We start from the raw sequence: 209,176 nt of genomic DNA on the forward strand, positions 1-209,176 counted from the left end.
CTCTCTAAAATCTAGTAAATATGATGCTAAACGACTAATATATGACAGAACTATCATCCCAGGATTCGCTGCACTCCCTCTATAACAAGGATACCCTTCCTCAGATAAGGACACCAAAACTGCACACAATACTCCAGGTGTGGCCTCACCAACGCCCTGTACAATTGCAGCAAAACATCCCTATCCCTATACTCAAGTCCTCTCGCTATGAAGGCCAACATACCATTTGCCTTCTTTACTGCCTGCTGTACCTGCGCGCCTACTTTCAGCGACTGACCCAAGAGGACTCCAAGGTCTCGTTGAGTATTGATGAAGCAGCTGAAGGTGGTTGGGCCTCGGACACGACCCTGAGGAACTCCTGCAGTGATCAGTGATGTCACTGAGATGGTTGGCCTCCATTGTTAGAATGTAACCAGTGACAACTTTGTATTGGATGTAATGTGACCAATGGGAACAAGGTGGAAGGGTCAGCTGACCCAGTAAACCATGGAACCCATTACAGGGTGATGTAATAGTCAGCTGGTTCACTATAAATAAGGAACTATGTAGAATTGTGGGGAGCTTGGAGTAGCCCAGTGGTTAGCACTGCTGCTTCACAGCTCCAGGGTCCCGGGTTCGATTCCTGGCTCGGGTCACTGTCTGTGTGGAGTTTGCACATTGTCTGCGTGGGTTTCCTCCGGGTGCTCCGGTTTCCTCCCACAGTCCAAAGATGTGCGGGTTAGGTTGATTGGCCAGGTTAAAAATTGCCCTTTAGAGTCCTGAGATGCGTAGGTTAAGAGGGATTAGCGGGTAAATATGTGGGGGGAGGGCCTGGGTGGGATTGTGGTCGGTGCAGACTCGATGGGCCGAATGGCCTCCTTCTGCACTGTAGAATTTCTATGATTCTAGGGTGAGGCCCCAAGTTTGGAGTAATGATATTTCTTTATTGAACCCTTTCTTTGATTTATAAGTTGGAGTAAGTTTTGTTGTTTCAGTCGCTGCATTTTGAAGAGTTCCTTCTGAAGAAACATCGACCAATCATAGCCGTCATCCTATGTGCCTGGTATGACTCCAACTAGCAGAGAGTCTTCCCAACCCTCCACCCATCCCGATTTTCAATAGCTCCTGATTTGCTTGGCTCCTCCTTGGTCAAATGTTGCATTGATGTTGAGGGCAATGGCTCTTACCTCACCTCTGGAATTCAGAACTTTCATCCATAGAATCCCTACAACGCAATGGAAGCCATTCGGCCCATCGAGTCTGCACCAACAAAAATCCCACCCAGGCCCTATCCCCGTAACCCCACACATTTACCCCTGCTAATCCCTCCAACCTATGCATCCCGGGCCACTAAGGGGCAATTTAGCACGGCCAATCCACCCAACCTGCACATCTTTAGACTGTGGAAGGAAACTGGAGCACCCAGAAGAAACCCACGCAGACACGGGGAGAATGTGCAAACTCCACCCAGACACTGTCCCAAGCCGGGAATTGAACCCGGTTCTCTGGTTGTATCACAGCTTGGTATGGCTCCGGCTCTACCCAAGACTGCAAGAAACTACAAAGGGTTGTGAATGTAGCCCAATCCATCACACAAACCAGCTCCCCCATCCACTGACTCTGTCTACACTTCCCGCTGCCTCGGAAAAGCAGCCAGCATAATTAAGGACCCCACGCACCCCGGACATTCTCTCTTCCACCTTTTTCCGTCGGGAAAAAGATACAAAAGTCTGAGGACACGTACCAACTGACAAAGGATAGAAATGGCAGGTTCAGGAACTGTGGATGACAAGGGAAATTGTAAGCTTAGTCAAAAGGAAAAAGGAAGCATATGATAGATCTATTCCTGTGCTGTACTTTTCTTTGTAAGAAGTCTCACAACAACAGGTTAAAGTCCAACAGGTTTATTTGGGATCATGAGCTTTTGGAGCGCTGCCTCTTCATCAGGTGAGTGGAAAGGTAGGTTTCACAGACACGGCATATATAGCCAGAGACACAATTGCAAGATAATGGTTGGAATGTGAGTCTTTTGAGCTAATCAACTCTTCACAGGTCCAGACAACACGTGTGGAGAGAGGGATAATCATGAGTTAAAGAGGTGTGAATTGTCTTAAGCCAGGACAGTTAGTAGAGTTTTGCAAGCCCAGGCCAAATGGTGGGGGTTATTTGTCGTGTGGCATGAACCCAAGATTCCGGTTGGAATGCAAGTCTAAAAGATTTGCATTCCAACCATTATCTTGCAATTGTGTCTTTGCCTATATATGCCGTGTTTGTGAACCTACCTCTCCACTCACCTGATGTAGGAGCAGCGCTCCGAAAGCTCGTGATTCCAAATAAACCTGTTGGACTTCAACCTGGTGCTGTGAGACTTCTGACTGTGCCCCACCCCAATCCAACGCTGGCATCTCCGCATCATATTTTTCTTTGTTCTTTCTTTGTATTTGGACGAACCAGTAGCTGAGTCAGAAATTAATGAAGAACCAGGAACTACAACTCTCAATAAAGACTACACAAGTCAAGAAAAAGGAGTTCAGAGAGACATGACTGATCTTCTAAGTCGAACAATAACAAGTTCAGGGGAGTTGTCAGGCCTCCGGGCAGATTGAATCTGTGATATCAGAGACTTGTGGGAGATCGGGGGGTAGTATGTAACTATGAATGTAAAAAATATAGACAAAGACTTGGGCAGTGGGAGTTTGCAAGTATCAGGGTTTTGTAATCATTGATTCCCTATAGTGCAGAAGGAGGCCATTTGGCCCATCGAGTCTGCACCGACCACAATTCCACCCAACCCCTATCCCCATAACCCCATGCACTTACCCGAGCTAGTCCCCCTGACATTAAGGGACAATTTACCATGGCCAATCCATCTAACTTGCACATCTTTGGACTGTGGGAGGAAACCGGAGCACCCGGAGGAAACCCACGCAGACATGGGGGAGAATGTGCAAACTCTACACAGACAGTGACCCAAGGCCAGGAGTTGAACCTGGGTCCCTGACGCTGTGAGGCAGCAGTGCTAACCACAGTGCCACTGTGCTGCCCCTAATGTGTGGGGCTGTGTAAACAGCACCTCCCAAAGTGATAACACAAGGAAAAGAGTGGGAGAATGTTGATGCTTCAGCAGCATAACACCTAGTAATGGGTTGACGTATATAGAACAAAGAACAAAGAACAGTACAGCACAGGAACAGGCCCTTCGGCCTTCCAAGCCCGTGCTGATCATGATGCCCTACTTAAACTAAAAAAAAATCTTCTGCCCTTACCCGGTCCGGATCCCTCTATTCCCTCCCTATTCATGTACACATCCAGATGTCTCTTAAATGTTGCTAATGTGCCTGCTTCCACCACCTCCTCTGGCAGTGCGTTCCAGGCACCCACCACTCTCTGCGTGAAAAACTTCTCCCGCACATCTCCCTTAAACTTTCCCCCTCTCACCTTGAACCTGTGCCCCCTTGTAATTAACACTTCCACCCTGGGGAAAAAGCCTCTGACTATCCACCCTGTCTGTGCCTCTCATCATTTTGTAGACCTCTATCAGGTCTCCCCTCAGCCTCTGTCTTTCCAGTGAAAACAATCCTCGTTTATTCAATCTCTCCTCGTAGCCAATGCCCTCGAGACCAGGCAACATCCTGGTGAACCTTCTTTGCATTCTCTCCAAAGCTTCCATGTCCTTCTGGTGGTGTGGTGACCAGAACTGCACGCAATACTCCAAGGTTTTATATAGCTGCAACATGATTTCCCAACTCCTGTACTCAATGCCCCGGCTGATGAAGGCAAGCATGCCATATGCCTTCTTAATCCCCTTGGCCACCTGTGTTGCCACTTTTAGGGAACTGTGGATTGAACGTCCAGATCCCTCTGTATGTCAATACAGTGCAATTGTAGAAAATAAACCAGTTGTTTTCTGAACATGCCAACATTTCGTTCCAAAGTTAGACGAAGCAACATACAACTCTTTGATATCCATTTTAATGAAACCAGTTAGGACAGAGAAGGGTGGTGAGCATTTAGATAGTTACATGGGTAAGATGGGTATAGAGGGATATGGGCCAAATGCGGGCAATTGGGATTAGCTTACATGTTTTTAAAAAAAAGGGCGGCATGGACAAGTTGGGCCGAAGGGCCTGTTTCCGTGCTGTAAACTTCTATGACTCTCTATAAATAACAGAGTATTACATGAATTAAATGCCCTCACCGTATTCCTTCACTTCAAATTCAGTTGTGTAGTTTATGTGACTGGCATCCTTGTAACTTGCAGCAATCTTCCAGACTCCAATACTGGAAAATACATCAGTCAGGTCATTCCATTTTAAATCTTTGTATTATGTATGTGAAATCCACCAATCATAAATCTACCAACTACCTAACCCGCACATCTTTGGAGTGTGGGAGGAAACCGGAGCACCCGGAGGAAACCCACGCAGACACGGGGAGAACGTGCAGACTCCACACAGACAGTGACCCAAGCCAGGAATCAAACCCGGGTCCCTGGTGCTGTGAGGCAGCAGTGCTAACCCACTGTGCCACCGTATGGGAGGGGTGATTCTCCCAAAAAAATTCTAATTGTCAACTTCAGGTAATTCACCCTGTTTTTTTCAGTGGGATTTCAGAGAAGAACCCCCGGACTCTGTGCACTGCAGAGCCCACCAGTGTAAATCACGTAAAAAAATCAGTGGATCGCTGGAGAGGCCGGCAGCACAGCGCTGAGCGGGACATTGCGCGCGTGATGATCTGTCAGTGCCGAGATCTGCACACGCGCAGTAGACCCCCACTGCCGCCTACTGATCGCAAGCTATCTTGATCGCTGGCCAGCCCGGCAACCCCCTCATCATTGGCCCTCCACCCCACCCATGGCCCAATCGCTGGCCCCGCAAACATGCCCAGGGCCCAACCTCGATCCCACCACCCCCGCAGCTATGATAACCCCCGCCCCAGCCCCCTCACCCCCCGCCACCCTCCGCCCCCTCTAGCCCAACTCTGGCCCTACAGTGCTGACACCGGCAGGCTCCACCCCACCCCACCCCTGCCCCACTGCCAGTCTCGACCCTACCCCAACGCAGTCCAGACCCCCGCCTTGCAATGCTGACCCCCCCCACCCCCCCCCCGCCCCAAGCTGGCTCCACCCAACCCTACCCTGATACCCAGCCTCGATCACTGGCCTCCTTCCCTCTGCTTGTTTCCAAAATGTAGAATGGCAGTGGGACCCAGCAACCCCCAGAGATCCCGTCCCCATTAGAGCCTGCCTCATTAGGCCCCACCCCTTGCACAGTACCATACCTGGTGGGCAGGGCCAAGTTGCCCCCCCCGGGCATTGGCAGCTTGCCCCATGGGCAATGCCAGGGAGTCCAGGGTGGCACTGCCAAGATGCCAATGCCCAGGGGGCACCCCCACCACGCGACCCTCTGTTGGGCCCTGGTTTGCCCTCCCCCCCCTTCACTCGGGGCCGGCCGCCAGCTCCCCGGTAGTGGGGAGCTGTAGCAAACCGCGCTGTAGTGTGACACTCCTGGAGTGGGGGAGAGGCTCGTGGGGGAGACATTTAATTGACATTGAAATGTCCTGTTGACTGCATAATGCAGCTCCGTGTCTACTTCCAGCTGGGAGCTGACGGAAATCCGACACTGGGAGACGCACTTGGGGCCAGAGCAGATCACGCTAATCCAGACCCGCTAAAAAATCAGAGTAGCGGAATGGGGGAATCGCTCCCAGGGTCGGGATAGGACATGGGTGGGTTAGTCTGTCAGAGAGTCGGTGCAGGCTTGATGGGCTGAATGGCCTCCTCTGCACTTCGGGATTCTATGATTCTGCAATGATTATAATTTCATCACACCTACAGTCTGATTAAAGTTAGCGAAGACACAAATTTAATTTCCCGGACTTTGTGTATCATCCAAGGCTTATTGTCAAGGTTCTAAATTACACACTGCCATATCGATGATGATGAAGGATTATATCTCTCCACTATGTTTTGTCCCTGATCTCTCCAATTGTACTGCATTGGTTACACTTACTTCACAATTTCAGGTATTTTAAAGCTTTTTCCCGTAATGCCAACATTGTTGATCGCAACTTCATCTCTGTGCGCGATAACACCTTGCGGATTCTGGAATAATTGAGAATGATTGTCAATAAATACTCTGAGTTCAATGAAACAATTGAAAGCTCCAGCAGCGGGGCTGAGTTTCAAAACATGTCACATGTTTGACTGAGCAAATTGATTTGGGCGGCACGGTGGCACAGTGGTTAGCACTGCTGCCTCACAGCGCCAGGGACCCGGGCTCGATTCCCAGTTTGGGTCACTGTCTGTGCAGAGTCTGCACGTTCTCCCCTGTGGCTGCATGGGGTTTCCTCCGGTTTCCTCTCTCAGTCTGAAGTACGTGTTGGCCATGCTAAATTCTCCCTCAGTGCAGATTTCCTTCCCCAAAGGACATTAGTCAACCAAATGGGCACAGCGGGTTAGCACTGCCACCAGGGACCCGGATTCGATCCCCGGCTTGGGTCACTGTCTGTGTGGAGTCTGCACGTTCTCTCCGTGTCTGCATGGGTTTCCTCCGGGTGCTCCGGTTTCCTCCCACAGTCCGAAAGATGTGCATTGGCCGTGCTAAATTCTCCCTCAGTGTAACCCGAACAGGCGCCGGAGTGTGGCGACTAGGGGATTTTTACAGTAACTTCATTGCAGTGTTAAGGTAAGCCTACTTGTGACTAAAAAATAAAAGTCAAAACTTTCAAGCTATTTTGTAGCAATTCATCAAAGCATTCTTTCCAACTTCACTTACAGCTCTGTTATAAACAAGAAGTGAAGAATGGGGAAAATCCTTGATTCTTGCGGTTGACCAAAACCAGAATTATGGACATCTCATTCTTTGTCCACAACTTTTAAAAAATTAATTTACGGGGTGTGGGCGTCGCTGGCAGGACCAGCATTTATCGCCTGTCCCAACCTGCCTTCCATTTCAGAGGGCAGTTGAGAGTCAACCACATTGCTGTGGCTCTGGAGTTACAAGTAGGCCAGGCCAGGTAAGGACAGCAGATTTCCTTCCCTAAAAGGATATTAGTGAACCAGATGGGCACAATGGTTAGCACTGCTGTCTCACAGCTCCAGGGACCCAGGTTCGATTCCCGGCTTGGGTCACTGTCTGTGTGGAGTTTGCACGTTCTCCCCGTGTCTGCGTGGGTTTCCTCCGGGTGTTCCGGTTTCCTCCCACAGTCCAAAGATGTACAGGTTAGGTGGAATGGCCATGCTAAATTGCCCCTTAGTTTCCAAAGATGTGCAGGTTAGGGGGATTGGCCATGCTAAATTGCCCCTTAATGTTCAAAGATGTGCTGGTTAGGTGCATTGGCCACGCAAAATTGCCCCTTAGTGTCCCGGGATGCATAGGTTAAGGGGATTAGGAGGGTAAATATGTGGGATTACAGGGATAGGGCCTGGGAGGGATTGTTGTTGGCACAGATTCGATGGGCCAAATGACCTCCTCCTGCACTGCAGGATTTCTAAAAAAAAGATGGGTTTTTCCGACAATTGACAATGGGTTTGGAAGTTGCTGTCTAAGGATTCTTGGTGAATTGCGGCAATGCATCTTGTAGATGGTACACACTGCTGCTACTGAGCGTCGGTGGTGGAGGGAGTGGATGTTTGTGGATGGGGTGCCAATCAAGCGGAGCTACTTTGTCCTGGATGGTGTTGAGCTTCTTGAGTGTTGTTGGAGCTGTACCCATCCAGGCAAGTGGGGAGTATTCCATCACACTCCTGACTTAGAAACATGGAATAATAAAAACCCGACAGCGCAGAAGGAGGTCATTCGGCCCGTCGAGTTTGCACCAACCACAATCCTACCCATAGCCCCACTTATTTACCCTCCAATCCCCTTGACACTGAGAGAGAGTTTAGCACGGCCAATCCACCTAACGTGCACATCTTTGGACTGTGGGAGGAAACCGGAGCACCCGGAGGAAACCCACGCAGACACGGGGAGAACGTGCAGACTCCGCATAGACAGTGACCCAAGCCGGGAATCAAACCCGTGTCCCAGGCGCTGTGGGGCTGCAGTGCTAACCACTGTGCCACCGTGCCGCTCCACTTGTGCCTTGTAGATGGTGAACAGTCTTTTGGGGAGTCAGGAGGTGAGTTATTCACCGCAGTATTCCTACCCTCTGACCTGCTCTTGTAGCCACTGTGTTTATGTGGTGAGTCCAGTTGAGTTTCTGGTCAATGGTAACCCCAAGGATGTTGACGGTGGGGGATTCAGTGATGGTAACACCATTGAGTGTCAAGGGGCGGTAGTTAGAGTGTCTCTTATTGGTGATGGTCATTGCCTGGCATTTGTGTGACCATGGCAAATTGTCCCCTAGTGTCCAAAGATGTGCGGGTTAGGTGGATTGGCCAGGCTAAATTGACACTTAGGGCCTGATTTTACCATTTTCATTCTAAGTGCTGAATCTGGGCGTAATTCAGATCCGACTTGGAAATCTGCTCTCTGGCGCCCCCCATACGCACTCAGCCTGAAAAAAAATTCGCAGGTCCCATTCGCGCTGTGGGCGGGGCTTAGCCCGCCCAAAACGATCGGATCTTTGAACGGCGCATGCGCAGTTAGAAAGAAATTTGAAAAAGCGCTCCCGTGTCAGATCGCTCCCGGGCCGCAGAAAGCGGAGAAAGCGGCCCGGGAGTGAAAAGCGGGAGCGAGGGTGCACACACACATCACTGTCCCCCTTATCCACCTACCCCACTACCCACACACATCACTGTCCCCCTTATCCACCTACCCCACTACCCACACACATCACTGTCCCCTTATCCACCCCCCCCCCACTACCCACACACATCACTGTCCCCCTTATCCACCCCCCACTACCCACACACATCACTGTCCCCCTTATCCACCCCCCCCCACTACCCACACACATCACTGTCCCCCTTATCCACCTACCCCACTACCCACACACATCACTGTCCCCCTTATCCACCTACCCCACTACCCACACACATCACTGTCCCCCTTATCCACCTACCCCACTACCCACACACATCACTGTCCCCCTTATCCACCCCCCACTACCCACACACATCACTGTCCCCCTTATCCACCCCCCCCTCACTACCCACAGAGATCACTGTCCCCCTTATCCACCCCCCCCACTACCCACAGAGATCACTGTCCCCCTTATCCACCCACCCCCCACCCACCCCTCCCCGCTACCCAGACCGATCGCGACCACCTGCCCCCCTTCCCCTCCACCGATCACCCGCAGAGTGGCAGCGGACCCTCCTGCCCCCCATCCCCCCACCAGAGATACATCTTACCCGCCTAGAGAATGGTCTGGCCTCACTCCCCCCACCCCACCCCAGAGGAACATCTGACCCGCCTCCTCCTCCCTCCCCACCCCCTCACCAGAGAATGATCTGACCTGCCTCCCTCTTCCCCCCCCCACCACTGATCTGAGTCAGAGAGCCGTTGGAAGCTTGAAACTCGCCTCTTCACCAGTTGGAGCGCCCGATTCAGACTTTTATTCAGCAGGTCCATTTCAGCCCGATTCCGGATTGGCAAACGTGGCGGTAAAGGGGGAAATGCTGATAAATTTGGACGGGCAGTTCATTAATTCAATTTAAATGCATGCAAATGCATTTAAATCACCGTTGCGTCCGTTTCAGGCGTGAATCGGATTGCGGCCATTCCCAGGTCTCAGTAAAGTGGCAATCTGCGCGGACATGGGCGCGGATCGCGTTAATGGGCTCACACCCGACTTTACGACGTTTTCACGCCCGAAAACGGGCGCGACGCAATGGTAAAATAGGGCCCCTAGTGTCCAAAGATATGCAGGTTAGGTGTATTTGCCATGTTAAATTGACTCTTAGTGGCCCAAGATATATAGGTCAGGGGAATTAGTGGGGTAAATATGTGGGGTTACAGCCTGGGTAATTTGCTCTGTGGGAGAGAAGGTGCAGACTCAATGGGCCAAATGGCCTCCTTCTGCACTGTAGGGATTCTATGATTCTATGAATGTTAAGCTCTGGAATTCCCCACAAGAACTCCACCCCTCTACTTCTCTCTCTCTCTCCCCTCCTTTAAGACGCATCTTAAAAACTATCTCAACACCTGCCCTAACATCACTTCAGTTGGACTTGGCTTTTATCTGATCGTGCTGCTGTGAAGTGCTTTGGGATGCTGGAGGTACTATACAAATGAAAGTTGTTGGTGTGACCCTGGTTGAAATCGGGTCATTCAAAACTGCCCAGGGATTAGAATGGACACCTGACTGGCCTCACTCCCCGCCCTAATAGCTCTAACCTGGGAACTGCCTTTACAAACTGAGCTCAACAAATCCACTACGTTAAGCATGTTGCAAGAGGATCTCACTTTGCTTGCAATATAAATTGTTTGTGAACTGTTTGTGAACAGAATTCCCACTCACCTGAAGAAGGGGCTTGCAGCTCCGAAAGCTTGTGTGGCTTTTGCTACCAAATAAACCTGTTGGACTTTAACCTGGTGTTGTTAAACTTCTTACTGTGTTTACCCCAGTCCAACGCCGGCATCTCCACATCATATAAATTGTGGACAGAGGAAGAACGGCTACAACAATGTTTTCACAACAATAATGGCAGTAGTGGCTTTAAAATGGTTATATGGCTGAGAGCTAAGCATGCTGGGAATTTTGGCCAATTTATAGCTTAAAACCAGATGTAGGTCTTAAAGAGGCTCTGGTCTGGGACCTGTGATCTGAAGCTTCCCAGATAAGGGAAGTTGTTTACACTAGCTAAGACAACATGGCTCTGATTTATATGGTTGCTATGTAATGGTACATGTCAAGTGAACTAAGTGTACTGGCGGCGTTCAAAAGTAATTTCATTGGATGTTCAAGCCATGTGATCAGTTTCTGGTTACACAATTGGCTGGATGACAGAGAATTTTCCAAAAGTGAGTGGAGAATTGTGGATAAGGAGACGTGTGCAAGTCCTTTGTTTGGCAGCGATAAGTCGAAGAGACCAACCATCGCAAGGAGAAGACTTGTGCCCTGAAGGATGCTTCAGAGAAGGAGAAGATAGATTCTACATTGAGGATATTCCTTGGCCAAGATTTCCCTAAACTCGGTAGTATCTACTTTCAGTTAAATAGTTAAAATTGATGTACAGTTAAAGTGCAGTTTAAGAGTTAAAGTTCAGTTGATAGTTGATGTTCAGTTAGAGTTAAAGTTTGGTAAAGAGTTAATGAGTTGCAACTGTTTATGTTTGAGTTGGGAGTAGAAGTGTTAAATAAAGACATAATTGAGTTACTGTCATTAAACTGGAATGCTTGGAAGATGTTTAACTTAAAGCTGTATAACAAAATGAATATAACTTACCAGAAAGTTAACAAGAATGGGTCTTGTGATAGGTTTCATTTCATTGTTGACAGATAGTAAACGGTAAAGAACTAAAGAAATTAGAAAACAATGATTAATTCAGTGATAAAACTTTTTTATTTATGTGTTCTGAAATACACATTAAAGAACAGATAAAATCACAGGATAAATAACCCTACTAAATGTATAAAAATATCAATGAGCGAAGTCTGGCTTGACATTGGCCAGAATTTAACCATCCCACCTGTCACGGGATGTTGCCTGGTATGGAGGGCATTAGCTATGAGGAGAGGTTGGAGAAACTTGGTTTGTTCTCACTGGAACGACGGAGGTTGAGGGGCGAACTGATAGAAGTCTACAAGATTATGAGAGGCATGGACAGACTGGATAGTCAGAAGCTTTTTCCCAGGGTGAAAGAGTCAATTACTAAGGGGCATAGATTTAAGGTGTGAGGGGCAAGGTTTAAAGGAGATGTACGAGGCAAGCTTTTTCCACAGAGGGTGGTGGGTGCCTGGAACTCGCTGCCGGGGGAGGTAGTGGGAGCAGATACGGTAGTGAGTTTTAAGGGGCATCTTGACAAATACATGAATAGGATGGGAATAGAGGGATATGGTCCCCGGAAGGGACGGGGGGTTTAGTTCAGTTAGGCAGCATGCTCGGTGCATGGAGGGCTGAAGGGCCTGTTCTTGTGCTTTAGCTTTCTTTGTTCTTTGGGAATTGGAGCGGGCGAGGGGCGGACAGTGGAAAGGTCTGTTGTCCTCAGGCGGGATTTTACGGTTTCGGGACAAGAGAGGCCATGAAATCCCGTCCATTGAGTCTGCACATTCTCCCTATGTCTGCGTGGGTTTCCTCCGGGTGTCTCCGGTTTCCTCCCACAGTCTGAAAGACGTGCTGGTTAGGGTGCATTGGCCGTGCTAAATTCTCCCTCAGTGTTACCCGAACAGGCACCGGAGTGTGGCGACTAGGGGAGTTCCACAGTAACTTCATTATAATGTGAATGTGAGCCTACTTGTGACACTAATAAAGAAACTTAAAACTTTAAAAGGTAGAAAGAAAACAAATTAAAAATATATTTTTTTAGAATTCATTTACAGGACATGGATGTTGCTGGTTGGTCATAGAAATCATAGAAACCCTACAGTGCAGAAGGAGGCCATTCGGCCCATCGAGTCTGCACCGACCACAATCCCACCCAGGCCCTACCCCCACATATTTACCCACTAATCCCGCTAACCTACGCATCTCAGAACTCTAAAGGGCAATTTTTAACCTGGCCAATCAACCTAACCTGCACATCTTTGGACTGTGGGAGGAAACCGGAGCACCCGGAGGAAACCCACGCAGACACGAGGAGAATGTGGAAACTCCACACAGAGAGTGACCCGAGCCGGGAATCGAACCCAGGACCCTGGAGCTGTGAAGCAGCAGTGCTAACCACTGTGCTACCGTGCCGCCCATGGTCAGCATTTATTGCCCATCCCTAGTAGGGCAGTTGAGAGTCAACCACATTGCTGTGTCTCTGGAGTCACGCGGAGGCCAGACCGGGTAAGGAAGGAAGATTTCTTTCCCGAAAGGACATTAGTGAACCAGATGAGTTTTTCTGACAATGGTTTCACGGTCATCAGTAGATTCTTAATTCCAGATTTTTTTTTATTGAATTCAAATTCCACCATCCATGGCGGGATTCGAGCCCAGGTCCCAAGAGCATTACCCTACATCTCTGGATTACCAGCCCAGCGACAATACCACTACACCACTGCCTCCCCCCAACGCAATGAATACACAAAGTATATGAGAAGGAAAAGAAACCTGCATTTCTGTAGCACCTTTTACAATCACAGGATGCCCAAAGCACTTTTACAAGTCAGTGAGGTACTTTTAAATGTAGTTACTGTTGTAATAAGAACATAAGAAATAGGAGCAGGAGTAGGCCATCTGGCCCCTCGAGCCTGCCCCGCCATTCAATAAGATCATGGCTGATCTGAAGCGAATCAGTTCCACTTACCCGCCTGATCCCCATATCCCTTAATTCCCTTATCGATCAGAAATCTATCCACCCGTGATTTAAACATATTCAACGAGGTAGCCTCCACCACTTCAATGGGAATTGAATAATATTGGAATGAGGCAGCCAATCTCGCTCTCCATGTCAGTAAAACAAAAGACTTTTTAAAAATTTGATTTATTATTGTCACATGTATTAGTATACAGTGAAAAGTATTGTTTCTTGCACGCGATACAGAGAAAGCATGCCGTTCATAGAGAAGGAAACGAGAGAGTGCAGAAAGCAGTGTTACAGTCATAGCTAGGGTGTAGAGAAAGATCAACTTAATGCGAGGTAAGTCCATTCAAAAGTCTGACACCAGCAGGGAAGAAGCTGTTCTTGAGTCGGTTGGTACGTGACCTCAGACTTTTGTATTTCTTTCCCGATGGAAGAAGGTGGAAGAGAGAATGTCCGGGGTGCGTGGGGTCCTTAATTATGCTGGCTGCTTTGCCGAGGCAGCGGGAAGTGTAGACAGAGTCAGTGGATGGGAGGTTGGTTTGCGTGATGGATTGGGCTACATTCATGACGTTTTATAGTATTTTGCAGTCTTGGGCAGAGCAGGAGCCATACCAAGCTGTGATACAACCAGAAAGAATGCTTTCTATGGTGCATCTGTAAAAGTTGGTGAGAGTCGTAGCTGACATGCCAAATTTCTTTAATCTTCTGAGAAAGTAGAGATAAAAAGTAGAGAAGGAGATAGCCATCGACTTCAGGAAGTGTAGTGGAGAACATGCCCCTGTCTACATCAATGGGGATGAAGTGGAAATGGTTGAAAGCTTCAGGTTTCTCGGTGTCCAGATCACCAACAACCTGTCCTGGTCCCCCTATGCTGACACTATAGTTAAGAAAGCCCAGCAACGCCTCTACTTTCTCACACACACACACAGACATGCACATACGGACATACACACAGACACACACATACACGCACACACAGACACACATGCACATATGCGCACACAGGGACACGCACATGGGCACACACGCGGACACACACATGGACACACAAGCACATGCACACATGGACACACACATGGACACACACACGGACACACACACACACACATGGGCACACACGCACACAAGGACACACACACGGTCACACACACACGTGGACATACACACAGACACACACACACACGCACACGCAGACACACATGCACATATGCGCACACTCTGACACGCACATGGGCACACACGCGGACACACACATGGACACACAAGCACATGCACACATGGACACACACATGGACACACACACGGACACACACACACATGGGCACACACGCACACAAGGACACACACACGGTCACACACACACGTGGACACACACACGGACACACACACATGTGGACACACACACGCGCACACGCGCACACTCTGACACGCACACACGCACACATGGACACACGCACACAGAAACACATGCACAACGCACACACACACGGACACACACACACACACATGGGCACGCACACACACATGGACACACCCATACTCTGACACACACACACGCACACATGGACACACACACGGACACACACATGGACACACACATGTGGACACACACACGGACACACACACACGCACACTCTGACTCACACACACGCACACATGGACACATACACACATGGACACACGGACACACACACACGCACAAGCGCACACACACACACAGACATGGGACACACACACACACACACTCACACTCACAAAAATGACCTTCTGATTCAGAAGGTCTGATGGAAAATACATTCCAGTGGCTCAGGAAGAATTGCGTTTCTAAGATTGAGTTGGGAGCATTGAGATGCTGTCGAGAATGTGAATGCATCGCAGATAAAAGAGAGATAGGAACAGCAGCAGCCAATCAAATCAAGCGGCTCAGGAATGGGGCGGGATTTTCCAGTTGCTCTCACCCTGAAACTGGAAAATCCGCCCGAGGTCAACGGATCTTTTCATGATCCACCTCTCTCCCGTTCCAATTCCCATGGCAGGAACGGGAAAATTCACCCCATCGAGTGGCTCACCTGTTATCTAACTGCATATACCTGCCTTTCCCCCACTCTTCCAGTAGCGTGTGGATCCTCCATTACTGGGTAGCCTAGAAGCTCAACTGAAAGAAATGCAGGCGAGGGGCGGACCATGAGAAGGTCTGTTCACCTTGGGCGGGGTTTTATGGTTTCGGGATGAACGAGGCCATGAAATCCCGCCCTGTGTATCAGATACTTACAGTCTGAAAAGGCAGCTATGTGCCTGAAGGTTTCCTTCCAGAATATAGGCAATCCAAGGATCTCTCGTATCTTCCTGCACTCGGCATTCTGGCAACAATTCAAAATACTGCAGCCATGTTATTAACTTTTGTATTTTAAGCCATATCCTTCAGTGCATTTGTCTATTAATGTTGATTAACATCTTATTTTGCCCCTCGAGTGTGTTGGTTATGTCACATGGGGAGTTAAGAACATAAGAACTAGGAGCAGGAGTAGGCCATCTGGCCCCTCGAGCCTGCTCCGCCATTCAATAAGATCATGGCTGATCTTTTCGTGGACTCAGCTCCACTTACCCGCCCGCTCACCATAACCCTTAATTCCTTTACAGTTCAAAAATGTATCTATCCTTGCCTTAAAAACATTCAATGAGTAGCCTCAACTGCTTCACTGGGCAGGGAATTCCACAGATTCACAACCCTTTGTGTGAAGAAGTTCCTCCTCAACTCAGTCCTAAATCTACTTCCCCTTATTTTGAGGCTATGCCCCCTAGTTTTAGTTTCACCCGCCAGTGGAAACAACTTCCCTGCTTCTATCTTATCTATTCCCTTCATAATCTTATATGTTTCTATAAGATCTCCCCTCATTCTTCTGAATTCCAATGGGTATGGCGCCACTCTACTCAGTCTCTCCTCATAAGCCAATCCTCTCAACTCTGGAACCAAACTAGTGAATCTCCTCTGCACCCCCTCCAGTGCCAGTTTATCCTTTCTCAAGCAAGGAGACCAAAACTGTACACAGTACTCCAGGTGTGGCCTCACCAGCACCTTATACAGCTGCAACAGTGGTTAAGGCAGATCAGGCATGATCAGATTAAATGGAGAAGCAAGCTTAAGGGGCAGAATGGCCAATTCTACTCCTTTTCTTGGGTTACACTTCTGGTTCACAGAATTCAACCAAATTTAAATTTAAAAACCAATCCAGTATCAATCATCATTTCCAGAAGACGCTTTTTGTGAAGAAATGTATTTAATGTAGACGTTATTATTCCTGAATTTGGAAGGGTTCCATTTCCATTCATGGGGATCCGAGTTGATTTGATTTGATTTATTATTGTCGCATGTATTAGCATACAGTGAAAACTATTGTTTCTTGCTATACAGACAAAGCATACCATTCATAGAGAAGGAAAGGAGAACATGCAGAATGTAGTGTTACAGTCATTGATAGGGTGAAGAGGAAGATTAGCTTAGGTAGGGTTCTGAAGACTGTGGAGGAACAGAGAGATCTTGGGGTCCATATCCACAGATCTCTAAAGGTTGACACTCAAGTGGATAGAGCTGTGAAGAAGGCCTATAGTGTGTTAGCTTTTATTAACAGGGGGTTGGAATTTAAGAGCCGTGGGGTTATGCTGCAACTGTACAGGACCTTGGTGAGACCACATTTGGAATATTGTGTGCAGTTCTGGTCACCTCACTATAAGAAGGATGTGGAAGCACTGGAAAGAGTGCAGAGGAGATTTACCAGGATGCTGCCTGGTTTGGAGGGTAGGTCTTATGAGGAAAGGTTGAGGGAGCTAGGGCTGTTCTCTCTGGAGCGGGAGAGGCTGAGGGGAGACTTAATAGAGGTTTATAAAATGATGAAGGGGATAGATAGAGTGAACGTTCAAAGACTATTTCCTCGGGTGGATGGAGCTATTACAAGGGGGCATAACTATAGGGTTCGTGGTGGGAGATACAGGAAGGATATCAGAGGTAGGTTCTTTACGCAGAGAGTGGTTGGGGTGTTGAATGGACTGCCTGCAGTGATAGTGGAGTGACACTTTAGGAACATTTAAGCCGTTATTGGATAGGCACATGGAGCACTCCAGGATGATAGGGAGTGGGATAGCTTGATCTTGGTTTCAGATAAAGCTCGGCACAACATCGTGGGCCGAAGGGCCTGTTCTGTGCTGTACTGTTCTATGTTCTATATGGTAGGTCCATTCAAAAGTCTGATGGCAGCAGGGAAGAAGCTGTTCTTGGGTGGAATTTTACTGGCACATCCGCCCGAGTTTTTTACAATCCCACTCGAGGCCAACTGAGAATGCCGGCCCTTGAGTCAGTTGGTATGTAATCTCAGAATTTTGTATCTTTTTCCCAATGGAAGAAAGTGGAAGAGAGATAATGTCCTAGTGGTATTAGCCTAGACTATTAATCCAGAAACTCAGCTAATGTTCTGGGGACCGGGGTTCGAAACCCGCCACAGCAGATGGTGAAATTTGAGTTCAGTAAAAAAAAAAAATCTGGAATTAAGAATCTACTGATGACCATGAAACCATTGTCGGAAAAGCTCATCTGGTTCACTCATGTCCTTTAGGGAAGGAAATCTGCCGTCCTTACCCGGTCTGGCCTACATGTGACTCCAGAGCCACAGCAATGTGGTTGACTCTTAACTGCTCTCCAAGGGCAAATAAATGGGCAATAAATGCTGGCCCAGCCAGTGACGTCCACATCCTATAAATGAATAAAAAGAAAATTCCCAACATTCCTCAACTTGACGAGTAATGGCTTCGTCACCCCATTTTTCATATCCCACACCTTCAGCAATGCTTGTTACTGGGAGGGACATGCAGCTATAGTTACCATCTTGAGTTGGGGTATAGATTGGTTTATCAGTCTGGATAAATATGTGTCCAATTTGATATGAAATAAGGATATTTCTCTTCAGGTGAAAAGCTGATGATGATGCTTCCAACACCACGTACTGGGGCAATGGAGTTTCTGTTGGAATTCTATCTCTGGGTATCTGGAAAGGAAACATACAGAGAAGTATACATTAAAATAAATTTAGCTTTGCAACTGATCCTATTGACGCAAAACTCTCAACTGTTGGAAATTCCTTAAATCTTTACCTGCTTATTTTAATTATAATAAAGTCTAATTTCAGCTCATTCTCTGGTCTCTCACTCTAGAATAGGCGTCACTCCCTCTCCGCTGTTCCGATGAAATTGTAGCTTCTATCCTTCTTCATTGGGTATCAGAGAATCATTGAAACCCTACACTGCAGAAGGAGGCCATTCAGCCCATCGAGCCTGCACTAACAACGATCCCACCCGGGCCCTATCCCCATGACCCCATGTATTTACCCTGGTAAACCCCCTGACACTAAGAGGCAATTTAGAATGGCAAATCCACTTAACCCGTACATCTTTGGACACTAAGAGGCAATTTATCATGGCAAATCCACCTAACCTGCACATCTTTGGACAGGAAGGGGCAATTTAACATGGCCAATCCACCTAACCTGCACATCTTGGGTCACTAAGGGGCAATTTAGCATGGCCAATCCACCTAACTGCACATCTTGTGTCACTAAGGGGCAATTTGGCATGGCCAATCCACCTAACCCGCTCATCTTTGGATACTAAGGGGCAATTTAGCATGGCCAATCCACCTAACCTGCACATCTTGGGTCACTGAGGGGCAATTTGGCATGGCCAATCCACCTAACCCGCTCATCTTTGGATACTAAGGGGCAATTTAGCATGGCCAATCCACCTAACCTGCACATCTTGGGTCACTAAGGGGCAATTTAGCATGGCCAATCCCCCTAACCTGCACATCTTGGGTCACTAAGGGGCAATTTGGCATGGCCAATCCACCTAACCCACTCATCTTTGAATACTAAGGGGCAATTTAGCATGGCCAATCCACCTAACCTGCACATCTTGGGTCACTAAGGGGCAATTTGGCATGGCCAATCCACCTAACCCGCTCATCTTTGGATACTATAGAGCAATTTAGCACGGCCAATCCACCTAACCCGCACATCTTTGGAGTGTGGGAGGAAACCAGAGCTCCCAAAGGAAACCCACTCAGACACTGGGGAGAGGGTGCAAACTCCACAATGGCAGTCACCTGAGGCCGGAATAGAACCCGGGTCCCTGGCACAGTAAATGGGATGAGGGTGGGAGAGAGGCAATGTTGAACTAAGCTTGGTGTGCTGAACCTGTGGGCAATGCGCTCTTCACCCCTGATCCACGGAGTTAAGGGCGTGACTCTCTGACCTAGATAGTGAAAAAGGTTGGAGATGAATGTGCTGTCACACTACTGGCTTGAAATTTGTAGAAAAGCTTTGATTGGTTAGGATTTGAGCCAGCGGTCTGCAGAGTACTCAATCTCTGTCCTGTCCAGTTAAGTTCGACACAATTGGGATCCCCATGGAATTGGTGGTGCCAATGAGAGTGGGGAAAGGTTACATCTCTTGCTGGGATGGTCAGTTACTGTCCAAACCTTGCGCAAAACAGGGATGGGTTGCTCGATCAGCAAAGGTGGTGTGAATAGAGCTGAACATTCTAGAATTGTTAGCAAATATCCTGTTCTTAATCATACAGGGCGAGATTCTCCAGCTGAACATTCTAGAATTGTTAGCAAATATCCTGTTCTTAACCATACAGGGCGAGATTCTCCAGCTGTGTCTTTCCCGCCCGCGGAGATGGTGTGTGGTTTGCGAATGGTGGGATTCTCCAGTCCCGCCGCTGTCAATGGAAATTCCCACTGACGTCACCCCACGCCGGCGGGAACCCGCGGGGGTGCACTGCCGGCGCGACCGGCTGAAAAGGGCCACATCCGGGCGCCATTCCGAGTGAGGCTGATGTTTTCTACAAGGAGGAATGATCCGATTGTGGAGTTGTGGAAAGGCTTCAGCCATTGAGCAGGGGGCAGAAACTGAAAAAAAAAATCAGGGTTCCTCCAAAAATAATGTAAATGCCAACCTATTCCGAAGCTTTTTGCAAGACTGGCAGTTGGATTTCAGAGGGCAGTTAGTCCTGCCATGCCCACGACAGAAAGCAGCTAGGGGGGGGGGTCCTCAGAACCATCAGTAATCAGCCTGATCTCCATGCTCACAGTGCTAAAATCTCACCTCGAGATCCACATTGGGGTCACGATCTCATGAGCTACAGTGCGGGCAGACCAGTCCTGGGCTCTTTCAGGCAGAGTGAAGAGTAAATTTAGATTTGAAAGACAGACAGACCAGGTAAAGGAAGCAGATTTAATAGAATCATCGTAGAATCCCAGAATGCCAACAGTGCAGAAGGAGGCCATTTGGCCCATCGAATCTGCACCGATCTCAATCCCAACCAGACCCAATCCTCATAGCCCCACGTATTTACCCTGCTAGTCCCCCTGACACTAAGTGGCAATTTAGCACGCCCAATCAACGTGACCCCGGCACATCTTTCGGACTGTGGGAGGAAACCAGAGCTCCCGGAGAAAACCCACGCAGACACGGGGAGAATGTGCAGACTCCCCACAGACAGTGACCCAAGCCGGGAATTGAACTCGGGTCCCTGGCGCTGTGAGGCAGCATTGCTAACCACTGTGCCACCGTGCCATCCCATTTCCTTCCCGAGAACATAGAATCTTAGAGTCATAGAGGTTAACAGCATGGAAACAGGCCCTTCGGCCCAGCTTGTCCATGCTGCCCTTTTTTAAAAAATCCCTAAGCTAGTTCCAATTGCCCACGTTTGGACCATATCCCCCTATACCCATCGTACCCATGTAACTGTCTAAACGCTTTTTAAAAGGCAAAATTGTACCCGCCTCTACTACTACCTCTGGCAGCTTGTTCCAGACACTCACCACGATCTGTGTGAAAAAATTGCCCCTCTGGACCCTTTTGTATCTCTCCCCTCTCACCTTAAACCGATGACCTCTAGTTTTAGACTCCCCTACCTTTGGGAAAAGATATTGACTATCTAGCTGATCTGTGCCCCTCATTATTTTATAGACCTCTATAAGATCACCCCTCAGCCTCCTACTCTCCAGAGAAAAAAGTCCCAGTCTATCCAGCCTCTCCTTATAACTCAAACCATCAAGTCCTGGTAGCATCCTAGTAAATCTTTTCTGCACTCTTTCTAGTTTAATAATATCCTTTCTATAATAGGGTGACCAGAATTGCACACAATATTCCAAGTGTGGCCTTACCAATGTGTTGTGCAACTTCAACAAGACGTCCCAACTCCTGTATTCAATGTTCTGACCGATGAAACCAAGCATGCCGAATGCCTTCCTCACCACTCTGTCCTCCTGTGACTCCACTTTCAAGCAGCTATGAACCTGTACCCCTAGATCTCTTTGTTCTGTAACTCTCCCCAACGCCCTACCATTAACTGAGTAAGTCCTGCCCTGGTTCAATCTACCAAAATCCATCACCTCGCATTTATCTAAATTAAACTCCATCTGCCATTCGTCAGCCCACTGGCCCAATTGATCAAGATCCCGTTACAATCCGAGATAACCTTCTTTACTGTCCACTATGCCACTAATCTTGGTGTCATCTGCAAACTTACTAACCATGCCTCCTATATTCTCATCCAAATCATTAATCTCAATGACAAATAACAGTGGACCCAGCACCGATCCCTGAGGCACACCGCTGGTCACAGGCCTCCAGTTTGAAAAACAACCCTCTACAACCACCCTCTGGCTTCTGTCATCAAGCCAATTTTGTATCCATTTAGATACCTCACCCTGGATCCCATGAGATTTAACCTTATGCAATAACCTACCATGCGGTACCTTGTCAAAGGCCTTGCTAAAGTCCATGTAGACAACATCAACTGCACTGCCCTTATTGACATTCTTGGTTACCCCTTCCAAAAACTCAGTCAAATTTGTGAGACATGATTTTCCACCCACAAAGCCATGCTGACTGTCCCTAATCAGTCCTTGCTTCTCTAAGTAGAATCCCTATAGTGCAAAAGGAGGCCATTCGGCCCATCAAGCCTGCACCGACAACAATCCCACCCAGGCCCTATCCCTGTAATACCATATATTTACCCTGCTAATCCCCCTGACACTAATGGGCAATTTATCGTGGCCAATCCACCAAACTTGCAAATCTTTGGACTGTGGGGGGAAATCCACACAGACACAGGGAGAATGTGCATTAACTGTGAAAATATCCTCGTCGCCACACTCCGGCGCCTGTTCGGGTAACACTGAGGGAGAATTTAGCACGGCCAAAACACCTAATCAGCACGCTTTTCGGAAATCATAGAAATCATAGAAACCCTACAGTACAGAAAGAGGCCATTCAGCCCATCGCGTCTGCACCGACCACAATCCCACCCAGGCCCTACCCCCATATCCCTACATATTTACCCACTAATCCCTCTAACCTACACATCTCAGGACACTAAGGGGCAATTTTTAGCATGGTCAATCAACCTAACCCGCACACCTTTGGACTGTGGGAGGAAACCGGAGCAACCGAAGGAAACCCACGCAGACACGGGGAGAACGTGCAGACTCCACACAGACAGTGACCCGAGCAGGGAATCGAACCTGGGTCCCTGGTGCTGTGAGGCAGCAGTGCTAACCACTGTGCCATCGTGCCGTCCAACATTAACAACTCAGTTCCCATAGTTTATAGGTGTCAGCTGATACGCCAGCCTCTGAATCAGGAGATCGTGGATTCAAGACCCACTTCAAGGACATGAGAACATAATCAGTTTGACGCTCATGTTTAACTGTTATCACAACAGCTGTTTGTGGGGCTGTCCTTCACTGTAAAATGCTTTGAGATATCCTGAGGTTGTGGAAGTTGCTATCTAAATGCAAATCTTTTTCTTGTGGACATTTATTATCAGTGCCAGGCCCAAAATAATTAGAGCTTGAAAGAAATTGGTGAAATAGCTTGTGCATCAAAAAATTCAAAGGCTGGAAAATTCCGGCTCTTCACATCGGCGGGGTATTCTGGTCCTGCCGCTGATCGTGCAGCCCCGCCGTGGGTTTTCCAGCAGCATAGAAATATAGAAGCACAGAAACTCGAAGCAAGAGGAGGCCATTTGGCCCTTCGAGCCTGCTCCGCCATTCATTTTGATCATGGTTGATCATCGAATTCAATATCCTGATCCCCCCCCATATCCCTTGATCCCTTTAGCCCCAAGAGCTACATCTACTTTCTTCTTGAAATCACACAATGTTTTGACCTCAACTACTTTCTGTGGGAGTGAATTCCACACATTCACAACCCTCTGGGTGAAGAAATTTCTCCTCACCTCAGTTCTAAAAGGTTTACCTCTTATCCTCAAACTCAATGGTGGACTCCCCCACCATTGGGAACATTCTTTCTGAATCTACCCTGTCTAACCCTGTTAGAATTTTATACGTTTCTATGAGATCCCCTCTCACTCTTCTAAACTCCGGTGAATATAATCCTAACCAACTTAGTCTCTCCTCATATGACAGACCTGCCATCCCAGGAATCAGCCTGGTAAACCTTCGCTGCACTCCCCCTATAGCAAGGACATCCTTCTGCAGATAAGGACACCAAAGCTGCACACAATACTCCAGGTGTGGCCTCACCAACACCCTTTACATGGGGTGAATTCAATGGGAAATCCCACTGGCAACGGCAGCACCAGAAAATCCCACCACAGCCATGTCACCCCCCCATGGCCAGGAAATATGTTGCAGGGCAGTCAGAGAATGCCGCCCCAACCATCTTGGGAAATAGGAACAGAAAATGCTGGAAGTATGCAGATCTGAGAAGCAGAACTAACATCTCAGGCCAAAGACTCTTCATACGGCGAAGAAAAATTTTAAAAATATAACATACCAAGGATGGAATCTTACTAAAAAATGGCAAAATGTCAGGACCTGACTGAAAACTGGTGTTTTTTTTAATTTATTAGTGTCACAGTAGGCTTACATTAACACTGCAATGAAGCTACTGCGAAAATCCCCCAGTCGCCACACTCCGGTGCCTGTTCGGGTACACTGAGGGAGAATTTAGCACGGCCAATGCGCCCTAACCAGCACGTCTTTCAGACTGTGGGAGGAAACCGGAGCACCCGGAGGAAACCCATGCAGACATGGGGGAGAATGTGTAGACAGTGACCCAAGCCGGGAATCGAACCCGGGTCCCTGGCGCTGTGAGGCAGCAGTGCTAACCACTGTGCCACCGTGCCCCCGGGAATCGAACCCTGGTCCCTGGCGCTGTGAGGCAGCAGTGCTAACCACTGTGCCACCGTGCCGCCCCACTATTGCTGCCAGACCTGCTGAGTTCCTCCAGCACTTTCTGTTCTTACTTCAGACGTCCAGCGTGCAGCAGGGGCTCCAGAAACCCCCGCTTTTTAAGGACAATTAAAACAAAGTAGATTAGTTTAAAATAGGGACCACAGTGTACCTTATATATATCAGAGGTATATCAATGTGCTTCACTCATATACTATACAAAGGTATTATCTGTATGAGCACATATATAATCATTATTGAACAAGTATTGTAGATTTAAAATGTATTTTTGTATTTTCTTGTGAGCTTTGGCCAACAAGCAGTTTACCCCTAGGCATAATGGGAAATGAACTTAATTAGACGGACCACATTCTTTTGGAACAATGAAGCACAGAGAATATACCCTATTATCAGGGGCAGGCCAGGCAGCTACAAGCAACCAAGGTTTCTGAAAATGAATGGAAGGATGCAGCTCTCGCTGCAATGAAATAGACGCATTCAGCCTCCACCGATAAAGAATTCAGAAAACAGACAAGAAAGAGACTCCCTTCTCAGTCCCAGGACTGCAGGTGTTAAGAGGGACCTTTGAACCTACCGGATTTGCGGAGGTAAGGTCACTAGGCAACAGTGGGGGGAACAATCTCTGGATTCAGTTGACCAATGAATTCCTAATTCTGATTTGATTTGATTAATTATTGTCGCATGTATTAGCATACAGTGAAAAGTATTGTTTCTTGCGCGCTATACAGACAAAGCATACCGTTCATAGAGAAGGAAAGGAGAGAGTGCAGAATGTAGTGTTACAGTCATAGCTAGGGTGTAGAGAAAGATCAGCTTAGTGCGAGGTAGGCCCGTTCAAAAGTCTGACAGCAGCAGGGAAGAAGCTGTTCTTGAGTCAGTTGGTACGTGACCTCAGACTTTTGCATCTTTTTCCCCGACATGATAAGGAATTACATTCTAATTTCTGCTGGAATTGGCCAAAGTAAATAAGGTGTATTAATGTAATTGGACCATCCAGCTTGGACGGGAAGGTCGAATCTTCAGAAACCTGGAGCTCATGTGATGTAAGTTCAGGGAGAAATTGGATTCCTCTGGCTCTCTCTCGCCCAGTACGCGTTGGTTAAATAAAGAATGTATGGAACTGCATATTGTCTTTCGCGAGTCTTTGTGTTAGCTGTGTTCGGCTGAATACAAGACTCCCTGGGTGGGGATACCCCAGGAAATCCCCTCACACAGCCTCTGCTGAATTTTGCTATTATTAAACGCGCTGTTATTTTGGCAGCAAGATCCAAGACAGTGTTTGCTAGGTAATTCCAAATGCAACCTGCTACCTTGGAGAGTGCCTGAACCATGGAGCAGACAACCGTAAGGGCTTAACTTTCAATTCACTTACCTTAATGGGCAGAGAAAGGTAGCCACGATCATGTGTTAAAGTTCCATTGCTTCTAAATACGTTGCTACTTTGAGGGAAGAATTGCAAGTGCATGTCAACTCTTAAGTTTGAGTCGATACCGTGGGCTTCCACCACTGCATTCTCCTCACTGTCAACCCGCAAAACATTTGGAGCAGTCAGTACGTATCTATCAGAATCAGTAAACAAATACCATTTCATCAAAAGAAATAAGTACAGTGCGCTGGTATCAATGTACCCGATTGGTTTTAGGATTGATTTAATCGGAACATGGAAACATAGGAATTAGAAACTGAAGAAGGCCATTCAGCCCTTCGAACCTGTTCCACCATTCAAACAGATCATAGCTGATCTCTCGTTGGTCTCAAATCCAATTCCCCACCTGTCCCCCACGTCCCCTAATCCCTCTTTTAAAATCAGAAATATATCTATCTCCCTCTTGAACCCATTCAATGATTCAGACTCCACCGCGCGATGGGGCAGCGAGTTCCACAAATTCACCACCCTCTGCGAGAAGTAGTTCCTCCTCATCTCAGTGTTAAATCTACCACCTCTCAACCTATACCTGTGACCTCTTATTCTAGATCTATGTTTTCTGCCAAAATGGATAACCTCACACTTATCCACAACAAATTTAGGCCCTTCCTTTTATCCATTCATGGGACATGGGCATTGCTGGTTGGCCAGTATTTATTGCCCATCCCTAGTTGCCCTAGAATTGAGTGGCTTGCTAGGAGGCCATTTTAGAGGGCAGTTGAGAGCCAACCACATTGTGGTGGCTCTGGAGTCACATGTAGGCCAGATCGGGTAAGGACGGCAGATTTCCTTCCCTAAAGGACATTAGTGAACCAGATGGGTTTCCTCCGGGTGCTCCGGTTTCCTCCCACTGTCCAAAGAGATAAAGTCAAGTTAAAGTTTATTTATTACTGTCACAAGTAGGCTTATGTTAACACTGCAATGAAGTTAATGTGAAAATCCCCTAGCCGCCACACCCTGTTTGGGTACACTGAGGGAGAATTTAGCATGGCCAATGCATCTACCCAGCATGTCTTTCAGCATGTGGGAGGAAACCGGAGCACCCGGAGGAAACCCACACAGACACGGGGAGAATGTGCAGACTCTGCGCAGACAGTGACTCAAGCCAGGAATCGAACCCGGGTCCCTGGCGCTGTGAAGCAGCAGTGCTAACCATTGTGCCATTGTGCTACCCTGCTACCGCATCGGGAACAGCGAATGCAATACATAGGGTTATGGGGATCGGGGTCTGGGTGGAATTGTGGTCGGTGCAGACTCGATGGGCCGAATGGCCTCCTTCTATGATTCTATCAGGGAGAAGGATGATTTCCATTGTGGACACTTGGTCACAACTATCAACTTGCTTTGTGTTTCATTACCATTGCTTGAAGTCAATCTGAAGTGTTGGGGAACATTCGGACATTTAGACTGGATCTCTAACACCTCACCAGCCATGAAATGGGAGCGGGCGAGGGTCCAGCAACGGAAATCTCTGTTGACCTCGGGCGGGAATTTTCGGTCTCGCCTGAGCAAGGCCGTAAAATCTCGCCCTGAGTCTATTGCATTCGATGGTCACGATGTGGTCTACTGTACCTCGGAGAGGTCCAAACGCAGACCAAGTGACCGCTTTGCTGAACATCTTCGGTCTGTCCGCAAACAGGACCCACAGACCTTCCTGTCGCTTCCCACTTCCACACACCACCCTGCTCTCCTGTCCACATGTCCATCCTTGGCCTTTTGCAATGTTCTAGCGAACCCCAATGTAAACTGGAGGGGCGGCATGGTGGCACAGTGGTAGCACTGCTGCCTCACAACGCCAGGGAACCAAGTTCAATTCCAACACCTCATCTTCCGATTGGGCGCTTTACAGCCTTCTGGACTGAACATTGAGTTCATCAGAGCATCAACAGTCTCCTCCACCTTCACCCCATTTCCTTTTCTTTAATTTCATGGCTTCTTCTCATCTCATTCATCCACTTTGATCACCCTTCTTTCTCACTTCCAATTTTTCACTTCTCCATCCCAGCTCTCCTTCTTGCCCCACTCACCCCCCCCCCCCCCCCCCCGCCTCCTTCTGGACAACTGCCTTACCCATCTGTACCTCTGTTCTGCCATTCACACATTCTGATCACTTAATGGACACTTTTAGCACCTTTCTCAGCCTCCTTCACCCTCATTTACATTCCCTTTGTCCTATTACAGTCCCCACCACCGCCACAACCCACCCCCCCGCCCCCCCCACCTTCCTCAGTATAAATCTTTTCTGATCTTTTTTTGGAAGCGTTGCCTCTATTCTCTCTCTCCGCAGATGCTGTCAGACCTGCTGAGATTTTCCAGCATTTTCTGTTTTTGATTCGGACAAAGATTGTTCTCCAAGTAGCACGGTGTCCCAATGGGTTTATTCCATTGCCGTCAGAACCAGGAAAGCGGAATTATATTTCATTCCCCATGTACAAGAGGATCCAGCGGGTTTCTCACTACTAAGAGGTAGGCGGCCATTTACCTGACCATGAAATTTGAGAGAGACTGTCTCTGCAATGTCACGAGGCAGTGGCGCTAAAGTTCAGATGTGGAGATGCCGGTGTTGGACTGGGGTGGGCACCGTAAGAAGTCTCACAACACTAGGTTAAAGTCCAACAGGTTTATTTGGTAGCATGAGCTTTCGGAGTGCTGCTCCTTCCTCAGGTGACTCATCTGATGAAGGGGCAGCACTCCGAAAGCTCGTGCTACCAAATAAACTTGTTAGACTTTAACCTGCTAAAGTTCAGAACATCCGATAATCGCAAGCTTCAGCTTGTAAAAGAAGGTGAAGGGCTGAATGTAAGGATAGGAGGCCACTGCAAATCCCTTTGATAATCCAGGGTCATTGATGCAGGTTCCTGGAGCTTGCCACCGCGGCACCAGGAATGCATGGAATATTGGCGAATTCTTCCAAGGAGCCCAATCCCATGTCATCACCCCATCCACACGTGGGCAGGGCAGGAGCAGCTTTCCAGAAGCAATGACAGGAGAGGCAAATCCCTGTTGAGGCAGCAATTTTATATTCCTGCCACCATCCCTCCTGGCTTCAAGCAGAATTACGGGGGAAGCGTTCCGGCCTCATTGGCAATCCTAAGAAATGAATGATCTCAAAATGACGGCAGTAGCTCTTTCTGTTTCTAAAATCTAGGGGGCAAATTTTCCTGTCCCACCGCCGCCCCCCCCCCCCCCCCCCCCCCCCCCCCGCCTCCCATGGGAATCGTAATGGGCGGGCCATGGAAAGGTCCGTTGACCTCGGGTGGGATTTTCCGGTTTGGGGACGAGGGCAGCTGGAAAATCCCACCCCTAGATCTGTGATGGAGAAAGACCTCAGTCAAATGTTAAACATGTCTGTTTATTAGCGTCACGAGTAGGCTTACATTAACGCTGCAATGAAGGAGGCCGTGTGGCCCATCGTGCCCGTCCTAGCCCTAGGAACGAGCTATCAAATTAGTGCCAGAAAGAAGTATCTGAGAAAGGGCTGGATTCTTCAAAAGTAACTGGAAAGTGAGCCAAATTATGTGATGCAGAAGAACCTGGAAAACATCGCTCTCCCCACTTCTTGTGAGATCACATTAGGAATCTGTCCGAGGTGAAACATTCGATGGTATCGAAAACAGCGCGCATTTAAACGGAACATAGAAACATTCCCTCATACTTACAGTGGATTACATTGGACAATTGCAGGAATGAAGACCAACAGAGCAAGTAACAGAAAGATCTTCCTCATGATGATGGACTGCTTCACTGCGACTAATCCTGCAAAACCATTTCATCAGCTCAATCCGACCTTTAAATATTTAACAATTGGGAAATCTGCACTGCTGTTTGCCCTTCAAGACGGGCAAATATTCATTTGTTTAATTAAGAGTTAATTTAAACCCAATAGTCTGGCGAAAATCCAGGAACAGCAGGCATTTCCCGACATTTGGTGGCTTTTTGCCCGTAATTCGAGGTTGGACCTTGGCAAACGATGAGAAGGGGTAGAATTATGAGGCCGCGTTAGCCATTAGAAGGAAAATAAAATGAGTCGAGGCTTGGAGACCGTGTCGAACGTCAAGAAAATATTTTATTCCACATGCATGAAGGAAAGCTGAACTCGGGCCTAAAATCACAGGTTGCCTCTCTGCCCATCGTAGATTCGTACAGGCTGTTATTGGGCGGCACGGTGGCACAGTGGTTAGCACTGCTGTCTCATAGCGCCAGGGACCCGGGTTCGATTCCCGGCTTGGGTCACTGTCTGTGTGGAGTTTGCACGTTCTCCCCGTGTCTGCGTGGGTTTCCTGCGGGTGCGCCGGTTTCCTCCCAAATTCAAAGACGTGCTGGTTAGAGTGCTTTGACCCGAACAGGCGCCGGAGTGTGGCGACTAGGGGAATTTCACTGTAACTTCATTGCAGTGTTAATGTAAGCCTACTTGTGACTAATAAATAAACTTTAAAACTTTATACTTTTTCGAGTCGCAAAGGTTTACATTATCATAGTAATTCCTCGAATTGGATAAAAGATGGTTCTTTTAACCTCATTATGCAGACTGCATTGTTCCGTACATCGCTGTTAATCATTACTCTGGACAATTCCGTTTTCCCGATGAGAATGTCAAAGAATTGCCCAACCGATCTAAAATTATCTGTTAATCGCTCCTCCCCTCTGTTAGGTAATCATGTTTTACAGAAGACTATAACCTCCCTAGACTGTATGGAGCCTGGCTGTCTTAATGTCGGTTCTCCCATTGTCCGTGATAAGTCAGAAAGATCTCCTGCGCATCAGAAGTTGATAGCATGTGTTATTAATTATCTGGTGGCAGAGCAGGCCTCCAGCTGTCTGCATTAACCCTTCCCTTCCCTCTGGTGAGGCCTGGCTCTCTGGGCTTGCTCTATGTAGCCCTGCATGTATTACGCTGGAATCAAACGAAATATGAACAGATGCACAAATTAAAATATAAATAAACATGATCCCTGATATTGGCCCTGCAACAGTGTAAACGGCAATGAGGGCCCAAAGTCCCCTGAGAGTCAGAAAATGAGATTCTTATCAGCGTTTTATAATCCAGGTCAGGAACTCCGTGGAGTTTTATGAAATCAGCCGAGACGATAGGTGGGATTTTTATGGCTAGGCTCATCCAATTGTACAATCTTGCCCGAGGTCAACGACCTTTCCATGCTCCGCCCCTCGCCCGCTCTGATTCCCGTGGCGGGGGTGGGGGAATGGCAAAATTCCAGCCCATAGGTTTTGCACTTTGAATTGGGTGAGGATAAGCATAAGGGGGGAATCTCCCATCCTGCTGCGCTGACAGTGGACATTTCAGTGGGGCCGGATTAGCACGATCCACGCTGGACATCTGGTCCGGAGCGTGTCTCCCAGTGCCGGAATTCCTGCACCATCAGCTCCACACCGGAAATAGGCGCAGAGTTGCATTAGTTATTCAGGAGGACATTATAATGTCATTTAAATATAATTAGCGGGCCCAGGACTGAAGTGTCCAGGTCCGCTCGCCTCTCCCCATGCCCTCCTCTCGCCAGGAGTGTTTCACTCCAGTGGGGTCTACTATAGCTCCCCACTAATGAGGAGCTGGTGGCCCGACCCCACTGGAGTGAAGGGGGGGTGCGGCAATTGAGGCCCCCGAGTGCCAGCCTGAGCCCCCTGACATTACCCAAGGGGCAAAGTGCCAATGCCCAGCGGGCACCTTGACAGGGCCTGATTTGGGGGTGGGGCCTGATGCGGGGGCAGGGCCTCTGTGGGTGATCGATGGTGGGGGGGGGGTCCCATTGCCACTCTGCACTGGGGTCATGAGCAGAGGGAGGGGTCAGTGATCGGGGCTGTCCATCGGGGCGGGGGGGTCAGTCTGCTGAGGGGGTCGGCACTGCAGGAGGGGGGGTCGGCACTGCTGGTGGGCGGGGGGGTTGATTGGGTGGGGGGGGGGATCGGAAGATCAGGGTGGTGGGTGGGGGAGGGTCGAGGTTCAGCCTGGGCATGTTTGGGGGGGACCAGTGGTTGGCCCGTGGGGGGAGAAGTGTGGAGGGCCGGTGGGTTCGCAGGGCTGGCCAGTGATCGGGAGGCTGGCAGACAGAGGGGAGTGGGGGGGGGGGGGCACTGCACATGCACCCATCTTGGCTCTGACAGGTCAGGCATGTGCAGTGGTCCACTCAGCGCTATGCTGCCAGAGGGGAGAGGCCCCGCTTACAGATTTCTAATGTGATTTGCGCTCGTGTACTCAGCGGTACACAGAGAGTGGGAGATTCTCCTCCCACTGAAAAAAAACACCATAAATTACTCCAGTTTTCACACAAATTCTACACTTCAAATTTTTTGGAAGAAAAGCCCCCAAGACGTTTCACTTCAGGTATGATTCAAATAACCCACTAGGGAGCTTTTGCAAAACAAAGTTTACGTAATAATACAGTTAACACATGGAAAGAAAATTAGCTGCAACTTTCACCAATTACAAATAAGAAACAAAATGGACCTTATCAACTAAATGCACCGTTACAGCCAATAAGCCCCACATAAACATACACTTAGAACAAAGAATAAAGAAAAGTCCAGCACAGGAACAGGCCCTTCGGCCCTCCAAGCCTGCGCTGATTATGATGCCTGCCTAAACTAAAACCGTACGCACTTACAGAGTCCGTATCCTTCCATTCCCATCCTATTCATGTATTCGTCAAGTTGCCCCTTAAATGCCGCAATCGTACCTGCTCCCACCACCTCCCTGGGCAGCGCGTTCCAGACATTCTCTGTGTTATTCCCTGTGTTAACACATTTTTCTGTGTTAAACCAGTCCCAGGCTTAACACAGAAAATACGGATGCTCACATGATGCTGGAACGTATTCCTTTGTTTGGAGAATTGAAATTCCGACTTCCCAGCCTTGTAACTTAGAAACTTAGAAAATAGGTGCAAGAGTAGGCTATTTGGCCCTTCGAGCCTGCACCACCATTCAATATGTATTTCAGTATCCCACTCCTGCTTTCTCTCTGTACACCTTGATCCCTTTAGTCGCAAGGGCCATGTCCAGCTCCCTCTTGAACATATCTAACAAATTGGCTCCAACAGCTTTCTGTGGCAGAGAATTCCACAGGTTCGCAACTCTCTGAGTGAAGAAGTTCTTCCTCATCTCAGTCCTAAGTGCCTTACCCCTTATTCTTAGACTGCGACCCCGAGTTCCGCACTTCCCCAACATTCTTCCCGCACCTAGTCTGTCCAGTCCCATCAGGACTTTATATGTTTCTATGAGATCCCCTCTCATTCTTCTAAATTCCAGTGAGTACAAGCCCAGTCGATCCAGTCTCTCTTCGTATGTCAGTCCTGCCATCCTAGGAATCAGTCTGGTGAACCTTTACTGGACTCCCTCAATAGCAAGAATGTCCTTCCTCAGACTAGGAGACCAAAACTGCACACAATACTCAAGGTGTGGCCTCACCAAGGCCCTGTGTAACTGCAGCAAGACATCCTTACTCCTATACTCAAATCCTCTTGCTATGAAGGCCGGCATGCCATTAGAAATCATAGAAACCCTACAGTGCAGAAGGAGGCCATTCGGCCCATCGAGTCTGCACCGACCACAATCCCACCCAGGGCCTACCCCCACATATTTTACCCGCTAATCCCTCTAACCTACGCATCCCAGGACTCTAAGGGGCAATTTTTTTAACCTGGCCAATCAACCTAACCCGCACATCTTTGGACTGTGGGAGGAAACCGGAGCACCCGGAGGAAACCCACGCAGGCACGAGGAGAATGTGCAAACTCCACACAGACAGTGACCCGAGCCGGGAATCGAACCCGGGACCCTGGAGCTGTGAAGCAGCAGTGCTAACCACTGTGCTACCGTGCCGCTTTCGTCATCATTTGCTCTACCTGCATGCCAACCTTCAGCGACTGTTCCACCATGACACCCAGGTCACATTACACTTCCCCTTTTCCTAAACTGCCGCCATTCAGATATTAATCTTCCTTCCTGTTTTTGCCACCAAAGTGGATAACTTCACACTTGTCCACATTATATTGCGTTTGCGAAGTATTTGCCCACTCAGTCAGCCTGTCCAAGTCACCCTGCAGCCTCTCAGCATCCTCCTCACAGCACACACTGCCACCCAACTCAGTGCCGTCTGCAAATTTCGAGATATTGCTTTCTGGCAGACCTCGAGGTAGAGATAATGCCACGACTGGAACTCTCACAAGCAAATCACCAGCATCAGAATTTTTACTTCAGGAAGGCAAGAGAAACTGCTTCCAACATAGCAGACTTTCTAATAACAGGGAGAGAGACACACACACACACACACAACGTTCAGCCAAGAGTCCACACACCTTCTAACTAACCAGCAACCAACAGCCAAAACTGAAAGTCAAACAACTCTTGTCACCTGACCTGTCAATCATTTTTCCCCCTAACAATACAAAAGGATTGTAAACTCATCAAACTCCAGGACATTGTATGAGGCCCAGATTAAAAGTTAGGCTAATTCTTGTTGCTTAACTGTGCTCTTAAACAAACTTTGTTTGACAAAAGTTTCCTCGTGGGTCACTTGAATGAGGGGGGGGATCTCATAGAGACTTACAAAATTCTAACAGGACTAGACAGGGTAGATGCAGGGAGGATGTTCCCGATGGTGGGGGAGTCCAGAACCAGGGGTCACAGTCTGAGGATTCGGGGGAGACCATTTAGGACGGAGATGAGGAGACATTTCTTCACCCAAAGAGTGGTGAGCTTGTAGAATTCACTACCACAGGAAGTAGTTGATGCCAAAACATTGAATGTATTCAAGAGGCGGCTGGATATAGCACTTGGGGATCAAAGGTTACAGGGAGAAAGCAGGATTAGGCTATGGAGTTGGAATTGCAGCCATGATCGCGATGAATGGCAGAGCAGGCTCGAAGGGCCGAATGGCCTCCTCCTGGTCCTATCTTCGATGTTATATTTCTATGAATCATATCTGGACTGAAGCATCTTATGTTCACCCTAATGCCAAAATCAAATGTAAAATTTAGGGTCGAGGCTAACTTCATAAAAGACCTTGGAGTTTCTGGTCTGGATCGGAACAATGTTTGCTACCGCAGTGACAATGGACTCAATTCTCTCATTTGCATTCTAAGTCCTCCCACAAGCAGGAAATGAGGAGGGTTTCTTGCTGGAGTTAGCGATGCCTGCCAGGAGTGATTCACTCACTTTTAGTATTAATAAAGATGCATAGCACAATGGACAATAGCCAGCCTGGCTTCACAGAGAGCAGAGGGTACCCTGAACTCAGCGCTGAGAGATAGGCCCCTCTTCCTCCACCATGGAAATGGTGATCCCACCCACTGATCAGGGGAACACCCCCAATCCCTCAACACAAAGGGGAATCCTTCCCCCCACCACAGGCCTGAGGATGACCCAATCCCACCCCCCCCAAAAAAAGAGATACTCTGAAATGGGTTCCCCTCAGGCCCTACCTCTAAGGCCCACCCTTCAGGCCTTGCCCACTGTCAGTGCCAACTTTGCACTGGGCCCTGGCACCCTGGCACTGACACCCTGACCTGGCACCTTGGACTCCAAGGGGGCGGGTGGGGGGGGGGGATCAAGGAGATAAGTATTTTGCCCATGTCATCTTCCATTGAGTAGGCAATGACCAAGTGGTATTATCACTATACTATTTATTCAGAAACTCAACTAATGTTCTGGGGACCCGGGTTCGAATCCCGCCATGACAAATGGTGGAATTTGAATTCAATTTTAAAAATCTGGAATTAAGAATCTACTGATGATCATGAAACCATTGTTGATTGTAATAAAAACCCATCTGGTTCACTAATGCCCTTTAGGGAAGGAAGTCTGCCGTCCTTACCTGGTCTGGCCTACATGTGACTCCACAGCCACAGCAATGTGGTTGACTCTCAACTGCCCTCCAAGGGCAACTAGGGATGGGCAACAAATGCTGGCCCAGCCAGCGACGCCCATGTCCCACGAATGAATAAAAAAAATGTTGCTAGCAAGCTCCAGAGGGTGGGTCCTCCAAGGGATCAGGGGATTGGGTGGGCTTGGGTTGGGGGGAGGTGTTGACCTCAGAACTCTCCCCCAGGGATGGGGTCTGATGGTAGGACTGCCCTTCGAGTCCTGGGAAAAGTGGAGATCACTCTGAGCACGATGATCTCAAGTAGCTTTCAGTTCAAAATCTTCACCCTTCTCTGTGTGCTGTTAAATCTTTGAAGTGGCCTGGTCACATTAATTTCCATGCCCCCTGGGCACCTCAAAGCCTTCAAAGTCACAGCGCCACTCCATTGTGCGGAAGTGATTACTCTTTATCTTTCAGAAGCCTCAGTTGTGAGAAGGATCTTTGAAGTCCTCTGACTGACAGGAGATGTCAGTTTCATGAGGGGACTCCCTTTTGTAGTAGGTCCAGCCTGGACACTTTGAACTGAATGACAGCGCCAGACAGTTCAAAGATAAAACTATTCTATTTATATAAAAATTCTATTTGCATATTTTATTTTTTTAATCTCTTATTAAGAGCACTTCAGTAAAATCTTTTTCTCTCCCATTTCTTGTTGGAATGCAGATCTATCAATGCTGCTTGATCTCACCCAAGGCTAACCTGGGTTGCAACTCGCCAAAGCATACATAGCGCGTGACAGATTTAACATTGTCTAATAGAAGCTGAGTTTACCCCTATTGTTGATACAATCGAGTAAGCCCCAAGAACTTCCTCATTCCATCAGACCTGTTCAGTCAAACCCATTCTTTAAATGCTACATTTTCTTTTAGGTCTCTGAGCCTTCCTGGAAAGCTCAGATGCCTTGAAAAGCTTTGTGTTCATTCAGTTTCATGTTCCAGTGCCTTTAACTAGCCTTTGATTGACAGGTTGGACCAATTACGCAGAAGGTAGGAGCTTTTTGTTTTCCTTTCATTTCACAGTTGAATGCATTTCAAGTGCTTGGTTTTGTCCCGAGGGAGTTTCGCTTCCTCTTTTTAAACCACAATGTTGCGGTCAGAAAAAGAGGAAGCAAAACCTCCTGCCTGGTGTGCAATTGGTCCAATCCATCAATCAGAACAAGAACGTTTATAAAATATCTCAGCAGACCTCCCTTGATGGTCCTTCAGTCAGGCACCTACGTCCTTTGAACATGGACCCTCTTTGGGAAGCTTTGTAAAGTTGAAGTAAAAGTTTATTTATTAGTGTCACAAGTAGGCGTACATTAACACTGCAATGAAGTTACTGTGAAAATCCCCTGGTCGCCACACTCCGACCCCTGTTTGGGTACACTGAAGGAGAATTTAGCATGGCCAATCCACCTAACCCACACAGCTTTGGACTGTGGGAGGAAACCGGAGCACCCAGAGGAAACCCACGCAGACACGGGGAGAACAAGCAGAATCTGCACAGACAGCGACCCAAGCCGGGAATTGAACCCGGGTCCCCGGCGCTGTGAGACAGCAGTGCTAACCACTGTGCCACCGTGCTGCCTGATAGGTCTGTGCACCTCCCCGCCAATTTCCGGCCGGAAATCCGGTGCTGGGAGACGCTATCGAGGGTGTAGAGAAAGATCAACTTAATGCAAGGTAGGTCATAGAGACATAGAAGTTTACAGCATGGAAACAGGCCCTTCGGCCCAACTTGTCCATGCTGCCCTTTTTTTTAAAAAACCCCTAGGCTAATCCCAATTGCCCGCATTTGGCCCATATCCTTCTATACCTATCGTACCCATGTAACTATCTAAATACTTTTTAAAAGATAAAATTGTACCTGCCTCTACTACTACCTCTGGCAGCTTGTTCCAGACACTCACCACCCTCTGTGTGAAAAGATTGCCTCTCTGGACACTTTTGTATCTCTCCCCTCTCACCTTAAACCCCTATGTCCTCTAGTTTTAGACTCCCCTACCTTTGGGAAAAGGTATTGACTATCTACCTTGTCAATGCCCCTCATTATTTTATAGACCTCTATAAGATCACCCCTCAGCCTCCTACGCTCCAGAGAAAAAAGTCCCAGTCTATCCAGCCTCTCCTTATAACTCAATCCATCAAGTCCCGGTAGCATCCTAGTAAATCTTTTCTGCACTCTTTCTAGTTTAATAATATCCATTCTATAATAGGGTGACCATTCAAAAGTCTGAACAGCTTCTTCCCTGCTGCCGTCAGACTTTTGAATGGACCTACCTTGCATTAAGTCGATCTTTCTCTACACCCTAGCTATGACTGTAACACTACATTCTGCACTCTCTCCTTTCCTTCTCTATGAACGGTATGCTTTGTCTGTATAGCGCGTAAGAAACAATGCTTTTCACTGCATACTAATACATGTGACAATAATAAATCAAATCAAATCATAATTAAGGACCCCACGCACCCCAGACATTCTCTCTTCCACCTTCTTCCATCGGGAAAAAGATACAGAAGTCTGAGGTCACGCACCAACCGACTCAAGAACAGCTTCTTCCCTGCTGCCGTCTGACTTTTGAATGGACCTACATCGCATTAAGTTGATCTTTCTCTACACCCTAGCTATGACTGTAACACCACATTCTGCACTCTCTTATTTCCTTCTCTATGAACGGTATGCTTTGTCTGTATAGCGCGTAAGAATCAATACTTTTCACTGTAGACTAATACATGTGACAATAATAAATCAAATCAAATTAAATCAAATCAAATCAAAGCTGCATCTAAGCTTGAATATTTTGTGTAAGCCTAACTTCACCCTGTCAGATGACCATATCTGTCAATTATCCCAATCAAACCCCACTCTGCAAAATCCCAGGGGAAAACATTCAAAACTACAGAACAGCTTTAGTTCAAATAGTTGGGGTGCGAACGCGTGCGCGAACCCTGCGAATTGGCTGATGCGAGAATCTCCCAACCCGCTGCGCTAATGTTTTAGCGCAGCGGGACGGGGGAAGCACGGCCCACGTCATAATACAGGATATTAGTTCAAAGATGAGGTGAAGGAAATACTGCACCTTTTGGTCAAAAACACATCTCCTGTAACCGTCGTTGAAATTCCCTGCCCATTCCTTTACGGCCATCAGATAAGAGTTATCTTTTAACTCAGTTTCACTGCAGGCAACATCGCTGTGTACTCTCCCTGAAAGATTTTGCTGAGTTAAAATAAATCAGTCATTTGTTATTTGGTCAGAAAAGCTTTATTTAATTTGGATTACACGATTCACATAATATTTGTTGCCATCGTCATTGAAGGAACAAGAAGCTAAGTGCTGCACCCGTTAATCATTAGGCTTTCGCACAATTTCTCCAGGTCCTGACAGAGTCGCCGGTAGCGACGGTCTTGACACTCAACCTCTTCCGGCCACTGCTCAATCCAGGTTCCACCTCCAATCAGATAGTTTATCCTGAAATGAGTTTTAAGTTTTATTTATCAGTGCCACAAGCGGGCTTACATTAACACTACGATGAAGTTACTGTGAAAATCCACCTAGTCGCCACACTCCTGTTCGGGCACACTGAGGGAGAATTTAGCACGGCCAATGCACCCTAACCAGCACGTCTTTCTTACTGTGGGAGGAAACCGGAGCACCCAGAGGAAACCCACACAGACCAAGACCGCAAGGAACTACAAAGGGTCGTGAATGAAGCCCAATCCATCACACAAACCAGCCTCCCATCCATTGGCTCTGTCTACACTTCCTGCTGCCTCAGCAAGGCAGCCAGCATAATTAAGGACCCCACGCATCCCGGACATTCTCTCTCCCACCTTCTTCCATCGGGAAAAAGATACAAAAGTCTGAGGTCACGTACCAACAGACTCAAGAAAAGCTTCTTCCCTGCTGCCATCGGACTTTTGAATGGACTTGCCTTGCATTAAGTTGATCTTTCTCTACACCCTAGTGTGGTGAGCCATCGTTGGTTCCCACTGGAAAGTACTGAGCCAGGGTCTGGCCAGTACTACAAGGATGTACATATGTTACTGTTGGGTTGTGCTACTTGTTGCTGTTGGGGTTGTTACACCTTTGTACTGTAGTGTTGTGGTACATCCCAGTCGGGCTCCGCCTCCTGGGAGAGGTATAAAAGTCCCTGCTCTGGCTGGGATCGTGTATATAATTATTGGCTGCTTCATTACAGTAAATAAAAGCCTTTATTTCCTGAGCATCTAGCCTCGTGTTTGATAACGCGCATCACCTAGCTATGACTGTAACACTACATTCTGCACTCTCTCGTTTCCTTCTCTATGAACGGTATGCTTTGTCTGTATGGCGCACAAGAAACAATATTTTTCACTATAATAATACATGTGACAATAATAAATCAAATCAAGAAAGACACGGGGAGAATGTGCAGACTCCACACAGACAGTGACCCAAGCCGATTGAACCCGGGTCCCTGGCGCTGTGAGACAGCAGTGTTAACCACTGTGCCACTGTGCTGCTAGTTTGAGGATAAGTCTTAGATCAGTCTTAGAAGTCTTAGAATCCCTACAGCACAGAAAGAGGCCATTCGGCCCATCGAGTCTGCACAATCCCACCCAGGCCCTACCCCCATATATTTACCCACTAATCCCTCTAACCTATGCATCCCAGGACACTAAGGGCAATGTTTTTAACATGGCCAATCAACCTAACCCACACATCTTTACGTGGACATAAGTGGTCTGAGGATAAGTGGACTGAGGTGAGGGGAAATTTATTCACCCAGAGGGTGGTGAATGTGTGGAATTCACTCCCACAGAATGTAGTTGAGGCCAAAATGTTGTGTGATTTCAAGAAGAAATTAGATGTCGCTCTTGGGGCTAAAGGGATTGAGGGATATGGGGGGGAAGGGGGGAATCAGGAGATTGAATTTGATGAATACCTTCTAAATTGAAAAGAACTTGCGATGGCGAGTGTCTATTGCTATGTGACAATTGGCTGACTATCTAAAGGATATCGAGGCACTGGAGAAGGTGCAAGGAAAAGATTTACGTGGATAATATCAGAGATTAAAAGTATCAGGAAAAGTTGCAGAGTTTGGAACATGTTTCTTTGGAAAAGAGTTGGGTGAGGAAGAGCAAACTGTGGAGATCTTTAAGACGATGGAAAAGTTGCACGGGGTGAATGGAGAGAAGTTGGGTCCAATCGTGGGCGAGTCCAAATCGAAGAACCATGAAGATATGATGTTCACAAATATATTCAATCGAGGATTCAGGAGAAATCTCTTCACCCAGAGAGCGTGAAATTGTAGAACAGGGAGGAGTCGAGGCAAAAAATGGCCGTGATTCCCCCGAATTGGGAATAAGTGCCCGTGCAAGCGGGAAAACAGAGGTGTTTTCCATGGGCATTGGCAGCATCTCTCAGGTGAGATTCACTCAACTGAAAGATGCCAATGAGGTGATTGCCAGCAACCCGCCAGCCAGCCCCGTCGTTCTGAGACCAGGCCGCCCTCAGAGAAAGGCCCCCCCTCCCCTCACAAAATGAAATGGTGCCACCCTCCCCCTCCCCCTCTGACCAGGGGAGCACCACCAACCCCTCATCAAAAAGGGGCATCCTCCTCCCTGCCCACACCATGCAGGCATGAGTGTAAGCCAACCGCAACCCTCCCCTCAAACTCCAGCCAATTCCCCTCCCCCCTCAGAACCACCCCCCCTCAGTTCGCCTCCCCCCTCCAGAATCGTCCACCCACTCAGCCCTCCCTCCCCCCACTCAGCCCTCCCCCCACCCCCAAAACCCACCCTTTTAGGCCATGCACTTTGGCAGTGCCCACAGTTCACTGTTCCCTGACACCCTGGCTTGGCATCCTGGGTCCCGAGGAGGGCGAGGGGTGGGAGGTCAAGGAGATAGGTTCAGCGGCCATTTTCCCCTCTGCTGTTGCCAGGAAGGGACCCTCAGGGGTACTGGGGGCGTTGGGTCGGCTCAGGCTGGGGGCTGTCAATCAGACTTGCACTCTGTCAACATTGCAGTCGGTATGTATGGGGTACTTGAAGTGCATTCAACTGTGAAGGGGAATGATAATAAACACAGGTGGCTGGAGGATGTTAGAAATCCACCGAGCTATCAATGGAAGTCTTCTTCAGATTAAAAGGATTTGATTGGAATGGAGAGGGTTTCAAAGAATTCAACTTGCTCGGAAGCCTCAGAAACTTCCCATCGCGATACTTGCCGGGAGCTCGCTGTCCTAGAGAATCCCCACAATAGTGATGCATTTAAGCAGAAGTTAGTAATACATGAAGGGGAAAGGAATAATACGTTCAGTTTATGGAGTAAGATGAAGAGAAGTGGGATGAAGTGGGATGAAGCTTCTCTGGAGTGTAAACATTGGAATAACCATTGATAGGTAGACCGCCTGTTCAGCTGCCGTACATTCAATGTAAATATTCTTGTTCACATTTCCAATAATCAAAATAGAAGAAACAATCGCACATTCATTATCGGACTAAGACATGCAATTATCTTTTTTTTATTAATTCGTGGGACATGGGCGTCGCTGGCTGGGCCAGCATTTATTGCCCATCCCTAGTTGCCCTTGAACTGAGTGGCTTGCTACGCCATTTTAGACGGCAGTTGAGAGTTAACCACATTGCTGTGGCTCTGGAGTCACATGTAGGCCCAGGCCGGGTAAGGATGGCAGATTTCCTTCCCTAAAGGGACATTAGTGAACAAAATGGTTTTTCCTGACAATCGACAATGGTTTCATGGTCGTCAGTCGATTCTTAATTCCAGATATTTTTTATTGAATTCAAATTCCACCATCGGCCAAGGTGGGATTCGAACCCAGGTCCCCAGAACATTAGCTGAGTTTGTGGATTAATAGTCGAGTGATAATACCACTAGGAAACCCACGCAGACACGGGGAGAACGTGCAAACTCCACACAGGCAGTGACCCAAGGCTGGAATCGAACCTGGGTCCCTGGCGCTGTGAGGCAGCAGTGCTAACCACTGTGCCACCGTGCCGCCCAATGCCAATTGTGGCAAAATGCAGAGAATGACACAAAAGAGAGAAATTATTTCTGAAATTACAGCTTACCTTTCACCGTCATTCCACAGATCTGATCCCTGACCCATTATTAGATAATGCTTCTGCAACTCCACTTCAAATGTTCCTTCGCAGTTGGCATGTGTTATGAGCTGTCTGACTTGATTAGCCGCAACGTCATCACTCCCTAAATACAGAAAGCACATTGTTGGATGGAAAATTATTGGCCTCCATTTAATGTTTCTGATATATTAGCATCACCTGGTTCAATGGCAATCCAGTTGTGGCGAATGATATTTCTAAATACTGAATAAAAACTACTTGTCATTGAGTAAGTGGAGAGTCAAAGAATCAAAGAATGTTTACAGAGCAGAAGGAGGCTATTCGGCCCGTTGTGTCGATGCCAGCTCTTCTCAAGAGCAATGCCGCTAGTCCAATGGCCTTGCCATTTTCCTGTAGCTGTAAACTCTTTTCTCGTCAGGTGATTGCCCAATTCTCTTTGGAAAGCCGTGATTAAATCAGCCTCCAGACTCTCAGACTGTGCATTCAAGGTTCTAACTGTTACGTAACTGTTATTGAGTACAGGAGTTGGGAAATCATGTAGCAGCTTTATAAAAACCTTGGTTAGGCCGCACGTGGAGTATTGCATGCAGTTCTAGTCGCCACACTACCAGGAGGGCGTGGAAGCTTTGAGGAGAGTGTAAAGAAGGTTCACCAGGATGTTGCCTGGTCTCGAGGGTGTCGGCTATGAGGAGAGGTTGAATAAACCAGGATTGTTTTCACTGGAAAGACGGAGGCTGAGGGGGAGACCTGATAGAGGTCTACAAAATGATGAGAGGCACAGACAGGGTGGAGAGTCAGAGGCTTTTCCCCAGGGTGGAAGTGTCAATTACAAGGGGGGGCACAGGTTCAAGGTGAGAGGGGGAAAGTTTAAGGGAGATGTGCGGGGGAAGTTTTTCATGCAGAGAGTGGTGGGTGCCTGGAACGCGCTGCCAGAGGAGGTGGTGGAAGCAGGCACATTGGCAACATTTAAGAGGCATCTGGATGGATCCATGAATAGGGAGGGAATAGAAGGACACGGACCGAGTAAGGGCAGAAGGGTTTTTTTTTAGTTTAGTTAGGGCATCATGATTGGCAGAAACCTGGAGGGCCGAATGGTGCCGTACTTTTCTCTGTTCTTCGTTCTTTGTATGTTGGGACATGCCCCTTTACGAGAATGGGTCATGTGACCCATGACTCAAGCCCTCACCTCAGATGGAGCTTGCCTTGGGCAAGTATGCTGACTGTGCTAGGAGATACGTGTGAAATAAACTGTTCCGTTAGTATCTCTCACGAACCTCGTGGTCTTTATTAATTTTCAATCTCAGGCCTCAGATATAATACCTGTACAATATAATGTCTGTGTGGAGTTTGCACATTCTCCTCGTGTCTGCGTGGGTTTCCTCCGGATGCTCCGGTTTCCTCCCACAGTCCAAAGATGTGCGGGTTAGGTTGATTGGCGATGCTAAAATTGCCCCTTAGTTTCCTGAGATGTGTAGGTTAGAGGTATTAGAGGGTAAAAATATATGGGGGTAGGGCCTGGGTGGGATTGTGGTCGGTGCGGACTCGATGGGCTGAATGGCCTCCTTCTGTACTGTAGGGTTTCTATGATTTCTATGAATACCAACCATTGCATAAGACAGTTCCTTCACATGCCACTTGTTAGAATGTAACCAGTGGCAAATTTGTATTGGATGTAATGTGACCAATGGGAACAAGATGTAAGGGTCAGCTGATCCAGTAAAACATGGAACCAATCACAGAGTGATGTAATAGTCAGCTGACTAACTGATGCACTATAGATAAGGAACTGTGTGGAATTGTGGGTAGCTTGGAGTGGCCCAGGGTGAGGCCCCAAGTTTGGAGTAATGGAGTTTCTTTATTGAACCCTTTCTTTGATTTATAAGTTGGAGTAAGTTTTGCTGTTGTTCCATTTGCTGCATTTTGAAGAGGTCCTTCTGAAGAAACACCACTGCTGGATCCTTTGTCATGCACCTAATATCAATGTTATCTGTATCTCGACTCCATGGCAACGGGAATAGTTTGTCTCTGTTTAGGCCCTCATGATTTGGACCACTGTCAAACCACTCCCCAACCTTCTCTTTTATCAGGGGAACAAGCCAGCTTCTCCAATCTATCCCCATGAAGACACTCATCTGGCGAAATATTCTTTCAAATCCTTTCTGCATCGTCTCCAAAAGCTTTCAATTAGTTTTTTTTGAGTATCATAGGCAGAACTGGAAGCAGTACTCTAGGTGAGGGCTAGAATACAAGAACAGGGATGTACTTCTGAGGTTGTAGCGGGGAGGGAATGAAAGATGAGTCATAGTCACAGAAACCGGGGGAAAGGCTGCTAATGGCAGTCCATAGAGAGAATAAAGGGTGTGAATGGCCAAACGGCAGAGAAGCTGTAAGCTGTGACAGATGGAGATGTTGGGGGAGGGTGGGGGGGCGGGGAATGGATGGGACAGAGGTAAAATTTAGAAAAGGGGGGAAAAAGGGGGAGAAAAGGTAAGGGAAGGGGGATGATGAGTGCGGCGGGGCGGGGAGAAAAATGAAGAAAGACACTAAAGAAATAAAAGGTAGAGAATAGTAAAAAAAAACTGACCTTTCTCTACACCCTAGCTATGACTGTAACACTACATTCTGCACTCTCTCCTTTCCTGCTCTATGATCGGTATGCTTTGTCTGTATAGCGCACAAGAAACAATACTTTTCACTGTATGTTAATACATGTGACAATAATAAATCAAATCAAATCAAATTAAGGACAGAAAATAAAGTCTGGCCTTTCTAACCAGTCTCACATGCCAGGGTCAAGAAGAAAATAAGTACAGGTGGGACATTAAGCTCATCTGAATTGTATATTTCAATTGTGTTCTGAATAACTATGGAGTCTCAAAGAACAAAGAACAATACAGCACAGGAACAGGCCCTTCGGCCCTCCAAGCCCGTGCCGCTCCCTGGTCCAAACTAGACCATTCTTTTGTATCCCTCCATTCCCACTCCGTTCATGTGGCTATCTAGATAAGTCTTAAGCGTTCCCAGTGTGTCCGCCTCCACCACCTTGCCCGGCAGCGCATTCCAGGCCCCCACCACCCTCTGTGTAAAATAGGTCCTTCTGATATCTGTGTTAAACCTCCCCCCCTTCACCTTGAACCTATGACCCCTCGTGAACGTCACCACCGACCTGGGAAAAAGCTTCCCACCGTTCACCCTATCTATGCCTTTCATAATTTTATACACCTCTATTAGGTCACCCCTCATCCTCCATCTTTCCAGTGAGAACAACCCCAGTTTACCCAATCTCTCCTCATAACTAAGCCCTTCCATACCAGGCAACATCCTGGTAAACCTCCTCTGCACTCTCTCTGAAGCCTCCACGTCCTTCTGGTAGTGTGGCGACCAGAACTGGGCGCAGTATTCCAAATGCGGCCGAACCAACGTTCTATACAACTGCAACATCAGACCCCAACTTTTATACTCTATGCCCCGTCCTATAAAGGCAAGCATGCCATGTGCCTTATTCACTACCTTCTCCACCTGTGATGTCATCTTCAAGGATCTGTGGACTTGCACACCCAGGTCCCTCTGCGTATCTACACCCTTTATGGTTCTGCCATTTATCGTATAGCTCCCCCCTACGTTAGTTCTACCAAAATGCATCACTTCGTCTCTGCTTCCACCATTCCAGGTATTAACCTCTATTCTGTCCGACATCAGTTCTGAGCTTTCCCTTTATCAGATAACCCCTGCCACACTCTGGACTCTATTTCCATTAGCCTGCTGAGCAGACGGCTTCCCCTTCTGCTCCCAATGATAGCCGATATTGTTAATGGCCCCCTCTCAAAATGTGCGGGTTAGGTGGATTGGCCATGTTAAATTGCGCCTTTGTGTCAGGGGGAACTAGCTAGGGTAAATACAATGGGGATAGAGGCTGGGTGGGATTGTGGTCGGTGCAGACTCGATAGACCAAATGGCCTCCTTCTGCACTGTAGGGATTCTATGATTCTCTCCCCTTGTGCTGTTCCCCATTTCTTTCCAACCAGCCTCACCTAACCAATCACACCGACCTCTGTATCCTTGCAAGCTACCATCCCAGCCCACTTTCCTATCCAAAGCACTCGAACGTATGGACACCTCCCAAACCCACGATCGTCTTTCCTGCCAAAGCAGTGAGGTGTCCCTGATCAATGTCACAAGTGACATCTGTGACAGTGATGTATAACCCCTCTTGGTCAACTGGATGAAAGTAGCACTTGGCCCTATCTTATTTATACAGTAAGAAGTCTCAGAACCACCAGGTGAAACCCCAACAGGTTTATTTGGAATCACGAGCTTTCGGAGCGTTGCTCCTTCATCAGGTGAGTGGAGAGGTAGGTTTCACAAACACGGCATATATAGACAAAGACACAATTGCAAGATAATGGCGAGGTCTTTTCAGGTAATCAAGTCTTTACGGGTACAGAGAGTGCGAGTGGAGGGAGGGATAATCACAGATTAAAGAGGTGTGAATTGTTTCAAGCCAGGACAGTTAGTAGGATTTTGCAAGGCTTATTTATATAGTCATGGCTCAAGAATCATCCACCAAATTTATATGAGTTAAAGGTGCTATATAAATGCAAGTTTATGTTTATCTAAGTGTCACAAGTAGGCTTACATTAACACTGCAATGATGTTACTGTGAAAATCCCCCAGTCGCCACATTCCGGCGCCTGTTCGGGTACACTGAGGGAGAATTTAGCACGGCCAACGCACCCTAACCAGCACGTCTTTCAGACTGTGGGAGGAAACCGGAGCACCCGGAGGAAACCCACGCAGACACGGGGAGAATGTGCAGACTCCGCACAGATAGTCACCCAAGCCAGGAATCGAACTGGGTCTCTGGCGCTGTGAGGCAGCAGTGCTAACCACTGTGCCACCGTGCTGTCCTAAGTTACTGGATGCCAACAGTTCCCATTCGATTTGCCATCTCAGCAGTTCTGATAGAGATGCAGGCTGCGGACTAAGTGATTGGATGGACCAAATGTCGATAATACTATCCAAGATTGATGTTTTCTCTAATACATAACATTAAAGTGCATTACGGGTGGAATTCTCCCAAAAAAAATTCTAAGTGCCGAATTCACGGGAAAACTGGAGTAGATCCCGCTGGTTTTATCAGCGGGATTTTCAAAATGAATTTCCCAAACTCTGAGCACGACAGTGTCTCAGAGAGATTCGCGCTGAAAATCCGGGGGGAGTGCCCATTCCTGCTGGACAGGCCGGCAGCATAGCACTGAGAGGGGCACCGTGTGTGCATCAATCTGTCAGTGCCAAGATCTGCACATGCACCATTGCCCTGTACTGCTGGCTTTCTGATCACTGGCCAGGCCCTCATATCACTGCCCCTCCGATCCCCCAACCCCTGATCGCTGGTCTCCTGCGTGTCTCTGGGCCAGCCCCCCCCACCCTGACCCTCCGGCCCGCATCGGTCTCCCCGATCTTCCCGTCCTGGCAGTCCCGGCCATCCCAACCCCTATCCCGCAGCCCCACCACTCTGATGGGCTGCCTCAATCAGCCCCTTCCCTCCCTCTGCCACAGATCCATCCTCATGCAGAGTAGCAGTAGGACCCCCCCCCCCCCCCCCACCCCACCACCAGCGATCTCCCCCATAGTCCCCGCCCCCAGTAGGCCCTGTCCCCTCGGCAATGCCCGATGCGCAGTGGGCAGCGACAAGGTGCCTCTTGGGCAGTGGCAGAGTGCCGGGCTGGCACTGCCAGGCTGGCAACTCCCAGAGGGCACCCCTCCCCCTTACCCCCGACCTCCTGGGACAGCCTCCACGACCACCACCCCTTCACTCCAGCGGGGTCGTGCCACCAGCTCCCCGTCAGTGGGAAGCTGTTGTAAACCCCACTGGAGTGAAACACTCCTGACTGAAGGTGGAGAGGGGGGGAGAGGCTAGTGGGTCAGGATACTCCAGCCCCCGGCCTGCTAATAAGATTGAAATCGCGATTTGAATATAATTAAATCAGCTCTGCACCGAACTCTGGTGCAGAACTGATGAAGCCAGAAATCTGGGGCCCAGTGACGCGCGGAGCAGTGTTGCCCAGTGGGGAACCCACTAAGCGGCCTCCACTGATGTCTCCTGGCCTGTTGCACTGCGAGAGCAGCACAGCGGGCTGGGAGAATCGCCCCCTATCTTTTTTTCTCTGGTGTTGTGCGTTCATTGTAGTCAGGTACAGGAACACGAAGATGGCTCACCTGTTCTTATGACAATCAGGATTTCCATGATGTAGTAAATGTAATTGTCTCTCTTCCCCTTTTGAGAAAATCTTACTTGGTAAACTGTAAGAGATAAAATGGATTTAAAAAAGAAATTAGTCAAGTATTAAAGTCTGTTTATTAGTGTCGCAAGTCGGCTTACATTAACACTGCAATGAAGTTACTGTGAAAATCCCCTAGTCGCCACACTCCGCCGCCTGTTCAGGTAAACTTTGCTGATTAATTTAATTCTTGCACTACAGAACATGGTGATACTTGTGACAGGATGAAAAATGTTCATGTTCTAAACAAAGCAAATAAGTTTTGGGGGCCACTACAGATTTTCTTTGTTGTTCACGCATTGTATCTTTTTAAACAATATTAAATCGAATTACATGACACGACACTCTATCATCATGGAAGCAAAATCAGCAATTCACCTAACCTGCACATCTTTGGACTGTGGGAGGAAACCGGAGCACCCCCACGCAGTCAGAGGGAGGATGTGCAAACTCCAGACAGATAGTGACCCAAATCGAGCCCGGGTCCCTGACGCTGTGAGGCAGCAGTGCTAACCACTGTGCCACCGTGCCGCCTGTTAGTGTCACAAGTTGGCTTACATTAACACTGCAATGAAGTTGCTGTGAAAATCCCCTGGTGGCCGCACTCCGGCGCCTGTTCGGGTACACCGAGGGAGAATTTAGCACGGCCAATTCACCTATTGTTGCTATCAGTGACGCATAAGTTGAAACTCTGCTCATAAATTTACAGCAAGATGACAATACTTAGCCCAGGGCTTCCCATACTACTGGCCGTGACTTTTGGGGTCACACGCATGGAGCTCTGACCGATTTGAGACGGCTGCACGGACCTTTAAGATATGTTTTTGCTGGTCCTGGGTATCCCAAAATGGCCGCCGTGTGAGATCAAATCAAAGCGACTAAATAGTCTGTGAATAGGTGAGTATTTGCTTTATGTTTTAGTACAAACCCTGGGTAGAATTGTACCACCTCTCTATGCCCATTTTCCGCCGGGTAAATGTCGTAGAATCGGGTGTCAAGCGGCTATCGCGAATGGTGCCCGTTTTCATGCCCGCAGCGATTTTACCATGCCCCGATTTCCGGCGCGGTTAGCCACTCACCGCAAATGGGCAAGAGGCTGATTGGTTTCTTTAAGTTTATTTAAATGTGGATTTCGATGTGTTTAGCGAGCCCGGCTACTCAATCGTCCGGGTTCACTTGCCTTTATGGCCTCACCGGGAGAGGTTCTCTCCGGCGAGGAAAATACCTGCTCCCCATGAATGGGGAACAGTCGTGTTGGCCACACCGGTGGGTCCAGAGGCCATTGAGGCCCCCCCGGGGAGGTTAAGGGCAATGGGGGGTGCCCCTTGGGCACTGCCACCCTGGCACCTGGGCAATGCCAGCCTGGCACCTGGGCAATGCCCACTGGGCAGTGCCAGGGGGCAGGGGCTGTGGGGGGGCAGTGCCAAGATGGTGTGGCCAATGGGTGGCTGAGCCAATGGTGGGCAGTGTCAGGGCAGAGGATCGATGGAGGGGGCTGAACAATGGGGGGGGTGGAGCAATGGAGGAGGGGGGCCTGCTGCCACTCTGTATGCGATCGGTAGGCGAGGGAGTGCGGGGGGGGGGGGGGGGGGTTGGTGGTGGTGGGGGTGGACCAGCTGCCATTCCAGATGCGATCTGTAGGGGAGGGAAAAGAGGCCACAATCGGTCTGGGCAGCGGGGTGGTGGCGAGGGTGTCATCTTGGACTGCGGGCCCCCACAATTGTGGGGAAGGGGATGATGTGAGTGACTTGAGGCTGCCTGCAGCAGCAGGGCCTGACAGCTCTCTCTCTCTCTGTCCATCAGACCTCTGCTACTGCTAATGCGCATGTGCAGCATCAGAGGTCTGCACATGCGTAATAGCTCCCTCTACAGGCTCCCTGGTGAGGTAAGCCCCGCCCACAGCCTCCCTGGCTAGAAATTGAATAGTCCATCTTTTTAGAGACAGGATGCATAAGACTGGGTGTGAAACTCACCCAAAAAATGGATCTCATTTTAAAACTGGCTGGACACTTAGAAAAAATCTCGGAAAATTCCACTCCCTGACAACAAGCCCTGTCACTCTGCTTAATAACTGAAGCCTCCCCAACATTCAAACACTGGGGGGAAAATCATTTGTGTTTTGAGGTGTCTTGAGGTGAAAGAGAAGGAACAAGAATAACATTTCTAGCTCACAAATAGCTTGGTCTTCTTGCTTGAGAAAGGATTTATTGGCACTGGAGGAGGTGCAAAGGAGATTCATTAGGTTGATCCCGGAGTTCAGCGGATTGGTTTGTGAGTAGACTGAGACCATAATCATTGAAATTTAGAAGAATGAGGAAGGATCTTGCATAACTGTATTCCTAAATAAACTGGCACTGGAGGGGATGCAGAGGAGATTCATTAGGTTGATTCTGGAGTTGAGAGGGTTGGCTTATGAGGAGAGACTGAGTAGACTGGGGCTATACTCATTGGAATTCAGAAGAATGAGGGGAAATCTTATGGAAACATATAAGGTTATGAAGGGAATAGCTAAGATAGAAGCAGAGAGGTTATTTCCACTGGCGGGTGAAACTAGAACTAGGGGGCATGGCCTCAAAATAAGGGGGAGCAGATTTAGGACCGAGTTGAGGAGGAACTTCTTCACACAAAGGGTTGTGAATCTGTGGAATTCCCTGTCCAGTGAAGCAGTTGAGGCTACCTCATTGAATGTTTTTAAGGCAAGGATAGATAGATTTTTGAACAGTAAAGGAATTAAGGGTTATGGTGAGCGGGCGGGTAAGTGGAGCTGAGTCCACGAAAAGATCAGCCATGATCTTATTGAATGGTGGAGCAGGCTCGAGGGGCCAGATGGCCTACTCCTGCTCCTAGTTCTTAGGTTCTTACAACAAGAATCAGTGGGATTAGGTGTGAACATTCCAAAATCCTAATTATAAACACGTTTCCAATGATCTGACATCTCATTAAATTTCATTGACACGAGTGATCTGTATCGATTAACGCCACTACCGATGATAAAATGGTGCGTCCACGCCCCTTCAGGGACCAATCGAACAGACTAATCAGAGTTGTACAACAGCGAAATGATGGATTTACCGTAATCCGTTCTAGCGTCACATGCTTTCTCCTCACGCTCATCAGCAAAGATATGTTTTTCAGGTGTTTTAACCAATATACAACTTTCTATAAATGCAAACAGAAAAAAATACTTAGTGAAATATCTGTGTTCCCCATTCACATTTTTCAGACAGTTCATTGGAATGAAAGTGAAAAGCTCTGAATGATGAACTTTCTTTCCTGTCGTTAACACTGAAATACTCCGAACTTTCACAGGAACATCGGAATTAGGGGCAGAAGTAGGCAAATTAACCCCTTCGAGTCTGCTCCACCATTCAATCAGATCATGGCTGATCTCTCCCTGGTCTCAAATCCACCTCCCCACCTGTTCCCCATAACCCCTTATCCCTTTTCTTATTAGAAATATGTCCATCTCCTCCTTGAACCCATTCAACGATTCAGACTCCCCCACGCTCTGGGGCGCCGAGTTCCACAGATTCACCACCCTCTGCGAGAAGTAGTTCCTCCTCGTCTCAGTTTTAAATTATCACGTCACAACCTATAACTGCGACCTCTTGCTTGAGATTGCCCCATAAGAGGAAACATTTGGGGCGGAATTTTACCAGCACGTCCGCCCGAGATTCGTACGATCCCTCCCAAGGCCAATGGAGAATGCCATTCTCCGAGCCGAGCCCGCCCCCGGAATCGGGGAGGGCGTGCCGGTAAAATTCTGGCCTTGGTCTACATTTACTTTATCAATCCCTTTTAGAATTTTATATCCCTCGATCAGATCCCCTCTCCTCCATCTAAACTCCAGCGAGTACAAGCCCAAACTGTTTAATCTCTCCTCATACGTCAACCCTTTCATCCCCGGAATCAATCTGATGAACCTCCTCTGAACTGCCTCCAATGCCGCAACATCCTTCCTCAAATAAGGAGACCAAAACTGGGCACAATACTCCAGATGTGGTCTCACCAACACCCTGTACAATTGCAACAACACTTCTCTACTTTTATACTGGCACGGTGGCACAGTGGTTAGCACTGCTAACTCAAGAGCCAGGCACCCGGGTTGGATCACTATCTCCACCAGGTCATTCTCTGGTGGAGGGGGGAGGGAGGAGAGGAGGGATGCCTGATCATTCTCTGGTGGAGGGGTGGAGGGGAGGAGGTGGGCCAGATCATTCTCTGGTGGAGCGGGGAGGGAGGGGAGGAGGGAGGCCCGACCATTCTCTGGTGGAGGGGGGAGGGAGGAGAGGAGGGAGGCCCGATCATTCTCTGGTGGAGGGGTGGAGGGGAGGAGGGAGGCCCGACCATTCTCTGGTGGAGGGGGGAGGGAGGAGAGGAGGGAGGCCCGATCATTCTCTGGTGGAGGGGTGGAGGGGAGGAGGGAGGCCCGATCATTCTCTGGTGGAGGGAGGAGGGGAGGAGGTGGGCCAGATCATTCTCTAGTTGGGTGGGGGGGAGGAGGAGGGCCAGATGTATCTCTGGTGGGGGCAGTGGTTGGGGGGGGGGGGGGGGAGAGGCAGGGGCGGGGGGAGGGAGGGTCCGCTGCCACTCTGCATGCGATTGGTGGGGGGGGGGAGAGGCAGGGGCGGGGGGAGGGAAGGTCCGCTGCCACTCTGCATGCGATTGGTGGGGGGGATGTGAGGCAGGGGGCTGCGATCGGTCTGGGTAGCGGGGCGGGGGGGGGGGGGTGGTTTGGGTAGATAAGGGGGACAGTTATGTTGTGGGGGTGAGGGCCATCATTCCCGGGCCATTTTATCCGCTTTTTGCGGCCCGAGAGTGGTGTGGCAGGGGAGCGTTTTTCAAATTTTTTTTTTACTGCGCGTGTGCAGTTGGAGGCTCCGATCGGAGCTGCAGCGTTTCCGGCGCGATAATCCCCACCCCCAGGCTTCTGCAGCGCGATTCAAAATGGCTGCTTTTTCCTCAGGCTGAGTGTGCCTGAGAACAGAGTCTAAAAGTCAGATCTGAATCACGCTCAGATTCAGCGCTTAGAATCAAAATGGTAAAATGGGGCCCCAAGTGTGAGCGTATAATCAGGCCACGAGTGAGAAATGGGAACCAGCCATGGTTTTAGCAAAAACAAGTCCAATTTCTTACACGGTTCAAACCCAAGATGAACTGGTTTGGCGGTGCCACGTTGCCCAATTGTTATCATCCTGAAATGATTTCTCTGAATCATCTCCAGAGAAATGCCAACTTCTTTAGTCCCCCCCGTGTTGTGAATGCGACTACGGACGACTATGTTGCATCTGAGTTGCCTGATGATTGTGTTTCTGCTGCTGTACCGTGTGAGGATGATGCAGAATTAGTCCCAAGAGAAGAAGTGTCTGCTGAAGTTCCAAATCATACTTCCAGAGTCAAGGATGGCCGAAGTCCGGAATGTTGCACACAGCCAAAGATGCAAATGACATCAAGCCTTGGAGGAGGTGCAATGCCTGCTCCAATCACCTTGGATCATGTCGATCAACACCAGACAGGAAGCTGCCAGCCTGTCTTGTCAGCTTGGATCTGGAATATCTCACTTGATCAACTTTCTCATTGACTGTGTGTAACGGTTAATCATAGAATCCCTACAGTGCAGAAAGAGGCCATTTGGCCCATCGAGTCTGCACTGACCACAATCCCACCCAGGCCCTATCCCCATGACTTATTTACCCTAGTTAGTCCCCCTGACACTAAGGGGTAATTTAACACGGCCAATCAACCTAACCTGCAAATCTTTGGACTGTGGGAGGAAACCGGAGCACCCGGAGGAAACCCACGCAGACATGGGGAGAACGTGCAAACTCCACACAGACAGTGACCGAGGCCGGAATTGAACCCGGGTCCCTGGCGCTGTAAGGCAGCAGTGCTAACCACTGTGCCACCGCGTCCTCCACTGTATTCAGCAGTCTTCAGGAGTGCATCGCTGTATCTTCAGGCTAGCGCATGAGAAAAGCAGCATTGCAGTACCATCCATATAGATTGGTTATTTTAAAGTTAAAGTTTAATTTGTTCGTCACAGGGAGGCTTACATTAACATTGCAATGAAGTTACTGTGAAAGTCCCCTCGTTGCCACACTCCGGCGCCTGTTCGGGTACACTGAGGGACAACTTAGCACGGCCAATGCACCCTCACCAGCACGTCTTACATACTGTGGGAGGAGACCAGAGCACCCGGAGGAAACCCATGCAGACATGGGGAGAATGTGCAGACTCTGCACAGATAGTGACCCAAGCCGGGAATCAAACCCAGGTCCCTAATGCTGTGAGGCAGCAGTGCTAACCCACTGTGCCATCACTCTGCCACCGTGCCGCCCCTCTTTATACAAAAGTATTAAAATTGTACGCACTCTCTGTGCTATTAAAATCAGTTTATGCTTGCTCTGGTAATAAGGCATCACAATATATAGCATATGTGCATTAGTTATAGAGTCATAGAGGTTTACAGCATGGAAATAGACCCTTCGGCCCAACTTGTCCATGCCGCCCTTTTTTTTAAACCCCTAAGCTAATCCCAATTGCCCGCATTTGGCCCATATCCCTCTATACCCATCTTACCCATGTAACTATCTAAATGCTTTTTAAAAGACAAAATTGTACCCGCCTCTACTACCACCTCTGGCAGCTTGTTCCAAACACTCACCACCCTCTGTGTGAAGAAATTGCCCCTCTGGACACTTTTGTATCTCTCCCCTCTCACCTTAAACCGATGCCCTCTAGTTTTAGACTCCCCTACCTTTGGGAAAAGATATTGACTATCTAGCTGATCTGTGCCTCTCATTATTTTATAGACCTCTATAAGATCACCCCTCAGCCTCCTGCGCTCCAGAGAAAAAAGTCCCAGTCTATCCAGCCTCTCCTTATAACTCAATCCATCAAGTCCCGGTGGCATCCGAGTAAATCTTTTCTGCACTCTTTCTAGTTTAATAATATCCTTTCTATAATAGGATGACCAGAATTGCACACAGTATTCCAAGTGTGGCCTTACCAATGTCTTGTACAACTTCAACAAGACATCCCAACTCCTGTATTCAATGTTCTGACCGATGAAACCAAGCATGCCGAATGCCTTCTTCACCACTCTGTCCACCTGTGACTCCACTTTCAAGGAGCTATGAACATGTACCCCTAGGTCTCTTTGTTCTGTAACTCTCCCCAACACCCTACCATTAACTGAGTTGATGCTAATATCAACTGAACTTCATTCCATGGTGATTGCATGATTGTAAATCACAGTGCGACTTGATATTGTGACTTCAATTATCTTCTAAACAAGTAGCAAAGTGCGTCAAATGAAAAAATACTGACCTACAAAACTATAATTGAATCTTACCTTCTGCACATCTGCAAACTTCACCTTGACAGATTTTACGCAGCATAGCACTGTTCTCATTGACATTGTAGAATTTAGTGCAATTGTTCTCTGCAAGTAGATAACAGTAATGAAATTAATATAATTCGGATTATTAAGATAAGCTATATAACCAATTTACAAACAGTTTACTAAAGCACTGAAATTTGATTTGCTAAAATATGCCTTACGTTTTCAATGCAAAACAATTGCAAATGAAGCATTGTGTAATATTAGCCCTGAAATTACTGTTTCCATTTTTCGTTGTGTAAAAATTGTACACAGCATAGTAGAGCAAACCCAGCGAGTGTGGGCTGCAACAGGAGAGGAATGAATGGAAAGGGTTAAGCAGAAAGCCTGGCTGTAGCATCCACACTCACTGCGGATGGACACAACACATTGCCACATCCCAGACAGCACTAACACGGTTGCACCCCAAGTGAGATCTTTCCAAGGCTCCTGTAAGTCAATCGATGCCGCTTATCGAGACTCCACAATGTCTAGAGGAGCCATTGTGCCTCTGGAAACTATTCAAGTATCAGGGAACACACCATCGAAATCGGCTTGACAAACACAACGCTTTGATATTGTAAACAGGTAGACAGGAGATGTCTGGAGAATGATGAAAGTTAAAGCACACAGGACAATGGATCAGCATAATGCGATCAAAACAGAACTGTAACAAATTCAAAGTAACAATTTGATGACCTGATGTAAACGTAACACTTTGTAACACAAAAAAGGGTATAAGAATGTATAAAAACCTTTGAGGAGCAGAGGAGCTCACATGCAAGCTGGAATTACAGCTTCGAGTTCTGCTCTCCCTCATGCATGTTGAATAAGAGCCGTTTTTTTGTTGAATTTTGATACAGTCTCAAAAGACTCTGTTCGTTAATTCCCTCCGACACACAGCGAGATATCAAATCCAAATAAGCTAAATGTGGCAGTGAATGCATTAAGATCACTGTTTTAAAAATCTTTAATTCCAGTCTTTCTTATAAATATCTTGAGGGAAATTCTCCCATATTGCCGGCCACGGGAATTGTAGCGGAGGGAGGGGGGGAGTGGACCATGTAAAGGCCCATTGACCTCAGGCGGGATTCTCCGGTTTTGGGGGGAGCCCGGCCAGAGAATCCCACCCCCTGTGTTCATCGCTCAATTTTTCTCTTGGCATAGTGGGTAGTACTTTCCAAAAATTTGGCCAAATGTCACATTTGGTGTGAAAGCCAGTGGGATTCCCACCAGCGCGATCCGAACGGCATTTCTTATGGACTTGGGGGGAAAAAAATTGCAAAACAAAATGCGACATTTAAATGGCCCCACAGCACTTGCTCCCAGTCAAACAAGAGGATCGCAGCAAGGAAGCCAACTCCACACTTCATAGACGGGGGTCCGAACCAGAAGTGGATGCCGCAGAGGGGAGAAAGGCGACGATCTACCCTCAGGCTGGCAGGAGACCCTGCAGCAAGATCCCACCAGCTTCCTCACACAAACTGGAACCCCTTTCCTCAAAACCCCTCCCTGCTCACGTCCTCTTTTGCAGACCACTTATTACCTTTGGCGAAACCACAAATGTCAATCAGGCTTGCAGTCTTTGTAAACATTGCGGTTAGGAACAATGGGGGGACTTGTGATACATTCAAGCATGAAGGGAAAGGTAAATAAACACAGTTGGCTGGATGCTGAGTAGAAATCCATCGAGTGTCAGTCAGACCTATTTCAAGGCACTGCGATATGAGGTTGAAAGAGATCAAAGGGTTTCAATGGAATAGAGAGGATTTCAAAGATTTCAGCTTTCTAGGAAGGCTCAGAGACTTCAAATAAAAGCTGTGTGAATACATTGGGGCTGAGTGAACAGCTGTGGAGTGGGGACCACCCCCACCACCACCCCTGCCTCCCAGTGAAATTGACATCTCCTCCCTGTCTGGTCTCCTCACACCGTGGGAGGGGCGGTGGTTATGGAAATGAAAATGACCTGGCCACTTCAAAATATTCACAGCCGAGAGGCAGCACTGCAGGTGTTGATCGCAGAGCTGCCTAAAGTCACCATGCCAGGGGCAACCTTCAGGTCTGCCAGGGCTAGAAGGGGCAGTCCAGCCATAAGACCCCTGTCCCAGGGCAGAGTGGAGAGGTCAACCCCTTGTCCCCAGCCTGAGCCCAGCCAACCCCAAGGGCGACCCTTCCTCCGCAGCCTGGCAGAGGGGCAAATGTCCACTCTACCTACCTCCTCCGGGTTCAGCGCACTAGGTCCATGCTGGTCATTACTAGTTCCAAATCCCAATGCCATATCCCACTTGAGAGGTGGGTGGATGGTGGGGGGGAGGGGGCTGGTGAATGGGCCATCAAGCTCGCTAATTGTATCACAATTTGTGATAATAATTGTGATGCTGTCAGCTTAAGCGGGAGCCCGTTCAGGACTGGCAGGAAGACGGATCTCATTGAAACTTACAGGATACTGTGAGACCTGGAGAGAGTGGACGTGGAGAGGATGCTTCCACTAGTAGGAAAAACTGGAACCAGAGGGCACCACCTCAGACTAAAGGGACGATCCTTTAAAACAGAGATGAGGAGGAATTTCTTCAGCCAGAGAGTGGTGAGTCTGTGGGATTCTTTGCCGCAGAAGGCTGTGGAGGCCAGGTCATTGAGTGTCTTTAAGACAGAGATAGATAGGTTCTTGATTAATAAGGGGGCCAGGGGTTATGGGGAAAAGGCAGGAGAATGGGGATAAGAAAAATATCAGCCATGATTGAATGGCAGAGCAGACTCGAAGGGCCGAGTGGCCTAATTCTGCTCCTATGTCTTATAGGATGGGTCAGGTAAATCACGAAGGCCCTCGCTGAGCAGGGAGGGGTTTTGAGGAAAGGAAGTCCCAGGGTGTGTGAGGAAGCTTGTGGGAGGTCGGGCGCTGGGACCCAGCTAAGTGGCAGCATGTGACATTCTGAGGGGTGATGGTGAGATGGAACAGAGAGAAGATACAGGCAGCATTTAGCCTGACAGGACGGTGTAGGTCACTGATACTCTTGTAGCATTGTACCCACCCCACCCCATCTTCTTGTATAGGACGCCGGCACTCGCTAGTGCCGCAACTGTCTCCCAGGCAGGGTACGTGATCCTGCTGGAGGGTCTCCTCGCCAGGCGGGAATCACAATTTTTGGCCAGCGCCTCATTCACCGGGGTCTTGAGATTCCCGTCGGCCATTTGTGGGCGGCACGGTAGCACAGTGGTTAGCACTGCTGCCTCACAGCACCAGGGACCCGGGTTCGATTCCCGGCTTGGGTCACTGTCGATGTGGAGTTTGCACATTCTCCCCGTATCTGCGTGGGTTTCCTCTGGTGCTCCAGTTTCCTTCCACAGTCTGAAAGAAGTGTGGGTTAGGTGCATTGGCTGTGCTAAATTGCCCCTTAGTGACCCGGGATGAGTAGGTTAGAGGGATTAGTGGGGTAAATATGTGGAGTTACAGGGATAGGGCCTGGGTGGGATTGTGGGATCGGCTGGATGCCGTGGAGAGAGGAGGGCTACAATAGACCCATGGGTTGGCAGGAGGCCTTCTAGCAAGGTGACGAATCGCGCCTGGGAGACGTTGGCAGCACTGGTCAATGCCAACAGGCTGACCAAGAAGGCAGTGGGTTCAATGTTGGAAGAAAATGAATGACCTACCACAATCTGCAAGGGTATAGAGTCACAGAGGATTCCAGCATGGAAACAGGCCCTTCGGCCCAACCTGTCCATGCCGCCCCTTTTTTAACCACCAAGCTAGTCCCAATTGCCCACATTTGGCCCATATCCCTCCATACCCGCATTACCAATGTAACTGTCTAAATGCTTTTTAAAAGACAAAATTGTACCCGCCTCCATTACCACCTCTGGCAGCTCGTTCCAGACACTCACGACCCTCTGTGTGAAAAAAATCGCCCCTCTGGACCCTTTTGTATCTCTCCCCTCTCACCTTAAACCTATGCCCTCTAGTTTTAGACTCCCCTACCTTTGGGAAAAGATGTTGACTATCTAGATCTATGCCCCTCATTATTTTGTAGATCTCAAAAAGATCACCCCTCAGCCTTCTACGCTCCAGAGAAAAAAGTCCCAGTCTATCCAGCCTCTCCTTATAACTCAAACCTTCAAGTTCCGGTAGCATCCCGGTCAATCTTTTCTGCACTCTTTCTAGTTTAATAATATCCTTCCCATAATAGGGTGACCAGAACTGTACACAGTATTCCAAGTGTGACCCTACCAATGTCTTGTACAACTTCAACAAGACGTCACAACACCCCTAATTCAATGTTCTGACCAATGATTCACATGGAAGTTATAGAGCCTTGGGAAGAATTTGCAAATCTTCTTACTGGCATCTGGGGGCCTTATGCCAAAATTGGGAGAGCTGTCTCACAGATTAGTCAAGCAACGGCCTGACGTAAGAGAGAAGACAGATGGCGGTATGCCCAAACTGTGGGTCCTGACTCCATTCGCAGGGGAGTGGGCCTGTGCCAAGAGCAAGGTTTTTGCTTTAATTTGATTTATTATTGTCACATGTATTAGTATACAATGAAAAGTGTTTCTTGCGCGCTATACAGACAAAGCATACCGTTCATAGAGAAGGAGACGAGAGGGCTCAGAATGTAGTGTTACAGTCATAGCTAGGGTGTAGAGAAAGATCAACTTAATGTGTGGTGGGTCCATTCAAAAGTCTGACGGCAGCAGGGTAGGAGCTGTTCTTGAGTCGGTTGATACGTGACCTCAGACTTTTGTGTCTTTCTCCTGACGGAAGAAGGTGGAAGAGAGAATGTCCGGGGTGCGCGGGGCCCTTAATTATGCTGGCTGCTTTGCCGAGGCAGCGGGAAGTGTAGACAGAGTCAATGGATGGGAGGCTGATTTGCGTGATGGATTGGGCTACATTCACAACATTTGGTAGTTCCCTGTGGTCTTGGGCAGAGCAGGAGCCATACCAAGCTGTGATACAACCAGAAAGAATGCTTTCTATGGTGCATCTGTAAATGTTGCTGAGAGTCGTGTGAGAGCCTTCACCCTGAATGGCCAGTCTCAAGTGAGTTCTGTCTTGTCCTCACCCTTGACCAAAGAACAAAGAACAAAGAACAGTACAGCACAGGAAACAGGCCCTTCGGCCCTCCAAGCCTGTGCCGCTCCTTGGTCCAACTAGACCAATCGTTTGTATCCCTCCATTCCCAGGCTGCTCATGTGACTATCCAGGTAAGTCTTAAACGATGTCAGCGTGCCTGCCTCCACCACCCTACTTGGCAGCGCATTCCAGGCCCCCACCACCCTCTGTGTAAAAAACGTCCCTCTGATGTCTGAGTTATACTTCGCCCCTCTCAGCTTGAGCCCGTGACCCCTCATGATCGTCACCTCCGACCTGGGAAAAAGCTTCCCACTGTTCACCCTATCTATACCCTTCATAATCTTGTATACCTCTATTAGATCTCCCCTCATTTTCCGTCTTTCCAAGGAGAACAACACCAGTCTACCCAATCTCTCCTCATAGCTAAGACCCTCCATACCAGGCAACATCCTGGTAAACCTTCTCTGCACTCTCTCCAATGCCTCCACGTCCTTCTGGTAGTGCGGCGACCAGAACTGGACGCAGTACTCCAAATGCGGCCTAACCAGCGTTCTATACAGCTGCATCATCAGACTCCAGCTTTTATACTCTATACCCCGTCCTATAAAGGCAAGCATACCATATGCCTTCTTCACCACCTTCTCCACCTGTGTTGCCACCTTCAAGGATTTGTGGACTTGCACACCTAGGTCCCTCTGTGTTTCTATACTCCTGATGACTCTGCCATTTATTGTATAACTCCTCCCTACATTATTTCTTCCAAAATGCATCACTTCGCATTTATCCGGATTAAATTCCATCTGCCACCTCTCCGCCCAATTTTCCAGCCTATCTATATCCTGCTGTATTGCCTGACAATGCTCTTCGCGATCTGCAATTCCAGCCATCTTCGTGTCATCCGCAAACTTGCTGATTACACCAGTTACACCTTCTTCCAAATCATTTATATATATCACAAATAGCAGAGGTCCCAGTACAGAGCCCTGCGGAACACCACTGGTCACAGACCTCCAGCCAGAAAAAGACCCTTCGACCACTACCCTCTGTCTCCTATGGCCAAGCCAGTTCTCCACCCATCTAGCCACTTCTCCTTGTATCCCATGAGCCTTAACCTTCTTAACCAACCTGCCATGTGGGACTTTGTCAAATGCCTTACTGAAATCCATATAGACGACATCCATGGCCCTTCCTTCATCAACCATTTTTGTCACTTCCTCAAAAAACTCCACCAAATTTGTAAGGCACGACCTCCCTCTTACAAAACCATGCTGTCTGTCACTAATGAGATTGTTCCGTTCTAAATGCACATACATCCTGTCTCTAAGAATCCTCTCCAACAACTTCCCTACCACGGACGTCAAGCTCACCGGCCTATAATTTCCTGGGTTATCCCTGCTACCCTTCTTAAACAACGGGACCACATTCGCTATCCTCCAATCCTCAGGGACCTCGCCCGTGTCCAAAGAAGCGACAAAGATTTCCGTCAGAGACCCAGCAATTTCACCTCTCGTCTCCCTGAGCAGTCGAGGATAGATGCCATCAGGCCCTGGGGCTTTGTCAGTTTTAATGTTCCCTAAAAAACCTAACACTTCCTCTCTTGTAATGGAGATTTTCTCTAACGGGTCAACACCTCCCTCCGAGACACCCCGGTTAACACGCCCCTCTCCTTCGTGAATACCGATGCAAAGTATTCATAAGAACATAAGAACATAAGAAATAGGAGCAGGAGTAGGCCATCTAGCCCCTCGAGCCTGCCCCGCCATTCAATAAGATCATGGCTGATCTGACGTGGATCAGTACCACTTACCCGCCTGATCCCCATAACCCTTAATTCCCCTACCGATCAGGAATCCATCCATCCATCCGCACTTTAAACATATTCAGCGAGGTAGCTTCCACCACCTCAGTGGGCAGAGAATTCCAGAGATTCACCACCCTCTGGGAGAAGAAGTTCCTCCTCAACTCTGTCTTAAACCGACCCCCCTTTATTTTGAGGCTGTGTCCTCTAGTTTTAACTTCCTTACTAAGTGGAAAGAATCTCTCCGCCTCCACCCTATCCAGCCCCCGCATTATCTTATAAGTCTCCATAAGATCCCCCCTCATCCTTCTAAACTCCAACGAGTACAAACCCAATCTCCTCAGCCTCTCCTCATAATCCAAACCCCTCATCTCCGGTATCAACCTGGTGAACCTTCTCTGCACTCCCTCCAATGCCAATATATCCTTCCTCATATAAGGGGACCAATACTGCACACAGTATTCCAGCTGCGGCCTCACCAATGCCCTGTACAGGTGCATCAAGACATCCCTGCTTTTATATTCTATCCCCCTCGCAATATAGGCCAACATCCCATTTGCCTTCTTGATCACCTGTTGTACCTGCAGACTGGGCTTTTGCGTCTCATGCACAAGGACCCCCAGGTCCCTTTGCACGGTAGCATGTTTTAATTTGCTTCCATTGAGATAGTAATCCCATTTGTTATTATTTCCTCCAAAGTGTATAACCTCGCATTTCTCAACGTTATACTCCATTTGCCATATCCTCGCCCACTCACTCAGCCTGTCCAAATCTCTCTGCAGATCTTCTCCGTCCTCCACACGATTCACTTTTCCACTTATCTTTGTGTCGTCTGCAAACTTCGTTACCCTACACTCCGTCTCCTCCTCCAGATCATCTATATAAATGGTAAACAGTTGCGGCCCGAGTACCGATCCCTGCGGCACGCCACTAGTTACCTTCCTCCAACCAGAAAAACACCCATTTATTCCGACTCTTTGCTTCCTGTCGGATAGCCAGTCCCCAATCCACTTTAACACACTACCCCCAACTCCGTGTGCCCTAATCTTCTTCAGCAGCCTTTTATGGGGCACCTTATCAAACGCCTTTTGGACATCCAAAAACACCGCATCCACCGGTTCTCCTCCATCAACCGCCCTAGTCACATCTTCATAAAAATCCAACATGTTCGTCAAGCACGACTTTCCCCTCATGAATCCATGCTGCGTCTGATTGATCGAACCATTTCTATCCAGATGCCCTGCTATCTCCTCTTTAATAATGGATTCCAGCATTTTCCCTACTACAGACGTTAAGCTGACCGGCCTATAGTTACCCGCCTTTTGTCTCCTTCCTTTTTTAAACAGCGGCGTAACATTAGCCGTTTTCCAATCAACCGGCACTACCCCAGAATGCAACGAGTTTTGATAAATAATCACTAACGCATCCACTATTACCTCTGACATTTCTTTCAATACCCTGGGATGCATTCCATCCGGACCCGGGGACTTGTCCACCTTCAGTCCCATTAGTCTACCCAGCACTGCCTCTCTGGTAACATTAATTGTATTAAGTATTTCTCCTGCTGCCAACCCTCTATCGTTAATATTTGGCAAACTATTTGTGTCCTCCACCGTGAAGACCGACACAAAAAACTTATTTAAAGACTCAGCCATATCCTCATTTCCCACTATTAACTCCCCCCTCTCGTCCTCCAAGGGTCCAACATTCACTCTAGCCACTCTATTCCTTTTTATATATTTATAAAAACTTTTACTATCATTTTTTATATTAATTGCTAGCCTAGCTTCATAGTCTATCCTTCCTTTCTTTATCGCTTTCTTAGTCTCTCTTTGTAGTTTCTTAAATTTTTCCCAATCACTTGTTTCTCCACTATTTTTGGCCACTCTGTACGCAGCTGTTTTTATTTTAATACTCTCCTTTATTTCCTTCGTTATCCACGGCTGGTTCTCCCTTTTCTTACAATCCTTGTTTTTTGCTGGAATATATTTTTGCTGAGAACTGAAAAGGATCTCCTTAAAAATCCTCCACTGTTCCTCAGCTATCCTACCTGCCAGCCTGCTCTCCCAGTCTACCTTAGCCAATTCATCCCTCATCCTATCATATTTCCCTCTGTTCAAACAGAGGACACTGGTTTGAGACCAAACTTTCTCCTCTTCCATCTGAATCAGAAATTCGACCATATTGTGGTCACTAGACCCAAGAGGGTCCTTCACAATAAGATCCTTAATTCTACCTACCTCGTTACACAATACCAGATCCAAAATAGCTCGTTCCCTCGTCGGTTCCGTAACATGCTGTTCAAGGAAACTATCCCGACAGCATTCTAAGAACTCTTCCTCCATTCCACCCTTACCGACTTGAGTCTGCCATTTAGGATCTTGAGTCATTTAGGATCTCCCCTATTCCCTTGGGTTCTAAGCATAATTCCCCTCCTTTGTCCCTGAGAGGTCCGATTTTCTCCCTGACAACTCTTTTGTTCCTACCGCATGAATAGAATGCCTTAGGATTCTCCTTAATCCTGCCTGCCAAGAACATCTCGTGACCTCTTTTTGCCCTTCTAACTCCCCGTTTGAGATCTTTCCTACTCTCTCTGTATTCCTCCAGAGCTCCATCTGTTTTCAGTTGCCTGGACTTAACGTACGCCTCCCTTTTCATTTTAATCAGATCCTCAATTTCCCTGGTTATCCACGGCTCTCGAATCCTACCTTTCCTATCTTTCCTTTTTACAGGCACATGCCTATCCTGCAGCCTTATCAATAGTTCCTTAAAAGACTCCCACATGCCAGACGCGGACTTACCCTCGAACATCCTCTCCCAATCAACATCCACCAATTCCTGCCTAATCCGGCTATAGTCAGCCTTCCCCCAATTTAGCACCCTGCCCGTAGGACAGCACTCATCCTTGTCCATTACTATCCTAAAGTTAACAGAGTTGTGGTCACTATTTGCCACATGTTCCCCTACCGAAACTTTGACGACCTGACCGGGCTCATTTCCCAGAACTCGGTCCAGTATAGCCCCCTCTCTAGTCGGGCTATCTACATACTGTTCCAAAGAACCTTCCAGTACGCATTTTACAAATTCCTCCCCATCCGGTCCCCCAGCTCTAAGCACTTTCCAGTCTGTGCCTGGGAAATTAAAGTCCCCCACTACAACAACCCTATGTTTTCTGCACCTATCCAGAATCTCCTGACATATCCTTTCCTCCACTTCCCGTGGGCTGTTGGGTGGTCTGTAGTACACCCCCAGCATAGTGACTGCACCCTTCCTGTTTCTGAGTTCCACCCACAGCGACTCAGTACATGACCCCTCTAAGTTGTCTACCCTCTGCACCACGGTAATATGCTCCTTAACTAATATCGCTACTCCCCTACCTTTTTTAGCCCCTCCTCTGTCTCGCCTAAAACACTTATACCCCGGAATATTCAGCTGCCAGTCCTGTCCTTCTTTTAACCAAGTTTCCGTCACCGCAACCACATCCAAATTCCGCACAAGCATTAAGGCCCTAAGTTCGTCTGTTTTACCCGTTACACTCCTCGCATTGAAGCAGATGCACTCCAGACCTCCAGGCCCAGTCAGGTCCTCCTCCTCCAGAGTGCTCCTCTTCTTAGCTAGCCTTGCCCTGGCCCCCAGCTCGACCCCAGCCTCAGTATTTACTGACCTCCTGTTTTGTTCCCCACCCCCCTGCCACACTAGTTTAAATCCTGCCGAAACACTCTAGCAAAACCCCCAGCCAGGATATTTGCTCCCTTCCAGTTAAGGTGTAACCCATCCTTTCTGTACAGTTGCCATCCTGACTTGAAGATTTCCCAGTTATCTATGAATTTAAAACCCTCCCTCTTGCACCAGTCCTTTAGCCACGCGTTCAACTGTAGAATCTCCCTGTTCCGAGCCTCACTTGCACTAGGCACCGGGAGCAGTCCAGAGATTGCCACCCTGGAGGTCTTACTTTTTAGCCGAGCACCCAACTCCCTGAATTTCTCTCGTATGACCCCCCTGCTCTTCCTACCTACATCATTCCCCCCAATGTGTACAATCACATCAGTTTGACTACCTTCCTTTTTAAATATGCTTCCTACCCTCTCGGAGACATCCAGTACCCCGGCACCAGGGAGGCAGACTACCATCCTGGATTCTCGTTCAGTCCCACAGAAGCGCCTGTCCGTGCCTCTAACCATTGCGTCCCCCACAACTATCGCTCTCCTTTCCCTTCCGGACCCCTGAGCCTGTCTCCGTGGAGGCGATCTGGTCCTCGTGGCTTACCCCTGGAGGGTCATCCCCCTCCACAGAATCCAAAACAAGATACCTATTTTGGAGGGGGACAACCACAGGGGATCCCTCCACAGACTGCTCACTCCCTTCCCTTCTCCCATCTGTTGCCCATCCCTTTCTTTTATGGGAGACTGCCACTGGGGTACTTTCTGGCACATCACCCTTCTGACTATTACCCCTCCTAACCGTGACCCACGTGTCTTCCTTCCGAGACCCTGGTGTCACTACCTGACTATAACTTTTATCTATGACTCTCTCATTTTCCCTAACTAAACTGAGTTCATCGAGCCTCAGCTCCAGCTCCCCTACACAATCCTTCAGGAGTTGCAGTTCCACACATCTGGCACAGATATGGACTTCCGGGAGGCAAGTTGTCTCCAGGAACTCCCACATCCCACACCGAATGCAGTATACTGGCCTCCCACTCATACCAGCCATGTCCTTTTTAGTTTTTGGGATAAAACAAAAAGGGGGTGTAACCGAAGAGAAACAAACAAACAACCTTCCTCGCCGACGCCCTGTGAGCCAAAGCCCTTATAGCTCTCACTCTGTCCCCTGCTCACTCCGCTGCCCGCTAACGACGCTGCCCGCTCAAAGGTGCGGCCTACTTTTAAACCCTCCAAAACCTTCCCAGGCTGCTGCTGGGCCTATTTCCTGTTTAGAAAAAAAACCTCCGATTTTTTTCACGAATTTAACTGAAAAATAATTAAATAAATTAGTGCACACACAAGCTCCCTTTCCCTCAGCCTGCTCCTGTGGAACCATGTCCATGTCCCTTGGCCAATTTGGATTAGCTTAGTGGTAAAAACTGAGTGGCATGGACAAGTTGGGCCGAAGGGCCTGTTTCCAAGCTGCAGACCTCTATCACCCTGTGACAATAGCTTTACAAGTACTCGCCTGCATCGTAATATTCATAAATCTTGACAGAAGCTGGTTGGATCAGTCCGACTTTGAAGAACTGGTATATTTTAAACGCAAAGCAAGTGTCTTTTTTGTTTGAAAGCTGTTGGTAAAATCAAAGAAAAAAATCAACATTTACTTATCGAACGAATTAGCTAAAAGGATTACTCTGCATATGTGAAATGAAGAAAATGGCGCAGCAATATGGGGAAGATAATTCACCTGAAGATACTCAACAATGGTTTCCTTTGGGCGGCTGATGCGCGTCAATAAGCACATGGAATCAAGGCTTCGGTATTGAAGGCTTTAATAAAGTAACAAGGGAACTACTAACACGAATACACCAGTTCAGACTGAAGGGGTCCTGCCGGAGCAGGGGGTCTTATACCCTGCCACCGGAGGCGGGACCCCACTGGAATGTGCCACGATAACTCTCATAACAGGTAAACACCCTAACCCAACAACATAGTACAACCCCCACAGTAATAACACCCTAGCCCAACAGTAACATGGTAACAAACCCCAGTGGTGAACCAACGATGGTTCACCACAGCGGCACGGTGGCACAGTGGTTAGCACTGCTGTCTCACAGCGCCAGGGACCTGGGTTCGATCCCCGGCTTGGGTCACTGTCTGTGTGGAGTTTGCACGTTCTCCCTGTGTCTGCCTGGGTTTCCTCCGGGTGCTCTGGTTTCCTCCCACAGTCCAAAGATGTGCGGGTTAGGCTGCTTGGCCGTGCTCAATTGCCCCTTAGAGTCAGGGGGGCTAACAGGGTAAAAGTGTGGGTTTACGGGATAGGGCCTGGGTGGGATTGTTGTCGGCGCAGACTCGATGGGCCAAATGGCCTCCTTCTGCACTGTACGGATTCTATTCTATTTTATTCAGTGATGCTGAAGAAAAACAGAACTTCACATAATGCAGGCATGATTGAAATGTGCAAATAAACACAACTTTAAAAAATGATTAACTCAGTCTTTGATTTTGATTTGATTTTTGTCACATGTGTTAGTATACAGTGAAAAGTACTGTTTCTTGCGCGGTATACAGACAAAGCATACCGTTCATAGAGAAGGAAAGGAGAGGCTGCGGACTGTAGTGTTACAGTCTGAGACAAGTTTCAATTTTCACAAAATACCTTGCAAATTGTGAAACCTCCTCATTAAAAATTAAATTCCAATTGGTTGACACATCAGGTGATAGAGCTTTCAATTCGCTTCCTTGCATTTGATTTTTGATTTGATTTATTATTGTCACATGTATTAACATAGTGAAAAGTATTGTTTCTTGCGCACTATACAGACAAAGCATACCGTTCATAGAGAAGGAAAGGAGGGAGTGCAGAATGTAGCGTTACAGTCATAGCTAGGGTGTAGAGAAAGATCAACTTAATGCGAGGTAGGTCCATTCAAAAGTCTGACAGCAGCAGGGAAGAAGCTGTTCTTGAGTCAGTTGGTACGTGACCTCAGACTTTTGTATCTTTATCCTGAAGGAAGAAGGTGGAAGAGAGAATGTCCGGGGTGCGTGGGGTCCTTAATTATGCTGGCTGCTTTGCCGAGGCAGCGGGAAGTGTAGACAGAATCAATGGATGGGAGGCTGGTTTGCGTGATGGATTGGGCTACATTCACGACCTTTTGTAGTTCCTTGCGGTCTTGGGCAGAGTAGGAGCAGGAGTCATTAAAAATTGAAATCCAATTAATTGAAAATCCAATTAGTTCTTGATATCCTAGCTATGATTGTATCACTACATTCTGTGCCCTCTCCTTTCCTTCTCTATGAACGGTATGCCTTGTCTGTATAGCGCGCAAGAAACAATCTTTTTCACTGTATGTTAACACATGTGACAATAATAAATCAAATCAAAAATCAAATCAAGAAGAAAGAAAAGAACTCCCCATGCAGCTAAAGGAAAACATGTTGCTGAGATGACTGAGAGTAAGTTTCCTCTCAGTAAAAAGGGGATGTTTCGGAGGGTTGGAAGAGAAGCTTTAGAAGTAGAAAAGAAGTTCAAAGGCGGACCTGCCAGTTTTGCACCAAAAGCACGGGAAAAGCAGAGAGAGAACCACCAGCTGATGACGGTGAAAAAAAAAGTTGACAGTCTTAAAGTGGCAATTCATTCAAAGTAGGAATGCATTTAATGCACCAACCACAAGAAGGAACAGAGGGCAAAAGATAATTGGATAAGACCCCAGATAGCGGGTAACTCTCAAAAGAAATGTCCATAAGCCACATTAGACCTCAGAGAAGGCAATGAAGACCTCAGGGTCTTCCCCCTGTCAGAGGGAACTAAAACACCCCAAACGGGGGGCAATGATGAATGATCCCAGAAGGAGGACAATAAAGGACAATAAGTGACCAAATAAAGGGCACCAAGAAAATTGCAGAATGGAAACAAGTCAACACTTTTGCTGGAGACAGACTTGACCAACAATGGAGCCAAACATATATGTCCAGTAAGAACATGATGGATTTCCTTTGGAAGAAACGCAGGAATAGAAACCAGGAACTATTGAACATAGAGAGGAATCAGCAAAAGGAATTAAATCTCGAGAGAAGGCATTAAAACAACACGATAAAGTGACTGACAGCAAACTTGAAAGAAAAGTTTCAAAAGTTGACAAAATTAAGTTATGCATTAGGAGAACTTAACGAGACAATGGAGAGTAGACTGAACTGCATGTAAAAGCAACTAGAGAATAAAAGCAAATCTAGTGAAGAATTGAATCAGGAGAATAAGAGCTTGAAGAAAGGAAGATTGGCAATGAGAAATTAACTGAAAGGATAAAACCGTGAAACTGACAGCAAGAATCAGCAATTCAGACAGAGAAAGAAGCTGACATGCCAGATCAAGATTGCTGAACTGGCCATGTGAATGGAAGGCAGGCAAAGTAACTTGCAGCACCATATTTGGAACAGTATGGAGTTCAAGTCTACCAATAAAAGTGGACACACAAGCCCCAAGCTCTCCTCAATGAGCCATCACCACTGCGACAATAAAAACGCAGATTAAGCAGATAATATAATGTGTGTCAGGATATGAAACTTCGGTAGTGGATCAAAGTTAGATCCTTGGAATTATTAGGCGGAATTTTACAGCAACACTTGTCCCGAGATCATTAAATCCCGCCTGAGGTCAAGAGGTCTTTTCATGGTTCGCCCCTTGCCTACTCTGATTCCCGTGGTGGGCAGGACGGGAAAATTCGCCCCATTATGAAGTGCTTCCAAAGGTCAGTCATGGAACAAATCAATTCCAGCCTCCCAGACTGCCTGGATCCACTACATTTTGCCTACTGCTGCAACAGGTCCACAGCAGACGCCATCTCCCTGGCCCTGCACTCAACCCTGAAACACCTAGATAACAAAGACACCGACGTCAGACTCCTATTTATCAACTACAGCTCAGCTTTCAACACCATTATTCCGACAAAACTCATTTCAAAATTCCATGCCCTGGGCCTCGGCTCCTCCCTCTGCGACTGGATCCTGAACTTCCTAACTCACAGACCACAATCAGTAAGGATAGGCAACAACACCTCCTCCACGATCATCCTCAACACCGGTGCCCCACAAGGCTGTATCCTCAGCCCCCGGCTGTACTCCTCATACACCGATGACTGTGCGGCCAAATTCCCTTCCAATTTGATTTTCAAGTTTGCTGGCGACTCCGTAGTGGGTCGGATCTCAAACAACGACAAGACAGAGTACAGGAATGCGATAGAGAATCTGGTGAACTGGTGCGGCAACAATAATCTCTCCCTCAATGTCAACAAAACAAAGGAGATAGTCATCGACTTCAGGAAGCATAAAGGAGAACATGCCCCTGTCTATATCAATGGGGACGAAGTAGAAAGGGTCGAGAGCTTCAAGTTTTTAGGTGTCCAGATCACCAACAACCTGTCCTGGTCCCCCCCATGCCGACACTATAGTTAAGAAAGCCCACCAACGCTTCTACTTTCTCGGAAGACGAAGGAAATTTGGCACGTCCACTACGACTCTCACCAAATTTTACAGATACACCATAGAAAGAATTCTTTCTGGTTGTATCACAGCTTGGTATGGCTCCTGCTCTGCCCAAGACCGCAAGGAACTATAAAAGATTGTGAATGCAGCCCAATCCATCACACAAACCAGCCTCCCACCCATTGACTCTTTCTACACTTGCCGCTGCCTTGACAAAGCAGCCAGCATAATTAAGGACCCCACCCACCCCGGACATTCTTTTTTCTGCCTTCTTCCACCGGGAAAAAGATACAAAAGTCTGAGGTCACGTCCCAACCGACTCAAGAACAGCTTCTTCCCTGCTGCCGTCAGCCTTTTGAATGGACCTACCTTGCATTAAGTTGATCTCTCTCTACACCCTAGCTATGACTGTAACACTACATTCTGCACTGTCTCCTTTCCTTCTCTATGAACGGTATGCTTTGTCTGTATAGCGTGCAAGAAACAATGCTTTTCACTGTTTGTTAATACATGTGACAATAATAAATCAAATCAAATCATTGTCTGAGTGACTGGACTTCTTTCATAACCAGTAGAGATGGAGGGAGGGATGGATCACTCAAATATATGCATCACTTGAGGGTAGCGAGATGCTCCAGCAGTCAGCGTTACTGAGCTATCTTATGTATGCTTAGCTCTGTTTGCCTCATTTAGGGAAATACTTCATTTTAAGATATTTCTGCCCATGAAACTCACTCTACTAAGCTCAAAAGAATTGACCGCTAAACTCGACAACATTTTAAAACCCAGAAGGCATGCTGGGTTAGCTAAAAACTGACCGCATTCCTGAAAAGTACATAGCAAGCAAAACAAGTTTTGATAACTGCGTGACCTGTGTTTGTGATGTGGGGATGCCGGCGTTGGACTGGGGTAAACACAGTAAGAGTTTTAACAACACCAGGTTAAAGTCCAACAGGTTTATTTGGTAGCAAATGCCATTAGCTTTCGGAGCGCTGCTCCTTCATCAGATGGAGTGGAAATCTGCTGCTCCTTCGTCAAACGGAGTGGAGATTTCCACTCCATCTGACGAAGGAGCAGCGCTCCGAAAGCTAATGGTATTTGCTACCAAATAAACCTGTTGGACTTTAACCTGGTGTTGTTAAAACTCATACTGACCTGTGTTTGCCAGGTAGAGACAGCTTGCGGAAAACATTTACAAGAACCAGATAAGGGTTGAGATATATTTTGGTTTCAGACTGTATGTTTATGCAATCTGCTGTTTAAGCTCAGTTCAGAGTGTGATCAGTACAGGGCTGGCAGAACGAGCTCTCTCAAGCATGAACCCAAGATCCCGGTTGAGGCCGTCCTCATGTGTGCGGACTTCACGACACACAACAACGCAGAGTCGCTGAGCAGAAACTGATAGCCAAGTTCCGCACACATGAGGACGGCCTCAACCGGGATCTTGGGTTCATGTCACACTATCTGTAACCCCCACGGCTTGCCTGGGCTTGCAAAATCTCACTAGCTGTCCTGGCTGGAGACAATACACATCTCTTTAACCTGTGCTTAACCCTCTCTCCACTCACATTGTCTGTACCTTGAAGACTTGATTACCTGTAAAGACTCGCATTCCAATCATTATCTTGTAAATTGAGTTTGTGTCGATCTATGCCCTGTTTGTGAACACAACTCCTCACTCACCTGAAGAAGGAGCGAGACTCCGAAAGCTCATGCTGCCAAATAAACCGATTCAATCTGTTATGGACATAACTGATGCCTCCATGGGAGCAAATAGTACTGAACTACCTGTGCCAGAAGAAGCACTTGTTATTGCAGTTCTTGTTAGTGTTGATCCTGTGGACGCACCTCAGACTATAGAATTATACCGCTCCACAAGGAACAGAGAAACCCCCTTCAAAGACTCAATTTATAATTGTCTAATTCATACATAATGTTTTGTTAGAATTTGGGTTGGGTACCTTGGTTATTCACGATTATTTAAAAGAGTTAAAGGGGGAGGGTTGTGGTGATTGTCCCTTTAAGGGCAGCACAGTTGAAGAGGGTCACCTGGCTTAAGGGACCGACTGTGACCAGGAGTGGGTGATCACACCCGAGGGGGCGGAGTCCGCTCTTAGGCAGAAGGTATCGAGAAGAAATGTAGAAGACATGTAAGAACCAAGGTGAGCCTCTCTAAGGCAACCATAAGGCTGTAGACCTCCGTACAAGTGTCTCCTCATTAATAAATACCTTTTGTGTTCCTGACTAAGTCTGAAGTGTGCATCATTGCAGAAAACTTGCGCATTGAACAGTTTACAAGAAATGAACAATATTTGCATGTTATTGTTGTGAACCTATGCTGTTCACCTTAATCCAAAATAAATGTCCGATTGGATAAGTTACAAGTTGGACTAATAAAGTGCCGAGCAAATGGTTAAGATTGGAGCCAACTCCGAGTCATCCCACCACACAGAGTCCAGGTGGGGAGGGAGTTAAAATTGACTGGGTGGTTTACCCACGAATACCCTGGCAGCAATACTAAGTTTACAATACTTCAAAAGTATTTATTAGTGTCACAAGTAGGCTTACATTAACACTGCAATGAAGCTACTGTGAAAATCCCCTAGTCGCCACACTCCGGTGCCTGTTCGGGTACACTGAGGGAGAATTTAGCATGGCCAATCCACTCTAACCAGCACGTCTTTCGGACTGTGGCTGGAAACCGGAGGAAGCCCACGCAGACACGGGGAGAACGTGCAGACTCCATACAGACAGTGACCCAAGCCGGGAATTGAATCCGGGTCCCTGGCGCTGCAAGGCAGCAGTGCCAACCACTGTGCCACCGTGCCGCCCAATCGACTGCAAAGCATTTAGGGACATCCAGACTGTTTCCCTCTTTCTGGGAATTGTCAAAAATGTAGGCAGATTCTTACCGAGTCAAAGTAAATGATCAGTAATCTCTGGAACGGCGATGCGATGTCCCATTCAAACCTTGATATAGATCCAACTGTTCCATTTCCCAACTGAAAATAAATCGGCCTAAGTATTAATAAGTTATGGTTTCCTAATATGCACATCAAGAGGACAATTGCACACAGGTTTCAGGTGTGTGCTTTAAAAAAAAGTAAAGTTTATTTATAAGTCACAAGTCGGCTTATATTCACACTGCAATGAGGCTATGCCCCGTAGTTCTAGTTTCACCCGCCAGTGGAAACAACCCCGAGTCGCCACACTCCAGCGCCTGTTCGGGTATGCTGAGGGAGAATTCAGCACGGCCAATGCACCCTAACCGGCACGTCTTTCAGACTGTGGGAGGAAACCGGAGCACCCGGAGGAAACCCACGCAGACACGGGTGGGAATGTGCAGACTCCGCACAGACTGTGACCCAAGTCGCGAATCGAACTCGGGTCCCTGGCGCTGTGAGGCAGCAGTGCTAACCACTGCGCCAGCCCCGTGATTAAAACATCGCAGTTAAAAACCTCAAAACTAATTGCTGGTACTTTCATGGAGTTAGTATCCTGATTGCATTATATTAGCTGAGGGGTGACTAAAAGGAACACTAAACTGAACTTAGAGAGTAAGAGGAATGAGATTAGTCATTTAAATTGGCTGGGGTTCTGAGGGCAACGTGGATCAGGGTTAACAAACGGTGAGCAGTTGTGCAATGAAAATGTTGGCGATACATGTGTTGGCATTGGTCATTCTCAAACCCAATCTCAGTTACTCGATCCTTACTTGAGAAAGGATATACTGACACTGGAAGGGGGTGCAGAGGAGATTCACTAGGTTGATTTCGGAGTTGAGTGGGTTGGCTTATGAGGAGAGACTGAGTAGACTGGGGCTATACTCATTGGAATTCAGAAGAATGAGGGGAGTTCTTCTAGAAACATATAAGATTATGAAGGGAATAGATAAGATAGAAGCAGGGAGGTTGTTTCCACTGGCGGGTGAAACTAGAACTAGGGGGCATGGCCTCAAAATAAGGGAGAGCAGATTTAGGACTGAGTTGAGGAGGAACTTCTTCACACAAAGGGTTGTGAATCTGTGGAATTCCCTGCCCAGTGAAGCAGTTGAGGCTACCTCATTGAATATTTTTAAGGCAAGGATAGATAAATTTTTGAACAGTAAAGGAATTAAGGGTTATGGTGAGCGGGCGGGTAAGTGGAGCTGAGTCCACAAAAAGATCAGCCATGATCTTATTGAATGGCGGAGCAGGCTCGAGGGGCCAGATGGCCTACTCCTGCTCCTAGTTCTTATGTTCTTATGTAAAACCTTCTATCTTTATTTGTGTCATTGATTCATCTAATCTGGGCGGCACGGTGGCACAGTGGTTAGCGCTGCTGCCTCACAGCGCCAGGGACCCGGGTTCGATTCCCGGCTTGGGTCACTGTCTGTGCGGAGTCTGCACATTCTCCCTGTGTCTGTGTGGCTTTCCTCTGGGTGCTCCGGTTTCCTCCCACAGTCCGAAAGGCGTGCTGGTTAGGTGGATTGGCCATGCTAAATTCTCCCTCAGTGTACCCAAACAGGCACCGGAGTGTGGCAACTGGGGGATTTTCACAGTAAAGTAAAAGTTAAAGTTTATTTATTAGCCACACATAAGGCTTACATTAACACTGCAATGAAGTTACCGTGAAAATCCCCTCGTCGCCACACTCCAGTGCCTGTTTGGGTACACTGAGGGAGAATTTAGCACGGCCAATGGACCCCAAACAGCACATCTTTCGGACTGTGGGTGGGAACTGGAGCACCCGGAGGAAACCTACGCAGATACGGGGAGAACGTGCAAACTCCACACAGACAGTGCCCCAAGCCGGGAATTGAACATGGGTCCCTGGCGCTGTGAGGCAGCAGTGCCAACCACTGTGCTACCGTGCCGCCCCACTGTAACTTACAGTATTAATGTCAGCCTACTTGTGACTAATAAATAAACCTTAAACTAATGTCCTGCATTCAAATGTACCATCATAAATTTTATTTCTGACTGATTTTCTCTCAATTGACATTGGTCACGAGACAAGTGTAAGCTTTTGTTTTAATGTAAAGATGCCTTACCGAATCCAGGTCTGGAAAAAATCCTGTCAAAATAGAAATTTCCATAATGACCATTGAAGAACTTGATTTGCCATAGTGTCTGTAAACAGCAAGTTACCACAGATTACTTACAAAGGTAACAACAATTGCAATCATCAAACCTTGTGAGCTTTCATTAAAAAAAATAGATTTTGGAACGCATCTGCATCCTGTACCTTTTTAAAAATTTACTCATTCAGATGTTGTGGACATCGCTGCCTCACAGCGCCAGGGACCCAGGTTCAATTCCCGGCTTGGGTCACTGTCTGTGTGGAGTTTGCACGTTCTCCCCCGTGTCTGCGTGGGTTTCCTCCGGGTGCTCTGGTTTCCTCCCACAGCCCGAAAGACGTGCCGGTTAGGTGGATTAGCCGTGCTAAATTCTCCCTCAGTGGTCACCATCCTGAATTGCCCTTAAACTGAATGGCTCGCTCGGTCTTTTCAGAGGGCAGTTGGGAGTCAAGCACATTGCTGTGGCTCTGGAGTCACATGTAGGCCAGACCGGGTAAGGGCGACAGATTTCCTTCCCTAAAGGACATCAGTGAACCTGCTGGGTTTTTACGACAATGGTTTCATGGTCATCAATAGACTTTTATTTGCAGAATTTTTATTGAATTCAAATTTCACCATCTGCCACGGTGGGATTCGAACCTGGGGGGTCCTCAGAGCATTACCCTGGATCTCTGGATGACTAGTCCAGCGACAATACCACTACCCCACCGCCTCCCCCTTAAATTCATTATTCATTCTTTTCGATAATATCTCCTTAATATCAATTCTTTGAAGTTGCATAATGCCGTAATCTTATACTTAAATCTCATTAAAACAAATTGTTGAAAAAAGTAATTTTGGATTTGGATATAAGAAAGACTAAGGGGTAGTGTTTTGACTTTGCAAGATGTGAAAACTGTACCGCTTTGAAGGATATCAGACAAGAAGCCGGAGGTTGTGGAGGAGTCAAGAGAGATAGGGGTGAGGCCAGTTGGAGGTGGGCATCGTACAGGATATATATGGAAGTTGTTTCCATGAGGAAGCACATAGGGGAACAAGAGCTAGTCTAAGCAACTTCATATTCAATGATATTATCATCACTGAACATCTACCATCAACATCCTGATGGTTATCATTGATCAGAAACTTAAATGGACCAGCCACATAAACATTGAGGCTTCCAGAGACTGTAAGTCCTGTGGCCAGTGAATCACCTCCTGATTTTCCAAATCCTGTTCACCATCCACAAGTCAAGAATGGGATGGAACATTCTCCACATGCTTGGACGATGCAGCTCCAACAATATAGAAACTTATAAAATTCTAACAGGGTTCGACAGGGTAGATTCAGAAAGAATGTTCCCGATGGTGGGGGAGTCCAGAACTAGGGGTCATAGTTTGAGGATAAGGGGTAAACCTTTTAGAACAGAGGTGAGGAGAAATTTCTTCACCCAGAGGGTGGTGAATGTGTGGAATTCACTCCCACAGAAAGTAGTTGAGGCCAAAACGTGTGATTTCAAGAAGAAATTAGATATAGCTCTTGAGGCTAAAGGGATCAAGGGATATGGGGGGAAGGGGGGATCAGGATATTGAATTTGATGATCAGCCATGATCAAAATGAATGGCGGAGCAGGCTCGAAGGGCCAAATGGCCTCCTCCTGATTCCAGTTTCTACGTTTCTATGCCTATGAATTATGTTCCCCCTCAGCAACCTATCAAACCAATTTCTTTGATATCAAGGGCAGCACAGTGGCACAGTGGTCAGCACTGCTGCCTAACAGCGCCAGGGACCCAGGTTCGATTCTGGCCTTGGGACACTGTCTGTGCAGAGGGTCTGCACATTCTCCCCCATGTCTGTGTGGGTTTCCTCTGGGTGCTCCGGTTTCCTCCCACAGCCCAAAGATGTGCAGGTTAGGTGGATTGACCATGCTAAATTGTCAGGGGGATTAGCAGGGTAAATATGTGGGGTTACAGGAATAGGGTGGGATTGTGGTCGGTGCAGGCTCGATGGGCCGAATGGCCTCCTTCTGCACTGTAGGGATTCTATGATAAGTAATAAATGTAATTCCAAATGAACTTCTTACCGTGTGCAGATGTTTATCATCAGAGATTTCAGAACATCTTGGGGTTGAAAATCTGCGAGATAAAAGACAAGAGTTGGTACTGCAATTGTGAACATTTCAATTCACAATTATATCTTCAAATGTTAATTAAAAAAATAAATCAATTGCATTCATATGGACTGAACGTTTCAGATGGCAGGGTTCCCCACTTTGGCACCAAAACTGTCAGAAGCAAATGCACCCCCCCCCCCCCCGCCCCCCCGTCCTCCCCGCCCGCTCCAATGGCAGCCAATGGCCATTGAACGATCCTTGGAGTAATTATTGGCTGGACGCAGGCCTCTGAGAGCTGCAAGTCAGCTGACTGGCTTGGCCGTTCTCCAGTCCCAGAGCAATCACTGGGAGCAGCGGCCATTGCTACGGCCGCAGTGAGTTCCAGGGGCGAATTTTCCCGTCACGGGAATCGGAGGGGGCGAGGGATAGAGCACGGAAAGGTCTGTTGATCCCGGGCGGTTTTGGGACGAGCGAAGCCATAAAATCCCCTTCCCCAGAGTCAAGATCAAAGCCAGATCCTAAGGTAACTCTAAGGACCTGTTTGAAAGCTCTGAACTGTTGGATGGCGGACTGGGGGCCTTATTTTATTCATTTGTGGGACATGGGCATCGCTGACTGGGCCAGTATTTATTGCCCATCCCTAGTTGCCCGAGGGCAATTGAGAGTCAACCACATTGCTGTGGCTCTGGAGTCACATGTCGGCCAGACCGGGTAAGGATGGCAGATTTCCTTCCCTAAAGGGACATGAGTGAACCAGATGGCTTTTTCCAACAATCGACAATGGTTTCATGGTCATCAGTAGATTCTTAATCCCAGATATTTTTTATTGAATTCAAATTCCACCACCTCCCGTGCCGGGATTCGAACCCGGGTCCCCAGAGCATTAGCTGAGTTTCTGGATTAATAGTCTAAGGATAATACCACGAGGCCATTGCCTCCCCCATGTGTAGAGTTCAAGACGGGATAGCTAGGGGAAGCAGAAACTGGGAGAGCAGGTAGGCTACTTTTATGCCTCACCCACCTTCTGTACAAGCACTGCCAGACTGAGGGCGGAGTGGGGGGGTGGGGGGGGGGGGGGGGGGGGGGGGGGGGGGGGGGGGGGGGGGGGGGGGGGGGGGGAGGGGGGGGGGGGGGGGGGGGGGGGGGGGAGGGGCTGCAAATGAATTTAATGATGTCCATGGAATTTTAGTCCCAACACCAACCCACCCCCCACCACCACCCCCCCCTCCCCAGTCATTTAAAAAAAATGATACAATGGTAGTGTAAGAGATTAGTTAAACACCTTTGCAAACACAATATATATTCATATGTTTAGACCAGGAACAGCTGTGCAAAACATATCAGCAGCAGAGATGTGTACCATGCTCTGCCCAAAACAAAAAGAGAAACTGAAACTGAATTGCATGACACGCTTCCATTCCAGTGACACTACTGTCACTTAAAGCCATAATCGCAACATCCTCCTTTCCTTTTGAAGATATTTGTCCCACTTCCAAGGCAGGATAAGGGTTGGCTTATGAGGAGAGACTGAGTAGACTGGAGCTATACTCATTGGAATTCAGAAGAATGAGGGGAGATCTTATAGAAACATATAAGATTATGAAGGGAATAGATAAGATAGAAGCAGGGAAGTTGTTTCCACTGGCGGGTGAAACTAGAACTAGGGGGCATGGTTAGCGCTGCTGCCTCACGGCACCAGGGACCGGGGGTTCAATTTTGGCCTCGGGTCACTGTCTGTGTGGTGTCTGCACCTTCTCCCCATGTCTGCGTGGATTGGCACTATATTTAAACCAGAGAAACAGAAAATCAAAATAGTAAATAAAAAATAAAGTTTATTTATTAGTCACAGGTATCTTACATTAACACTGCAATGAAGTTACGGTGAAAATCCCCTAGTCGCCACACTCCGGCACCTGTTCGGGTACACCGAGGGAGAATTTAGCGCTGCCAATGCACCCTAACCAGCACATCTTTCAGACTGTGGGAGGAAATCGGAGCACCCGAAGGAAACCCACACAGATACGGGGAGAACATGCAAACTCCACACAGACAGTGACCCAAGCAGGGAATCGAACCCAGGTCCCTGGCGCTGTGAGGCAGCAGTGCTAACCACTGTGCCACCATAGATGGGACATAATGTAGGAAAATGTGAAATTATGAACTCTGGTAGGAGGACTTAAAGCTGAATTTTGTTTAAAGGGAGAAAGACTGCAGAAAGCTGCGGCACAAAGGGATTTGGGGTCCTTGTGCATAAATCACAAAATGCGAGCATGCAAGTTCAAGAAGGCAAATGGAATGTTGGCCTTCATTTCAACATAGGAAATTTTAACTAAAACTAGACAAGGCACTAGTTGGACCACTCCCTCTGCGACTGGATCCTGAACTTCCTAACTCACAGACCACAATCAGTAAGGATAGGCAACAACACCTCCTCCATGATCATCCTCAACACCGGTGCCCCACAAGGCTGTGTTCTCAGCCCCCTACTATACTCCTTATACACCTATGACTGTGCGGCCAAATTCCCCTCCAATTCGATTTTCAAGTTTGCTGACGACACCACTGTAGTGGGTCGGATCTCAAACAATGACGAGACAGAGTACAGGAATGAGATAGAGAATCTGGTGAACTGGTGCGGCCACAATAATCTCTCCCTCAATGTCAACAAAACGAAGGAGATTGTCATCGACTTCAGGAAGCGTAAAGGAGAACATGCCCCTGTCTACATCAACGGGGACAAAGTAGAAAGGGTCGTGAGCTTCAAGTTTTTAGGTGTCCAGATCACCAACAACCTGTCCTTGCTCCCCCATGCCAACACTATACTTAAGAAATTCCACCAATGCCTCTACTTTCTCAGAAGGCTAAGGAAATTTGACATGTCAGTTACGACTCGCACCAACTTTTACAGATGCACCATAGAAAGCATTCTTTCTGGTAGTATCAGCTTGGTATGGCTCCTGCTCTGCCCAAGACTGCAAGGAACTACAAAAGATCATGAATGTAGCCCAATCCATCATGCAAACCAGCCTCCCATCCATTGACTCTGTCTACACTTCCCGCTGCCTCAGCAAAGCAGCCAGCATAATTAAGGACCTCACGCATCCCGGACATTCTCTCTTCCACCTTCTTCCGTCGGGAAAAAGATGCAAAAGCCTGAGGCCACGTACCAACCGAACGAAGAACAGCTTCTTCCCTGCTGCTGTCAGACTTTTGAATGGACCTACCTCACATTAAGTTGATCTTTCTCTACACCCTAGCTACGACTGTAACAGTACATTCTGCACTCTCTCCTTTCCTTCTCTATGAATGGTATGCTTTGTCTGTATAGCGCGCAAGAAACAATACTTTTCACTGTATGTTGTCCACGTGACAATAATAAATCAAATCAAATCAAACCTGGAATACTGTGAACAGTTTTGGTTTCCTTATCTAAGGAAAGATATGCTGATATTTAGGGCAGTCTAAAGAAGGTGCATTAGGTTCATAGAATCATAGAAACCCTACAGTGCAGAAGGAGGCCATTCGGCCCATCGTGTCTGCACCGACCACAATCCCACCCAGGCCCTACCCCCACATATTTACCCGCTAATCTACGCATTTTAGGATTCTAAGGGGCAATTTTTAACCTGGCCAATCAACCTAACCCGCACATCTTTGGACTGTGGGAGGAAACCGGAGCACCCGGAGGAAACCCACGCAGACACGAGGAGAACGTGCAAACTCCACACAGACAGTGACCCGAGTCGGGAAGCGAACCCGGGACCCTGGAGCTGTGAAGCAGCAGTGCTAACCACTGCGCTACCGAATGTTGGTCATAGGTACGGAAGGATTTTCTTATGAGGAGAGATTGAGTTTATACTCTGAGGCGCGTCTGATAAATAGACAAGACTGATGTTGCCAGGAACAGAAGGCTTTTATTCGCTAAAAAGGAACGATGTGGAACAGACAATAAACAGAACAATACTGGGTATGAGGATCTCCCGACTGAGGCCGGAGGGGGAGGGCTGCAGCCTTTATACCCTGAGGGCGGAGCCTCCAGTTAAAGGTGCAGCCGAATTAAAGGTGTCAGGGAGTGTCCCATATACGAACAGTCGTGGCAACAATATATACAGCTCAACCGTGCCGAAGGCACGACAGTGGTTTACCACATACTCATTGGAGTTTAGGAGAACGAGAGGCGACCTTATTGAGACATCGGATTCTCAGGGGGATTGGCAGGGGTTGGAGGCTGTTTCCCTCTGTTGGAGAGTCGAGGACCAGAGGACATCACAGAGTGAGGGGGTCGCCCTTTTAAGACAGAGGTGGGGAGGAATTTCTTCTCCCAGAGGGAAGTGAATCTGTGGGATTCTTTACCGCAGAGGGCTGTAGAGGCTGGGTCATTAAGTATGTTCAAGGCTGAGACAGACAGATTTTTAATCAGTCAGGGAAACGAGGGTTATGGGGATAAGGCAGGAAAGCGAAGTTGAGGATTATCACATCAGATCAGTCAAGATCTCATTGAATTACGGGGCAGACTCGATGGGTCGAATGGATTTTGATGATGATCCTTTAGTTTCATGGTGGCCGTTATTGACAGTAGTTTTCTGTTCCAGATTTATTTAAGTCATTGAATTGAAATGCCCAGTTGTCCAAATCATTGGGATGACACGGTGGCACAGTGGTTAGCACTGCTGCCTCACAGCGCCAGGGACCCATGTTCAATTCCGGTCTCGGGTGCCTGTCTATGCAGAGTTTGCACGTTCTCCCCGTGTCTGTGTGGGTTTCGTCCGGGTGCTCTGGTTTCCTCCCACACTGCGGGTGAGGTTGATTGGTCATGCTAAATTGACCCTAGTGTCAGGGCGATTAGCAGGATAAATGTGTGGGGTTACGGGAATAGGGCCTGGGGTGGGATTGTGATCGGTACAGACCCGATGAGCCAAATGGCCTTCTTCTGTACTGTAGGGATTCTATGATTAGTCTAGGCCTCTGAATTACTCATCAGATTGCTGAGTAGTTGCATCACATTTAGCAATGAGAAATAATGGTCTCCGGATGGTTTGTGATTGGCTTACCTTGAGACATCTCTTCCACAGTTACTCGTAAATCAAAGTTCTTGCATTCTTTGTCTTGCTCAGACAACAGAGCATAATAACCCGTTAGAACCTGGACAGTAAAAACAGAGGTAGTGGTTACCTATCAAAAGCAATACAGTGGCTGGTACTTTACCACCTCACTTGGCCGAGGCTCGTAAAATCCCTCCCGAGGGCCAATGGAGAATTCCGTTCGGCGAGCCACGTGCCAGTAAAATCCCAGCCAGTGAGTCCTCATAGTGTTCCTGAATGACTCAGCGAATTGCGGCTTCTCACATGAATCAACGTTTTTCCCAGGGTGGAAGAGTCAATTACTAGGGGGGGGGGCATAGGTTTAAGGTGCGAGGGAGGGGCAACGTTTAAGGGAGATGTACGAGGCAGGATTTCTTTTTACACAGAGGGTGGTGGGTGCCTGGAACTCGCTGCCGGGGGAGGTAGTAGAAGCAGATATGATAGTGAGTTTTAAGGGGCGTCTGGACATGAATAGGATGGGAATAGAGGGATATGGAATAGAGGGATATGGTCCCCGGAAGGGTAGGGGGTTTCAGTTCAGTCAGGCAGCATGGTCGGTGCAGGCTTGGAGGGCCAAAGGGCCTGTTCCTGTGCTGTAATTTTCTTTGTTCTTTAAAGCCAATATTAGCTCTCTTTAGACATCACTCATCTGCAAAAACCAATGTATTAGTTGAAATACTGTCCCATACATTTGCAGCACTGCACATTCCTAGCTTAAATAACTAAAATAGATAACTAAAGATAAAAGAAACATGCAAAAGAAACATAACATGCAATACAATGTAAAATAAGAAACTATATTCTCCTCCACGACAGTACTTTAAGATTAACTAGGCTCCTTCCAGTTGCAGATGTTGGTTGATGCAGGTAATATCTACAGCCCCAGGGCTAGCTACACCGAAGGGGGTGCAGAGAAGACTCACCAGGATGAATCATAGATCATAGAATAGAATCATAGAAACCCTATCGTGCAGAAAGAGGCTATTCTGCCCATCGAGTCTGCACCGAGCACAATCCCACCCAGGCCCTACCCCCATATCCCACCCACTAATCCCTCTAACCTACGCATCTCAGGACACTAAGGGACAATTTTAGCATGGCCAATCAACCTAACCCGCACATCTTTGGACTGTGGGAGGCAACCCACGCAGACACGAAGAGAATGTGCAAACTCCACACAGACAGTGACCCAAGCCGGGAATCGAACCCAGGTCCCTGGAGTTGTGAAGCAGCAGTACTAACCATTGTGCCACCGTGCTGCCTGGGTTGGAACGGTTAAGTTATGAAGAGAGGTTGGGTAGGTTTGGGTTGTTTTCGCTGGAGCAGAGAAGACTGAGGGGGCAACCTGATCGAGGTGTACAAGATTATGAGGGGCATGGACAGAATGGATAAGGAGCAACTGTTCCTTTTAGTTGAAGGATCAACTAAGGTTGAACCAACTCAAGAACAGCTTCTTCCCTGCTGCCATCAGACTTTTGAATGGACCTACCTCACGTGAAGTAGATCTTTCTCTACACCCTAGCTATGACTGTAACACTACACTCAACACCCTCTCCTTTCTTATCCCCTATGTACTCTATGAACAGTATGCTTTGTCTGTACAGTGCGCAAGAAACAATACTTTTCACTGTATCGCAATACAGGTTCAAGGTGAGGGCGGGAGGTTTACGCAGAGGGTGGTTCTTGTAGGGAATTTTTTAATGGTGGCCGGATTCTCTTAGAAGCTTAAGAAAACTAGAATTAATTTCACAAAGGCAATTTTTTTTTATTTTAAAAGGCGTACTCAGAATTTATTTGGAAGGTAAAGCAAGACAAGCAAGACATTAACCTCGGCCGTGGGAGGCCTTTGGATGTTCAAGCAGCTCTGAGTGCGAAAGACCCCTCCAAAGATCTGAGGCACTGGGCCAAAATCCATTACAATTAAATTACTCTGGTATCTAAGGCACTCCTTCTCATTCGCTTAGACTTGATCTCATTTCACGTTAATGTCTCAGTCCAATACATGACAAACCCCTCAGCCAATTATGAATTGCTGCGTGTCTCACTGATCTCTCATTTGTTACCTCAATAACCTAAAGGCTGGAATGCCACCAATGACATTGGACACCTTGTAAGAGGAAAGGGACATTATCGACAATGTATTAAAGGGAAAATGGGAAGGCAAAATTGTTACAGGAAGTGAACAAGATTTTTATTATCTGCAAAACAAATCAAATTTTAATAGATGCACCATAGAAAGCATCCTTTCCAGTTGTATCACAGCTTGGTATGGGGCTCCTGCTCTGCCCAAGACCGCAAGAAACTACAAAGGGTTGTGAACGTAGCCCAATCCATCACGCAAACCAGCCTCCCGTCCATTGACTCTGTCTACACTTCCCGCTGCCTCTGCAAAGCAGCCAGCATAATTAAGGACCCCACGCACCCCAGACATTCTCTCTTCCACCTTTTTCCATCGGTAAAGTAAGAAGTCTCACAACACCAGGTTAAAGTCCAAAAGGTTTATTTGGCAGCATGAGCTTTCGGAGTGCTGCCCCTTCATCAGGTGAGTAACTCACTACTTATTGAGACTACTTACTGTGCCTACCCCCGTCCAACGTCGGCAACTCCACATCATGTCCATCGGGAAAAAGATACAAAGTCTGAGATCACGTACCAACCGACTCAAGAACAGCTTCTTCCCTGCTGCCATCAGACTTTTGGATGGACCTATCATATATTAAGCTGATCTTTTTCTTCACCCAACCTGTAACTGCAATACTACATTCTCCATCCTCTCCTTTCCTTCTCCCCTGTGTACTCTATGAACGGTATGCTTTGTCTGTATAGCGCGCAAGAAACAATACTTTTCAATGTATCCCAATACATGTGACACTAATAAATTTTTTAAAAGGCTCATCTGCAGTAATTCAAAGGGTGGAGATGCTGGCGTTGGACTGGGGTAAACACAGTGAGAGTTTTAGCAACACCAGTAATGGCATTTGTTACCAAGTAAACCTGTTGGACTTTAACCTGGTGTTGTTAAAACTCTCACTGTAATTCAAGGGCTCAGTGGAAACTGGCTAAATTCTGCTTACAATATTTCAACCCCACATATTAAGAATCATAGAACTCTTCAACACAAAAGTAGGCCATTCGGCCCATTGAGTCTGCACTGACCACAATCCCACCCAGGCCCTATCCCCGTAACTCCATGCATTTGCCCTAGCTAGTCCCCCTGGCACTAAGGGGCAACTTAGCATGGCCAGTGCACCTAACCCTCACATCTTTGGAGGAAACCGGAGCACTCAGAGGAAACCCACGCAGACATGGGGAGAACGTGCAAACTCCACACAGACAGTTACGGGGAAAGGGGCCTGGGTGGGATTGTGGTCGGTGCAGGCTCGATGGGTCGAATGGCCTCCTTCTGCACTGTAGGGTTTCTATGAATCTATGAGTGACCCGAGGCCGGGAATCGAACCTGGGTCCCTGGAGCTGTGAGGCAGCAGTGCTAACCACTGTGCCACCGTGCCGCCCCAAGGTTAAGTACTTGAAATCAAAGCCTACCTTCAGTGTTGCTTGTCCTTTTCCACGAGCTTCTACCTTGGTGTTTGCATAAGTGACCTGAAATATAGATAGTGCAGATTAACTATACAACTGATACACAGCCGTGTGAATTCAAAATGGCAGGAACTCAGGAAAAGGCTGTAAAATCAAGAGCAGTAACAGCTTTGTTTCAGATGAGAATTGTTTGCATTTTGTTATGTTCTAATAAAATATAAATGATTTTAAAAATAGAACAGCGTCTGACGATTTTCACTCTGTGTTCTCAGCATTGTGAGTGGTAACAGCGAGGGGGTGGGTGAATCATAGAATCCCTACAGTACAGAAGGAGGCCATTCGGTCCATCGAGTCTGCACCGACCACAATCCCACCCAGGCCCTACCCCCACATATTTACCCGTTAATCCCTCTAACCTACACATCTCAGGACTCTAAGGGTCAATTTTTAACCTGGCCAATCAACCTAACCCGCACATCTTTGGACTGTGGGAGGAAACCGGAGCACCCGGAGGAAACCCACGCAGACACGAGGAGAATGTGCAAACTCCACACAGACAGTGACCCAAGCCGGGAATCGAACCCAGGTCCCTGGAGCTGTAAAGCAGCAGTGCTAACCACTGTGCCACCGTGCCGCCAGGAGGTAGAGGATGGAAGGACCTTCTCTTACATTTGTTGCAAAATCTTTGATGGGATAGTATTCCAATGATGGTGTGTCTAAACCAGGATTAATATAAGAACAAAGAAAATTACAGCACAGGGCCAGGCCCTCCAAGCCTGCACCGACCATGCTGCCCGTCTGAACGAAAACCCCCTACTCGTCTGGGGACCCTATCCCTCTAATCCCATCCTATTCATGTATTTGTCCAGTCGCCCCTTAAAAGTCACTATCGTATCTGCTTCCACCACCTCCCCCGGCAGCGAGTTCCAGGCACCCACCACCCTCTGTGTAAAATTGTCTCATACATCTCAAAGAACAAAGAAAATTACAGCACAGGAACAGGCCCTTCGGCCCTCTCAAGCCTGCACCGACCATGCTGCCCATTTGAACTAAAACCCCTTACCCTTCCAGGGATGATATCCCTCAATTCCCATCCTGTTCATGTATTTGTCAAGGTGCCCCTGAACAGTCACTACCGTATCTGCTTCCATTATCTCCCCCGGTAGCGAGTTCCAGGCACCCACAACCCTCTGTGTAAAACACGCGCCCCATACATTTCCTTTAAACCTTGCCTCTCGCACCTTACACCTATGTCCCCTAGTAATTGACTCTTCCACCCTGGGAAAAAGCTTCTGACTATCCACTCTGTCCATGCCCCTCATAATCTTGTAGACTTCCATCAGATCATCCCTCAACCTCCGTCGTTCCAGTGAGAACAAATTAAGTTTCTCCAACCTCTCCTCATAGCTAATGCCCACCGTACCAGGCAACATCCTGGTAAATCTTTTCTGTACCCTCGCCAAAGCCTCCACATCCTTTTGGTAGTGTGGCCACCAGAATTGAACACTATATTCCAAGTGCAGCCTAATCAAGGTTCTATAAAGCTGCAACATGATATATTCCTAACCGACTTAGACCTACCATCCCAGGAATCACCCTGGTAAACCTTCGCTGCACTCCCTCCATTGCAAGGACATCCTTCCTCAGGGAAAGGACATCAAAACAGCACACAATACTCCAGGTTTGGAACCGGAATAGTGATGAGTTAGAAATTAGAGTTGTTTCTTTTCATGTGAAAAGATTGTTCAACAGTTATGAGTTTAAATGCTTCATTTTGTTGGAGTTGTACTTGAACTGTGTTATGAATAAAGCTTACTTTGATTAAAGATCCCTAAGTTGTCAGTGGAATTATTCCTGGAGAAAAGCATCCTATCCTCACATTTATGTGACTGGATCCTGAGCTTCCTAACCCACAGAGCACAATCAGTTAAGGATAGGCAACAACACCTCCTCCACGATCATCTTCAAAACCAGTGCCCCACAACAATGTATCCTCAGCCCTCTACTATACTCCTTATACACCTATGGCTGGGTGGCCAAATTCCCTTCCAATTCAATTTTCAAGTTTGCTGATGACACCACTATAGTGGGTCGGATCTCAAACAATGACAAGGCAGAGTACAGAAATGAAATAGAGAATCTGGTGAACTGGTGCAGCAACAATAATCTCTCCCTCAATGTCAACAAAACAAAGGAGATAGTCATCGACTTCAGGAAGCGTAGTGGAGAACATGCCCCTGTCTACATCAACGGGGACGAAGTAAAAATGGTCGAGAGCTTCAGGTTTTTAGGTGTCCAAATCACCAACAACTGTCCTGGTCTCCCCATGCTGACATTATACTTAAGAAAGCCCACCAACGCCTCTACTTTCTCAGAAGACTAAGGAAACTTGGCATGTCAGCTACGACTCTCACCAACCTTTACAGATGCACCATAGAAAGCATCCTTTCTGGTTGTATCACAGCTTGGTATGGCTCCTGCTCTGCCCAAGACCGCAAGAAAGTACGAAAGGTCATTAATGTAGCCCAGTCCATCACGCAAACCAGCCTCTCATCCATTGATTCTGTCTACACTTCCCGCTGCCTTGGCAAAGCAACCAGCATAATTAAGGACTCCATGCACCCCGGACATTCTCTCTTCCACCTTCTTCCGTCGGGAAAATGGTACAAAAGTCAGAGGTCACATACCAACTGACACGAGAACAGGTTCTTCCCTGCTGCCATCAGACTTTTGAATGGACCTACCTTGCTTTAAGTTGATCTTCCTCTGCACCCTAGCTATGACTGTAACACTACATTCTGCACTCTCTCCTTTCCTTCTCTATGAACGGTATGCTTTGTATAGCGCGCAAGAAACAATAATTTTCACTGTATCCCAATACATGTGACAATAATAAATCAAATCAAAATCAAATTATGCCAAAATGGAAAATTTTTTGGGGTCTAGTCTGCTTTCAGAATGTACCTTGTAGTTCTGGTCCAGGATCCTAACAGACCAAATGACCCATTTCTATGCTGCAGACTCTGTAATACAAAGTTAGTTCACTTCCCTGGCTTGCGAATGCAGAAAATAGCACTGAGAATCAGTCACAAAAGATTCACTTGTTCTCGGAGAATGACAACATTGATGCTCCAAACAGAAATATGCAGAGTTAGTACACTCTTGAAAACAAGCTTTTAAAATGAAGATTAGACGAGTAACTAACCATTACTGATCTTGCGACATGTATATTTGTTGAATCAAATTTCAATTGAATAGGTGTTTGTTTGCCACGAAAAATGTCAACATTTAAGTCAGCATCTTTGAACAGAGGAATATCAGCCCTGTATTTGGACAGAGCTTGCAAAGCAACCACTGTCGCCTAGAAGAGAAAAAGATGAATATATTTGGGAAGCACAGAAAAGTATTAGACAAACCCGCAATGTAAGTTTGCTCACTTAACCTAGAAGAACGAGTTATTAATTTATATTTCAATCAAAAGTCATTTGACAACAATCAAGCAATCTCAGAAAACATTTACAGCAAGGGGTTTCAACTTGCGAGAGCACAAGAGTAACGAAAATGGTCTCTGGGACGAATTTTGGGGTGGGCAGTTGGTTTTAAAAAGTCATGATGTGGAGATGCCGGTGTTGGACTGGGGTAAACACAGTAAGAAGTCTCACAACACCAGGTTAAAGTCCAACAGGTTTATTTGGAATCACGAGCTTTCGGAGCGCTGCTCCTTCATCAGGAGATCTTTGAAGTCTGTGTTATAATCCAGGTCAGAAATTCCAAAGTGTCTTATGGAGTCTGCCTGGATCATAAAGTGTTGCACTTTGAATTTGGCTCGGGTGATCATGAGATGCTTCACTTCAGGTATGATTTGAATAACCCACTAGGGAGCTTTTACCAAAGTTTATTTAAGAATACAGTTAACATATGGCAATAACTTTTACCAACTACAAATTTTTAAAAAACAACCATGATATTATAACATATAAATACTGTTCCAATACAACAAAACCTCCTTACTAACATACCCCTGCAACACGAGATAGAGAACGTGGTGAACTGGTGTGACAACAGTAATCTCTCCCTCAATGTCAACAAAACAAAGGAGATAGTCGTCAACTCCAGGGAGGGTAGTGGAGAACATGCCCCTGTCTACATTAATGGGGATGAAGTAGAAATGGTCGAGAGCTTTAAGTTTTTAGGTGTCCAGATCACCAATATCCTGTCCTGGTCCCCCACATGCCGACACTACAGTTAAGAAAGCCCACCAACACCTCTACTTTCTCAGAAGACTAAGGAAATTTGGCATGTCAGCTACGACTCTCACTAACTTTTACAGATGCACCATAGAAAGCATTCTTTGCATCACAGCTTGGTATGGCTCCTGCTCTGCCCAAGACCGCAATAAACCACAAAGGGTCACGAACAAAGCCCAGTCCATCACGCAAACCAGCCTTCCATCCAATGACTCTGTCTACACTTCCCGCTGCCTCGGAAAAACAGCCAGCATAATTAAGGACCTCACACACCCCGGACATTCTCTCTTCCACCAGGAAAAAGATACAAAAGTCTGAGGTCACGTATCAACCGACTCAAGAACAGTTTCTTCCCTGCTGCTATCAGACTTTTGAATGGACCCATCTCGCATTAAGTTGATTTAATCTGGCAAGCCTTCCTAAGCTGAGAAAGACTGCGTGTTATTAGACACAATCATAGAATCCCTACAGTGCAGAAGGAGGCCATTTGGCCCATCAAGCCTGCACTGGCAACAATCCCACCCAGACCCCATCCCCATAACCCCACGTATTTACCCTGCTAATCCCCCTGACACTAAAGGCCAAGTTAGCATGGCCAAGTCTTTGGTGTGTGAGAGGAAACCGGAGCACCCGGAGGAAACGCACGCAGACACGGGGAGAACATGCAGATTCCACACAAATAGTGACCCAAGGCTGGAATTGAACCCGGGCCCTGGTGCTGTGAGGTAGCAGTGTGAACCACTGTTAGCACTGCCATCCAGACAGGATGACTGGCATGTATATAATGGTAGAGTGTCGCAATGTAATGGGCACTTGAACCTATGTCCTTTGGTGGGAGGCTGGTATGTTCCATAGAAACCATAGAAACCATAGAAACCATAGAAAATTACAGCTCAGAAACAGGCCTTTTGGCCCTTCTTGTCTGTGCCGAACCATTTTATGCCTAGTCCCACTGACCTGCACTTGGACCATATCCCTCCACACCCCTCTCATCCATGAACCCGTCCAAGTTTTTCTTAAATGTTAAAAGTGACCCCGCATTTACCACTTTATCCAGCAGCTCATTCCACACTCCCACCACTCTCTGCGTGAAGAAGCCCCCCCTAATATTCCCTTTAAACTTTTCTCCTTTCACCCTTAACCCATGCCCTCTGGTTTTTTTTCTCCCCTAGCCTCAGCGGAAAAAGCCTGCTTGCATTCACTCTATCTATACCCATCAAAATCTTATACACCTCTATCAAATCTCCCCTCAATCTTCTACGCTCCAGGGAATAAAGTCCCAACCTATTCAATCTCTCTCTGTAACTCAGCTTCTCAAGTCCCGGCAACATCCTTGTGAACCTTCTCTGCACTCTCTCAATCTTATTTACATCCTTCCCTTAACTTATACAAGTAGGGCCTGGCTTAGAAACATAGAAACTAGAAGCAGGAGTAGGCCATTCGGCCCTTCAAGCCTGCCCCACCATTCATTATGATCATGGCTGATCTTTGAATTCAATATCCTGATCCCCCCTTCCCTCCATATCCCTTGATCCCTTTAGCCCCAAGAGCTATATCTAATTTCTTCTTGAAATCAGTCAATGTTTTGGCCTCAACTACTTTCTGTGGGAGTGAATTCCACACATTCATCACCCTTTGGGTGAAGAAATTTCTCCTCACCTCAGTCCTAAAAGGTTTACCCTTATCCTCAAACTATGACCCCAAGTTCTGGACTTCCCCACCTTCAGGAACATTATTTCTGAAGCTACCCTGTCTAACCCTGTTAGAATTTTATAAGTTTCTATGAGATCCCCCCTCACTCTTCTAAACTCCAGTGAATATAATCGAAACCGACTTAGTCTCTCCTCATATGACAGACCTGCCATCCCGGGAATCAGCCTGGTAAACCTTCGCTGTGCTCCCTCCATAGCAAGGATATCCTTCCTCAGATAAGGACACCAAAATTGCGCACACTACTCCAGGTGTGGCCTCATTTCTGTACACATATGAATATAGGGGTCGAGGGGGATGCCAAAAAAATTCGAAGTGCTGGACAAGCGTGAAAACAGGGGAAATTTGTGCCTATTTTACCAGATGCGATCATACGGCACTTAGAAAGAAAAATGATGCAAGATGTGATTCCCACCAGCAGGGGGAGTGGGCGGAGCCTTGTCGTGCCAGAAAGCCGGCTGCTGAGCTCTGGGGGGGGGGGGGGGCGCAATTTATTCTAAATAGACCGACTGGCCAGCGTGGTGAGCCAGTAAAATTGTCCCCAGGAAATTTCACTTGGGAATAGGGAATTTTCTATTTGACCCCTCTAACTTTTCCGCTGAACTATTTAATGCAATTTCTTAAAAGGCCATCATTAGAGATGTAAAGTAGAATTGTGAAACCTGTGTGGATTCGAAGCCACCACCATATTCGCTCCTCAGCGACAACCACTTCACCGCTTCGCTGGCTTGGTCAAATTTCTTGAGCAGTGAAAGAGCCAGGAGGGCGTATCCTGTCGCTTCAATAGTAAACAGAGAGTTGATGTTTACAGCGTCAGCCCAGTATGCTTCGTCTGTAAGGTGTGAGGAAGAAAAAAAGTTCAAATAAGTATCACCCAAATTAAGTGCGACAGCCATCATAAACATAGTGGAAAGTGCACACAACGTCCAAACTGAATGGCACGCAGAACATGGGCATTGCCTATATGAAGAACGTCAACAAATGTCAAAAGTTCTCAGAAGAATTCACTTCCATCCGAGGGCTCATTAGATAACAACATAAGAACTCGGAGCAGGAGTAGGCCCCTCGAGCCTGCTCCGCCATGCAATAAGATCATGGCTGATCTTTTTGTGGACTCAGCTCCACTTACCCGCCCGCTCACCATAACCCTTAATTCCTTTACTGTTCAAAAATCTATCTATCCTTGCCTTAAAAACATTCAATGAGGAAGCCTCAACTGCTTCACTGGGCAGGGAATTCCACAGATTCACAACCCTTTGGGTGAAGAAGTTCCTCCTCAATTCGGACAATATTCCTCCTCAAAGGATTCACACCCTTATTTTGAGGCCATGCCCCCTAGTTCTAGTTTCACCCGCCAGTGGAAACAACTTCCCTGCTTCTATCTTATCTATTCCCTTCATAATCTTATATGTTTCTATAAGATCTCCCCTCATTCTTATGAATTCCAATTCCATTTCCTACTCAGTTTCTCCTCATAAGCCAACCCTCTCAACTCCAGAATCAACCTGGCGAATCTCCCCTGCACCCCCTCCAGTGCCAGTATATCCTAACACTAATGCAACATGGAGGTCTGTGCCGTCAATCATTTACAAAGCTGCAGTAACCAGAAACTGGAAGTTCGGGACCGTTTTTCAGAAATGAGTCACGCCATTGTCGTGACAAATGCAATTCGCAGCTTACAACTTGCCTCCAAACCTTAAATCCCATGACAACTTCATGTTGGAAAAGGCAGTTGTGCAGAAAACTGCAGGGTATTAGAGGAGGGGGCTGAAGGGTGGATCAGTAAATTTGCTGATGACACCAAGATTGGTGGAGTAGTGGATGAGGTGGAGGGCTGTTGTAGGCTGCAAAGAGACATAGATAGGATGCAAAGCTGGGCTGAAAAATGGCAAATGGAGTTTAACCCTGATAAATGTGAGGTGATTCATTTTGGTAGGACTAATTTAAATGTGGATTACAGGGTCAAAGGTAGGGTTCTGAAGATTGTGGAGGAACAGAGAAATCTTGGGGTCCATATCCACAGATCACTAAAGGTTGTCACTCAAGTGGATAGAGCTGTGAAGAAGGCCTATAGTGTGTTAGCTTTTATTAACAGGGGGTTGGAGTTTAAAAGCCGTGGGGTTATGCTGCAACTGTACAGGACCTTGGTGAGACCACATTTGGAATATTGTGTGCAGTTCTGGTCACCTCACTATAAGAAGGATGTGGAAGCACTGGAAAGAGTGCAGAGCAGATTTACCAGGGTGCTGCCTGGTTTGGAGGGTAGGTCTTATGAGGAAAGGTTGAGGGAGCTAGGACTGTTCTCTCTGGAGCGGAGGAGGCTGAGGGGAGACTTAATAGAGGTTTATAAAATGATGAAGGGGATAGATAGAGTGAACGTTCAAAGACTATTTCCTCGGGTGGATGGAGCTATTACAAGGGGGCATAACTATAGGGTTCGTGGTGGGAGATACAAGAAGGATATCAGAGGTAGGTTCTTTATGCAGAGAGTGGTTGGGGTGTGGAATGGACTGCCTGCAGTGATAGTGGAGTCAGACACTTGAGGAACATTTAAGCGGTTATTGGATAGGCACATGGAGCACACCAGGATGATAGGGAGTGGGATAGCTTGATCTTGGTTTCAGATAAAGCTCGGCACAACATCGTGGGCCGAAGGGCCTGTTCTGTGCTGTACTGTTCTATGTATTGGTGCCAACAAGTATCGGGTCCATCTATTCGAAGAAATGCAAACTGCAAGTAAAAATGGCAACCTTTGGGGTACGGATGACGGTATCAAAAGACCACAGGACCTACCATCACCAAAGTGAAATCTGTAGGCGGGGAAGTACTCATTCAGGACAGGCTAAGTTGGCACTAACTCTGAGTTATACTCACATGGGACAGATATCTCACCACCTGTGCCTGATAAGCTGTAGGGTGGCGCAGTGGTTAGCACTGCTAGTCTCCACTCTACTTAACAAAGTATACCTTTGAACCTAGAGTCATGGAGGTTTACAGCATGAAAACAGGCCCTTCGGCCCAACTTGTCCATGCCGACCTTTTTCTTTAACCACTAAGCTGGTCCCAATTGCCCACGTTTGACCTATATCCCTCTATATCCATCTTACCCATGTAACTGTCTAAACGCTTTTTAAAAGACAGAATCATACCCGCCTCTACTACTACCTCTGGCAGCTCGTTCCAGACACTCACCACCCTCTGTGTGAAAAAATTGCCCCTCTGGACCCTTTTGTAACTTTCCCCTCTCACCTTAAACCTATGCCCTCTAGTTTTAGGCTCCCCTACCTTTGGGAAAAGATATTGCCTATCTAACTGATCTATGCCCCTCATTATTTTGTGGACCTCTGTAAGATCACCCTTCAGCCTTCTACGCTCCAGAGAAAAAAGTCCCAGTCTATCCAGCCTCTCCTTAAAACTCAAACCATCAAGTCCCGGTAGATCCTAGTAAATCTTTTCTACACTCTTTCTAGTTTAATAATATCCTTTCTATAATAGGGTGACCAGAACTGCACACAGTATTCCAAGTGTGGCCTGACCAATGTCTTGTACAACTTCAACAAGACATCCCAACTCCTGTATTCAATATTCTGACCAATGAAACCAAATATGCCGAATGCCTTCTTCACCACTCTGTCCACCTGCGACTCTACTTTCAAGGAGCTATGAACCTGTACCCCAGATCTCTTTGTTCTGTAACTCTCCCCTACCAGTAACTGAGTATAATGTTTGAAATGTTACTTGAAACTTGTACATCTGATGTGCTAAGTGTAATTTTACATGATGTAAATTTTAAATTAACCCGAACACTAACCCTTACCCTAACCCTAACCCTGCTACTAGTCTAATCTGCATCTCACAAGCCCTCAGTGCAGCTAACTCCCTACCAATTTCTTTTTATCCAATTCTTTACTTTTCATTCTATTCCAACTTCCTAACAATACTACAATGAGATCGCTAATTTCCTCCAGCTTTTTGTGGGATTCTTTGCTTTAGATTACCCACGTTTAGCGATGTTTCATTTGTGATTTCCGCCCAGGTTTTGTTCAGCAGATGGCATATCACAAACAGGCTGGCTCTTACGCAGCTTTCCCAAATCGCCCATCTCGCACATGGTATGTCATTATCAAATTACATGTATCCTTTCTCATTCGGTGGCACAGTGGTTAGCACTGCTGCCTCACTGCGCCAGGGACCCGGGTTCGATTCCCGGCTCGGGTCACTGTCTGTGTGGAGTTTGCACATTCTCCCCATGTCTGCGTGAGTTTCCTCCGGGTGCTCCGGTTTCCTCCCACAGTCCAAAGGTGCACGGGTTAGGTGGATTGGCCGTGCTAAATTGCCCCTTGGCGTCAGAGGAATTAGCCGGGTAAATAGGAGGGGTTGCGGGGATAGGGCCTGGGTGGGATTGTTGTTGGTGCAGGCTCGATGGGCCGAACGGCCTCCTTCTGCACTGTAAAGATTCATAGAAATCACAGAAAGTCTATAGTGCAGGAGGAAGCCATTCGACCCATCGAGTTTGCACCGACAACAATCCCACCACAGGCCCTATCCCCACAACCTCACACACTTACCCTGCTAATCCCTCTAACCTACACATTTCGGGACACTGAGGGTCAATTTAGCACGACCAATGCACCCTAACCTGCCCACCTTTGGACTGTGGGAGGAAACCGGAGCGCCCGGAGGAAACCCACGCAGGCACGGGGAGAACGTGCAGACTCAGCACAGACAGTGACCCGAGCTGGGAATTGGCTGAGCTAAATTGCCTCTTAAAGTCAGGGGGATTAGCAGGGTAAATACGTGGGGTTACAGGAATGAGGCCTGAGTAGGATTGGGGTCAATGTGGGCGCGATGGGCCGAATGGCCTCCTTCTGCATTGTCGGGATTCTATGAGTCGCAGCGGACATGCCAAACATCGCATTACCACCCTCCCTAACCATCTCACTCCAATTCTCATCAAGGCCTGCCTTACAGACCCCGACAACCCAGACCCCACTTATCTGCTTCCAGTGCCAGCATACTTTTGGTGGCAGCCTACAAGACTGCGGGAGGAAACCGGAGCACCCGGAGGAAACCCATGCGGACACGGGGAGAACGTGCAGACTCCGCACAGACAGTGACCCAAGCCGGGAATCGAACCTGGGTCCCTGGCGCTGTGAGGCAGCAGTGCTAACCACTGTGCCACTCTCACACGCTTTTACAGATGCACCATAGAAAGCATTCTTTCTGGTTGTATCACAGCTTGGTATGGCTCCTGCTCTGCCCAAGACCGCAAGAAACTACAAAAGGTCGTGAATGTAGTCCAGTCCATCACTCAAACCAGCCTCCCATCCATTGACTCTGTCTACACTTCCCGCTGCCTCGGGAAAAGCAGCCAGCATAACTAAGGACCCCCACGCACCCCGGACATTCTCTCTTCCACCTTCTTCCATCGGGAAAAAGACACAAAAATCTGAGGTCACGCACCAACCGACTCAAGAACAGCTTCTTCCCTGCTGCTGTCAAACATCTGAATGGGCCGACCTCGCACTAAGTTGAAACAGAAACAGAAAATGCTGGAAAATCTCAGCAGGACTGACAGCAGCTGTGGGAAGAGAATCGAGCTGACGGTTCGCGTCTGGGTGACCCGTCATCAGAGCTGAGGGCAAAGAAAGTCATACTTTGAGGGTTGGGGGTGTGGGTAAAAGGACAAAGGGAACATAAGCTGATCTTTCTGTACACCCTAGCTATGACTGTAGCACTACATTCTGCACTGTCTCGTTTCCTTCTCTATGAACGGTATGCTTTGCCTGTATAGCGCACAAGAAACAATACTTTTCACTGTATGTTAACACATGTGACAATAATAAATCAAATGAAAAGGGTGCAGGCATTGCCATCAGAGGCCCTGTTGCTGAGTAACAGATTACTCAAACAGGAGGTACAGTAAGAAGTCTCACAACACCAGGTTAAAGTCCAACAGGTTTATTTGGTAACACGAGCGTTTGGAGCGCCGCTTCTTCATCAGGTGTTGGACTTTAACCTGGTGTTGTGAGACTACTTACCGTCCCTACCCCAGTCCAACGCCGGCAACTCCACATCATCTTGTCGATGGTACACACCGATGCCACTGTGTTGATGCCCTTGGAGAGAAGGAAAGGGATGGATATACATTGAGTGGGGGCGGGGGGCTTGTTTGTTCACGTTTCCACAGGGCTGCAGCCTGGTTTTACTGGGTAGTCCCCCCCTTATGAACATGCCCCAACTCTGCCACTGATCAGGTACCAGTGGTGGTCAGAGGGGGCCCCTTAAATGACCATCTATTGATGTGCGGGGGATTGGCCATGCTAAATTGACCCTAGTGTCAGGGGGATTAGCAGGGTAAATGTGTGGTTATGGGAATAGGGCCTGGTTGGGATTGTGGTCGGCGCATACTCGATGGGTTGAATGGCCTCATTCTGCATTGTAGGGATTCTATGATCGCTTATGATCTGCAGACCCCCCTCCCCCTTGTAAGTTATATGGTGTCTGGGAGGGCACTTCCCTTCCCAGCCGGTCCTCACATTTCACGGTTGTCTTTCCCACTCCCAACAGACCTTTAAATTCTGACCTATTTCTCCCCCACTTTTTTCCACTCGGAGCCCACCTGCTGGGGTGACAGCCGACCGTAGACTAAAGATGTCCTGTACTCAGTGGCCATGCGGCACAGTGGCACAGTGGTTAGCACTGCTGCCTCACAGCGCCAGGAACCCCGGTTCGATTCCCGGCTTACTGTCTGTGCGGAGTCTGCACCTTCTCCCCGTGTCTGCGTGGGTTTCCTCCGGGTGCTCCGGTTTCCACCCACAGTCTAAAAATGTGCGGGTTAGGTGGATTGGGCCGTGCTAAATTGACCCTTAGTGTCAGGGGGAATAGCTAGGGTAAATGATTGGGGCAATGGGTATAGGGCCTGGGTGGGATTGTGGTCGGTGTAGACTTGATGGGCTGAATGGCCTCCTTCTGCACTGTAGGGATTCTGTGATTCTACGAATATGAAGCAGAAGGGACTGAAACAGGTTTTTTTCCCCCCGATGGTGCCAAACATCACCAATCAACTCTGACCCAATGGAGTAAAAACTAGGCCCCTTTCGCTTCGATAACTAAAACAACTTCACCCCTGTGGTGAACCATCGTTGGTTCCCACCAGGTAGTACTGAGCAAGGGTCTGGCCAGTACTATGAGTCTGTATATATGTTGCTGTTGGGGTTAGGGTTGGGTTGTTCTGCATGTTACTGTTGGGGTTAGGGTTGGGCTGTTCTACCTGTATTATAGTTATTATGGTACATCCCAGTCGGGCTCCGCCTCCTGGGAGAGGTACAAAGGTCACTGCTCTCTCTGGGACCCCTCAGTCTGGGATTGTGTATTATATATGGGAGCTTCATTGTAATAGTAAATAAAAGCCTTTATTTCCTCGAGCATCTCAAGCCTCGTGAGTTATATCGCGCATCTACCCCCTTAATTTTAAATTGGTTATGTGCTGGATTCTGCAATCTCATACTTTCCCGCCTGGCTGCAAGAAAGGACGGAGAATTTGACATTCCAGCCAACATTCCGTTCCCTTTCAGCGACACCGGAGAATCCCAGCCGGAGGAGATTTTCGGCAAAAGGGAAATGTTCACTGATTCAAGGGTGCAATGAACCCAGGATGTTTAAACCAACTTGCATTCTGGTTTCGGGGTTGAAGCCAATCTTCCGTTTTATTAACTGTAAGTATTTGGACGTGCAGAGATGGGTAAGGGTCAGTGTAATTAGTCCTCGGAGGCGGAAGTCCCTTCACCAGAATTCCTTTATTTACGTGATCCAGCCACACTATACAGAATGCTCCCAGCATGCAGAGTGAATCCGGAGTGCCAGAGGAACTGACACTCTTGTTGTGCCAGAGGAACTGACACTCCTGTTGTGCCAGAGGAACTGACACTCCTGTTGTGCCAGAGGAACTGACACTCCTGTTGTGCCAGAGGAACTGACACTCCTGTTGTGCCAGAGGAACTGACACTCCTGTTGTGCCAGAGGAACTGACACTCCTGTTGTGCCAGAGGAACTGACACTCCTGTTGTGCCAGAGGAACTGACACTCCTGTTGTGCCAGAGGAACTGACACTCCTGTTGTGCCAGAGGAACTGGCACTCTTGTTTAAGATGTGGAGATGTTTAAGGACAGAGATGTTTAAGGACAGAGTATGGGGCTCCCTGATCAGACCACCAATTTGGCCCTTAATCAGGGAGTTCATATTCAAGGAGGCCAACCTCAATTGCCAGATTAAAATCGTCACAACTAGCAAGAAAATTGCGAAGGCAGCGAGGAGATGAAGACTAACGAGACTTACCCGGTGAAGCAAAGCTCATTAGGATATCTGATTTGTCTTTATCCAGTAGTGACAGGGCGTAGGTTGCTATTGCCACGGAGTACGCTCTCTGCAGATTACCTATCCGATTTTCCAGGTAGTCTCCTGCTTTCCTGATTCTGTTTTCATGACTCTGAAATCAATAAATCAGAAAGAGGCTGTATCCCGTCAAAGACAACCGGTGTATTGAGCAACTTAAACCCGTGCACCGGAATTTTAACGTCCCGCCCGCCACGGGAATCGGAGCGGGCGAGGGGCAGACCATGGAAATGACCTCAGGCGCAACTTTACGGTTTTGGGGCGAGCGAGGGCGGAAAATCGCGCCCCCGAACACATTTCTATATTTTTTGTCATTTCTCTAAATTCAGTAAAACGAGGCGGACAGGACATAACATTTCCTGCAGCAGAACATTTAAAGAAAATATTTTTGTTACACTCATGTGGCCGTGCCCAGTAAGCCGAATTTTAAAAAGTATTGCCGGAATCCTCTTCCCAGGGTGGCACGGTGGCACAGTGGTTAGCACTGCTACCTCCCAGTGCCAGGGACCCGGGTTCAATTCCAGCCTCGGGTGACTGTGTGGAGTCTGCACATTCTCCCCGTGTCCTCCGGGTGCTCCGGTTTCCTCCCACGGTCCAAAGGTGTGCGGGTTAGGTGGATTGGCCATATTAAATTGACTCCAGTGTCAGGGGATTAGCAGGGTAAATATGTGGGGTTACGGGGATAGGGCCTGGGTGGGATTGTGGTCGGTGCCGACTCGATGGGCTGAATGGCCTCCTTCTGCACTGTAGGGGTTCTATGATTCAACTCCAAACTTACTGAACATGGACTTCTGTTCATCACACTCTGACCGCTCCCTATGACTCATTTTCCAGTTTCACTGCCAGCTACTAATCTCCCTGAATGCAGCAAGACCTGAACAATATTCAGGCTTGGGCTGACAAGTAGCAATTAACATTTACACCACACAAGAGACAAGCAATGACCATCTCCAATAATGGAGAATTTAACCAGCGCTCCTTGACATTCAATATCTTTACCATCCCTGAACCCATCACTATTAACATCCTGGGGGTTACCATTAACCAGAAACTGGGGTGAGAGTCTACCTTTCCCTAAAAGTGGCACCACAGGCGGCCAGGGTAATTAAGAAGGCATATGGCATGCATGCCTTCATCAGCCGGGGCATGAGTACAAGAGTTGGCAAATCATGTTGCAGCTATAAAAAACCTTGTTTAGGCCACATTTGGAGCATTGCGTGCAGTTCTGGTCGCCACACTACCAGAAGGAAGTGGAAGCTTTGGAGAGAATGTGAAGAAGGTTCACCAGGATGTTGCCTGGTCTCGAGGGTGTTGGCTATGAGGAGAGGTTGAATAAATTAGGATTGTCTTCACTGGAAAGACAGAGGCTGAGGGGAGACCTGATAGAGGTCTACAAAATGATGAGAGGCACAGACAGGGTGGATAGTCAGAGGTTTCTTCCCCAGGGTGGAAGTGTCAATTACAAGGGGGGCACAGGTTCAAGGTGAGAGGGGGAAAGTTTAAGGGAGATGTGCTGGGGAAGTTTTTCACGCAGAGAGTGGCGGGTGCCTGGAATGCGCTGCCAGAAGAGGTGGTGGAAGCAGGCACATTAGCAACATTTAAGAGGCATCTGGATGGGTGCATGAATAGGGAGGGAATAGAGGGATACGGACCGAATAAGGGCAGAAGGTGTTTTTTAGTTTAGTTAGGACATCATGATCGGCACAGGCTTGGAGGGCCGAAGGGCCTGTTCCTGTGTTGCCTCCCCATTTGCCTGGATGGGTGCAGTTCCAACAACACTCAAGAAGCTCAACACCATCCAGGACAAAGCAGCCCCGCTTGATTGGCACCCCATCCACAAACATTCACTCCCTCCACCACCGACGCGCAGTAGCAGCAGTGTGTACTATCTACAAGATGCACTGCAGCAATTCACCAAAGATCCTTAGACAGCACCTTCCAAAACCACGACAACTACCATCTTGAAGGGCAAGGGCAACAGACACATGGGAACACCATCACCAGAAAGTTATCGCCCAAGCCACCATCCTGACTTGGAAATATATTGGCCGTTCCTTCGCAGTTGCTGGGTCAAAATCCTAGAATTCCCTCCCTAACGGCATTGTGGGTCAACCCACAGAACATGGACTGCAGCGATTCAAGAAGGCAGCTCACCACCACCTTCTCAAGGGCAACTAGGGATGGACAATAAATGCTTGTCTGGCCAGAGACACCCATGTCCCACAACTGAATAAAAAAAAGTTGCCTCTGAAGACCTGTGCTGATGAATGACAGTGGAACGTAGCAAGAGTCAGACCTTTTGAGTGAATTGGGGGACAGAATTGGAAGCAAATTCAAGAAAATTGACTAAACCAAAATGTTGTCTCGTAGTCTTGCCATATTATTTTCCACAAAGAAAATTAGACTTTTTTTTACCTCGGAGCAAGTTAAATCAGCAGACTTAGCCTCAATCATTGCAATCAGTACAAATGCAGTCAGTGAAGTGTCATAATCTGATCCACGGATACCTCCCTAAAGGAAATAAATAAAATAATGATAAAACATTTCATTCAATCATTATGACAAAGCAAATCGCTAAATCGTTGATTTCATTTTTGGAGTTCACTGTTTAGTCAAAAAAAGTTACAGAAAAAAAATCAATCACCAAAGAAAGCCACAGGAATAACATTGACTGAGTAGGGTCAGTTAGGGTCATTGCAACAAACCCACAGACCTCAAATTCATCAAAAGGAAACAAAAGATACCAAAGTCTGAGGTCATGTACCAACCGGCTCATCCAGAATTCATTGCCACAGGAAGTAGTTGATGCCAAAACATTGGATGTATTCATGAGGCGGCTGGATAGAGCACTTGGGACGAATGGGATGGGCGGCACGGTAGCACAGTGGTTAGCACTGCTGCTTCACAGCTTCAGGGTCCCGGGTTCGATTCCCGGCTTGGGTCGCTGTCTGTGTGGAGTTTGCACATTCTCCTCGTGTCTGCGTGGGTTTCCTCCGGGTGCTCCGGTTTCCTCCCACAAAGATGTGCAGGTTAGGTTGATTGGCCATGCAAAAAATTGCCCGTTAAGAGTCCTGAGATGCGTAGGTTAGAGGGATTAGTGGGTAAATATGTAGGAACATTGGGGTAAGGGCTGGGTGGGATTGTGGTCGGTGCAGACCCGATGGGCCGAATGGCCTCTATCTGTGCTGTAGGGTTTCTATGGATTCTATGAGGTTATGGGGAGAAAGCAGGGTTAGGCTATTGAGTTGGATGATCAGCCAAGATCGTAACGAATGTTCAAGCAGACTCGAAGGGCCAAATGGCCTCCTCCTGCTCCTATCTTCTATGTTTCTATAGAGTCACAGGGTCATAGAGGTTTACAGCATGGAAACAGGCCCTTCGGCCCAACTTGCCCATGCCGCCCTTTTTTTTAAACCCCTAAGCTAATCCCAATTGCCCACATTTGGCCCATATCCCTCTGTACCCATCTTACCAATATAACTGTCTGAATGCTTTTTAAAAGACAAAATTGTACCCGCCTCTACTACTATCTCTGGTAGCTTGTTCCAGACACTCACCACTCTGTGTGAAAAAATTGCCCCTCTGGACACTTTTGTATCTCCCCACTCTCACCTTAAACCTGTGCCCTCTAGTTTTAGACTCCCTTACCTTTGAGAAAAGATATGACTAACTAGCTGATCTCTGCCCCTCATTATTTTATCGATCTCTATAAGATCACCCCTCAGCCTTCTACACTCCAGAGAAAAAAGTCCCAGTCTATCCAGCCTCTCCTTATAACTCAAACCATCAAGTCCCGGTAGCATCCTAGTAAATCTAATGTCTTGTATAACTTCAACAAGACATCCGAACTCCTGTATTCAATGTTCTGACCGATGAAACCAAGCATGCCGAATGCCTTCTTCACCACTCTGTCCACCTGTGACTCCACTTTCAAGGAGCTATGAATATGTACCCCAAGATCTCTTTGTTCTGTAATTCTTCCCAACGCCCTACCATTAACTGAGTAAGTCCTGCCCTGGTTCAATCTACCAAAATGCATCACCTTGCATTTATCTAAATTAAATTCCATCTGCCATTCATCAGCCTACTGGCCCAATTGATCAAGATCCCATTGCAATCGGAGATAACTTTCTTCACTGTCCACTATGCCATCAATCTTGGTGTCATCTGCAAACTTACTAACCATGCCTCCTATATGCTCATCCAAATCATTAATATAAATGACAAATAACAGTGGACCCAGCACTGATCCCTGAGGCACACTGCTGGTCACAGGCCTCCAGTTTGAAAAACAACCCTTAAGAAGCCAATTTTGTATCCATTTAGATACCTCACCCTGGACCCCATGAGATTTAACCTTATGCAACAACCTACCATGCGGTACCTTGTCAAAGGCCTTGCTAAAGTCCATGTAGACAACATCAACTGCACTGCCCTCATCTACCTTCTTGGTTACCCCTTCAAAAAATTCAATCAAATTTGAGAGACGTGATTTTCCACTCATAAAGCCATGTTGACTGTCCCTAATCAGTCCTTGCGTCTCTAAATGCCTGTAGATACCGTCTCTCACAATATCTTCCAACAACTTACCCACTACAGATGTGAGGCTCACTGGCCTGTAGTTCCCAGGCTTTTCCCTGCAGCCTTTTTAAACAAAGGCACAACATTTGCCATCCTGCAATCTTCAGGCACCTCACCCGTGACTATTGATGATTCATATATCTCGGCTAGGGGACCCGCAATTTCCCCCCTAGCCTCTCACAATGTCCAGGGGTACACTTCATCAGGTCATAGAACAGTACAGCACAGAACAGGCCCTTCAGCCTACGATGTTGTGCCGAGCTTTATCCCAGGGATTTATCTACCTTGATGTGCTTTAAGACTTCCAGCACCTCTTTCTCTGTGGTGTGTACACTCCTCAAGACATCACTATTTATTTCCCAAGTTCCCTAACATCCACGCTTTTCTCAATAGTAAATACCAATGAGAAATATTCATTTAGGATCTCACCCATCTCTTGTGGATCCGCACATAGATGACCTTGTTGATCCTTAAGAGGCCCTACTCTCTCCCTTGTTATCCTTTTGCCATTTATGTATTTGTAGAAGCTCTTTGGATTCTCCTTTCCTTTATCTGCCAAAACAATCTCGTGTCCCCTTTTTGCCCTCTTAATTCTACTCCTACTCCGACACCCCCTATACTCTTCAAGGGATTCACTTGATCCCAGCTGCCTATGCATGTCATGTGCCAATTTCTTCTTCTTGAGTAGGGCCTCAATACCCCGAGTCATCCAGGGTTCCCTACTTCTGCCAGCCTTGTCCTTCACTCTAAGAGGAATGTGCTTACCCTGAACCCTGGTTAACACACTTTTGAAAGCCTCCCACTTACCAGATATCCCTTTGCCTTCCCACAGACTCCCCCAATTAACTGTTGAAAGTTCCTGCCTGATACCATCAAAATTAGCCTTGCCCCAATTCAGAATTTTAACTTTTGGGCCAAACCTATCATTCTCCATAGCTATCTAAAAACCAATAGAATTATGGTCACTGGTCCCAAAGTGATCCCTCACTAACACTTCTGTCACCTGCCCTTCCTTATTTCCCAAGAGGAGGTCACGTTTTGCCCCCTCTCTAGTCTGAATGAGAAATTCCTCCTGAATACACTCAACAAATTTCTCTCCATCCAACCCTCTAATACTATGGCTGTCCCAGTCAATGTTGGGAAAGTTAAAATCTCCGACTATTACCTCCCTATTTTTCTTGGAGCTATCTGTAATCTCCTTACATATTTGCTCCTCAATTTCCCACCAACTATTTGGGGGCCTATAGTACAACCCTATCAAAGTGATTTCCCCCTTCTTATTTCTCAGTTCTACCCATATAGACTCAGTGGCCGAACCCTCGGAAATATCCCCTCTCAGTACTGCCGTGATGTTTTCCCTAATCAAAAGTGCAACACCCCATCCTCTCTTACCTCCTGTTCTATCTTTCCTAGAGCATCTGTACCCTGGAACATTGAGCTGTCCCTCCCTATGTTTCCTATGACTCAAGAAAAGCTTCTTCCCTGCTGCCAGACTTTTGAATGGACCGACCTCGCACTAAGTTGATCTTACTCTAAACCCTAGCTATGACTGTAACACTACATTCTGCACCATCGCTTGAAGGGCCAAATGGCCTCCTCCTGCTCCTATCTTCTATGTTTATATGTTTAAGTCTGCACTGACAACAGTCCCACCCAGGCCCTATCCTTGTAACCCCACGTAATCCCCATGACACTAAGGGGCAATCCTACTCAGACCTGTTCTCCTTAACCCCAAGTATTTACCCCACTAATACCCCCAACCTACACATCTTGGGACACTAAGGGGCAATTTAGCATGGCCAATCCACCTAACCTACACATCTTTGGACATTAAGGGGCAATTTAGCATGGCCAATACACCTAACCTACACATCTTTGGACACTAGGGGACAATTTAGCATGGCCAATCCACCTAACCTACACATCTTTGGACACTAGGGGACAATTTAGCATGGCCAATCCACCTAAGTTGCACAGCTTTGGACTGTGGCAGGAAACCGGAGCACCCGGAGGAAACCCACACAGACCACAGGGAGAACGTGCAGACTCCGCACAGACAGTGGGCCAAGGCTGGAATCGAACCCGGGTCCCTGGCGCTATGAAGCAGCAGTGCTAACCACTGTGCCACCGTGCCGCCCCACATGTTGGCTAGAACGGGGATCGAACCCGCAACCTTGGCGTTATTAGCACCACGCTCTAACCATCTGAGCTAACCAGCCACTAAAGCGAGTAATGATCTGGAATACATTCCATGGAAGAAGATTCAATAATAATTAAAGAGAATTGGAGGAACACTTAAAGGAGAAAAACTTAGAGAAAGAGAGCAGGGGACTGGGACTGACTAGATATTTCCTTCAAAGAGCTGGCATAGGCATGATGGGCTGAATGGCCTCATTCTGTCCTGTATCATTCTTAGATTCTGTTGTTTAATTTCTATAATACTGGTTGTAAAAAAGTTTTGCATACAGTCATCTCTCCACGAGTTACAGGAGCGTCCTCTTTGAAGTGACCATCAGGTTCCTGTTTCGCTAAAATCAGCCAGTTTGCAGCATCACAGAGAACATTTGGTTGGATGTCAATCAATCGATACGACATTGCAAACACTTTCAGCACATAAGCAGTCAACCTACGAGGAAAGAAATGCAATATAAACTCATATTTCAAACAAAGGATTGGCACGGTGGCACAGTGCGTTAGCACTGCTGCCTCACAGCGCCAGGGACCCGGGTTCAAATCCCGGCTTGGGTCGCCGTCTGTGCGGAGTCTGCACGTTCTCCCTGTGTCTGCGTGGGTTTCCACCGGGTGCTCCGGTTTCCTCCCACAGTCTGAAAGACGTGCTGGTTAGGGTGCATTGACCGTGCTAAATTCTCCCTCAGTGTACCCGAACAGGCACCGGAGTGTGGCGACTAGGAGATTTTCACAGTAACTTCATTGCAGTGTTAATGTAAGCGGACTTGTGACAACAATATAGCTAAATAAAATAATAAAACAGATTTTCTGCACTAATGGCGTATTAAAACTGACTGTAATTACTCTAAATAAACTTTTCCCACTGAAATCTAATCAACACCGCTGTGATTAGAACAACGAACAAAGAAAATTATAGCACGTTGACAGGCCCTTCGGCCCTCCAAACTTGCACCAACTACCCTGCCAATCTGACCAGATCCCTTTATTCTCCCCGTTCTCCTCGTGTCAGCGTGGGTTTCCTCCGGGTGCTCCAGGTTCCTCCCACAGTCCAAAGATATGCGGGTTAGGTTGATCGGCCATGCTAAATTGACCCGAGTGTCAGGGGGATTAGCAAGGGTAAATAATAAGTGGGGTTATGGGAATAGGGCTTCGGTGGGATTGTAGTCAGTGCAGACTCGATGGGCTGAATGGCCTCTTTCTGCACTGTAGTGATTCTATTCTATTCTATTCTAACTTCCATGGTCCGCTCCTCGCCCGCTCCGATTCCCGTGGCAGGCGGGATGGGAAAACATTGCCCCAATGTTTCTGCAATTCCATCCCTAAACCTCTCCACCTCTTTATCTCCCCTCTCTTCTTAAAAAAGTGCATTCCTTAAAAGCTTTAACTTGACCAAGCTTTTGGTCAGTGTAATAAGTCCTCGGAGGCAGAAGTCCCTTCACCAAAATATCTTTAGTCACAAGTCTGACAACAGCTTTCAGTTAACAGTCTACACTAGGAGTCCCAGAGGAACTGACACGCCTGGTTAAATACAAGGAAAAGACTCCCTGATTGGCCCATCAATTTGGCCCTTAATCAGGGAACTCTTTATCTGTTGAACCAAACAAACGAAATCAAACTAACTCAAGGACAACTCAAAAAAGGGGCAGCTCCCTAAAAGGAAGGGAACTGCCCGAAACAAAAGGAAAAGCGGAAAGGAAACTTAAAACCTCAAATTAAAATGTGATTAAAAGGGTTGATAATGCACCCCAGTCCCTGCGGTGCCCAGCGGGCACAGAAGGCATCAACTGTGCCCTCGGATACTGCATGCTCCCTCTCCAGGGACACTTGGCCATGAATATAGCCGTGGTAGTGGGGCAGACAGTTAGGTTGGACGACCCCCCCCCGATCGCCTGCTGCCTGGACCTGTAGATGGAATGCCTTGCTAGTAGGGTGGCCATTTCCAAATTTCCAAAAAGGAGGCATTGCAAACCTGGTCAAAGGTCAAGATGCCAGCGGCGAAATGTTCTCCCAGAATGCACCGCTCAGGTCAGATTTTAAAAGACACAATTAAAAAAAGGAATTGACGTTCCCGAATAGTGCAGGAACCGAAATCCTGACGGGAGCATATAGGAATAAAAATCATCAACATTTAAAAAATATATTAAAATGTGAGCATGCTTGTGAGCATATGCGGGAGGGGAATTCTCCCAGAGGGCAGCGCGCGGCCGCCGCCGCATTGAAGCCATCTCCCCTGGCAACGCAAGATGGTCGCCGGCCGTCTCCCCTGGCAACGCAAGACGGACGCCGGCCGTATCCCCTGGCAACGCAAGATGGCCGCCGGCAGTGAGTGATTGCGGCCCAGCCGCAAACCAGGAATGGAAGCCAGGCCCAAAAAAGGAGGACAAATTAACGTCCGGCTCGAGGTGGCGCCAGACGGAGGACAGAGTGCTCAAAAGCTGGACTGTCCAGCCTAAAGCCGGGCGTCTGGCCTCCCTATTTGCCAGTCCCAGGAGCAGGTTCACGAGGAGGTCCTTCTCCTGAGTTCATATTCTCACAGGCCCACCTCAATTGCTTGATTAAAGTCATTACTGTCACCTGCCCTAATATTTCCACTGTTACATTTTGTTTGGTGATCACTCCCAATGAAGAAGCTTTTGAGCTACTTTAAAGGCACTATTAAAGAGACAAGTTATTGTCATTGGTATATAGTAGATAGATGCATCTTGAAAGTGAATCCTCCTTCATATTGCTGGAGAGATTCTAATGATTGTGTGTATCCTAAACGACTAGTAAAGCAGCAGTATCATTCGAAGACAGAAGCAGCAATGCAATAATTTGTACTTGTGAAGCAGCGTTAACATAACAAAACATCTCAAGGGACTTCACACAAACAAGATTCATTCAAATAAATCAGTTTATTTATTAGAACATAGAACATAGAACATAGAAAAACTACAGCACAAACAGACCCTTCGGCCCACAAGTTGCGCCGGTCATGTCCCTACCTACCTAGGCTTATATATAGGCTTACCTATAACCCTCAATCCTATTAAGTCCCATGTACTCATCCAGAAGTCTCTTAAAAGACCCTATCGAATTTGCCTCCACCACCACTGACGGCAGCCGATTCCACTCACCCACCACCCTCTAGTGTCACAAGGAGGCTTACATTAACATTGCAATGAAGTTACTGTGAAAATCCCCTGGTCGCCGCACTCCGGTGCCTGTTTGGGTACACTGAGGGAGAATTTAGCACCTAACCAGCACGTCTTTCCGATTGTGTGTGGAAACCGGAGCACCCGGAGGAAACCCCACACAGACACGGGGAGAACGTGCAGACTCCACACACACAGTGACCCAAGCCGGGAATCGAACCCGGGTCCCTGCCGTTGTGAGGCAGCAGTGCTAACCACCGTGCCACCGAATGAGAAAGGATACATTTAATTTGATGATGACATACCATGTGCTAGATCGGCGATTTTGGAAAGCTGCATAAGAACCATCCTGTTTGCGATATGCCAACTGCTGATCAAAACCTGGGTGGAAAACACATCAAATTTTTTTTTAAATGAAACATCGCTAAATGTGGGGAGTCGAAAGCAAAAAAAAACACAAAAAGCTGGGGGAAATTAGCGATCTCATTCCAGGATTGTTAGGAAGTTGGAATGAATGAAAAGTAAAGAACTGGATAAAAAGAAATTGATAAGGAGTTACCTGTACTGAGGGCCTGTGAGTTGCAGGTTAGACCAGTAGCAGGATGAAACCGATACTTTGTTAAGCAGAATAGAGACTAGTGAAGGGGGAAAAATATACAGATGGGTACGCATCAGATGGCTGCCTGGCACACAAACAGTCACCTGGGAAAGAGACATTAAACGGACACTGACTTTCAGTACAGACAGCCACCTGAGATTAAAACATAAAGGACAGACAGCTATTCAAAGTTAAACATACAGGAATCAAATCCTACAGGAAGCCAGCCAGGGCTTAAGGATAAGGACAATAGGGGTAGATAATGAGATTAGCTACAGGTGGGATCGGGAACACATAACTGCAGGAAAACCAATTACTGTAAATTACTATATGAATAGGCCGAAACTAAAACCATTGATAGCCACTGACGTAGGAAATGTATCCATTCATAAGACAATGCAACGTTAACATGTTCATGTCTGTATCTGTCTGTATTTGTCTATAGCGATGTGTTAACGATCGATCATCTACTTGATTACAATGATATGAAAATGGCTAGATGTCCGGTCCATCTATTGTGTAAAGGGTATAAAGATGGACCACTCCTATTGTCTCATTGAGAGAAGGTTTGCTGCTTGTTAATGCCTTTTCTCCACGAAGCTTCATTCAAATAAAACTGTATTCTTGAAACCTTCAAGCCTGACTCAGTGGTACATTTCCCACAACACTAGCAATCTAGGGATTTAAATCATAGCTACGCCCAGTTGCAGAGCAGAGCTCTCTCAGAGAATCAAGTGGTCGTGGCGAGAGAGAGAAAGCAGCAGAAGCTTGTCTGTGTCAGTTTTTTGACCCTGTAGATTGAAGTTCAGTAAAGGAGACACAAGTTCTGCTTCTTCATAAACTGCCTTTATTTCTTTGATCCAACTCCACACAATTCTCCACCCGCACCCAGTGCCACGTGTGGCCCCTTTCTACATCAGCGACCTTCTATTGAATAATTGACATCACATTAGGACTTAATTGAAAGGTCTGTTAATCCATTCCTAACATCAGTCCCCATAAGTTTTACTCTAAGCTAGGAGAAAGGTTCCCTAAAAGAAAGCTACAGTTGGTTCAATGTGTTAAAACCTATGGGATGTTGTTTTGGGGGAGGTGTATTCTTGGAGTTTAGGAAAGTAACTAGATTTAAATATGGGGAGGCGGTGAATTAAGTCTACCGTATGCGTAACCATTATTGTAATTAATCGCAAATGTTGTGTTTTACTGTTGCATTTTTATTTTGCGTTTTAATGTTTAATAAACATTTTGCTATTTGAATAATTTACAACAGGACTGGTCCTTTTCCTCACCTGGTTTAATCTTTCCCACGCTTTTTCCAAATTACAAAATAAAGAGTTAAGAACTGGCTTTTCAAGTTTCGCTGCTGGAGTTTGAGATGCCGTCACATTGAACATCAGTGGGGGTCACAACAGTGCATAGCATCAGAGAAAATGGGGGGGGGGGGCGTCGGGGAGAAGCCTAAACATACAAATTCCAAGCCAATCTCAAACAGAGAAAATGAGAGCAGGGTCAAGTCCCTTAAATAGTTTCGAGATCCATTTCTCTTTTCACAGTCTCTCCAAACCTACATACAGGTTCTATCATGCTCCAATTTGTCAACTCTATCCCACACCAGACTCTAATTTTGGACTTTTGCCAGTATATTCTTTGCTCCCTGTCATTGGATTTTGACAACAACATGTCTCTCATAATCTCTACCATGCCGACATAACCTTAATTCCTTCTGTGTTGAGTTGCATGCACATTTTGGTCAGTGTCTTCACTAAAGCCTATTTCAACTATCTCTTTTTTTTCCATCTTTGGCCCCACAGATCTTTCTGTGCTGCTACCCAGTAACGTGGAGAATGTGCAGATTCCGCACAGACAGTGAGCCAAGCCACGAATCGAACCTTAGTCCCCGGCGCTGTGAGGCAGCAGTGCTAACCACTGCGCCACTGATGTTTTGAACGACTCAATTATTTACCCATTTGGTGAAACCAGTAATTTCAATCATTGCTTAGACTACAATATACAGGGCCTTAAAAAGAGGCAGTGGGGAGGGGGAGTGAATAACTCATGAATATCTGAAGAGGGGGAGCTTAACAAAAAGTGTTTTGAAATCTCTGCAAGATGAATAAAGGGCAGTGTTTGATTTTGAAATATCGTCATATTGCAATCTATCACACTCAAGGTTAGCACTGTCAGTGCAATACAAAATGCAGCCTTCATTCTGAACCTTACTTGCGTTATACCATAAGTTCGCAAGGAGCAGAATTAGGCCATTCGGCCCATCGAGTCTGCTCCACCATTCGATCATGGCTGATATGCTCCTCATCCCCATTTTCCTGCCTTCTCCCCATAACCCTTCAACCCATTACCAATTAAAAATCTGTCTAACTCCTCCTTAAATTTACTCACTGTCGCAGCACCCACCGCACTTTGGGGTAGCGAATTCCATAGATTCACAACCCTTTGGGAGAAGTAGTTTCTCCTCAGCTCTGTTTGAAATTTGCTGCCCCTTATCCTAAGACTAAGGCGACACGGCGGCACAATGGTTAGCACTGCTGCCTCAGAGCACCAGGGACCCAGGTTCAATTCCAGCCTCGGGTCACTGTCTGTGTGGAGTTTGCACGTTCTCCCCGTGTCTGCGTGGGTTTCCTCCGGGTGCTCCGGTTTCCTCCCACAGTACAAAGATGTGCGGGTTAGGTTGATTGGCCATACTAAATTGCCCCTCAGTGTCAGGGGATTAGCAGGGTAAATATGTGGGGTTACAGGAGTAGGGCCTGGATGGGATTGTGATTGGTGCAGACTCGATGAGCCGAATGGCCTCCTTCTGCACTGTCAGGATTCGATGGCCTCTTGCCCTAGAATGCCCCACAAGAGGAAGCATCCGCTCCACGTCTACTTTACCCATACCTTTTATCATCTTGTATGCCTCAATTTGACCTCCCCTCATTCTTCTAAATTCCAGAGAGTATCGGCCTAAACTGTTCAATCTCTCTTCAGACAACAAAGCCTTCATCTCCGGAATACCAGTGATAGTCTCAATATCCATCAAGTCTCAATGTGCATCAATCCGTAAAATTCAAATTCCAAAAAACATGATACTCCTTATTTTAACAATCTTGTATATGAGAATAGCGATGTGTACCTTGCTGAATGTTCTTCAGTGCAGTATCTCTACGAACTATTCCAACCCTTTCCCATTGCCGGGTTTTGTCCAGATAGTTGGTGACAATCGCAACTGGGGTCATCGATGCCATATTCTGCTCTCCGTGGCCAGAAGGGGCTCGAATTAGATGCTTCAGTTTTGCTCCATCAATAGTGTTTTCAATTGTTTGCGCTAAAATATCTCCTGTTTCGTGAACAAAATACCTTCATAAGAAGCTGATAAATAGGAACGTTCAGTCTGTCGAGCCTTCTCCACCATTAAATAAGGTCACAGCTGATTGGATACTTCAATGCCTTTGACCCCCACTATCCCTACAAATATCAAACAAAAAACACTTAACCATAGTCAGATCTAATCAACAGAAGCATCGCACTCTTCATTTCAGAAAACCAATCCCAACCACAAATATTAAATTTTTTTCTCTGTCTTAGAAGAAGTCCATTGATAAGACACTTTGAAGTAATTCTCCCATTTTGCACAGGATTTGATTTATTATTGTCACATGTATTAGTATACAGTGAAAAGTATTGTTTCTTGCGTGCTATACAGACAAAGCATACTGTTCATAGAGAAAGAAAGGAGAGGGTGCAGAATGTAGTGTTACAGTCATAGCTGGGGTGTAGAGAAAGATCAACTTAATGCAAGGTAGGTCCATTCAAAAGTCTGACAGCAGCAGGGAAGAAGCTGTTCTTGAGTCAGTTGGCACGTGTCCTCAGACTTTTGTCTCTTTTTCCTGACTGAAGTAGATGGAAGAGAGAATGTCCGCGGTGCGTGGGGTCCTTGATTATGCTGGCTGCTTTGCAGAGGCAGCGGGAAGTGTAGATGGCGTCAATGGATGGGAGGCTGGTTTGCCTGATGGATTGGGCTACGTTCACGACCCTTTGTAGTTTCTTGCGGTCTTGGGCAGAGCAGGAGCCCATACCACGCTGTGATACAACCAGAAAGAATGCTTTCTATGGTGGATCTGTAAAAGTTGGTGAGAGTTGTAGCTGACATGCCAAATTTCCTTAGCCTCCTGAGAAAGTAGAGGCATTGGTGGGCTTTCTTAACTATAGCAGAAAAGCTAGTATGAAAAGATAGGTGGCCCTTTGTGAAAATTCCATCCCCAATTGGAGCATAAACTCATGAATCTTTAATTTAAACACATATGGACTTAGCTGTCAGGAGGAATTGGCCAATGCCCTTTTGCAGTGTAAATTGGAGGTGACTCAGCTATTCTCTCTGCGACTGGATCCTGAACTTCCTAACTCACAGACCACAATCAGTAAGGATAGGCAACAACACCTCCTCCACGATCATCCTCAACACCGGTGCTCGACAAGGCTGTGTTCTCAGCCCCCTACTATACTCCTTATACACCTATGACTGTGCGGCCAAATTCCCCTCCAATTCGATTTTCAAGTTTGCTGATGACACCACTGTAGTGGGTCGGATCTCAAACAATGATGAGACAGAGTACAGGAATGAGATAGAGAATCTGGTGAACTGGTGCAGCAACAATAATCTCTCCCTCAATGTCAACAAAACAAAGGAGATAGTCATCGACTTCAGGAAGCGTAAAGGAGAACATGTCTACATCAACGGGGATGAAGTAGAAAGGGTCGAGAGCTTCAAGTTTTTAGGTGTCCAGATCACCAACAACCTGTCCTGGTCCCCCCATGCCGACACTATAGTTAAGAAAGCCCACCAACGCCTCTACTTTCTCAGAAGGCTAAGGAAATTTGGCATGTCAGCTACGACTCTCACTAACCTTTACAGATGCATCATAGAAAGCACTCTTTCTGGTTGTATCACAGCTTGGTATGTCTCCTGCTCTGCCCAAGACCGCAAGGAACTACAAAGGGTCATGAATGTAGCCCAATCCATCACACAAACCAGCCTCCCATCCATTGACTCTGTCTACACTTCCCGCTGCCTCGGCAAAACAGCCAACATAATTAAGGACCCCATCTACCCCAGACATTCTCTCTTCCACCTTCTTCCTTCGGGAAAAAGATACAAAGGTCTGAGGTCACGTACCAACCGATTCAAGAACAGCTTCTTCCCTGCTGCTGTCAGACTTTTGAATGGACTTACCTCGCATTAAGTTGATCTTTCTCTACACCCTAGCTATGACTGTAACACTACATTCTGCACTCTCGCGTTTCCTTCTTTATGAATGGTATGCTCTGTCTGTATAGCGCGCAAGAAACAATACTTTTCACTGTATGTTAATACATGTGACAATAATAAATCAAATCAAATATAAATGTAAGTCTAATTGTCACACTAATAAATAAACTAAACTTTGTTTGTATTATACATGTAACATTTTACAGAAGAAGACAATGTGGCCAATTGTGATTGCGTCTGCTCTTTGGCAGCTATATAAGACCCTCGTCAGACCCCACTTGGAGTACTGTGCTCAGTTCTGGTCGCCTCACTATAGGAAGGTTGTGGAAAAGATTGAAAGGGTGCAGTGGAGATTTACAAGGATGTTGCCTGGATTGAGTGGCATGCCTTATGAGGATAGGCTGAGGGAGCTCGGTCTTTTCTCCTTGGAGAGACGAAGGATGAGAGGAGACCTAATAGAGGTGTACAAGATGTTGAGAGGCATAGATCGGGTGGACGCTCAGAGGCTTTTTCCCAGGGTGGAAATGTCTGCTACGAGAGGACACAGGTTTAAGGTGCTAGGGGGTAGGTACACGGGAGATGTTAGGGGTATGTTTTTCACACAGAGGGTGGTGGGTGAGTGGAATCGGCTGCCCTCAGGGGTGGTGGAGGCGAACTCAATAGGGTCTTTTAAGAGACTCCTGGATGAGTACATGAAGCTTAATAGGATGGAGGGTTATAGGTAGGTCTAGAGGTAGGGATGTGTTCGGCACAACTTGTGGGCCGAAGGGCCTGTTTGTGCTGTAGTTTTTCTATGTTCTATGTTCTAAAAGCTATCGACTTAGTCGTACTTACCTTCTCTTTCCTTATCATCCTATGACTATAATTAGAAGTGCAGCAACATAAAAAATATTCCCTCATTTGCTTCAAACAAAGGCACTGAGAAGAGGGAAAAATAATAGCTCTCTGCCTCATATTCAAATAAACAGTATCCTTACTGATTACGGTCTGTGGGTGTGGAAGTTCAGGATCCAGTCACAGAGGGAGGATCCAAGGCCCAGGTCACGGAGTTTGGAGATGAGTTTCATAGGAATAATGGTGTTGAAGGCTGAGCTGTAGTCAATAAATAGGAGTCTGACATAAGTGTCCTTGTTATCTAGGTGCTCCAGGGTTGAGTGCAGGGCCACGGAGATGGGAGGCCAGAATTGATTCGTGCCATGACTAACCTTTCGCAGCACTTCATAATGATGGATGTCAGAATCACCGGATGATAGCCATTAAGGCGTACTGCCTGGCTTTCCTTTGGTACCGGAATGATAGTCATCTTCTTGAAGCAGATAGAGACCCCAGATTGGTGTAAAGAGAGGTTGAAGATGTCTGTGAATACCCCCGCCAGCTGATCCATGCAGGATCTGAGTGCACATCCAGGTACCCCATCCAGGCCAGTCGCTTTCCGTGGGTTGACTTTAAAGAAAGCTGCTCTGACATCTGCGAAGGTGACCTCAGATATAGGTTCATCCAGGGCTTCCAGGGTGGAGGGCGTGCTCTTGCTGACCTCTTATAACTGGTAGAAATTGTGCTAATTCTTTTTGTTATATTTCAACTGTGTTCTTAAATAATTTGTTTTTGATAAAGGCTTCCTAGTGGGTCACTTGAATCACACTTGGGGAGGCAATGGCCGAGTGGTATTATCGCTAGACTATTAATCCAGAAACCCAGCTAATGTTCTGGGGACCCGGGTTCGAATCCCGCCACGGCAGATGCTGCAATTTGACTTCAATAAAAAATATCTGGAGTTAAGAATCTACTGATGACCATGAAACCATTGTCGATTGTCGGAAAAACCCATCTGCTTCACTAATGCCCTTTAGGGAAGGAAATCTGCCGTCCTTACTCGGTCTGGCCTACATGTGACTCCAGAGCCACAGCAATGTGGTTGACTCTCAACTGCCCTCGGGCAACTAGGGATGGGCAATAAATGCTGGCCCAGCCAGCGACGCCCGTGTCCCACGAATGAATAAGAAAATAAATTTTAAAAATAAACATCTTGTGCTCATTGTAATGCCAAAATCAACTGTAACTTCACAGGACACCTTGGAGTTTCTGGACTGATCTTAACAAAGGAAAAATATACTCAAGGTGTGTGCTATTTGTGTTCATTTTAGGGAGGTATCCCATTAATTTCCCTTCAATTATCCAATCGCCAGTCAAATACCAAAAGCCAGAGTAAACTATTATTGTAAAGATGTTCCGTATCATGAATATTCCAAATACTCTAAATACAACATGTCGAACGGAATCTAGCCGCATGCTTAATGCTCCGGTTTTTCCAAGAAAATTGGCTTGGATTGTTTGGACTCAAGAACCTTCACCGCAATCATTGTACCTTGAAGATTAAGGAGCACCAGCAAATCTGTATTTGGAACGACATCATGTGGGACTTCCATATTAATATTAATCACTTGTTGTCCACCTAATTAAAGATAGAATATATTTTGATTAATATTTAAAAACTATTTCAATCAAATCTTTCACTTTATTGACAACAATTGGTTTGGGTTTGCTTTGTCTGTATTTTTGAAACACTTTCTCTTTTCCTCACTTTCTCAACCCTCCTGGAATTTACCAGAGATTTCCTTATTTTAATTCCTCCCAAGTTTAAAGTTTATTTTATTAGTGTCACAAGTAGGCTTACATTAACACTGCAAAGACGTTACACAGCCGGAAAATGCACTTTCATTAAAGTGTTAATATTTATTTATTAGTGTCACAAGTAGGCTTACATTAACACTGCAATGAAGTTACTGTGAAAATCCCCCCAGTCACCACACTCCGCCGCCTGCTCGGGTACACTGAGGGAGAAGTTAGCACGGCCAATGCACCCTAACCAGTACTTCGTTCGGACTGTGGGCGGGAACTGGAGTACCCAGAGGAAACCCATGCAGACACCGGGGGAACGTGCAGACTTCCAACAGACAGGGACCCAAGCTGGGCATCGAACCCAGGTCCCTGGCGCTGTAAGGCAGCAATGCTAACCACTGTGCCATCATGTCACCCCAAGGTTTCACCATTGGAGAAGGGAGTGCTAAGATTCTGAGATAACTCTAATAAGTTAACCTCAAACTGATGGAACTTTCTATCCAAGTCTCATTTCGTCTGTGTGGTGCAACTTAGGATTCCATGTTTCCGAGTGGAAAATGGTGAGTGACATTAAACAATTCGCCCCATTATGACTTCTTGCTCTCTCCTCAAATTATTTCATTCCTGCAGACACCAAATCCTTTGCCAAGTGGCAATCACCATCGAATTACAATCTGCTCGTACTTTTCTCCATCCCCAACACTATTCCACATTTCAGGAGTCTTCCCAGCCCAAGATTCTTCAGCACTGCTGCCCCACAGCGCCAGGGGCCTGGGTTCCATTCCCAGCTTGGGTCACTGACTGTGTGGAGAATGCACATTCTTCCCGTGTCTGCGTGGGTTTCCTCCGGGTGCTCTGGTTCCCTCCACAGTCCGAAAGACGACTGGTTAGGGTGCATTGGCCGTGCTAAATTCTCCCTCAGTGTCCCCGAACAGGCGCCGGAGTGTGGCGACTGGGGGATTTTCACAGTAACTTCATTGTGCTGTGAATGCAAGCCTACTTGCGACACTAATCAAATAAACATATTAGAATGTTAATAGGAACTAACCTTTAGGATTCAATTCAAAGGTTTTCACAGAATCGACTCTTTTCCCTTCTGGCTACAAGAAAAAAAAAGAAAGAAATGAATAAAAGCAAATTACTGTGGATGCTGGAATCTGAAACCGAGAGAGAAAACGCTGGAAAATCTCAGCAGGTCTGGCAGCATCTGTAAGGAGAGAAAAGAGCTGATGTTTCGAGTCCAGATGACCCTTTGTCAAAGCTAAAAGGCAGAGAAAGTGGGAGATATTTATACTGCAGGGGAGGGAATGAAAGATGAGTCATAGCCACAGGAACAAGGTGAAAGGCTGCTAATGGCAGCCCACAGAGAGAATACCCTACACCCTACACTATAAATATCTCCCACTTTCTGTGCCTTTTAGCTTTGACTAAGGGTCGCCTGGACTCGAAACGTCAGCTCCTTTCTCTCCTTACAGATGCTGCCAGACCTGCTGAGATTTTCCAGCGTTTTCTCGACAGAAATGAATATGATAGAGTCAGATTTCTTCTGGGTCTAATATTTCTGCTTAAGCTGCTATGAAACTCGAGATTAACACATTCTGAATAAGACAATTTCCCCCAACCAGCATCATTATCGTTCATCCTGGATGTGGTCCACACCCTACACTTAGTTGTGACTGACAGAACCAGCAAGTGGCTAGAATTTATATGTCTAATTTTGCACTATGTTTGCGCAAAATTAATTTGTAGTTCACTCTAATGTTCAAACGTCAGCCACTGTGACTTGCGACGCAGGTGTCTGCTTATGTGCAGACCATCTGCGGATGACACAGAAATTGGCGGAGTTGCGGATAGTGATGAGGATTGTCAAAGTTTCCAAGCAGGATATGGATAGATTGAAGACTTGAGGAAGAAAAATGGCAGATGGAGTCATCCGGACAAATGCGAGATGATGCATTTTGGAAGATCAAATTCAGGTATGAAAATGAAAAGATTTGCAAGAATGTTCATGCAGACGAGAGACTTAGACTAAGGGAATAAACTGGGGAAGTCGGGGCTGTATTCCTTGGAGGAGATAACATTACGAGGAGATTAAATCGATGTTTTCAAAATGGCGAGAGGTGTGTAGGCAGAGTAGATAAAGGAAAACTGTTCCTGCTCGGAAAAGGATCGAAAACCAGGGGACAAAATGTAAGGAGATTGGCAAAATCTAACCCACAGACCGCAATCAGTAAGGATAGGCAACAACGCCTCCTCCACAACCATCCTCAACACCGGTGCCCCACAAGGCTGTGTTCTCAGCCCCCGACTATACTCCTTATACACCTATGACTGTGCGGCCAAATTCCCCTCCAATTCGATTTTCAAGTTTGCTGATGACACCACCGTTGTGGGTCGGACCTCAAACAATGACGAGACAGAGTGCAGGAATGAGATAGAGAATCTGGTGAACTGGTGCGGCAACAATAATCTCTCCCTCAATGTCAACAAAACAAAGGAGATTGTCATCGACTTCAGGAAATGTAAAGCAGAACATGCCCCTGTCTACATCAATGGGGACGAAGTAGAAAGGGTCGAGAGCTTCATGTTTTTAGGTGTCCAGATCACCAACAACCTGTCCTGTTCCCCCGTGTCAACGCTATAGTTAAGAAAGCCCACCAACGCCTCTACTTTAGCTGAGCTCCTGGATTAGTAGTCTGGCATAATACCACTAGGTCAGCGCCTCACTAATGCTTTGGTGAGCTGAACTTTATACTGGAATCTCATTCCATACTGGAAACGTTGTATGATTCAAATAAGAACAGAAGAACATAAGAACTAGGAGCAGGAGTAGGCCATCTGGCCCCTCGAGCCTGCTCTGCCATTCAATAATATCAAGGTTGATCTTTTCGTGGACTCAGCTCCACCTACCCGCCCGCTCACCATAACCCTTAATTCCTTCACTGTTCAAAAATGTATCTATCCTTGCCTTAAAAACATTCAATGAGGTAGCCTCAACTGCTTCACTGGCAGGGAATTCCACAGATTCACAACCCTTTGTGTGAAGAAGTTCCTCAACTCAGTCCTAAATCTGCTCCCCCTTATTTTGAGGCCATGCCCCTGTGGTGAACCATCGTTGGTTCCCACTAGGTAGTACTGAGCAAGGGTCTGGCCAGTACTACGAGTCTGTATATATGTTGCTGTTGGGGTTAGGGATGGGTTGTTCTACTTGTTACTGTTGGGGTTAGGGTTGGGCTGTTCTACCTGTATTATAGTTATTATGGTACATCCCAGTCGGGCTCCGCCTCTTGGGAGAGGTATAAAGGTCACTGCTCTGTCTGGGACCCCTCAGTCTGGGATCGTGTACTATATATGGTAGCTTCGTTGTAATAGTAAATAAAAGCCTTTATTTCCTTGAGCATCTCAAGCCTCGTGAGTAATAACGTGCATCAGCCCCCTAGTTCTAATTTCACCCGCCAGTGGAAACAACCTCCCTGCTTCTATCTATTCCCTTCATAATCTTATATGTTTCTATAAGATCTCCCTTCATTCTTCTGAGTTCCAATGAGTATAGCCCCAGTCTCTCCTCATAAGCCAACCCTCTCAACTCCGGAATCAACCTAGTGAATCTCCTCTGCACCCCCTCCAGTGCCAGTATGTCCTTTCTCAAGTTTGGAGACCAAAAATCAGGAAATTAGTATTGTTATTAATACTAAGAACATCCAGAATTGTCATACTTACTACCACTCGAAGCCTTTTCCACACACCATCAGAAACAAGCCTGTCGTAGACTGAAGCTTTGACTTGAATATCTATTTCTCCAATGATCAATGGGACTATCACATACGGCACAGCAATGGATCCTTTAGCGGGGACTCGAACTTCAATTCTGAATCTCGCTGTCTGCTTTGCACTGCTGCAAAGCTTTTCATTGTACGGAAACTCCACACGCGCCTAGAATGTAAAACGCAATTAAATTATAAACATTGAAACACAGGGCCCTATTTTACCATTTTGATTCCAAGTGCTGGGCGGACTTGAAACTGGGAGTGTTTCAGATCTGACTTTTAGACCCGTTCTCAGGTGCCTCCCCCCCTCCCCAATACGCACTCTGCCTGAAAAAATATCAGCAATTCCGAATCGCGCCGCAGAAGCCTGTGAGCGGGGCTTAACGCGCCCGAAATCCTTCAGCTCCAATCGGCGCCTCCAACTGCGCATGCGCAGAAGAAAAAATAGACGCTCCCCTGCCGCATCACGCCCGGGCCGGTGAATGCGTCCTCCTTGGCCCCCACAGGCATTGCCCCACCCCCACAACATTACTGACCCCCTTATCCCCCGCCCCCTTTGCCTCCCAGACCGATCACAGATCCCTCACCCCCCTTCCCCTCCCCCCCCCCCCCCCCCACTACTGGTCTCAGGCAGAGTGGCAGCGGACCCCCCCTTCCCCTCCACTGACCTCTTGCATAGTGGCAGCGGACCCGCCCCTTCCCCTCCACTGACCTCGGGCATAGTGGCAGCGGACCACCCCTTTCCCCCCACTGATCTCAGGCAAAGTGGCAGCGGACCCATCTTCCCTCCGACTGATCTCAGGTAGAATGGAAGCCAACCTCCCCCTTCCCACCACTGATCTCAGGTATAGTGGCAGCGAACCCCCCCCTCCACCCCCACTGATCTCAGGCAGAGTGGCAGCGAACCCCCCCCTTCACCCCCACTGATCTCAGGCAGAGTGGCAGCGAACCCCCCCCTCCACCCCCACTGATCTCAGGCAGAGTGGCAGCAACCCCCCCCTCCACCCCCACTGATCTCAGGCAGAGTGGCAGCGGACCCACCTTCCCCCACCCCCATTGATCTCAATCAGAGAGCCATCGGACGCTAGGCACCTAACTCCTCACTAACTCTCATTGATGGAGCGCCCAAATCAGACTTCAATGGAGCATGTCTGTTTCGTGCCGATTCCGGATGGGCAAACACGGTGGTAAAAGGGGAAAGTGCCTGTAAAGTTTGGCGTGCAGCCCATTAAGACAATTTAAATGCAAGCAAATGCATTTAAATGGCCATTTTCAGGACTTGATAAAGGGGGGAACCGAATTGGAGGTGGAGGCAGATTGCGCTACTCACCTCACGCCCGATTTTACCAAGTCTTCGTGCCCGAAAACGGGTGCAACGCGATGGAAAATCGGGCCCATAGAAACTAGAAGCAGGAGGCCATTCGTCCCTTCGAACCTGCTCCGCCGTTCATTTTGATCATGGCTGATCATCAAATTCAATATCCTGATCCCCCCTTTCCCCCATATCCCTTGATCCCTTTAGACCAAGAGCTATATCTAATTTCTTCTTGAAATCACACAGCGTTTTGGCCTCAACTACTTTCTGTGGGAGTGAATTCCACACATTCACCACCCTCTGGGTGAAGAAATTTCTCCACACCTCAGTCCTAAAAGGTTTACCCCTTATCCTCAAACTATGCCCTCTAGTTCTGGCTCCCCCCACCATCGGGAACATTCTTTCTCTAAACCTTGGTTAGGCCGCATTTGGAGTATCGCGTGCAGTTCTGGTTGCCACACTACGAGAAGGACGTGGAAGCTTTGGGGAGAGTGCCAAGAAAGTTCACTGGGATGTTGCCTGGTCTCAAGGGTGTTGACTATGAGGAGAGATTGAATAAACTAGGATTGTTTTCACTGGAATGACGGAAGCTGAGGGGAGACCTGATAGAGGTCTACAAAATGATGAGAGGCACAGACAGGGTGGAGAGTCAGAGGCTTTTTCCCCAGGGTGGAAGTGTCAATTACAAGGGGGAAAGGCTGGATCGAACCCGGGTCCCTGGCGCTGTGAGGCAGCCGTGCCAACCACTGTGCCACCGTGCCACCCTACAGGCTGGACTTAAGATGCAGAGAAATGATTTTGAATCACAGCAGCTGAACAAGTTAGAACTCAATTAATTAAATTTGGAATGAAAAATTAGTATCAGTAATGCTAGTGGCACGGTGGCACAGGGGTTAGCACTGCTGCCTCACAGCGCCAGGGACCCGGGTTCAATTCCTGGCTTGGGTCACTGCCTGTGCGGAGTCTTTACGTTCTCCCCGTGTCTGCGTGGTTTCCTCCGGGTGCTCCAGTTTCCTCCCACACTCCAAAGATGTGCAGGTTAGGTTGATTGGCCATGCTAAATTGATCCTAGGGTCAGGATGAATAGGTGGGATTACAGTGGTAGGGTCTGGGTGGGATTGTGGTCGGTGCAGACTCGATGGGCCAAATGGCCTCCTTCTGCACTGTCGGGATTCTATGATTCGATGAAGCTGAGATCCATACGCTGTCTGGCTAAGACGTGACTGCAGATTCCAGCAACACAATTGACTCATAACTACCTTCTGCAGTCACCCAGTTGTGTTCAAGGAGGTGGCTCACCTTAGCACCATCTTGCATCCCTGGAACGAATGGTAATGCACATTGATGAGATAAATAGATTGCCAAAATTACCTTAATTTCCTCCTCATCATAATTGTACAGGATTGCTCTAATTTCCACTTGCTCATTGCGGACGACAGAATATGGAAGTCGGAGGTCGATGAAAAAATCCCTCTTTACCATGATTTCGTAAGGCTGAGCCACACATATCCCTGGAGGAAGATACCATTATAATTAGGAAAAGGCATCACAATTTTTATTTTATGAAAGGGTTTACTTAACACAATGTGGAGATGCCGGCGTTGGACTGGGGTGAACACAGTAAGAGTTTCAACAACACCAGGTTAAAGTCCAACAGGTTTATTTGGTAGCAAATACCATTAGCTTTCGGAGCGCTGCTCCTTCGTCAGATGGAGTGGAAATGTGCTCTCAAAACAGCCCGAGACCAGTCACTCTCAGGCTGGATGCAGTGTTCAGTCACTCTCAGGCTGGGTGCAGTGTTCAGTCACTCTCAGGCTGGGTGCAGTCTTCAGTCACTCTCAGGCTGGGTGCAGTGTTCAGTCACTCTCAGGCTGGGTGCAGTGTTCAGTCACTCTCAGGCTGGGTGCAGTCTTCAGTCACTCTCAGGCTGGGTGCAGTGTTCAGTCACTCTCAGGCTGGGTGCAGTCTTCAGTCACTCTCAGGCTGGGTGCAGTGTTCAGTCACTCTCAGGCTGGGTGCAGTGTTCAGTCATTCTCAGGCTGATGTTTTGAAAGCACATTTCCACTCCATCTGACGAAGGAGCAGCACTCCGAAAGCTAATGGTATTTGCTACCAAATAAACCTGTTGGACTTTAACCTGATGTTGTTAAAACTCTAACTGTGTTTACTTAACACCGCAGGACAAAAGACAATTACATTTAAAGTTTATCTTCATGCGTGAGTGGAGTGACCGTCACCACTCCCATTTGTATAGAATTGTGTGTCTTGATGTGTAAACTGCAGCTTCCGTTGATGCTTTAACCCACTTGCATTTTTCTAACGTGTTCTGTGTGACGCTACTGCGCCTTTAAGAGATGTGTTTTTAATTATGTTCTCTGCAGTTTGTGAGCAAGTTCTGCCCTTTTTTTTTCATTGTGGCACCGGCTGCCTGCTTTTATCATTCTTTTATTGCCGCCTAAATGGTTATTTTTACTCTGGGCCTAATGCAGTGTCCAGGATTTTTATGGCCCTGAATTGTTGGAGAGAGAATGATGGATAGGTTAGGTGCCTTTGGACCGTTTTTTAAGCTTCACTTTCAGTTTGGGCTGCAGGCTGCTGTGTTAGTTAGAAAAGGTGTCTTATTTCAGGCTGGATGCAGTGTTCAGTCACTCTCGGGCTGGATGCAGTGTTCACTCACTCTCAGGCTGGATGCAGTGTTCAGTCACTCTCGGGCTGGATGCAGTGTTCAGTCACTCTCGGGCTGGGGGCAGTGTTCAGTCACTCTCGGGCTGGGGGCAGTGTTCAGTCACTCTCAGGCTGGGGCAGTGTTCAGTCACTCTCGGGCTGGATGCAGTGTTCAGTCACTCTCGGGCTGGATGCAGTGTTCAGTCACTCTCGGGCTGGATGCAGTGTTCAGTTACTCTCGGGCTGGATGCAGTGTTCAGTCACTCTCGGGCTGGATGCAGTGTTCAGTCACTCTCAGGCTGGATGCAGTGTTCAGTCACTCAGGCTGGATGCAGTGTTCAGTCACTCTCGGGCTGGATGCAGTGTTCTGTCACTCTCAGGCAGGGGGCAGTGTTCAGTCACTCTCAGGCTGGATGCAGTGTTCAGCCACTCTCAGGCTGGGGGCAGTGTTCAGCCACTCTCAGGCTGGATGCAGTGTTGTGTCACTCTCAGGCTGGATGCAGTGTTGTGTCACTCTCAGGCTGGATGCAGTGTTGTGTCACTCTCAGGCTGGATGCAGTGTTCAGTCACTCTCAGGCTGGATGCAGTGTTCAGCCACTCTCAGGCTGGATCCAGTGTTCAGTCACTCTCAGGCTGGATGCAGTGTTGTGTCACTCTCAGGCTGGATGCAATGTTGTGTCACTCTCAGGCTGGATGCAGTGTTGTGTCACTCTCAGGCTGGATGCAGTGTTCAGTCACTCTCAGGCTGGATGCAGTGTTCAGTCACTCTCAGGCTGGATGCAGTGTTCAGTCACTCTCAGGCTGGATGCAGTGTTCAGCCACTCTCAGGCTGGATGCAGTGTTCAGTCACTCTCAGGCTGGGTGCAGTGTTCAGTCACTCTCAGGCTGGATGCAGTGTTCCGTCACTCTCTCTCCCATGTGTTTTGGGAAGCTGTTCTGACTTCAAGCTTCCGGCTCAAAGGAAGCCCAATATCCACTTTGGGCGGCACGGTGGCACAGTGGTTAGCACTGCTGCCTCACAGCGCCAGAGAGCCGGGTTCGATTCATGGCTTTGGGTCACTGTCTGTGCGGAGTTTGCACATTCTCCTCATGTCTGTGTGGGTTTCCGCCGGGTGCTTCGGTTTCCTCCCACAGTCCAAAGATGTGTGGGTTAGGTGGATTGACTATTACTAAATTGCCCCTTAGTGTCAGGTGGACTAGCTAGGGTAAATGCATGGGGTTACGAGGATAGGGCCTGGATGAAATTGTGGTTGGTGCAGACACGATGGGCCAAATGGCCTCCTTTTGCACTGTAATAATTACATGATTCTTGTCTGTTTGTGTGTCAAGAAAGCTGCAGAATTCAACAGCATCCTGCGAGCATCCTTGTTTTTTGTGTTAAACCCGTGGCAGGGGTAGGTTTATAAGAAGGTTTGTTTGGTTGGAACATTTGTGATGTTAGTGTACCTTTAAGAGAATATTTTTTATATCATGCTCTCTGCAGCTCACAGCCTTCGCAAATGTCATTGTTGCCGGGTTGTCTATGAGGAGCCCTTTTATTGCTCCTTAAGAGGCTTAAATGGGGGTTGTGTATTTTTAATTTGGGAATTAATTTCCAGGAGGAGGAATGTTTACAGGAGCTCATTCAATTTCAGTTCTGAGCTGCAGGTTTTAGTTTCAGATGGGACATCAAGTTGGAAAGAAGTGTCTCTCTCTCTCTCTCTGGCTTGCTGATAGCTTTCCTGGAGTAGGAAATCTGCTGCTGGTGGCTTGACCTGAGTCTTTCCATCATGTTCTGGGAAGCTGTTCTGACTTCAAACTGTTCTGAGTGAATCAGGAGAACTGCATCCAAAGGACTCAGTTCCAGTATCACGTGAGCCTTTGCTGTGTTAAACCTGTGGAAAGGGTTTTTGTTTATGGGATTGGTTTTATTGGAACGTTTTAGATATCACACAGTAGCTTCATTGAAGTGTTAATTTAAGCCTTACTTGTGACTAATAAATAAACTTTAACTTTATCTTTGTTAAGGAATATATATTATTGTGGTGGTTTTGTTTTTGTTTGTCATTGATAAAAGTTATTGCTGATTTTCTTACTATACATGTTAACTGTATTCTTAAATAAGCCTTGTTTGATAAAAGCTCCCTCGTGGGTCATTTGAATCTTGCCTGCAGTGAAACATCATGGGCGGGATTCTCCGGCCACGCTCGCCTCAAAACCGAAGAACCCCGTCCGAGGTCAATGGACCCTCACCCTACCCACTACAATTCCCGTGGCAGGCGGGACGGGAGAATACCGGCCTATGACTCCATCTTGAAAGGAGACCTTTCACTCTTATCCCTATTCTGTGCTTCCTGCCAGTTTACCAGTCCTTTATCCAGGCCAATATGTTACCCTCACGAGCTCTTACTTTATGCAATAACTTTTGGCAACTTATCAATGGTCTTTTGAAAATCCAATAGATCACATTGTAGGTTCACCATTTTCCACATTGCTCGTGACTTCCTCAAAAAAACTCCAAAAAAATTAGTATAAAAAAATATTTTCCCTTTCACAAAACCACGTTGTCTTTGCCTGACCCCTGGAAGTTTTGGCCTTAGTCATTCTTTACTAGTTCTTAATACCTGCCCAATCTGCTGGTACCACTAATCTTCATGAATTTGTTCAGTGTATTTGTCAATGTGATACTAACCTTAACTTCCTTATTTATCCACGGATGATGCATCCCTCTCAAATTGGCTTTCTAACATAGAAACATAGAAGAACTACAGCACAAACAGGCCCTTCGGCCCACAAGTTGTGCCGAACACATCCCTATCTTCTAGACCTATCTATAACCCTCCATCCTATTAAGCTTCATGTACTCATCCAAGAGTCTCTTAAAAGACCCTATTGAGTTCGCCTCCACCACCACTGACGGCAGCCGATTCCACTCGCCCACCACCCTCTGTGTGAAAAACTTACCCCTAACATCTCCCGTGTACCTACCCCCTAGCACCTTAAACCTGTGTCCTCTCGTAGCAGACATTTCCACCCTGGGAAAAAGCCTCTGAGAGTCCACCCGATCTATGCCTCTCAACATCTTACACACCTCTATTAGGTCTCCTCTCATCCTTCGTCTCTCCAAGGAGAAAAGACCGAGCTCCCTCAGCCTATCCTCATAAGGCATGCCACTCAATCCAGGCAACATCCTTGTAAATCTCCTCTGCACCCTTTCAATCTTTTCCACATCCTTCCTATAGTGAGGCGACCAGAACTGAGCACAGTACTCCAAGTGGGGTCTGACGAGGGTCTTATATAGCGGCATCATTATCCCCGGACTCCTAAACTCAATCCCTCGATTGATAAAGGCCAGCACACCATACGCCTTCTTATCCACCTCCTCCACCTGCGGGGCCGATTTTAGTGTCCCACTGGGATAAATCTTTATTTATTAAATATCTCTTTAAAAGTCTGTCACAGCGTCACTCCTGTCATACCTTTTTACCTAGTTTCCTAACTCACTTCGCTAGCTCTGCCTTTACACGCTTATAATTGCTTTGATTTCAGTTTAAAACACTAGCCTTAGACCCACACTTCTTATCTTCGAACTGAATCAATGGGAGTGAAGTAGAAATGGTCGAGAGTTTCATGTTTTTAGGTGTCCAGATCACCAACAACCAGTCCTGGTCCCCCCGGGCCGACACTATAGTTAAGAAAGCCCACCAACGCCTCTACTTTCTCAGAAGACGAAGGAAATTTGGCATGTCCGCTACGACTCTCACCACCTTTTACAGATGCACAATAGAAAGCATTCTTTCTGGTTGTATCACAGCTTGGTATGGGCTCCTGCTCTGCCCAAGACCACATGAAACTACAAAAGGTTGTGAATGTAGCCCAATCCATCACGCAAACCAGCCTCCCATCCACTGACTCTGTCTACACTTCCCAATGTCTCGGAAATACAGCCAGCATAATCAAGGACCCCACGCACCCCGGACATTCTCTCTTCCACCTTCTTCCGTCGGGAAAAAGATACAAAGGTCTGAGGTCACGCACCAACCGACTCAAGAACAGCTTCTTCCCTGCTGCCATCAGACTTTTGAATGGACCCACCTCGCACTAAATTGATCTTTCTCTACACCCTAGCTATGACTGTACATTCTGCACTTTCTCCTTTCCTTCTCTATGAACGGTATGCCTTGTCTGTATGGTGTGCAAGAAACAAAACTTTTCACTGTATGTTAATACATGTGACAATAATAAATCAAATCAAAGAATGTGAAATTCTACCACATTATGATTGCTGTCAACCAGAGTCTCCGTTATTCATAATCCTGTCTCATTGCAGATTACAAGGTCTAGAATAACCTGCTCATTGGTTAGTGCTGAGAGTGATACTGCAACCAATTTTCCAGGTAACCTTTGCCAATCTGGCTCACCCAAAGTACATGTAGATTAAAGTCACCTGTGATTATGGCGATACCTTCCTCCCTATGTACTCTAATCTACAGAGTAATCACAGGGAGGTGGCCATTGGGAAACAAAGATAATTTTAAGTAATCTGTTTGCATTCCTGGATATTATAAACAAGGTATAGATTTGAGTGAGTTTAATTTAGTGTTTATGAAAGCAAGGTTTGAAACTTTGGTTAGATTCATGCTAAACGAAGGTGTTTGGATGTACGGGGGTTTCAGTTTAATTTCGAACAACGTCAGGTTGGCACCACCAGGGGCAGGCCTGCTGAGGAGCTGCATTGGAAGGGCTTCCCCTTATATTGGATGCCCCCCCCCCCCCGATGATTGTTGGGGGTGTGTGGGGGAGCGGGACGGTGGGTAGTGCATGCATTGGGGTGGGGGTCGGAGACTGTGAAGGGCAGGGACTGAGGCAGTGATGGGGAGGACGAGAGATGCCAGTGAGGAGGGGGGGCAGTGACAGTGGGGGGGGGGTGCATGGAATGGGGAGCTGGAATGGGGAGAGTTGGGTCAACGCAATTTGTAGGTGATGTAGGGTGGGGGGGGGAGTTTTCCCTGTGTGTGTGTGGGGATGAGAGGTTTTCCCCTTGTTCACCCAGGCGGCCCATTCTCAGTGCGGGGGGTTGGGGGGGGTCCTATCATTTAAGTTTGAGATCAGGGCACCCTTTAGAAAGGGTGCCTCGATCTCAGAATCCCAGTCTTCTCCCCGCCCCTCCAGCTGGCTGGGAGATCTTTGCCATCAAGTCTGAAATTGCCCGGAGAGCTATTTGATCAGGTGAGGAAAGGCATCTACGGAACCAGCAAGTGTGCAATTCTGGCAAAATCCCACTGATAACTGGGATCGTAACAAAAGGGGGGATTCAAAATACAAACCAAAACTATTGGATGCTGAAAATCAGGGGGCGGGGCCTATTCCCACTGGAGAGGCCGGCAGCGTTGCACTGAGTGTACCATTGAGGGTGCGCCAATCTGTCGTAGGGGAGATTGGCACATGCACAGTAGCCCCTCACTGCCGGTCTCCCAGTCGCTGGCCAGCTCGATCATTGGCCAGCACAGCAACGCCCCCCATCGCTGCCCCTCTGATCCCTGTCCCCCGCTAATCGCTGGCCTCCTGGACATCTCCAGCCAGCCCCAACCTTCCCCCCTGCAGCCCGCCTCGATCTCCCCGACCTTCCCCTCCAACGCCCAGCAGTCGTGACCCTTCCCAGGGCAGCCCCCCCCCCCCCCCACCCACCCATCCACCCCGAAGGCCAGCCCCGACCAGCCCCTTCCCTCCCTCTGCTAAGGATCCCTATGCAGAATGGCAGCGGGAAACTCCCACCCCTACCAATCGGCCCCCTCCCCCAATAGGTTCCCTGCCCCCTCTGGCCCTGCCCCCTTGGCACTCCCCATGTCCAGTGGGCAGTGCCGAGGTGCCCCTTGCGCAGTGCCAGGGAGCCAGGCAGGCATTGCCGGGCTGGCAATGCCCAGGGGGGCAACCACCCCCCCCCATACCCCCCCGACCTCTTGAGGGAGCCTCCATGGCCGCCCCTTCACTCTAGTGGGGTCTGGCTGCCAGCACCCCATTAGTGTGAACCCCATGAACCACTCCTGGCGCGGAGGAGGGGCTAGCGAGGCCCGAGACTTCAATCCCGGGCCCGCTATTAAGATTTAAATGGCGATTTAAATATTTAAATCGGCTGCACTTTGATTCCTGGGGCGGAGTTGGCGATGACGGAAATCCAGGCCCCGGAGACGCGCGAGGGGGCCATGGGGTCCAGTGGGGTGCCCGCTAACCGGCCTCCGCTGACGTCTCCCAGCCAGCCGCGCTGCAGGAGAATTTCAATTTCGAGCATCCCATTTTGTATGGACAAATCAAAGAATTCCAATCACCATGTTCCACAATCTAATAAACCCAAACAGTCTTACCTTTCTGAAAAGACATACTGATAGCTTGCACTTCCCAAGTGGTGATTGAGTCTTTGTGGTAGTTAAACATTTCCATTGCAACAACACTGGTTAAGAAAAAAATAAAAATATATTTCCTTTAAACACATCTTGATCTACACGGTTAACACATTGACTATTATTGGGCCAACTCTTTATTTTTGATTTTGATCTGATTTGATTTATTATTGTCACATGTATGAGTATAGAGTATACAATTAAAAGTATTGTTTCTTGCGCGCTATACAGACAAAGCATACCGTTCATAGAGAAGGGAAGGAGAGGGTGCAGAATGTACTGTTACAGTCATAGCTAGGGTGTAGAGAAAGATCAACTTAATGCGAGGGAAGTCCATTCAAAAGTCTGACGGCAGCAGGGAAGAAGCTGTTCTTGTGTCGGTTGGTGTGTGACCTCAGACTTTTGTATCTTTTTCCCGACGGAAGAAGGTGGAAGAGAGAATGTCCGGGGCGCGTGGGGTCCTTGATTATGCTGGCTGCTTTGCCGAGGCAGCGGGAAGTGTAGACAGAGTCAGTGGATGGGAGGCTGGTTTGCGTGATGGATTGGGCTACATTCACGACCTTTTGCAGCTTGTTTGTGAAATCAACAATTTGACCCTCTGACCAGCTGCCACACTTTGATTGTGACTGGTCCATGGTTGTGCTTGGCAAAGTACTACGGTTCTTTACTTGCCCATCTGAAGGTGACTGACTGGTCAGGAAACTCTTTTGCACCCCCAACACAGCCACATTGGAAAGAGTTGGAAGTTGATAGTCTACCTGTCTGGCCATGTTCTCAATGCCCATTCCATAACCATCAAGTCCTGGTGGAGTGGGACTCAAACCCAGAACTTGTACTTCAGAGGTCGGGATTGTACACCTGCATCACAAGATCTCCAGAAGAGGTTTACCAGGGTGTTGCCTGATATGGAGGGTATTAGCTATGAGGAGAGGTTGGATAAACTTGGTGTGTTCTCACTGGAACGACGGAGGTTGAGGGGCAACCTGATAGAGGTTTACAAGATTATGAGGGGCATGGACAGAGTGGATAGTCAGATGCTCTTTCCTAGGGTAGAAAGGTCAAGTACTAGGGGACATAGGTTTAAGGTGCATGGGGAAAAGTTTAGAGGAGATGTGCGAGGTACGTTTTTTACACAGAGGGTGGTGAATATCTGGAATGCGCTGCCCGCGGAGGTGGTGGGAGCAGGTACGGTAGCGGCATTTAAGGTGCAACTAGACGAATACATGGGAATATAAGGATATTGTCAGGGGATTAGAATCCCCACGGTGCAGAAGAAGGCCATTCAGCCCATCGAGTCTGCACCAACCACAATCCCACCCATTCCCCGTAACCCTACGTATTTACCCTGCTAATCCCCCTGACACTAAGGGGCAATTCAGCATGGCCAATCAACCTAACCCGCACATCTTTGGACTGTGGGAGGAAACCGGAGCACCCGGAGGAAGCCCACGCAGACACGGGGGGAGAACGTGCAGACTCCGCACAGACAGTGACCCAAGGCTGGAATTAAACCCGGGGTCCCTGGCATTGTGAGGCAGCAGTGCTAACCACTGTGCCACCGAGCCACTGACGCAGAGGAAAGATGCGGGAGTGGGGCCTGGGTGGGATTGTTGTCGGTGCAGACTTGATGGGCCGAATGGCCTTCTTCTGCACTGTAGGGATTCTATGATCCATACAGACATAGAAGCGCACATATTAGGTGCAGGGATGAACCATTAGTCCTCTCAAGCTTGCACTGCAATTCCAAAACATTGCCTACATTATCCCAGTGAATACAACTCAAAAGTATTTTATCAGCAATTTGAGACATCATGAAAGGTCTTGTATAAATGTAGGTTTTGTTTTTCTTTCATTACACCAGCATGCAATAAGCAGAGTGACTTTAGCAATGATGAAACTGGAAGCCTGACACTGATCATTAAGGATAATTAGCACAGAGGAATAACCTGATGTTAGGGCAGTGTCTGCAAAGAAATTACTAGATTAACAAAACAATTCCACTCTGTAGCTAATACAGCCATACTGTTCTGATTTCTCAAACCACAAAGTGTCATAAATGGCATCTGCTCCTTTTAATTCCGGGGATGGCGGGACTGATGTATGAGGAGAGATTGACGGGGTTGGGATTGTTTTCGCTGGAGTTCAGACGAATGAAGGGGGGATCTCATAGAGACTTATAAAATTCTAACAGGACCAGACAGGGTAGATACAGGGAGGATGTTCCCGATGGTGGGGGGAGTCCAGAACCAGGGGTCACAGTCTGAGAAGTCGGGGTAGATCATTGAACCCGGGTTCAATTCCCAGCTTGGGTCACTATCTGTGTGGAGTCCGCACATTCTCCGCATGACCCCGTGGATTTCCTCCGGGTACTCAAGTTTCCTCCCACAATATAAAGATGTGAGGGTTAGGTGGATTGGCTATGCTAAATTGCCTCTTAGTGTCAGGGGGACTAGCTAGGGTAAATGCATGGGGTTGTGGGGATAGGACCTGGGTGGGATTGTGGTCGGTGCAGACTCGATGGGCCGAATGGCCTCCTTCTGCACTGTAGGATTCTATTCTATTCTATGATTTAGGACAGAGATGAGGAGACATTTCTTTACCCAAAGAGTGGTGACCCTGTGGAATTCATTACCACAGGAAGTAGTTGATGCCAAAACATTGAATGTATTCGAGAGGCGGCTGGATATAGCACTTGGGGTGAATGGGATCAAAGGTTACGGGGAGAAAGCAGGATTAGGCTATTGAGTTGGACGATCAGCCATGATTGTAATGAATGGTGGAGCAGACTCGAAGGGCCGAATGGCTTCCTCCTGGTCCAGCTTCCACATTTCTACTTTTAATATATTCCCCAAAATTTCTCAATCGGACATCTACCAGCAGCTCAGAAGAAAAACATACACTTAATTGTTGTCCTGAGTTTTTCAAAGAAGAATAATAGATGGTACAACAAATTGTGTTCAGCATAAGGTCAAGAACTAGATTGTTTCCCCTTCTCCAGAAGTTGGCATTCAAATTCTGTTGCATGTTGTGAATTTGCAGAAAACCTGGGGAAGAAATTGATAAAACCTTTCTTTAAGTAATCTCTCAGCAATGACCCGGCTTGGGTCACTGCCTCTGCGGAGTCTGCGCGTTCTCCCCGTGTCTGCGTGGGTTTCCACCGGGTGCTCTGGTTTCCTCCCACAGTCCGGAAGACGTGCTGGTTAGAGTGCATTGGCCGTGCTAGATTCTCCCTCAGTGTAACCCGAACAGGCGCCGGAGTGTGGCGACTCGGGGATTTTCACAGCAACTTCATTGCAGTGTTAATGCAAGCCTACTTGTGACCATATTAAATAAACTTTTACCTTCCTCTGTCATTTGTGGGCAAAGTCTTCAGTATCCACAGTCTGCTTTCTGGAAAGTCAGTCCTGGACATAATATCCTCAAAAGCAATGAGGTATTCATCATCATCTTCAATATCACCTAAAGAAAAGCAGACAGATGAATGGTAAACGAAGCACTTTGAGACAAAGTTTCATCTATTTAAAAGTTTAAAGATATTAGTTTACATTTTCCATTCTAAGTAGAAAGTGATAACACGATGATTCACAGTTGCCCACCAAGTACTGCGTTGGCCATGTCAGAGCTTCTGAGATGAACCTGTCTTAACAGATTGAATCTGAGTGGGTAGGCAATGGCCTTGTAGTATTATCGGTAGATGTTAATCCAGAGTCTCAGCTAATGTTCTGGGCATCCGGGTTCGAATCCCGTCACGGCAGCTGATGGAATTTGAATTCATTTAGAACATCTGGAATTAAGAATCCACTGATGACCATGAAACCATTGCCAATTGTGGGAAAAATCCATCTGGTTCACTGATGTCCTTCAGGGAAGGAAATCTGCCATCCTTACCTGGTCTGGCCTACATGTCCATACTTGGTCTGGCCTACAGGGCGCCACGGTGGCACAGTGGTTAGCACTGCTGCTTCACAGCAGCAGCGACCCGGATTTGATTCCTGGCTTGGGTCACTGTCTGTGTGGAGTTTGCACATTCTCCCTGTGTCTGCGTGGGTTTCCTCCCACAGTCCAAAGATGTGTGGGTTAGGTGGATTGGCCGTGCTAAATTGCCCCTTGGTGTCAGGGGAACTAGCTAGGGTAAATGCATGGGGTTATGGGGATAGGGCCTGAGTGGAATTGTGCTCGGTGCAGACTCGATGGGCCAAATGGCCTCCTTCTGCACTGTAAGATTCTACGATTCTATGTGACTCCAGAGCCACAGCAATGTGGTGGACTCTCAAATGCCCTCGGGCGACTGGGGGTGGGCAATAAATGCTGGCCCAGCCAGCGGCGCCCATGTCCCATGAATGAATAAAAAAAAACTCACCCACTATCCTGGGGGGGTCACCATTGACAAGAAACATAACTCGACCGAGCACAAAATTACAGTGACTACAAGAGCAGATCAGAGGCTGGGAATTCTGCAGTTACCCCTTCCCCAAAACCTGGCTATCATCCACAGTGCAAAAGTCAGGAATGTGATGGAATACCCTCCACTTGCCAGGATATGCACTCCTCCAACTGCACTCAAGAAGTTCATGCAGAACAAAGCAGCCCATTTAATTCGCAGTTCATCCACTGCCTTAAACTCCAGTGAATTATAATCCTAAATCGGTTCAGATTATATTCACTGGAGTTTAGAAGAGTGAGAGGGGATCTCATAGAAACGTGTAAAATTCTAACAGGATTAGACAGGGTAGATTCAGAAAGAATGTTCCCGATGGTGGGGTAGTCCAGAACTAGGGAGTCATAGTTTGAGGATAAGGGGTAAATCTTTTAGAACTGAGGTGTGGAGAAATTTCTTCACCCAGAGAGAGGTGGAATTCACTACCACAGAAAGTAGTTGAGGCCAAAACGTTGTCCGATTTCAAGAAGAAATTTGATATAGCGCTCGGGGCCTTACAAAGAACCCTTACAAATGGGACATGTTGCCATGTGCTACTTCTTAAATCGGAAACACATACGTTTAGTTGGCCCAATTCCCACCATTCTCGTTGAACGCCGTTTCCCTTTCATTGGCTGTCTGCGTTTGAGATCTGTAATTGACAATTGAAATAGAGACACGTTACATTTTTACAACCCCGCTGTTTCATTCATTCTCGGTGCTCAGTATGGATTTTACAAACACAACAACGTGCATCTGATGTCCCCATTGCACAGGAGATCCGATGGAATTATACAGCAGCAAAATACTGCGGCTGCTGGAAATATGAATATGGGGAGGCGACGGCCTAGTGGTATAATCGCTAGACTATTAATCCAGAAACTCAGCTAATGCTCTGGGGACCCAAGTTCGAATCCCACCACGGCAGATGGTGGAATTTGAAATCAATAAAAAATATCCGGAATTAAGAATCTACTGATGACCATGAAACCATTGTCGGAAAAATCGATCCAGTTCACTAATGTCCTTTAGGGAAGGAAATCTGCCGTCCTTACCCGGTCTGGCCTACATGTGACTCCAGAGCCACAGCAATGGGGTTGACTCTCAACTGCCTTCGGGCAACTAGGGATGGGCAATAAATGCTGGCCCAGCCAGCGATGCCCGTGTCCTACGAATGAACAAAAAAAAATGAAAACAGGTGGGATAAGTGTACTGTCGCTGTGTCTCGTAAAGCTGGATCAAATTTCAACATAATTCAGAGCCAGGGACCTGGGTTCGATTCCAGCCTCAGGTCACTGTCTGTGCGGAGTCTGCACGTTCTCCCTGTGTCTGCGTGGGTTTCCTCCGGATGCTCCGGTTGCCTCCCACATTCTGAAAGATGTGCAGGTTAGGTGGATGGGCTGTGCTAAATTGCCCCTTAGTGTCCCAAGATGTGCAGGTTAGATGAATTAGCCGTGGTAAATTAGTCGTGGTTGCATGGATGGGATGTGGAGTGAGAATGACTGGGTGAAATGCCCTGTCAGAGTCATGGAGGAGTCATAGGGTCATAGAGGTTTACAGCATGGAAACAGTCCCTTCGGCCCAACTTGTCCATGCTCCCCCCTTTTGTTTAACCACTAAGCTAATCTCAATTGCCCGCGTCTGGCCCATATCCCTCTGTACCCATCTTACCATGTAACTGTCTAAACGCTTTTTAAAAGACAAAATTGTATCCGCCTCTACTACTACCTCTGGCAGCTCGTTCCAGACACTCACCACCCTCTGTGTGAAAAATTTGCCCCTCTGGACACTTTTGTATCTCTCCCCTCTCACCTTAAACCTATGCCCACTAGTTTTAGACTCCCCTACCTTTGGGAAAAGATATTGACTATCTAGCTGATCTGTGCCCCTCATTATTTTATAGACCTCTACAAGATCACCCCTCAGTCTCCTACGCTCCAGAGAAAAAAGTCCCAGTCTACCCAGCCTCTCCTTATAACTCAATCCATCAAGTCCCAGTAGCGTCCTAGTAAATCTTTTCTGTACTCTTTCCAGTTTAATAATATCCTTTCTATAATAGGGTGACCAGAACTGTACACAGTATTCCTAGTATGACCTTACCAATGTCTTGTGCAACTTCAACAAGACGTCCCAACTCCTATATTCAATGTTCTGACCGATGAAACCAAGCATGTTGAATGCCTTCTTCACCATTCTGTCCACCTGTGACTCCACTTTCAAGGAGCTATGAACCTGTACCCCTAGATCTCTTTGTTCTGTAACTCTCCCCAATGCCCCACCATTAACTGGACCCCTGACAGGCTCAGGGGTCCGGAAGGGAAAGAAGGGGTTTAGGAGAGCGATAGTTGTGGGGGACGCAATGGTTAGAGGCACGGACAGGCGCTTCTGTGGGACTGAACGAGAATCCAGGATGGTAGTCTGCCTCCCTGGTGCCGGGGTACTGGATGTCTCCGAGAGGGTAGGAAGCATATTTAAAAAGGAAGGTAGTCAAACTGATGTGATTGTACACATTGGTGAAAATGATGTAGGTAGGAAGAGCAGGGGGGTCATACGAGAGAAATTCAGGGAGTTGGGTGCTAGGCTAAAAAGTAAGACCTCCAGGGTGGCAATCTCTGGACTGCTCCCGGTGCCTAGTGCAAGTGAGGCTCGGAACAGGGAGATTCTACAGTTGAACGCGTGGCTAAAGGACTGGTGCAAGAGGGAGGGTTTTAAATACATAGATAACTGGGAAATCTTCAAGTCAGGATGGCAACTGTACAGAAAGGATGGGTTACACCTTAACTGGAAGGGAGCAAATATCCTGGCTGGGAGTTTTGCTAGAATGTTTCGGCAGGATTTAAACTAGTGTGGCAGGGGGGTGGGGAACAAAACAGGAGGTCAGTGAATACTGAGGCTGGGGTTGAGCTGGGGGCCAGGGCAAGGCTAGCTAAGAAGAGGAGCACTCTGGAGGAGGAGGACCTGACTGGGCCTGGAGGTCTGGAGTGCATCTGCTTCAATGCGAGGAGTGTAACGGGTAAAACAGACGAACTTAGGGCCTTAATGCTTGTGCGGAATTTGGATGTGGTTGCGGTGACGGAAACTTGGTTAAAAGAAGGACAGGACTGGCAGCTGAATATTCCGGGGTATAAGTGTTTTAGGCGAGACAGAGGAGGGGCTAAAAAAGGTAGGGGAGTAGCGATATTAGTTAAGGAGCATATTACCGCGGTGCAGAGGGTAGACAACTTAGAGGGGTCATGTACTGAGTCGCTGTGGGTGGAACTCAGAAACAGGAAGGGTGCAGTCACTATGCTGGGGGTGTACTACAGACCACCCAACAGCCCACGGGAAGTGGAGGAAAGGATATGTCAGGAGATTCTGGATAGGTGCAGAAAACATAGGGTTGTTGAAGTGGGGGACTTTAATTTCCCAGGCACAGACTGGAAAGTGCTTAGAGCTGGGGGTCCGGACGGGGAGGAATTTGTAAAATGCGTACTGGAAGGTTCTTTGGAACAGTATGTAGATAGCCCGACTAGAGAGGGGGCTATACTGGACCGAGTTCTGGGAAATGAGCCCGGTCAGGTCGTCAAAGTTTCGGTAGGGGAACATGTGGCAAATAGTGACCACAACTCTGTTAACTTTAGGATAGTAATGGACAAGGATGAGTGCTGTCCTACGGGCAGGGTGCTAAATTGGGGGAAGGCTGACTATAGCCGGATTAGGCAGGAATTGGTGGATGTTGATTGGGAGAGGATGTTCGAGGGTAAGTCCGCGTCTGGCATGTGGGAGTCTTTTAAGGAACTATTGATAAGGCTGCAGGATAGGCATGTGCCTGTAAAAAGGAAAGATAGGAAAGGTAGGATTCGAGAGCCGTGGATAACCAGGGAAATTGAGGATCTGATTAAAATGAAAAGGGAGGCGTACGTTAAGTCCAGGCAACTGAAAACAGATGGAGCTCTGGAGGAATACAGAGAGAGTAGGAAAGAACTCAAACGGGGAGTTAGAAGGGCAAAAAGAGGTCACGAGATGTTCTTGGCAGGCAGGATTAAGGAGAATCCTAAGGCATTCTATTCATACGTTAGGAACAAAAGAGTTGTCAGGGAGAAAATCGGACCTCTCAGGGACAAAGGAGGGGAATTATGCTTAGAACCCAAGGGAATAGGGGAGATCCTAAATGAATACTTTGCATCGGTATTCACGAAGGAGAGGGGCGTGTTAACCGGGAGTGTCTCGGAGGGAGGTGTTGACCCGTTAGAGAAAATCTCCATTACAAGAGAGGAAGTGTTAGGTTTTTTAGGGAACATTAAAACTGACAAAGCCCCAGGGCCTGATGGCATCTATCCTCGACTGCTCAGGGAGACGAGAGATGAAATTGCTGGGCCTCTGACGGAAATCTTTGTCGCTTCTTTGGACACGGGTGAGGTCCCTGAGGATTGGAGGATAACGAATGTGGTCCCGTTGTTTAAGAAGGGTAGCAGGGATAACCCAGGAAATTATAGGCCGGTGAGCTTGACGTCCGTGGTAGGGAAGTTGTTGGAGAGGATTCTTAGAGACAGGATGTATGTGCATTTAGAACGAAACAATCTCATTAGTGACAGACAGCACGGTTTTGTAAGAGGGAGGTGGTGCCTTACAAATTTGGTGGAGTTTTTTGAGGAAGTGACAAAAATGGTTGATGAAGGAAGGGCCGTGGATGTCGTCTATATGGATTTCAGTAAGGCATTTGACAAAGTCCCACATGGCACGTTGGTTAAGAAGGTTAAGGCTCATGGGATACAAGGAGAAGTGGCTAGATGGGTGGAGAACTGGCTTGGCCATAGGAGACAGAGGGTAATGGTCGAAGGGTCTTTTTCCGGCTGGAGGTCTGTGACCAGTGGTGTTCCGCAGGGCTCTGTACTGGGACCTCTGCTATTTGTGATATATATAAATGATTTGGAAGAAGGTGTAACTGGCGTAATCAGCAAGTTTGCGGATGACACGAAGATGGCTGGAATTGCGGATAGCGAAGAGCATTGTCAGGCAATACAGCAGGATATAGATAGGCTGGAAAATTGGGCAGAGAGGTGGCAGATGGAGTTTAATCCGGATAAATGCGAAGTGATGCATTTTGGAAGAAATAATGTAGGGAGGAGTTATACAATAAATGGCAGAGTCATCAGGAGCATAGAAACACAGAGGGACCTAGGTGTGCAAGTCCACAAATCCTTGAAGGTGGCAACACAGGTGGAGAAGGTGGTGAAGAAGACATATGGTATGCTTGCCTTTATAGGACGGGGTATAGAGTATAAAAGCTGGAGTCTGATGATGCAGCTGTATAGAACGCTGGTTAGGCCACATTTGGAGTACTGCGTCCAGTTCTGGTCGCCGCACTACCAGTAGGACGTGGAGGCATTGGAGAGAGTGCAGAGAAGGTTTACCAGGATGTTGCCTGGTATGGAGGGTCTTAGCTATGAGGAGAGATTGGGTAGACTGGGGTTGTTCTCCTTGGAAAGACGGAGAATGAGGGGAGATCTAATAGAGGTATACAAGATTATGAAGGGTATAGATAGGGTGAACAGTGGGAAGCTTTTTCCCAGGTCGGAGGTGACGATCACGAGGGGTCACGGGCTCAAGCTGAGAGGGGCGAAGTATAACTCAGATATCAGAGGGACGTTTTTTACACAGAGGGTGGTGGGGGCCTGGAATGCGCTGCCAAGTAGGGTGGTGGAGGCAGGCACGCTGACATCGTTTAAGACTTACCTGGATAGTCACATGAGCAGCCTGGGAATGGAGGGATACAAACGATTGGTCTAGTTGGACCAAGGAGCGGCACAGGCTTGGAGGGCCGAAGGGCCTGTTTCCTGTGCTGTACTGTTCTTTGTTCTTTGTTCTTTGAGTATGTCCTGACCTGGTTCAATCTACCAAAATGCATCACCTCGCATTTATCTAAATTAAACTCCACCTGCCATTCGTCAGCCCACTGGCCCAATTGATCAAGATCCCGTTGCAATCCAAGATAACCTTTTTCACTGTCCACTATGCCACCAAGCTTGGTGTCATCTGCAAACTTACTAACCATGCCTACTACATTCTGATCCAAATCATTAATATAAATGACAAATAACAATGGACCCAGCACTGACCCCTGAGGCACACCGCTGGTCACAGGCTTCCCAGTTTGAAAAACAACTCTCTACAACAACCCGCTGGCTTCTGTCATCAAGCCAATTTCATATCCATTTAGCTACTTCACCATGGATCCTGTGAGATTTAACCTTATGCAACAACCTACCATGCGGTACCTTGTCAAAGGTCTTGGTTATGGTTATGATTTTAGTTCAAGTTGTGCATGCATTGTGCTGAGGGATTTTATCACATGTAAAGTAACAAGAGCTTGAAATAAGAATGAAATGTTGGCTGGAATTTTCCAGCCGTTCCCGTTGCCAGGATTCTCTGGTCCCACTGCAGCAAATGGAGATGTGGCTGAGCGCCAAATTCTCCCTCCTCATTTGCACCGGTGGCAGGGCATCCACGACTGTAATTTACCATCCATTATTTAGCAACCAGGGGCCACTTTAAGTGAGAAGACCTTTGAATCCAAAGGAAAAGGTGCTCAGCAGTGAGAGAGAGGGAACAGCTCTCAAAGCTCTGCTGGAAGAAAAGCCATACAATGGAATAATGAGCAAAAAAACAAGCGCGAGAAACTATTGCACAGCTAGTTATAGAAACGAGGTATTAGAAAGAGAGGTTTCCATGAAAATTGAAGTTAAAAGGATAATGGGAACTGAAACTCAAGCAGGGCACTGTCCACTGAAGTTAGAGACGGAATTGAGAAATGCAGACCTGGCTGAGAATGGCGAGGAAAAGGCCAGAGGTATTTGAAGCAATCATAAGCTTGGTGTCCTTATTCCAATCTTTGGACCAATAGTATCCTGCTGAGGACTGAGTACCTGAGAGATTGTGTGGAAGCTTGAATGTAATTCAAGACGACGGAATACTGAAAGGCAAGTTGGAAATCCTGGAAGTGGATTCTTGCTCAAACAGCGGAGAGAAAGCGTTGTTTGAAAGGAAATTCTACGGCGTGTCTCTTTGAAGGTGGGGTTCAGAAATACTCATGCGACACTCACTGGGGGATCGGGGGGGGGGGGAGGTCCTTGAGGAGAAATCTGTAGAAGTAGAATGTATGACATCGATCACAGAGTGGGGGGGTGTCTGACCACAGTTAGCCTGTTGGGTTGCAGAGACTGTGGATTTACTGAGGACATTATAGCACAAGATCTATGTTGTGACCTGCACTTTACCTCAAATCCGTGTACATATGTGAAGATAAGTGGCAGTAAGGAAATATTGCATTATAGCCAAACTTTTTACATTTAATACATTTTCTTTTTGTTTTTTAAAAGCTAATTGACAATCCTGTAACTCTGTTCGTATATCATCGTACAGTATTATCTTGGCCAGATTTGTACAACTGTTCACTTGGATGCTTTTTTTGTACTGAACATTGTAACAGTACTGGGTTGATTTGATGGCAAACAACATGTTCAGTATTTCCCAATTAAAGTAATTAAATTCTTTAATCTATTGGTATACACCTCTGTTAATGAAGTTTCTAATTTTCTAAAAAAACGATTATGGTCTTTTGAGCTAGGTTTTCATTCTGGGACCTTCCTGTCCAGTAGTAAAGCCAACTGGGGTCATAACACCATCCACAGTGTATTTGTCACAATGAGATCAGTACATATCACCTGAACACTAGCGATGTAAACTAAGAGGAAACAAATTGTTGTCGGGCAATATCGGGGATCGTGTCTTTCATATGTCCATTCATATTTTATTTAATTTCAGTATAATACATGCAGGGCTACATAGGGCAAGCCCAGAGAGCCAGGCCTCACCAGAGGGAAGGGAAGGGTTAATGCAGACAGCTGGAGGCCTGCCCTGCCGACAGATAACGATTAACGCATGCTATCAACTTCTGATGTGCAGGAGTTCGTTCCGAACTATCAGGACAATGGGAGAATCGGCATTAAGATGGCCAGACTCCATATGGTCTAAGGAGGGTATAGTCTTCTGTAAAACATGATCATCTTAGCAGAGGGGGGGAGCGATTAACACATCGTTGCAAATCGGTTGAGCAAATACAACGCTTTGACATTACAATCGGGTAAATGGAACTGTCCAGAGAAATGATTAATGAAGTTGCACTGAACAATGCAGTCTGCATAGCGAGATTAGAAGAACCATCTTGTATCCAACTCAAGGAATTAACACGCTAATGCAAACCTTTGTGACTCAAAAAAGTATATTAACCTGTACCAATCTAACAGATGATGTGGAGATGCCGGCGTTGGACTGGGGTGAACACAGTAAGAAGTCTCACAACACCAGGTTAAAGTCCAACAGGTTTATTTGGTAGCAAATACCATAAGCTTTCGGAGCGCTGCTTAATGCCAATCTAACAGAGGCAGAGAAGGGCTCGCAGGAAACCTGAGATTTCAGGCTGGAGTCCAGCTCTCCCTCATGCATGTGGAATAAAAACACTTCTTGAAGTTCGACACGGTCTCCAAGGCTCAACTCATTTTATTTCCCTCCTACACAAATGCAATTTTGGACGGGGGTAACGACAGCCACCAGTTTTGCATTGCTGTATCTGAGTGACATCTTGCTTGGGCTAACATCATAGGTTGAATGAGCAACCGTCAAAAGAACCCTTACAAATGGGACATGTTGCCATATGCTATTTCTTAAATCGGAAACACATACGTTTAGTTGGCACGATTCCCACCAGTCTCGTAGAACGTCGTTTCCGTTTCATTGGCTGTTGGCACTCCAGCTCTGCAATCGATATTTGAAATAGAGACACGTTACATTTTTTCCAACCCTGCGGTTTCAAACATTCTCGGTGCACAGTATGGATTTTACATAACCCCACCTATTTACCCCGTTAATCCCTCCAACCTACGCATCCCGGGACACTAAGGGACAATTTAGCATGGCCAATCCACCTAACCCGCATATCTTTGGAGTGTGGGAGGAAACCGGAGCACCCGGAGGAAACCCACGCAGACATGGGGAGAATGTGCAAACTCCGCACAGACAATACAGTCACCTGAGGCCGGAATTGAACCTTGATCCCTGGCACTGTGAGGCAGCATTGCTAACCACTGTGCCACCATTCCAGCCTTGGCAGCATCTTCTACTTTACGAAAGACGGATGTAAAGTGCTGATTTAATGTCTCAACATGTTCCCTGCCTCTATGTGAAAATTCTGTTTCATCATAGAATCCCTACAGTGTAGGAGGCGGCCATTTGGCCCATCGGGCCTGCACCGACAACAATCCCACGCAGGTCCTATCCCCATATCCCCACATACTTACAGTTCTAATCCCCCTGACACTAAGAGGCAATCTAGTATGGCCAATCAACCTAACCCGCACATCTTTGGACTGTGGGAGGAAACTGGAGCACCTGGAGGAAACCCACGCAGACACGGGGAGAACGTGCAGACTCCGCACGGACGGTGACCCAAGCTAGGAATCAAACCCGGGTCCCTGGCGTGGTGAGGCAGCAGTGCTAACCACTGTGTCACCCATATAGTCCCGAATCGACTCCATTCCTCTTTTAACCACTGGTTTGCAATTTACACAGCACCTGTCCTTATCGGAGTTTTAATGTCGGTGCTTGTCACAAATGTTAGTCCCGCATCTGAGAAAACGCCAAACACATCTTTGCCACCTCCAGGCGCGCAGGCAATGTCATTCTTCTCCACCACGTCCCAGATCTACAGAGGATGCACATAAAGTGGTGCATGAGGTAACCAACTTGATAAAGTGATGCCATAGCAACCTCAATTTCTCCCCGGTTGGTAGGTTTGTAGAAGAGCAGAAATGCCGTCAGCCAATGAATGTGCGAATTTGAAGGTGGCCGCCTCATCTTTCCTGCAAACAGGTCCTTCCCAAGGCTCCACTGGCTCAAACAACGGTTCTGGAATTCTCCCAGTTCCACACCCGCCCGACACTTCAACAGAAAGTCATAAAATTCTGCCCTCGTTCTCTAGTTCCCTCCTGCAACTCCCTATCCTTGGCCAGCTCTCCAAACTACCTGTGTGCACATCTGGACATTTTTTGCAATTTTATTTGTTCCAATAAATGTGTTCTTATAAAACAATTAGCCAATAAAGCATCACGCAAATGAGTTGCGTTTTTGTCCATCATTAACCCAGTTTACTTTAAGTTTGCTTATTGGTGTCACAAATAGGCTTACGTTAACACTGCAATGTGAAAATCCCCTAGTCGCCACACTCCGGCGCCTGTTCGGGTGACACTGAGGGAGAATTTAGCACGGCCAATGCACCCTAACCAGCACGTCTTTCAGACTGTGAGAGGAAACTGGAGCACCCGGAGGAAACCCACGCAGACACGGGGAGAACGTGCAGATTCCGCACAGACATTAACTATCAACAGTAATTTCTCACTCTAAATGCTGGGAAAACAATGGGAATTACTCGCCTTGTTCTGCGTTAATTTATTTTTCTTGTTCAATACGAACACCGCTTTATCCAACGCGACAAGGCCAACCGTCGCCCCAGGATCTCCCGTCAGCTTCAGTATAAACCTCTGGCCAGGTTGGTAAATTTTATTGTCACCGCTTGGATTTGCAGCAGACACTTTCAGCTGTGGAGAAAAGTACATTAGTCGGAAACAGTCACAAAGACTGAATTGCTTTTCAACAGCGCAACACATCATTGCTGACTGCTGTAAAGTTCGATTTGTAATTCTAAAATTTCTTGTCAATGTGTAAGTTTTTCAATTGGGCGGCATGGTGGCACAGTGGTTAGCACTGCTGCCTCACAGTGCCAGGGGCCAGAGTGCTGGCTTGGATCACCGTCTGTGCAGAGTTGGCATGTTCTAGCTAGGGGTAAATGCATGGGGTTACGGGGATGGGTCCTGGGTGAGATTATGGTCGGTGCAGACTCGATGGGCCAAATGGTCTGCTTCTGCACTGTTCATAGAAATCATAGAAATCATAGAAACCCTACAGTACAGAAAGAGGCCATTCGGCCCATCGAGTCTGCACCGACCACAATCCCACCCAGGCCCTACCCCCATATCCCTACATATTTTACCCACTAATCCCTCTAATCTATGCATCCCAGGACACTAAGGGGCAATTTTAGCATAGCCAAATCAACCTAACCCGCACATCTTTGGACTGTGGGAGGAAACCGGAGCTCCCGGAGGAAACCCACGCAGACACGAGGAGAATGTGCAAACTCCACACAGACTGTGACCCAAGCCGGGAGTCGAACCCAGGTCCCTGGAGCTGTGAAGCAGCAGTGCTAACCACTGTGCTACCGTGCCACCCCTAACCACTGTGCTACCGTGCCGCCTGTTGGGATTCTTTGAAATGCACGGGGATAGGGCCTGGGTGGGATTGTGGTCGCTGCAGACCCGATGGGGCGAACGGCCTCCTTCAGCACTGTATAATACTACGATTCATACAAAACAGAACAACTTACGGTTTCCACACAGGTGTCTTTTACATCGGCCCATATGGAATCGGCAACCATTTCCATTTCCGATCCTTTTCTCAAATAGTAATAAACCACCAGTCTGAAGGATGGTATTAGATCCGGGGTGATTGGAATGAGCATTTTTGTCATGAGTTGGTCAATCCACTTCTCCTGTCGTCCAACTGAGACTATCTTCCCTTTGCTTATCAGCTGATAATTCAAAAAATGAAAAAATATATTAAGGAATAAAAGTTGGCATAGCAGAATAAAAATGTTTGAAAATCTAAGAACTTAATTAGCAAGCCATGTTGCAGCTTTATGGAACCTTCGTTAGGCCTCACTTGGAATATAGTGTTCAATTCTGGTTGCCACACTACCAGAAGGATGTGGTGGCTTTAGAGAGGGTACAGAAAAGATTTACCAGGATGTTGCCTGGTATGGAGGGCATTAGCTTTGAGGAGAGGTTGGAGGAGCTTGGTTTGTTCTCACTGGAGCGACGGAGGTTGAGGGGTGACCTGATAGAAGTCTACAAGATTATGAGGGGCATGGACAGAGTGGATAGTCAGAAGCTTTTTCCCAGGGTGGAAGAGTCAATTACTAGGGGGCACAGGTTTAAGGTGTGATGCGCGACTCAAACACGAGGCCTGAAGCTCGGTAAATGAAAGGCTTTTATTTACTGTAATGAAGCAGCCAGTAATTATATACACTATCCCAGACTGAAGGGGTCCCGGCCAGAGCAGGGACTCTTATACCTCTCCCAGGAGGCGGAGCCCGACTGGGATGTGCCACAACACTACAGTACAAAGGTGTAACAACCCCACCCTAACCCCAACAGCAACAATAGCACAACCCAACAGTAACATATGTACATCCTTGTAGTACTGGCCAGCCCCTGGCTCAGTACTATCCAGTGGGAACCAACGATGGTTCACCACATTCACCCCTCCTTTGAAAACAAAGGCCGGCGGGGTACAAAAAAACAGAATAAAGTGTCAGCAGTCTATAAGTTCAGACGGTCAGGGGGACTGCACCGTCGTTGTGACCTCCTCAATACCGGCGGTGACACCGGAGTAGGCACTAGCGGTGGCGTTCTCCTCAAGGCGGCGTCCAGCTGTTCTTCCACGGACTCACAGGCCGGTTGACCCTGAGGTGACGGTAGTCCATGGGATCCTGACACGCCCTGCAGTGGCGACCATCTTCTGGGCTCAGGCAAGCTGTACATGGGAGTAAAATGGTTAAGCAATGGTCCCGATGCTGCCTGCGCCGTGTCCGGGGAAGAAACAAGAGTTAAAGGGTTTGTAACAGGGGGTATGGGAGCGACAGGGGTTGCTACGTCCCCTGCTGGTGCCAGGTCTCCGATCGAGACCGTATCCTCTCGCCCGTCATGTTATGCCACATAGGCAATATGAGGGTTGGCGTGGAGGAGATGGACCTGTTCGACCAACGGGTCGGACTTGCGGGCCCTTACATGTTGCCGTAGGAGGACGGGTCCTGAGTACGTCAACCAAGACGGTAATGAGGTCACCGAGGAAGACTTCCGAGGGAATGAGAACATCCTCTCGTGGGGAGTAGCATTGGTTGCCGTACACAGGAGGGAGCGAATAGAATGGAGCGCATCAGGGAGCACCTCTTGCCAACGGGAGACTGGAAGACCTTTTGACTTCAACGCCAGTAAGACAGCCTTCCAGACAGTAGCATCCTCACGTTCCACCTGTCCGTTACCCTTAGGGTTGTAGCTCGTGGTCCTACTAGATGCAATCCCGTATGAGAGCAGGAATTGCCTCAAGTCATCGCTCATGAACGACGAGCCCCTGTCGCTATGGATGTAGCCGGGGTACCCGAACAGGGTAAAGAGATCACGGAATGCCTTGATAACCGTGGCAGCGGATGTATCAGAGCAGGGGACAACAAAAGGGAACCGAGAGTACTCGTCAATGATATTGAGGAAGTACACATTCCGATCTGTTGAGGGAAGGGGGCCCTTAAAATCGACACTCAGTCTCTCGAAGGGACGAGTGGCCTTAACTAAATGTGCCCGGTCAGGTCGGTAAAAGTGCGGTTTACATTCCGCGCAAACCCGACAGCTCCTTATTACTGACCTGACGTCCTCCACCGAGTAAGGCAGGTTGCTGGCTTTTACAAAGTGGTAGAGCCGAGTGACCCCAGGATGGCATAGGTCATTATGGAGGGCCTGCAAACGGTCCTTCTGTATACTAGCGCATGTTCTACGCGAGAGGGCATCCGAGGGCTCATTGAGTTTCCCTGGACGGTACATGATGTCGTAGTTATAGGTGGAGAGTTCAATTCTCCACCGCAAGATCTTGTCATTCTTGATCTTGCCCCTCTGCGTGTTGTTAAACATGAACGCCACGGACCGCTGGTCCGTGATCAGGGTGAACCGTTTTCCCGCCAAGTAATGGCGCCAGTGCCTGACGGCCTCCACAACGGCCTGGGCCTCCTTTTCCACTGCTGAATGCCGAATTTTGGGGCCTTGGAGGGTGCGGGAAAAAAATGCGACGGGCCTGCCCGCCTGGTTAAGTGTGGCGGCCAAGGCGAAATCAGATGCATCACTCTCCACCTGAAAGGGGATGGACTCGTCTACAGCGTGCATCATAGCTTTCGCGATGTCGGCTTTCAATTTATCGAAGGCCAATCGGGCCTCTGGCGTTAAGGGAAAAGTCGTGGACTTAATGAGCGGATGGGCTTTGTCCGCGTAGTTGGGAACCCACTGCGCATAATAAGAGAAGAAGCCTAAGCATCTTCTCAGTGCTTTTGCACTAGCAGGCAAGGGAAGTTCAGAAAGGGGGCGCATACGGTCTGGATCAGGGCCAATGACCCCGTTTTCCACCACGTATCCTAGGATGGCTAAACGGCGCGTACGAAACACACACTTCTCCCTGTTGTAGGTCAAGTTCAGGCGAGATGCAGTGCGTAGGAAGTTCAGGAGATTCATGTCGTGGTCCTGCTGGTCATGGCCGCAGATGGTGACATTATCCAGGTACGGGAAGGTAGCCCGCAGCCCGTTCTGGTCCACCATTCGGTCCATAGCACGCTGGAAGACCGAGACCCCATTGGTGACACCAAAGGGAACCCTGAGAAAGTGATACAAGCGACCATCCGCCTCAAAAGCCGTGTACTGTCGGTCCTCTGGGCGAATGGGCAGTTGGTGGTAGGCAGACTTGAGGTCTATGGTGGAGAACACCCGGTACTGCGCAATCTGATTGACCATATCAGATATGCGCGGGAGAGGATACGCATCCAGCTGCGTATATCGGTTAATGGTCTGACTGTAGTCAATGACCATCCGGGGTTTGTTCCCGCTCTTGACCACCACGACCTGCGCCCTCCACGGACTAGCGCTGGGTTGTATGATCCTTTCTTTGAGGAGCCGCTGAACCTCAGATCCAATGAAGATCCGATCCCCAGCGCTGTAACGCCTACTTTTAGTCGCGATGGGCTTGCAGCCTGGCACAAGATTCTGGAACAAGGAGGGTGTGGTGATCTTCAGCGTCGAGAGGCTGCAGGCGGGGCGCGTTGGGCAATTTGGAGGCTGCTGCTGTTTTCCCACTGCCAGTGAAGGGAGTGGCCCACCGTACTGTAGGATTACACTCCTCAAGTGGACCATGAAGTTTCGTCCGAGAAGTATTGGCGCACAAAGATACAGCAACACGAGGAGCTTGAAACGCTCGTAAACTGTGCCTTGCACCTTCGAGGTTACCACGCAACTCCCTAGCACGGCAACAGACCGGGACCTTGATGCCATAGAGATTGTCTGTTTGGCAGGTTGAATCTGGAGTCCACACCGCTTCACAGTGTCTGGGTGGATAAAGCTCTCAGTGCTCCTGCTGTCAAACAGACAATAAATCACGTGGTCATTTCCATGGATATTCATCATAGATTTGTCAAGTCTATGAGCCTTGGCCTGGTCCAGGATGATCGATGCCACCGTTGGTTCATGAGCGCCACTGCAGGCAGCTGAAATCGATGAGGAGGACCCCTGCTGGTCGTTCGTGGTCAGTGTCGACCAACATGGCCGCTCCCATGAGTCGCACGTGGGTGAGGGCGCCAAACTCAGCGACCCCTGGTGGTCACACTCCTCCGACTCCGTCGACCGTAATGGCGTCGTCCTGGCCTCGCACGTGGACGAACCCCGCGATGACTTCGACGGCGAAGACCCGAGCTCTGAAGAATCGCAGGCCGCACTGCCGTTCCTGGGTTTAGATCGGCACACTTTTGAATAGTGCCCTTTTTTACCGCATGCGGTGCACAACACAGCATTAGCGGGACACCGTTGCCGAGTATGCTTCGCTCCCCCACAGAAATAGCACCGCGGGCCGCCCAGGGCTGCTGCCGTCGTCTGGCCCGAGTGTGAGCACGCCATTACACAGCATTTCGAACCCGAGGGACGAGGAGGGATTGGCGACTGCTCCTGCCACGTTGTCTCCATATGGTCCTCCGGATATAATACTAAGCTTTTGGAGGCCGTCTCGAGCATCTCTGCTAGCTCGATGGCCTGGGTAAGATCAAGGTTACCCTTCTCCAACAGTTTAAGTCGAATGTACGAAGGTCCGACCCCCGCCACAAACGCATCTCGGGCGAGGTCATTCATGCACTGCTCAGCCGACACAGCTTTGCAGTTACAGCCCCTGGCTAGCTGTAGGAGCTCGTTCGCATATTCCTCCATCGTTTCGCCAGACTGCCGTCGTCGAGTGGCTAGGAGGTAACGAGCGTGTATCTCATTGGGTGGTTTGATATAGCGCTTCTTCAGAAGCTCGAGGGCCTTCGTATAATCGGTGGCCGCACGGATCGCGAGGTAGACAGTGTCGCTTACCCTCGCATGGAGGACCCGGAGTCTGTCATCATCTGTGGTGACCGCTGCGGAGGCTGCCAGGTCGTCTTCGAAACACTTCAGCCAGTGGTCGAAGGTGTTAGAAGCGCTCACCGCACGTGGATCTAGTGTAAGGCGTTCCGGCTTCAGAATTTGCTCCATACTCTCTTTTTTTTTCTTCGACGAGAGTTTAACGACAGTAAATAATATTGATGCGCTACTCAAACACGAGGCCTGAAGCTCGGTAAATGAAAGGCTTTTATTTACTATAATGAAGCAGCCAGTACTTATATACACTATCCCAGACTGAAGGGGTCCCGGCCAGAGCAGGGACTCTTATACCTCTCCCAGGAGGCGGAGCCCGACTGGGATGTGCCACAACACTACAGTACAAAGGTGTAACAACCCCACCCTAACCCCAACAGCAACAATAGCACAACCCAACAGTAACATATGTACATCCATGTAGTACTGGCCAGCCCCTAGCTCAGTACTATCCAGTTGGAACCAACGATGGTTCACCACAAGGTGCGAGGGGGAAGGTTTCAAGGAGATGTACAAGGCAAGTTTTTTACACAGAGGTTGGTGGGTTCCTGGAACCCGCTGCCGGGGGAGGTAGTGGAAGCAGATACAATAGTGACTTTTAAGGGGGTATCTTGCCAAATACATGAATAGGATGGGAATAGAGGGATATGGTCCCTGGAAGGGTAGGGGGCTTTAGTTCAGTCGGGCAGCATGGTCGGTGCAGGCTTGGAGGCCTGAAGGGCCTGTTCCTGTGCTGTAATTTTCTTTGTTCTTTGTATAAGAACATAAGAATTAGGAGCAGGAGTAGACCATCTGGCCCCTCGAGCCTGCTCCGCCATTCAATAAGATCATGGCTGATCTTTTCGTGGACTCAGCTCCACTTACCCGCCCGCTCACCAGTAAGGACATATATCTGGGGATATATATGTGGGGGTACTGGGGAAGGACCTTTGGTTGATTTAAATGCTCTCAACATGGAAAGTAACTGAGAAAGTGAACAAGACTCTTACAGGAAACACCCTGTCTGTGGAGTGTGTTCTTGAGGATATCCCTCCTTAGGAAAGAATTTAATGGACAAAATCAGAATAAGGTCATTCCGGAAAGAAGTTAAGAAACCTTCCTCACAAAAAGGTCAGTGGATGAATGGCACAAGTTCCCGTGAAAAGCAGTAGGTGCCAGCCCAATTAATCATTTCAAATTTGAGAACGATATCTTGTTTTCAAGCCAAAGGTACTAAGGCCTATAGGGGGCCAAGGTTTGAAAGTGAAGTGAGGGTACAGGTCAGCAGTGATCCCATTGAATGGCTGAACATGCTCTTGTGGTTATGTTGGCACGTGCTCAGCTGAACCAAAAATGGTAACTGGGGTTCTGTCGCTTGCGTATGAAATGGGAGGTCTCATGCTCGCAGTCTGGCTCTCTGCAGCCTGATCACAGAATCCCTACAGTGCAGAAGAGGCCATTCGGCCTATCGAGTTTGCACCGATTCTCTGACAGAGCATTTCACCCAAGTCCTTTACCCCGCCCTATCCCTACAACCCCACACATTTCCCATGGCTAATCCATACAACCTACACATCCTGGGACATGAAGGTACAATTTGACCATGATCCAATCCACCTAACCTGCACATCTTTGGACACTAAGGGGCAGGTTAGCTTGGCCAATCCACCTAACCTGCACATCTTTGGACACTAAGGGGCAATTTAGCACGGCCAATCCACCTAACCCGCACATCTTTGGACAATTTAGCATGGCCAATCCGCCTAACCTGCACATCTTTGGACACTAAGGGGCAATTTAGCATGGCCAATCCACCTAATCTGCACATCTTTGGACACTAAGGGGCAATTTGGTACGGCCAATCTACCTAATCTGCACATCCTTGGAGTGTGGGAGGAAACCGGAGCACCCGGAGGAAACCCACACAGACACAAGGAGAACGTGCCAACTCCGCACAGACAGTGACCCAAGCAGAGAATCGAACCCGGGTCCCTGGCGCTGTGATTCAGCGGTGCTAAGCACTGTGCTGCCCGGAGCAGTCGGAGCAGACTGCAATAAATACCTGTGTTCCCTGACGCCTGTCTGTGGAGTGAGTTCTTGAGGATAGTAGCTGCCAATCAGACCAGTCAGTCATTCTGCACTGTTTCCCAGGCTGCTATACCCGCTTTATTGCTGAGGTACAAGCTCAAATATGGAGAACATCACTGCTTTAGAAACCATTCCCCGTGCTTCAAATTAGAAATTTCACAAGCTTCGACATTCCAGGAACTTTTTTTTCCCCAAAATCAGTCTTTTCAACTTCCCTCAAAGAATTCCTTTCATAAAATCTGTGAGAAATGTACATAACCAAATGGATGGAATGACTTTAATGTACAGAACCACTTCTCACTCCACAGTTGATTATTGTTTTTAACTGAGGACTTACATATTTATAAATGTCAGAATAAGCTTACGTTTTTAAAGTTTAAGTTTTAAGCTTTTTATTAGTGCCACAAGTAGGCTAACATTAACACTGCAATGAAGTTGCTGTGAAAATCCCCCAGTCGCCACACTCCGGCGCCTGTTCGGGTACACTGAGGGAGAATTTAGCACGGCCAATGCACCCTAACCAGCACGTCTTTCGGACTGTGGGAGGAAACCGGAGCACCCGGAGGAAACCCACGCAGACACTGGGGAGAATGTGCAAACTCCGCGCAGACAGTGTCCCAAGCCGGGAATCGAACCCGGGTCCCTGGCAGCTGTGAGGCAGCAGTGCTAACCACTGTGCCTACAATGTTGCAAGAATGGGAAACAGAGAACATACCATGTAGGTAAAGTACTTTATCTGATTCTGGATTGCTGCATTGTTGTTGCTGCAAATGAGATAAACTACGAAATGATTTCCTGGAATTAGTTCTGTTGGTTGGCTGTGAATGTGCAAGTAATTCTTTGAGCCATTTTGCGTCCTATAAGGTTCCGCCACCATGTTCGCAGAGGCCTGCCAAGAGTAAGGAGTGTTGGCAGCATTTGCTTCAACCTATAGATGGGAAAAAGGACAAGGAAGTTAAACTGAGACCATTGAGTAAATCCCATAGAATCCCTACAGTGCAGAAGGAGGCCATTTGGCCCATCAAGTCTGCTCCGACCACAATCCTACACAGGCCCTATTCCCGTAACCCCACATATTTACCCTGCTAATCCCCCTGACACTAGGGCCAATTAGCATGGCCAATCCACCTAACTCGCACATCTTTGGAGCGTGGGAGGGAACCGGAGCACCCGGAGGAAACCCACGCAGACACGGGGAGAACGTGCAAACTCCGCACAGACAGTGACCCAAACCGGGAATCGAACCCAGGTCTCTGGCGCTGTGAGGCAGCAGTGCCAACCACTGTGCCAATTTTACACAGTCTTTATAAAACAACACTACTTTAGAAGTCAATTAGTTGAACTAAACATAAGAGTGAGGAGCAAAAGTATTTCAGGCCTGCTCTGCCAGTTAATAAGATCATGACTGATCTGATAGTCAACTCAAATCTGCATCCCACGAACCCCCGATAACCTTTCACCCCCTTGCTTAGCAAGGATCTATAAATCTCTGCCTTAAAAATATTCAAAGTGTCGGCCTTTTGAGGAATAAAGTTCCAGAGACTCACCATTCTCTGAATGAAAACATTTAACCTCATCTCTGTCTCAAATGAGTGATCCCTTATTTTTAAAATAGTGACCCCTAGTTCTAGATTCTCCCACAAGTGGAAGCATCCTCTCCACATCCACCCTGTCAAGACGCCTTAGGATCTTAATGGTTTCAATAAAGTCGCTTCTTACCCTAAACTCCAGGGTATATCCATCTGTCCAATCTTTCATAAGTTCATAAGATACAGGAGCAGAATTAGGCCATTCGGCCCATCGAGTCCGCTTCGCCATTCGATCATGGCTGATATGCTCCTCATCCCCATTTTCCTGCCTTCTCCCCATAACCCTTCAACCCATTACCAATTAAAAATCTGTCTAACTCCTCCTTAAATTTACCCACTGTCCCAGCATCCACCGCACTTTGGGGTAGCGAATTCCACAGATTCACAACCCTTTGGGAGAAGTAGTTTCTCCTCAGCTCTGTTTTAAATTTGTTGCCCCTTATCCTAAGACTATGGTCTCTCGTCCTAGAATGCCCCACAAGAGGAAGTATCCGCTCCACATCTACTTTATCCATACCTTTTATCATCTTGTATACCTCAATTTGATCTCCTCTCATTCTTCTAAATTCCAGAGAGTATCGGCCTAAACTGTTCAATCTCTCTTCATACGACAAACCCCTCGTCTCTGGAATCAATCTAGTGAACCTCGTCCAACTGAGACTATCTTCCCTTTGCTTATCAGCTGATAATTCGAAAAATATAAAAAAATATATTAAGGAATAAAAGTTGGCATAACAGAATAAAAATGTTTGAAGATCTAAGAACATAGTTGGCAAGCCATGTTGCAGCTTTATGGAACCTTTGTTAGGCCACACTTGGAATATATGGTTCAATTCTGGTGGCCACACTACCAGAAGGATGTGGAGACTTTAGAGAGGGTACAGAAAAGACTCACCAGGATGTTGCCTGGTATGGAGGGCATTAGCTATGAGAAGAGGGTGGAGAAACCTGGTTCATTCTCACTGGAACGACGGAGGTTGAGGGGTGACCTGATAAAAGTCTACAAGATTATGAGGGGCATGGACAGAGTGGATAGTCAGAAGCTTTTTCCCAGGGTGGAAGAGTCAATTACTAGGGGGCATAGGTTTAAGGTGCGAGGGGCAAGGTTTAAAGGAGATGTACGAAGCAGATTTTTTACACAGAGGGTGGTGGGTGCCTGGCACTCGATGCCAGGGGAGGTAGTGGAAGCGGATACGGTAGTGACTTTTAAGGGGCATCTTGACAAATACATGAATAGGATGTGAATAGAGGGATATGGTCCCCGGAAGGGTAGGGGGTTTTAGTTCAGTTGGGCGGCATGGTCAGTGCAGGCTTGGAGAATGGAAGGGCCTGTTCCTGTGCTGTAGTTTTCTTTGCACTTTGTTCTAACATTTTCCCTACAACAGTTGTTGGCCTGTAGTTTCCCGTTATCTGTCTCCTAAACCTCTTGAATAACGGAGTTATATTTGCTACCTTCCAATCGAATGGGGCCTTCCCTGAATCTAGGGAGTTTTGAAAAATGATAACCATGCATCAACTATCCCACGAGACAATTCTATTAAGACCCTAGTGTGAGGTCTACTCTAATAAGTCCTCGGAGGCGGAAGTCACTTTACCAGAATTCCTTTATTTACGAGATCCAACAACACGATACAGAGTGCTCCCAGCATGCAGTCTGGATCCGGAGTGCCAGAGGAACTGACATTCCTGGTGTGCCAGAGGAACTGACACTCCTGGTGTGCCAGAGGAACTGACACTCCTGGTGTGCCAGAGGAACTGGCATTCCTGTTTAAGCATGGGGCTCCCTGATTGGACCATCAATTTGGCCCTTAATCCAGGAGTTCATATTCAAGCAGGCCAAGCTCACTTGCCTGATTAAAATTACTAGGTCCGGATTTTTGACTGATGCAAAATATCTATTCAATCCACCTGCCATCTGCTTGTTTTCTATTATCAGTTCTCCAGATTCACTTAGAACAAAAAGAACAAAGAAAAGTACAGCACAGGAACAGGCCCTTCGGCCCTCTGAGCCCGCGCCGATCATGATGCCCCAACTAAACTGAAAGAAAAACCTTCTGCCCTTACTCGGTCCGTATCTGTAATAAGTCCTCAGAGGCAGAAGTCCCTTCAACAAAATCCCTTTATTTCCAAGTCTGACTACAGCGTACAGAGTACTTTCAGTCAGCAGTCTACACTCGGAGTGCCAGAGGAACTGACGCGCCTGGTTCAATACAAAGCAAGAGGCTCCCTGATTGGCCCATCAATTTGGCCCTTAATCAGGAATCGATATTCTAACAGGCCAATTGCCTGATTAAAGTCATTACATTATCAATAAAAGGCTTCCCCACCAAGAAAAATAATTATCCCCTCACCTTGACTCCTTAATGTCACGTCACGTTGGCGAGGTTGACAACAGGTATTGAAAAATGTAAATCAGTCGAGAGGAAATTGTTGGGGATAGAACGGCAAGTATAACCCCCGGGGTGGGGGGAGAGGGATTTGCTCAGGCAATGCCCTGGCACTGCCCACTGGCACGGCCCCAGAGTACCAGAAGGTCAGGAGAGAAAACTCGGCTGTGCAGTTGCAGAGCTACACGACGGTTTTCCTACCTCACTTGGGCGGAGTGCAAAATTCCACCCGGAATTTTCCACCTTTTCAGCAGAGTGGTACAGAGTGGGCGGAAAAACAGCTTGGAGGCTGTCAGCCCTGCCATTCAGCTGAAGGGGGTGGGGGGGGGGGGGGGGGGGGGGGGGGATCGACGACACAACGTTGACAGAGTGGGATCAACCAACACCAACTTAGGCCGGAATTTTACCGGCACGCCCGCCCCGATTCCGGAGGCGGGCTCGGCTCGGAGAACAGCAGTCTCCGTTGGCTTCGGGTGGGATCGTACGAACCTCGGGCGGACATGCCAGTAAAATTCCGCCATTTGTCTTTAAGGAATTGGGCTCCCGATACAAAAGACTTTAAAAAATAGAACTCTCCCACAAGCTCCCCATCCCACACGCCAATGGAACACCCACCCAACACTTGCCCCTGGCACTGTACACGGGCATTGACCCTCTCCCCACCAAGTGATGGAAGTCCCCTGATGGGTCCTGCTCAACAGGTGCACCACGCTGGGAGACATCTTGTAATTCTGTAACCGCAGGGGGCAGTGGGGGGGATGTAAATTTATGGCAATGGGCTTTCCTACATTGAACATCAGGATTCCCGTTACATCACTGGCAGGGAGCGCAGGGATAATCACATCATGCCTTTACGCCGACTTGGAACATGATTTGAGCCACCCATCAGATTATCCGTTGCCAATCTCGGGCACGATGAAAATGATAGTGGAAAATCCCCCCTCCCCATAGCCTGAGACCCACTCCTCTCTCCCTCAGCCTGAATCATAGAATCCCTACAGTGCAAAAAAAGGCCATTCGGCCCATCGAGTCTGCACCGACAACAATCCCACCCAGGCCCTATCCCCGTAACCCCACACATATTTACCCTGCTAATTTACCCTGACACTGCTGCCTCACAGCGCCAGGGACCCGGGTTCAATTCCAGCCTCGGGCCACTGTCTGTGTGGAGTTTGCACATTCTTCCCGTGTCTGCATGGGTTTCCACCGGGTGCTCCGGTTTCCTCCCACAGTCCAAAGATGTGCGGGTTAGCTTGATTGACCATGCTAAATTGCCCCTTAGTGTCCAAAGATGTGTGGGTTAGGAGGGTTAGTGGGATAAATACTTGGGGTTACGGGGAACAGGTGTGGGCGCAATTTCCCCTTCGTGTCATGCGGATTACGTGGGGTTACAAGGATAGGGCTTCGGTGGGGTTGTTGTCCGTGCAGACTTGATGGGCCGAATGGCCTCCTTCTGCACTGTAGGGATTCTATTCTATTCTAATCTATGAACTAAGGGGCAATTGAGAATGGCCAATCAACCTAATGCAGATATCTTTGGAGTACGGGAGGAAACCTGAATGTAAAGTTGAATAATATTATGTTCGCTGCTATAGAACCATAGAACCATAGAAAATTACAGCTCAGAAACAGGCCTTTTGGCCCTTCTTGTCTGTGCCGAACCATTTTATGCCTAGTCCCACTGACCTGCACTTGGACCATATCCCTCCACACCCCTCTCATCCATGAACCCGTCCAAGTTTTTCTTGGGGCATCTTGACTATGAGATCATTAATTACTCCTATCTCATTGCACACTACTAGATCTGGTATCACCTGCTCTGAAGATTGGCTCAAGGACATGCTACTCTAAGAAACAAAGACATACAAGGCTACCTTTGCTGGTTTCAATTTTCCACTCTTTATGTAAATTAAAATCTTCCATGATTACTGCCTTGTCTTTCTGACGAGCTTGGATTCCTCCTTCCTTTATGCTCCACCTGACCATATGGTTAATATTCAGGGATCTGTGTACAACACCCACAAGGGACTTCTTGCCTTTACCATTTCTCATCTCCATACAAACCATTTCCACATCATAGCTCCTGAACTTAAACCATCCCTCTCTATTTAGCTAATACCATCATTAACTAACAGAGCCACCCTCCACCTTTTCCCCAATTCCTTTCTAAATATCCTGTACCCTTCAATATTCAGGTTCCAGTTCATGTCCTCCTGTAGCTACGTCTCTGCAATGGCTATAACATTATGCTTATTTAATTCTATGTGCACTCAGTTCACACACCTGCCCTATCCCCGTAATCATGCAGATTTACAATGACTTATCCACCTGCACATCTTTAGACATTGAGGCAATTTAGCATGGCCAATCCACCTAAACTGCAAATCTTTGGACACTAAGAGGCAATTTACCATGGCCAACCCACCGGAACTGCACATCTTTGGACACTAAGGCACAATTTAGCATGACCAATCCACCTAACCTGCACATCTTTGGATACTAAAGGGCAATTTACCATGGCCAATCTACCTAACCTGCACAACTTTGGACACTCAGGGGCAATTTGCCATGGCCAACCCACCTAAACTGCACATCTTTGGACACTAAAGGGCAATTTAATATGGCCAACCCACCTAAGCTGCGCATCGTTGGACACTAAGGGACAATTTAGCATGGCCAATCCATCGAACCTGAACATCTTTGGACACTAAGGGACAGTTTATCATGGCCAATCCACCTAACCTGCACGTCCTTTGAGTGTGGGAGGAAAATGGAGCACCCGGAGGAAACCCACGCAGACACGGGGAGAACGTGCAAACTCCACACAAAGAGTCCCCCAAGGTCGGAATTGAACCCGGGGCCCTGGTGCTGTGAGGCAGCAGTGCCACCATGCTGCCATGGGTGGATAAATTGGTTAGCTCTTTCAAAGAACTGGTACAAGCGAGATGAGCTCAAAGCCTCTCCTGTGCTGGTTTATTCTACGAATCTATATTAAACATGCTCACATTTACTGGGAGCTCAGCTCGATGCCCGCCTGTATTGATTGTCAGCCTGGCGATACCGTCAGCTTGTGTGCTTGATTTGTCCTCTCCATAATTGGCTGTCACAGGGACTCCACTGGCTGGTGAACCATCGGGATTCGTCACAAAAACCTCAGGTAAGAGGGAACAGAAAAAAAAGAACAATCTTCATCCCATTCCTCACACAGCAAAGATACACAGTGAAGGAGAAGATGGAAAGGAAAAGCAAAGAGGTATTTGTACCATTAAATCAAATGGCATTCCAGGTTTGTAATACTTGGAGGTCTTTGTGAATAATATGGTGTATGGCAAGGTGACTATCTTTATTCCCGCTTTCTCTGTCACTACCATGTCACTACCTGTATCATAAAACGACAAATCGGAAAGAAAGGAAATTCTATTAGACACTTTACAAAATTCCAGAAGTGAAATATTTCTGCCCTGTGGGCTGACTAAAATGTAACACAAGTGCGGAACATCACTGATGTGCTGTTTCCCACAGAAAAGTGCAACAAGATAATGTGGAGCGGCACGGTAGCACAGTGGTTAGCACTGCTGCTTCACAGCACCAGGGAACCAGGTTCGGTTCCCGGCTTGGGTCATTGTCTGTGTGGAGTTTGCACATTCTCCCTGTGTCTCTGCCTGGGTTTCCTCCGGGTGCTCCGGTTTTCTCCCGCAGTCTGAAAGATGTGCTGGTTAAGGTGCACTGACCCGAACAGGCGCCAGACTGTGGCAACTCGGGGAATTTCACAGTAACTTCATTGCAGTGTTAATGTGAGACTTACTTGTGACTAATAAATAAACTTACTTTACTTTGATGTCCCAGGTATATTAGGGGTTGTGGGTTTTAAACAAAAAGAAACAGACATGGTTTGCACACGGAGATTCAAACTAACAGCAACAGATCTTGGAGATCTTGCCTGTCCAGACAACAAACTGAAGCTAAGACTGTGCAACACCCTAATGACATCGCTATCAAATCTTGTGACTAGCGCTTAAAAACAATCATGCAACTAATTAAACATATAACAGAATAAAATTCACAACCCGATCTAAATTACTAATTCCAGAAATAAAATATTTCTGCCCAGGCTCACTGAAATATAACAAAAAGTGCAGAGAAAGGATTAATAATCACATTGATTTAAGAATCACAAAGTTCGAAGCTGCTAACTGCAGTCACACCGGGAAAACACTGAGAAAATCACAGGTCGTGATTAAAGCAGACCCAGATCAGAGTCAAGGACCATATAAGTCCATCACAAGGGAGGCCTCAGTCACACAGCATATACCCAAGACCTCCACTGAATTATGCACCACTGCAACTTGTCCGTGTATACTCTAACAAGAGACAATGGACACAGTAAGAAGTCTCACAACACCAGGTTAAAGTCTAACAGATTTATTTGGAATCACGAGCTTTCGGAGCACTGCTCCTTCATCAGGTGAGTGGAGAGTTGGTTTCACAAACACAGCATATATAGACAATAAGACAATTGCAAGATAATAGATAGAATGCGAGTCTTCTCAGGTACAGACAGTGCGTGTAGAGAGAGGGATAATCACAGGTTAAAGAGGTGTGGATTGTCTCAAGTCTCTGTGAAGATCCCCTAGTCGCCACACTCCGGCGCCTGTTCGGGTACACTGAGGGAGAATTTAGCACGGCCAATGCTCCCTGAACAGCCCGTCTTTCGGACCATGGGAGGAAACTGGGGCGCCCGGAGGAAGCCCACGCAGACACGGGGAGAATGTGCAAACTCCCACACAGACAGTGACCCAAACCGGGAATGAAACCCTGGTCCCTGTGAGGCAGCAGTGCTAACCACTGTACTACTGGTCCCTTTGCTTTCCCATTTAAATAATACTTTGTTTTTCTATTCTTTCTGGCAAAACAGTCAAGTTCACATAATCCTCCATCTGCCAAATTTTTGCCCACTCACTGACCCTGTCTACGTCCCTTTGCAGGCTGTTTGGGTGGAATTTTACCAGCACGCCTGTCCAGGGCTCGTACGGTCCTGCCCAAGGCCAACGGAGAATGCCGTTCTCCGAGCCTCGCCTTGTCCCCGTAATCGCGGTGGGCGTGCCGGAAAAACTCCGGCCTTTGTGCCTTTACAGCTGAATATCCTACCTTACACAACGAAAACAGAAAATGCTGGAAAATCTCAGCAGGTCTGACAGCATCTGTGGAGAGAGAATAGAGCCAATGTTTCGAGTCTGGATGACCCTTCGACAAAGGTTTTGGCCTCGACTACATTCTGTGGTAGCGAATTCAACAGATTCTGAACCCCTCTGGATGAAGAAATTTCTCCTCACCTCAGTTCTAAAAAGGTTTACCCCTTATCCTCAAACTATGACCCCTAGTTCTGGGCTCCCCCACCATCGGGAACATTCTTTCCGAATCTACCCTCTCTAATCCTGTTAGAATTTTATAAGTTTCTATGAGATCCCCTCTCACTCTTCGAAACTCCAGTGAATATAATCCTAACCAACTTAATCTCTCCTCATCTGGCAGACCTGCCATCCCAGGAATCACCCTGGTAAACCTTCGCTGCACTCCCTCTATAACAAGGACATCCTTCCTCAGATAAGGACACCAAAACTGCACACAATACTCCAGGTGTGGCCTCACCAACACCCAGTACAATTGCAGCAAAACATCCCTACCCCTATCCTCAAATCCTCTCGCTATGAAGGCCAACATACCATTTGCCTTCTTTGCTGCCTGCTGTACCTGCGCGCTTACTTTCAGCGACTGATGCACAAGGAATCCAAGGTCTCGCTGAGTATCCACCTCTCTCAATTTACACCCATTCAAATCATAATCTGCCTTCCTATTATTGTCACCAAAGTGAATAACCTCACATTTACCCACATTATCGTGCATCTGCATTCCATAGTCCCACTCACTCAGCAGTCTTATCCCGAGGCAGAACCATTTTCCTCATCCTATCTATTCCAACCGTTTGCACATGGACCCTGACAACTCTTCCCTTCCAGTTCCTCTCCAGACCCAAGCAGATCATAGAAACCTATGGGACCCAGGGACCCGGGTTCGATTCCCGGCTCGGGTCACTGTCTCTGTGGAGTTTGCACGTTCTCCTCGTGTCTGCGTGGGTTTCCTCCGGGTGCTCCGGTTTCCTCCCACAGTCCAAAGATGTGCGGGTTAGGTTGATTGGCCGTGCTAAAATTGCCCCTTAGTGTCCTGAGATGCGTAGATTAGAGGGATTAGCGGGTAAGTATGTAGGGATGTGGGGGTACGGCTTGGGTGGGATTGTGGTCGGTGCAGACTCGATGGGCCAGATGGCCTCTTTCTGCACTGTAGGGTTTCTATGATTTCTATGATTTCTTAATTCTCGTACCTGCCTCAGTGGCAGTCATCCAAATCTCTCCCAGACAATGGGCCAAATATGAAGGATCTGGCTTAAGCAGTGTAACTGCCTCCTGGATAAAGTGAGGACCTTGAGGACTTTACATGTTTCATTGAGGTATTACCTCTCTGGCTTCTAAACTCCACGGAATATAAATCTAACCACGCTATGGCAGCACGGCACAGTGGTTAGCACTGCTGCCTCACAGCGCCAGGAACCCGGGTTCAATTCCAGCGTCGGGTCACTGTCTGTGTGGAGTTTGCACATTCTCCCCGTGTCTGCGTGGGTTTCCTTCGGGTGCTCTGGTTTCCTCCCACAGTCCAAAGACGTGCTGGTTAAGTGCATTGGCCATGCGAAATTCTCCCTCAGTGTTACCCGAACAAGCGCCGGAGTGTGGCGACTAGGGGATTTTCACAGTAACTTCATTGCAGTGTTAATGTAAGCCTACTTGTGACACCAATAAATAAACTTTAACTTTAAACTACTCAACTTCCTCCCACAGAGCAGTCCCTTGAGGGTATGATTGCTGTTGCAGGTGGGGCCTGAACCAGGTGAATTGGATCTTCAACTGATGTAAAAGAGCTTTTTGCACAGAATTTAACCAGAATTTGTAGATATGATTGCACAAGCGAAAATAGTATTCGCTGAAAGGGATTGTTCCTTGCGGGGAAATTGAGTAGTTTAGTTTCATATTCCCGAGAGTTTAAAAGCCTGAGAGGTGATGGGCTGGATCTTACGGCCTCACTCGTCCCAAATCCCACCCGATGTCAACAGACCTTTCCATGCCCCGCCCCTCACCCGTTCTGATCCCTCTGGCAGGTGGGACGGTAGAATCCTGGCCAATATCTCACCAAAACCATCACCCCTTGACTTTCAATGATGTAACCATCACTGAATCCCCCACTGCCAATATCCTTGGGGTTACCATTGACCAGAAACTCAACTGGACTCACCACATAAACACAGTGGCTACAAGAGCAGGTCAGAGGCTGGGAATACTGCGGTGAGTAACTCACCTCCTGACTCCCCAAAGCCTGTCCACCATCTACAAGGAACAAGTCAGGAGTGTGATGGAATAGTCCCCACTTGCCTGGATGGGAGCAGTTCCAACAACACTCAAGAAGCTCAACACCATCCAGGCCAAAACAGCCCTGCTTGATTGGCACCCCATCCACAAACATTCACTCCCTCCACCACCGACGCTCAGTAGCCGCAGTGTGTACTATCTACAAGATGCACAGCAGAAATTCACCAAAGATCCTTAGACAGCACCTTCCAAACCCACAACCACTTCCATCTAGAAGGACAAGAGCCGCAGATACATGGGAACACCACCACCTGCAAGTTCCCCTCCAAGCCACTCACCATCCTGACTTGAAAATATATCACCGTTCTTTCGCAGTCGCTGGGTCAAAATCCTGGAATTCCCTCCCTAACGGCATTGTGGGTCAACCCACAGCTCGTAGACTGCAGCGATTCAAGAAGGCAGCTCACCACCACCTTCTCAAGGGGCAAATAGGGATGGGCAATAAACGCTGGCCCAGCCAGCGACGCCCATGTCCCACGAATGAATAAAAAAGAAACATAAAATCCTCAAGGGGCTCAGCTGGGTAGATAATGAGGATGCATTCTCCCCAAATGTGTCCAGAACCCGGCGTCACAATCTCATTTAGCACTCAGATGAGGAAAAATTACTTCTCTCAAAGGGATTTGTGAAGCTTTGGCATTCTCTACCTCAGAGAATCATGGATTTTTCAGCTGTTAGGCATATTCAATAAAGTCATCGATAGATTTTTGGACACTAATGTCTGAATACAGGGTGGAGTTGGTGATAGTGGAACCGACTCCATGGGCGAAATGGCCTCCTCCAACTCCTTCATTCTGTTGCCACAAAAGTAAACAATTGAACCAGACATAAAGGGATTAATTCCATATGAAGAGAAATAGCAAAGAAATAAATCAATGTTTCATACATTGCTCTTTAATCGTAACAAAATCAAGGTACTTACGCACCTGCATGTGTTAGAACACTGGCAGTAATATAGATTGAACAGTCTAGAGGTACATTAAGTTCTGGAAAGATGGTTTTCAAAGCTTCACTCGTCAGGGAAACATCTGCGTGTCCATTTATAATCTGAAATTAAACCGTTTAGAGCAAGAAAGAGTCTTACAATTAGCCACAGGGTGTTTATCCAGCAGTAAGGATACTCCAGTAGCAAGCAATAAACGAGCTAACTTCACAAAATAAAGGTTCAATAAAGAAACTTCATACCCGCTGCTGCCACCCAGGCCACAAATTCTCCCCACAATCCCCATCTGCTTTCTATTTCTACCGGGTCAGCTGGTCAGCTGACCAACACATCATTTTGTCATTGGTTACATGGTCCACTGGGTCAGCTGGTCAACTGACCCTCACAGCATGTTAGGATCTTCGGAACGTAGGAATTGGGAGCAGAAACGCAGTCCTTCGAGCCTGCTCCGCCATTCAATCAGATCATGGCTGATCTCTCCATGGTCTCAAATCCACCTCCCCACCTGTTCCCCATCTCCCTTTATTCCTTTTTTTTATCAGAAATATATCTATCTCCCTCCGTTTAATGATTCAGACTCCACCGCGCGATGGGGCAGCGAGTTCCACAAGTTCATCATCCTTTGCGAGAAGTAGTTCCTCCTCATCCCAGTGTCAAATCTACTGCCTCTCATCCTATACCTGTGACCTCTTGTTCTAGATTGCTCTGTAAGGGAAAACATTTGGTCTATATTTACTTTATCAATCCCTTTTAAAATTTTATATACCTCGATCAGATCCCCTCTCCTCCATCTAAACTCCAGCGAGTACAAACCCAAACTGTTTAATCTCTCCTCATACGTCAACCCTTTCATCCCCGGAATCAATCTGGTGAACCTCCTCTGAACTGCCTCCAATGCCGCAACATCCTTCCTCAAATAAGGAGACCAAAACTGGACACAATACTCCAGATGTGGCCTCACATTGATTAATGTTACCTTTGGTTACATTATAATACAGGACGCTAATTTGAATAAATTATTTAGTGTTTTCCGTTGTTTTATTTATTCATGGGACATGGGCGTCGCTGGCTGGGCCAGCATTTATTGCTCATCCCTAGTTGCCCGAGGGCAGTTGAGAGTCAACCACATTGCTGTGGATCTGGAGTCACATGTAGGCCAGACCAGGTAAGGACGGCAGATTTCCTTCCCTAAAGGACATTAGTGACCCAGATGTCAATATCGGGGCCATTCTCCCATGCCATTCACCCCAGCCAATTCATGATGGGCTGTTGAATCAGGCCTGAGGGCTAAAACGGGATCCTCACAAATTCGGAAAATCCTTTGTTATTGTTCGTCTATCAGACTTTTGAATGGACTTACCGCATAAAGAACAAAGAACAAAGAAAATTACAGCACAGAAACAGGCCCTTCGGCTCTCCAAGCCTGCACTGACCATGCTGCCTGACTTAACTAAAACCCCCTACCCTTCCAGGGACCGTATCCCTCTATTCCCATCCTATTCATGTATTTGTGCAGATGCCCCTTAAAACTCACTATCGTGTCTGCTTCCACTATCTCCCCCGGCAGCGAGTTCCAGGCACCCACCACCCTCTGTGTAAAGAACTTGTCTCCTTTAAACCTTGCTCCTCGCACATCAAGCCAATGCCCCCAATAACTGACCCTTCCACCCTGGGAAAAAGCTTCTGACTATCCACTCTGTCCATGCCCCTCATAATCTTATAGACTTCTATCAGGTCACCTCTCAACCTCCGTCGTTCCAGTGAGAGCAAACCAAGTTTCTCCAACCTCCAACAATATATTAAGCTGATCTTTCTCTACACCCTATCTGTAACTGTAACACTACGTTCTGCACTCTCTCCTTTCCTTCTTCTCTATGTACTCTATGAACGGTATGCTTTGTCTGTGTAGCGCACAAGAAACAATGCTTTTCACTGTATCCCAATACATGGGACAATAATAAATCAAATCAAATAAAGGGGGAGAAGGAAGAAGTACAGACCTGTAAATTTGATGTTAGTAGTCTAAAAGATGTGAGAGTCTTAAAGTTAAAGTTTATTTATGAGTCACTAGGGCTTACATTCACGTTGCAATGAAGTTACTGTGAAAATCCCCTTGTCGCCACACTCCAGCACCTGTTCAGGTACTCCGAGGGACAACTTAGCACGGCCAATGCACCCTAACCAGCATATCTTTCAGACTGTGGGAGGAAACCGGAGCACCCGGAGGAAACTCACGCAGACACGGGGAGAACGTGCAGACTCCACACAGGCAGTGACCCAAGCCGGGAATCGAACCCGGGTCCCTGGCGCTGTGAGGCAGCAGTGCTAACCACTGTGCCACCGTGCCACCTCTATTATAAAGGATGTGATAACTGGAAATTTAGAAAATGAGAGTAAAAATCAGCAGAATCAGCATGGAATTATGAAAGGGAAATCATGTTTGACAAGCTTAGAGTTTTTGAGGATGTTACTTGAAGCAGAGATTAAGAAGAAATGGTGGATGTGATATATTTGGAACTTCACAAAGGTTTTGGTAAGATTCTGCACAGGGCAGGAAGACTGAGATGTGGAGAAATTTTGTCACTCAGAGGAAGTGAATCTTTACAATTCTCTGCCCCCGAGAGCTGTGGGAGCTCAATATTGAGCCTATATAAGACAGTAATCACTGGCGGCACAGTGGCACAGCAGTTAGCACTGCTGCCTAACAGCACCAGGGTTCCAGGTTCAACTCCGGCCTCGAGTCACTGTCTGTGTGGAGTTTGCACATTTTCCCCGTGTCTGCGTGGGTTTCCTCCGGATGCTCCGGTTTCCTCCCACAGTCCAAAGATGTGCGGGTTAGGTTGATTGACCACGCTAAATTGTCCCTCAGTGTCAGGGGGATTAGCAGGGTAAAATGCGGAGGGTTGTGAGAATAGGGCCTGGGTGGGATTGTGGCCGGTGCAGACTCGATGGGCCGAATGGTCTCCTTCTGTACTGTAAGGATTCTATGAATCTCTATGAATTTCTGGAAATCAAGGGTGATGGGGATAGTGCTTGACAAAGGCATTGAGGCAGATCAAAGGTTCCCAAACTGGGGCCCGTGGAACACAGTACACAGGGGGATCGTCACTGGATCTCCCCGTGGGATTCGTGGAGTATGAGCTCCCCAACTGAGTGAGTGGGGGCTCACCCAATGGGAAACAAGCAGCAAGGGCTTAAAGCTTGCTGCTTCAGCCCAGACGGGCATTCTGTAAGTATCTGAGCTAAGGCTTGTGTGCTGTAAGTTGTGGGTGCGGCCCTTCTACACTTTGTAAATTAAGGGTTACGGCGATGGGAGGCTGGCCTTGTTGGGATTATTACGCTGGGCTTTGACTCCGAGGTACTGCCGCTGATTCAGGGGCGGCCAGGCTTGACTCGATGGCACCGTGGTAACAGTGGAGGGAGACCAAGAAAATAATGGAGGGGGGTCGGTGGATTGACTCCAGGGTACAGGGGAGGGAGTTGGTGGGAGGGGGTAGACTGTAGGGTACCGGGGAGAGGGGGAAAGACTCCAGAGTACTGAGGGGAAGATTCAAGAAAGACCTGGGGATTGAAACAGTGGGTACCAGCAGGTTGACCTGGGGGGAGACCAGTGAGTTGACTGTGGGGGGCACCCGGGGTTGGTTGTGAGTGTACCAGGGGAGTTGAATGAGGCAGGTACCATGGAGATTGACTGTAGGTGCTGCCAAGGGCAAGATTGTGTGACGTTAGTCTAGCTTTAAGAAATGTTTTTTTTTAATCATGTTCTCTGCAGCTATAAGCTGTTTTGGTTTCCTTGGTGCCAGGCTGTCTGCTAGAAGTATTTTTATTGCTTCTTCAGTGGTTTAAATGGGGATTGTTTATTTTTGCTCTGGGATCTTTTATGACCCTGCATTGTTAGGAGGAGGGTCATGTGTTTTTCTTCTTCCCAGTGAATTTAAAGTTTCATTTTTGGTTTTGTAATTTTAGAAGGGTCATCAAGCTGAAAAGAAGTGTTTTTCTCTCTCTCTCTCTCTCTCCCTGGTTTTGGAAATTCTGCTGGTTCGCTTCTTGCCTTCCTAGAGTAGAACATCTACTGTTGGTGACTTGACCAGAATCTCCCCCTGGTGTCCTGGGAAGCTGCCCGGACTTCAAACTGTCCTGAGTGTGTCCAGAGGTCTGCTAGAAGTTACAAGGCTGAGAGGTCAGGGTTCCAATTCTCCAATCAAAGGACCCAGTTCCAGTATCACATGAGCATTAGTCTTTGCTGTGTTAAACCTGTGGAAAGGGTTTTTTTGTCTAAAGGAAGTTTTGGTTTTGATTGGAACATCTTAGATATATTTGTTAAGGGTTATACCTTATAATGGTTCTTTTGTTCTTGTCTGTAATTGATAAAGGTGATTGCTGATTTTCTTACTATACATGTTAACTGTATTCTTAAATAAACTTTGTTTGATAAAAGCTCCCTAGTGGGTCATTTGAATCATACCTGAAGTGAAACATCTCGTGTATATCCTAGCCAAATTCAAAGTGCAAAACTTATGATCCAGGCGGACTTCATGAAGTTTCTGACCTGAAGTATAACAATTGTCAAATTGAAAAGCACCGTTCCAGAGGATGCTTCTGCTTTTGGGTCATGGGCTTCTTGAAAGGGCTTCACAGAGGGAGGGGAAGCCTGGGCAGTGTGGCACATAAATGGGGAGTCATCTTCGACTGACTGTTCCACTCAAAGCTAGGGAGTGGGGGGGTTGCTTCAGGATTTGATTTGATTTGATTTGATTTATTATTGTCACATGTATTAACATACAGTGAAAAGTATTATTTCTTGTGCGCTATACAGACAAAGCATACCGTTCATAGAGAAGGAAAGGAGAGGGTGCAGAATATAGTATTACAGTCATAGCTAGGGTGTAGAGAAAGATCAACTTATTGCAAGGTAAGTCCATTCAAAAGTCTGACAAAGCTGTTCTGATGTTGGTTGGTGCGTGACCTCAGGCTTTTGTATCTTTTTCCCGATGGAAGAAGGTGGAAGAGAGAATTTCTGGGGTCCTTAATTATGCTGGCTGTTTTGCCAAGGCAGTGGGAAGTGTAGACAGAGTCAATGGATGGGAGGCTGGTTTGTGTGATGGATTGGGCTACATTCATGACCTTGTGTAGGTGGGATGTTGACAGGGCAAGGCTTATTGAAAGACATGTCAGTGGTCAGAACCCCATTACAGCTGTAACCCAATTGATATGGGTGGAGCTCGACACATAAGCAACCACATTCCCTTCGAGATTTGGGAATGGCACATTGCAGAGGCAGAGCACTCCTAATCTATGGCTGTGTGCTGAGGTGCCTATTGACAAGGGCCTCCATAGGCCAGGTTGAGCAGAAGGCCTTGGGGTGAAGCTATGGACAATACCTGTGCCTAAGGTCAGGATGCAGTCGAGTGACCAGGGCAATGGCCACTCGGTCATGTGATGGGGCAAGGGTGGTGTGGGGTCTTGCCAAAGCAGAATGTAGAGTAAGGACTGGGTATCACTGTGGTGGCCTGGACACAAGTCAATGGGCTTCAGATAATGAATGGGCGAAGAGTGATCCTCAGATAATCTTTTTGATTTGGTATCAGAACATCATCTGAAACATGGAACCGGGTAAACTCATTGTTACTCATCTTGCTCGTAGGCAGGAGAGAAGAAGACAACGTCAACAGAGGTGCCTGGTTCATAGAAGCATAGAATTTTACAGTGGAGGCCATTCAGCCCATCGAGTCTGTACCAACCACAATCGCATCCAGGCCCTATCCCCATACCCCCACATATTTACCCTGCTAATCCCCCTGCATTAAGGGTCAATTTAGCATGGCCAGTCCACCTAACCCGCATATCTTTGGATTGTGGGAGGAAACCGGAGCACACGGAGGAAACCCACGCAGACATGGGGAGAACATGCAGACTCTGCAGTGACCCAAGCTGGGAATTGAACACGGGTCCCTGGCGCTGTGAGGCAGCAGTGCTAACCACTGTGCCACCGTGCCGCCAAAGGCAGAAGCAGTACTGTCAAGAGGAAGGGGTGGCAGGGCCTGCTCTGAAGGTGAACCGCAGACAGCCACCTCTCTGGAGCCAGGGTCTATAGGTGGCCCCAGTGATCTGTGAAGTGTGACTGCTGGATACTGGGGTAGCCTTTAAACATAGCACCCGAATGGTTTCAGCTCCGAGGCGATGGTGGGGCTGGCAAGTGAGACTCTGCCCCACCAGTGATAGGCGTGGACCCCATGAATGAAAATTATTGGCACTAAATGGCACACTGTGATAAGTCCTCAGAGGCAGAAGTCCCTTCACCAAAATCCCTTTATTTACAATTCCAACAGCAGAGTGCTCGCAGTCAGCAGTCTACCTTCGGGAGCGCCAGAGGAACTGACACTCCCGGTTAAATACAAGGAAAAGACTCCCTGATTGGCCCATCAATTGATCCCTTAATCAGGGAGTTCATACTCCAATAGGCCAACCTCAATGGCCTGATTGAAGTCATTACACGCACTATGGCCGGAACTTTACCGGCACGCCTACCCGAGGCTCGTAAGATCGCGCCCAAGGCCAACGGAGAATGCCGTTCTGCGAGCCTCGCCCGCCCCAATTTGGGGAAGGGCGTGCTGGTAAAATCGGGGCCTATATGATGGGGAAACCCACCATTACCTGCGCCTACGATGAGAGCTCAGGGTGCAATAGAGTGACCAGAGCTGTGGTCTCTCAGTCATGTGCTGTGGGGCAAGGGTGGTATGGGGTCTTGCCAAAGCAGAATGCAAAGAACGGACTGGCCTTTGACTCAATGCCACTTTTCCCATCGGCCTTTCCCAATTTCTGGGAAAATCTTGTCCTCTACCTCTGCTTGAGAGGTAGCTTCACAGAAGCACGCATGCGAGGTCCAGTGCAGTTTTCATTATGTCCTTTTGAAGTACATTGTGGCATCAGCAGATGTAAAGTTCCATAGAAGAATGTTTTACAAGGATGTTTTTACAAGGATGTTGCCTGGATTGAGTGGCATGCCTTGTGAGGATAGGCTGAGGGAGCTCGGTCTTTTCTCCTTGGAGAGACGTAGGATGAGAGGAGACCTAATAGAGGTGTATAAGATGTTGAGAGGCATAGATCGGGTGGACTCTCAGAGGCTTTTTCCCAGCGTGGAAATGGCTGCTACAAGAGGACACAGATTTAAGGTGCTGGGGTGTAGGTACAGGGGAAATGTTAGGGGGAAGTTTTTCACACAGAGGGTGGTGGGCGAGTGGAATCGGCTGCCGTCAGTGGTGGTGGAGGCAAACTCAATAGGGTCTTTTAAGAGACTCCTGGATGAGTACATGGGACTTAATAGGATGGAGGGTTATAGGTAGGCCTAGAAGGTAGGGATATGTTCGGCACAACTTGTGGGGCCGAAGGGCCTGTTTGTGCTGTAGTTTTTCTATGTTACTATGTTTCTAATGTTGTGGCACAACTGAATTGTAAATTACATTGAAATTTTACAGAAACTGGACATCTTGCAGAAAAAGATGTCAGGTGATGTGTGGCAGCCATCTTAAGTCATGTTTTTTTCTTGATTTTAAAATTATTCTGAAATAGTTCGATATATGTTTGATTAGCCTGTGAAATTACAGCTCAATGTCACTCAATTATAGATTAATATCACTCATTCGAAAGTCAGATCATTATGGCATTATGTCAATATGTAGAAATATGCCAACTGTCTAAGATTTATAGGAATGTTTTGCTTTCAACTTACAGCTACGGATTGAACTGATGACGGAATGCTTATCTTTTCACCATCCTTCATTACTCCAAACATGACAAATGCACGGCCCTCAACAGGTTCTCCGTACATGAATCTAAGAAGAGAGAAAAAAGTTAAAATTTAATTGAAACGAGCTCTACAAAGTCTAAAATCAAAATACTCTGGATGCTGGAACCTGAAACTAAAACAGAAAATGCTGGAAAATCAAAACAGATCTGACAGCATCTGTGAAGTCCATAAGACCATTAGACATAGGAGCAGAATTAGGCCACTCGGCCCATCGAGTCTGCTCCGCCATTCAATCATGGCTGATATTTTTCTCATCCTAATTCTCCTGTCTTTTTCCATAACCCCTGATCCCCTTATTGATCAAGAACCTATCTATCGCTGTCTTCAAGACACTCAATGACCCGGCCTCCACAGCCTTCTGTGGCAAAGAGTTCCACAGATTCATCACTCTCTGGGTGAAGAAATTCCTCCTCATCTCTGTTTTAAAGGATCGTCCCTTTAGCCTGAGGTTGTGCCCTCTGGTTCTAGCTTTTCCTACTCGTGGAAACATCCTCTCCACATCCACTCTATCCAGGCCTCGCAGTACCCTGTAAGTTCCAATAAGATCCCCCCTCATCCTTCTAAACTCCCAACGAGTACAGACCCAGAGTCCTCAACGGTTCCTCATACGACAAGCTTTTCATTCCAGGGATCATTCTTGTGAACGTCCTCTGGACCCTTTCCAAGGCCAACACATCCTTCCTTAGATACGGGGCTCAAAACTGCTCACAATACTCCAAATGGGGTCTGACCAGAGCCTTATACAGCCTCAGAAGTACATCCCTGCTCTTGTATTCTGGCCCTCTCGACATGAATGCTAACATTGCATTTGCCTTCCTAACTGCCGACTGAACCTGCACGTTAACCTTAAGAGAACAAGGACTCCCACGTCCCTTTGCGTTTCTGATTTCCTAAGCATTTCCCCATTGACCAAATAGTCTATGAAGAGGGAATAGAGCCAACGTTTCGATTCTGGATGACCCTTCGTCAGAGCTGAAGACAATGGAAAGTAGGATGAGATTTATACTGTCGTGGTGAGGGTGTGGGGAGCTGTGGGGGCGGGATAGAGAGCCAGGTGTTGGTGGAAGCTGTGGAGAGATTGATAAAGATGTCACAGGCAAAAAGGCGAAGGGAACATGAATGGCGGCGATCATGACTAAGAAGGGCATTGATAGCGGCAAGTAAGAGGTCAGAATGTGTTAGTGGCAGAACAAAGAGAAGCAGAGTGTTAAAAGGACAACCTGACACAGGTGACAGATGGCCCTCGTGGGGTGGGGGGAGGGGAGACAGTGGTAAGGGGAAAAAAATGGAAAATTAGATTTAAAAAAGACTGAAAAATGAAACAATGGAACAAATGAAAATAAATTTTGAAAAGATCTTCCTTAATCATGGTTTTCCACCCACTGACAGGGTTCTCAATCATGTCAAACCCATCCCCCACAGCACTGCTCTCGCCAAATCCCTTCCCTCCCAGAAACAGGATAATACAACATGTCCTCACTTTTCACCTCACCAGCCTCCGCATTCATCCTCTGCCACGACTGCCAACTCCAGTATCTTCTTGCCCTCACTGCCCTTGTCAGCATACTGCAGGGACCGTCCCTTCTGAGATACCCTGTTCCACTCCCCCACCACACCCAACACCTGACGGGACGGTGGCACAGTGGTTAGCACTGCTGCTTCAGAGCTCCAGGGACCTGGGTTCGATTCCCAGCTTGGGCTGCTGTCTGCGCGGAATTTGCACATTCTCCCCATGTGGGTTTCCTCCGGGCGCTCCGGTTTCCTCCCACACTCCAAAGATGTGTGGGTTAGGTTGATTGGACATGCGAAATTCATCCTTAGTGTCCCGGGATGTGATAGGTTAGGGTGATTAGCAGTGTTACTAAGCGGGGATGGGGTCTGGGTGGGATTGTTGTCGGTACAGACTCGATGGGCTGAATGGCCTCCTTCTGCACTGTAGGGATTCTATGATTCTTACCTCCTTTCCATGGCACCTCCCCATGCAATCGCAGAAGGTGCAACACCTGACCCCTTTACCTCCTCCCTGTTCATCATCCAAGGGCCTCAATGTACTTTTAGGTGAAGCAGCACTTCACGTCTATGTCTTTAAATCTGGTCTATTTCATTCACTGCTCCCAATGCAGTCTATGCTACATCGGAGGGACCAAAACATAGACCGGGTGACTGCTTGGCAGAATACCTTCGGTCCGTCCGCAAGCAGGGCGAAGACCTTTCTGTTGCTTGCACATTTTAACACGGCATCCTGCTTTCCTGTCCACATGTCCGTTCTTGGCCTGTTGCGATGTTCAAGTGAAGCCCAACGCAAACTGGAGGAACGGCACCTCATCTCCCAATTGGGCACTTTACAGCCTTCCGGACTGAACACTGAGTTCAACAACTTCAGAGCGTGAACTCTCTCCTCCACCTCATTTCCATCAGTTTATTTGTTTTGTAATTAATTTCAATTTCTTCCATTGCTTCGCTTTTCAAGTTTTTTTTATCTTGCACCCATCTTTCTTTTCCCCCACCAGTTTCCCCTCCCCCCACCCGACTTGTTACATGTCTCAGGCTGTCCTTTGACACACTGCTAACCTTTGTTCTGCCATTTGCACATTCTGATCTCTAAATGGCCGCCATTAGCACCCTTCCTAGCCATGATCACCACTATTCACATTCCCTTTGTGTAGTAAGTCCTCGGAGGCAGAGGTCCCTTCACCAAAATCCCTTTATTTAATAGTCTGACAACAGCATACAGAGTGCTTTCAGTCAGCAGTCTACACTAGGAGTGCCAGAGGAACTGACGCGCCTGGTTACGTACAAAGCAAGAGGCTCCCTGATTGGCCCATCAATTTGGCCCTTAATCACGGAACTCTTTTTGTCCAACCAAATAAACAAAATCAAATTAACTTAGGGACAACTCAAAAGGGGCAGTTCCCTAAAAGGAGGGGAACCGCCCGAAACAAAAAAACAAAGGGGAAAGGAAGCTTAAAACATCAAATTAAAATGTGATTAAAGGGATCAATAATGCACCCCAGTCCCTGCAGTGCCTAGCGGGCATGGAAGGCATCAACTGTGCCCTCGGACACTGCATGCTCCCTTTCCAGGGACACCCGGCCGCAAAGATGGCCGCGGGTAGAGAGGCAGACAGTCAGGTTGGACAACCCCCTCGATCCCCCACTGCCTGGACCTGTAGATGGCCATGCCAGGGCCCTTAATCAGGGGGTTCATATTCTAACAGGCCCACCTCAATGGCCTGATTTAAGTCATTGTACACTTTGTCCTTTTACTTATGAAATCTTTGTCAATCTCTCCTGTCCCCATCACCTGGCTCTCCATCCCGCCCCCCCAACAGCTCTCCACCCCCTCACCCACAGCAGTATAAATCCCGTCCTGTCTTCGATTCTCTTCAGCTCTGACAAAGGGTCACCCTGACTGGAAACCTCGGCTCCGTTCTCTCTCTCCACAGATGCTGCCAGACCTGCTGAGATTTTCCAGCATTTTCTGCTGAAGGCCTGACCTCCGATGAAAGAATCCACCAACCTCGCGGTGATTGAAACATCCAATCTATCGTCGTAAATGCTGAAAAAAGGTTTCCTTGGCTTCAGGATAACTTGGAAACTCGGTAACACTGCCAAAAACAAGCCAAGATAAAACAACAATTAAAATATTAAAATGAATACAAGTCAAATCCGAGTGGGTTGGGGAGGGGAGGTGGGGGTCACGTGATTTGATCCCGGAAGCATTACATTTTCACGAGTTCTGGCACTACTCATCTTTTAACCCTTTCTTTTATTCCTGATGCACAACCTGTAAGTAGTTGATCCTGATCTGTATAACTCTAGAATCATAGAAACCCTACAGTACAAAAGGAGCCCATTTGGCCCATCGAGGCTGCAATCCCACCCAGGCCCTATTCCCGCAATCCCACATATTTACCCCACAAACCCATCTAACCTACTCATCCCGGGCCACTAAGGGGAAAGAGAACAAGGGAGTTAAACTGAGACCATTGAGTAAATCCCACAGAATCCCTACAGTGCAGAAGGAGGCCATTTGGCCCATTGAGTCTGCTCCGAGCACAATCCTGCACAGGCCCTATTCCCGCAACCCCAAACATATACACCCCGCTAATCCCCTGACACTCGGGTCAATTTAGCATGGCCAATCAACCAAACCCGCACCATCTTTGGATTGCGGGAGGAAACCAGAGGAAACCCACGCAGACACAGGGAGAACGTGCAGACTCCACACAGACAGGGTTATGCTGCAACTGTACAGGACCTTGGTGAGACCACATTTGGAATATTGTGTGCAATTCTGGTCACCTCACTATAAGAAGGATGTGGAGACACTGGAAAGAGTGCAAAGGAGATTTACCAGGATGCTGCCTGGTTTGGAGGGTAGGTCTTATGAGGAAAGGTTGAGGGAACTTGGGCTTTTCTCTTTGGAGCGGAGGAGGTTGAGAGGAGACTTGATAGATGTTTATAGAGTGAACGTTCAAAGACTGTTTCCTCGGGTGAATGGAATGGTAACTGGGGGCATAACTATAGGGTTCATGGTGGGAAATATAGGAAGGATGTCCGAGGTAGGTTTTTTACTCAGAGAGTGGTTGGGGTGTGGAATGGACTGCCTGCAGTGATAGTGGAGTCAGAAACTTTAGGAACATTTAAGAAGCTATTGGATAGGCACATGGAGTACTTCGGGATGATAGGGAGGAAATAGCTTGATCTGGGTTTCAGACAAAGCTCGGCACAACAACGTGGGCCGAAGGGCCTGTTCTGTGCTGTACTGTTCTATGTTCTATGTTCTAGACAGTGGCCCAAGCCGGGAATCGAACCTGGGTCCCTGGAGCTGTGAGGCAGCAGTGCTAATCACTGCGCCACTGTGCCGCCCCAAAATCTGTGCAATGTTTGTGGAAGATCCTGATTAAACTTTGTTGACTACGGGGAGCCGAACTAAGTCAAAGGAATCTTTTGTTGTGAGATGCATTTGGAGCTGACCTGGGTATGGTGTGGTTCATAGCGACGATATCGCTGGCAAGCGAGTCCATGCTCAGGAGGTGCACTCAATATGAAGTCCGCTTTTACGAGTAAACGTATGAAAGACGTATTCTGCTCCCCGGCACAGATTATTAATGGACAATACCAAGGCTTGGGCTGACAAGTAGCAAGTAACATTTGCAATGACTGTGTTCAACAAGGGAGAATCTCATCATCACCTCTTGACATTCAATGGTATTACCATCGCTGAACCCCCACTGCCAACATCCTCAACATTACCATGCGCCCTGAAACTGAACTGGACCAGCCATATAAATGCTGTGGTTACAAGAGCAGGTCAAAAACTGGGAATCCTGCAGCAAGTATCTCACCTCCTGACTCCCCCAAAGCCTGTCCACCATCCACAAGGCACAAGTCAGGGATGTGATGGAATACTCCCCACTTGCCTGGATGGGTGCAGCTCCAACAACACTCAAGAAGCTCAACATCACCCTGGTCAGACCACACTTGGAGTACTGTGCTCAGTTCTGGTCGCCTCATTACAGGAAGGATGTGGAAGCCATAGAAAGGGTGGAGAGGAGATTTACAAGGATGTTGCCTGGGTTGCATGCCTTATGAGGATAGGTTGAGCGAGCTCAGCCTTTTCCCCTTGGAGAGACGAAGGATGAGGGGTGACCTGATAGAGGTGTATAAGATGTTGAGAGGTATTGATCGAGTGGACAGTCAGAGGCTTTTTCCCAGGGCTGAAATGGTTGCCACAAGAGGACACAGGTTTAAGGTGCTGGGGAGTAGGTACAGAGATGTCACGGGTAAGTTTTTCACTCAGAGGGTGGTGGGTGCGTGGAATGGGCTGCCAGCAACGGTGGTGGAGGCGGATTCGATAGGGTCTTTTAAGAGACTTTTAGATAAGTACATGGAACTTAGTAAGATAGATGGGCGGCACGGTAGCACAGTGGTTAGCACTGCTGCTTCACAGCTCCAGGGACCTGGGTTCGATTCCTGGCTTGGGTCACTGTCTGTGTGGAGTTTGCACATACTCCTCGTGTCTGCGTGGGTTTCCTCCGGGTGCTCCGGTTTCCTCCCACCGTCCAAAGATGTGCAGGTTAGGTTGATTGGCCATGCTAAAATTGCCCCTTCGAGTCCTGAGATGTCTAGGTTAGAGGGGTTAGTGGGTGGGATATGGGGATAGGGCCTGGGTGGGATTGTGGTCGGTGCCAACTCGATGGGCCGAAGGGCCTCTTTCTGCACTGTAGGGTATCTATCTATCTATCTATCTATAGAGGGTTATAGGTAAGCCTAGTAATCACTAAGGTAGGGACATGTTCGCCACAACTTTGTGGGCTGAAGGGCCTGTATTGTGCTGTAGTTTTTCTATGTTTCTATGCTTCCATCATCCGGGACAAAGCAACTCGCTTGATTGACACCACATCTACAAACATTCACTCCCTCCACCACCGACGCACAGCGGCAGCAGTGTGAACCATCTACAAGATGTGCTGCAGGAACTCACCAAGGCATCTTAGCCCACACCTTCCAAACCCAAGACCACTACCACCTAGAAGGGCAGGGGCAGCAGATACATGGGAACACCTCCAACTGTATGTTCCCCTCTAAGCCACTCGCCATCCTAACTAGGAAATATATCGGCCGTTCCTTCACTGAGTCAAAATCCCAGAACTCCCTCCCTGACAGAACCGTGTTCCACCAACATAGTCTGCAGCGGTTCAAGAGGGCAGCTCACCACCACCTTCTCAAAGGCAACTAGCAATGGGCAATAAACACTGGCTAACCAGCGACGCCCACATCACGTGAATGAATAAAAAAGTGGTGAGGAGAATATTGGTGTATAAAGGATAGAACCAAATATTTTCAACTGATATATACTAATGCACGTCCATACGGAAAATCAGTACAAATCAACTTGGAAGAGAAGTAGCACCGTTCATTGAAATATTATGCAGTAAGTTTTACAGACATACGACAAGATGTAAAGTGAATGGACCAGGTTTTCAAAACTGGAGGCTTCATTCAAAACCACACCTAGAAATGTGCTGCTTACAACATAGAATCCCAATCGTGCATAAGAAGGCCATTCGGCCCATCGAGTCAGCACCGCCAACAATCCCATCCAGGCCCTATCCCCCGTAATCCCACGTACTTACCATGCTAATCCTCCTAACCTGCAGATCTTTGGACACCAAGGAACAGCTCACCATGGCCAATCCAACCAACCTGCCCATTGTTGGACACTAAGGGCCAATTTAGTATGGCCAATCCATCTAACCTGCACATCTTTGGACACTAAGGGACAATTTAGCATGGACAATCCAACTAACCTGCACATCTTGAGATACTAATGGACAATTTAGTATGGCCAATCCATCTAACCTGCACATCTTTGGACACTAAGGGACAATTTAGCATGGCCAATCCAACTAACCTGCACATCTTGAGATACTAATGGACAATTTAGTATGGCCAATCCATCTAACCTGCACATCTTTGGACACTAAGGGACAATTTAGCATAGCCAATTCAACTAACCTGCACATCTTGAGATACTAAGGGACAATTTAGCATGGCCAATCCAACTAACCTGCACATCTTGAGATACTAAGGGCCAATTTAGCATGGCCAATCCATCTAACCTGCACATCTTTGGACACTAAGGGACAATTTAGCATAGCCAATTCAACTAACCTGCACATCTTGAGATACTAAGGGACAATTTAGCATGGCCAATCCAACTAACCTGCACATCTTGAGATACTAATGGACAATTTAGCATGGCCAATCCAACTAACCTGCACATCTTGAGATACTAAGGGCCAATTTAGTATGGCCAATCCATCTAACCTGCACATCTTTGGACACTAAGGGACAATTTAGCATAGCCAATTCAACTAACCTGCACATCTTGAGATACTAAGGGACAATTTAGCATGGCCAATCCAACTAACCTGCACATCTTGAGATACTAAGGGCCAATTTAGCATGGCCAATCCATCTAACCTGCACATCTTTGGACACTAAGGGACAATTTAGCATGGCCAATCCACCTAACCTGCACACCTTTGGACACTAAGGGACAATTTAGCATAGCCAATCAAACTAATCTGCACATCTTGAGACACTAAGGGACAATTTAGCATGGCCAATCCAACTAACCTGCACATTTTTCGACACTAAGGGGTAATTTAGCATGACCAATCCAACTAACCTGCACATCTTTGGACCGTGGGAGGAAACCGGAGCTCCCGGAGGAAACCCACGCAGACACGGGGAGAACATACAAACTCCACACACACAGTGATCCAAACCCGGGTACCTGGCACCGTGAGGCAGCAGTGCTAACCACTGTGCCACCGTGCCGCCCTTCAAAATCAGTTAGGACAGAGAAATAACAGAGTATTACATGAATTAAATGTCCTCACCGTATTCCTTCACTTCAAATTCAGTTGTGTAGTTTATGTGACGGGCTTCCTTGTAACTTGCAGCAATCTTCCAGACTCCAATACTGGAAAATACATCAGTCAGGTCATTCCATTTTAAATCTTTGTATTATGCATGTGAAATCTACCAATAACTGCTATTTGAAAATGTATGTTTAAACAAAATATATTCCCATGAATCTGAAATGAACTGTCCTCAGGACTTGTTCAATCTTGATCTGATTTGACCGTGTGGCCAAATTGCCCCCAACTCGATTTTCAGGATTGCTGATGACGCCAACGTGGTGGGTCGGATCTCAAACAACGACAAGCCAGAGTACAGGAATGAGATCGAGAGTCCGGTGAACTGGTGCGATGACAGTAATCTCTCCTGCAATGTCAGCAAAACAAAGGAGATTGTCATTGACTTCAGGAAGCGTAGAGGAGAACATGCCCCTGTCTTCATCAACGGGGGTGAAGTGGAAATGATCGAGAGTTTCAAGTTTCTGGGTGTCCAGATCACCAACAACTGTCCCTCCATGCGGACGCTATAGTTAAGAAAGCCCACCAATGCTTCTACTTTCTCAGAAGACTAAGGAATTTTGGCATGCCTGCTACACCTCTCACCAATTTCTTCAGCTGCACCATAGAAACATCCTTTCCGGTTGTATCACAGCTTGGTATGGCTCCTGCTCTGTCCAAGACAGCAATAAGCTACAAAGAGTCATAAATGAAACCCAATCCATCACGCAAACCAGCCTCCCATCCATTGACTCTGTCTACACTTCCCGCTGCCTCAGAAAAGCAGCCAGCATAATCAAGGACCCCACGCACTCCGGACATTCTCTCTTCCAACTTCTTCCATCAGGAAAAAGATACTGAGGTCACGTATCAATCGACTCAAGGACAGTTTCTTCCCTGCTACCACCAGACTTTTGAATGGACCTACCTCGCATTAAGTTGATCTTTCTCTACACCCTAGCTATGACTGTAACACTACATTCTGCACTCTGTCCTTTCCTTCTCTATGAACGGTAGGCTTTGTCTGTATAGTGCGCAAGAAACAATATTTTTCACTGTATGTTAATACATGTGACAATAATAAATCAGATCAAACAGTTACTCTGAAAATCCCCTAGTTGCCACACTCCAGCGCCTGTTCAGGTACACTGAGGGAGGATTTAGCATGGCCAATGCACCCTAACCAGCACGTCTTTTGGACTGTGGGAGGAAACCAGAGCACGTGGACGGAGACATGGGGAGAACTTGCAGACTCCACACGGTCAGTGACCTAAGCCTGGAATTGAACTTGGGTCCCTGGCGTTGTGAAACAGCAGCGCTAACCATCGTGTCACTGTGTCCACCCCTGAGGGGACTGGTGTTTCTAGACAATAGAATTCCAGACTGGAGTTGGTTACTGCGTCATTCAAAGTCCCCTTTTGGCAAATCCAAAACATTAGTCTGTGAATAAGTATTTTAAATATCTTCCAGCCCAGCATGCATGTAGTTGTGAGAAGCTGAACATGCAGTACCATCTAAGCATTGAATTGGCTGATTTGCAACTGCACCTTCGAGGACAATTTTTATTCGGAATGGCAAACTAACTCTGTGAATATTGCATGATGTTTCAGTATGGCATGCAAGGTGGCATTGCCCCAGTATAACTGCACATGTGCTAATGTCACCTATATGCACAGTAAGTAGTCTCACAACACCTCAGCTTACCCCAGTCCACATCATGGTCATCTATATGGTTAGCACTGTTGCTTCCCAGCGCCAAGGACCCAGGTTCGATTCCCGGCTTGGGTCACTGTCTGTGCAGAGTCTGCACATTCTCCCTGTGTCTGCGTGGGTTTCCTCCGGGTGCTCCCGTTTCCTCCCACAGTCCGGAAGACGTGTTGGTTAGGGTGCATTGGCCGTGCTAAATTCTCCCTCTGTGTAACCCGAACAGGCGCCGGAGTGTGGCGACTAGGGGATTTTCACAGTAACTTCATTGCAGTGTTAATGTAAGCCGACTTGTGACACTAATAAATAAACTTAAACTTAAATTCTCCCTCAGTGTTACCCGAACAGGTCCTGGAGTGTGGCGATGAGGGGATTTTCACAGCAACTTCATTGCAGTGTTAATGTAAGCCAACTTGTGACTCGAATAAATAAACTTTAAAACTTTAAAGAACTTCAAAGGCCCCTTTCGGCTTGATATTGATGTGCAACTGCAGGAAAACTAGCTAAAATTTCTAACCTACTCCTATTAAATTGTGGTTTGAGTCAGTTGCCTAAAAAGTTAATTGAATGACTTATACTCCAGTGTCAAGTGATTGAATTGGTTTGTACAACAGCCTTCATGATGCACAGTGAAAACTGTCATAACCCAATTTCACTATTTACATGAAACACCCGTAAAGGTTCGAAACCATGCACTGCCTCGTCAAAGGTTTACAAAGAACAAAGAACACAGAAAATTACAGCACAGGAACAGGCCCTTCGGCCCTCCAAGCCTGCAGCAACCACATTGCTTGACTGAACTAAAACCCCCTACTCTTTCGGGCACCATGTCCCTCTATTCTCATCCTATTCATGTACTTGTCAAGATGCCCCTTAAAAGTCACTATCGTATCTGCTACCACTACCTCCCCTGGCACCCACCACTCTCTGTGTAAAAACTTGCCTCGTACATCTCCTTTAAACCTTGCCCCTCGCACCTTAAACCTATGCCCCCTAGTAATTGACTCTTCCAACCTGGGAAAAAGCTTCTGACGATCCACTCTGTCCATGCCCCTCATAATCTTGTAGACTTCTATCAGGTCGCCCCCCCCCTCAACCTCCATCGTTCCAGTGAGAACAAACCAAGTTTCTCCAACCCCTCCTCATAGCTAATGCCCTCCATACCAGGCAACATCCTGGTAAATATTTTCTGTATCCTCTCCAAAGCCCCCACATCCTTCTGGTAGTGTGGCCACCAGAATTGAACACTGTATTCCAAGTGCAGCCTAAGGTTCTATAAAGCTGCAACATGACTTGCCAATTTTTAAACTCAATGCCCCAGCCAATGAAGGTAGGCATGCCGTATGCCTTCTTGATTACCTTCTCCACCTGCGTTGCCACTTTCAGTGACCTGTGTACATGTACATCCAGATCCCTCTGCCTATCAATATTCTTAAGAGTTCTGCCGTTTATTATATATTTCCCATCTGTATTAGACCTTCCAAAATGCATTACCTCACATTTGTCCGCATTAAACTCCATCTGCCATCTCTCCGCCCAAGTCTCCAACCGATCTATATCCTGCTGTATCCATCTGTACCTTGCTGTGTCTCTCCACTATGTTTTGGCCCTTATTTCCAATTGTACCACATTGTTGCACTTACTTCTCAATTCTTGGCATTCTAAAGCTGACATGGGTAATGCCAGTACGATCTCTGGTGTTCATGGTATTCCTCCTCACAATAACACCTTGTGGATTCTGAAAGAAAGATTTGTCGTGAATAAATATTCTGCCCAGCCTAAAATGAAATGAAAGCAGGGCTGAGTTCCAAAATGTTGAGCGTATTTGATTGCACAAAACTTCTCATCGCTATTTTATCACGGCACGGTGGCACAGTGATTAGCACTGCTGCCTCACAGCACCAGGGACCTGGGTTCGATTCCCGGCCTCGGGTCACTGTCTGTGCGGAGTTTGCACATTTCCCCCCCGTGTCTGCATGCGTTTCCTCCAGGTGCTCCGGTTTCCTGTCACAGTCCAAAGATGTGCAGGCGAGGTGGACTGGCCATGCTAAATTGACCCTTAGCGTCAGGGGGATTAGCAGGATAAATATGTGGGGTTACGAGAATAGGGGCCTGGGTGGGATTGTGGTCGGTGCAGACCCGATGGGTCGAATGGCCTCCTTCTGCACATGCCAAACTTCCTTAGCCTCCTGAGAAAGTAGAGGCATTGGTAGGCTTTCTTAACTATAGCCTCGGCATGCAGGGACCAGGATAGGCTCTTGGTGATCTGGCCACCAGGAAACTTGAAGCTCTTGACCATTTCCACTTCATCCCCATTGATGTAGACGGGGCATGTTCTCCACTACGCTTCCTGAAGTTGATGACAATCTCTTTCCTTTTGTTGACATTGAGGGAGAGATTATTGTTGCCGCACAAGTTCACCAGATTCTCTATCTCTTACCTGTACTCTGTCTCGCCATTGTTTGCGATCCGACCCACTATGGTGGTGGAATCAGCAAACTTGAAAATGGCGTTAGAGGGGAATTTGGCAACAAGGTCGTAGGTGTTTCAGGAGTATAGTAAGGGGCTGAGGACATAGCCTCGCAGGGCACCGGTGTTGAAGAATTGAAACAGGCACCTATCTGGCAAAGCTCCCTGCTGAACATAAAGTTTATTTATTAGTCACAAGTAAGGCTTACATTAACACTGCAATGAAGTTACTGTGAAAATCCCCCTAGTCACCACACTCCGATGCCTGTTCGGGTACACTGAGGGAGAATTTAGCAGGGCCGTTGCACCTAACCAGCGTGTCTTTTGGACTGGGGGAGGAAACCGGTGCACCCGGAGGAAACCCACGCAGACACGGGGAGAACGTGCAGACTCCGCACAGACAGAGACCCAAGCGGGGAATCGAACCCAGGTCCCTGGCGTTGTGAGACAGCAGTGTTAACCATATCACCTTAATAATTTGAAGTGCCCAGGAGGTCTAAATTTCATTGCAATATGCATGACCCAAAACTCTCTTTCTTTGGTTATCATATAGAAAAATGTGCATTACCACAAGATCAACAAGAACACGTCTCCCAATAGGTTTCAGGTCATTGTTCAATGTAAACAGACGGTAACAAACTGGAGATAGAAAGGGAACAGTGATTAATCCACATTTCACAATAGACTTTCAGGTATTATTTTAAAAAAACATATAATCACACAATAAATAATCCTACACTATTCACAACATTTTCAATGTGTGGTGCCTGCATTAGCGTTATCAGGTAGGCATGGGGCATTGAGTTTAAAAATTGGCAAGTCGTGTTGCAACTTTATAGAACCTTAGTTAGGCCGCACTTGGAATATAGTGTTCAATTCTGGTCGCCACACTCCCAGAAGGATGTGGAGGCTTTGGAGAGGGTACAGAAAAGATTTACCAGGATGTTGCCTGGTATGGAGGGCATTAGCTATGAGGAGAGGTTGGAGAAACTTGGTTTGTTCTCACTGGAACAACAGAGGTTGAGGGGCAACCTGATAGAAGTCTACAAGATTATGAGGGGCATGGACAGAGTGGACAGTTAGACGCTTTTTCCCAGGGTGGAAGAGTCAATGACACGGGGATATAGGTTTAAGGTGCGAGGGGCAAGGTTTAAAGGAGATGTACAAGGCAAGTTTTTTTACACAGAGGGTGCCTGGAACTCGCTGCCGGGGGGAGGTAGTGGAAGCAGATACGATAGTGACTTTTAAGGGGAATCTGGACAAATACATGAATAGGATGGGAATAGAGGGATATGGTATCCGGAAGGATAAGGGGTTTTAGTTAAGTCGGGCAGCATGGTCGGTGCAGGCTTGGAGAGCCGAAGGGTCTGTTCCTGTGCTGTAATTTTCTTTGTTCTTTGTATGTATGATGGCAGTGCAGTGACCTAAACATTGGCCTCTGAGTTCTGGGTTTAAACAATATATGCAGGATAAAAGTATCAATGCTTAAAAAGTTTATTAGTGTCACAAGTAGGCTTATGTCAACACTGCAAAGAAGATACTGCGAAAATCCCCTAGTCGCCACACTCCAGCACTTATTCGGGTACACGGAAGGAGAATTTACCACGGCCAATGCCAATGGGACGTCATGTGGCACAGTGGTTTGCACAGCTGCCTCACAGCGCCAGGAACCTGACACAATCGCAGTTCAATTCCCGGCTTGGGTCACTGCCTGCACGGAGTCTGCACATTCTCCCTGTATCTGCGTGGGTTTCCTCCGGGTGCTCCAGTTTCCTCCCATCGTCCAAAGATGTGCAGGTTAGGTGAATTGGCCATGGTAAATTGCCCCTCAGTACCCGAACAGGCGCCGGAGTGTGGCAACTCGGGGATTTTCACAGTAACTTCATTGCAGTGTGAATGTTAGCCTACTTGTGACTAATGAATAAACTTTACTTAACCAGAACGTCTTTCGGACTGTGGGAGGAAACCGGAGCACCCGGAGGAAACCCACGCAGACACGGGGAGAAGGTGCAGACTCCACACAGACAGTGACCCACGCCGGGAATTGAACCCGGGTCCCTGGCGCTGTGAGGCAGCAGCGCTAACCCACTGTGCCACCAGGGATGATCCTCACAATATTGGAAAAGATGCCCTTTGGATTCGAAAAGGGAAAACACGCCTTGCAATTATCTCACACCTTTTCAAATCACAGGACGGTCAAAGCGTTTTGCAGCCAGTGAAGTACTTTTGAAATGTACTCACTGGATGGAATTTTACTGCCCCACAGGCACGGGAATCGGAGCAGACGGCGGGTGCACAATGGAAAGCTCTGTTGACCTCAGGCGGGATTTTAAGGCTTTGGGATGAGCGAGGCCATAAAATCCCGCCCACAGTTGCTATGTTGGAAACGTAGCAGCTCAGATGCACACAACTCCTTCAAAGACCATGTGAAAAATTAACAGATCATCTCATTTTTGTTATGTTGATTGAGGGCTGAATGTTGGCCAAGACACTTGGAAGAACCCCCCCTGCTCTTCACTGCGATTGTGTCAGACAAAACAGGATTTTCTGCATAACTCATCACGTGTTTCACACCGGCTGGGATGGCCTGCTGTTGGCTAGTGCCGGGGTCCTCTCGTCCCACATCATGGAATCATAGAATCCCAACAGTGCTGAAGGAGGCCATTCGGCCCATCGAGGCTGCACCGACCACAATCCCACCCAGGCCCTATCCCCGTAATCCCACATATTTACCCCGCTATTCCCTCTAATGGGCGGCACGGTGGCACAGTGGTTAGCACTGCTGTTTCACAGCTCCAGGGACCTGGGTTCGATTCCCGGCTTGGGTCACTGTCTGTGTGGAGTCTGCACATTCTCCTCGTGTCTGCGTGGGTTTCCTCCGGGTGCTCCGGTTTCCTCCCACAGTCTAAAGATGTGCGGGTTAGGTTGATTGGCCATGCTAAAATTACCCTTAGTGTCCTGGGATGCGTAGGCTAGAGGGATTAGTGGGTAAAATATATGTAGGGATATGGGGGTAGGGCCTGGGTGGGATTGTGGTCGGTGCAGACTTGATGGGCTGAATGGCCTCTTTCTGTACTGTAGGGTTTCTAAGATTCTAACCTTCCGCATCCTGGGACACTGAGGGAGAATTTAGCATGGCCAATGCACCTAACCCGCACATCTTTGATCTGTGGGAGGAAACCGGAGCGCCCGGAGGAAACCCACGCAGACGCCTGGGGAACGTGTAGACTCCAAACAGACAGTGACCCAAGCTGGGAATTGAACCCGGGTCCCTGGAGCTGTGAGGCAGCAGTGCTAACCACCGTGCCACTCCCCCCCATGTTGCTCTGACCTTTGTGGCAACCCCCTTCCCCCCCACCACTCGCTAACCCCTCAGCCGAGGGTTACCCTCGAATACGATGGGACCTCCGAATTTCCTGACCACAGAAGAGGAACCGCCCCCCACACACAGACCCAGAAAATCACGGCCATTATTATCTCAGAATAGGAAGAGTTCTATTTCTAATCTCCCTCAACTTGATGAGCTATGGCCTCATCATCCCATTTTCACTGCTCGTGTGGTTTTCACTTGTGCATTGGAGATCATAGTTACCAGTTTGAGTTGGGGTATAGATTGGTTTATCAGTCTGGATGAAGATATATCCTATTTGATATGAAATAAGGATGATTCTCTTCAGGTGAAAAGCTGATGATGATGCTTCCAACACCACGTACTGGGGCAATGGAGTTTCTGTTGGAATTCTATCTCTGGGTATCTGGGAAGGAAACATACAGAAAAGTATATATTAAAAGAAATATAATTAAATAGCTGCCCCCTAATATCCCCTTTACGGGTTGGCCTTGGAAATTCCATACGTCACTGCTGAGCTGATGGGTTTATTGATAACAAGGTCTGATTTCACATCTCGCAGTCTCGTACAGGGGTCGTTCCTTACATAGTATAAAAGCAAATTCCTGCGGATGCTGGACTCTGAAACCAAAAGAGAAAATGCTGGAAAATCTCAACAGGTCTGGCAGCATCTGTGAGGAGAGAAGGGAGCTGACGTTTCGAGTCCAGATGACTCTCTGTCAAAGCTTTGACAAAGGGTCATGTGGACTCGAAACATCAGCTCTTTTGGACTAAGAATCTACTGATGACTATGAAACCATTTTCAATTGTCGGAGAAACCCATCTGGTTCACTAACGTCCTTTAGAGGAGGAAATCTGCCGTCCTTACCCGGTCTGGCCTACATGTGAATCCAGATCCACAGCAATGTGGTTGACTCTCGACTACCGTCCAACGGCAACTAGGGATGGGCAATAAATGCCCATGTCCCACGAATGAATAGAAAAATAGTCACTATCGTATCTGCTTCCACTACCTCCCCTGGTAGCAAGTTCCAGGCACCCAACACCCTCTGTGTAAAAAACTTGGTTCGTACATCTCTTTTAAACCTTGCCCCTCGCACCTCAAATCTATTCCCCCGAGTAATTGGCTCTTCCAACCTGGGAAAAAGCTTCTGACTATCCATTCTGTCCATGCCCCTCATAATCTTATAGATTTCTAACAGGTCGCCCCCCCCCTCAACTTCCGTTGTTCCAGTGAGAACAAACCAGATTTCTCCAACCTCTCCTCATAGCTAATGCCCTCCATATCAGGCAACATCCTGGTAAATCTTTTCTGTACCCTCACCAAAGCCTCCACATCCTTCTGGGGCGGCACGGTAGCACAGTAGTTAGCACTGTTGCCTCACAGCGCCAGGGACCCGGGTTCAATTCCTGGCTTGGGTCACTGTCTGTGTGGAGTTTGCACGTTCTCCCCGTGTCTGCGTGGGTTTGCTCCAGTTTCCTCCCACAGTCTGAAAGACATGCTGATTAAGTGCATTGACCCGAACAGGTGCTGGAGTGTGGCAACTAGAGGATTTTCACAGTAACTTCATTGTGGTGTTAATGTAAGCCTTACTTGTGACTAATAAATAAACTTTATTTTTTTTACTTAGGTAGTGTGGTGATCAGAACATTGTATGCAGGAGTTGGGACGTCTTGTTGAAGTTGCACAAGACGTTGGTAATACTTGGAATACCAAGACTTGGAATACTGTGTGCAATTCTGGTCACCCTATTATAGAAAGGATATTATTAAACTAGAAAGAGTGCAGAAAAGATTTACTAGGATGCTATCAGGACTTGATGGTTTGAGTTATAAGGAGAAGCTGGATAGACTGGGACTGTTTTCTCTGGAGCGTAGAAGGCTGAGGGGTGATCTTATAGAGGTCTATAAAATAATAAGGGTCACAGATCAGCTAGGTAGTCAATATCTTTTCCCAAAGGTAGGGGAGTCTAAAACTAGAGGGCATAGGTTTAAGGTGAGAGGGGAGAGATACAAAAGGGTCCAGAGGGGCATTTTGTTCGCTCAGAGGGTGATGAATGTTTGGAACAAGCTGCCAGAGGTAGCAGTAGAGACGGGTACAATTTTGTCTTTTAAAAAGCATTTAGACAGTTACATGGGTAAGATGGGTATAGAGGGAGATGGGCCAAATGCAGGCAACTGGGACTAGCTTCGGGGTTTTAAAAAAAGGGCGGCATGGACAAGTTGGGCCGAAGGGCCTGTTTCCATGCTGTAAACATGGAAACAAAAAGACTCTATGACCACAATTGAACACTGTATTCCAAATGCAGTCTAACTAAGGTTCTAATGTAAGGCTTTAATTTTCAATTCACTTACCTTAATGGGCACAGAAATATATCCACGATTAGATGTTAAAGTTTCATTGCTTCTAGATATGTACCTCCATTGATGGAAAAATCGTAACAAAACCTCAACTCTTAAGTCTGAATCAATGCCGTGGGCCTCCACCACTGCATTCTCTTCGCTTTCAACCCGCAAAACGTTTGGAGCAGTCAGTATGTACCTATCAGAATCAGTAAACAAATACCTTTGAGTTGATTTGATTTGATTTGGTTTATTATTGTCACATGTATTAGTATACAGTGAAAAGTATTGTTTCTTGCGCGCTATACAGACAAAGCATACCGTTCAGAGAGAAGTAAAGGAGAGGGTGCGGAATGTAGTCATACAGTCATAGCTAGGGTGTAGAGAAAGATCAACTTAGTGCGAGGTAGGTCCATTCAAAAGTCTGACAGCAGCAGGGAAGGAGCTGTTCTTGAGCCGGTTGGTACGTGACCTCAGACTTTTGTATCTTTTTCCCGACGGAAGAAGATGGAAGAGAGAATGTGCGCGTGGCCCTTAATTATGCTGGCTGCTTTGCCGAGGCAGTAGGAACTGTAGACAGAGTTAATGGATGGGAGGCTGGTTTGCGCGATGGATTGGGCTACATTCACGACCTTTTGTAGTTCCTTGCGGTCTTGGGCAGAGCAGGAGCCATACCAAGCTGTGATACAACCAGAAAGAATGCTCTCTATGGTGCATCTGTAAATGTTGGAGAGAGTCGTAGCTGACATGCCAAATTTCCTTAGTCTTCTGAGAAAGTAGAGGCATTGGTCATTTCGTCAATAGTAATAAGTCAGGCATTCTAGTATCAATGTACCTGATTGGTTTTAGGATTGATTTATTCGATAGATAAGCTGTCTTCCAGGACTGACAGGGGAAGCAAATCCCTATTGAGGCAACAATTTTATATTCCTGCTTCCTGACTTCAAGCAGAATTATGGGGGAAGAGTTCTGGTCTCATTGGCAATGCTGAGAAATAAATTATCTCAAAATGACGCAGTAGCTTGAAGAAGGGAAAGGGTTTATGTTTTTTTGGACCTAGAAGGTTGAACTTTGTACTTAGAATGTATCACAAGCATAACTCTTCATTGTGGCTAATCTCCTCAGGTTTATACTGCTTTTGACATGAATAAAAGTTATTCTTGTTTGTACTGCTTCTGACATTAATACCAGTTAACTTTTATTTTTACAATGATAGTCAATGTAAATGTGAATGTGTTTGTGAAGTCTTACCTTTCCTACAAGTTTGTGTGTGGTTTGCGGAAGACAGGCGATTCCATGATGTGGATCGCGATATCAGCCGTTTGAAGAGGAACTCCCGCTAGGGCAGCTGGACGAACGTCGGAGCTTCAAAGGGGAACCGCGGGAAGAACAGGAAACAGAAGACCTGCGCTTCGTGTGCTGAGGATGCCAGATACACTGGTTTATGGTCAAGAAGTTATCAATGTATTTTTTGTAGTTGGCCTGGAAGCTTGCTTCGTGACCAGCAGTTGTAAATTGTATTTCCGAGTCGTGACTGGTCTGGGGTTGATTAGTGACCAGTATTCGAAGCCATGCTGTATATATATCCCCACTTTTCTGTGTTCAGAGAGAACTCTGGCTTCCGCTTTCAAGGGGTCAAGTTCTCCCGCAAGATTGTGAGAATAAAGCCTGACAGTATTTTGACTCAGACTTCAGTGGTATTTTTACTGATTTCATAGCTCTTACTCTTTCTCAACTTTCATGTCGAGAGGGCTAAAATACAAGAGCAGGGATGTACTTCTGAGGCTGTACAAGGTTCTTGTCAGACCCCATTTGGAGCAGTTTTGGGCCCCGTATCTAAGGAAGGATGTTTCCACTAGTAGGAAAAACTAGAACCAGAGGGGACAACGTCAGGCTAAAAGGAAGATGCTTTAAAACAGAGATGAGGAGGAATTTCTTCAGCCAGAGAGTGGTGAATCTGTGGAACTCTTTGCCGCAGAAGGCTGTGGAGGCCGGGTCATTGAGTGTCTTTAAGACAGAGATAGATAGGTTCTTGATTGATAAGGGGATCAGGGGTTATCAGAAAAGGCAGGAGAATGGGGATGAGAAAAATATCAGCCATGATTGAATGGCAGAGCAGACTCGATGGGCCGAGTGGCTTCATTCTGCTCCTATGTCATATGGTCTTAACTCTCGGGGGCAAATTTTCCTGTCCCGCTCGTCACGGGAATTGTAACGGGCGAGGAGCAGACCATGGAAAGGCTCGTTAACCTCGGGTGGGATTTTCCAGTTTAGGGTGAGTAGGGTCAGAAAATACCACCCTAGGTCTGTGATGGAGATGGACCTTAGTCAAATCCAAAGATGTGTGGGTTAGGTTGATTGGCCATGCTAAATTGACCCTAGTGTCAGGGAGTTTAGCAGGGTAAATATGTGGGGTTACGGGAATAGGGCCTGGGTGGGATTATGGTCGGTATAAGACCTGATGTAGTTTAGGGATTCTATGATTCTATGAAATGTGAATTTATTAGTGTCACAAGTAGGCTTACATTAACACTGCAAGAAATAACACTTTTTTTATTTTAACCAAGCAAGGGGTTAAGGTGAACTAAAGTTTATTTAAAGTAAAGTTTATTTATTAGTTACAAGTAGCTTACATTAACACTGCAATGAAGTTACTGTGAAAATCCTCTAGGTGCCATGCTCCTGCGCCTGTTCGGGTAACACTGAGGGATAATTTAGCATGACCAATGCACCTAACCAGCACGTCTTTCGGACTGTGGGAGGAAACCGGAGCACCCGGAGGAAACCCATGCAGACACGGGGAGAATGTGCAAACTCCAAAAAGACAGTGACCTGAGCTGGGAATTGAACGCGGGCCCCTGGCGCTGTGAGGCAGCAGTGCTGACCACTGTGCCACCGTGTCTGTTTGATATCAATTTAACCTGGGACATGGTAATGCAATTTAATGTTGACCTGGTCTGATATAGCTAAGACACGGGTTTAAAGCCTCTCTGTGCACAGAATGCCATTAGTGAAGTTATTGTAGATATATAACTCTCCATGGCTATTGTTGGCTGAAGAGACTTCCCTAACTTGAAGTTGTTATTTATATGTAAATATATACAATGTCCTTCAACAGCGACGTGAGTCCTGTAATTGTTTGGTGACAAAATTCATGGAAAACAGTTAAACACACAGCTCAGGAGGATGCCGTGTGTCCCATCATATCTGTCCCAGCTCTCGGAACAAGCTATCCAATTAGCGCCGGAAAAAGATATCTGATAAATGATTGGATTCTTCAAAATGCTCTGGAAAGCTAACCAAAATTTGTAATGCCTAAGAAACAAACCCCTTTCTGTGGGTGGCATGGCAGCACAGTGGTTAGCACTGCTGCTTTACAGCGCCAGGGTCCTGGGTTCGATTCCCGCTCTCTGTGTGGAGTTTGCACATTCTCCCTGTGGGTGGGTTTCCTCCGGGTGCTCCCGTTTCCTCCCACAGTCCGAAAGACGTGCTAGTTCGGATGCATTGACCCGAACAGGCGCCCGAGTGTGGTGACTCGGAGGATTTCACAGTAACTTCATTGCAGTGTTAATGTAAGCCTTACCTGTGACTAATAAATATGATGTGGAGTTGCCGGCGTTGGACTGGGGTGAGCACTGTGAGAAGTCTCACAACACCAGGTTAAAGTCCAACAGGTTTGTTTGGTAGCACAAACTTTTGGAGCGTTGTCCCAAGGCATGGTACATCGGCCATGCAGACACTACAACAACAGATGAATGGACACCAACAATCACCAGGCAGGAGTGTTCTCTTCCTGTTGGGGAGCACTTCAGCGGTCACGGGCATTCAGCCTCTGATCTTCGGGTAAGCGTTCTCCAAGGCGGCCTCCACGACACACGACAACGCAGAATCGCTGAGCAGAAACTGATAGCCAAGTTCCGCACACATGAGGACGGCCTAAACCGGGATCTTGGGTTCATGTCACACTATCTGTAATCCCTACGACTTGCCTGGGGCTTGCAAAATCTCACTAACTGTCCCAGCTGGAGACAATACACATCTCTTTAACCTGTGCTTAACCCTCTCTCCACTCACATTGTCTGAACAGACTTGATTATCTGTAAAGACTCGCATTCCAATCATTATCTTGTAAATTGAGTCTGTGACTTTGTATGCCCTGTTTGTGAACACAACTCCTCACTCACCTGAAGAAGGAGCAACGCTCCAAAAGTTCGTGCTACCAAATAAACCTGTTAGACTTTAACCTGGTGTTGTGAGACTTCTTACTGGACTGGGGCGGCATGGTAGCACAGTGGTTAGCACTGCTGCTTCACAGCTCCAGGGACCTGGGTTCGATTCCCGGCTTGGGTCACTGTCTGTGTGGGGTTTGCACATTCTCCTCGTGTCTGCGTGGGTTTCCTCCGGGTGCTCTGGTTTCCTCCCACAGTCCAAAGATGTGCGGGTTAGGTTGATTGGCCATGCTAAAAAAAATTGCCCTTAGTGCCCTGGGATGCGTAAGTTAGAGGGATTAGTGGGTAAATATGTAAGGATATGGGGATAGGGCCTGGGTGGGATTGTGGTCGGTGCAGACTCGATGGGCCGAATGGCCTCTTTCTGTGCTGTAGGGTTTCTAAGATTCTAAGACTAATAAATAAATTTTGCATTACTTTGTGAGATCACATTAGGAATCTGTCCGAGGTGAAACATTCGATGGTATCGAAAACAGCGCACATTTAAACGGAACATAGAAACATTCCCTCATACTTACAGTGGATTACATTGGACAATTGCAGGAATGAAGACCAACAGAGCAAGTAATAGAAAGATCTTCCTCATGATGATGGACTGCTTCACTGCGACTAATCCTGCAAAACCATTTCATCAGCTCAATCCGACCTTTAAATATTTAACAGTTGGGAAATCTGCACTGCTGTTTGCCCTTCAAGACGGGCAAATGTTCATTTGTTTAATTAAGAGTTAATTTAAACCCAATAGTCTGGCAAAAATCCAGGAACAGCAGGCATTTCCCGACATTTGGTGGCTTTTTGCCTGTAATTTAACGTTTGATCTGAGCAAACTAAGAAGGTTAAACCCCAACGGATTTATTTGGAATCACAAGCTTTTGGAGCGCTGCTCCTTCATCAGGTGAGTGGAGAGGTAGGTTTCACAAACACGGCATATATAGACAAAGACACAATTGCAAGATAATGGTTGGATTGTGAGTCTGAAAGAATCGCATTCCAACCGAGATATTGGGCCTCATGTCACACTACATGTAACTCCCACCATTTGACCTGGATTTGCAAAACCCTACTAACTAGCTTGAGACAATTCACATCTCTTTGTGATTATCCCTCTCTCCACTCGCACTGTCTGTGTCTGAAAAGACTCACATTCCAACCATTATCTTGCAATTGTGTCCTTGCCTATATATGCCGCGTTTGTGAACCTACCTCTCCACTCACCTGAGGAAGGAGCAGCGCTCCGAAAGCTCGCGATCCCAAATAAACCTGTTGGACTTTAACCTGGTGTTGTGAGACTTCTCACTGCGCCCACCCCAGTCCAACGCCGGCATCTCCACATCATGGCTGCCATTAGCAAACTAAGATAAGGGGTGGAATTTTGAGGCCGCGTTAGCCATCAGTGCAAATGGCAACGCGGAGCCAAAATCCCGTGAGAATCAAAAAAACGGGAATCTTGTCGGCGTGTTGTAATCCAGGTCAGGAACTCCAAGGTGTTTTATGGAGTCAGCCTAGACCATGGGCGGGATTTTACGGCCCCGCCCATCCCAAAACCATAAAATCCCGCCCAATGTCAACGGACCTTTCCATGTTCCGCCCCTCGCCCACCCCGATTCCCGCGGCGGGCTGGTAAAATCCTGGCCCATAATTTTTGTACTTTGAACTTGGCTAGGATAAGCGTGATATGTTTCACTTCAGCTACGATTCAAACGACCCACTTGGGAGCTTTTCTCAAACAAAGTTTATTTAAGAATACAGTTAACACACAGAACAAAAATTAGCAATAGCTTTTACCAACTACCAACGACAAACAAGAACAAAAACAACCATAAATGCACTGTCCCAACCAAACAAGCCCCATGTAAACTTACACCTGTCCCAAGTTTAACACAGAAAATGAGAATGCTCAAGTGATGCTGGAACTTACTCCTTTGGCTGGAGATTTGAAACCCTGAAAGTTTAAAGTTAAAGTTTTAAAGTTAATTTATTAGTGTCATAAGTATAGAATCATAGAATCATACAGTGCAGAAGAGGCCCTTCAGCCCATCGAGTCTGCAACGCCACATTAGAAATCCCTGAACTCCCATCTAATCCCATCGCCAGCATTTGGCCCATAGCCCTGAATGTTATGATGTGCTAAGTTCTCATCCAGTTACTTTTTAAAGGATGTAAGACAACCCGTCTCCACCACCCTCCCAGGCAGCGCATTCCAGACCGTCACCACCCTCAGGGTAAAAAAGCTTTTCCTCACATCCCCCTAAACCTTCTGCCCCTCACCTTGAACCCATGTCCCCTTGTGACTGACCCTTCAATGAAGAGGAACAGCTGCTCCTTATCCACCCTGTCCAGGCCCCTCATAATCTTGTACGTCTCAATCAGGTCGCTCCTCAGTCTTCTCTGCTCCAACAAAAAAAGCCCAAGCCTACCCAACCTCTCTTCATAACTTAAATGCTCCGTCCCAGGCAGCATCCTGGTGAATCTCCTCTGCACCCCCTCCAGTGCAATCACATCCTTCCTATAATGTGGCGACCAGAACTGCACACAGTGCTCCAGCTGTGGCCTCACCAAAGTTCTACACAACTCTAACATGGCTTCCCTGCTTTTGTAATCTATGCCTCGATTGATAAAGGCATGTCCCATATGCCTCTTTCACCACTCTACTAACATGCTCTTTCAAAGATCTGTGGACAAACACGCCAAAGTCCCTTTGTTCCACAGAACTTCCTAGTGTCCTACCATTCATTGAGTACTTTCTTGTCAAATTACTCCTTTCAAAGTGTATCACCTCTCACTTTTCAGGGTTAAATTCCATCTGCCACTTTGACCATTCCGTCTATATCTTCTTGTAGCCCAAGACTCTCCGCCTCACTTTGCGTCATCCGCAAACTTACTAATCGTATACCCCCCACATAGTCATCAATGTCATTTATATAAATGATGTGGTACACCACTGGGCACTGGCTTCCAGTCACTAAAGCAGCCTTCCGTCATCACCCTCTGTCTCCTACGACTGAGCCAATTTTGAATCCACTTTATCAAATTACTCTGTATCCCATGTGAATATACCTTCTTTACAAGCCTCCCATGTGGGACCTTGTCAAAGACTTTGCTGATATCCATATAAACTACATCGACTGCACTACCCTCATCTACACACCTGGTCACCTCCTCAAAAAGTTCAATCAAATTTGTTAGACATGACCTCCCCCTGTCGAAGCCATGCTGACTATCCCTGATCAAGCTTTGCCTCTCCAAGTGGAGATAGATGCTCTCCTTCAGAAGTTTCTCTAATAGTTTCCCTACCATTGGTGTGAGAGTCAGTGGTCTGTAGTTCCCTGGTTTATCTCTACAAACCTTCTTAAGTAGCGGAACCACATTAGCTTTTATCCAGTCTTCTGCCACCTCCCTCGTGGCCAGAGAGGAGTGTGAAAATTTGGGTTAGAGCCCATGCAATCTCCCCCCTTGCCTCCCATTGCAGCCTAGTTGACCTATCTGAACAGTCATTTGGGGTCACGAAAGCTGAGTAGAGAGACCACGCTCAAAGCGGAGGAGGGGGGCATGATAACGTAATTTTGATTCTTGCCTGTGAGCCGAGATTCTAAGCTGCGCCACAGAGGGAAAGGCGTAAAGATTGCTGTCCAGAGACGGAATCCTGGTACTGTGCGTTTAGCAGATCCAAGAAGGTCTCGCGCACTAATAACATACGAGGCTAAAACCAATTGGAAGGGAGGGTGCCAATCAGCCCAGGCATGAGAAGGCTCCTTGGGGGTAGGAGAGTGAAGTATTTTTGAGCTATTGGGATGGAACTCAATGAGAAGTCCCCATTTGAAAAGAGTCCTCAGCAGGGGCTGAGGGCTCTGACTTAAAGAAATTCCCAGAAGAAAGACTGAGGAATCATAAGTAAGACTTGCATTAACACTGCAATGAAGTTATTATGAAAATCTCCGAGTCGCCACACTGTTCGGATACACTGAGGGAGAATTTAGCAAGGCCAATGCACCCTAACCAGCACGTCTTTTGGACTGTGAGAGGAAACCGGAGCACCCAGAGGAAACCCACGCAGACACGGGGAGGATGTGCAGACTCCGCACAGACAGTGACCCAAGCCGGGAATCGAGCCCAGGTCCCTGGCGTTGTGAGGCAGCAGTGCTAACCACTGTGCCACCGTGCCGCCCAGGTTAGGTGGATTGGCCATGCTAAATTGCCCCTTCGTGTCCAAAGATGTGCCTTCATGTGGACTTATAGAGTATGGCAGAGAATGTAGATTTGGATTGGGGGAAGAGACGATTCATTAATACAGACAATAGTAACGGAACGCGGTAAATTAGTCAGGAAACGATTGAGAAAGGATATGAATCAGAGGCTTCCCAGTCCGAACAGAAATCTTGGTGGAAAGCCCAGACTATAACGAAATAGAGATGGAAAGTGGTGATTCTCACCGGCGATAATGAGGAATCGATTCCAGAGAGAGGCTGTTAACGAGCAGTCACGGCAGAGGTTGCCAAGGAAGATGCTAAAAATGAACCCTCAGGGAGGAAGGTAACAAATTAATTGTATCCCCCAATCCCAGGGGAGTCTGATGAGGAGGAAATAGATGGGGAAGCTTTATGGGCGGCACGGTGGCACAGTGGTTAGCATTCTGCCTCACAGTGCCAGGGACCCAAGTTCGATTCCCAACCTTGGGACACTGTCTGTGTGGAGTCTGCACATTCTCCCCGTGTCTGCGTGGGTTTCCTCCGGGTGCTCCGGTTTCCTCCCACAGTCCAACGATGTGCTGGTTAGGTTGGCCATCCTAAATTGACCCCAGTGTCAGGGGGATTAGCAAGGCAAATGTGTGGGTTTTGAGGATGGGGTGGGATTGCTGTCAGTGCAGACTCGATGGGCTGAATGGTCTCCTGCACTGTAGGAAATCTATGAATCCATGATAATCTTTGGGGAACTAAGGGGCAATTTAGCATGGCCAATGCACCTAACCTGCACATCTTTGGATTGGTCATAGAGTCATAGAGGTTTACAGCATGGAAACAGGCCCTTCGGCCCAACTTGTCCATGCTGCCCTTTTTTTTTAAACCCCTAAGCTAGTCCCAATTGCCCTCATTTGGCCCATATCCCTCAATACCCATTTTACCCATGTAACTGTCCAAATTCTTTTTAAAAGACAAAATTGTACCCGCCTCTACTACTACCTCTTGCAGCTTGTTCCAGACATTCACCACCCCCTGAGCGAACAAAATGCCCCTCTGGACCCTTTTGTATCTCTCCCCTCTCACCTTAAACCTATGCCCTCTAGTTTTAGACTCCTCTATCTTTGGGAAAAGATATTGACTATCTAGCTGATCTGTGCCCCTCATTATTTTATAGACCTCTATAAGATCACCCCTCCGACACTCCAGAGAAAAAAGTCCCAGTCTATCCAGCCTCTCCCTATAACTCAAATGACCAAGTCCCGGTAGCATCCTAGTAAATCGTTTCTGCACTCTTGCTAGTTTAATAATATCCTTTCTCTAATAGGATGACCAGAACTGTACACAATATTCCATGCTAAATTCTCCCTCAGTGTACCCAAACAGGCACCGGAGTGTGGTGAAATGTCAGCCGAGGCTTTACTAAGGAGAGATTGGATATTTGCAACAGATAGTGAGGAGCAGAGATATGAGCAATTTAAATGGGCGATAGGGCGGGCCGTAGGTAAGGGATATGCTAATTGGGTTAAGGTAACCATTGTTAAACAAGACCCCAAAGAATCTGGAGAAGAATACAGCTACACTCCCCCTGACTCGTTATTTTGGCTGTATAATTCCGTGTCCTTATTCTGCCAACAGTGTGCGTCCCCTCCCCCTGCCAAATTAGTTTAAACTCCTCCCAACAGCATGAGCAAAACATCCCGCAAGGATGTTAGCCCCGCTCTGGTTCAGATGTAGACCGTCCCGCTTGTACAGGTCCCACCTTCCCCAGAAACGGTCCCAGTGATCCAGGAATCTAAAACCCTCCCTCCTGCACCACGCATTCATCTGCACTATTCTCCTATTTCTGTGTTCGCTCGCACGTGGCACTGGGAGTAATCCAGAGATTACAACCTGAGAGGTCTTGCTTTTTAGTCTCCCTGAATTCTTGACGCAAGGCCTCATCCGTCTTTCTATCTATGTCACTGGTACCAACATGTACCATGACCTCTGCCTTATCCCCCTCTCCCTTCAGAATGCCCTGCAGCTGTTCAGTGACATCCCGGACCCTGGCACCAGGGAGCCGTGTTGACGGCCACAGAAGCCCCTATCTTAGGATCGTAGAATCATAGAATCCCTACAGTGCAGAAGGAGGCCATCGAGTCTGCACCGACCACAATCCCACCCAGACCCTATTCTCGTAATCCCACCCTGCTAATCCCCTGATACGAGGGTCAATTTAGAATGGCCAATCTACCTGACCCACACATCTTTGTACTGTGGGAGGAAACCGGAGCACCCAGAGGAAACCCACGCAGACACGGGGAGAATGTGTACACTCCACACAGGCAGAGGCCGGAATTGAACCCGGGTCCCTCGCATGGTGAGGCAGCAGTGCTAACCACTGTGCCACCGTGCCGCCCAGTTCCCCTGACTGTCGATTCCCCTATTACTATTGCCTTGCCTCTCTTCCCCACATCCTGTACAGACAGGTTGCTTGTGGTGCCAGAAGCTTGGCTCTGTCTGCACTCCCTGGAGGAACCAATGCCCTCATCAGTCTCCAAAGTGGGATACGGATTTGCGAGAGAGACCCCAGGGGATTCGTGAACTACCTGCCTCCATCTCTTGGACTCCTTGGTGGTCACCCATTCCCTTCCTTCCTCAGGTCCCTTCAGCTACAGTGTGGCCGCCTCCCTAAGTGTGCTATCCACAACGCTCTCAGACTCGTAGATGCTCCACAGTGTTCCCAGCCACCACTCCAGCTCCGAAACTCGAGCTCCCAGGAGCCGCAGCCGGACATACTACATTAGGCTGACTTTAACGTGGCAATGAAGTTACTGAGTCAGCATTTATTTCATGAACTTACAAGGTTAGCAGTTGGCTCCTGCTCTGCCCAAGACCGCAAGAAACTGCAAAAGATCGTGAATGTAGCCCAGTCCCATCACGCAAACCAGCCTCCCATCCATTGGCTCTGTCTACACTTCCCGCTGTCTTGGAAAAGCAGCCAGCATAATCAAGGACCCCACACACCCCGGACATTCTCTCTTCCACCTTCTTCCGTCGGGAAAAAGATACAAAAGTCTGAGGTCACGCACCAACCGACTCAAGAACAGCTTCTTCCCTGCTGCCGTCAGCCTTTTGAATGGACCTACCTCGCATTAAGTTGATCTTTCTCTACACCCTAGCTATGACTGTAACACTACATTCTGCGCTCTCTCCTTTCCTTCTCCATGAACAGTATGCTTTGTCTGTATAGTGCGCAAGAAACAATACATTTCACTGTATCCCAATACTTGTGACAATAATAAATCAAATTCTGTTTCTTTCTAATTTCACGCTCTTGCTGGTGTCATGAAAATTAAACCAGTTGATATCCAATATCCCCAGAGGCGAAACTCTGCCTCTTAGTCAGAAAATGTCACTAGGAATAAAGTGACCAAATTGACTTCCCCATACAACAGCAAGATTCCCATCAGCACCCCTTATTTGCATGTGCATGAGGCCCAACCTGCAAAATAGCTTGGTATATATTTCTTACATTCTTACATTGGGCGACACGGTGGCACAGAGGTTAGCACTGCCGCCTCACAGTGCCAGGGACCCAATTCTGTTCAATTCTGGCCTCAGGTGACTTTCTGTGTGGAGTCTGCACATTCTCCCCGTGTCTGCATGGGTCTTCTCCGGGTGTTCCGGCTTCCTCCCACATTCCAAGGATGTGCAGGTTAGGTGGATTGGCCATGCTAAATTGCCTCTTAGTGTCCTAAGATGTTAGATTAGGTGGATCGGCCATGCTAAATTGCCCCTTAGTGTCCAAGATGTGTAGATTAGGGGGAATTAACCATGGTAAACTGCCCTCTAGTGTCCAAAGATGTGTGGGCTAGGGGGGATTAGCCATGATAAATTGCCCCTTCGTGTCCCAAGCTGTGCAAAGAACAAAGAACAAAGAACAAAGAACAGTACAGCACAGGAAACAGGCCCTTCGGCCCTCCAAGCCTGTGCCGCTCCTTGGTCCAACTAGACCAATCGTTTGTATCCCTCCATTCCCAGGCTGCTCATGTGACTATCCAGGTAAGTTTTAAACGATGTCAGCGTGCCTGCCTCCACCACCCTACTTGGCAGCGCATTCCAGGCCCCCACCACCCTCTGTGTAAAAAACGTCCCTCTGATGTCTGAGTTATACTTCGCCCCTCTCAGCTTGAGCCCGTGACCCCTCGTGATCGTCACCTCCGA

At 47.5% G+C, this 209,176-nt stretch overlaps 3 protein-coding genes and 1 non-coding gene across 4 annotated transcripts in view; all 4 read right to left on the reverse strand.

Moving 5' to 3' along the window:
• Positions 1-29,809, reverse strand: part of LOC144507765 (complement C3-like) — a 149,353-nt gene extending 119,544 nt beyond the window's left edge. The window contains exons 1-6 of the mRNA XM_078235039.1: positions 29,676-29,809; positions 25,963-26,149; positions 18,189-18,351; positions 11,314-11,384; positions 5,991-6,082; positions 4,178-4,260 (exon numbers count right to left, since the gene is read on the reverse strand). Of these exons, the coding sequence (XP_078091165.1) occupies positions 4,178-4,260; positions 5,991-6,082; positions 11,314-11,384; positions 18,189-18,351; positions 25,963-26,149; positions 29,676-29,743 (664 nt within the window). The 5' untranslated portion in view covers positions 29,744-29,809. The remainder of the gene's footprint in view (positions 1-4,177; positions 4,261-5,990; positions 6,083-11,313; positions 11,385-18,188; positions 18,352-25,962; positions 26,150-29,675) is intronic.
• Positions 29,810-39,028: 9,219 nt separating this feature from the next.
• On the reverse strand, positions 39,029-58,212 carry LOC144507630 (complement C3-like). The gene is made up of 6 exons (XM_078234786.1): positions 58,164-58,212; positions 56,591-56,680; positions 52,309-52,395; positions 49,175-49,258; positions 42,944-43,079; positions 39,029-39,338 (listed from the first exon to the last, which is right to left on the reverse strand). The coding sequence occupies exons 1-6, from the start codon at positions 58,210-58,212 to the stop codon at positions 39,197-39,199; spliced, it is 588 nt and encodes a 195-aa protein (XP_078090912.1). The 3' UTR covers positions 39,029-39,196.
• Positions 58,213-68,638: 10,426 nt separating this feature from the next.
• LOC144507631 (complement C3-like) lies at positions 68,639-201,417 on the reverse strand. The gene is made up of 35 exons (XM_078234787.1): positions 201,311-201,417; positions 196,576-196,762; positions 194,403-194,626; positions 190,046-190,180; positions 186,681-186,763; positions 181,787-181,874; positions 178,190-178,292; positions 170,444-170,564; positions 165,306-165,421; positions 165,048-165,194; positions 158,782-158,994; positions 151,133-151,336; positions 150,123-150,287; positions 149,266-149,395; positions 148,378-148,449; positions 140,237-140,308; positions 138,581-138,698; positions 135,204-135,289; positions 127,570-127,709; positions 124,837-125,049; positions 122,165-122,216; positions 120,863-120,949; positions 116,365-116,568; positions 112,942-113,017; positions 109,779-109,938; positions 105,147-105,242; positions 102,675-102,825; positions 95,000-95,169; positions 91,586-91,741; positions 88,387-88,443; positions 84,814-84,904; positions 79,733-79,784; positions 77,644-77,722; positions 75,524-75,613; positions 68,639-68,758 (listed from the first exon to the last, which is right to left on the reverse strand). The coding sequence occupies exons 1-35, from the start codon at positions 201,376-201,378 to the stop codon at positions 68,639-68,641; spliced, it is 4,326 nt and encodes a 1,441-aa protein (XP_078090913.1). The 5' UTR covers positions 201,379-201,417.
• On the reverse strand, positions 109,458-109,531 carry trnai-aau (transfer RNA isoleucine (anticodon AAU)). Its single transcript has one exon. It is a non-coding gene; the product is annotated as a tRNA-Ile (tRNA).
• Positions 201,418-209,176: the final 7,759 nt, after the last annotated feature.

This window comes from Mustelus asterias, chromosome 19 (genome assembly GCF_964213995.1).
Source record: "Mustelus asterias chromosome 19, sMusAst1.hap1.1, whole genome shotgun sequence".
Lineage (NCBI taxonomy): Eukaryota > Metazoa > Chordata > Chondrichthyes > Carcharhiniformes > Triakidae > Mustelus > Mustelus asterias.

Bases quoted from the DNA above. Each gene is read 5' to 3' on its own strand.
- LOC144507630 (XM_078234786.1), bottom strand. From the start codon at position 58,212: ATGTTTACAAAGACTGCAAGCCTGATTGACATTTGTGGTTTCGCCAAA. The intron at 49,259-52,308 runs GTAAATCCATCA...TATCTCTTACAG, and splicing joins TGACGCTAGAACGGATTACG to TTTACCAAGTAAGATTTTCT. The intron at 39,339-42,943 runs GTAAGCTGTAAT...AACTCATTTCAG, and splicing joins CTGTGGAATGACGGTGAAAG to GATAAACTATCTGATTGGAG.
- LOC144507631 (XM_078234787.1), bottom strand. From the start codon at position 201,378: ATGAGGAAGATCTTTCTATTACTTGCTCTGTTGGTCTTCATTCCTGCA. The intron at 127,710-135,203 runs GTAAGACTGTTT...ATCTTCCTCCAG, and splicing joins CAGTATGTCTTTTCAGAAAG to GGATATGTGTGGCTCAGCCT. The intron at 116,569-120,862 runs GTACAATGATTG...TTCACGAAACAG, and splicing joins GGTGCTCCTTAATCTTCAAG to GAGATATTTTAGCGCAAACA.